Source organism: Pelmatolapia mariae, linkage group LG6 (assembly GCF_036321145.2).
Source record: "Pelmatolapia mariae isolate MD_Pm_ZW linkage group LG6, Pm_UMD_F_2, whole genome shotgun sequence".
NCBI classification, from domain to species: Eukaryota; Metazoa; Chordata; class Actinopteri; order Cichliformes; family Cichlidae; genus Pelmatolapia; species Pelmatolapia mariae.
Genome location: NC_086232.1, coordinates 18,439,793 through 18,728,150, shown reverse-complemented (window position 1 = coordinate 18,728,150; position 288,358 = coordinate 18,439,793). Strand labels below are relative to the sequence as shown.

General features: G+C 39.8%; 6 protein-coding genes across 7 annotated transcripts; 4 read left to right on the top strand and 2 right to left on the bottom strand.

Moving 5' to 3' along the window:
• The first annotated feature begins 4,543 nt into the window (after positions 1–4,543).
• Positions 4,544–7,684, top strand: pou4f2 (POU class 4 homeobox 2). Its single transcript, XM_063475212.1, has 2 exons — positions 4,544–5,374; positions 5,702–7,684. The coding sequence occupies exons 1-2, from the start codon at positions 5,156–5,158 to the stop codon at positions 6,629–6,631; spliced, it is 1,149 nt and encodes a 382-aa protein (XP_063331282.1). The 5' UTR covers positions 4,544–5,155; the 3' UTR covers positions 6,632–7,684.
• A 90,169-nt stretch (positions 7,685–97,853) lies between these two features.
• ednraa (endothelin receptor type Aa) lies at positions 97,854–109,202 on the top strand. The gene is made up of 8 exons (XM_063476091.1): positions 97,854–98,049; positions 98,957–99,469; positions 100,972–101,099; positions 102,841–103,039; positions 105,904–106,056; positions 106,192–106,325; positions 106,505–106,613; positions 106,982–109,202. The coding sequence occupies exons 2-8, from the start codon at positions 99,002–99,004 to the stop codon at positions 107,117–107,119; spliced, it is 1,329 nt and encodes a 442-aa protein (XP_063332161.1). The 5' UTR covers positions 97,854–98,049; positions 98,957–99,001; the 3' UTR covers positions 107,120–109,202.
• Positions 109,203–115,006: 5,804 nt separating this feature from the next.
• tmem184c (transmembrane protein 184C) lies at positions 115,007–121,726 on the top strand. Its single transcript, XM_063476090.1, has 10 exons — positions 115,007–115,582; positions 117,171–117,301; positions 117,382–117,418; positions 117,529–117,734; positions 118,468–118,542; positions 118,642–118,735; positions 118,836–118,948; positions 119,084–119,183; positions 119,290–119,461; positions 120,151–121,726. The coding sequence occupies exons 1-10, from the start codon at positions 115,466–115,468 to the stop codon at positions 120,459–120,461; spliced, it is 1,356 nt and encodes a 451-aa protein (XP_063332160.1). The 5' UTR covers positions 115,007–115,465; the 3' UTR covers positions 120,462–121,726.
• A 64-nt stretch (positions 121,727–121,790) lies between these two features.
• On the bottom strand, positions 121,791–137,811 carry prmt9 (protein arginine methyltransferase 9). Its single transcript, XM_063476088.1, has 13 exons — positions 137,501–137,811; positions 135,794–135,993; positions 134,269–134,417; positions 133,218–133,454; positions 132,873–133,040; positions 132,620–132,722; positions 131,029–131,138; positions 130,703–130,895; positions 129,294–129,477; positions 126,916–127,606; positions 126,657–126,810; positions 122,826–122,948; positions 121,791–122,553 (listed from the first exon to the last, which is right to left on the bottom strand). The coding sequence occupies exons 2-13, from the start codon at positions 135,989–135,991 to the stop codon at positions 122,314–122,316; spliced, it is 2,550 nt and encodes an 849-aa protein (XP_063332158.1). The 5' UTR covers positions 135,992–135,993; positions 137,501–137,811; the 3' UTR covers positions 121,791–122,313.
• A 2,119-nt stretch (positions 137,812–139,930) lies between these two features.
• Positions 139,931–192,928, top strand: arhgap10 (Rho GTPase activating protein 10). Of its 2 annotated transcripts, none has more exons than XM_063476086.1 (23): positions 139,931–140,530; positions 155,794–155,889; positions 156,027–156,088; positions 159,060–159,131; positions 159,347–159,448; positions 160,927–161,037; positions 161,656–161,760; positions 162,328–162,457; positions 162,953–163,059; positions 163,196–163,290; positions 163,931–164,012; positions 164,201–164,243; positions 164,349–164,417; positions 164,859–164,933; positions 168,076–168,160; positions 169,606–169,664; positions 171,035–171,140; positions 174,431–174,590; positions 176,931–177,072; positions 180,885–181,050; positions 186,142–186,243; positions 187,667–187,758; positions 191,110–192,928. In XM_063476086.1, exons 1-23 carry the CDS (start codon positions 140,377–140,379, stop codon positions 191,196–191,198), a joined length of 2,304 nt encoding a protein of 767 aa, XP_063332156.1. In that variant the 5' UTR covers positions 139,931–140,376; the 3' UTR covers positions 191,199–192,928. The 2 variants fall into 2 exon arrangements, with proteins under 2 accessions (XP_063332156.1, XP_063332157.1); XM_063476087.1 differs by lacking the exon at positions 191,110–192,928 and adding an exon at positions 189,995–190,042.
• Positions 192,929–197,116: 4,188 nt separating this feature from the next.
• nr3c2 (nuclear receptor subfamily 3, group C, member 2) lies at positions 197,117–285,065 on the bottom strand. Its single transcript, XM_063476085.1, has 9 exons — positions 284,588–285,065; positions 281,247–283,073; positions 236,718–236,845; positions 226,070–226,186; positions 218,150–218,488; positions 216,454–216,598; positions 212,207–212,337; positions 202,531–202,688; positions 197,117–201,300 (listed from the first exon to the last, which is right to left on the bottom strand). The coding sequence occupies exons 2-9, from the start codon at positions 283,052–283,054 to the stop codon at positions 201,145–201,147; spliced, it is 2,982 nt and encodes a 993-aa protein (XP_063332155.1). The 5' UTR covers positions 283,055–283,073; positions 284,588–285,065; the 3' UTR covers positions 197,117–201,144.
• Positions 285,066–288,358: the final 3,293 nt, after the last annotated feature.

Below are 288,358 nucleotides of genomic sequence, written 5' to 3'. Positions count from 1 at the left end.
CTGGGCCAGAATCTAATGCCTCTCCCCTAAAGGTTGGCATCTGGTGCGTAATAGGGAAATTGGTGCTGGTGTTATTTGTTTTCCTGACCTCTTAGCCTGAGGTTGACTTCACTACTACACCAGGTTAGCTGGTTTTGCTGTTGGCTGCAGTAAAGGAATCAACAGAAAGTGATGAAATTAGCAACACCAGTGTAAAAAAGTACAAATAAATAAATAAACAATGGAAATAATTGTGGAGTCTATAAAGCAGCATTTTACCATGTTTCTACATTTGAAATGACTGTGTGCAATGTGAAGGGTGACACTTTCAATGGTGTAACCCTCATATAATTATCAGCTGACTCTGCAGTTTGTTGTTTTTGTTTTTCAACCTTTGTGAATCATTAATAATTTGGTTCATTCTCACAACCTTCATCAGTTTCAGTCGTTTTTATCTAAACAGCTCAGATAAATCAAGTGTAAGACAGGATGCATCTAGCAACTGAATCAGCTGCACATTCATACACTAAGAAGACCCAAAATATCTCCAAGAGAAGTCGGAGACCAAAACAGAGCTAAAAGAGAGAATGTAGAGTTAAACATAACACATCCTACAACTGCTCGTGTGTAAATAACCGTTTGCCTGCACATTTGCCCGCTTTTTAAAGTTAATATGTCAGATCTTGTTCCACCGCCCCCAAGTGGCTAAAGAAAAAATAGTTTCCTGCAGATTTGTAAGTAAAGTTCAGAGAAAGCCCCCTTCCCTCCAGCTTTTTGGACTGCAAAGTCATAAAAATGTCCAAATGTTTTTCTTTCTCAAACTACCCATAAAATCATTAGTTGTCATTAATCTCTGGCTCTCTTCCACAGCATGTCTTTTGTCCTGTCATTCTCCCCTCATTCCAACTAGGTCGCGGCAGATGGCCGCCCCTCCCTGAGCCTGGTTCTGCTGGAGGTTTCTTCCTGTTAAAAGGGAGTTTTTCTTTCCCACTGTTGCCAAAGTGCTTGCTCATAGGGAGTCATATGATTGTTGGGGGTTCCTCTGTTGTATTATTGTAGGGTCTACTTTACAATATAAAGCGCCTTGAGGTGACTGTTGTTGTGATTTGGCGCTGTATACATAAAATTGAACTGAACTGAATTAAAACATAATTTGACTGTCTCGCAAACTGTTGATGCTCATACTTTGCCCCGTGGAGAGATCAAATGCGCGTACAGTCGAGCTGCGATTGTGGAGCAGTTTTTGAACCTGCTTTCATTATCTCAAGTGGTGAGCCACTTGTTCCGCCTGAGAGCTACAGTACAGTGTGTGACATTTAGTAAATCCTGAAGGCTTCTACCTTTTGTTGTATGCATTTAAACAACACATTAAAGCCTGAATGTTCCTCGTGGAACCTGTCACATTTCCCAGGTAAAGCAGATGAATAAATAAAACGCTGCTTTTGGTGACTGAAACACATCCTCCCCCCACCCTCGTTTTTGTGTGTGTGATTTGCTGTTGCCTTGAGTTAGATCCTGATCTCTTTGTAGACCCTCTCCCAACAAGCATTGACCTTCTGCTCCAGCATGTAAAGAGCTCCACGAGATCAGAAAAGGTAGGGGGAAGCTGTGAATAAAGGCATCACCACTGCGAGCAGTCGAGAGACTTTATCCACTTCACTCCACACTTCTCTCCCTCTCCTCTCTGCCTCTGCCTCACAGTCGAGCTTTATCTCTGTGTTCAGTCTAGGAGCGGAGATACCTTGTTGGCGGCACAAAGGAGCGGTTCTGTAATAAAAACAGCTGTCTCTGGTGGTCTTGGTGTAATTGGGATTGTTAACGTGGAGAGCTCCTGAGGGAGGCTGAGAAGAGTATGTCTTTGTGTAAAAGCACACAGACACCTCTGCAGCACTCCTTGATTCGAATGTAAGTAAGAGAGTGAGGAGGAGGAGGAGGAGGAGAAGGAGGGGAGAAAAAAAAGCAAACAAGTCACCTGAGTTATATCAAGCCTTGCTGCATGTGCTCCCTGTTTTACTTTTTGGCTTTACTTTTATTTTTAGATGGAGCAGATTTATTTATATATGTATGTAGCAAAGATCCTTGAAGTGCTAGAAATCTTTTTTTCCTTTTTTCTTTTTTTGCACAATTACACTGAGGCTGTGTGTTTTTAAAGGCAAGGTATGTGCAACTTGTTTTTTTTTTCTAATAGCAACATTGCCTCAAATTACTGTATCAGTGTGATGATATAAATGAAGGGAAAACGTATTTAAAACTGGAGAAGCATTTGGCTGACTGTATGAAAATGTTGAAAAAACTCATATTTGCACATCAAAATATTTTCACAGTGTAAAAAATAAAATTGAAAAAATCAGAAATGGTTCTGATTAATGCATTTTATTTTCTTTAATAAAATATTGTCGTGAGTTAGATGTAATAATTTATTTATTGCTGATGAATGATTAAAGATAAAAATTGAAATGCTGCACATAACGTGTTGTTTATAATTAAAAATTCTATAAATAAAAAAAGCAAAACAGTAATACGTTAAACCAATACAGTAAAACAAGTATAACAGCTTTAAAAAGAAAAGGGGGGAAATATGTGGAATTGCGGCTTAATTGTGTTTCTGTTTGCCATGACAGACCCTTCAAAGGTAATTCTGTTAAACATTCTGACACTGTGTCCTCCCTCAAACGTGAGAAAGCTGTTGGCAAAGGAAGTAAAAGCCTTAGGTATGTGAACACACTCGCGAAAGTGTTGAAAGTGCACTTCAAAGTCAATTGCTTGGGAGAAGCTGGGGCTGATTTATTTGACTTAAGATATACTTTTTTGTGTGTTTCATTGTGGATGAAAATTTCATACACCGATTTAGAGGTGGTGAAATATAAATGATTTCTTTAAAGTTTCATCATAAATCAGTCTGTCGGTATATGTGAGCAGACACTGATTGCTCCTTGATGTCTCCCGAGCCTGATCTCTGTCTCCCGATGTCTGGAGGTGGCTCCAGCAGCGCCTGTTGTCCCGCTGGGGAACAACATATTTCTGCAGCTGGATGGCTCTCTTGCAGTGTGCAGCAACACCAACAGGCTTGTTGTGGCAGCCATGGGGACATATTAAACGTATGTGCGCATTAGAAGAAAAAAAAAACAGCGAACATGGCATCGAGTCGCTTGCAAAGACACACGCTGTATTCAGGAAAGCGCGTTTTTAATCGCGGCTGTAATATCTGTATTTTTAAAAAATGAAGCTGCAGACACAAAGCAGAGCGGCGAGATGTAGACTTTAATTATAAGAATGAGAACAGACTTAATGTTCTTTGAAAAAGGAAGTGATTAAATGTGGAATCCCGAACATTTGATATTAGTAACACATTTAAGGAGATTAGTGATCTTTTCAAACACATTCATCATCGCCTTACACCTGTCACAAGAAGTGTGACAGGTGTAAGGCCGAGTGTCTCTGTCTGTCTCTGTCTAAACACTTATTTTATATATATATATATATATATATATATATATATATATATATATATATATATGTATATATATATATACCCACTCTCCTTTAGCTTAGGCTCTTTGAAAACAATTAGCTGTTTCTATAGACGCAGCCATATTAAATAAATTAGGCACATCTTGTTAATTACAACGTGATTAAATGTTTTAATTACGTTACCGATAATGTGGCGTAATTAGCGAAGAGATAAGATAATAGGCTGCTATGACAAGTGTGTGGATTTACAATTTAACAGTGTTCATTACTTTAAAAGGAAAAATCCACTTTTATTGTCATTCAATAACGTGTAGCCTTTACGCATAGATTTCAACGTAGAGGAATAACAACAAAAAATTTAATTAGGTACAATTCGTGATTCTTTAGGTATTTTCTTTCTTTTTTTCAAGATTACAAAATATAGTTATATATTTAGTATAATTTCATATGATTTTTACTTTGGATGTTAAGATAGTAATCGAGTCACTTGCCATTTCTATTTCAAAACTCTGTGAAACCTTTAGTTATCGTAGTAATCAGTTTTTTCCCCCTTTACTATAGCGGAAAAACTTGTGTAAAGGGGAGCTGTCCCTGTCCGTTGTGATAATTTACTTCTATTGCTCCCTCCGCGTTCAATATTTCCATGTGATTTTTTTATTCAAGATTTTAAATCCAAGATTTTAAAAATATATAAATATTTTCTGTTACAACAAACCGGGATTCCGACTTTTATTGGACACGGTGTTGGTAACGAGGTGTTGGTGGTGTTGGTGATGAAGTAGATTCATTTGAAATAAATGCCTTGTTGCAGACTGCCCATGCGCAGAGTCCCCAGCGGCGGCGGCTGTGGTGGTGGTGGTGGTGGTGTGGCTAATGAAGAATAATAAATCATGAAAGGGGTTTTTTTCAGGTGCGCTCAAAAGGGTGTGTGTGTGTGTGTGTGTGTGTGTGTGTGGGTGAGACACTGAGAGCGCTGTAGAGAGAGAAGGGAGAGGGTGTGTGTGTGCGTGTGTGTGTAAGAGAGAGAGAGAGAGAGAGAGAGAGGCGGAGAGAGACTCAGTCTGCCCTTCGCCTCAGAGCAGAGGCAGTTCGGGTCCCCGCAGCATTCAACGTAGTCGAAGAGGTACAATACAGAGACTGTCATCGCCATTACTTCTCACTTACGGTCATATCAAGACGGAAACTTTTGAGGGGAAAAAATAAACAGGTCAACGAGAACGGCAACAGTTTTCAAACTTGAAGTATTTTTGGAAATCCTAAGAGACGGAGAGAAACTTTTTTTTCTTGCTGGCGTCGTTGATGAGGAGCTCTGCCAAAAAAAAAAATAATCCAAGGCACACAACAACAACAACAACAAAGAAAACATACTTGTGTAGTACAAGGTGGGGGGCAAGCTGAAGGAGAAAAGGCACAAAGTGTTTTTGAACCATTGCGCCACAAGTCCACAAGAGGTATCATCGGCGCTGCATGGTTTGTTGGCGTCTGTGATATCTCATTTGCCACAAAAAGACGAGACGCCTCTCCGTTACCTCCGCGCGCAATAATAAATAGATGTGATTCAGTGTTGGACGACCGTCTTCAGCCGACACTTTATTCGACAGTGACTTGAGATTCCTGCGAAGCAATTGGGCTTCAACTCCCGACCAGAGGAGGCGGAGTCTTAACTTATTAAAAGGAACTTGCCGAGGCTTGGACGCCCGCAAATATGATGATGATGTCTCTGAACAGCAAGCAGCCTTTTGCCATGGCCCACACCAGCTTGCCAGAACCGAAGTACTCGTTGCATTCCTCCTCGTCCTCCACTCTGACTTCCAATGCACCTTCGTCCTCCTGCTCATCCTCCCGACACAGCAGCACCATCATCAGCAGCAGCGGCAGCAGCAGCTCGGAGGCGATGCGCAGAGCCTGTCTCCCAACCCCACCGGTATGTATTCTGCATAATCACTGCTTAAAGGCACATTTTGACAGCCCACTTTTTTTTTCGTTGCTTGATGTTTTTTTCATGTCTGCACAGCAAATCACCCAACACCTCCATATTTTTTTTCCTCCTCTCTGCTCAACTTATGTATTCAGTCGGCTTTGCCTTTCGTATTAATTTTTATGACCTGGGATGTTGCATGTGTCTTGTTTTGTGTGCTCCCTCCTTTTTTTTAGGATTTCTTTTTTTCACATTCTGGAAATGTTTTAAACCGAGGAGTGGAGGGAGAATTCCCTGCTGACAGTTATGTGTGCATTCTATTTGCAATTGCAGAGCAATATATTCGGAGGCTTGGATGAGAGTTTATTGGCCCGGGCTGAAGCTCTAGCGGCGGTGGATATAGTCTCGCAGACCAAGAGCCACCACCACCCACCACATCACAGTCCCTTCAAGCCGGACGCAACCTACCACACCATGAACACTCTCCCCTGCACGTCGTCTTCCTCCTCTTCCTCCTCGGTGCCTATCTCTCATCCATCCGCCCTGGCTGGCCACCACCACCACCACCACCACCATCACCACCAGCCTCACCAGGCACTGGAGGGGGACCTGCTGGATCACATCACCCCTGGACTGGCACTAGGAGCCATGGCAGGACCGGATGGCTCGGTGGTTTCCACGCCTGCGCACCCTGCCCACATGGCGGGTATGAACCACATGCACCAGGCAGCTATCAACATGGCTCATGCCCACGGGCTACCGCCGCACATGGGCATGAACGACGTGGACGCCGATCCAAGGGACTTGGAAGCCTTCGCGGAGAGGTTTAAGCAGAGACGGATCAAACTCGGGGTTACCCAGGCGGATGTAGGGGCAGCTTTAGCCAGTCTGAAGATTCCTGGGGTGGGCTCCCTCAGCCAAAGCACCATCTGCCGATTCGAGTCCCTCACGCTCTCACACAACAACATGATCGCTTTGAAGCCCATCCTGCAAGCGTGGCTAGAAGAAGCCGAGAAATCACACAGGGAGAAACTTAATAAACCCGAGTTGTTCAACGGCGCGGAGAAAAAGAGGAAGCGCACGTCGATAGCCGCACCGGAGAAGAGATCGCTGGAGGCCTATTTTGCCATTCAGCCGCGTCCCTCCTCGGAGAAAATCGCAGCAATCGCAGAAAAGCTGGACCTGAAAAAGAACGTGGTGCGGGTCTGGTTTTGCAACCAGCGACAGAAACAGAAACGAATGAAGTACTCTGCATGCGTCTGAAAAAAACCCCCCCCACCCTCAAAAAGACTTGGAACTGTTTAGAGATGATTTGTATCATATTTCCTATCTCACACCTTTTTTTCAATCATCGATGACTTTGTGCTTTGAACTTCGAAAAAAAAATCCTGAAATCGAACAATGACTGACAAAAAAGAAAAAGAGAGAGAAAAAACTCGAAAGAGAGAGAGAGAAAGAAAAAACAGATCCAGTCACGTCTTTTACTCGCTGAGAGGAAGATGTGGAGTCAAGTAAAGCGTCGTTTGAAAGAGCAAGTAAGACCACTGTTTCCACACTTACTATGCTTCACCTTTTTAATGGCAACGCAGTATGACTTACAGGACTCTACGCTTTAATTTGTATTTATAATTCATTTCAAATGGTGACTATAGTTTGGCTTAGAACTCCCACCTTCCCCACCCTCAAAGTGAAAATAGCGGGGCCATTTAACTCAAAGCACTTGGTTGGTGAATATTGGTGTTTATATTTTTGGCTTATAGGATAAGCTATATCCCCCCACCCCCCCTCCAAGTTCATGACAGTGCAGTCTGACATTTATTCAGGGTCCACGAGGGGGATTAAGAGGACCACACACCACTTGTTATTTTAAGCTAATATTAGATTACTGCCAAATATCCTTGTGTAAATGAATAACTTCCTTGTCTCACACACACACATACACACACACACACACACTTCATTTTGTGTCTAAATGTGTAATTAATTCTACTTATTTTTGTTACCACATGTGCTCAAAGTCGGGGATCTATTTTTCAAGATACCCTGGGTTTGGATTAAGTTAAGGTTAATATTATTCTAATTATTATTATTATTATTATTATTATTAGGTCTCAGTATGTGGGATTATCAAAACAGGGAGTGACTGGGATGGCTTCTACAGATTTTTTTCGCTATTTAAAAGAAAATTTGTTTTGTCGCCGGCTACAATAAGTTTACAATCCAGCGTGGGCCGGTGTCTTATGAAGTATTTATTGAGTGAGGTCATGTTTACTTCATTATATATTTATTGGGATTCCCCCCCCCCCCCCCCCCCCCAAACACTACCACCCCACCCCCTTCTCCTCCTCCTCCTCGTTTTGCTTGAGAAAATCAAATTCTGACAGCAAGTTAAGCGTGTTGTTCTGGTTTAAAGGGAAACGACTGTAAAACGTACAGTCACAATTTTTTTTACGACTTTTAATGTCTGAGATGGTACAATCGAGATATATATGAGATAGTATTCTGTTTTTATATTATTTTATGTATGTTTCCCCCCCCTCTCCTGCTATTTATTTGTATAAATATACGCGCATCGTTATGGAGTCGTTGCTTGTTAAATCACCTTGTTTAAGTAATGTTTTGTTTTTGTTTTTGTTTTTTTGTTTTTCTTGAAGAGAAAAAGAAACAGCTTCATGGAAGTATACGTGTACAATGTAAATATTTCATTGGAACCAGTCGATGCACATAAATATATCCGTACAGGTTTTTGCTGTATTGCTGTTTAGCTGAGGTAACTTATTTCTGTAATGTATGTTGCTTTTGGTTCCCTGGTTAAATAATTCTATTAATTTATTACATCCATGTAATTTTAATTAATTTATTTATTGAACTGCAATATGTGTTTCATTAAAGAACAAACTTTAACATTTAATCGGACGTTTTTCCATGACTACACTGTGCAAAGTGGCTCTCCCAGACATATTAATATTCTTTTATTTATTCATCTATTTATTTATTGATGAGGAGGAGGGAAACGGTTTAGCTGTGGGCTACGCAGCTCTTTTTTTTTTTTTTTTTTTTTTTTTTTAGAGATGGCTGGTGGATAGAGCAGACGTTATTGGAGTATTTTTACTTCAAATACCTCTCTCTTAAAAAAAATGACATGACTTGTTGGTACCAAAATGTGTCCAGGTTGTTTTATTTATAACACAACATGTGGACTGTCACAGTCCTTATGAGCAAGGCATAACCACCAACCCCACTCCCTATACCCAATCTGTTCGCTGGCTTATCCGGGCAATATAAGAGCATGAGATGAATACCAAAAATTAAAATGTGAAATTGCTTTTCTTCTTCTTCTGCTTCTTCTTCGTCTTGCCTTTCTGGTTTCGCCACCCTCCTCCTGGCCTAGACATAAAGCAGGCCCTACAGGAACCACTTCCCCTCTATTCCATCAACGTTAAAGACACACGTGGCGTCTCCACTGACGTGCTGCCAGCTTATGTAGCTCACTGTTGCCTTACCTGAGAGCAAATGCTAATATTCTATTAGAGCCTAATCAGGGGGTCTGTGGAGAGCTAGATGGGTCCCTGGAGCGCAGACTTGCCAGATGTCAGCCCGCCAGAAAAACAGCTCGCCTGCCAACGTGCCCGACTCTATTTAAATACACACTCCAACATGCTTCGCTCGTGCATGCGGGCACACAGGCTTTGAAGCACAACCTTTGGTTCGTAGTTATCGTTAGATATGAGGAAGAAGAGGAGGAGGGTGATGTGATGTCCACATATTTTGTTGTTGTTGTTTTGTGGGGGGTCTTCAGGGCTTACTGGTCTGCTGGTTTGCTGAGCGCTGAGCAAGCGTTTCAGCACCATGGACAGATCCCTGACAGGCCGGAGGAGCCAAATATTAGCATTTCTGAGACCTGTCATCCACCTTTACACCAATTATTTACATCACGTGGAATGCATTTTCATGGGATTGTTTTTGGATCACTCCAAACTGATTATAACAGTAAAACAAAACAAAACAAAAAACCCAGAATGAAACGAGATGACTTTTTAAATACTTTAAATCTGCTTTAGAAAAATCACATCAGGTGATTCTCAACATATTTTTATAGATTTAAAAAATATTATTTCACACATGCAGTATTTCCAAAGAGTGTCAAACAATATTTCGTGTAAATAAAATAAAAGATCAACTAATATCTTAATTAATTTAAATGTGAGGAGTGTACCGTTCCTCGGTATTTGCACACCTCATTAAAATCAGTCCTATCTGTAAAGCAGCGCCTTCATAAAAAAAAAAAACCTCATCTATAAACCAAATATGCTGAAGCGCCACCCTCGTGACATATTAAGGGTATCAAAACGACCCTTATTAATGAGACAGCGGTGATGGTTCATCAATTAAAAGATGCTCCTGGTGAGTGCTTCTAATTTCCCCTAAACGAGCCATTCACTTAATACGTTAATAAGAGCGAATTATTAAATTACACATCGAATTATGAAAACCAGATAATTATGAAGAGCGAGTTAAGCAGTCATTAGCCATCCCTGTTAATTACCGCTGGTCAGGGAGGGCTGCCGAGTGAGTGTCTCATTGGGAATTGAAATTAACTTTATGCAGTGAGCCTCGCTGCTGCTTGACAAGCCGCAGCTCTGCACAGACAGACAGACAGACAGACAGACGGGCAGGCAGCGGGCAGCTTCTTAACCAGACGGCTATTGCCTGTTTGGTTTAAACATATTGGGCGAAAATCGATCTGGATTCTTTGATAGCGAATCAATGTGACCCCAGCGCCGAAAAAATACGCACACACACATAAAGAAAAGGCCCAAGCACAAAGAAGAAAATCGAAGGTCTGTTTTTTTCTTTTCTTCTTAGACATAAAGGCGATATATATATATATAATAAACATTTGAGCCAAAACAATTTACCTTAAAGTCACAGACACGTCTGCTCAGACCACGCTGCACGGGCTCCATACATTGAAGCACACGCGTAAGAAAGACACTGTGGGAGCCTTCTACAAAACGAAAAGGGCAGCGCTGTTTCCTTTTGTTATAATTACGCCCTCTGTTTTATTTTTCTCTTTCCCCAGAACAGTTCCCCCCTCTTTCACAGGGATACTGATGAAATTTTAATGAAGCCAGGGACTGTCGGAGCTCCGCCCGGGGACCTGAGAGTAGAATATTTTAACTGTACATTTACGCCAAGTGTCTGCCTTCAAAGACGCGACTGCTCTCGAATTAGACGAACTGTGAGCCATAAAGTGAACGCGCCGCGCACCACGCAATCCCGTATTTATCATCTGTTGGCTGCTCCACGCCTCCAAAATACTGTACAAAAGCCCCGTCAGATGGCCGCTTGAATGCGAAGCGGCACACGCCATTTGATAGTGTCGCCAATCAGTTGTTGTTGATGCAATATTAATCAGCCATCAATAGTCATTAGTTTGTTAAGTGTTCCCCAGAATCTAATCGATGGAGTAGCACTGGATGGCTGGAGGAGGTTGGTGGGATACTTTCTGATCTGGGATGGCATGCAAAGGAGGGAAATCCACACTCTGTGTGCCAGTGAAACATAGCCCTTCTCTCTCTCTCTCTCTCTCTCTCGCTGTCTCTCTTGCTCTCTAATACACTAGCTAACGCACGTGCACGTACAACCCAAATCCACGTGCACGCTCCGAAATCATCACGTCTTTAAACGCTGTGTTGTTCGTCAGATGGGTAAGGCCAAATTGTTAGGCAAGCATCCACTTTACTGAAATTGGAAACTTGAAGCTGATAAAATGTTTATTTCTTAGTAAATAATCATGAAATAAGATTTTTATTTTCCAGTGAGGTGGTAAAAAGTGAAGCCAAAACGTTTGCCTTTTAAACCCGAACACTTTCAGAAAAGGCCCGCGCTGCATAGCCTTTATTTTGAAATCTAACCAGAAACGAAGACGCGCTATCCGCACATGCGTAGACAAGAATACGCTCTTCATTAAAAATGTATGACGCTTCTGCGTTTAAACTCGTACCTTTATTTGAAGTCATTCATATTTTTTGATGAACGAAATAAAAGGAAAGGTGATGATTTCTAAACCGGAGCAATAACAAGAGTGGCAAATTAAAACCGTAGCATAGCAAGAAATTATAAATTACAATTTCTGTGAGGGGAAAAATAGTTTAAAAAAAAAAAAAAAAAATAGAAAGAAAATCCCCGTTAATTTAATAGCATAGGAAACATTCATAGCCTTCAACTAAAATAGCTCAGGGGCATGATTAGAGGGTGGGTGCTGAAAAGCCACAGTCACCCCTGACATTTGGCTAACACCAAAACAATGATTTGGGATGCTAAACCAAGTTCCTACCTTCCCACCCCCCAGAGCGTTTTCACATCTCCCCTACATTTGTAAATGAAAACAATAAACTTTCTTTAATTCTTTTAAGGAAAAAAAAAGTAAAAGAATTCTTTCTTTGCCTTCATTGTTCGTCAGGCTGGTGCAGTTTTGTGAATTTTATTTTTTCCTCATGAAACTAAATGAATATTTGAATGCTTTCGCTTGAGGGGGAATAATGTCTACCCCCCACTTAGACTCTTTCAATACAGTTATCTCCAACATGGTGAGCATGTTTTAGACTTTATGAAGGACAGATTATATGTGTTAAATAAATTTAGCATTTGGATGTGAGCAGGGTTTGTCAATATAGATAACAATAAATAATTAATTATATCCTCAATAGAAAAGTCTTCCTATTAGGATCCAGAGCCTGCTGTGGTACAAATTAATCTCTTGTTGTAATAAAGTTCACCATTACGTCAAAAAAAAATATCCACATGCATTTTACAATACAGCTTCGTACCGCTAGGGGCGTGCAGGTGCAAAATCTGGAATAGTAATTAACTGTAACGTCAGTGGAGGCTATAAAAAGCTATTTGGTGGGAAAATATATTTGAACATTTTAAACACATCATTTTAGTGAAATCGACTTGACTATGTGTAAAAATATATACCAAAGAATTATATTTTTGGTATATATTAAACATTAAACAATATTAAAAAATTCCTCATTAGTTATTTTTGAAGCAATATTCAATTAAGGCTTTGTAATCCCGATATTATCTTCACTGATCCTTGAACATATTGATTTTCAGATTTTTGTAAAGTGTAGTTCACGTACTGCTCCATGAATTTATATCACAAAGTTACACAATGCTGTGGAAATGTGGTAAAACCTGAACTCTCTGTGTTATGTGTCACAGAAAAATCCAGTTCATAAGGGTGTGTGACAGGAGTGTGGAGTCATGTGATGATATGAAGTATATTTTAGAAATGATACAACAGTTCTTCTCTGAAGGGCTAAACTGAAAAATTAAAAATAACAAAAATCAAGCTCTCATCATGGAATATAAAAATTACTCATCCATATTTTTATATTAATGTCAGCATTAAAATCATTGTGTCAACATTGTTCTTATTACATTTGCAATGCAAATAGAAAAGATAGTAAAATAATTCAATTAATTGTACCAGGTCCAGTTTACATAAATTGTGTACAACCCCTGCTCATGCAGTAACCATACAAAACCATATACTAAGACCCTTGACCTCAGACTGCTAGATTTCAATCTGCGGATTCGCCATATTGTGCATGAATATAAAGGCTATTAACCAAATGGGTTCATCATTTAATTTCAGGCACATCAAGTCATCATACTGTTATGTATTATGACCTAACATATAAATTGATGCCATAAAGTGCCTTCAGCTATCAAATATTTAACAACACTGGATGTGTATACATGTTTATGGACCGGCAGGCCTCTTCCTAGCGTTCCCTTTCGCTTGGTCTTCCTTCCTTGCGACCACTGAGTTTTACACTTCCTTGTTCTCAGAGGCTGTTTTGGTGTTCTGAATGAGTAAGTTGTAGACCGCTTAGAGACTGGACCTTAATGAGAAGGTGGTAGAGCTGTCTAGTGGATGTGTGTTCATTGGGCTTTGACAGCCGTGCTCTGTTGCAGATCTATTAATCATACCCACAAGGAGTGTTAGTCTCTCTCTCCCTTTCTCCCTCTCTCTCTCTCTCCCTCACTCATTCACTCACTCACTCTCAGTTTTCAGTTTATACAGAACAGAATCATTTACATAAAGTCCTTAAGGCAAATAACTGTTGGGGGCTCTAATTTATATCTGATCGAAAATTAGCCGTCATTATGCGCACCATTAGCTGCGTCTTTAATGTGCTTCTAAGCACCATTTGTCAAGCAGCTTGTTAATATCCTTCAAGTCTTTAAAGTTGAGAGCTCATTAAAGACTGCTGTGCCTGCACTCGATGCTATTTCATAAAATTTGGTGGGAAGGGACGGAACATTTAAAAGTTTTTGTTTTTTAAATTCCTATTGTCCAAAAATAAAGATTAGACAGTGTGCCGTGTGTGTATTCTGCGTTCTGGGTGGAAGCAAAAATACAAACCGCGCCATGTTCTACAGCATGATATGTTTCAAATGATCATCCCTTCATTTAAATTTTGGCAAATCTATAAATGCACAAGTCAAACGAATGATCTTTTTTCAGTCTGATGGCATCACCATAAAAAAAATCTATAAACCTTTTTATTTTCAGGAAAAAACGTTTCCTTTTCACCATGCATGATTTCGAAATTAAAATTGCTTTGATATTCACAAATCAGAAAAGCAAATAGATCCTTCCAATATACATCCCGGAATGAGAGTACTGTCTGTGGGTATCTTGCCCAAAGCCCATAAAATAAGAGCCTCACAGGCCCAATCTTTGCCTATGGGTAATGGGAGTTATGCTGCTTTATTATTGGTTAAAACTCCAGTGTCCTTAGTCCTTTTTTTCTCCAGTATAACAGATTCCTCCAGGCTAAAGCAATAAAGAGAGTAATTAGAATGCTAAAGACAGATGTAAATAAAAGGAATGAGACAGTGGTGAGGGATGAGGCGTCTAGGTCACACACTCTCATCAAAAACCCAGTTGGTAGCAAATGACACAACGTTCAGTGCCAGAGGCCTCAGGCTACGACTGCAAACCAGAGGACATAATGGACTAAATTATGGCCTCAATGGCTATGCATCTCAAAGCACCAATAAGAATACACACACACACACACACACATGCACACAAACCTCAAACCCCAAACATGGAAATACTGTATGTTTGGACTGAATCTGTAGGCATTACATAACACACCCACATTGGCCAGCGTACCATAATCAAAGCAATATGCCATTATTAAGCCGTATGATTATTACACCCCCATGGAAACAGTGCTGACTGCCTTTCTCCACTGACAATCCCAGAGGTTATGGACCTCAGTGGTTTCAAAGCTTATGTCCAACAATACAAAAACACTGTTTCCTTTTTTTTGTTTGATTAAAAACACATATATTAAGAAAAAGTTATTTTAAAAAAATGGAGGCAGAACCAAGACTAAACAAGAGACAGTTGAGATTAGATGCAGAGGGAGGGGTTGGGAATAATAAAAATGTTTGCATTTTTAAAAATACATTAACTACTGGAATGCATTTATAGCCCAGTCTACCAGCAAAATGTTAAACTGGGCTCATTTCTGTAGAACAGCACCAACTATGTTGGTCCACACAGTGTAACACTCTCAAGGCAGTAAAACTTTTTGATGTTTACATTTTAGGCAACACAATGGGGAAGAGATCACTCTAGCAACCTAGCAAAATGAAAAATGGAAGCCTGAATAATTTTTTTCTTAATTCCAAACTGCAGTATTTTCCTTTGTCTAGGCCCTTAGTATTGCCCTTAGATCAAAGAGCCAGGAAAAACAAAAGTTAAAAGCAACTGAAAACAAAAGTATATTAAAAAAAAATGAAAATAAATGTAAAAGTAATGTAACAAAAGTGATGATACCACACAGAACTGAAAATAAAGAAAATACAGGGGACATTAACCCATAATTTCCTAGGTGAAAGTCTCTCATGCTGTTCCTGTCATTCCATTTTGGGGCTACAACTGCAGTTGTTGCCCCAAAAAGATAATTTTACACCAAAAACAAGCGCTTCATGTCTCACAGCCATCACAATCATTGTGGTTGGCGTGAACTCTATTGAAAGATTTCCAATGAAGAAACAAAGGGTGTAGTGGACAAAAATCGCACACACTCTTTCCCTCAGTTAATGAAACCTTTTAAGTTTTCTATTCTTCTCACACATAGTGCTTTATGTCTGTTCCCCGCTTTTATGTTCTTTAGTTTGTGGGAGCCACAAATCACTACACTACAGTCTGCACACTGTGCAAAGATGAGTACTGCTCATACGTGCGGTTCAGCATGGGGATATATATTATTTGTGCTGTGTTGTTAATCATTTTTAAATTGTTTTTAAATCAGTCTTATTTCACGATTTACAGGAAAAAATATTTACAATTACAAAAATTTGTGAAAAAGATTTGTGACAGGCTTTCGATCATGCCGCACATACATTTTAGCCATGCGTTATTAGAAATAGACGGCACAGCCTCCCCTCAGAGAATTACATATTTCTTTAACATTACTGAAATTAACACAAAGTACATAATGCCAAAAATGACAACATAAATCAGAAAAGCTTCTTTTTGACCATGAAGCTCACATTTTTCCAACAGTATGTCGATTAGGGTAATGGAAATGAGAGGTATATAGCATTTTTATTGCTTAAAACTTACATCATCTTGCCATGCAAATACTCCATTCTCTATGAAACTAATGTCTGTGCAAAGAAAGTTGATGCCACCCAATATATTAGATTACACTGTGCTGTTGAAATGTGTGCTTCTGAGGTGCCTTTGCAAAAGGTTGATTACTTTGGATATATTTCACATGCCGCTCTGGGCTATTATGGCTTGAGATACAGACTATAGTCAGAACCCTGATGGAGCGTTTCTGAATAGACAACGTCCCTGGTAAAACCATATAAAGTGATTCAATGCGAACATAAAGAAATGTTAACGATCGTCAAAGACCTTTGTGTTGGATGGCTTTCCTTCCAGTTGCTCTCACTTTCTTGCTCTCTGTTGTCGTTTTTATTTCTTTCACACTTTCTGAGTGCATCAAAAGTGTAAGCAGGTGCAGACTCCATGTTTTTCAGAGGAGCACTTTGAAAAAATAATAAATCTTGTACTGTCTGACCAAAACAGCCGCCCAAAACAAGCACATTTCTGGGGGAAAAAATATACAAGTTACCATGCTAGTCTTCCTTATAAGTGTGTTTTACTGACAGGGATATTTGCTTTGGAGATGCCTGCACACATCTGTGGCATTGCTGTATCATGTGGTAGACAGACATAGTTTCTGACCTCTATATAGCAATGTGCAAGGACCTCAACAGCTGTAAACAACACTGCAATCAGTGTCCCATCTGCTCCCATGTCCCACTTGTGTTGATGCCTTTTTGCCATTTCTTTCACCCTCTGCCAAGTGGCTGCCTCAGGACATCTAACCCAGAGAAAAGAGCTCATTTACCCAAGGAGGAACGAAGCAAACTAGATTTCTGAGTGTGTTTACTGACAGGGAAACTTGGTTGCGACGGCATTCAAAATAGTGAAGATGGGTTATAATGTGCAAAAATGAATGAAAACAACACTTCATCGACATGAAATTAATCACAACATCTGTGGTAATCTATACAATTAACATAAAACACAGAAGTGATTAGCTAAGTTCCTGCAGCTAAACAGATATCAGGCTATTTCATGTTGATTTAGCCTCCATTAACGCCTATTCACACTAACGATACATCACAGGCATTATGTGAAGTGGATGCTTGTGCTACGTATGCTCCAAAGGTAAGTGGTGTGACTCATTTTGTTTTAAAAGTCCACAATAATATTGTACAAATGTATCATTTTCTTATTTAATTTAAGGATATTTACATACACATTCATATATTTTGTTCAGAACAAATGGCTGATTTCAAACTTGCCATGGAGCCCCGTGGAGTTTTGAATCATTATTACCCCTATTGAAAAGTGTTTACACAAGCTTTGCCTTCATCACACACAGGTGTGAATATCTCGACAATGTGATACACATGTTATGGTTGGTGATGCCGTTGCTATAAACAAAGAGGAAGAAAAGGATACATGGGAAGATTTAAATAAATTTTAAAAAAAGCCCAAATATTTCAATATTTATTTTATATTATTAGTCTTTAAAGAGTCTAACGACTGATGAAAAGTAAATTTTTTTGCAAACCTCCATTGGTTTACCTTCTCACCTTACTGCAGTAATGTACAGCGTACTCCAGGATCCAGTGACATCACTACTGACTGCAGTCACCGGCGCAACAGAAGACAAATTTTAGCCCAGGAATGACAATAAGATGTTGCTTCTTATAATGTTGTTTGGATAAACTTTAAGAAAATACACCTTTGGCAAGAAACACGGGATGTAAACTTTACAGTATTTTAATATTTTGTTACACGGTTGTTGGCAATGTTAAATAAATTACAATACCTGCTACATTATTGACTGTTAGTTTATTTTTGTACTTGTAATTTTAGGATAACTTGCTTTAAAAACACCTTTATTTTGGACCTTAAGTGGTTGTTTTTTTATGTATAATGATGCTGATCATCAAAAATTCACTCTGCCCTTACCAGCTCAATGCAGAGAGGTCATCATGCCTTAATCAATGCACGTTTCTCCTTTCTCCTAATAATTGCCTTATGTTTCTGTAATGACAGTATAACATCTTTACAAGCTCTTCATTCAGGGTGGGCAAATCAAACTTTGTATTCTGCCTACATAATCCATGTACAAATACGCCTCACACAAGAGCCCTGTGTGTTATGCGATTTGAGTGGGGGTCAGAGCCACTTGTATTCCTTTGGGTGGGATTGCAGGAGATTTGAGTGGAGCATTATCCCTACATGAGGGCCCTCCAGAACGCCTATCTGTTGTTCCCACTACTCATTTACTTTATCAGTGCACTGCTGTAATATACATAATTCAGACAACTGGGGAATGTCTTTGGGCTCCGAACCACCTGCTGGCTTTTATTAGCTAATTAATGGTGATTTATCAGAGCTGCTAATTTGAGTGGGGCGGCTTGCCTTCAGGAGTCTCAGAACACTGTATGAATTCTGATGGTAATTATGCTTATTTGATGGGCAGTTTGCTAAAACAAAAAGTTCTGTCTTTTCTGCCCCAAAGGGATGAAATTTCTGTTCATACCAACGATGACCTTGTATAATTTTTTTTCTGTCTCATTAAGGTCTCACACACAGTTCATTTTAATACTTAAATTCAAAACAGCCTTTTTTTTTATACCTTTATACCTGTAGATGTCTGTCCTTGGGAAGGTCTTTTTTTGATGTCCTTATGTTTCAAGTATATTTAGTCTTCAAGGACCACAAATTCAAGGGAGTTTACACTGGACATTTGGGCATCCTGAAGGGAGAATATCAATATGCCCAATTTATTGTCTGTGTTTAAAAAATACTAGCTGCTTTGTAAGCATTTACAATGCTCCTCATAGTTCTTCTTTTTGTATTTACTTTTGTTTGTACTTAATACAAACATTTATTTAAATAAAGTTAAATTAAAACGATAAAAGTTGCTTCATGAACAAGTATATCAAATTTAGAGTACATAGAGATGACCGAGAGAATTTAGTTTTTCAGGGATTTCTAAGGGAAGACGGTTTCTCCTATGGCTGACAGGCAGTGCCATTAAACAAAGAATGGACAATGATTTCTCAGCAAGAGTTCTAAAGGATGTTTCAATGAACTATGGAGCAAGAATATTTCAAAGGTTTTTTTATGTTCAACAGCAAAAAAAGAGTTTTCTTGCATTTACTCACAATAAAATATCAATAAAATGCTTTTTTTCAGTGTCAGCATATTCTAGTCACGTGGTGTTTTCTAATCTGTGATCATTTGTAATGAACTTTGTCATTTTCTTGTAAGTAACCTTTTGAAGATTTATTTATTTATTGAAAAGCTTGTCACATTCTTCCATGAAGACCTCTCCAATGGTTCCAGAGTGAAAAACTTCAGTGCAACAAATCAAAGAGTCATCTTCTCAATTTCTTTAATCCTTCATGCTAATAAATCAGAACTGACATCTACTGACATTTTTGGTGGTTCGCTGTCCTGCTTTGTGGTATGTTTAAACACAAAAAAATCTATTTTTACTGTCAAAGTACTGGGCAAGTGCTGAAACATTTCAGTGGGTAAGTTAGACCTTTGACCTTCTAGTAGTGGAAGATAAAGAGCTGAAAGAAAGCAAGCGTCATACATACAGTTACTATGACCTCCAAAGTATTTGATCGCTATCCATTAAATAGTTTTGAGTTATTTCACTTAGGAATAAAGTGATAGATTGAAGATTACTGATGTGAAACTGCTGTAAATGCAAAAGCAATGACAGATGCTACACAGTAAATATGAAGTCATTTATTATCTGTCATGAACTTAAATAACTGATACAAGGGTTAATTTGCTTTTTCTTCATAACTGCTTCTTTAAACACTTACAAAGTCATAAGATTTGACCTAAATGAGCTACTGGTTTCTACCAAATGCATAATTTCATGTCAGATGAAAAACATTTGACAATACCTCATCGTATCAACACAGATCCAGTGTGTAAGGCATCAGATGGCCGATTGATGTTTTCTGCCCTCTGCATGGATGTCTTCTGGGAAATATTCTAGACAGGTTGAATCCCAAAAGGCGCACGCAAATACAGAAGTATAAAACGCAATGTCAAGTGATCGGCATGAATGCGGCAGCAGGGAACAAAAAAAAAACAAAAAAAACTGGAGGTAAAATGCGTCTGCCTTTTACATATCTTCTCCTAATCTTTTCATCCCAATTCAAATAAAATTCGAAACAGCAGGTAAATGGTAATATCACACAAGCAAGCAATGGTGCCTCCAGCAACATGCTCCATTAAAAGAATTTGCCTGGCAAGTTGGTGCAGCTCTGTCTGCACAAACTGTTTGCTCAGAGGGAATTGAGCAGGAATTCTAAATACACACTTTAATGTACAACCCTGTTTCCAAAGGAAATGTCAATAAAAACAGAATGCAAAGATTTGAAAATCATCAAGAAAAACTAGTCAAAACAATATATTTATTGCAGACGCTAATAAATTGTATGCATTTTTTTATTCTAATTTTATAAATTGATGTTAAGAACAGGTTTCCTAAAATTCAATTGTTATATTTTTCACGTCACAGATATTTTCAGTGGGTGGCAGGTCTGGAATATTGCAGATTTTTGGACTTTTACTTTGGAGTCATGCTGTTGTAATGTACGCTTAATGTGGTTAGGCATTGTAGAAATAACGAAGGCCCTCCATCTCAAATACCATAGGACGGGAGGTATGGTACACCCTGGACAGAGAGACAGACAACCACTCACGTTCACACCTGTGAGCAACCTAAAATCACCAATTAACCTAACCCCACTGACTGCATGTCTTTAGACTGTGGGAGGAAGTCGGCGTACCTGGAATTAACCTACACAGGCACAACGAGAACATACAAACTCTACACCAAACGGCCCTAGACGACCACTGGACTTGAATCTTGGACCATCCTAACCTTTCTGGGGCAACACATGTGCACTAATGAGTGTTATGTTTAGACCCATACAGGTATATCTTCTTTCTTTTGAACTGTGCTATCAACAAGCCAGATAGTTCTGCTTTTAAACCCATTTCCTTAATCCATCTAAAAGGTAAGTTTTTCTTTCAACAGCGTTGTTTTGAATTTTTTTAAACACTCTTATGAATGTGGTGATAAACTGTGTTTTCTGAGAGCAGTGGTTTTCTTTGCAGAATTGTGTCTATTTTTAATGCAGCTTTAGTGTCCAAAGATTACAAAAAATCAGTGATGGCTTTTTATATAATGTAGATATCCACATCAAAGGTGTGATTTCTCCATGTATTTCCAGCGATGACCCAGAGAGGTCACAGCATGTGTCCAGGTTTCTGTTTATGTAAACACTTCTTGTAAAAATGGGCCCCTTCAACCCCCCTGGAGGAGGGAAACTTCAGTATAAAAGCATGCTATTCATAGGGACTTTAGCAATAGCGCCATAATAATAAAGGGATCAGTCTTTCTCTTCTGCCACAACACACACTCTCAAAACTCGGACTAGGTTTGATGGGGGAAATGGAAATAGGTGCCACTGTGCCCATGAATGCTATCATTTCACTCCTCTACTCTGAATGCTCCAGGGATCTCGGAGAGGGAGTAGGAGCAATAAGTTCACTTTGCTGAATTAATGCTGTAATTCTTTATCAGGAAAGCCTTGGCATTACCTTGAACTGGGCTGGTTTTATGCAAAATGGTTTTAAGCCCAGTTTTTTAATGATGGTCCTAATTTGTTGGCTCATTTTAAATTATTAATCTCTTTTATATTCAAGTAGTTATTACATGTCATAACTGTGTATCTATGGGGTGAGATTTAATAGCATCTGCTGGACCTTAGGAAAGAAGCCAGTGCAGAAATGCTATTAAATATTGATAATTAGCTAAATATTTGCCTTGGCACCTGCTTTGAGCCACTGTGCTAATTGGCATGGGAACTGCTGCAGCGGCCACTCAAGGCACACAATGAGATGTTCAAACAGAAACTCAGTGGCACAGGCGAACAAATCAATTAGGAAAGAAGAAACTATGACATCCAGGAAATTGAGGTTGAGGCTGTAAGCTTTGGTTGAGTTATATCTAATCCTCATTATGAAACTTCAATATATGTTGCCAAATATTGCAAAGATAAATATTACACAGCCCAAATTGATACGTTTCTTCAAATGGATTTAATTATTTTGTCAGATATGAGCTTTTTGTTGTTTGTTTGTTTTTATTTTCCTGCACTTCACATAAAATTTTATGTCTGTTTTTTTTGTTAGAAAAGAATCTGTAATGCATCATGTCTCTGACATTGGCTTCAAACAGCATCTACATTTTGTAATGACTGGATCACCAAAATCTCAACAGAAGACCAGCCGTAGTGGTTGTATTGTAATATTGTAATTGTTTTTATTTTTGTTTTTTACAAAAAATACATTTTAGAAAGTCAACAAACTACCAATAAATTGACACAATAACTACGGACACAGAATTCAACCACGACTTGAACATCAGAACATCACAATTGAAAAGCTGGTAAGTGGTCCTATGGAATTATACTTTTTTTCATACATGCCGCCAATTTTGACTTTAAACATGGAAATCCAAATCTAATGTTGGGTTGTTTTCATATGGAGCCTTTAATATAAAGGCCAACGTAAAGCTATGGATTGTACGCTTTAAAATTTTGCATTCATGTTTGAACCAAGGATAAAAGGTAGCACTTTCTGTTAGAGTTTTATAATTATATGGTAATATGGAGGAAACAAGTAAGATAATAATATTGAAATATTAAGTTATTACTGCAGTTATTACATCAGCCAAGTAATCTCTTTTATCAACAACAATTATAGCTGAGTAATGTTACACTAAAATTTATGTAACTGGGTAATAACTGGCCAGGAACTGAGGTTATTAATGTGGAAACATTATGACAACATTACAAGGAGATAAATGTATCAATTATTATAACCTGTAAAAAAATTGTAAAAAAAAAAAAAAGAAAAGAAGAAAAGAATAGGTACAGCTGTGTGTTGAAGTTATTTATATACAGACTTTCAAGTGTTAGTATTTTCACCCCCCACCACACTGTTACTGAACTGGATTAGAATAGAGATGGCAGTCCATATAAATGTCACATGTGTAGAAACAGAGACAATACACACAACAGAAGAGTCAGGGCCATCCATCCATCTATCCATCCATCGGTCAGTCCATCCATCAGACATACCACTGAACCATCTGCCAGCCTCCCCCCATCCCTGACTGAACCCCCCACAGCCACCAGCCAGGAGGAGACTCTCTCCCGGGGCCTGATGTGCTAATGTGAACCTTTGTGGTGCTGACCTCAGTGGATAGCTAGTTTTTTTTTTGTTTTTTTTAGCTTTGTCTCTCAGTGGTATACAGAACCAAATAATACTATCCAAGACGTTATAGCTAATCGTGTATTAAGATACATGTAAGTAATGATTTTAGAGCCTAACAACATATCAACAACAATTTTTGTGTGCTTTTATGATCATATTTTTTTTTCAGTCTTGTCACGAAGAAAGCATATTTTTGAAATGTAAAATAAAAGAAATCTTTTTTTTTTTTTTAACTTTAAAGAAATATGCAATATTGCAACAGCGCTCTGCATGGCGTTCTCTGCAAAATTCAATTAGACATAATGTTGCGCTCCATTCTATTCATTTGAGGCACCCAGTGAGGCAGCCAGTGGGAGTGTATTGATTGGAGTGTGTCATGTGTGGAAGCGAGAGAGGGGTGGCCACAGTTTTTTGCTTAATGGACTGAAATCAAATGGCGGGAATGGGCTTTAATTAGGGAACAGTGGCAGGGGCATCTAGTTTCCCCTCCCAGTAGTTACCCTGGACTCCCCCCCCTAACAACACACTCATCCGCCCTTGCATTTTCTCATTCTGATGCCCACATGTGCACTCACACAATACCACAGCCAGTGCATTTAAATATACCGCAACAAATGTACACACTTGCCCTCTGCCATGCCTGCACACACAGCCAAACACAGACACACACACACACACTGAGACACACAGGAGAAGGGCAGAGGAGAATGGAGGGGATGATGAAGGAAAGGATGAAATAAAGAGAGAGAGAGTGCTGGGCTCCCAGGGTCTCAGCTGCTGCTCGGTTGCTGCCTGCACCTCGCAATGAGTTGCAACTGTCAGTTTATTTTATCTCAGGCTTTTCATCATCGCACAGAGCTTGGTTGGAGGAAGCCACCTGAGAGTCTTAGGAATTTGTTGGCTACAAGTCATTAGCAAAGACTGCTGAGATGCGCTCGGGCCAGAGATGTGAGCAGAGTACTGCTGTAGACAAGCGTGTCCCCTTAACCCTTGATAAGCTGACTGGCACAGCAGCTTGGCTTTGATGGCTTGATAATTACATGCAGTCTAGATGTTACAGAGCAGGCCACAGAAGCTTACGCTGCTCGTAAGGAAACAACGAAGGGGAGGATGATGTCACAACATCCACTTCTGCTTAGGTTTTTGTCTCCTTCATCTGCTTCCCTCTATGTTCCTGTCACGAAACTCTGCTCTCGGGTCTTTTTAGGTCCACCCACTCCCACCTACACCACAGTTAATGTAGCACTCTGTTTCTGTCACCCGAATACTGAACTAAGCAAAACGACTTGTGACCTTTTCAACCTGCCTGTCTTGCTCTCCAACATGACTGATCTCAGAGTTGTTTCAGTTTGTAGAAAAAAAACATGTAGTGTATTAAAAAGTAAAAGCACATGAATAGATTAAAGAATTGCTATTCACACACTCTCACATTTTGAGATGGACAAGGTTACAACCAGCAGATAAACAGTTAGCTATGCCTTTAAAGCTCTATCTTTGACTCTTCTGTCCAGCGTACCTTATTTCAGTGTGTACTGGCAATCTTTGGCTTAGCTCTAATGATTGTTTTGATACCTTTGAGGTATTTTTGCTTGTAAGCCTCCCATGCAGGTCAAATCTTTAGCAATTACAGTTTATTGAATAGTAATTTACTGCGGATAACAATTTTTACTTGTAGTAATTACAACAATATTAAACTACTTCGGACTATGTTTAGGAAGTTACAGCACTAGTTTGGGAAAGAAAAAATCCAAAGCAGCATTAAACACAGCATGTTCGTTTACCTTTAATCAAAGCAATTTTTTCCTATTCTTAAAAAAGTGCAGTTGAGATTCTTCACTGAAATTCCAGTGTACACTTTGTGCAACCATCTTCTGCCCCACCTACCTCAGATGGAGTTTATTAACAAAAAAAGTAGTCCCTAAATGTAAGGTGGCTAGCACCTGAACTAGTCGTAGAGTCCACATAGCTTAATTTCAGCTTACACAATGTTGTTTCGAGAGATCTGATCAGATTTGCGCATTTTGCAAAATAGATGGTGTCGCTGGAAATATTTCCGCATCAAAATTTGTGGAAGCAAAAACAGACGAAAGTACACACTTATAATTACTTTAAGTATATAAAAAATCATGGTTACTTTCTTACCTCAGCAAATTTGGTTAATTATTGCATGGAGTGGGTGGGAGTTTTGCATTATCAGCTTCTAAAAGTTGTCATATGCAGGCCTTCTAACACTGAGAAATGCTGAAAGAGAGGGTTTGTGACTCTTTAATCCAGATTTTATTTTTAAAAAGTCAACAGTTTAATCTAAATACAAAATGTTCCTGTAGTGCACTGGAAAATAACAATTTCACATACAGTGCTGTAGGAGGGACTTCTCAGTTAGACACCCTTGCTATGGTCCAAGATCCCCAAAACTAACTTGGTAAGTATTATGTTATTATTAGAAATAAGACTGGTGATCAAATAAATTCCAAAGAGACAGTTTGTAATGAGACAATAATGATTAGCAAAGAATGCTACACTGCAGTTAGCCTTTAGAGCCTTGCCACCTATTCTTCATGGATTTTGCGAAGGCGAACTTCCTGTCTGAGTTTGGGTAACTAAACGCATTAGTTCAACTTTTCTTAAATGCTGGCCGACAATAAGTATGCTGAAAGGTTTGTACATGCCTGTTTGACCACTCCGTGCCACGCTATCGGTAGCTTGATGCTACAATTGTGTGTGTGTGTGTGTGTAAAGTGTGAGGGTTTCCACTACAGATTTTCTTATAAAGGGTACCGGCTCATCTGTGATGCCACAATGCTTTGGTCAAAGATAACACAGTCTCAGTATCTTCTTTTATGCTGACTTGAAAGAGTACATGTCCAAGTGGGAACACAGTATTAAATATGGATTCTGTTTGGGTCCCACTTCAGTTGCCTCCGCGCTCCCACCAAACTCCCAACCAGTGTCAGTGTCTCTGTATGAATCCATGTAAGTGAATGTTTTTGTAATGTGAAGGCTCTAGAGTGGAGGGAGGCTTACCTTGGAAATGCTGTATGATTACCCAACAAACACAAACAGTGGTGGTAACCTTGGCCACACAGAATTATTCTTTGGTATGGATGAAGGGTGAAGAGGAGTAAAATGTGAAATTCCAGTGGGTGTCTCTGTGTGTATCTAACCTTGTGAAAACACAGAGACGTGAGTTTGATAGAGTTATTACACATCTGTGCTTCTACCATTTGTGGAGCTGAATCTATTATCGGAGAGAAACAGGGCTAAGCTGAGATTCTGTTGGGACATTTCATCACCTGTGTGTCAGGGGTCAGCCAATTGCAGCAGACACTGTTTGCGTTTCATTACTAAAATACAAACTTTAAGCATGGCTTTTTGTTGTTCTTAACAGAACAGTGTTTGCTCTAGCGCTGATTACACTGTTAATATTTCTGCTATGCCTCTGAAAATGTAATTTTAGAAGCTGAGAGGGAGCACTTTGGCTCAGAAAGATGCCTTTTGTTCCAGCAATGTGCAGCCAGTTTACTGTGGTTATAAGCATTCAGGAAAATAATTAGCCGAGCACATGTTGTGTATATTAAGTACATGCCGCTCCTGTCTACTCTCTGGAGTATTTATTTTTTCTGCAAAGAAACGGGGCTTCTCTGTAATCTATACGGTGCTAATTGTCTCATCACTCTAACGTCAGTCAATGGTTGAGTATTTCATCGCTGGATCGGGAGAGACATGTATCTGGCAATCAGGATGTTGCTATTATTTTTATCTCAGTGAGTGTTATGCTTCGAACATTTATCTTCCTTTATATAAAGTCGTCACATGGAAGGTGTCTTTTATATCCATCAAGTCAGGGATATAAGACGCTGGTTATCACTGCTCGACCTCCCATGACAACTGTCCAATTATGTATATCACACCGCGGCTACTGTTTGCACGAGAAGTAATCAATAAAAGATGTGGCTGAGTGCACATACATTTTGGTGGAACCAAATGCATGAAAACGTAATCATTTGCTTAGATGGTGGGGAATCAAATATCGGTACAGAACAAGTAGGCAGCGGTTCTTCACGAGGGAGGGACTGATTAGTGGTTGTAGCTCCAAGTTTGACGGGTGGCGGAGGGTCAGGAGGGTTTTCTCTCCTGACGAGGCAAATGGAATGGGTGACAGGTGGAAATGTGGATGAGAAGGCGGTCCTCCGTTTCATGAATAAATGTAAACACAACACCATGCAATTACTGCGGCTGGTCATCTCTTTCAGGTTTGGGTGGGGGTAAACCTGCGGCTACATCCCTGCAGGTCCAATCTAATGAAAACGCCCAGGTTACTGGGGCGTTTAATTGTATATACGGTAAATCTAAGAGTGAAGAGTGTAGCGGCTTGTTGCGGATGAAAGCCTAACCCTACAACTGGAAAATTTGATTCAGTTTAAACATAGCGTTTCGTTTATTGATCCGCCGGGCTAGGTGAGATCATCACAGGAACACAACCTGAGCAGATGGATTCATTTGAACATGTCATGAGAACACATGGGTCTTGTTACTCTGGAGAATAACTTGTTACACAGGGATGGAAGACAAAATGACATTTTTAAAGCAGCTGTGATAAGATAAACAATTTTTCCAAGTTGAACTGATAAGTTCAATAGTTGATGACTGATTCATAAAAAAAACTTCAATCTATATTGAGGCCAGTTTGGAAAGTGTGTTAAACATACATTTCATTAACAATTACAAGAATAAAGTTTGTGTTTTTTTATTTTAAAGTAATGTCATTCATACAGTAATCGCACAGACAAGGTATAATCTTTACCCTATTTTAAATAAGTCTTTTGTAATCATTGGTATGCATATGCATATCTGTTTGGTATTAACACTTATCCACCACAGTAGAGGCAGGTCCAAGCACGCCCCAGTTATATCTTTTCTATTACCAAGGTTAATCAATAATTCATGGGTCACAATAGCAGGCGGTGGGAGTCAGGGGGAGACGGGGGACATCCCAAGATCATCTCCCTACGCAGGATCCCCTCAAAAAACAGGAAGAGGAAATCAGAGCCTAACATTACTCTGAGCAGGAAGATAAAAACAAACCTCGCAATGCTCCTCTGAACCCACCCACCCACTCACCGCCTCAGCAAAGCAGACCATATTCACCATCATCATCGCTGACACTACGGCGCCTGTTCAGGCATTTCTTACTGAGGCGATAACCTTTTCTTTTCCCCTTTCCCCCCGCGCTAGTCTCTGAGTAGTGCTCACACCATCACTTAGAGCATTAATCAAAAAGCATGTGCCTAATGGCTCCTGACAGGCAGCACCCATAATGGGCTGCAGTCCAAGTCTGCATCTTCCTCACGCATCTGGTAACACTAACAGCAGCAGCCTGAGCACAGCTGCCTGCCTGGCCATGGCTAGATCGTTAATGGCAGTGGATGATATGGTCTCACTCACCATAAAACACTTAAGGTCCTAAGATGTTACCGCATCATGCATGAAGAAAGCTTTTTGATAGTATGCTAATCTCGCCCATTACTGTGGGATGATTTACAATCACTTAAACAGCGCGTGAGCCTGCTGTAGAGACACAGGCTGGCTGGCTGGGATTATAAAGACACTGGCGCGTGTTGATCATTAGAGAGCTCACTCTTCCTCTCTCTTTGTGTCTCTGTGTGTGTGTAAGCATGCACTCTGCATGCACTGGCATTTGGCTTAATTAGTAAGCGATTTTAACATGAAAGAGACAAAAGACAAAAGGGAGAAAGCGTTTTGGGTTTCAGCAGAGATGCAGTCCACCACTAGCACCTGTGCGTGTGCTATTAGGGCTCTGTGCTAATACACAGCTGTATCCAACTGTTTATGCATGCTTATTTTAACTGTTGCCCCTATAGGTCAAACAAAGGTTTGAGTTGCAATTTCTGCATTTCAAGGAAATGTTGAAAAAGAAAGTTAGCTCCTATTTTTTTCTCTCGGCTAATTCCAAATTTTTTGTAAGTGACATGCTAATAATGATTTTTGTAGATTCTGATTTTCTTTCACAGAACAATTACTGACAGCATTCCCAAGCAAAACTCAGCAATTGTTCATTGAAAACTTTTATTTTCATAATAAAAGACATTATTAAACTTGTAAACAATGTCCCCCAAACTGCACTCAGTTATAGGCTCTTCTCTCACTTAAACACCTGAAAGTAAAGTCCTCTGTTGTTGGAAAGAGTTTTGAATGACGAACTGAAAACAAACTGCTGTATAACTACCTTTATGTGACATATTTTACCTTAATAAACAAAAGCAGATTTCATGCAACAAAACAAATGCCAGCTCATTACATCATTTCCAGTATGTTTATAAAGAAATAAGATAAAAAGAAATTCAGCTTTTCCTCTCTTTTTTCATCTCCATAACTACTTTAATCCTTTGCTCATACCGAGGCTGCTAGCTTGTGACTGGCTCTGAGCTCTGGATAGCTTTAGCTTTAGTGTTTCCTTTGTTAGCTTCATAAAATCTTCCTGCCCAGCTGGATGATTTAAGTGTCTGATAAGGTTGTTTAATGATGGTCCCCCCATTGTTTACTATGACAAACTTTGTGTCCTCACTCACAGTGAGAAGCTTCCATGCTAACATATTGCAAATGCTGTGCATGTATATGCCCTCAAGCTTATAATGGTACACACTTGAGAAACAATCATTGAAAACTTCTATTCAGATGCACCCAGCAAATATATGCAGATCATTTTGTAGCCAGTCCCAAAAAGGATGTAATGTTTGCCTGGTTATCTGGCTGGTGTGTAATAAACGTGATTACAACACTTTTTTTTCCCCTGTATTATCAGAAGCAAGATTATTTTACCCTTCAAAATAAATTATAATTTACTGATTTAAAGAGTGGTATGTGTTTGTATAATAAAATAGGCTTTACCAAGCTGAAGCCTATTTCAAAGTGGATCAGGCTTTGTCTGATCCACTTACAGTGTGATGTCTTGTCTCACCGGTGTTCCACCAGTGTTTTGCTGTGTTTGACAATTTAGAGGGCGACATGCCATTCAGCAACCCGCTGCCAGTGTGTAACACCTAGTTTTTGATTACTTTTTCTACATGTAAAGCTAGGAAATTGTATCAATATTTCATAGGAGGCAGCATTTTCTTCGGCACAGATTCAATGGGCAAGGAGATAAACAGTGAGGTATTAATAATGCAGTGCGGTGACACTGACCTTATTTTGTGCCTTTCAACCTGCGCTGATATTTTGATGCACAGTGCCCCGCTACTCTCTAGCACACAGGAGGTTTTTTTACGCTCTTTGTTCAAAGCCTCGGAAAAAAAGACACTTCCTGTTTGACAGAGGTTACATCACTGCCTAAACCACCTAAAGACATTAATGAAAATGCTGGGGCTGGGTTTGTTTTTTGTTTTTTTTTTTGGATACACAGTGGAAATACATATCTTCATTTTACAGAAACAATGTGAATGCTAAGTGTCGGTTTGACAACTGGTGCTGACAGCTGAGCAGTTGCCTTGAAGGTGAACTGTGAGAGGCTTTGACAGGGGACTGAAAAGGCAGCAAAGCAACCTGTTCTTCACTTCAAGAAAAAAAAAACATTATTCGAAGTTCAGGTCACCAGTGCAAATAAAAGTGTATAAGTATACCGAATGCTAGCCTTTAAACAATCAGTTTATTTATTTATTTCAGGGACAATGCACATTAATCAGCATTACTATAAAGTGCTAGTGTTACCAAACTGATATCCCCTGGCCAGATGTTCAATTAGTCATTAAAACGATAAAACAGAAAAGAATATTTAAAACTACTGCATAACAAAGCAAGCAAAAACAGGGTAAAAGGGTTCATATTAAAGATCACTGAACAAACAGTTAGCACAGGCAATAAAATGTAGCCACAAAACCATTTTATAGACAAAGAAAAACCTAGAAGGGACACAATCAGACAAACCTTACAAAAAGCAAATAAGGTCAGGCAAGGTGAGTATACATGAGGTAAGTATGACTGGAGGACTTGCTGCTCTTTAAAATTACATTACAAAGGTAACAGACACTTTGATGTATTTAACCCAAGTATGTTTCAGCAATGAGAAGCTCTTATTTTGAAGGCTGACTGGCCAAAGTGTTTTTTCTGCCTTTGGACACAAGTGTGCTCGAATATGAATCCATCATGAAGATGATCAATAAGGAAAATAATATCAAGGCAATCATTTATCAACTATCACTATGGTCTCATTGACAAAACTGGGCAAAAACATCTTTTTTTTATATAATTTTAAGGAAACTTCAATCAAAGCTGCAAAATTATGCATTGTAAGAACAGTAACTCACTACACTTCTTCTATTTATAGTCTGTATCAGTCAAGATGCACTTTTTTAATGCATCAAGCTTTTGGCAATTAATTTGGCATTTACTTGAATTTGATATTCTCCATCAATTTCTGGGATACAACAACACTTATAACAACATTTAACAATGCCCTCAATTCATTTACATGAACCAGTGCTCCTAGAGTTTAAGAGGAACTATTGCCATCCATATACACAGTATATACAAAACAATGCTTTTTTTTTGTAGTACCAATGCTTTTAATTAGTCTGAAACCTTCAGCTATATTTAAACTGCTCCTTCAGTATTTTACTATAAGCAAACAGCAAGATCGATGCTTCATTGCCAAAACTGTCATTCTAAATATTTTGTAAAATAACTGATGACTCTCTCAGAAGACAATATGTTAAAGAGTGAGAATTAAAGAGTGAGAGACAGGAATGGGAAAAAGAAGTGCCAAATCGTTATATGAAATTAGGAAAGGCACGATGAAGCTAAATTTATATCAGTCAATTTGTAAAAATTTATGCCTGCCATTCTTTTTTAGCTCGTTCCTATCAAATTACCTCTAAATGTCAGCATTATAAATAAAGCACTGGTTTGTCTTCTAAGTCATGTGTGGTTTACAGCAGTCACTCTATGCAAAATAAAAAGACTTGTCCCATAGCTGCCTTAGAGACAAACATATGTGTCTCTAACTGTTCTCGGCCTCTGCTTCACACATTCACAGAGGTGACAAACAATGACTAAGCCCCATCTGCCAGGAGCTTTTACCATGAGTGTTATAACAACCAATAATAAGTGTAAATAATAAATGGCCCATACCTTACAATCATGGGGGCTTCAGCAGCTCTGCTAAACTATTTAAGGTGCCTTGTTGATGGGAGTTATTTTTTGCTGTGGGGTTGTAGAAATTCTCTGGCTTCCCAGTAGAGTTTTGGCCTGACAATAAACAACAGTTTAATACTTTATCTAATCCCTGCCAGGAGGTGAGTCCAACAGCAAGCTCTTGCAGATGTTCACATCCAATAATCTATCCATAATTGATGAAACAGGGAGGTCAGATGTAATGGCTGCTGCCATTGCAGCAACAAATAAATGGTTATTGACAAAACAAGTCAGTGTGGCACTGAGTGGGCTGTGAGATGACAGGCACGGAGCGGGGCAGAGAGAAGAGGCGTGCAGACGAGACGGGAGGCAGGAGAGAGGGGCTAAACTCTGGACCACTGCTCCTCAGATGGGCCGGCCAAGCCAGCGGGCACGGAGAGAGCATCCCGGGTGGAAAAGTGGAGGACACACCCATGAGGAGCCCTCAGGAGAGCGTAAACAGGGGGAGAACGAGAGCGAAAATGGGGAGGGACGTGGAAGGCGTTTGAGGAGGAGGGCAGGGAGGGGGGGTGGCAAGCAGCATGGTGAGGTGAGTGCAACTGCATGGAGTGTGCTGAGTGCAGTGGGCCAGCTGTCCGCTCTTCTTTCATCTCTGGGCTTTATGTCAGATACAATCTACCTGGCTGTCAAGCCTCTCCAACCGTCTCACAGCCCTCTCTCCATCTCTCCCTCTTCCTCCCTCTCACCTTCTATAACTAACCCCCCCCCCCCCCCCCCCCCCCCCCCCCTCCCACATCCCTCTCCCCCCCTTCTCTCTCTCTCGCTCCATGTCTCTGGTGGCATCCCACCTCTGTGTCCTCTGATTCTTCTGGCCAAATCTCTGAATGGTCTGCAACATGTTTTATTCTCTGACATCAAAGTCTGTCTTTTCAAAACATAAAATAAGTACATTACCCACACAGAAATAATAATTAAAAAAAAGGATGACAGTGACTCAATGCAAATCACAAAGTTGTTTATTTCAGGCGCACTGATATAACTTATTCGACTTATAAGATGTAAAGAAGAAAAACAGTCCTCGTGTCTGTGGTACTAACTAACTGGAGTTAGCTCGCTAAACAAAACTGCACTTCTTTTAAGCCTCATTAACTCTTCTGTGGTAAATGGCTCCGCGCTGCACGACGGCACACACGACAAGGAAAATGCTTCGAAGAATTACAGAGAAAGCAGAGGACAACATGCTTTTTAGTGCTGAAGAAAAAAAGGGGGCCATTTTTAACTCCAGCAGAGGGTGAGCGACTCTCCCTTGTAGAGTTCCCTTCTCCACCGCTTAATTACTGCGTGCGATCATGAATATTTCAGGCATATGCTTTCCCACTTTGTCATTGGAGTTCAGAACTAAGAGAAACAAGTTCATATGCATATTAATACGCGGGGGCTGCGGGTGGATGGGGGACAGGAGGACTAAGGGTTGCCAGTGTGCTGGTGACAGCAGGAGGAAATGGCACTCATTCCCCAGCAGCTGCTCTTTTTAGATCCCCCTCAGAGGAGACTGCCCGAGGAGGGCCTGCACCACAAAGGGGATAAAGGAGATGAGGGCTCTTGATGGAAAACAGGCAAACAACCACTGGGACCCCTTCCTACCCCCGCCTTCAAACGCTAATGTGTGTGCACACTCGCGCGCGCACACACACAGAAACCTTTGGCCCACACTTTGCCAACCCTCAGGAGTTGTCAGGACCTCTTTAGCATTTTCCACGGTGGCTGCTAAACTGTGCATTAGCACCAGGCTAACGGGACTGCTCTAATGACAGACAGACAGAGATTTTTTTTTTTCTCACAAGCTCCATATAATGACAAATACGATGCAGTCCTGCGGGAGGGGGGGGAGGGGGGCTGATATGGATAGACTGTGGTCACAGAAGCATCTGAGGCCCCATCGGTTGAAGAGGGGCGTACTATTAAAATGACAATATAAATGTAAATCCTAAGTAATAATTCTTAAAAATGGCTGACACGACCCTTCGTTGGATCACGTGCATCAGTGCACTAACATGGTCTAGGGGCAGCATTAAACACTGTCTAATTGAATTTATGGACCTTTAAAATACCACTTAGCACCTAGTAGAGCATAATGACAGGCTTTATTTAACATATCTAAACAAAGACGATTAGAGCATTGTGCAGGTTTAATGGTGCACAAAATGTTCTCTTCCCACTTGATTGAGAGGGCTGTTTGCACACGCAAAGAGCCCCCTGTTTAGATATGTTTGCCTAAAAGAGCATCTACAAAACACCACTGACAGTAAGACTGAAAAACAGAGAAGCTATTCAGCATACTTACAATGCAACTTTTTAAATGAGCTTTTTCTCCAAAAAAAAAAAAAAAAAGTTGGCATTTTGCTGCATGTGGGACAACCCTTGATTAATTTGAACCCTGTCAAGTCTGCATGGAGATATCAGGATCTCTCAATGACAAGTTCAAAGGGAGCGCTAATTAGTTTGACCTTTCCTGTCATAATTAGCATGCCCACTCAACCTCCTACAATTTACCAGCAAAGAACAAAAGAGGCAATGCTCAAGCTGTGCTCCTGGATAGAAAACATTCTCCTAATTGACGTTTTCAAACAATACATGACACCGTGTTTTGTTCCGCGTGCCCCTTATTTGCACAATTCGTAACACGGATGCAGATCTGAAATACACATGCAGAGGTGCTCAGTTTAAAGCGTCTTAAAATGTAAGACGGGAGCCCAAAGACGAAGCTTGCAGGGTGAGGCAATTAGAGCACTGGCAGTTATATCACTTCTTCCAGCGTGTCAGAGGTACTAAATGTGATTTATAGTGGGAGTTCCTGCTGGGCAGTCTTATAGGGGGAAAGGATTGAGAGACATTCATGAAGAGTGTAATAGCCAGGGCTTAATATAACTATCCAAACAAACACCTTTTTTTTCTTTTTTGTTCCTTTTTATAGAGGCAGAAAATAACTTCAATATATTTCCAGATAGAGGAAAGAAAGCCTATAAAAGTACACATAACACAATCCAATCGTCACTAATACATTCTGCATAGATCCAAGTGTGAGTTAGGTAATCTTACAACTGCAAAGCCTATTGTTTAGGTTACTCAAAATATTATTAACCATTTATCTTCCACTGAGGTATGCCAATGACAGCCTTTGGACAGGATTAGAGTACACGACTAATGCTTATATCTGCAAACACATCAGAATGACTGCCACAGCTACAATAAACCCTTGTGATCTGTTTCAGATCTTGTTCCACTTTCCCATCAGTCATCATCACAGACACTATAATTCCCTTTCTTTGCGCCAAGATTCTTCTACCCCCCCAGATTGAAGGCACAAAGAGAACAGGACGGAGAGGGGTGGCTTTTGTTTTGGTACCTCTGTGTCTTCCCCCCACTCGTTCTCTTCCCTTCCCTCTGTGAGGCTCTGGTGTGATTATTACACTTTCAGTGGAGGATTTAACCATGGGCCAGTTGGGCCATCGCCTCGGGGAGGCCCCCATTTCAATGCGTGTGTGCTACTTTTTCCCCCAGTTTATTGCCTTGCCTTTTATTCTGCCAGGCAGTCCCACTGACATCAGGGGCCTCTTAGAATAACTTGCCTGAGGCAATCAGATCCCTGAACCTTAAATCAGCCACTGTATACTGGTATAGATTCCAGATCTGAAATTGAGCTTGCGCTAACAGATGAAGATACGTCGGATGATGTTGAAAATGATAGGACTATTTTTCTTGTTTTAATATTTTGGTGGTTTGTTGACCACATGTGCCTACCTTTAACGGGCTTTAGTTAGAGATAAAACTAATTGGGACTGAAGAACTTGGCAGGGTGACTTCCTGTTTAATTGAGCGATGCAAATCGTTGTTTTCTGCTTTTTCCACATGCAATTTTCAGCATGTGCGGACGCCATGTCAACATATTTACAGGCAGTACACATAATTTAAAGCACTATTATCAGTTAGTTTCGTGTCTTTCCAGAGTTCCTCTCGAAGGGCTTCCTTTTTGTGAGCATAAGAATGCAAATGTGGAGCATTTTTTCTTTTAAAAATTCACATTAACCAAACTAAATCTAAGTTTATATCATCTTAATACCTTTTATATAGAAATGCATCAGTTTAGATTTTAAGATGTGCTAAAAACAGCTTATTAGATATTATGAAAGATATTCACTTCTCATATATTGACACAAATTTTGTATTTTCTTTTAACTTTCCCCAAAATGTACTTCTAACATCTTTCTGAAGGTGCAGTTCACTGTGGACAAACCCTACGGTTCAAATCTTAAGGGTAGCTGGCAGGCAAAAATTGACTGGTGACAGATTTGAAGTCTAAATGAGAGTTCGGAATAATTAGTTGGTAAAGTCAACAGGGATTTGCTTTTGTATTGATGATCTTGGCAATGTGTGTGTGTGTGTGTGTGGATTAGTGTGAAAAGTCAAGCGCAGGTCAAGCTTATACAAACCAATTATGACAAACAAAAAGGAAAAAAAGTGTAAATAACCTGCTTTTTCTGAAGTGCTGCCATGTCAGTGAGGAAAGATAATACAGCACTGCTGTCTTTCAGTGCTGAATAATGCAGACCCTTACTGTATTGAAAAGCTTAAAGAAATAAAAGGATCTTTAAAATGAAAGTCTTTATCTCTCCTGTACATTATTTTATGGACCGAAAATTTTATGGAAGTGAGTAGGAAAAAGTGGAGGAGAGCTTTTTTTTTATTACAGCAGCGTTCCCAAACTTTATGGATTATGACAGTGAGATAAAGCAAAGGCGAGACACCCACTTGCAACTAATCACGTGTTGAACATGTTTATGTGCTGTGAGACGTTAAACTCAAACTGACTTCATTTTTTTAATGGCAGAAAAAAATTAAACCAAAGTAAAAAAAACTGAAATATTCAGTTTTGTCCCTTCAAATCTTGATTGCAATGTGACAACTACCTGTGCAGAGTAACGTAGCAGCCTTTCATGTGATTGACATCAGGTTTACACAAAGGAAAAGTCACTACAGTTTCATCTTTCCTCGTTTAAAATTACTTGAACGCAAACCACATGTGTGCACAGGCTCGGCGGCATCTTATCACTGAGTGCACCTTTAATTAACACATTTTTCATGATTTCAAGAAACACATTTTTTTACACAAACATTAAAAAAAAAACTGCTAATCAATCAAGTAAAACAAAAACACCAGAGCCTGATTAATTCACACCGCTGTAAACATAATTAATGTGTTAACCGGGCCTGTTGAAAGGCCTGATTTGTTGCAGGCTGATATATATTTACATAAAAGCGTACTGTAATGTATGCGCATCCATGTGTATGCTCTCGGTGTATGAATGACAGCTCAAAGATCCCATGTAGGAGGTAAATACTGCAGAAGGCCAGAGTCTCAGGAGCGAGCACAGTTGATCTGTGATCTCTGATCTGTGGAGGAACTCAGCAGGACACTACCACCGACTCCACTATCCCATCAGCTGTAGACATAAACTCACATTTGCTGGGCTCCCCTGTCTCCTGCTACAAGAGTTTTAGCATGTCTAAAATTGATGGTTTGCTCCCTCCTAGGAGAGAGGTGTATCAGGAGTCAGAGCTCTAATGAGAAATAATTGTGCCCTTGCTTTACGCTGGCACCCCACAAGACATACGGGTCAGCTGAACAGCTGGAACTTAGAGATTGTTAAAAACAACCATGGCTGCTCGAGATGTATTTGTAAATCAGCTTAAACATAAAATAAAAAAAATCATAGCTACTATCAAAGCTGTAACAGGTCTTTATTGGGAAAGTCACGGCTTTAAGCCTCCCCTTCAGTTGGAAGCAGCTGAAGCTACGCGTGAAAAGGCCTGCGTAGTTAGAATTTCATAACAAAAAAAGTCCTTTAAACAGAAAAGAGCAAACATTGAATCATTGTTAAGATGATGTTAAGTTAAAATCATTAATATTGAAGGCCCAGCTTTGTTGAGACGGTTTTAAGTCACATCGTATCAGCCTTTAAGATCTGAGTTAAGATTTTATATGCAGTTTATGCAAGCAAAATGGGCCACCGCCACATTGAGCTCTTGCCTCAGTCTTTATTGAAAGCTTTCTTAAAAACGACTGATAAAAGCCAAGGGTGTCTTTAAGAATTGACACACTCTTTAAAACATACATCTCATGAAAAAGACTTAAAGAGGGCCAGTTGCAAATTTAATATAACTTGGGGGATGCAGCACTGAAATACCATCAGTGTGCAGGCAGAGGCTGGCTCACAAAGTAACTGCCTTGGTCTGAGAGAATAGCACGCTCACATAACATCTAAAAAGCCAAACACACTGGCAGGCAGAGGCGAGGCAGGCAGGGCTGATGAAGAGTGAGGAGTAAAGGCAGGCTCAATTGAGATGGAGAGATATACCCCTATTTCACCTTTTTGCATCACTTGCTTTTGTTCTATATGTCCATTCAGACAAGAGCCTTTTATGGCATGAAAGTAAGGGTTTGAGGAGTTCATCTAAGTAAATAAGCAAAAAAAAAAAAATACAAAAAAAGGAGAATAAAAAAAAACTTTCATGACATGTCTGATTCCTCAGACACCCTGTACAAAAATATGGACCAAAGGATTATCAGCATTCAGAACAATACATGTCAAGCACTCCCAAAACATGAGAAACTTAAGTGTAATTCTGTTCACTTCAATTTTGATGCACTTTTTTTTTAATCGCATAAATAATTCATGAAAAGGGTCTAAAGCAAAGCCATATAACACTCCTGCATAACTGATGCTCACACCCGTGAGCCATCAACATAAGAGCCGTGATTGAATGCATTCAAATGAATTCAAACTGCACATTGATTACTTGATGGAACAAATGGGCCCTTCCCGCCGCATTCCCTCATCATTCTTCAGCTCTGCTTACATGCAGTGGATTCCAGAGAGAAAGACGCTTTTGCAAGACGACAAGAGAGGGAAGAAAGAAAAGGGACAAACATTGGCAAATGCTCCTTTTTATTTTATTAATTTCCCACATATTTGAAAATGATGAGTAGACTTGACCTCTGTGGAAAGTCAATTAGGTTTATATATTGCTCCAGGTATTCTTCAGGTAATTCACAGTGTCTTGATCCCAATAAAAAAAAAGAAAAAAAATCCTGAGAGCTCTCTGCTCCAAAATCACAGCTGCATTATTGGGAGTAGCTAATTATCTTTACTGTGTCAGGGGTGTGCATTTTTTCGCCCGGTAGTAACCCAGCGAAAAAGAATAATAATTGGAAAATCTAATGAGATGAGGCTAGCAGACACAAAGAACCTAGCCTACATAGTAAAAAGTTAATGCAGTTTACAGAAGTTGCTCTGATCCTCTGAGGCGGCCTTTAAAACCTCAACCTCACAAGAACCTTTTCTCTTTCCCCCCCTTCCTCATCATTATTAGCTGCCAGTAGCCAGCGAGGAATATCAAATTTTTAAGTAGTGCCCTCTCCATTTTAACATTCGTGCCGTCAGTCAGGACTATAAAGGTGTCTAGTATAGGGAAAAACAATGTCATTGGCAAAGCATTGCAATTAATGTACAACTGCAAAAACCCAAAGAGCAACTCGGCTGCTATCAAAAGTGGAGGCTGTAGCTTCGGGATGAGCCTTAGGCGTCTCCCAGCTGTCAAAGTTGGGAGGATATGCAGTGAGGCCACTCATTTTCCGCTGAACAAGTTGTTCAGCTCAGAGCAGGTACTGGACCTGCAGGGTGCTTTGCATATTGGCAAAGCGAAGGTTGAGAGAATTGGAACCTCTCATTAAAACCTTCAGCTTATCTTCAGTTCCTCCATCAGCACTTTGCACCATTTCCTTTGCATTCCTTCTGCAGCTTCCCTTCAGTGGAGCACCTTTGTAAAGAACAGCAAAACTAACATAAAGTAAAAATAAATACATTTCCCATCTAATCACTCATTTCAGTACACTGAAACTGAAAGGATTCATTCATGTGCCCCCCCCCCCCCCCCCCCCCCTCAGCCAGATTGTATTTAAACAAAGGACATTGTAAATGAATCATAAATAAAGGGGCTGAACCATGCCAGTTGTTTTAAAATGTTAAGCTATAACTAAAACCTCATAATGAAGCTGATCCTCAGAGACCAAGGTCAAAAGTAAAAATCATTTTGGTAATCCGATGTACAACAGTTCCCTCGCACGGTGGCATAATTAACTTGAATATATTAATTCTTTAGTACACTGCTTATTGAATTATACATTCTCAATTTGCCTTCGACAATCCAGCATATTGAGCAATGATGTTAAAAAAGGAGTTGTAGATAAGACCTGCTGGTATAACTGGAGCCCCTGAGCATGAATCGTCTCCCACAGGCTGAAGGACACTCTGCTGGGTTCAGGGAAATCTTGAACCCTTCCTGAATAGGCCTATTTGTCTGAGTAAGCTGTAATTGCTTTCCAGGGACATGTGAAGAACTTTGAATATTGTCAAACCCAAGTACGCCAAGGCTGCAGGAATTGGCCTCACTGATGAAGGGAGAGTTGTGAAACTTGCCCTGCATTTGCTGATAAAACACAGTTTTATGAATTTATAGTCAAAATGTGTTAGTGGTCATTTTTTTTCAAAGTCAGTTCTAAAACTTCACATGAAGCTTTAGCCTTTAGTGTTGATTACCAGCTTGTTAAGTTTCAACAACTTCTTAATGCCCAGTATATCATATTTGATATATGAGTTTGGGGGAGTTTTTTAAAATGCTACATCATCAGTATGATTTTTCCCCCTGGGATTTTCCAACGAAAACATCCAGTGAAGTCTTCTGGGCAAAAATGCCTTGTTGATGCCAGAGGTCAGAGCAGAATGGCCAGACTGCTTTGAGTTGGCAGAAAGGCAAAAATTACTCATATAACCACTGGTTACAACCAAGGTATGCAGAAGTCCTTAAGTCCCATTTTAGACTCAAGATCTGCGTCTGACTGTTAAACCGCTTGCTCATTAGGTAACGCAGTATTTTTTTAAAAAGCATGACCAATATTTACAAACCAGACTTAGTGTGCGACTGAATTCATAAACCCATCAGGAAAGTGTTTACAGAGGTCAGAAAAAGAAAAGTTTTTCCATGGACTTCTATAAGACTGGAAATCTTGTGCAACCCCAGGTTTCACCATCTGTTGACCTTCAGAGGGTTTAGACCCACCATAGGCAGGTTTAAGGCACACTGGCTTCATTTTTCCGACCCTGAAGCTAAGTCCATGTTTTATGCAATTAATGATAGGCACCAGAAGCACAGCACTACGGCAAAAAACCTAAGATATTGTTCTTTTTGTTGCACTACAAAGAGTAACTAAAAATATTTCTCATATATATCTTACAATTATCTTACTAGGTTTTTTTTGTCGTTTTTTTGTGCACTGTCTTAAAAATAGTGTTATTAGTGTTCGTTCTCATCTTCATTAATAAATTATTGATCTCCTATTTGACATTTTTTCATGTGTTATTGAAAACAGTATCGAACACCAAGTATTTTCCTGGGTATTGGTATCAAGTTTGAAAATCTACTGCCATGCCAGTTAAACATTTCATTTACTTTTTGCCTTATAGTACATTTACATTTCCTAGCATATTTAAGCTCAGGTGTCTACATGCTTTGTTCTTTATGTGCCATCACTTTATTTAACTTCTTCTTTCATAGCAAAAACAAGACCGAAATATTTTTCATTCTCCATTAAGTGCCCCACATTTAACCCATAACCCCCACTGTTTGAGTACTAACTGAATACCAGATCAACAAAGGCGGCGGCAGTGTAAAACTTTCCCATTGTCTTGTCAGTCAAGCCCAAAGAACTCACATTCACATCTCTTATTCTCATTTTTTTGATCCGCAAAAAATGGCAAAGATTCTTTTATATTCAAATGAGAACATTAACATTAGACATCCAGCATCACAAAGTCCCTCTATGTTAGCATCTCATTTGAATATCTCATATCTTCAAGACAAGGCTCCGTTAGAGTCATCTGGGCTTTTGTCCCCTGCACAGGACACCACAGGCAAGTCAGAGAGGTGTCACACATCCAGCCTAGTAATTTGTCATGAAAGAAGCCTTTCCTGGGATGAAAGTAATGAGCTGTCAAGGTTATGATGACTAGCATAAACATACTTAATTAATTAGAAAGTAGATAATGCCACACTGTTGAGAGAATCAATGATAAGTTAATATGTTAAATATATACTCCTCTGTTAAGGAGGCAAAACAATTATGCCAGTGTGAATATCAACAAGGAGGGACTCATAAGGAGTCTCACAGTGGCACCTGTAACAAGCTCAAAGAGAACATGCATTATAAATACAAAAAGACAAGCCATTCTCTATTAGAGATGAAGACTGAGAGGCACTCAGACAATAACATGTCAACATCTCTTAAAGTGCACACCAGCTCCCTCAGACGCCTCAAAACTGCCAAACAAAATGAAAATGACATGTTGCAGCTCAGAAACTTGGCACTGACTGAAAACTTTCAAAAATCCTTTTCTCCAAGGACTCAGTTGAGTTTTTAGACTCTGATAGTAAATTGCAGCTAATCTGTTCTGTTGAGTGGGAAGGCGTTTGGCTCTTATTGTGTCAGGCTCATTATATAATTCTGATCAAGCTCAAGCATTAATGTAGAAGCGAATTTGCCCCACCCTAGAGAACGCTGCATGGGGGTTACTCAGGTTGGATGAAAAATTACTTAAATTAAGGGAGAGAGGCAGAACCCAAGTGATCATACCTACAAAAATGTCTAGAAGTAGCTTCAAACTGTGGCATTTAGAGTTTATAAAATTAAATGACTCAGTATGAATGAGTCTAATTACCACTAATTCGCATTAATATTAGGGAAGCTGAAGACACACAGCATACCAATTCCTCCGCCCCAGGCTATGTTCTTAAAATTTGCTCTATTTGATTTATGATGAGAAAAAAAAGTTGGAAATCCCTCCATATGGGAGTGAGTACAGACCATAGATCCTGGTACAAGAGAATTAGGAATAGATTGATTTGACAACAGTTGATAGATTTCTAGAAGTAACAAGTCTTTAAACTAACAATGCCACAATCATTGCATATCCAATATGAATTCATAATACACTTCTATATCCAGTAAAAACACAGGGATTATAGTCCTTTTAGACAAATCTGTAATATGATGTCATAGATAAATACAGATATACAATATATAGATCTACAATCGACAACAAAGCCTATACAGCTCTGTGCGTCTCACTTAAATGTTAATTCATTTACAATAGTTTCAACTTCAAGTAAATGTGTGGAGTATTTAAGATAAGATGAGATAAGATAAGATAACCTTTATTAGTCCCACACGTGGGAAGTTTAATCACATACATTTAGGACAACACAAACTCATTGAAATAATGAAAGTGTGTAGCTATATCTCTGACCACTAGCAAAATACATTACATTACAATTTTTTTCAGTTATGCTTAAACAAAGTTCTGAAAGATCAAGGACACATTAAACTCTAGATGTCGCATTTGTGGACTGGATAATGTCTGATGCACTGGACCCACATGGTAAAGAAGCTCCCGAACACGTTAGAAAGAGAACAAGAGAAGCAGTGGAATACTAAATATGAGAGGCAGCACTGCTTAGAAGGCATGAAAAAAACCACTAATACTGCTAATAGCTGAAGGGGCAGGAGCTGTCCAAGTTAAAAAGACAGTGCAAAACTGCAGGATAATCATTTGTCAAAGAATGGGACAATAAGCAGCACATTAATTGGTCAAATGAAACAAAATGTGTTCATTAAAATTCGGATTGCTATCAGTAATATTTGTGGAAAGTTGTTCACATTATTCATAAGACCGACTCAAATGTGTGCCTTTCTAAGAAAAGTGGACAAGGAACCTAGTATATCTTTTTGTGTGCACAAACTTACTGGTTAAATCTGTCACTGACACACACTGTATATCTCTGAGTCTTGTCTTTTCCTGTAATTCAAGTGTTTTCCATTTGGTTTCGAGGATTGGCCAGTTACTGATCAAGCAAGCCAGTTTCCAGAGGAACAAAAACTATCTTTATGTGTTCCTCATTAGTTGAATGGAAAGCATTCAGATCCTAAATTGTGTACTCACTTCTGCCTGGTCAAGTATCTGCTATATAAAACATGGCTGTTTAAGGTGTTTTGCACATAACTCATACAAAATCAGAATCAGAACCAGAATCAGAAAACTTTATTAATCCCTAAGGAAACGATGTGGGTTACAGTTGTTCCAAGACAGTAACAGCAGCAGCAGCAGCAGCCATTTAAACAATACAATGTGTTACAGATTTTACAAATGCAGTTGCAAGTGAACAGTAAATTCTTTGTTTCAGGAATTTTGAAACCCAAGCACACTTGGACAAAAATGTGTTTCATCAACATATTTTGAGTCAATGAAAAATATGTTGAAGTCAATTGAAAAATGTCAAGGCCTAAAAATAAAGTGCAAAGTTGAAGCATTAAGAAACCACAGCAACTCACCCATGAAGAGGCAGACCATGAAAAGTTACAGCAAAGCGCATAGTGTCTAAAAGTCACCAATACTCTGTTGAATCAATAGCTGTAGAGCTCTTCCTCTCCTCTGGCTGTAACATCAGCACATAAACTGTGTGCTGGGAGCTTCATGACATGGCTTTCTATGTCCAAACAGCTCCTGTGGGTATAGGTGACCTTGTGCTTTTTTCCATATAGTGTCTGACACATTATCAGAGTTAACATAGGAAAAAGTAGAGCCAAACATTCTTAGTGAACTCTTTGGGGTCCTTCCTTCAATTCTTTCCCTGTCTGCATCTAAAAAGAATGCCCTAGCTGTTGCCACTCTACTTCCTAGAAGATTAATATTGACTAAGTGGAAATTAGCAGCATCTCCCACTCGTGCCCAGTAGATAAGGGGCACTCTGATTTATCAGACTGGAAATGATCAGACTTTCACTAAGGGCCTTCCCCTAGTACATCTAAGAAAATATGGATCTGTTTCTTCCATTTTAGTTAAGAGCATAAGTTTCCCTCACATGTCTAACTGAAGTAACTCGTTGGGCTGGGCTCTGTTGCTTAGGTCTGTATCTGCCTCACACATAAATAAATATTTTATTTTTTATTTTATTAGTACTGTTTGTTTGTTTTACTTCCTTTTATAGTTTTCTTACTATTAATGCTGATATATGCTAAGGCTCTGTGAGTTCATTTTATAAATTCTCTACTCAATTACTAAACAAAGTAATCGATAAAGTTCAAGAAATAAAAGAGAAAATATGCCTTTATTAGAATATATGTGTCCATTCTAAACACTGCTGCCCTAGTTTTAAGTTTCTTAATTATCTTTTTCAAAAGTACACTCATAAAGTAATATAGTATTAGTACTTTAAAGTACTGGTATGCATCAGAAAATGTGTCTGACATCCAAATAAAAAAAAACATCTCTGCATTCAACAAGTTATGATTTGCAGTATTTTATCAGAGAGGCTCAGCAGATTTAGGTTAACTTTAAGCAGCCCTGACTTTAATTTCCCTTAGCATTGCAGATGCCATGGATGAAACCATTTCCATTTCTCTGCCCTCAGGCTTCTAATGGTGCTGCTGTGGTTCCTGCTGTAAAGGGGTGGCTGCCACCATCCCCCTCGGTTACCTGCTCGGTGGTGCGGCCCACGCCTCGGTCAGGAAGTGTTGAAGCTGATCCAGCTTATCGGGCTGGCTCCTCCGGGGGCTTCTGCCACCATATGGCTGACCCAGGCCCTGCAGCCTCCCCAGGGGTAACTTGCACATGGACCAGAGTAACAATTCAGAGTATACAGCTCTCACTGTTACCCCTTTACCCCCAGCAGGACTGCACAGATGTTGTTTCAGCAAATTCCTGAAAAATGTGAACTACAGTAAGAGGATGAAAAAGGACTGGGGGCACATCCAAACAAGTTAATTTGGGATTCGCCAGCTCTTCATCGAGCTATGTTTCTTTGCTGATATTTGATATGATTTATGAAATGTCAGCTGGTGGGATTTTCTTTTCCAGTACTTGAATAAAAATAAATTAATAAATAAATGGTAAAAAAAAAAAAAGGCACAGTCTGGCAAATGGACAGAGGTCTTTACCACAATACTAGGTAGCAGATGCACTTTCCAACCGCTTCACTTTCCAGGCGGTGCCCTGACATTTTAAATATCCTTTCAATGGTAGTTTCAATGGTCCTGAGCCAATATTTGCATGCCTTTTGTCCCCAAAGGCAACAAAAGAGGAAAGAAAGGGAATAGAATGGAAAAAAGTCAACAGTTTTTACACTAGCCAAAGCTGTATCTCAATGTGTCTTACATCTCTGCACCCTGCTAAGCCCCCCCATCCCTCTCATCCCTCGTTCCTCTCGCCTCCTGGAGGGCGGAATGATTGAGGGGTGCTACCCTTGCCTTTCATCCTGCAAGCGAAGGTCTGCCTCTCTCCAAAGTAAAAAACATCAACTACAGAGGTGTAGTAAAGACTAGGAAAGAAAAAGGGAGGGATGTAAAGTGTCACATATTCCCCTGAAGCACAATAAGCCATGCACAAGTTAGATGCAAGGATATGGAAAGTCATTATTTGCAGGCCTAAAGGGATGTAGCTGTTACATGGGCCAGATGGTATATCAACAAGAGGCAAAAAAGGCCAACCTACCAGAATCCTCTATAGTACTTGTTGTGGCTACCTTGTTATCCAATTTGTATATGTTTATTTATTTGCCGTGTGCACTGGTTTTCACTTAGGAATTAGGAGGATGTCATCAACAGTTTTGCGTACCCTCTACTTCTGCCTATAAAACCGATCCATGTTTTAAACACACTAATAAGCAGTATTAAAAAATATATAGTATATATACATAGTATATGTTAAAACGTTACCTTTTAAAGTTGATGTTATTTTAAAGCAGACAAAGAAATTGCCAGTATAGTGATCTAGGTGACTCTGGCCAAATTGTAACAGTTATACAGCAAAAAGCTGCTCTAAAGGAACAGATCTGTGTGTGTGTGTGTGTGTGTGTGTGTGTGTGTGTGTGTGTGTGTGTGTGTGTGTGTGTGTGTGTGTGTGTGTGTGACGGAGGTGAGGGGTATTCTGCTACCAAAAGTTGTCCGGGGAGGGGAGTCAATCAACTGGTCACAGAGTCATGGGCGTCCAAGACTCACTGATACATGTGGGGAGCAAACACTGGACCATTCTCAGCCTGCAGGATACTGTGAATCGCTTTCCTGGTGAAGAACTGGCAGTAGTATGCACTGTGGACTGTGCACCAGACTAATGTTCTTCTGAGACACCTTGGGTACCGGTACCATTTACAGTATGTAAAGATCACTTTGACTTTTAACATTTACTCAGGATAGTTCCAACTGTTGCAGATGTACATCCCTTGATGGTAGTGGCCTCTCGCACCAGGATGATGTTCTCTCCCAATGCATAAGAAAACGGAACAAGGTGTTGACTTGCCGTAGAAATGTCCCCGATCTCAATCTAATATTGTATCTATAGGATACACCATGTAAACAGTCAGATCCATGGAGACCCTGCATTACCAGTACTGAAGGAAGGATGATGATGATGTAAGCTTTGCACAAGCCCTTACCTCTCTATTAAATTCTATTCTCTCTTTCTTTCACCTGGACCCAAAAGCTTCTTCCAGACATGCACCGACTTTTTCAGATGTTTTCTAGTGAAGGTTCTTTGTTTTCTGTGTGTTCTTCAGTCATATCATTGGCTTGCATGTCGAGGAAAACCCTAAATTAGCACTAACAAATGTAGCTCCTATAGACTTTGATAATGATCTCAAAGCATGTTTCTTCAAAAGTGTTCTTAATTTGGCAGCATGTTTCTTCTTCTTCAGAGTCTGCTTTATTCACTAAAAAAGTTTCTGTTCCTCTGATAGGTGTGTATCAGTTTCTTTTGCTTGCACTAACACCTTTTTGAACTGTAAATTCCAAATGCAAATTCAGTTAGGTGTCCAGTTACTCGTCTTAGTCATCATCGTAATAATAAAGGTCATGCTACACAGAAGAGTTAAAAACAGTAAGAATAAACAAAACAATGGCTGTCAAGTCAATAAAACAAGTTTACAGTATGCAGAATCACTGAGAACAGAGGATTCATTTGATAGGTGGAAGACAAAGTGAATATGCCAGTTTAAGGTGGTGTTACAGATGTCAGATGGGAGGGAAATCCAGAGGTGAGGAGCAAAGCAGCTGAAGGTTCTGGACCCCATAGTAGTGAAATAGGGGCCAGGAACAGTCGGATGGAGGAAAGAAGAAGAAGACTCCTGAGGTTCGTAAACTGGAGAATCTATGTAAATTTGGTACTCTGTAAATACTTAATACAATATTTTTGTAATTCCTCTTGAATTAAAGGTGCAAATCTGCACACTATTCACTGCCTAATATTAAATTCATTTGGTGGTGTAGACAGACAAAATAACAAAACAACTGAGTTAAGCGCCACTTACAGACCTGACTCAATATATACTGCAAATTTTGCTCCACAAGCAAGAGTATATACAGCCAGCACTAGCACAATTTGATCTTTATATAAGATAATTTCTGAATATTTGTTTTTAGTTTACTTTGCGGTTTTTGACTTAATAAACTGATCAATATGAAAAATGGCAACAGTACCACCGGATCACAAAGGGACAGAAAACACTTACAGTTTAAATAGGAGCAACTCGTTGGCAAACTGTTAACTGTAACTGTAAGCCAACTAACATTTTAACAAGACAAAGTTCCTCCACAGTCAGTGCATCAGACAATAAGACATCATTAATACCAAAACAGCCCAAATGTAGCAGTGCAAAGGCAGAAGTGCACTCAAGACAGTTAAAAGCTATCACAGAACAAAGGAGGCAGAACATAGAGGAACATCAGGTTTTGGTTATTGCTCGGTTATTGCTGGCTTTGGAAGCAAAAGCAATTATCAGCGAGGGCATCAGTAAAAGCGTGAAGCTGTTGACATAAAAATGTCCATTTCACTATTGCTTTGCAGCTCATTGCAGTTGCTGGGAACAGTAAATTGTAATGAGGAGAGGCTGATGGAGGCGTTAGCTCCAGGGACTGTTAACTGACAGGCAAATCGGGTATTATAACTGACAGATGAGATTTGCAGCATGCTTAGGTTTGTAATCTAATCTGTGCTGTCATCAAATGATACGATCAGGAGGGGGGTTTTTTATGATCAATGTATTGGAAAGTCCCTTTGTGTATTATTACTGGAATATCCTTTTTTTGAGTGTTTGAACTGGGCCAGTGTCTGTTAGTAGTTAGCCAGTGTAATCACAAAAAAGCATAGGGTGCAAACCGAGACACCACTACCACCTCTCGCCTAATGTTTTTGTTGTGTTGTGGTCTTACATCACTTTCAAAGCTGAATAACATCAATTTTTGAGTGCATCTAGATTTCAGCAGTGTTCAGATGTCTTGGGAATCTATTCAAACATTCAACGTTTTCAATTTCAATCTTATCAAGTATGGGATAAATTTAGAGTTGGGTGATGTATTTGCATACATCATAATTTCCTATAATCCTATTTATATATCTCATTAAGCCTTAAAAAGGTCTTAGATTGTATTTTAGGCTTAACTACTCCAACAAAAAGTAAAGAAAAATATATGAAAACTTAAATCGCGTTTAAACTCCCTGCATTTTTGTCACTGTATAGCCTCTAGTTCTGTTATAGTAAAAGATGGTGACGATTGTTATGTCTCCAGTTAAGTCAGTGTGAGGTTGCAGGCAGGGCAGCACAGTGCAGTGTTTGTGTGGCTTGCAGGGACACCTATTGGCTACATGTGAAAACTACACTTTAGGTTGCAGACAAGATAAAAATGTACCACAAATCAAGAGTGCACTACTTTTAATTGGTGTAGTTCATTAGCGTTAAATAACAAACACAATTTGTCATACATAATGAATAACAATTAAAGCGCAAGGCGCTCTCTACCTCTTCAGCTCAAAAACAGAAAAACAGGGATAGAGTTTTTCGATTTTTATTACTCAATGCAGTCACATACTGAGCAGTCAAGTCAGCCTGTTAGGAATTTTAAAAAAGCAGTGTTTCCTTAGGACATACTAATGAATCATGTATAAAAGATAATCATTATTGGTTTATAAACGCAAGCGTCTCACAAGCCACAAGCACACAGCTCAGTCCCAGGATATGCAACAACTAGTAATATTGTAATTAAAACAAGAAACATGTCTGAAATTTTCAGACTTCAGACAACAGATTATCACAAAACGTCTCAGCCTCAGTGAAAAGCACAGCGCCTCAGAAGCCCCCCTGCAGAACATCTGATTAAAACGTCCAAGAACACATGAATACATTTTGGAAATGGAAAAAAATGTGGATTATTTTAAATTCATTTCCTTCACCACATGCTACTTTCCATTTTTAACAATGTTATTATAACAAATATATTTTAAAAATCCTTGTAAAAACTTTTATTTTAAACACATCACCTTGTTCTGAGCTCTCTGGATTCATAAAAACAAGACTGAAGGGAAATTACCAGCAAAACAAAAGAAGAACACACAAAAAGACACGGTAATGCTAAAGTGTAGCCCTTTAATGTTTTTCTCATTTAGCTTCTACTCGTCTCCTCGGCACTCAACAGGTGTCGTTTGTGACCGTAAGTCCTAGTTAGAAGCAAAAAGACTTTCCTCCTGATTCAGTTTCACCTTTCATGGACCAGATACCTTTGAACGAGTGAGTGTATACAATAAATGGAATAATTCATGATTTTGTCATTAAAAATGAAAAGTTTCTTTTCCTCATACTTGGGATGTGTTTTGAAATTATACATAATGGACCATAGATGTTCAGAAGTTTTCCAAACCTCCTCTAGCTACGTTGGGAGACGTACGTAAGTCCCCCCTTGCGTTTCACAGGAGAGGGGTACCAGGGCTTTAATTATGTGCAGAGCCTGGATCATTAGCATGGATGGGGGAGCCGTACGGAGCGTCCTCGTCTCCAGTCAAGGCACTGCGCTCAGAGTCGACCACCCCCTCCTTTCTCCTCCCTCTCATGTAACAAACGAGCCCGGCCTTGTTACCCAGGCACAGGTTAACAAGCACCGGCACGAGTTCATGCTGATGAATACATGGAGAACATCAGCTAATGCATCTTGCAAGCAATTAATTCAAATAATAGTTGTAAGTAAATTAATTTGAAATAGGGTTTGGTGGAATTTATTCTGATTCAAATTAACCCAAAAGTTTACGATTTATGTGAAGTCACTAAATTTACCATCGAAACATATTTCATAATGTGCATTTCTGAGCAACATGTTAAAAAAAACTTCCCAAAACATGTCTTATTGTGACCCCAGATGATCAATCTGCCTAATCCCACAAAATACGTCTGCACAGCTGGAAACAATCTGAGTATTGTCATGACACAGATACATCTAACGCCCGCGCACATTTATCCCAACCCAGTTCTAAACTTTCTCAATTATTCATTAATATGAAATTGTGTTTGTCTCAAGTGGAACAGTGCGATTTCCTCCTGTGACATACAGGCATTGTTTGGCCCCTCTCCAGAGCCACTGTCGCTCCTTTGCCAATTTCTCAGTTGACACAAATTGTTCAGGAATCCATTTCCCTCCTGATAGTTTGGAGAGCCCTGATTTGTCCTAATCCTGAGACCATTTGTAATACAGAAGACTGGGATAAATAATAAATTGTGTGTGACAGAGTCAAAGGAACAAAAAAAATGGAGCTGGCGAACAAATGGTTTGCTTTATCGCTGGGAAAGAAAAGATTTCTTTATGGTTGCATTATCAAATCATGATATGTATATTCACTGTTGAAATGAATAGTAATGAGTGGAATGTGGAAGAAATATGTAGAACAAAACTAACTAGTGTGAGGCTTCTCTCTGCTGTGATGGCTTCATAATTGTTGTGCTCCGAGAGAAAATGTATTATTTTGTTATTGTTGTTACTAATGCATGTGAGTCTTATTCTGGACCCTGTGTGAAATTTCAGTGTTTGAGCTATTAAGGAATAAAAATAGCTAAAATATTCATCAGAATACTCACAATATTTATTCGCACAATATTCAAATTTTAATTATGTCTAATTTTAGTGTTTACTGTAACTACCAAAGTTTGACATATTAGACAAATGGCAATGGATACGTAGGAAAATCATGTTTTTAGTGCTAATATACTGCATAAAATTATATATAAATCTTTAGTAGGTTCATCATGAGTATCATACATTCATATTTTCAAAGTGGACTGTCCTAACCTGTAAAACGTGCTTTGACTTTAACAGAATACTGCAAATCTAGACAAAAGTTCCTTTATTTTGACCAGAAATTAGATATTTAATTTTCACAATAATGTTTAAAAAGAATTGCCAAAAATTACCAGCTGTGTTACTGATCAGGCCTTCTTAGAACCTTTATTTGTCAAACAAATGTATAAATCGCAGCCAGGTAGTTATTTTACTGTGACGCTGTGCTTGCACACGGCCAGATTGACAAGGAAATAAAAAGTGACCGCTTACAAAATTTCCCAGTGGCATTTCTTCCCCATGAATGCTGCATGCTGAGAATGAATTCATGCATAATTTGGAAACACTCTGTCATGTGATCTTCTGTAAGCACTGCTCGTTCAAATCCTGCAAAAGGCTACTGAATAACTTTAATAAAAGATCAGTGATGCTAAAGACTCTCTCATAAAACAACACTCATCCATTTTAATGCTAAGAAATTTCCATTCCAGTTTCCTTTGTAATTGAGATTCATTTTGCAGAAACTAAATTAGTTTGAATAGTATAATTTGTAAATATATGTTAATTAACCCCTTTTTCTTCATCTCATTTGTTAAGAGAGAGCAGAGCCAAATGAAATTCAAACTTACCTGCAAGGCAGACTCAGGACCTGTCTATGAATTAAGGCAAATAAAAACACTCCAGCACAGTTTACTTTTTTGCACACTCAGTTGTTTTTAGTTAGGCGAAGGTCTTAATTGCATTGTCGTTAGTGTGTCTAATAATTGCCACAGGACATTTGGGTTTATGAACCTATGCAGGCTTCTACTGTGTGTAAAACCTGAAAAGGAAAACCACAGGAAAAGGATGCCCACCACTGCTCCTTAATTTAAGGAGAGATTAATAAAGTAGTTGCTAGACTTGCAGTTTGTTCTCCCTAAGGGTTGTATTAATAATCTTAGAGATACAAGGTTCAACTGTGGAGATCTGCCCTTGTGAAAGACCGGCAAAACTTAAAAGGCTTGTCTTAAAAGATCACTGATGTGCTGCTGTTACTTGTCGTCCATAATTTACTGTTAGCTTCATGCAGATTAAATGTTAAAAGAGAGTCTTTCCGTACAGTATAAAATATCTCACTGTCTGGGCGACTAAACCGCTATGAAATGTCCTGCAGATGTGACACCAGGAAAGAACAGATGTTGAGGCGACCAAGTTCCATATTAACTTGGTCGTACAGCTGTGGTTGGAGAATGAGGAAGGGGAAGATAGATAAGATATACTGAGACGACGCAGACCTTGACAATCCTACTTCTGATAGGAAGTGTTTGCTGATTTTAACTTGCTCTTACTAAAAATTATAAACAGAGTAGTGCCAGACAGGAAAGATTTAAGATAAATTAAATGTAGTATTTCTAAAGCAAAGTATGTGATTTTAGATCAGGCTGGAAACACTCATTATTGCCCTCTTTCTAGTGCATTTCCTTCCAATTGACATGTGATAGGACTCATAACTGAATGATGATTGGTTTTTAAACTGAATTTGGATCCGTGATAAAAAGTTATAGTTGATGTTTATGTAGGCTTGCTAGCTAAGACTGTGGTTTGCCTCCTGTTTCAGTTTAGTTCTATTTTCACTTTCAACCTTTACTTTCACTGGATGTTTGACTGGATTTATGATCCAAAACTACATAGATGGCTTTAGGAAAAAGTGCATGTTAAAATATGACTAGTTGGGAGTGAGACTTGTTACAGTACTACCGTAACACATGCCTCACATAATCAAGGCTAAAGATACGCCTTGTGAATATCTCTCAGATACCAGAGGCTTTGGGAAGGAGGACAGACTCACTTACCAGCAGTGTTGGGGAGTAACGGAATACATGTACCGCCGTTACGTATTTAAAATACAAAATATGAGTAACTGTATTCTGTTACAGTTACCGTTTAAAAAGGTGGTATTTAGAATACAGTTACTTTGTTGAAATAAATGGATTACACGGCAGTACTTTCCTGTTTCATATTGTCGCGGGTCAGGACTGTTTGGGTTTGTTTGACAGCTACGCTCTGTTGTTCCAGGCGGCAGCGTTACGGTTGCCATGGTTACAGGGTGACGCTCTCTCTCTGCGTGTTTCCTGGGTGAGAGAGCGCATTTTTGTTGTTGTTGTTGTTGTGCTAAGCTAATAGGCAGAATGCTACAGGTATAGCTCTAAAGAATGTAGCATCATGGGCAGTGTAGTCCGTGCTGCAGCGAGAATGGACTGCCATACTCGTTATGTGTCTGTGAGCGCGAGGAGGGAGAAAAAGGCCAGTGGAAAGTACGAGTTGTCATCGAGCAAAAACGGGAGCTGGAAGCATGTAAATATAATAATAACCACTGCAGCCAAGAAGAGTGCCTGACCAGCCCAGTTGTAAGCACGCTATTAAGACTCTACTGTACGCTGTGTTCGTGTTTTCCTCCGAAACAATAAGTTCCGTTGGAGCAGCCTTTCAACGCCTCTCTTTGTTTCTCGCAAGCAAAGTTGACCCACACAAGAAAGTAAAGCTATTTTTCGGCTACGAGCCCCACACGAACCGACGTATTAGCCAGAGGGCCCTTTACTACGGTTCGGAGCCGCGGACCTTCAGTAACAGTAATAAATCACAGCAATAGTACATTCACGTAGTTGTAAAAAGCATGATAATATATTAAGTAATCCAAAGTATTCAGAATACGTTACCCTCATTGAGTAACGTAACGGAATACGTTACAGAATACATTTTGGGGCATGTATTCAGTATTCTGTAATGGAATACATTTTAAAAGTAACCTTCCCAACACTGCTTACCAGTAAGAAAAAACCTTCATAAAAAAAACAACCATTGGTTATTATCGCTAGTTATTTATTTTATTACAGAAATGAATGTCAATTTACTGTTAATAAAATGAATATGTACTATAGATCATTAAAAAGCAATCACAGTGTATAGAAACGGTTAATATAAAACACCTGTCAAGATGTAACAATAACTTTAAGGTGGCTCTTTGAAAGATTTATTTCAGAAACTTCAATGTATCATTCAGAATACTTAATTTCCGATTAATACAATGTATTAAAATTTTAATAAAAGCTATATTATTACTTCTATAATGTGGTGCCAGTAAAGAGTAGTGGTACTTTCATACTGTGTAAACTCGCTCTTCTCATCATTTACTTTGTTCAAAGGTACTGCAGTCACACCAACGTGCTGGTCAGTTTATTTATCGTAAAATGACATAATGATAATAATAATAATAATAATGATAATGTTGTTTGACTTTTGAGAGGTTTTCATACCTAACTGCTGCACGTGTTTGTGTAAAAGGTAGATTAATCACATTCCAGTTTATTTCCCATTTTTTGCAGCATTTGTAGTGAGTCCCATTGTGGTTAACAATTTCTGTGACAAATCAGTTTAGAATTTGTCAACTTTATTCCCCAAATACAATAACAGCAAATACTGCATTCAAAAGGACAGCGTGTAATCAAATGCCAAAGTCTGAATGGTTTCTCTTAGAGAAGTGAATGAACAGTCAAAGGGTCAATTTAGTGTTTTTAAATGATCTGTTCTGTATTTTTCAAGCAGTTTTTCACATCTTAAAGAAATGCAGTTTGAAGCCTTGATGGGAAATTACTTCAGAATTTCAGTGTGCAGACTTTAGCTTCTATTTACTTTTCTGGTATTTTCCAGTATAATCATTTTATAACAACATAATGGTTTTTTTTTTACTTCTAACTACATTTAACAATACTCTAACTTTATGCTTCATTTTTTTCGTACATGAATCATCTTTCTTTTTAATTGGAAGCTGAACATTTTCATACTTAAATTTTGTTCAAGGATCATATTCATGGTGATGTAAAATCCTGCACTGCACTCTTGACCACCTGTTGGGACCTGCTGCTAAATATTTCACAACTTTTCTCCATTTTTACCCCTTTTTCTATGACCCTTTGATGTTTTTGTTCCAATTCTTTCCTCCTTTTTCATCCTCTCTGGAATAGCTGTGGAATAATCCTACAGTTTTCGCCTTTCATGCCTGAAACTTTGCATTGCATTTTAACATTTGTCGAGAGAACATCCTTGTGTCTGAAAGATCATTTTTAATAAAAGTGGAGGGCTAAGAAGAGCTGTAAACCTGTACTAAACACACAGCGCTGAGGTCTCTGGGAGACTGATTAGCATCTGGGAGTCAGTGCATCACTTCTTCATAATAATAAGAAGAACTGGTTGGCTGCCATGTGACTCCTGCCCTTGATGACATTTCCCTTGTCATTCAAGCATCATTACAGCCTTCAATTATTCCTCTGTCCACCCTGGCAGGCAGTCATCACATAACATCTTCACTTGAAAGGCCTTTTCTGATAATCTCACCACCAGAATGGAGATGTGACTGTGGCCAGGGTTGCTCCTGGTATCATATTTTCTACACATATCACACAGCATAGAGAATGGGAGGGGCTTTGTGCTTACTGTTTTACAATAACAAAAAATGTAAAAAGTCCGGTCATATTTGGCAGGTTTTCAATATTATAACTGTCCAAGTGTAGTTTTAGCTAACTCTTACATTAAACCATCTTTGACCATTTTCTAGGGGTATATATATTACATATCATTGTAACCAAAAAGCAAGTTAAATGTAAATTTTTTTAGCCTTATGCGTTAGCCCTTATAGGGCTATCAGTTAGTCTTCATTCACACAAATATCTACAAAGATAAACTACATACATACAGTATATCTATCTATCTATCTATCTATCTATATATATATATATACATATATATGTATATATATGTATATATATATATATATATACATATATATATATATATATAAATTCTCAGTTAAGCTTTTATTTATTTAGTGAATTCACATCATTATTATTATTATCATTATTATTATTATTGTGCAGTCAAAAGCCTTAATACCTATGTGCACTTAGAGAAAATGCACATGTTATTCAGTACAGAGCTGTCATACACTTTATCCTATTTGGAATATCTGGAAACGGGAATTTAACTTTGATAGGTAAACAATAATTTGCAATCCATTCCCTGTTCTGACATCATCAAACTAAAACATTAAACATCACTTTAGACATGGACAATATTTGTAGTTGTACCTAAACAGCCACATGTACAATTTTGTTCTAAGGAAAAGCACACAGTTTTGTTTACCACATAACAGCTTACATTTTAATATGTTTACTTTTATTTCAGTAGAATTAACAGGAAGAGATATATACACTAAAATTGTTGTGTGAAGCATCCAAGGAAACTATAGCAGGAAACTAATAGAAAGAAACCTGAAATAATAACAAGATTATTTGTCAAAAGCCTCTTTTCTAAATCTCTAAAACTTACAGACAAACTCACACAGTGGCACAATAAATAGAAGTTATATCAGATGCACTTTACACAGAGAAAGCTAGTTAAAGGAAAGAATTAGTGGTCATTAACTAGAACTAAAAGAACTGATGTCACGGAAAGTTATTAATACACCTGACACTTCAAACATAGGTCTTTCAGTTAGAGAACAGGTTCTCGTTCATCAATATTTCCTCTTAAACAGGTTTAATAATGAACCAATGCTACTTATATTTCAATTTTCATTTATTTTTACCTATATATATCCTTCTAATCTGCAATTTGCATGGCCGTTGAACCAGAATTAAATTGTCAATATTATGAATTATAATGAAAATTTTAAAAGTTGTATTTTTGACATTTGTCCGGTAATCATTATAGACACCAGCTACATGAGATGAGCCAGAAACATTTAGTTTGGGACATGTTTTCTGAACAAATCAATATTCTGCAACACAAAAACACACAATACACACAAATGCAAAATTATGCAGATGTTTAGATTTTTTAGTATGAAAGAATAAAAAAGAAAAATATATTATTCCTCCTCTGAATGTTACGTAAGAAGCCTCCTATGTAATTATTGTTTTGTGTTGGCTTTGATGTCTTTAATTTGTAACCGCTACTTATTGTTCCATTGTTTCAGAGTTGCACTAAAAACAAGAACTACAGTACTGATGCAGTATAATATCTGTCATGATGATGACAGAGATTCTGATGCACTGTAACATATTCCTAATGAAATTCTTGAGTCTTCTGCCCTCATGTCAGTCGATCATGCGGTATATCCATGATTTTTCTTTTCTTTTTTTTTAAATTCCCTGGACAAAAAAGGGAAAGATCTAAACCTTTCTCTTTTCTACTGAATTTACATCTTCGGCTCATTTCTCCTGCTTTCTTACCAAGAGAATTCTAATGAAGGGCAGAGTCAGATATCTACAGGGATACAAGAGGACCTGGAGACAGGAGAGAATGCAGACACTGATGGCAAGAAATTTCCATAAAAGTACAATCAGGTTGGAATTTTAAAAGTGAATGTTTAAGTAGTCTAAGAGATGGGCTTTGATTCGCAGCCTGATCAAACCCAAGACATCTCATTCAGAGAATAATGATTTTTCCCCCGTAATTTTCTCTGTCTCTGTCTCATCTGTGAGCTTACAGGTAGAGCAAAGCCCAATGGTATTGTTTTCCCTCCAGTACTTGAGCACAGGAGCCTTTCTTCTGCCAGATTAGACATGGCCAAAAAGAATGGCAAATGTAGATATGCCACATTATTAGTAGTTGGCTATGCAGTGAAAATTCAGGCCTAATCCGCCGAATACATTGATATCCCATCCAACATTGGACTGGAAGTAGGTAAATATGTATCTTTTATTTTAGATAGATAGATAGATAGATAGATAGATAGATAGATAGATAGATAGATAGATAGATTTATATATATAAAATATACAGTGTAAACAGTATTCCTTTTGTGCATATATTCCCACGAATATAAGGATGCGACTGAATATGAAATATCTATTGTTGTTCACAGGAACGATGGTCAAAAACAGCGCTGGAGAAAAATATTGCTATGTGAGACAAGCAGTTATCTGGGCCAGAGTTTTAACCAAACAACCTCAACAACCCTCTAACACAGAGAAATAAAAAGCAACAAAGTTCATCAACCAAAGTATTTGTTTAGCTTTTACATTATTCGCTAAGTATTTTCATTGAGTTAGCTTTTTGCAACTTAACTTCCTTTGCTTTTTGGATCCAGAGTTACATTACTTTGTTTTTGATTTAAAAAAAATCTGAGATAAGGATAAAATATCACAAAAGGGAAGAAATTGTGTTACATCAGACTCAACTAAGAGCTACTTAATTAACAGTTAATTTAGCAAAACCACCAACAACTGCAAGATTTTCCTTTTTTTTTTAACGTCACTTAAAAAAACATCCATATCCCACTAATAAAACAATGAAAATTGGTGTAATGTTGATTATTTTCATCCTTTAGGGTGTGTTTTTTAAATTATGTAACATAAATTTACTTATTTAAAGTAAACACACACACAAACACCAAGAAAAACTCTTGGAGATGTCTGCTCGTTTTAAACCTCGGGGTGTTAAATTACATTTTCCACCTGCGTGATGTTGCTAAAGTCCAGGAAACTTTTTAAACTGGGCACAGGGTTTGAACCGTGCATAGTGTAGGTCTATATTTTTTTTTGTTTCAAATTTGATCTGTCAGACATGTGTGTTTTGGCTACAAGATATTACTCTTTCATGGACTCTTTTTGGAGAGAAGGTTCCTGACCAATTATTTTCAGACAGATGCAGGGATGCAGAATGACTAGAAGCATCAGGTTTTTTTTCCAGATGATGCCTAAGGTAAGGGGAGAATGGCCAGAGGCTACGGCAGCCCTCTGGGGACAGAGAGGGCTTATAAACAGTGAAACTGACATATCTCATCTATTACTCTTCCTAAGTAAACCTTTAAAAAACCTTGACAGTCCTCTGCATGCGTTTACCAGCCTGTATATATTTAGCATTTTATGAATTTGAAGTCATTTTTGAAGTATCGACTGTGTATAATTTTGCGAATAATCACTGATCCAAGGATGAATGAAAAGGCTCAAACTTAATGCACCTCCTCATCTGCAAGCTTTCATATTTCTTTTAAGGCACCTTATGTTACTTTTATGTCATACAGCTTTCCAAAATCAATATACTGTACACTTTCAGGATGAAATATGTTTTATCTTATCAATCTACACTTCCTTTACAAACCGCATTTCCATCAAAGCCTAGCCAGTCACAGCGAGTTCTGGTGGTGCAGTTGAAGTGAGTTTGTTGATGTGAAAAATTTTTAAAAAAGCCACTCTTGCCGCTGCCATGCAGGTTCCCTTGTTGACAGGCCCTCGTAAACCAAAAAGCCTTGCAGGGTGCCTCCAGATATGTTCCTTCAGTCACAAGGAAGCAAGTCACTAGTTCCCCCCACAAGGTCACCACATCTAATGCTGTCACCTCCACTTAAAGGCCGCGAAAGCGATGGCCATCTCCCTGTAACTTCCTCCTAACCTCGCACAGACGTCATGTGTGTGTTATATAGCCGCAGCAGCCAAAGTATAATAAACAACAAAGACTGTCTTATTAGAAAATCAGGTAAGTAAGCAAGAGAAGTTGGCTTTACATACCTGTACATATGCAAGGATATAAACTGTATTTAAAAGATGGACATAGCCTTAAGCAATTTGCTTGTGGACATTCATAGTCTCTGGTTGCCTTGGTCACCCTCTAATGTATTCATTACCAAGTCATATGTCAATCACAGGTATTCTTCACTCTCATTAGCAGTCTAATCTCTCACGTGGAAGTTGACAAAACGTTTATCTCGGGCTCTGCCCAAGTCTCATAGTCACTTGAATTTGGGGAACATCACTTTCTCTTGTCTGCGGTTGGCACATCTCCATGTTGTTTCCACTGCATGCACAACTTTGGGGTCAGAAAAGTGACTTCTTGCTTGCAAGTTAAACCTTACAGCAGGTTTCCCTTAACTTCAAAGATATTCAAGTTTTATTTCAAAAGAGCTAAGGAGGTAGAAGTGTTTTATGAGCAAGAGCTAGCATACCTGCCCCTGTAGTAAGAAAGAACATGTAGTATTTGGGATGAGATTGGGACAAACTTTTTGATCACCTGGAGCCTTTCTGTGGAGTTTGTGTTTTCTCTTAAAGATTCAGATGATCTGCTTGTTAACTGGTGATTCTAAACTAGCCATTAGTGTGAACATGACAGCAAAATATTCACTCTCAGCTGGAACCTAGAAAGACGCATGTAAAAACTGATTTATAGTGGTAACATTTTGATAGATAGCTATTAAGGGCTGATCTCATATATCTATTGTGTTATTCATATCTTTAGTTAGTGGCTCCATAGTGTACTGGCCTATATATTTACCTAACAAACAAAAGATCCCCTGGTTTGATCCCAGGGAAACTCAGGGAGACTCTTTGTGAATTATGATATGCAGAAGATTTTAAACATACCTTTTAATGCCGGAACCCTGGATATTTTTAATACGGGAGTGTGTGGGTATTGGCTAGTGGACACTAAAGGAACTACAATATTTGACAATTCCCCACTGATTTTTACAGCGCTGGAGGGTTCTGCTTGATTGAGATTTTTATACATGATTAAATGATGAAGAAATGCACCCTGGGATTTGTAGTTCATGTGTAGCGAGTTTGTATTAAATTCCTTCCATTGCTTTATTTTTTAGGTATTATGCATAGTAGTTACTGTAAATGTTTCAGCATTAGCAAGAGTTCAACTTTTCAGACTGATTTTGTAACAGGTGTCACGTCACATTTTCAATGGGGATTATAGTTTAGGAAATAGCTTTTCCTACTTTACAATACCTTTTCATTCACTATTATTTCTGTACTTGTTTTTTGTTTTTGTTTTTGTTTTTTTTTACAATAAAAGACCAATTACGTTGGTAATAAATTACAGCTACTCAATATTGGATCTGACTCTTTAGTTGCTAAACGTTATCTTGTAATACCACTCAAAAGTACACTTTGTCTCTAGATCAGTCTGAGAGTCAAATGTAAATAGATTTATAGTTCAAAGTGCTTTGCAACATAAAAAAGAAAATCAATGTTCTTGAGGTCATTCTTATATCTGGGAATACAGTTGTCATTAGGGCAGTATTAATAATTCAGCACACCCCAAGGTATACACTGAATGTCTTGAGCAAAAGATAGGCACAAAACAGGACAATACAATTCCCTAGTAGGCACAGTAAAAGACTGAATTTCACTTGGTAGTAATCAATTACTGTTTGGAGGTTCCCCAGATCACCCTCTTGCATCTGCTGTCCTTTTTCATTTTGGTCATTTAGTTACAAGAAGTAATAATCCAAACAGAGGTAAACAGACTTCACCAATTCAACCTGACCTCTGGTACACAGGAGGCACTAATCAATATTGCTGCTCTGGGTGCCTTGAGAAATACCTTCAGGGCTGGACAACCATTATGATAAGCATCCAAGAGAATACTGCAGGACAATGAGAAAGGAGTCGGTGGTGGTGGGCGCTTTTAATGCTGCAGTGCCAACATGTTTCAGGTACACTGAATACAACATTTACCAGCTCCCTCCCACTTCTAATCTTACACTAACAGTCCAGTATGAAAATGCATCATGTACACATAGAAACAAACAGAGGTCACAGACATTTTACCAATAAAACTTACATTAAATACATAAAAATACATTTAACCACATAAAACCAAGTGTATCATATTTGATACTCATGTATCAAATATGATATCAAATATGATATCATATCAGTATCAAATATGATATCAAATATGAAAAACCTAAATAAAGTTCCACAATAAATTTTTAAGCAATAAGTGCTGAATGCTGAATATAGCAAAAATGATACAAATGAGAGTCCATATAGACGAACAGATATATATATATTTTTTTTTAATTTGCCAAAAGCTTCACTAAACAATTTTTTTTTTAATTGCAGCTGTCAGAATTTACTATAGGGCTCAACAGTGCGAGTGTTACATTCAGTAAAAGTAAAAATTATAAGCAAATGCAGAAATAAATGGTACAAAATTCATTAAAAGCAGCATTTTCTGTTTAATGAGTCATTCATTAGAGGTATAATTTATGGTCTGCAGCCTCTCCTCTCAATCTGACACATACAGCCAGCAGCAAAAAAGAGGCCCCACAGCAAGGAACTTGTGAACCCAGGTTAGATATTAAAACCTTTACGTAAGCAGAAGATACTGACATTTCATCCGTGTTACAAAACCCATACATTGCACTGTGACATCTTCTAATGTAATACCATCGATATTAAAGCACAGAGCGCCGCACAAGAGCCTGAAAGCTCCTAGTGTTTCCCAACTCTGTATTTATTCCTGACAGACTTTTAAAACTTCCTTCTATCCCACTACATTTTTTAAGAAATCCTAGACCCCTGCCTGATCCCTTTTATTTCATTAATTTTCATTGACACCTTAAGTACTTACTTACTTAGACTTAGATCCTCCCATGCTTTATGTGGCATATCGGGCGGCAAACGAACGCCACCAGGCTCGATCTTGTGCCCGGGTTTCAGCTTCTTCCAACGATATATTCGATGTCTTTAGGTCTTGATGGAATGACCTTCGCCAGGTGTTGCGGGGACGTCCTCGTGGTCTTTTAACGCCCAGGGGTTGCCAGCGCATCGCTGTTTTTGGAATCTGTGTATCATCCATGCGGAGGATATGGCCGGCCAGTCGGAGCCTTTTGCGTGCAACGATGTTGTGAAGGTTGACTGTGCCACTCCTTTGCAGGATCTCCTCGTTGGTGATGTGGTCGGTGTAGCGGATCCTCAGAATCCGGCGAAGACATCGCTGCTGAAAGACGTCGAGCTTGGTGTTGATGCAGGCCGACACCTTCCAAGTCTCGCTGGCATAAATGGCGGTTGGGATCACGATTGAATTAAACAAGCGGAGTGTGATCTTGAGGGAGATGGTCGGGGAGGACCAGATCTTGTTCATCCTACGAAATACTGCAGCTGCCTTTCCAATGCGGCATTTAACATCCACCTCCGCATCGCCGTCGTGGGAAATCACGCTACCGAGGTAGGTGAATTTCTCCACTTCTTCTAGCTGCTGTGTCCCGATGTAGATCCCTCGTCGTGGGTCCTTTGAGCTGACATGCATGATCTTTGACCCTTAAGTACTTATTAACTTCTAAACCTTTTGTGTGGTTTAATACAAAATAATAATTTAGGTAATGCTGGCACAAACAGACTACCATGAATAACTGTAAGAATGCAGTGTTTGGGAGAACATGTAACACTGCCATCAGCCTGAGAAAGAAATAGCCTTGGAGAGAAATGGAGCCAACCTGTAATGATCCGAGTGAGTATCTGGTGTTTTTCCCTGTGTTTTCCTGTGTCTGCCTACAAGGGCAGAGTCCTGGTTCCTTACCTTCTCCTGCCACCTGCGATTAATCTGTAGCAATCAGCAGAGCAGCATTTAAGACCAGCTCTGCCTCGACATTCAAAATGCTTACCATCTTTTTCGCATCAGATAGGGGGATAAATGGAAAACTGCATTCAAAACAGCCCTGGGACATTTCAAATTTTTAGTAATGCCCTTTGGCCCCTGCAGTTTTCCAGGCCCTAGAGAACAATGTGTTGAGGGACTATGTGAACATTTTCTTTTCATATATTTAGATGACATTCTGATTTTCTAGTTTCTAGAAGAACACAGAGTCCATGTCTGCAGCATGCTGCAACCCCTCCTGGAAAACCATTTGGAAGTCAAGGCAGAGAAATGTGAATTTTACTCCCCATCGGTCACCTTCCTGGGCTGCATCTTGGCAGGAGGGCAGGTGAAGACTGAGCCGGTGAAGATTTGGGCTGTGAGTGAATGGCCCACTCCCACGTCATTGAAGCATCCCCAACAGTTTCTTGTTCTCAGCATTTAAGACCAACTCTGCCTTCTACTCTTCACATCTTGGTTTTTCCTCACCAACGCACAGAATCTACTCATCTGCCATGTAATTACCTGGATTCTGGTCACTCTTGTGACGACTCACCAAGTCATCTTGCAAACTCTTTTCAAAACTCAATTACACACCTCTTGGCACCTGCCTGGCCTCCTGCTCGCCGGGTCACTGGAAATATAAGGTTGGAACCTCATTTTCCCACGCTTTGCATCTCAGCTACACACTCGGAACCTCACATCATCCATCTGCAAGTTGCTGTATTATAACACTAATGCATCTAATTTCCCTCCTCTAATTCTAGCTGTCCATGACTATAGCTATAAAAATTAGGTAAAGTGCAGTCTCCACTAATTTCAATTAAAGCGTTCACTTGCAAAAAGAGAAAAAGGTTTTTTAAAAAGTCAGTGAAATTATGTTTGTCATTCTTAGCGTATGTGAGGAGATAGTTCAGCATTGAAATACAACCCTTAAAGCTAGACAGTGTGTGTGAGCTTCACTGACTATGGGCAGCTCCATTAATATTTAGTCCTTCACCACCTCACTTCTTCTACAGATAAAAGCAAGCAGAGGCCAGAGTACAAGGAGACGCCACCTCTCCCAGTGATGCTAATTATCCCTGTTTGCTATCTGGGTAGCTTCCAGGCATTCTGATTGGATTTACTTCACAAAATAAATAAATGATCATCATAAAAGCGTAATGCCAACTCTCTGACCTTACTGAGGCCGTGTTAGCAAAGGTATAGTGAAGCAAACATTGTTAGAATCTTTTGTTCCTGTGTTAGATACTTTCTCCCTCTTAAACCATTCTTGATACCTGCCAGGGAAAAATCCTTGTGTGTGTTCCTCACTCATATTCTGCCTGCTGATTCTTGTCATTGCTTCTGTCTTTGAAGACACTGACATGATAAAGTTACGATGAATACAGTATATATGATGCACTTTTTATACAAGAGCAGAAATTGTTGGCTTGTGTAGATACACATCATGGTGTGATGAATGAGGTTTTATCTGGTTTTATAACTTCCGATAAACTTGATTTTCTTAGTTGAGGTCAGCAGACAAAAGATATGAACGGTGAAACGTGCAAGAAACGCTGCTGATTTAAACACTTTTCTTCTTCTTCTGCTTTATGCCTCACATAAATCTTACAGGTGGTTTTATACATGTAAAAATTATTTACCAAACCAGCAGGCTAATATAAAATATATATTTGTGATGTGATGGTCATCTGGCAAGCAGAGTGTGGACCCACACTCCCTGCCTGACCTTCTGCAGATGGAATTAAGTTCAAACCCAGAGCTTTATTAATAATAAAATTATTATAAAATCACAAAACAGGGCAGGAACAAACTAACTGGAGGTAAAACAGACTAACACAACACAAGGGAAGACACAACAAAGAACAGAGGGAGACCCACACAATATATACAAGGGGGATTAGGGCAAAGTGAGTGCTCCTGGGAGCAAATCTGAAGAGACTCTAACTAAAAAAACAGGGAAAGCAAAACTTAACATACCACACATAACACATGGGACTATCAAAGTAAAATAGGAAATGGGAAAACTGAGACCAGGACTGTGACAAGCCAACTTGACAGACAGGACATGGAGAGACCAGACAGACGTGGGGACATGGCTGGGGAGACAAACACGGAGATGAAACTAAGATACACGAAAGGAACAAGGAACTAGAAACAAAACTCACTAGCAAAAACTACGCTCAAGACGAAATAAGACAGAACTAGAACATAATTTGCATTCATCTCTTAAATGCAAAAACTCAAAACACTGGGTCGAAGATCCAGCGCCATGGCAATGTTAGTCTACTAACTTAACAGTTTCATTATAATCTTAATGTTTGTAGTATACTGGTGGAAAAAAACAACTTAATTAAACACTGGAAGTCTCTGTAACTCCAGTCTTGCTGCCTTTAAAGTGGTTGCCTCAAACATGTCCGTGACTACTCACGGTTAGTTGCTGTTTTCAAAACAGCAATTAGACAGAGTCAGTATACACTCAGTCTGCTGCTAGTTTGCATTTGAAGGGCGCAACCAGAGTGTTAGTGAGAAGAGGTTTGATTGCAATGTGTCTGCATTTATACATTAAACAGCTGTTATTTGCAAACCTTCATCAATCTGCCTGATGGCAGTCAATCCACATCAGGCCACGATTGTTTGGAGACAAGTTGGTCACAGCTACTAGTTGCAATCATTGTCTGACAGCAAAAAAAAGAAAAAGAAAAAAAAAGTCAATGCATGACTGGGCATCCACCTGTTTTTTAGAGTCCCCAACCATGTGGGTGCACATAACTACATCATAATATGAAATACAGCTTTATTATGTGGATTTAATGTCTGCTGATGCTCTCACTCCACTGAAGCAAGAAAAGTAGTGGAAAAATATCAATTATGTTTGGAGCAATAAGAATAGAAACTGAAGTCACTGCTTGGAAGCACTGATTGGTGGAGTGTGAAACAGCTGACTTTCCAAAGTCACAAGTAAAATTTTACTACTCCAACATTTTAGTAAGGTCACGCTGGTGAAGTGTAGGTAGTAAGTAAAGATGGCAGGAGTAATCTATTTCTCTCTGGATACGAGTGCAGGTTCCTGATCCTCAATCTGATTAAACTAATGCCTCATTAGATAGAAACTAATGTCCCCTTAGTAAGCCGAATTGGCTGTGCAGCACATCTATGAAATCCTGCACTGATATCACTATTGAGTGCATTGATATCACCTGTCATATACAAATGCAGAAATTATGCTCTCTGTGGGTAAAGAACAATGGCTCATTACTGTTTTTGGTAAATGAATCACTTATGTGTTAAATTAGGTGAGTTCACACAAAAAGCTAATCAAAATATCTACATACATGGAATAATAACATGAGTGGAAGACTAACAGACAATACAACAACATTAGGGATTTCCTGGCAACTATTATACAGTAGTCTCATTTCATGGCAGTTTTAAACCTTTTGGCATACTCTGGGATGAAGTACATGAAGTTTTGTTGTGATTTATATTACAGTGCTGCTGTATAACCTACAGTATATACTATGTTGCAAGAAAATTATGAAATAACTGATGACTTAAATGCAGAAAATGCACAGAATTGTCCCAAATTTCCTTCTAAAGGGCTTGTAATAGGAGCTGAGTGGTTACTATACAACCATATTATATCCACTCGTGCCTCCTTTCTTGTCTCTTCTCTATTCTATTTTTCCACATGGCGTTGAATGGTGCCTTTCCAAAAGCCAGTGCTGTGTCATTTATGTACCTGTGGCTTTAGAAACTGTTTTTATTTGCTAATCAAAACCTTTTGTTGCTTAGCATGAAAGGTTTTGATGATCAGGTTTTGACTGGAAGAATTTTAGTGGTCTGAAATGAATGATGGACAGAAGTTACAGCTCGCATCTGAAAAGTCATCTATTCATTTCTTCTACTCGCCACTGATGTCGGTAATTGGCCCCTCCAATTTTATGGTGCCGTGCCTGCGTCAGTATGGTGGAAATAGATTCAATACCAGCACCTTTTTCACTGGTAAAGGTGGATCACAGAAGTGGAGACAGGAGGCCAGAAGCAGAACATCACCAGCTTAAACAATGTGGCACAATACTTCTTTTATTCTTAAAAGCAGTGAACTGGTTATCACAAAATATTAGTAAAGCCAAACCTCTTAAGAAAGAGGGTTTGTTCAATATAAACAATTCAATCTTATTCGGGATGCTGGTGCCACTCTATATCCCTCTCTGAACAAGCACCTCCTTGGGGTTTTGAAGAACCTAATAGTGTGACTGCCCAGCTGATATTGAGCAATGTACAGAGGACATGCCTTTGTTTTCCTGTGTAGTTTTTCTTATGAACAATCCCTGTAACCAGACCTCCCGCCTCGTCTAATCCCCTCATTGGCTCAGCTCGGCTCCAGCTCCCTGAATCCCTTCCGCCTGACTCCTCTCAGCATTTTCCTCTGCCCTGCTCAGCTCAGCTTCCAGCCCAGCCACAGCCCCAGGCTCCGAGCCATCAGTCCAAGCCATAGCTCTAATGTTCCTACTACCAGCTTAGCTCTTTTGCAGCCTCTTTTCCCAGTTCATTCCCTTGCTTTCTGTGTCAGCTTTTGAATAAAACTGCCTTTTAACCAGTTCCGCTGCCTCCAGCCTTGGTGCCTACACTTGGCTTCACTTGCCAAGCGATACAGCTACAGCATTTGACATTTCAATTTAAAATCAGATTTGACAGGAGCTTATCATGGCATGCATGCACACAACCTTGGTGTGAATAAATAATGTCGGTACAGGTATACACTGCACATTTTGTATTATGTATCAATATTAAAGCTCTTTCTTTTTGAGAACTTTTTACAGAATAAGAGTAATTTAGAAACAGTGACATCACAAAGTTTGTCAAGCACAACTTCCTAACACCATAGTTTTAATTAGTAACAGCCATATGCTGAGCAGAAGGCAGTGCAGAGTCAAGCGTTATCACCACAGAAAGCTGCAAAGTCTTCCCTTTTTATAACTAATATAGGCCAAAAAAGGATATGTAAATAATATTGTACAACATGCCCAATATGGTTATTTTTAAGAGCATTATTAACCTTGCATGCAATAGCTAAGAGCCATCAGGGCCCTTTTCTGCAATATTTCCTGCTACATTGTGTTCTTACATAAAATGGCTGTTTGAACAGTGGTTTCTCAAATGCTTAAACTTAACTTGAAGGTTCTGCTTGTCACTTCTGTCTTCTAGCAAATAAATTCATGATGCCTAAAATCTTTGCGCTGGGATGAACTTCCAACAGGAAGGAACCCAGAATTATGTTCGTGTTTTTTGCAAATTTAAAAAAAGTGAGCATTTAATGAGAAAATGGCAGAATTTGGCCAAAGGATGTGAAGTGCTAAAAGCAAGAAGATGGAGAAAATGTAGGATTGTAACATTTTGTGTGCCTGTGATGCTGCAAAAAAATGTGTTACCTACTACTATTTGTTACACTACACTTCTCTTTTACTCCATAACGTGGCCTGGGATCCATTATCATATAACTTCCAGTTAACAATAGGAGCCTTTGGCTACAGACCCGCGCAAAAAACTAGTTTGCTCATCCTAAGTGCAAACACAAAGCTGAGACCACACTTTAAAAAAAATAAGAGAGAGAGAAAGAAGAAAGAAACAAAAAGACAGCCCAAAGAGCACTTCACATTGATTGCCATTCACTCCAGTGAAGAAACAAAGATGAGCAAAAACTGAGGCTACAAAGCCACAAGTGTAGCTCCTCATCTCTGGTTCTGTTACCTGTTGAAGATCAGGCTCTGGCTGCTGGGCTCGGGCTGATATACTCGGCTTTAGCATCACTCCCTCATACGTTTATGTTAGCTTGTTGGCTTTGCATTGTATTTGTTATCAGCAGTCATTTCTGGCATTTGTGCTTTACCATCACATTGTTGTCTTTCTTGCGCCATGAAAATAAAAGCCATGTCCATATTTCCACTCCACAAAAGCTGTAGATCACTCAACAATTTTTAACCCCCCTTTCCACACAAACCAAAATTGCCTGACTGAAATGCAAGTGCACAGAAAAAAGACACATTTGATCAGAAAAAATTCTTTCTGTCTGCCCATCACACAGATAAATGTCGACCCTTTGCAATGCAAGTAAAGGCATAAATGCAACTGTAATATGATTATTGAATTATTACATTGCAGTAATGCATTACTGTAATACTGTAAGATAATTACTCCATTACAGAACACTGTAATGTGAACCCAGTGCTGGTTATTAAAATCTATATTTCTGTTAGATAAGCTAAAAGATGTTGACAGTGGGATGTGGTCCATTAGAAACCTGTGAGTAATGTTATATTTTCAAGGGCCTTAGCTGACTAAGTTTGTTAGCGCAAAGCTAACATTAGTATATATAGTTTTATAAAGGCCTTCAACACACAAGTCTACATTGATGAGGGCTTGATAACCACTCTGGGCAAGTGCAGCACCAGTTTTATGGCCAGAATAGAGGTCCTTGATATAAATGGTAATAGTAAATGATTAAAAAAAAAGAGAAAATTGATGAAGACAGTGGGATCATTTTAGGGGGTAAAAAGGGTTTTTGTCTGTGCCATGAAAACAGGTGAGGGATGTGATCTTAATATAGCTTAATATATAATAATTTCTCCATTAACTCTTAATTAGGATACCCACCACAGTCGTGACTTAACGCAGATTCATACTCATCAAGGAGCGGGGGGGTGGGGTGGAAGAACCAGATGGGATTTTGGCCCAGCTTAACACTTCAATTGACTTGACTGATTATTAACCGTGAGACCAATAGTGTTTCATTACTTTTTTACAACCATTTTTTAATTTGATACAAAGTTTTTAAAACTGACTTTTTTTCCCCTTTATTTTTAAATGTTCTCTCAAAATGTATTAAAATCATAAATTTAACATTCGGTCCTTGAGAAACTAATGTAGGCTACTCAAGTAACCTGACCCCTACAACATGTGGACAAAAAATACCTACTAGCCACTGATGTAAATTCTAGGTAAGTTCAGTTAACACAATTATTTTTTCTCAGTACCCAGTTATCTTCAGCTCGCAGCCAAGAGCATATTTACTGGCACAGGTAAAAGCAGTTTTCAAAAGGTTTTCCAAATTTTCAAAAGTCAAAAGAAGCTCCTGGAGCCTTACAGCTTTCCACAAGTTGTGGCATTATTAAATCATCAGGACCAGCATTAACTTCTTCAAGGCAGTGATCTAAAGTAAGGCATTGATTTCATATCGGCAGTAGTTCTGTTTGTTTTTTCTGTAAGAATGAACCCCCTTATTTTACCATCCATCCATTTCGCACAAGACCTGTTGCTAGGGCTCTAACAGCTGTGCTATTAGTAGCATTTTTTCTAATTTTATCTCTAATGCATTTACATACAGTTATGATAACAAATACACACATAAATAATGAAGAGTATATCTACAATAATAATTTCTTCAATATTTAAAATACCCAGTGTACTCTGATATATTAAACCCAAGCTAATTCAGTTAAAAATACACAGTTTAAAAAAAAAATACCTTAAATAAGAATTTACAGAACAGCTTTTAGTTGTTCACATGACCAGACCACAATTTGTTTTTATATTTAAATAATGTTTTTATTCTGAGCACTAATACTTTCTGGTTATTGTTGCCATGAGCTGATTTAAGTGGTTTAAGTGTGAAACTAATGCATGTTTAAAAAAAAGAAAAAAAAGGGGGATATGTTTTTACTAATGTTTTGTATAAAATTTTCATCCTCATCCACCGGATACATTAATGGGATCGGATATAAAGGGTTTTAAATACGTGAAGTGTAGTTTAAAGAACACATGTATTAATGTTTATGTAGCACTAATGGTGGCATATTATTATTTGAGATCAAGCACATGCTTTGAAATTGTAATGGGTCCAAGATATCACAACTTTCTATCCCGTCTCTCTATCAACATGAGACGGGATGGTGGCTGTGGCTGTGCAGCTTGCATAGGTCACAGGAAAAGCCCCTAGAAGAAGCAAGCATTCACATCACCTGCCTATCTGTCACTCTCTTTGCCTCTGTCTCAGAGGCTCACTTTATTGTCTCTGTCAGTCGTGAGCTGGTGGTTTGCCTCCACTCACTGTCACCCCTCTGTCAGGCCCTGACCGATAAAACTACCACGAGCGCCAATCTCCGTTCTTCAGCTCTGTTGGCTGTTCCTGGACTCCATTCCACCACTAATTAGCTCTTCAGAGATTTCTCTTCATGGAAGTAGGGGGTTGGCGGTGGGGTGTTGGGGGCTTGACGGGCGGAGTGGGGTGGGTTAAGGAAAGAAGCAGCAGAATGATGCGCAGAGGAATGATGAGTCCTTTTGGATAGGATGGCTCAGATGACGGTGCACTAGTTGTTGTACTGACAGGTGTACGAAGTGAAGAATAGACAGATAGATGGATAATCTTAAGGATTTGGTCAAATACAAAGCAATGTGAGAGGTGTCTCGCTAATGTCCGTCCTGCCTCTGCCGGGCCAACATGACCACTTCAGGTCTTTGGGTGATTAACATGTTGGCAGGGGTTCCTACATGAAAAGACCCCTGTTTCTTTGTCCTCTAGTGTGTAAATATTGTGCTAGCAGAATATGAAAGTAGTGCAACTATAAGGTACAAAAACATAGGGAAAAAAGATCAAGAGTGGGTCTCACATCAAGGAGGACCCCGAGGATGTCTTTGTTGTCAACTTCAGAAGGGGGGAGAGAGGAGCAGAGGAGGAAACTGGCAGAAAGGGGAAAGATGCCAGAGAGAGCTCAAAGGATTCGGTCTGGGCAAGGTGATCGGTATTCCTCGGCAGTCTGCCTTCTGGCTCAGATCAGTGGGAGTAAGCTGGCAGCCAAGCCAGAGGGCATAACAGCACAAACACACCTTCAGCACTACACTGCTAGAGGCTTGGCTTCACAATCTGGAGGGGCGGGAGTCGAAGGGAGAGAAAGAGGGAAGAGCAGGAGAAAATAAATACACTGTAATTATCTTCAAATCATCACCTACTGACATCCATTGTAAATATGTGCATGTGTGTATGTGTTCATATGGCAGCAAAAGCCATCACCTTCCATTGTGTCAAAACAATAGTTCATTAGATGAGACTCAGACGGGTTATGCATGGAGATACCGAGGTCACCAGTCAGGCAGGCTGATCCTCAGGCCAGTGATGTCGTATCTACTTAGATAATCACCTCACTCTTGGCCAAAATCCAAAAACCCTCAATGTGTGATGATTGAAGAGACTCCTCTTCAAGGACTTCCTAGCATCATGCTGGGACACAAGCCTAACACACTCCTTGCATTACACACCTACATGGCCCTAGCTGATGTTCTGTACAGCTCTGACTAAAGGTCTAAACAGGTACCTGATGGGTGGGCACAACTGGGCAGGTCACGCCAATGAAGAGCTCATGCACCCGCAAAGTGTGTGACGGGTACCAGATGTCTTGGCAAGGGCCAACTGTCTCCATGGATGACAACTCCCCCCACCCCCACGTACACACTACTGCACATACACAAAGCCGCTCACCCACATGTGCGCACACATTGCGTTTGGCAATGATGCGGGTCCTATGCAGCCCAAATCACCTGTGGTCTGACACACAGTAAGTGGATTGCCAACATTAGTGTGTGCTATCTCTCTAACTCCCTGCTGCAAACACCTACCTTCATGTAACAGCGCAAATATATTTTGGAGAGTTATGACAAAGTCACGGGATACAGCCATGATGCAGACAGTTCATTCATCCCTGCATGCAAAGACAGTCCTGCTGGAAGTCAGTTGTTTGATTTCAGGGGTTTGGTCTTTATTACATGCCACAGCTTGTGATATAAATGCAGACCAATTTAATGACTTCCATCCTCAATATACTGTTACAGATACATAAAGAAAAAATAAAAGGTAAGAAAAATGTAACAATACAAAAAGAGTTTTGCATATTTTGTGTAAATGTTAATTTCTCATATTTATCACGTTTTTGTTTTTTGTTGTTTTTTTTTTGTGGTTTTTCCTTACAGTGGACTTGACCTATTGTGTTGCAGTTGTGTAGTATTTTATAGTGTTATAGTAAAATCACCATAACTTTTTTTTATGCAATCAAATGTTAAAAGTAAATTTAATCTTATAGGCTACTTCTACACTCTGGTCAACTACCATGACACAGTCCACAAAAAGTTTTCTCATAGTGTCTGTCAAATATCCCTGCAAGCATGTAAAACATTGATAACTAATCGAGTCTCATTACATGGTCGGCATTTTTCAGTGAAAATAATCGATAGAAAATAAGTTTTTTATGTAAATGTGTAGACTAAATGTGTTTATATAGTCTTTAAACTTACGTGATGGATTTTGGCCACAAAAACAAAGATTAAATTCTAAAACTATTCACCTGTTTTATTATTTATCCCAGCTATAATTACATACACATGAAGCCAGACCTTGAGTTTCTGTTACAGCCAACGTGTAGAGAAACTAATTTAGGAGCTATGAATACATTTTTGATGCGTTAAATCCAATACTGCCTTAATGATGAATAATCTTCATCATTATTCTATATCTCTGATAATGCGGTGTTGTAGTTGATCAATATGATGCCATCTTGAACCTTCGGTAATGTCCATGGAGGCTTTCTGGAAGATCATCAAGGCTGCGCTGGAGTGAAACTAACATATCCTCTGATGCTCAACTCAAATTGCCATTCAGCTTGTGCTCGTCAGCCTCGTGAGATCCAACTTCTCTCCTTAGGATGGGGGAAAAAAGAGAAAAGTCCTTGCTCTTTTAATGTTTTAAGTCGAATCTTAATGTGTGGGGTTTTTTTCTCTACTCAACATCCCTTATATTTCCTGCTGCACAAGGTCAACACATTCACGTGGCAAGAGATGGAATTAAATAAATAAACTGCAAGAAACAATTAGCAATGCATCAATAGTCAGATCAATAGTGATGTTGGTAATTATCACTTTTGGGATAGGGGAGATGGTCTTTCCTTATTGATGTGCTCTAATTCACGGGTATAACCTGAGGGCCTGCAGAATAAATCAAAACACATCAAGGTAAACCACATCCCCAATTCCTTTATGACAGATGAAAATAAATATTGCCCTGTAACTTAAAATATTAAAATCTAAACTTGGCTTGCATAAACACGGCGTTACGGTCATCACGAGCTGTTTTATATTTTGACACCAGCTTTGATTAGGTCTTTATGTTCCAGATAGATTTGTGATTTATATTCATTAGAAGTGTGGAAAACATATTCAGCTGAGCCCACAGATGTAATAGATTCATTCGAGAATCTTGTTAAAGATAATTAGATGTTCAGGGAAAATGTTGTCATTTGTGAAGGTTTTTTCTTACAACAACAGTGAATATTACTGTTAAAATAATGCATTCATTCTTGAATTAATCCTTTTATGTGTTGCCAAATCAGTATTAGTCATATCAAATTACTATAAGTCAATAACAGAAAAAAAAAACAAATTGTTTTTTTTTTTTTTAAAAAACTGAATTCATATTTATTTAATAGCCCCTCATTTAAAAACTTCCTGCCCATGCATGCTATCAAATTAAATGTGAAATTCTATTTAAATTTTAGTTTAAATTTATCCTTTCACTCTAAAAGAAGATTCCAAATTAACCCTCATCTAGCCAATCACAGTCACAGGAAATCACGTTAGCCCAGTAAGTAAGAAGTGTGCCCTGCTCTGCTGCAGAAGCATTTAACCAATCACTTGTGCTACAGCTAATTGTTACAGGGTTTCACTAAACTACGCTTCAATTAAAAATGTAGCCTTGTGAGGCTGGAATGCTGTGAAAAGAAGTTTTTAAAAATTTGTTTTCATCAGTTGACTTTCTAATGTTAAATGTTTGCTGAATAAAATTAGTACAGTTGCTGCGGGAGTCCAATAACGAAAGGAAAAAAATTAAGTCATGAACTTTTTGTCGGTCATTATATCAATCATTCGTGTCACTTCTGTACATGATATTGTAAAATTAATTATTGATGGTGTAACTAATTGTTATTATGAATGATTCATAATTTCTCAGTTTTTTTTAATTTATGAAATGTGTTTAAAAACCTAAAATTGGATCATTTTAGGCTTAAAAATGTAATTTGTCTTTTAACTGCTCATTAAAGATGTCTCACGTAATCCACGACGATGTTTCTAATAATTAAGAGTAATTATTTCCTTCAGTATGCGATTAGGGGATAATACTAGTGCTAAAACTGTTCTATATGACAGCATTGATGGGTCCTATGTATTATTAAGTGATTATCAGGGAGGATTGAAAGAAAGACTTTGAATCAAAATATTGATTTCTCTTCATCTTGTAACCTATATTCATTTTCTGCATGATCCCTCTCACCCTCTTCCTGTACAGGTAGCTGACGTGATCCCCGACTAATACTTCTTCCTAAAGAGGCCTTAATATCATGTTCAGTTAACCCGTAATTTTAGTTTTGTCCAAACCTACTTCTAAACTCTCAAAAGAGTCAAACCCTTTGCAGACACACAGGAGAACAAATGTGAGCCTGTGTACCATCTCAGCCTGGGCCCTTCAGGCCCCGTACTGTATCAATAATGCAAACACGACCACACTGATTGGAAGAGACATCGTGTTTAAACGGAGTAAATCCCAAAAAAAAGGGCGGCAGCTCTACACAAGTTAAATCCACTCTCTGCCAGTGATTTAGATGTACAACCGGTGGAACGGTTGCTCCGCTTTGTGCAGCTTTGCCGACATTGACATACTACTGCAGTTATGGGTATAAGCATGTGAGTACACACACCCGCCTGCCCGCGCGCACGCACACACACCTAAGTTCATGCACACACTCAGTCACCCAGGTGAAGGAAGGCACACACAACACCAGGGCTTGTTGATGGGTCCATTGATTTTTGAAGGCCTCGCTCCTTCTTCCCTTTTTCTTTGATTATTAATTCACAGAAGCAAAAGAGAACTTGCACAGCGCTTTTAAATCTTAACTGCTCACTGAAGTACCATCTATGGGTTAGATGGACCCTACAGTGGGTAAATACATGACTTTGATATGGGCAGGCAGGCCTTGTTTCACATCAGATGTTTTTTGACATGCACAATAGGGAAAGGCGCAAGTGTAAAATGTGAGCACGTGCAGATATAACAGAGACGCTGTTAATGTTACAGCGATTGTGTCAAAAAAAACCCACTAAAAATATTCCTTCTGTTACATTATTGTAAAATACTGGTGTAAAAAGGAAACTATACAGAGGCTGGATTTATTATACTTTCATATATGACATACACCTAACCATAATGTTTAAAAAAATGGAGATAAATTATTTAACAAAGAAAGATTAAATTGTGCACACTTTATGAATTTCTCTATCTATATATATGTATCGGAAATTTTTTTAAAAAGTGCTTGTTTAACAGTTTGACATTCCCCAATTACCTAAGTCCAGGATGATGATGAAATCAAAGTGAAAGTGCTGGGGTGCTGGGTTGTGGCCAAAGGGTAAGAAGTGCTGGGCGTTGGGAAATAGCTGAGCTGACCCGCTGAGCTCTCAGGATTTAAGATGTTCTCTGACTGAAGGGGTTTTTGGAAGGAGTTGCCAGAAAATACAGGATAATATTTTATTTTAGCTTAATGAAGAAAACAGCACGTAAAATACAAACACGCAGAGATCCAAGACACTGTCTCGTCTTTTTTTTTCCTTCTCATTCACAAACAATTCATGATATTTCATGATCAGCTGTCCAGTCTGTCATTGCCAAAATGATTCACTAGAGGGAGCAAAAACAAAGCTCCTGAGTCTTTCTCCACTCAGAAGATAAGAATGGACTGTTTGTATCCTTTTGGTTTTTTTAGGTTTGTTTTTTATTAAAATTAAATACTCAGTAGGAAATAATTAAATATCTTTCTAATCCTATTTTTTTATAGAAGGCCTGATGCTCCTCACATATTCCTATGCTCAGCTTTTCTGTGCAGTACTTTTTTATTCATATAGCTCGCACTGACAGTTTGAAAACTTTTCATTTTGGATGAAGAATAGTCACCACTAGCAAAGGGTTAATGAGGGATTTTTTTCCTCCAAAGCACAGCTGAAGGATGTTTGTGCCTTGTGCGCTTCAGGACTTCACACTGGGCTGTTTTTGATCCGTTGACTTAGCGGTGTTTGTTTGTCCGATGTTGGGATGCTGCTGATTAGTGAAGGTGGATTAATGAATCATAAAAAGACTTGTCAGAAGCGTCTTCTCCGAGGGACGCGTCCATTCATCTGAGGAGAAATTCGCAATGCATTTTTCAACTTTCCGCTGCATAATTAGACATATTGATGAATATTAACAATTAAGTCTTTCAAATGTCTCATTTTATCTGATGCCAGATAAAGACTGACGCTCTTAGTGAATTAATGCCTGAGATGCTCCTTGCCGAAACATCTAAGATTCACCCAGAAGGCTGTGCTCTGCTTGCTCCATGCTAGTTGCTCTGGGCTCCCTCATCCACCCCCCCATGCCTGCATCCCCTCAACTAGCACCCACTCTTCTACGCTTCCTTCCCCCCCCCATCTATTTTTTTTTCTTTTTGCTTGTTTGATATATTTCTTTCCACCCCACCACCACCACAATATTCAAAGACTTATACAATATACATGTTCCATCTGGTCAAACTTGGTGAACTTAAATATACCTGTCAAGTGCAACTTTAAAGTTTCCCTCGCAACCTCTACTGGGTCTCGCCCAATCCACCAAGGCTTTAATTAAAAAGCAGCCCCAGTTCCAGGATGTGCTTCTAAATGAGGGAGTTTGCGCTGGCAGACGAGGAGCTGGGGTCTTGCAGTGGGACCCGGCTTGTGGCTTTCATCACTTCCACTCCACAGCTCTGAAGTTCCGGAGAGGCATCTGTCTGACTTGAATTGGAAAGATGGAGAGATGCACAGTGAGAGAAATTTATAGAGGGAAGAAATTGAAGAAGCAAGAAAGCATAGGGAGGGGTGGGAGGTGGGGGGTTTGTGGCCCATGTGGGGGCAGATACCCTGCTTTTGTTCTAACTGTGAAGAAGGAAAGTGAAAAGTTAAAGGTAGAGCGATTTTTTTTCTGCATTAATGCTGGAGCTTTGCAAATGAGTTTAAGTGAGCACCCTGCTGTATTACCTTTTATTTGGAGATTGTATTTATGATTGATTTTAATGTTTTTTACTGACTACTGTTCAGGTGTGGACGCTGTTCAAATTTTTAAAAGGACTGTAGAGTACCTTCATAAACCTTATATACTTTTCGTGTTAAAAACACATAAGCAACACTCACATTTACAGATGTGTAAATTTACATTAGTGTTCAAATGACATTTGTGCCCTACTTATGTAAACCAGCAAAAACACTAACTGAAAAACTGTAACTCTTGGCAACACATGATGTAAAATGCAATATTAGTAATGTTTATATTTTTGCAAGCCTGCTAACAAAAGAACAAACCAGCTGATCAGATTTCTCAGGGTATAGAGGAAACTCTGGAAAGATTTGCAATCACGCTGCTTGACATCCCTGAAAACCAAGCAACTATGACATCTAGTGGTCATTTCCTTAAAACACAGTTCTACAAACTATCTTCATACCCACAAATAAGCAAAACTTGATCAACAATCTCACATTCCCAGCTTTTTCTTAAAAAAAACCCAAAAAACAAAAACAGGTTAAATTACATTTAATCTTTCCCAGGCATTATAAATTTTAAAAATCTTCCTAGAAGTAATCTGACTACCTAAACATTAGACCACCATTTCTAACAAGGTCCTCAAGCGGTTGTAGAATATGTAAAATGTTCAACTTTTATAAAAATCTCATGTTCACATAATTTATAACAAGATTTTTAAATGTTGTTTTTCCTTCATACATATATATATATATATATATATATATATATATATATATATATATATATATATATATATGTATGAAAACAAATCAAAATCCAAAAAGGTTGTTTCAACTCGATCATTTATTTGATATACTTTTTATAGAAACTATCCTCTTATATGTTTTTTAATATTCAGGAGGCCCAAAACATCAGCCGCAGCTTGATGACTCCAGGCAGCGAGCCAAAGCACACTGAACCCTGAGAGAGGTTAGAAATTTCTCACGCATGTTTGTAGCTGGTCTGCAAACATGCCTTTCGCTCAAAGTCTGCGCTTCAGTAATTTATTGCCAATAAGAGTAAGCAGCACGAGATCATTTCCAAAAGATTATACACGCAGCCTTGCTGTTCCCAGTTTGGAGCGGTACGAGTTGGTCTGAAGGGATTACCCAAAGTGTGGTCGGCTGCCACAGCTGACTTTAACAAACCTGATGATGATAACCATGTTTCTAAATATACCTTTTTCTTTTAGCATGGAGACGGCTGGTGGATCTGCCATATGTCTTTCTCCCGTGTAGAGTCATTACGCATCAGCTGCTCATGAAGTGCACAAAGAAAGGGTTCAAATATCTATCTATCTTAGGCAGTTACATCTATTTGTGGATATTTACATATGCTCAGAGTTGTTTATAATCCGTCTCGGCACCTTTGTTAATTTAGTGCCATTTTAGGAGAAGCACAAAAGCAGGCTCTGCTCAGTGATATGTGCTAGAATTTGACCGCGTCTATTCCCTATCTTCAAAAGAGGTTAGAAGAAAATCTGTTTCGCATGGCAGTGGATAGTTTACCCTGCTGTGGATTTTCTGTTTTCCTTTAAAGTCTTTTGATGTAACATTATCTTATAGACAATGAGGTAACCAGCTTCATTATAGCAAATTATGGTGTTAAACTGCTTTTTTTCATAGTGAGGAAATCAGTAACAGTAAGCTAAATAAAAGAAAAGGTGCAAACATCTATCACAAGTACTTAACAAAGTTTATCAGCAGATAGGCTAAATAGCCAAATAAATATTTCCAACATCAGAGGAAGGTCTCCCCATATCCACTGAGGTCACCGTTTTACAGCAGCCTTTTTCACATAGTCTTTACGTGATATCTGAAACATCTTTGAAACAAATGCAGCTCAGTCTAGCAAGGAAAACGCTGTGTAGTCGTATTTCTTATTTGTTTGCATTAGTATTTTTTTTCCTTTTTCTCCAAACTTGTATGTTCTTTCATCTTTAATCCTTCGACCAAGATCAAGTCTCTCCCAATTAAGTGCTGCCACATGTAAAGTCAGGCAGTATTTAAAGCCGTATTAAAGCCTGTTTGTTAAAAGCCATCGAGGCATTTAGGCTTTAGTTTAATCAGCACTTTGTTGACAGGGGATACGAAATGCAAACCTATGGGAAAGTTGTGTGGAAATTCCCAATCTGGAAGATTTATTAGCAATGAATCTTCTCTCCAGAGATGCAAAAAAAAAAATACTAAGGCTGCTTGCTGACAGATCTGTTGACTGGCATCTCTCAGATAAAATGATAGTTTGTCAGAACCTGCACTCTTCAACCCACGTCAGTCACACTATAGTATTTTTGTTTTCATTTTTATGAACTCCAGGGCTCACCATATATATAATAAATCATAACAGTCACTGGAATCACTCTGTTTTTTGGGGGGTTTTTTGGTCTGACTGGTCAGACCAAAAAACTGACTGGTATACACAGCCCTGTCTATGTTTCTACCCTCGTTTTTTGCACTGAGTATTTTTGTTATGTTCCTGTTTTACAGTATCTTTTCTCATTCGTTGTTTTAATGTGTATTGTTTTGCACTGAGAGGTTTTGTTTATAAAAAGGATCATTTGAACTAAAGTGTACTTTGGGGACTGCTTACAAGGCGATGGTGTTACTCACTCTGCGGACTGCTGATTGCTCCACCGCAAGTGTGGGTGATACTACAAAATATAACTTTTTAATATGTTGCTTGTGCCTGAGAAATAAATATGCTGGTTCTCATTTGCAGCGAGGGAAAGGGAGCGAACCTAAATGTGTATACGTTATGGTCCTGGTTTGTAATTACTGTCATTTAAAGGATTTTGTTTGTTTTGGCAGGGTTTAAAATGGTATCTGTTGTAAATATTAGTGTGATGCATGGGCATGTCTATAACTGAATGATATGATTCCAACAAAAAATGTATTTTTACTTTATCTCAGTGATAAACAGGAACTGTTTCTTAGATGATACACCCATACCGAGAAACCTTCAGAAATTCTTTACAGTAAGAAAGTGATAATGAGTAGAAACAGGCCGTATTTTGACCAATTTAACCTTTTCTGATCTCATTTGGGTTCTCTATCCTTAATACAGTGTTGTTCTGCCTTATGCACAAAACCCCAGGACAATTTTTCACACACACACATACCAAAACCCACTCACACGTATCCTTTGTTTCCTTCTACAGCCCCTCCAAACATTTTACTGCTGCCATCATTCATGTAGTCCGGTGGACTATTTGGAAATTGCAAGACATTCGAAAGAACATTTGGTTCAAACAGTCTTTCAAAATTGCTATACATATATATACACACACACACACACGCATATACACTGTTTTCCTAGTGTAATTAAAGCGCCCCATACTCAGCCCATGGGAGCTCCCTGGAGGATTTGGAGGCCCACACTGACAGTCCCTGCAGGTCGCAGGGGTGGCTGTTTTTCTTGGACAAGTTTCATGAGAGTGCTTGTGTTCTCTCTGGGAACCGGGTCCTTTGGGGAGGAACAAAAGCACAACGGTGGAGATCTGGAGCATACACATCAGAAAAAAATGTTGAGAACAGACTCATCCCGGTCTTGCACCCTAACACCAAGAGCAACTCGGATCTTTGATTGGAGAGCCTCCCAGTGGGTGGCCTTGCATTCACAATATGCTAGAGGGCATGTCAGGTCTGCTCAGGTTCTGTTTATAATTTATTAAGGAACTAACGATTGCAGTCTTTACAGGACACAATCGGTGAGGAGTTCTTGAATTTGTCAGTACTTGGATCGAAGTTGGAAAGCCAGTCAGTGTACAGCAAGTGTACTATGTTACAAAGTTACAAGTAATCCATTTTCACTGGGTTTTTTTCTGTCAATGAAAACAAGCATTGGTAGGCGTTCTTTCATAACAAGGTCACTGTTAGGTTGAGAAAAGTTCATTCTCCCGCCATTAAAAGTATAGTTTAGCATTATTTACTGAAATTTAATGAGCAGCAAATGCATGATTTACTAAATAATGCATTTAGTTCAATCAAACCTAAAACTTTCAGACTGGTTTTTATGGATTTCTCAGTATTAATCATGGGGTATTAAGAGTTATTATAGTTTTGCATTTTTCTTAGTTTGTCTTTCGATTTATTTCTTAACTAGTGATTTTTCACAGTTCATATCAAGCGGGTTTGCTTGTTTCTGTTCTGAGAGTATTTCTCAGGAGAGCAATTGAAGACATTAAGAATATCTTTACCATTTTTTATTTTTCCTTTTACTTAACTATAAGGCTCTAGATTGGCCTTTTAATCAAATGATCATTACAGTGAAAGCCAGCATGTTTGAGATTAAGTGAAAGGGCGCCATTATTCATTAAGCCTCAGGAAGTAATATTTAAAGTTTCACAATTCATACCCAGCGTGAGAACCACTTCACCTCGTTATTGACATTGTGAGGTGCTGGTGGTTGCGTTTTAGAGAAAATAGATGCTAGGTTAGTAAAAATAATGTGACAAAACAATATAAAGAAAGTTTACATTGACCCCTAACTAAAGTCACCTGACAGGGTGAATTAGCCACTTTCTGTTACTGAAGAAATGCTACTTGCAGTCAATCAGAAGCATAGTGTGAAGAAATTCATATAACTACCTTCCACCCTAATAGTTAAGTCAGGTACAGCTTTAAACAAATACCTAAGGAAGTCTTTATTAGAGGATGAAATAAAGCACTTATATAACTTTAGATGCTAATTTTACATTTTAAAATGCTAATTCTTCATTGCTTTTAGGTGTTGTTGCTGTTCAATGTTTGAGAAGTAAATTCCTGTAAAAACTGCGCTTCCATGGTCTCTAACACCACATTTTATTCTCTCTGTTGTAAGAAACGATCTAAAAATAGACATCAGGAACAGTGGACCTCCTGCTGAGAAGCAGTGTCAGGTCCATCCTCAGGTTAGACATATTGATGACTGAAGCCCATCTGAGCCGAGATCATGACTTGGGTCATTATCTTGACTGCTGTGGCCGGGACTCCAGATGGAGATGGAGGTATGGCTGTAGGCTGCACTGTGATCCAAGACTTCTAAACATGTAATCTATTCTCCTCTGAGGGTCCCTAACCACAAGAAGCCTCTCATGCAGCTCTACTGATCTCTGCCTCATGGCCTCAGCGCACCTTCCAACATGTTCCACCCAGTTTCACCAATAAAGCTATACATCCATGAGATCTATCTTATACTTTTTATGGCACTGAAAAAGTGATAAAAATATTTCTAAGTCATTGATCCAGCTTGCCTTCCTGTTGTTTATGATGTCTGTGTTGTGTCTGTAACTTGAGTTGGTCTATTGATTCTTTTTTATTTATTTTCATAGTTCAAGAAAAATAGATATAATCAAATTAACTCAAATTGGAGGTAAAGAATAGTTTTGAGAAGTACAATCTCAGTTGTAAACAACAGTTACAGCAGATGCTGCCGACAGCTCAGGAGGGCCCACTACTGTGGCTGGCTTAATGACTAATTGTTGTCAATGCTATTTTATTATTGTTATTTTAATTTGATTCTAATTGTATTTTCTGTGTTTTTCATTAATTCATTATTTTTTTAATGTATTACTATTAATATTATTATTAGCAGCTGTAATATAAAAATAATAATTATATATTATTTATTATTTTTATTATTATTTATTATTTTTATTGTGTTCTTAATGTTGTTGCTTTAGCTTGGCTGACGCCAATAGAGGAGTATAGCAAGAGCATTTTGCTAATGATCACATTCTCATCCCAGTATTTCCTTCTGTAGCAAAGCTGACAGGTGGAAATTAATTTATACATACAGTATGTACATGCAGTCAGGGCAAAAAGAAAGCACACCCTCTTCAAATCCTATGGTTTTATGTATCACCACCCCTACTAATCAGAAGGTTGGTGGTTCAGTTCCTGCCTGCTCCAGTCTGCATGCCAAACATCCTTGAGCAAAACTTCCTAAACCCAGGTTGCTCTGTGATGCATCAGTTAGAGTGTGAATGTTAGATAGAAAGCACTTAAGCATAGTAAAAAGTGTTTATATAAATATGCATAAAGCACTTTGACTGTTCAGGTAGTGTCGAATCGAAAGTACAACAGCTGATTTACAACAGCTATTAAAAAAGGGTGCAGTTGTCCAGGTAGAAGTACAGACCTCTACCTGAATGAAATGCTGTGTTGGGAGCTTAAGAGAGCTGTGCGTAAACAAATGACCACAAATAGACCGATGCGCATTGATCATGAGGAATACTACTAAGCACTGAAAAAATAAATGTGGAGTTTACATCAAAGATTAAGAAATTTTTCTTTCACTGGAATTTTAGCACTTTTCTTTGTCTTTTCCCCTCCTTTCATTCTGTGCTCAGTTCCAGTGCCTAAATTTTACAAACGTATATAACCCTTTAAAGCCAAGCATATCGCATTTGATACATGTTTTTCTGAGTTTTGAGACATCTACATCATCTTTTTTTAACCTCAAAAAATGATATAAATGGCATGACAAATTTTTTATGAATAAATTACATAAATATGGGTTATGTAGAAAAATGTGATACAAATTAAAACTCATATATGCAGATTAAAAGTTGATATCTTTTTATATAGTTTGTCTAAAGGTTCAACAAACACTCCATTATCAAAAAATTAAAGGTTTCTGGCAGTTATTTCATGGTTCGGGTTTTAAAGGGATAATAATTACATGCAAAATGTAGGTAGGTAAGTACCTATGGTGGTAATTTTAAAAAAATGAAAACAAAAAAGTAAAAAATAAAGCTAAGACTGTGGGTGCTAGTTTAGCTCAGTAGGTGAGTAGCCAACCGTATGCAACACAGCCAGAGTTCAGTGGTCCAGGTTTGAGTCTGACCTGCGGCTCTTTCTGTGTATCTGCACTGATCCACTATCAAATAATGGCAAAAAAATGTCCAAAATAAATAAACAATATGTACATTGTAAGTCTAAGAAACAGCAAGATGAAGGTTTAATACTGTGTCTGTGAAATCTGTCCTGACAGATGTGTTCAGCTGTCACAACAAGGAGAGCTGTTGCACAGTTTTACAGAGAAAGGGAGGAATGAGTTGGATAAGCCTTACACAACAAAGTTCTTAACAATTTTTGTTCCAGAATTACCGCGCATGCTTTGTTGATACTACCGGATGAAGTTTTTGGCTATGGTGCCCACATGACTCTATGTGTACACTAACTGAACTTTTGCTGGGCAACCAAGGAAACGGTCTGCTTCACTCCAGGCTTGTCTTGGCACAGTCACGTATTAAATCTGAGCTGTTATCTGGCATTTTTTTGATAGTCTTTAACATTTACCGATAGTCACAGCAGCTCTGTCTTCTGCAAGAACGTTCTGCGTAAACAAGTACAGGAAATGGTGATGACGATGATGATCGCTCATAGTTTTTCAGGATTTCATTTTTGGCACTCGGCTAGTTTGACAGAGTTTATGCCCTTTGCGAATCATGAGGGTGTTGACACGCTGGCCCCCTGATAATACTTGTTCTTGTGTGAATATTCATAGTTGGAATTGAAAGTTTCTTGTTTCTCGGGCCTTAAATAGTCAGTATTTATACTACATTCAGTCTGCCTTTATCATGAAAATAATTCAGTTTCACCATGTCAACAAATCTCTCAGTAAGGAAAAAAAAGTTACGCTCTCATCACCGGTTTCCATGAATGTTATTAAATAATACCTTTAAATAGTCTGGTCATATATCTCTCAATTCATTACTTTTTTAAAAATTTTATTAAATTTTCTCTTAAAATAAGTGTTTTTTTATGTTGTCCATAAACAATCTTTATCAACCACAACCACTAAAAGACTCTCAGGGAAATCCTGCAAACTAAATGAACACACAGTAGCGTTATAAAGGCATGGTGCCTGTGCTTAATAACCCAAATCTCCAAAACATACAGCAAGGTACTTGGTAGCCCTGCCCAGGCAGTGCCCATTTCCCCTCATTTGATCATGGCACACAGGAAACATAAGTCAGTGTGAAAGACTGGGTGAGTAAAACTCTTTCTACGCTGAAACTAATTGCATGAGTGATAAGGAAAGAAGGCGGAAAGCAGCTATTAAGAGACTCTGGTACAACTGCAAGGCAAAAAAACACATAGAAAAATGTGTCCAAAAGTACACAATTTTTAAGCTAGACATATTGAAATATGTTAATGGTTTTCTGCTTTATTTTTTTATGAATGACACACAGATTAATCATAAGTTGTGACATTTGGGTTCTTAACGCTTACTGTAGGGTGCATCAGTTTATCTTAAGGATGGACTCGTAACTATGCAGGAGTTTTTCTACATTATTTGAGTTCACTCTAAGTACTTTCTTATTTTTTAAAAAGTAATCGTCTGCCATAAAGTGATTTCCGATGTTTCGGTGTGTTTTTTATGTCTAATATCTTCGTTTACGTTGGTAAATAGCCTGTAATGACAGGGAGTTACAAAGGGGTTTTATGTAAAATAAAGAACATACATGTTTTGCAAGCATCTTTATGACCCTGCTCTATTGTACCTGCTCTGTGTCCTACACTCTAATCAATCCAGGCATTTTTGGCCACAATATCTTTATGATATATGTTATATGTTATTTATGTTCCAATTTCTATTCACCTCTACACCAGATCTTGGCATGTTTAACATTAATGACAGTTTTATTTGGATAAATGGATAAACATATGAAAGTCACTTTGCTAAAAACTAATTGCAGCTTCTGCATCAGGACAGAAATTTCCTTTCTGCTTAAAATCACTTGATATCATTCATGACAGACATGTTTGACAGCTTAAATACCAGAACTCATTTTTTCCTGGCAGAAAAAATGAGATCTTTTTGGCATGACACCGGAGATCAAACCACTAACCTTCCATCTAGTAGACAACCCCGGTCTTCCTCTTACAGACTTCTTGTATTGCACTGTGCCTAGCGCCATCGTATTAGCTTCTTGCCATTTTTGCGCTCCACTGTTGTGAGTTTGCTGTTTTGATTTACCATCATCACATGTCACTTTCAGCCACCGCAGTGTTTTGTAAAGCAAGTAAAGCTAAAGCGTGAGTATTGAAGCCAAGTCCAAACTGAAGCTAATGTTGCTGCTAGATGGGAAATTGCTAACATGTTTGCCATGACAGCTTTATAGGCCTACGCTGAGTGTTATGGTTATTACTACTGAAACAATCTAATTTTGTTTTGATTGTAAATCACACATATTAAAGCAATTATAAATATTAATACAATTTAATATGTGCTTTGCAGACAATGAGGCATTCATTCACATTTATTGTCTGTATTTGTGCGTTGAGCCCCTCATGGAGAATCTGTGAAGTATTCCAAGTTATTTATTAATAACTAATCAACTCACCAGAGAAGCAATTAAACCCTTTACAATATGCCATATTGTAAACTAATTCCACTGAAATGTGTAAGTAAATATTGAAGTGCTGCACATGAGCCACATGTTAAAATTACCTTCTCAGTGCTGGGTGTCAGTTTAAAAAGCAGCTTCCTGGTTTTAATTGTCTACACAGGTGGGCCTCTAAGTATCCTTTGACCCTCAGGGCTGAATAGGGGCCCCATTATGGAAGTCAAAGGTCAGTTTAATGCTTGAGGCTAATTGATTTGGCTAGTGCTTAGATATGCATATTCAATGAATCACAGCAATTATCGTGATTATCCTTGTATTTTAAAGCGAGAGGCCAACAAAGGTTTTATAATTTCTTTATAGATTTTACCGCAACAGTTTTTCACTTCCTGCTTGATAGAGTGCTAAAACAGTAATTTGCTCCAAACAGTAAATAAAGCAAAAATAAATAAATAAATAAAAAATCAGACTATCTTAGCTCAGGCTTTTATTTGTTATCAGAATACAGGACGAACATGCTTTTCATGTTCAGTACAAACACCACAAATAGACATTCACAGCACATCGGGAGTGATATCTCGGCTTCTCTTCAGAGACGTAATCACTGCCAGATGGTGTTGGTCTTGTCTCCCCCCACTAACCTTTGACTCCCCCTCGCTCTGTGCCTTACACATGCACCCGAGGGAGAATGACAAGATTCGGGGAGTTGCCAGAGGAGTAAAACTCAGAAGGAGGTCATAAGGTATGACGTGCCAGATGAGGCCAGGAAATCCCTGTGGTCTCTTAATCAACAGAAAGGAAAAACAAAATATAACCACAAATGGTAATGAATTAATGTGAGAGGGTCTTATGAGATAACTGCAGTCTGCAACACTGCAGCTGTTTGGGAGCATGATGACATGAGACGTCAAAAAACATTTAGAAACACTGTGAAACACAGTACAGACAGGCAGACTCCAAGCAGACTTCTGCTTGGAGGTTGAAGCTGGTCATTTTTATATTGTTCTTTCAGATAAAAGAAAAAATCAACGCTAACAATATTCGAGCGTGTTCTTAATTTTTTTTTCTATCCTGTCTTTGGCACTCAGGCCCATTAGCTCCAGCTGAAGAAATCTTTAAAACAGACACTGCGTGGAACAAAATCATTTCCTGTAGTAGATAATGCATTTGTTTCGGACTGTTTTCACTTGTGAATGTGGTGCAGTATTGGATGCTTCCTGCAGCAGGACACCAAATGTATAATCATCATCCATATGTTTTTATTTTCTTTTGTTTTTGTAATGAAAGGAAATAACCCAAAACACTGGGGTTATTGTGTTTGATGTAGAGACTATGAAGATCTTTGGCACGCAGAAACGAGGTACATCAGACATTGGCTGCTTGTTAACAGTGAAAAAACACATACACACAAACGCAAAATCTCATCAGCTTTTCCCTTTAAATGTATTCATCTGTGAGGTATCATTTCACTGGGTTTCACTGCCACACAAAAGGTTTGAAAAACATAAAGCATATTTACATTGTATTGCCAAATGTATTCACCCACCCATCCAAATCATGGAATTCAGGCGCTCCAATCATTTCCATGGCCACAGGTGTGTAAAATCAAGCACCTGATGGATGCTGAGTTGCATAGTGTGCAGGTGTCGCCAACTTTCTGTAGAGTCAGTTACTTCCAAACTTCATATGGCCTTCAGATTAGCCCAAGAACAGTGTAGAGAGTTTCATGGATGGGTTTCCAAGCCTCAACACCAAGCATAATGCAAAACATCAGATGCAGTGGTGTAAAGCACGCCACCACTTTACTCTAGAGCAGTGGAGGCGTGTTCTCTAATTAATCTCCTCCATCTGGAAATCCGATGGACAAGTCTGGGTTTGGCCGTTGCCATGAGAACGGTACTTGTCTGACTGCACTGTCTGACAAGTATAAAGTTTGGTGTAGAGGGGATTATGGTGTGCGGGTTGTTTTTTGGAAGTTGAGCTAAGCCCCTTAGTTCAGCGGTCCGCAACCCCTCAAGCCCTCAAGTCAGATTTCAAATTTAGAAAATTGGAGATGGTCCACCAACCTCAAGTTCAAAATCAAAGGAGGTAGCAGTGCCATTAGTGAAACTGTAAAACTTGGGATGTTTACTGCCGCTGTATTTGTGACTTGCTAAGTAAACCATGCACAGACCACTGACCAGGCACTCCCTTGTGAACATGCTGTGGTGTTTTTGCACAAAAAATGGAAACGGTATCTCAACTCTGAAGTGATGTACCTCCCAACACCCAACTTCTGAAAATAAATTAAATATTCATTTGTATATATATGTTTTAATTTACATCATATTTGGTACATTTCAGCATTTTTGTAATTTATTGCTTAAAAATCCAATGTGCAGTTTTATTTTGTTTTATTTTTTTGCTTTTTGTTTTGCTGTTGTGTGTGTGTGTGTGTGTGTGTGTGTGTGTGTGTGTGTGTGTGTGTGTGTGTGTGTGTGTGTGTGTGTGTGTGAGAGAGATGGTGTGATCCACAATGACGATGAAGAGAAGAAGATATAGTGGTTCTAACTTTAAATCAATAAAATCAAAAAACATGGTGTACTGTTTATCTTGCATTCAGTGCCACTTTTAACCAATAATAAACAGAAAACTCATATTGTTTCTAATAAAGGAGAAAAAAAAAGCTGAAATCATTTTTGGGATTGAGTCGCCATTATTGACTTATTTTTATGTTAAACTGGTGTTTATAGTAGTTTGCACCACAACGACCTTTAACTCACAAATCCATCTAAAAACCATCTATAAATGTTAAGCATTCACACACAAAAAATCCCCTTCAGTAGTTTCATAAGGCAGTATAACAGAGGAATACAAATGGGCCCACTGCCCTACATCAAAGCAGAAAGCAACACTGCTAGCAATCAAGGGAAATGAGTGGAGGGATTAAGTGTTCTGGAGAGAGACGGAGGGCAAGGCAGGAGGTTTGTCTGATTGAAATAGCAACTGTATATATAATGGGCAGTTGGGAACTGATTGGAAGAAACACATGCACAGGTTTGGCAGACAGGAGGGCAGCTCTTGACAGACTGCCGTCACTTACATATGTAAACTTACTAGTCGGTGTTTCAGATAGAAGTAAACCATTTTAGGCTCAACCACCTGTAGCTAAACGCACAGCCATTTCATTTTTCTGAGGGCCAGAATAGTTTCCTAAAAAGAAGCTGAAATTGTCGTCTAATATTAGATCATTATCAGGTAACTGACCGGAGCAACATCTGGAAATTCAACAAGTAAATCCCATCAGTCTTTCTTAACGGAGGTTTGTTATCTTCTGTTTGGCCACTTAATCTTTACAGCTGTGTTTACCAGTAGCGTGCCATGTTCAAATTGTCCGCAGATGTTTTTCAAATGTAACCTAACTGAAGTATAGGCAGCGAACTGTTGATCGCGGCTTCAGTGGCTGTTTATACTGCATTTTGGTGAGACTTGCAGCGCAGTAGCACCACAGCTCTAGGCAAATGTGAAGATTTACAGAGAACATACACAAGAAATCAATAATTTAAAAGAATACCAAAAAGAAAATATCTAATAGTCAATTTTTATTCTCTGAAGTGTTTACTGGTCAGAGTGTAATGGAATTATAATTATTCCTAGAAATTTTGAGCATGCACTCATGGGTTTTCTGATAGGGAAAGGCAAAGTGAGATGGGCAGAGACTGAGTTTATCAGTGCTTTGAGCCTCTGTCCAACAAGAGTCAGATTATAAACAGGAATGTGTCTAGGCTGCCCTGTGAGAGACTCCGCTATCAGTTACCATGTTGTCTGAGAGCTCTATGTTTAGACATCAGCACTGGGTTTGCATGGCATGATGACAGTTTTGAAAATTCATAGCAAATGAAAAGTCTTGTTCAAAATACCAGCCTAAATCCATTCTTGACATATCCAACTTGTTTCCAGATTGATTTTTAGAAAGTTTGGAAAGCAAACACCTTTCTGAAAAGAAGCGCTTGCAGAGTAGATCCGAGGTACATTTATAAGAGGTCGTGATTTAGTCTGGATGCTCTCGCCAAACAAGTTCGTTTGCTAAGGGGATTTTGTGTCACTTGTAAAGGAACAATTGTCAAATACATAAAAATGCAACTTAATCAACCCACTTAACCGCATGTTTAACTTAGAGTCACAGATTTGCTGGAGTTTGTCTCTGCTAACGTAGAGTAAAAAGTGGGTTACACCCTGAACAGAGCTAACGCCAGTTAGCTGCTAATAACAGCGCACTATGTAAATACTGAGGACTCCACCATTACTACAGCCGCAAATGCAGATAAGCTGCTGATGTCTAGACACACACACCCATACACACGTACACAATCACACTGTCCTAAAGATGTCCTGAACAAGAACTAATACATAAGAAAAAAAGTGAAATCTCTGTATGCAAAAACACAAGGCCAAAAAACAACACCGCATGGCTGTGAACTTGGTGTTCTGCATTACATAAAATATAAGGATAAAAAAGACAGATTTGATAAATTGTAAAAAAAAAAAAAAAAAAAGAGAACAGTTTTTTGCCGCATCCGCAAATGTAACTTATAACTCTACCATATAAAAAGTAAAACGTATCAAATCAAGCTCGAAGCAGAAAAATGTGCTGTAATGCCCTGACCAATATCTTCAGGTTTCTAAGCAACCTGTGCTGCCAAATGACATCGTTTTCAGAGACAGACTTGCTTGTTTCAGCAAGACAATGACAAACCACATTCTGCATGAATCACAGCAGTATCAGGCCAGAGTGGGAGAGCATTTGGCTTTCCAAGCCAATGTCTAGTAATGTATTTCTGAGACATGAATCAGCAAAGCTTCAATATTCTTAAGAGCAAAACAAGCTGCCACCTCACATTTCACAGCAAGCTGTCTGAGCTAATCTGAAGTATTCCTTTTATTTTCCTTTCTGCCATCTCTGGGTAAAGATGTACTGTAAGCCAAGTACGGAAATAATATACATATTTCTAGAAACTGGCTTTTAGTTTTATTAACCTTATTTCTCTAATGAGACACAAAATCTAGATTACTGTCATATTTTAGATTACTGTTTTGAGGAAAATGTGCAGTTCCAAAAGATAAAGTTGTCCCAGACCCCAACAATTTGTTTTTCCTGCAGATTTAGCATAGCCAAAGTTGCACAAAAACAACATACTGCCACTGCCTCAAGGCCACAGTGTAAAAAGTTTCATGAACTTTAAAACAGACGAGTTCTCACGAACAGATTTTTTCTACAGGCTCTTTTCATCAGCCGTCATCATCATCGCCGCTTTGACAAAGCTTCCCTCCTTCTAATTAAAATAGTCTGTTAATATTATATTGATAAATTTCAGATGAAGTCAAGTGCTGGCACTAATCAGACTACAATGAAAATTTCTTCCATCCAGAGTCAAAATTTCTTTTGCACTTGTGCTGTAACTTTTTGTTTGCGTGAGCCATATGGCCCAAATTAATAAAGCCAGGCAGTATACTGAGCCCTCTTCACTCTGTCACTGCTTGTCACTGTAGGATTGGCCTCAAACCTATTCTCTCCCTCCCTCTCTGCTTCGGTCCCTCTCTCCCAGTATCTCTCTCGCTCCCTCTCTCTCTCTCTGTTCTTTCTGTTTTCACGCAAGTGTCCCAGTTAAGAAATTGCTTACATCCCACTCAGTCTGGGGCTGGATTGAAATTTCCCATAGGGTATGTACCAATATGCAGAGAGCACACTTCGACAGATGCCATCAGAGAACAAGCATATGAATTACCAGGCAGCCTGCCATCTTTGAGTTCAGACAGAATGGCATTAATACCTGATTACGATCCAAACAACAACACAACAACAACATGAAAGCCAAAGCAACTGGGAGCAGGTAAAGGTTTCATCATTTATATATTAATGGATTTACTAACAAAGACTCTACCCCCCCCCCCCCCCCCCTCCAAAAAAAAAAAAGTTAAAATGTCATAGAAGCTGCCAACAATCAGGGGACTTTGGAGGGGAAAAAAATAGGGGTACGAAATCAGATGCCGTCAGCAAATCACGTTCCAATAAATTAAATATTCGCCACTGCTGACCATAACTAATTCAGAAGCCATGATATATTCATGACTACAATTAAAGAAAACACGATCCCTTTAATTTCAGATGGCTGTAAATATTGGCATTACCCAATTAAGTCACATTTGACTGTAGGAAAAGTACCTGAAAATCAACCATATGTGCTGAAATTATACTTTATCTAAGGAAGCATAAAAGTTTTATTCACAAAAAATATATATATATTATTGTTAAACTATATATGAATTTAACACATAGTATTAATTTGTATTTGGTAGCAATAATATAAAATTTTGACCTCATCTTGAAAATAGAATATTTTTTTATTAGTTAAGGTTATCAGGACAAATATTTTATAGTGACATGATGCAAACAAGAAAATATTTTGTGACATGCTTTCTCATAATAATAAAAAACCTTTACTGAACCCATAACTATAACACATTAGTGATTAATCACTTTTGCAAAGAGGTCATTCACCATTCATCAATTAGTTTGGATGACCGGAGGTAGAAGGAAGCCTTTGTACAAACCTACGGCACGGAGCCTCACACGAGAAATTAAAATTCTCAGGAGAAAACATATTTAAACAATAGAGACTGAGTGGATATTCACTCAGCGCCCTTTGACACCAAAGGTCTCGGGGCCACAGCCAATCAGTGAGTGCTTGCATATACCATGTGTGCATGTATGTGTACGTTTCACCCGGATTTCTCTTTCTTTCGTCATATAGTGTGTGCATGATCAATAATAAATATATGATTTCTACAGCATGTTGCACACAAAACTATTCTCTACTGCTTCTTAACAATTGCGTGTATATGTATCGCTGTAACGTAGATACAGCTTAAATTTTTCAAAAATGCCCAATAAATGAAATACCTTTGACATAAAGTGCAGTTTTAGGCTTATTTCTATGCAAAAGAAAACTTTGGAAAGTCCACAAATGCTCAGAATCAACATAAAACACAACTTTTTGTTGCCTTTTTTGCCATTTAATCTATTGAGAAGACAGTTTTTCATTTTTAGCTTATATGCAGCCGGTTCTGTATCAGGAATGGCATACAACTGAGTGGTGTTTTCCTCTTTGTGCGGTTGCTGCGTCAGCTTTTTTGGTATTGCAAAACAGAGATTGCGGTGACTTCAATAGCCTTCTTCCTGCTCTCAGCTCACATCATAAACTATTTTGAAATCCATAATGGACACTGATGCACAAGCACTCTTCTCGCTTGACATCGAAATGGCTTCTTCTCCCATCTCAGGCGTCTAGTTATCTCAGACAGCACTCAGTTTGGGAATTTTGTTTATTTTTCCTCTGTTTGGGGGTTTTTTCCCCTTAAAAAGGGTGAAAGAAATTTCCAGTTGATTTAATATTTGTTCATTTAGAAGTCTGGTAATGGAGCAGAACGCTTGTTTAATGCTTTTCCCCTAACTTATCACTTATTCAACAGATATTATATATCTTTCACACCTTAAATAAATCAAAAGTTAAGAAAGTGTGATGTGGCTCGGCCACCCACACAGCTCGTAGTATGTTGATGTAAAGGCTGGCTGATGGTTAGCTCCCACTTCCCGTCTCCGTTTCCCACTCTTAGATGAAACAAACACAACATCACAACATGGACACTGACTTCCTCTTGTCTTCCTCCTTCCAGTCTAATCTCTGCTGCCTTTTGTGTGAGGAAACAGTTGTATGTAATGTATACAAGACATATTGCGAGTCAGAGGGGATTGAAAGTGGAGGTGGGAGGGATTTAAGGAAAGGGGCAGATTGGAGGGGCGTTGGGCTCCCAGATGCCCCTGCCCTTGTGTGTGTGTGTGTGTGTGTGTGTGTGTGTGTGTGTGTGTGTGTGTGTGTGTGTGTGTGTGTGTGTGGGTGGGTGGGTGGGTGCTGCTGCGCCATGGAGATGACTGTCAGCAGGCGGTGCCTCTGAGAGAGAGGAGAGAGAAGAGAGGAGGGTGATGTTTCCAAAGGGGGCCCAGTCTGTTACCAAAGGGAGGTGGAGATTTACTATCCCACCCAGTCAAAGTGTCTCAGCGGTGCTCTGACACGCACACACACACACACCCACACACATACACATGTAGAGGTACACAAAACCTCAGACTCACACAACTGAGCACACACACACTCAGACGTACTGCAAACTCTCCACAGGAAACTCTGAGCCATAATGCGAAGGCACCTCAGAGCAGACGGGTGCATTGCTCAAACCAAGTGGGATACGCTGCGGCTTTGATAGTGCGTTAATTACTCATGTGATGTGATACAGATGTCTGGGGGCTTCAGCTGAAAGTTTGCCTGACGCTTTCCAAGGGGGCCAGGCAGACATTTTAGAAGCGGTAGGTGAAAACCAAATGTATTTATTATTTATGGATAGATCAGTTTGCGTGCTGTCACAGATCCCAGCAGTGTCATGCTGATGCTAAACTGTGATGCTACTTGAAGGGCTGGCTGCTAAATAGTTCTTTGTGTACTTGGTGACAGCTGGGACTTTGAACAGGAAGAACTCTGGGCTATAAGAGTTGCCGGTACTGTGACATGATGAAAAGGGCTTCACTGTGGATGTGATAGTTTAAAACTTTCTCTCTTACTCTGATTTTGTCCAGAAAGTTTGTTGTTGTTGTTGTTGTTGTAGGGTTGGGGTTTTTTTTCTTTTAATAAGAAGAGGGATTCAAGTTATAAACTACTACTACTACCTCTTAGTTCTGTGGGTTTGGGTCTTCATCTGGTTTTTATTTTAACCTGGACTCTTGCATTACTCAGCTAACTAGAAGTCAATCCAGCGTGTCTATAAAAAGCTCAGTACCACAAGTCTAAACTTTTTGAAATTAGAAACAGATGGAGAATAAAGAACATAGGAAATCAAACTCACATGAAGGGCTTGTTGTCAAAACAGCACAAGCTGACATAAAACCCCAACGTCCAGCCGCAACATTATCGATACAACCAAGTGCTGCTTCTTGCAGGACCGACTGAGAGCAAAACAGATCCCCGACGTGTTCTGTTGATGCCTCATCCTCACTGTAACTACTCCTGGCATCATCCATCTGTGCCCCCTTGGCAAAACCTTTTTGAAGTCATAAAGATGTTGCTGAACTTCCTCATAGCTTTTGAAAGTGACATTAAGGCCATCAAACTGTCTCGTCATCTCTGACTTCTATCATTACCGTCTTTTCAGATTTACTGTGAGCTTTCCGAAAAATAACCACGTCTTTCTTCCTTTTGTTTGTTTTCTCTTCTTACCAGTGATACATTGGGACCATCTTTCTGTCAGTGATATCAAAGCGCTCAATGCGTCCCATAATGGGCTCTCTAGCTGGACATATGTTTTTGCTAATGGCCTGTATGGCAGCCAGAGGAATCTGCCAGATAAACAGAGCTGAAGCGGAGCAGGACCCTCTCTCCAGCTTTCTCGTCCACTCCACCCTCCAATCCGGTCTCTACAGCACTGTCAGTCCAAGCACGGGGCCCGGCATCCACCAGTGGACACAAGCGGTGGTATCTGGCTCTGGCAACGTTACTACAGTAAAGAAACCACCTAATTGCACTGTAAATACCTCAATCAACGCACATTTTAAATACATCAACACAATCATTTCCATTATAGTCTTTGTAGTCGGGATAGTGGGCAACGCCACCCTGCTGAGGATAATATACCAGCACAAATGCATGAGGAATGGACCCAATGCCCTCATTGCCAGCCTGGCCCTGGGCGACCTTATCTACATTGTCATTGATATACCCATCAATGTGTACAAGGTACAGTTTTTTTTGCTTACTCTAAACTCTTATTTTCACGTCAAGGCTGCTGAGTGACACGTCTCACTGTGAATATGATGAAATGCAGGGACAGCGAAGGCGATATGCACAGATAAAGTGGAATATTACAGGCAGGCTGGAGAAGAGGAGAGAGGGGGGTGAGGGGAAAGGGCCTGAGTGAGTGTACAAATAGATGGGAAAGCCTAATCAGTCAGGTTGTTATCGTCTTCGTGTGGCGATGAGACAAGCAGCGGTATGGCTGACATAACTAAACATAAGAATCAGGCTGTAGTCACACACATCACTGGCCTTGCGCTGACCTGAGACATTAGTCATGAACCCTTATCTGGAATTTGGTTTTTTTTGTTTTGTTTTCAAATCTCACTGCTCCACAAGTGATAAATAACTTTTGTACTTATTGTACTTTATAATCCAAATAAAAGTGAGGTTAAATAGGAACATGAGAGCTTAACGGTTGGTCATGTTTGAAATCGACTGGTTTTATTCTTGTCCTTATGAGCATTATAATTATTATTATTAGTTTTACCCAAATAAGCAACTGTTAAACATGTTAAACAGTCTTTTAATGATTATCAGCATCTTTAAAAGACACTGTCACGAGAGCACAACTGCAGCTCGTTTCAGTTTGGTTTGACTCGACGCTTTTGTTTACGCTGGGACCTCTTCAGGATGTGAATGACTATGTTAAATCATTACAGGGCCCCCTGCTTTAGTTTGATTTCTTTCAGTAAACACTGTCATGGTTTTTTGCAATAATAAAGAATGATGGCAAAATGAAGCGATCAGTCAACCTGATCCTTTGAGCTCATTATAGGATGTGGTTTAACCAAGAAAAAAAAAGCACCTGGTTAAAATTATCTTGGGACTTTGAGGGCAGAGTGACTTTGTAGTCTGAGCAACACATGTGCAAAGAGGAAACAACAATCCTTCTGCATGGGGGAGCAGTTTATGCATAAACAAAGAAAGAGCCACATCTACAATGTTGAAACCTCCTGTTGTCTTCCTTGGGGCAAAGACATTGTTTCCAGAAACACTGTCTTTTGTTTTGCTTTGTAAAACTTTTGTGCTGCTGAAAAAACACTTCAGTGTCAAAGTGCTTACGTGACCCTGACTAATTTTATCAAAGGAAGGAGTAGTAGAAAACAACTGTTAGACACTAGTGATAAAAGTAGAAAGCCAATATTGAGATTTCTCCAATATTGGAAGTGGTCCCTGACAGACTGACAGTGATGTTAAGATGACACTGTCGGATCTTTGACGGGCTTCAAAGTAAAATCCACTAGGAAGGTCTTAATTATGCAAAAGGATCCATTTTAGTCGGGAAAACTACAGTAACAGCAGGCTTGTAAAATGCATGTGAAGACAAAGAAAATTATTTACTTTTTAATGATACATCAGGGAAGTGTGAGTTTTGCTGGTGTGCGTAAAGAATACGTATTAAATGGGATTTAAATCCTTTCCTTTTTTTCTATATTTTCCAGCTCCTGGCATCACGCTTCCCATTCGATGACAGTATTGTGGGCCTGTGCCTTTGTAAGTTTGTTCCCTTCCTGCAGAAAGCATCTGTGGGCATCACAGTGCTCAACCTGTGCGCCCTCAGCGTTGACAGGTCAGTGTTGCCACACTGCCACACTGCTCAGTCACATAGTAGAGAGCTCTTATATGAGGATCTGGCATTTAAAAAGCTCACACTGTACATCTGACATCTGTGCGTGTATTTGCTTAAGTGTGAACTTCAGTTTTATTAACTAGTGAACCAGTTTTTGCTTTTTCCCCATTATTAAAAGCAGCAGCTTCCCACAGAGCTTACATTCTTTCACCCAGCCAGAGCTCTGCGCAGAAACATGCACGATCATCGGCGTACGCTTTTCTTAGATGGAAAAAGTAGAAGCTGAAAACAGCAGCCAAACAACTGGAAAGAAAATTAAACAAATTCGATTTGGCCGACCAGCCGTGCCAATTAATCCATATTGTGCTCGGCACAAGAGAACATTGCTTTAGATTAGTTGCTCGCAAATATTTTTTTCTAACATAAACAGGAGATGCTGGAATTAATTTCAACAAAATGTATGAGCATTTCGATTGGATTTCAGGGTAATGGCAGGAATGCTAAGATCATCTGTTCCAGGAAACTTGCTACACTACGTCAGTACTGATTGTGCATAATCACTCAAGAGTCATCCCTTTACTTTCTTTTCTATTGCTTCACTGCAACCCCCTCAAAAAAGAGACTCTTTACTTCTTTTATGGAGTTGTATATTATATAAAAGCTGCACACATTACTTCTGATGTTAACATTAGTCTACAGTATGTTGATTGCAAGCATATTGACAAGTTCTTTTTTTAATAGCACCTTAATAGAATTTCCTTAATGAATAATTGATGATCATGAAGTGCTGAAGCTCACGGTCATCTCATATTATCTACTACGCTCAACTTTATAGATAAGAGGCTCACCTAGAGCACCGGGGCTCAGCTATAAGAAGACAATATTAATGACCTCTGTTATGAGAAAAGCCAGGCTGCAGCGCTGTACGGTTGTAGTTCAAGTGCAGATGCTCTCCATTTGTTTCCAGGAAATGTGTAGCATATCTTCATCTGTGCATGTGTGTGTGTGTGTGTATTATGAAAGTGCTCGAGTCCCTTTTGTATCCTTTCAATGTTGGAGGAAGAGGAAAAGGTGGATACATTACCACTTAGTAAAATATAAATGCCACCATGTTGTTCAACAGAGAAATTCAAATGTGTCATGAAAAATATATTGTTTTTGCTATAAAATCTTGATGCCCGATTTTACTAAAACATTTCGACAAGTGGTTTCCATTAATGAAACAAACAAGCAAACAAGTATTCAGTGCACGGGAAACACAAGCCAACACACAGACCCCTCTGCCAACATGGGCCAGTCTGTTTGGAGGCTTCACAAAAATATAAATATTAGATATTTAAAATAAACAATTGATCATCTCTGCTCATGAATTCTTAACATTTTGATAGTGTTTGCTGACTGAGCAGTTTGTTGTGCTTGGTGTGCTGCCATGCATAAGGAAGCTCTTGTTAGCTTTGTCAATCAGGAGAGATGAAGAAAGTGATGACTTTACTTTAATATTACATTTCTATCACACAGCTGAACTCTTGCTGACCTGTTTTAAACATTAAACTGACATTTTACATTCGTCTTATATTATTTGTGTCCTAGGGTGCTGCAAGGATAACTGCAGTAATTACAGTCATTACTGCAGTAACTTAAAATCAGCCGGTGCTTTAATCTAAGCAGCTCATTGTGTGTAACAGTTATGGCATAAAAAGCCATATGCCAGGTGATAACTTTGTGTCCTGCTGTGTCACAGATACCGGGCTGTGGCATCGTGGAGCAGAGTGCAGGGCGTGGGCATCCCTCTGATCACCGTCATTGAGATCGTGTCCATCTGGGTGCTTTCACTCATCCTGGCAGTGCCGGAGGCCATCGGTTTCGACATAATCACCTTCGACTATGGCAACAAAACCATGCGCACTTGCATGCTTAACCCCGGGAGTGCCTTCATGAAGGTACGCTGTTACCACTTTGCCATCCCTTTAAAGAAATTAAATAAATCGCGGGGCGATCGTGGCTCAAGAGTTGGGAGGTCGCCTTGTAATCGGAAGGTTGCCAGTTCGAGCTCCGGCTTGGACAGTCTCGGTCGTTGTGTCCTTAGGCAAGACACCCGTTGCCTACTGGTGGTGGTCAGGGGACCAGTGGCGCCAGTGTCCGGCAGCCTCGCCTCTGTCAGTGCGCCCCAGGGTGGCTGTGGCTACAATGTAGCTTGCCATCACCAGTGTGTGGATGACTGGATGTGTAAAGCGCTTTGGGGTCCTTAGGGACTAGTAAAGCGCTATACAAATACAGACCATTTACCAAATTGCATTTTGTGCCCAACTTTTTAGACTGCGCTAAAGCCAGGATGTGAAAAAGAATTGTTGAATTCTGTAATGTAGAGACAAAATGATCATCCTGGACTGTTGACTTGGGATACACATACGTGGGAGAACTACTCAGAGTGTAAGATCAGCATAATAGTTCCATCATGCTCATTGCCATCATCTTAAAAGCATTGTATTGTTCGTTTGGAGTCGGTAAGTGTTTCTAATGGACAGCTGGTGCACTGGTGTGCTATTTTTATTATATATGGGCGCATGTTTTTAAAGCATTGGTGCCCCAGTAAAGCATGTTTAGACCTTGAGAAAATTTGAATACAGCCATGAATCCGTTCCAGTGAATATTAAAGGAATAGACCTGGCCGTCTTAGTCTTTCTTAGTGATTATGCCCTGTTTCACAATTTTGGACCACGTAATTGATTGCAGGCCAAGTGCAATTACACAGACCTGTGGCCTCAGGCTGAGGCCACATGTGCATACCCTTGAGGTAATCTCTCCCAGATATCAATACAGTGCTAAAGTCTGTGCCATTGTTTAATAGCAATGAAATAGGATATTTTTTGAAAGAAACCAAATTCTGTTTTGTCCAGAAAGCACAAGATACCGAAACCTGAAGTGGTTCTACGAAGTGAAAGAGTCCAGGAAAACTTGGTGTAATAAGGTTTGGTCTGATTTGTAGGGTTTTGAAACAGTGCATATTTAGCATATTTTTTTTAGAACCACAGAAAACCAGAGGCTCTTATTATACACAGTGTAATTAGAACGGCTTGATTTCAGACTTGCTACACAGTCTGTGTACAGAGCAGCATTCACATGGACTTCATTAACACTGGAGTACAGGGGGAGGCTGGTAGTGGTGTGAGGAGAACTGTTTCGGTTACAAAAGCATAGATTCTACTATAGCATGAAGTCCAGTTTAATGATTTTCAGTTTACTTCCATAGCCCAACACCACATATGACATCTTATTTAGGCTTTTTTTAAATGTTAGGGCCATGTGAATAGCTGATGAAATGGAACTATAGATTAAAGTGCAGAAACTGCATAAAGTCTTTAACCCTTTAAAACCTGAACCATGAAATAACCACCAGAAATCTTTCATTTTTTGATAACGGAGTGTTTGTCGAACCTTTAGACAAAATGTATAAAAATAGATAAAAGAGGTTTAATTTGTATCACATTTGCTACATAAGCCATATTTTTGCAGTCATTAAAAATTTGTCATGCAATTTATATGATTTTTTGAGGGTAAAAAAAAGTCACGCTGATGATGTAGAAGTCTCAATAACTCACAAAAACACATGTATCAAATCCGATACGCTTGGTTTTAACGGGTTTAAAAAAAGTCTTCCATAGGAATTAAGAGGACACTTGATTAACTGATCCTCAGCAAATGTGAGCACCTCTATAAAAGCAGAAAATTCAGCAGTTTGCTGGTCTAGAGCATTCAGGTGTGTTTTAACGCCATGCCAAGGAGTACACACAGTGTCAGAGAGGCAAATTGTTGCTGCTCATTACTCTGGGAAGGCTATTTCTCAAAGAATCTCAAGTCCTTCATTCGCCAGAGAGAAAGATTATTTAGAAGTGGAAAACATTTAAGACAGTTTCCAGTGTTCCCAGGAGTGAACATGCCAGCAAATTCACCCAAAGGTGCAATGCTCAGAGAGGCTGCCAAAACCCCAGGAGCTACAGGCCTCAGTTAGCATGTTAAATGTTAAAGTTCACGACAGTACGATTAGGAAAAGACTGAACAAGGACAGCTTGTTTGGAAAGAGAAAGGAAGTGGAGTAAGGAGAAAGTCTCTTCTCTCTAAAAAGAACACTGCAGCACAATTTAGGTTTGCAAAGTTGCATCTGAACAAACCACAGGACATCTGGAACAATGTCCTTTGAACAAACAAGACCAAAGTGGAAAGTTTGACCATGTTTGACAATGCCATGTTTGGCAAAAACCAAACACGCGATATCAGCACAAACACCTCATACCAATTGTCAGCACAATGGTGGAGTGGTGAGGACTTGGGCTTTTTTTGAAGCCACAGGATCTGGGCACCTGGCAGTCATTGAGGTCAGCACTGAACTCCTCTGTATGCCAAAGTATTCTAGAGTCAAATGTCAAGCCATCTGTCTGAAAATTCAGTCATACAACAGGACAATGATCCCAAACATACCAGAAAAAGCAATAAAAAATAAATGCTGCGGTGGGATTTTAAGAGAACTGTGCATCAACAAATTCGCACAGACCTCAATGAACTGAAGCAACATTGTAAAGAAGAGTGAGCCAAAAAGTACTTTTTCACATTATTGTATGTGCAAGGATAAGCTTAAGGGGCATTAATAAATATGTATGTATGGGAAATGTGTGGAGCTCGGCGGTCTGGAGTCCCAGTAGGTCATAAACCTTCAACTCCCTAGTCTCAAACTCCCAGGTCACAGTAAAACATGAATTTATTGCAGTTTTTCATAACTAACTGCGTCACTGTGCTTGTTGCTCTCTAGTTCTACAGAGATGCAAAGGACTGGTGGCTGTTTGGCTTCTACTTTTGTGTACCACTGATTTGTACAGCTATCTTCTACACTCTCATGACCTGCGAGATGCTCAACCGCAGGAATGGCAGCCTCCGGATCGCTCTCAGTGAGCACCTCAAACAGGTTCAACAACATTTCTAAATAGCCTTTTCTCTCTAAATATAATCCCAGTGTTTATTCCATTGCTTTAACATTTGACATTTCATTACCTAAACATCATCTTCAGACTACACAGTAATCTGTTGTTTCCCTCTGCAGAGGAGAGAGGTGGCCAAAGCTGTCTTTTCCCTCGTCCTCATCTTTGCCCTCTGCTGGTTCCCACTGCACCTCAGCAGGATTCTTAAGAAGATGATTTACAACCAGGAAGAGAAAGTGCGATGTGAGCTGCTCAAGTGAGTTTCTAGAAGAATAGACTTCTGACAAACAAGGTCCTCAAAAATCTACTGGGAAGAAGAGTATGGGAGCGCACGGGCCAATTTAACTCAGGGTGTCACTAGCTTCTTTGGAAGCTAGGCTTCCAAAAATGTTTGAAAATTATTTCTTCAATATTTCTCCTGTTCTCTGTTTTCAGTTTCCTGTTGATCCTGGACTACTTTGGCATCAACCTTGCAACAATCAACTCCTGCATAAATCCCATTATCCTCTACTTTGTCAGCAAGAAGTTCAAAAATTGCTTCAAGGTATAGTAGGCATGGATATATACACATGTGGCATGCACGCAAAATCACTCTTTTTTTTATTCCACACACCCACACTTCTTCTAATGTTTTTAGTCAGGCTGGGAAAGCAAACAACTCTTAGCTTGTGATGACTTTTGGTAACCAAAATGTAAAAGCAGCCTGATGATTTATGTACTAATTTTACTGGCCGAGGTCACGAGTTAGTTTATGTCAAAGAGACAGAGACTGAGATCAACCATGTTTCAAGCTTGCATGTGAAAGGAGTTGCAGGAGCAAACGAGAAATGTGATCTACACGAGTGAAAAATCCTGTCTGCAAACGCTGCCATGTTTAAATGTTCCCTTTCCTCTCTTCACATGTTCTCCAAGTCGTGTTTGTGCTGCTGGTGTTACTCCGACAATCAGCTGAACAGCACCGGACCCATGAATGGCACCAGTATTCAGTGTAAAAGTCCAGAGCCCAACAACTTCCACACTGACCGCGGCATCAGAAAGTACAGCAACTGAGTTCCCGGCTGAGGAGTGTCTTTGAAGCTTTTCTGTATCCCCATCAAGCACTTAAAATGTGACCAATACTCATATTATAATACATAAATCAAAAAAATGTACACATTCAGATAATAATCTACCTGAGGACTGCAGAAGCAAAACATGAATATGGCGGGCATGTATTAGGAACTGGAATAAAAGGGATGAAAATGGATTGGGGAACTTCAATACGCTGGTGTTTCCTGAGTCTCTCAGCAGACTAAACTTCCTCCAACAAACTCCTTCTGTTCCCACACCCACGGACAGTGACTCTGTAGCTTGTAAGAAGAAGGAGGAGGAAAGCAGGAGGAGGAGAACTTTTAAAGGGAAGCAGCTGAGCCTCACTATAAATTGCTCTCTATCAGGAGCCAAGTGTGCTATTCCTGTAAAGGGCAGCACCACTGGGAAGGATGCTGCAGGAAGGAAAAAGCTGACTGTTCTCCGTCAGAGGGGATGACGAGTGATGAGTCCCCTGGAGTTTGCTACTTACTGATAATGAAAAACAGGAAAGCATGCTAGTGACAGTTGTTGTACAGTGTATTTGGCTCATACTTATTATTCCCTGAGCTACTATGTGGTATAAACTAGAGGATGACTTTAAAGTTTATTCGCCTGATGTTTAAGTTCCACTGCTTTTTTTTTTTGAGTTATCAAGAAAGGGGTGCACTCTGGATGTATCTGAACAAAATCACTGACAAAAACACAATTTTTTTCTAGTTTCTAGTGAGCATACTGCACAGTAGACTTCACAAAAAGTCAGATCCTCTGTTAAAGCAGCTGACACATCAGGAAACATTGGGTTGCAGGTTTTAGAGCAAACAGTTAATGTGCAACAATGTATTTTAACACACGTCATACAAATGACTAACATGAGGTAGATTAAAGAGTAACCACAAGTCTGACCATTGAACAAAACAGATTCCTATAACACTGTGAATTTCAACATACAAATACAACAGTTTTCTTGACATCTCTGCTTTATAACCCAATGCAAATATATACTCATGTAATGACCAATTTTATAAAGTGTTAGACTGCAGTAACAATATTTTTACTCAGCCTATCTTACCTTTATAATGACATAGGTAAAGAATGTTTTGTGAGATGATAGACACTCCACATTTAGAGGTGGGTTTGCATTTTGGGAAATGTGTATACAGTGGTCCCTCACTATAACGCGGTTCACCTTTTGCGACCTCGCTGTTCCACGGATTTTTGTGTGGGCAATTTTGCGTGCTTTTTGTTTGTTTGGTTGGTTTTTTTTACAGCACATTGTGTTCTGCGTCCTGATTGGCGGTAGACTATTGTCAATCGCTCTCGTGCTGTGTCTCCTGCACAGTACAAAATGCGTTCAGCTTGTCAAATTTACATAAATCTTCTATCGCTAGCAGTGTGCTGCGGATGCCTTTGGTTTCATTCTATAATACTGCACTTATTTTTCTACAAGGTTTGAAATTTCAGAGTGTTTAAACAACAGAAAAAAGTGTAAAAATGTTCATGCCTGTCTGAGAAAAGTGTATAAGTGAGGGGTTTTACAGCCTTAAAACATCTATAATAATTGTAAAAAATAAAGTTATCTACTTCGCGGTTTTCACTTAAACCGCGATAAACGAGGGACCACTGTACTTGTTTTTGGCCGTCACTGTGAAGCTACGACAGGAAACAAGGGAAAACAGGGGGCCTGACTTGGTCCAAAACCAAAGGTCCACCTCCATTTTAACACATTTTGCCATTTATATAACACATCCATGTATACTTACATGCTTCACTGGTAGAACAAGACTAACTCAAAGGGGTCACAGAAAAGAACATTAAGCTAGCTAATAATACCTCTATATCTCCAAAACATATTTTGACTTCATGTTAAATCATAGTATCTGTTTTACTTTTATAAGTGGTATCGAAAGAAAATAAGAGGTGTGGCTACACTGGCTTCAGATGTTTTCAAAGCATTTTCACTGAAGCTAATGACTGAAAAATAAACTGAATCATGTATCAAGTTTAGCCATGTTAGCCTGTATGTAATAGCTAATTATGTAAAGAACATTCTTGTTCAAATCTGGACTGTTTCTCAACTGTGTGCAGTTATTTCCTAGATGAACTAACCTAACCTAGAGCTTAGAGGCTACGAGCCCATTGCTTTATGGGCTTACTCACAATGGGCCTCTAGTGGACAACCAAAGCTCTTGTTGCATGTGTAAGCCTTTTTGTATATTTTCCAATCATGTGTCAAGAAACAGCAATCCTAGCCCCCACTGCTGATCACCTCACTGATCCCACTGCCGATCACTGGTGCCAAAGCTGAGATTAGTTTGCAAAATTCCATTCATATTCCCAGAAATCCGAATCGCTGCTAGTTTCTTCCTGTGTTTACATCCGTTACATTTACAAACTGATGGCTTAAGCTTTGTACTGTATCTCTTTTCAACTCAACCATGCCAGAAGAGTGAAGACGAGCATTTCCCAAAATGATGATCAAGTATTTTTATGTGGAACCCGTGTCCCACCACAAAACAACTATAATGCCTTATTCTATTTGATGTGTGAACACCATTGATCTAGAAGGACCCAAAGACTGAGCAATAAGCTGTAAACTCTCTGCCATCTTACTCACGGGTTAGTATGCAATGCAACAGAAGTCACAAACAAGTGTTGCAGCTGGTAGGCTCTCCATTATGTGAATATCAACATAATATTTTTTTTCTGTCATGGAGCCACCAGTAAGATGGCAGCGATATGCTAAGGACCCAATTTCCTTCGGGGTCAACCTCCAGGATCAATAAAGTTTTATTAAATTGCATTTGAATTGAAGGAAACAGGACAGAATAGCCCCTTTCTGGTGTTCTACATCTATGAGAGATACCCGTAAACCTGTGTGACTTTGAATGTGCACTATCATGTGTGTGAGTGTGTGCTGTGTCTGCAAATACTAGCACTTCTTTAGTTGGAGTGTTTTGCACACTTATGTATAGATCAGTTTATATCTGTACGGTGTTATTTTACCACTACTCAAAAGCTATTCATAATAATCTGTAGAAAAATGGATTTCATATATGTTTGTTGTCACTGATTTAACGTGTTAACCTCATGTTAATGCTGCTGCTTATACCAATAAATCAATTTCCATCGTAGGAAACAAGGACGTTTACTCAGCCATTGTGTTGGGTTGCTCTAAGAAGTCAAGGTCCCCCCTCCCCTCCTGTTTCTCATCTGCAACTGTGAGAAAGAGGCGTCTGGGAGTGATTTGAAACACACTGACCTGCTTGGCACTCAAGCCCTAAGGGTTGCGAATGTCAGGAGAGAGGATGTGGAACGGCTTGGATGGTGGGAATGTGATACTTATAATTCACTCTCTCAGAGGGTAGGGCAGAGGACTGAAAAGTTTGACCATTAGCGGCATAGTTTGCATAGTTGTGCAGTCCTCGTTTTAGTCTGTCTTTAGCATGGCTTTAATTGTCTAAATGCATCTAAGCACTGCTTCCCTAAATCTGTATTTTTTTGACAATTTGGCTGTGAGCAAATGTGTCAATAACCCAAGATTACACTCCATCACACTCAACAGCAGACAGTTACCAGAACTGTGTAACCCTATATACAAAGTCAAAATCATCCAAGACCAACAGGCCATTGTAGCAGTCACGGTTTATCAGACATTGGCCTGGTTTATGTTTCAGCTATTGGCGATAAATCTCAGCCTGGTCATGAACTTTATGACACAGTTTCATATTCCTTGCATTATATCACAACTGGTTTCCCGTAACTCGGAAGAAATTCCTCAAAACTGCAGTCACTAAAATGTCATATGTTACAGTTCAATGAAGTGGAGACAAAAAAATAAATAAATAAAAAATAAGCCAGGAGAGAATTTGGTGGGAATCTTGTCTTCTGCCAGCAGCGAATTAAATAAAGCCTCAAAACAAATAGAGGATCTGAAAGATCCAGAGTGTTTGTCCAAGCAGAGCTTAACTCTGATTTGGTGGATACAGTAAAAATATGTTAAAAACTAGTCAATGTTCAAGGCAAATATATGTGATGGCTACGTGTTATCAAGACCCTTTCATATAATCTAAAGAAATTCCTATTTTTGAAAGATTTTTTTCTTAGACAGGATGACACAAACAATATCATTTTCTTTTAATTTGGAAAGACCCAAGAGTTTTAGTGTCAAGTCTGTGAAGCAGTCATATCCTATATAGTCATGGTAAAAAGAAATGCACATGCTCTTTCAGTCCTAAGGTTTTACAGATCACAAAAGAACTTTTTAAAATCTGGTCATTGGCAGGTGTTAAACTTAAGTAAATAATACCTCAGATGAACTGCAAAACACAGCTTTACACCCTGTCATTGTGTCATTAACAAAAAATAAACCGAAATGCAATCAATGTGTGAAAACGAAAATCCAGGAACATCTTTTGTATCAAGAACTTGGCATTATTGTCTTCATCAGTCTCTCACATTCTTGTGGTCTTCTTTACAACATCAGTTCATTAAATTTTGCAGGCTTTCATTTATGCACAGCTCTCTAAAGGTCCCACCACAGCATTAGAATACGGCTTTGGTTTTGACTCAGCCATTGCAACTTGATTCTTTTTCTTTTTCATGTAGATTTTCTGCTGTGCTTGGGATCATTGTCTTGTTGCAAGACCAAATTTGGCCCAAGCTTAAGCTGTCAAACAGACTTTACATTTGACTTTAGACTACTCTGATGACTGAACACAGAGGTGTTCAGTCATCAGTGACTGCACAGTATTCAGGTCCCATGGATGCAAACCAAGTCCAAATAATCACCACTCCCCCACCATGCTTGACAGTTGGTATGAGGTGTTTGTGCTGATATGTTATGTTTGATTTTTGCCAAACACAGTGTTGTCAAACATTTCCAAACAGCTCCACTCTGGTCTTGTTTGTCCAAAGGACATTATTCATTTGAGTGGTTTGTTCATTTGCAATTTTGAAAACCTAAGCTGTGCTGCCATGTTCTTTTTAGAGAGCAGACTTTCTCCTGGCAACCCTTCTAAACTTGCTCAGTCTTTTTTTTAATTGTACTGTTATGAACTCTAACATTCAACATGCTAACTGAGGCCTATAGAGTCTGAGATTTAGCTCTTGGTTTTTTTTCTTTTGCAGTTTATCTTTGCTTTGACCTTGAGTTGAATTTCCTGGGACATTCACTCCTGGGAAGAACTGCATTGAATATTTTCCATTTGTGAATAATATTTCTCTCTGTAGAGTGATGGACTTCAAATCATTTGGAAATGGCCTTTTAACCCTTCCCAGATTCATGGGCAGCAACAATTGGTTCTTTGAGATCATTGCTGATATTTTTCATCCTTGGCCTTGTGTTAACACACACACACACACACACACACACACACACACACACACACACACACACACACACACACACACACACACACACACACACACACACACACCTAAAAGACTTCAGGCTACAAAACTGGCAAAACATCTGCTGATCATATGTACTCACACATATTTGATTATCAATCATTATGATTATCAGCACCTGCCTGCTACTTAGCCTCTTAATTCCTATGGAAGCAGTAAGGTTGTATTTAGTTTTTCATACACAATTCACATTTTGGCTCAGTTTTTTTTTTTTTTAATAAATCATAAAATGGTGTCATATCATCTTTTGCTGTTCATCTCAGGTTTTCCTAATTTAAAGATCTGCTAAGAATCAGATTATTGTTATTATATCCTGACATTACAACTTTAGAATTGGAACAAGATGTACTTCCTTTTTACCATTACTGTGTCCTAATCTGTTTCTTATTTTAACATATAGATATTTTTAAAATATGGTTTACAATACGTGTGATTAATACATTTTTTTTAAATTATATATATAGTTGCTTTTATTGGTTCTATTAATAATATTTTCTTAATAAAAAAATAAGAAGAGGAATTAGTTACTTTCACAGATATTTATTTTATTATTTTATTTATTTATTGGCTTATGGGATCTATTTACGGTAAGTGAAGTCTGTTTTAAAATAACTTTAACTACAAGATCCAACAATAACTACATCCAGTGTAAGACTCCAAACATAAGCTGACTGGTTATATTAGAACAGAGTTTCTTAAAGCTTGAGACCAAGGTTGGATTACTAAACAAGCAAACAACTCCAGAAGAGCAATGTTGAATTATAAGTTGAATTTATTTTCATAAAAATCAATCAAAAATGCAAACAAATAAAAATACAGAGAACTCACAGCAATGTAGTACATGGAAATGAATAAAAATAAAAATTAACTTGTTTTTGGTCATGTAGGAACACACACACAGACACACGCACACACAGATAGATAGAAAGATAGATAGATAGATAGATAGATAGAAAGATAGATAGATAGATAGATAGATAGATAGATAGATAGATAGATAGATAGATAGATAGATAGATAGATAGATAGATAGATAGATAGATAGATAGATGTTGTGTGACTTGGAAGAACGTGTTTGATTCCCTCCTCTCCGTGTTTCTGTTCCTGAACAATAATATAAGTGGTGAGAGTGAGTCTAAACATTTCCTGACACAAAGGCCTTTGGCAGACATATTAAGATAAATAAGTAATTGTTGAACTACTGCAGTCTTACGTATTTCTTTGACAAAGGAGGTGCACTTTGTCTGATGCATCAGCAACCAGACAGTATGTCTCCTTTTTTCTGTATTGATTATTATTATTATCATTCCGCAGACCCATCCATTCTGTTCATCTCATTTGCCATTTATACCGTACGAGATACTGCACTTATGGCTGCAATTCACTTTGACTCGATGGACGCCACATCCTTTATGCTAAAGTATGATTTTGGGTTTGATCGAACACGGCATATGTTTATCTACCCTGCCCTTACATGGCTCTACCCTGTATGCCACTTTGCATGGCAATCCCTCCAAGCTACCCACCATGGCACTCGCATGCGCTACTTGTGGTAAAGACTATTTCTAATTCATAAAAGCCAAAAGGATCGATACAAAATTCATGAACAATCTGTCCTCCAACAGCCAGTGATTTCTGTGACTGTGGGGCAGTGTAGACATGGTGCGACAGAAAGGAAAGTTCTGCCTCCCCTCATTTTTACAGAGAACCACACTCATACGTCTGCACATACAAATACAATCAAAGAAGAAAGGATAAAAAGAAAAGGGCTCCTTTTAAACTTTTATTATTTAAAGAAAATAATACCCATAAAGCAACTTCTACCCACAAATGTTCATCTTTGGCTTGGTTTTGAAAGTAAATGGAATAAACAAGAGACAATAAATAATCCCAATTTAAAGCTTTGTTTAGTCCTCTGATATGTTGTAGTCCTGCCCAAATATAGACAGTGCATTTCTATGAATTTATATAGAAATTGTTTAAAATAGGAACAGAAATAAACCCATAGTTTTGTTCTTAGTGTTGTTCTGGATCCTTTCTGCACAGCCTCATTTGGGAGTCAAACAAAATAAACTCTTTACTGTTCTACATACAGGCCTCTGTATCCAGTGGAAATGGGAATAAATCCCATTTACCATTTCACTGAAAGCAATAACCCAAACGTTTCTTAAATAGGCCAGACAAAATTTATGTAAAACAAATGTCACATATACTCAAGCTCTGTATGTCCTAAAAGTGACATATTTACTATCTCAGCATCAATGTTTTGAATCTGTTTCACGTCTGATACCCTACATATAGCAAATGAGCCGGGATCCTGATAATTGTTAATTCACATTGCCATCTGCTGGCGAAACCACACATCATACGGTCATGAAGCTATAGCTCAACCAAACTATCCACGATTCCACCAATCAGGTTGAAGAGTTTAGGTGGAACTCTTAGTTGAAGCAAAAAACAGGAAGTTCACACAACAATAACAGCAGTTTGGAAACTTTTTTAATCTCTAAACCTCTCCCGGCTGTAACTTTTTATATTTATATTTTTTTAACAACTCTCTTGATTTAGTGTGAATTATAATTTAATGATTTGTGGAGCCTGGTGTCCAGGCAGTATGGAACTATTCCAGCACCGTTTGTTTACATGGTGAATCAGCTGACAAGCTAATGTTAGCAGCCTAGCTTTTAAAATTGGAGTCATATGAGCTGGTTGTTATCAAGTAGCTTTGTCCTCATGCATGAATCGCTACGTTAGAGAAGGAGTCGACATACGTTTACACATTAGTAAAGGATTGTTTTAGAGTCGCGGTAGGAGGGTAACAGTATGCTAAGCTAACGTAAAGTGCGTAAAGTGTTGAAGACGTTGATTCAGGTCTTTAGTAAAAGAAAGGGGTGCCCCGCAGTGTCTCTGTGAAAGATGCCGTGTTCCTGTGGGAACTGGAGAAGATGGATCCGGCCATTGGTCGTTGTGTTGTACATCTTGTTGCTCTTAGTGGTCCTGCCGTTGTGCATCTGGGAACTGCAGAAGTCAAAGGTCAGTGCAGTTGTTGCTCATGCTTCTTTCTGGGGAGATCTGTTGGTTTAACACAGAGATAACACTGGTTCTCAAATACTGCATTTGAGTACAGTTGTGAGTTGTTACAGTACTTATGTGGCGTTGTGTTATTTTGAGTACAACTGTGTATAAAGACAAACATGTTCACCATCAACTGGCTACTTGTTATCATGTACATTAGCAGCCGGTTAGCTCTTCATTATTAAGCACTTATTAATGCATTTGCAAACCTACCAGTTTGTGCAGTAATAGCAAAGTACAGTGCTGTGAAAAAGTATGTCCCACCTTCCTGTTTACATCCCCACGTACGTGTTTCAGGTCGTCAAACAAATTTTAATATTAGACAAAGTTAAACCAAGTAAATACCAAATGCAGTTTTTCAGTGATAATTTAATTTATTAAGGGCAAAACTATCCAGATCGATCTGGCACACTGTGAAACAGTAACTTTCTCCCCTTTGTTAAATCTTGAATTAACTGTGATTAACCCCATTTTTTTTTGGAACGCTGAGTTCAATTTAACCGACCTGTTAAATCAAGAAATCACATAAATTACACCTGTCTGACAAAGCGTAGCAGGCTAAAAATCTCACCTTTTAGCCTGCTTCATAGCATCATAGCTCGATCTAAAGAAACTCAAAACAGCTGAGGATAATTATCCAAAAATAGAGAATCCTTGGAGCCGTAGTGAACATTCCCAAGAGTTTTCAGCCCACTAAAATAAGAGTGCATTGACATTAAAACAATTCAGTGAAGAAAAGGTTCGCCCAAAATTCCTGCACAGCGATGTGAAAGATTTATTGCCAGTTATCACAAATGCTTCACTGCAGTTCTTACTGCCAAGGGTGTCACAACCAGTTATTTGCTTTGGGGAGCAATTCCATTTTCACGTAGAGCCAGGTAGGTTTGGATAACTTTTTTCCCCCTGAATTAAAGAGCTTGTCGTTTAAAAACTGCTTTTTTTATTTACTCAGAATATCTTTATCCAGTATGGAAATTTGCTTGATGATCTGAATCATGTAAGTGTGACAAAAATGCAAAAAAAAAACAAAAAAAAAAAAAACAGGAAGGGGGCAAATACTTTTTAATAGGAATCTATATTAATGATGTTGAGGGAGTAATGCTAAATAAGTTATTAAAATATGTTTTATAACTGTTAAGATTGCTGATGTTTTACATATTAACAAGAAACTAGTCAATGACAGACAGAAAGTGATAAAATCTTCTAGAGTAATATAGAGTAATATAGATTACCTTTTTTTTTTTTTTTTTAATAACTACCATCTTCATTGCTCTTTTGGTGTGTTCTACTAAAACAGTCTTTCCTTAATTGTACTTTCTTTAAAAACTATCTTTATCCAAGTCATCACACTGCACTGCAATTTAGTTAAACACGTCCCCTTTATACGGGACTTGAAATTAAGTATTTTTACATGGTTGTAATGTTTCTGTACTTCAGAATCTGAGTACTGCTTTCACCATTGACTTTATATTAAATGATACCCTCCAAGACTCCAATGGCTAAATGACTTAAATGTTGTTGACTGTTCCTTTCCATGTCCCGGCAGGTTGGCACTCATAACAAAGCATGGTTCATCGCTGGGATTTTTGTCTTCATGACCATACCCATATCATTATGGGGCATCCTCCAGCATCTAGTGCATTATACTCAGCCAGAGCTTCAAAAACCTATCATCAGGTAAAGATCTTAACAGTCATTTTAGCCACAAATAGGAGCCCAGAGCAGATGTTTAACGCTTTTGTGTTTTCTATTTAAAGGATATTGTGGATGGTTCCAATCTACAGCTTGGACAGTGTGAGTTATGTGTTTTTTTTAATGAAAGCCATCGCACACCGGTTTATGAGTTTATATATCCTCATAGCTTTTCCTGTTATTGTTCCCTTTTCATCTTTTTTTGTTTCCAGTGGATTGCACTGAAATACCCCAGTATAGCAATATATTTTGACACATGCAGGGAGTGCTACGAGGCGTATGTCATTTACAACTTCATGACGTTCTTGCTTAACTACCTGGAAAACCAGTACCCCAACCTGGTGTTGATGCTGGAGGTTCAGGAGCAGCAGAAACACCTGCCTCCTCTCTGCTGCTGCCCACCGTGGCCAATGGGAGAGTGAGTTCTCTTTAAACCTTTTCCTCTTATGTCAAACTGTAGCTGTCAGCAGGTTAAATTCACTGACCCAGAGTTTAGCTGCGCTCAAGTGTTGGTCATACCTTTGCTGTAAAAGCGATATTAGTTAAACATTACCATCTGTTTATACTTTGACCCAAAAATGTTAGTTTTATGGACAATCTATTGACGTTTTACTGGAATTATTGGCCATAGTCATGTTTCCTTACTGTCTCAATGAAGTGGCCACAATTTAGAGATTTAATCTGCATCGGTCTTCTTGCACAATGTTTTCTCTTTCGATGTATTTTCATTTCAGAGAGGTTTTGTAAATTTAAACAAATGAAACGGGTTCATCTTAATGTACTAAACTCTTGGAGTTCAAATCTTTTTTTTTTCCTCAAAGCAAACAAGCCAGTGAAAGTCACAAGCTTCAAATTAGCCTCAGTCACACAACATCTGTAATTGGTAATTGGTCAAGTGTGCTGTTAATTTAGCCCAGATTTATCCGGGTGACCTTTGTATATAAGAAACTGGTGTAAATGTATAAAAAGAAGTCCTAATGGCCAGCATCAGCAACCTCATTGTTTAAATAGGAATACAAATACAATGTGGCTAATAATACTTGGGCTTCTGCCCAAGTGATCCTGAGATACTTCTGCTCACTGGTCTTGGGCTTTTGCTTGGAATTTCAGACCAATTCACTTCTAATTCAGATGGTCAAATTCCTCTGCAGGGTTCTGCTGCTGAGATGTAAGCTGGGAGTGTTGCAGTACACAGTAGTAAGACCTGTCACCACAATCATTGCTTTGTGAGTAACCTCTGGTTGTTACATGCTTTATTCTTTAACTGTAGTCACATTTTGTTTGGTGTCTGTTGATGTCAGCTGTGTGTTTCTCTTCCTTCCTAGAATCTGTCAGCTGTGTCGAGTGTACGATGAAGGCAACTTCAGTTTCAAAAACGCATGGACATACCTGGTGATCTTCAACAATATGTCACAGCTGGTAATGGCGGCTCTAAATCCTGTTAAAAGATGGACTAAAAATTGTTACAAGCATTCCCTTCCTTGATTCCCATTCCTTTCTATGTCTTCTTTTGATCTAGTTTGCAATGTACTGCCTGGTGCTCTTCTACAAGGCTTTGAGAGAGGAGCTGAATCCAATCAAACCAGTCGGCAAATTCCTGTGTGTGAAAATGGTGGTGTTCGTCTCTTTCTGGTAAATCTCAGTGTGTTAAAACTTCATGACATGACCCAGATATTTCTGAAAAAGTCATTTAAAACAAGCTCTTTTTTAATGTCCTGGATAAACTGTATAGGCTAATGAAACAGTGATTGCTGTAAATCTTTTTAGGCAAGCTGTGGTCATTGCTTTGCTGGTTAAAGTGGGCATTATCTCAGAGAAGCGCACATGGGACTGGCAAAGTGTGGAAGCTGTAGCTACTGGCTTACAGGTACGTGAGTATAGTTTAAACATTCTGACCAAGGTCAACAGAACTAATATATCCTATGGGACCTAATAGTGCAACACAATGAAGCTGTCCACTTTTTTTTCTTTAGGATTTCATCATATGTGTGGAGATGTTTCTCGCAGCCATTGCCCATCACTTTAGCTTCACCTACAAACCTTACGTGCAGGAGGCCGAAGAGGTTTCTTGTTTTGACTCTTTCATGGCAATGTGGGACATCTCCGATGTCAGAGCAGATATTTCTGAACAAGTCCGCAATGTTGGTACGTGTTCCTGCTGTACTATAAGTGCTATAGTATCATAAGCTAGTTGGTATCGTTGATTATTTAAGCTATTTTTCCGACTGTTTGTATGGTTTTGTGACTGCAATGCTAGAGTTGAGATCAAAATGAGGAGCCAGTTCAACAATAAATATTGTCTGCAAGATGAGTGCTCATTACTTATGTATAACTACTTGTTACTTATGTATAACAGGCTATACTGAGAAGGGAGTGCACCAGCAGTGATTTTTAAACACAATTTAAAATGTGTAGTTAGAACAAGATTCAGAATTTAAAAGATTGTGGAAAAGGTGCATGTTGGAGCCGGTACTTGCTTGGCTTCTTTATTTCAGGTTCCCTTTACACAGTAGTCATCGATTGTCCTGTGCAGTTTTCTGACTGTACAAAATGGTAATGGCAATGACAACATGATGGTTGTGATCCCATTCAAGCAAAACAGAAAAAACTCTGTCAGACCAAAAACACCTACCAAAACCATCTGTACTGTAGTTCCTGCTGCAGATGTACCTGTGATAATCTAGAGCTGACTACTACGCACAATGCTACATGAATAGCATTGCTACTGGTGTGAGCCATCATAACATGATCTTTACTGCTGTGATTAAATGGTGCATCCGGCATTCTCTCTAAAAAAAAAAAAATTAAAAGTTTCTCTTTGTCCACATTTGCAGGAAGAACAGTTATGGGTCGTCCAAGAAAGTCCTACTTCAATGAGGCGCAAAGTGATGGTGAGCGATCAGGCCTGCTCTCTTCTGCATCTCAAGATGCCATCACCGAAGCAGCTTGTAATCCAGTTTCTCCTAAGGGTCACTATCAGGGCCTGGGCAGAACCCCCGCACCGCACTCTTTGTCAGCACCCGCTGGGCTCGGCTCAGCCCTGTGGGAGGAAGGGTGTGAGGCTCGACCTGAAGAAACCCAGGATGAAGAAACTACCAACCAAACCAAAGACCCGACAGAGGCAGATCTCATTGTGATCACCTAGCTTAGGTGTCGCAAACAAACTCTGCCAGACTTGGTTGGGCAGGGCCCAATTATAGCCTTGCCACATTTTTTCAAACGTCACTGATGCAAACAAGACAAACTAATTTAAAAGGGCACAATGACCATGTAGTAGTCAAAGTCTGACAAAAACATGCAAGACATAATGGACCGCTTCCAGTGACAGCTTCAAGAATGTTTGGTGATTTAATGGCACTAAAAGACTAGTAAGCAACGTCATTTTGCTGTTTTATGTTTTATTAGAGAGTAGGCTAAGCTAGAATTGGTTTTACCCAGGAAAGACACAAGATCAGACAAAACATGGCTCTCACCGAAGAATAAGTGAAATATGGAGAAATGTTTTCCAAAAATGAAACTATACAATTTTACGTGTCATTCATGCCGTAATCTCAGATGTGACAGAAGAGGGAAATATGCAACCTTTTAAATTGAATATCATGCTTTTACTGGTTTTTGAAAAACTGAAAACCTGCACTACTATAACTACAGATATCTGCAGTCGTTTCGTTCTAACTAGTCGATTCAGAGGGGAGAAAAGAGCAGAGGCAACACGATCTTGTACCACAGTTAATTTTATTAACTGTGGTATAATGACGTGTACATCACTAGAGGGGTCATAACTGACAATATCACACAGTATCAGTATAAATGTAGTATACTCCATTTCAGAAGAGTACGAATATATACAATTAAACAATCCTAGTATTATTAAAATCACAATTCAGTTTTAAAAAGTACAATCAGCACCTTCTGGTTGGCTCTTATCTATGCTTTAATGCGTACAGCTTACTCGACAGTTAATAAAATCCGCTAGTCTTCGCAGATGCCTTGTTCTGTGTGCTGTGTAACTAGTCTGTTTACACATCCATGTAGAATGTGTTTTGTTTTATTTTTCAATCTGGGATCATTTTTATTTGGTGAGATGTTTTCTGTCTCGTATAAACTGAAATAATTTTGCACCTGTTGCACTAAAGCCATTTGTTTTTCCATAGGTTTTTAAAGGATCCTTCTTTGTGAATTCACAGATTTGTTCAGGGATATTGCCATCGTTAATGTACAGTTTTGGGATATCAGTGTGTGGCACAGCGGGGGGTAATTGGCATCATGCCTGACTCTGGTATGCCGCACTGCCTTATGGGATTTTCTTTTTCTTTTAAAATATGACTGACACAATTGCATCAGATCCGTCGTTCTACATTTTGATTTAATTCCATCTCAGATATCCTCAATAAATCAAATGAAATATGACTTCGTTTTTCTTGCCTTTATTATAAAAATGCAACATTTATGGGTCAAGTGAATGATGTTTACAAAAACAACTGAGTCAGTAATTAAGGGCTAATGTGTTTATTATCTACTTACAAATGTAAGTACAAGTCCTTGTGGACCTATTTTCCTTATACAGCAGGCTTTGTACTTAAACTTCTAACAAGGGTTTTTTCATGCAGGGAGTTACTAAACTGTGATCCCAATGTTTTGAGACTGGTACTACATGAAAAATGTCAATAGAGAAAGGGCATTAAAAATACTAGGAATGTAATATTAGCAGCAGTGTTCTTTGAATTATACTCTCATATGTATTTTGCAGACAGTGCTGAGAGTATTGTAAACAGCAGGCTGTGAACTGCTGGGCAAACATGATGACACAATTTCTACATGCAATTTACCGCAAGCATCTTTTTCTGCAGTATGATCTGTAACAAAAAAAATGGCCATCAGACAACAAGTAGACCGACTCCGATACATCTGACAGACCAATACTGTCTTTGTTATCAGTCAGCCGACACAACGGTCGGCTGAAATGTATTACAAATAAGCTAAAATGTGAGTGATTATCACTCCATCTGCTGAGGTGTGCTTTCTATATGGGCCAAAATGGAGATGGTGCTTTTGTGAAGCTTCACAGCGAGGCGGACCCACTCTCCTGCTCGTACCTCCAGGGGCTGCTGCAGAACAACGGCGGCCTGCTTCCAGTGAGCAGCCTGGCCGAGGGTGCTCACACTGATCTCTTCGTCCAGGTAGATGTGATACCAGAAGGGAATTGCAGTTATCCTGCCTGTAGATGTAGCCTGGACCTGTTCATTCAGAACCAAAGAAGCAAAGTCAGAAAGTAAAGTGAGGTTAAAAGTTTGTGGGGGGAGTCAAATACAGGTCCGACTCATTTCTACTTCTTTTTTCATGCTTGTGAATTTTAATCAGCAGATTTAATGTGTAAATTAATTTTCAGCACTTCAGCCCTGTTCTATCACAGGATACATTTCTTTTTAAATTTATTTACTTTAAAAAAATGTTTTAATACATATTCCAGTCATGATATTATCACTGAAAGTGCTGATGCACAACTAACCTTGACTTCTCTGTTAATGTAGTTTGCGTTGGCATCCATGAGGTTGAGAACAAAGAGCTCTACAGATTCACTGAGGTGTCTGCACTCCAGTGTGGAAAAGTCCAGAAACACATGGACCGGTACCTAAAAAATATAATAAAGGAAAGGGAACAATTATGTTGCATTTCATTCACCCACAATTCAATCATAGCACTTCTGTTCTATCCTGAAAAAAAGCCTTCCTAACACTCACAAATACTGATCGTGTCAACAAATGCCATAATTACTATAAATACTTATAAGTACTCTATATACTTACCCATAAATACTATTACCCAGTATGGCCCAGATCAGGCATTTATGCTTTGAAAATGTTACATAAACGCCACTTTACCAGGTACATCCGCCAAGTACCAGGTTGGACCCATTTTCCTTTACTGGCATGCATTGTGGTCTTCTGCTGCTGTAGCCCATTAACATGTTATGTATTCAGAACAAGTAATTTTTGAAGTACAGTCACCTTCCCATCAGCTGACCTCGGGCATCAATGAGGCATTTTCACTCAGAGAACTGCTGCTCACTGGATATTTTCTCTTATTAGGACCATTCTCTAGAATGGCTAGTGATGGTTATGTGGGAAAATCCCACCAGATCAGCAGTTTCTGTCTGACACCAACAACCATGCCACATTCATTTAAATCACCTGTCTTCCCCATTCTGATGCTCAGTCTGAACTTCAGTAGGTCATCTCCACCGTGTCTACATGCCTAAATACAACAAGGTGCTGCCATGTGATTCGCTGATTAAATATTTGCCTTCATAAGCACTTAAAACTAAAAATAAAGTGGATGGTAAGTATATAAGCTCTAATCTTGTGTGGATCTCACTCATGTACTGGCTCTGAAATTGGCACTCAGTCACCAAAATTTTAAGAAGAAATGTGAGAACCTTTGACATAAACACGTGTAAGTAAGCTTCAGGCAGAAGATTAAAAAAGGAGCTTTTGTTGAATCTTTCTTATTATTTCTTAAAAGAAGAAAAAAACTGTTTACTTCTGCTAAAGGTACAGATTTATTTTAAAATTTAATAGCAGGCTAAGATTAAAAAGAATAAAGGAACAGCTAAATTGACTCACTGTTGTTGGTCTCAAAAATGAGTTTTTAACCACACAATGTTATTTTCAGCAGGGACCTCACTCCCTCACGGGTTAGCTCAAAAACACATCTTCCACCTCATCCAGACGGGCCGCAGCAGACCTAAAAACCTGCCAGAAAGTGGCAGCACAGAAACTGCCATAGTTTCCTTGACTACAGAACAAAAGAAGCTTTTCTCCTCCCTGTCGCAGTTGTGTAGACCTCAGAGCCCACTGTTTGATGTGTCTGATGTAATGTGCACTGATGTATTCAGGTAGGAATGTTTTAGGGCCAAGCTATGTGTTGTGTCTTGTGTGACAGTTGTGTTAGGAAGTGCCCTCCGCCGAGGGCTTCAAAGACAACATCTGTTAAAACAAACGACCGTCCCGAGAGAGGCCTGCAAAATTAGAGCACAAACATCATGCTAGGGAAAGAAAAAATATTTCCAGACCAAATAAAGAAGAAGAAATTCAAAGGAAATTCACAGCTTGTTTCACACAGAGGCACACTTCAAAAGAGGAGCACAGAAAACAAAGTCCTGGACCTTGGTATTCCAAATGAAGTACTTGTGTGTTTTCTACCAATCCGCCTGATTATCTCTGGCACGTCACATTCGATCGGAGATATTTTTTTTTATACTTTAATAACACCGCACCACGTGTCAGTCCTATTTAAAATAACCCTTTTGTACGATCTTTGTAAATGATGCAGGCTTACAAACATGGCATACTGTATGCGAAAACTGTCAATATTGACTGTTATTGCATCATGAACATGAGACAGAATATCAGATACAAGCAGCCAGAGAAGTACAAAAGCAAAGTAAAAACTGTTTTATGAAAACTGAAAAAGTCTTGGCTTTACAATCTGGTTTGATTGTGATTCCCTGTAATTTAGCCCAGATTTGACCTAATTTAAAACCACTATAGATCGTAAGAAGACGCTTTGTAACGGAAATGATTAAGCTGTTATAAGTAAAACAACTATTTCATGTCATCCTCCTGTTTAGAAATTAAGTCTTGAAAAATGTTTGTGCCATCCACACTGAGAAGAATATAAGTCGCTTAATTTAAAATGCTAATATAGACAAGAAAGCTGGTCTGCTTAAGCATGAATGAAGAAATAATACAAAAACTAAAGTTTTGGAGCATGTTTGAGTACTGATAAAAATTGTTGGGTTTTTTTCAAGAAGGAACAAATATGGTTATGGAATAACGGACCAATTCTTCATGGCATAAATACTGGCTTGAGATATAGTGACTGTGGAAGTCATCGGAGTACAGTGAACTCATTGTGATATTCAAGAAACCAGTTTGGGATGATTTGATCTTTGTGACATGGAGTGAAGAGGGTGGACATGGTCAGCAACAATACTCCTGTGCAAACTGTAGCTTCAGTGTCCTGTTATTAGCTGACATGTCTCCTCACTGACACTCTTCTGCATACCTTGGAAGGTATAAAAGTTTTAAATAATTATATACAAGTAATCTCTGTAAGCCAAAAGCTCAAGCTTCAGACTGTCCTAAATTTTTTCTTCTATTACTGGGTCTGGCTGGTGTCAGCAAGAGGGGATTTCCTTATATGGTCATTCTCAGGCAAAACCAGAGGTATCAGTCTAAGCGTAGCATGCACACCTGCTCCATCTGACTCAGAAAGTTTAGCCATACGTTGCAGGTTGCAAATGTTTTGGAGGCTAATTAAACAAAAAACAAAAAAAGCAAGTCAAATCTACTTTTCAAACAACATTCGATACTGATTGCCAGTGGGTTTGTCCTTTCACAGGTAATCATAATTTTTATCACACTGTGTTTTTTTTTTCCTGTGGATGTTCACAATGTCCATATTCCAGATTGGATTCAATGTACAGATGGATCTGAGATGCAGCCATTTTTTTTTTTTTTAAACAACCTCCACACCAGCAAGTGGAAAAGATGGTGCACACAAGCACAAGCCAGCTGGAGGCAAATCAAAGAAAGTGGTTTTAGGGAAGGTGGTTTTAAAAAGACAAAAGCTGAAACTGAGTCTGTGCAAAGGTGAATGAACTGAAGGCTGGCATCAACACCCAGTGTAAGATAAATAAGGATTTTATTTATTTATTTTTTTACCTAAAAAACACTCTAAACTACATGGAAATAAGTATAATTTTCACCCACAGTACATGGAAATTATGGTAAATTGTCAGGTATACACAATCACTTTTATGTCCCCCAAGCCCTTTTTCTAACATTCACACAAAACTCCAGGTTCAGAAGCTTGCCCAAGGATACTTCAGCACATAGACTACAGGAGCCAGGGATTGATCCACTGACCTTCTGACTCTGACCTGAGCCACAGCTGTCCCGAACGATGGAGCTACAAACTTTAACCGGGGCACTTTTGTTTGATTCTGATCAAACAGTTGTTTGAACTTTGCACTACTACATGGTGCTCTGTACACAGCTTAGAAATCCACGTTAAAGGTGACAAATTTATAGAAACTAACATTAGGAGGGATCATAATCAAAGGCATATTTTTAGAACCTAACGATATTTATGCAAAAATAAAAAATAAAATACGTATTTACCAATTTAAGACACACACACACACACACACACACACACACACACACACACACACACACACACACACACACACACACACACACACACACAGAGTCCTTTACATGCAAAATAAAATACCATAATAAAGTGTTCTGGTAGATTTTGCAGTCATACTTACAGTGAACTGGTTGATGAAAGGAGCAATATTGAATCCAAGTGTGGGCTCCTGACCCTGGACAGCGCTTTCCAGTAGCAAAGTCTCAGACTCCACCAGCATACCATACACCACAATCTTTCCCGGGAAAATACGTCCTCCTTCCTCCAGCAGACATCTGGGATAATTGATAGAAATGAAGCTAACACGTCTAAAAGCAAAGCTCTAAAAACTGAATCAAAACATGCAAAAGCAAAATACTTTATCAGTTGCACACTCCTACCTGGCCAGTGACGCTTTCTCCATCAGCTTCTGCCGGATGAGGCCACAGGTTTCTACACAGTCCAGGATGATGGCACTCCACAGCTTCTCCCTGGAAGGCCTTTGCAGCATCCCCTGCTCATCCTCCGTGTTGTTTAGCCAGAACTCCAAATGCTGTTCCGAGACATTATTGGAGCGAGCCAGTCTCTTAAGCACTTCCTGTTGCTTCTTCTTTTCCACCGAGCTGAAGGCTTTCACGTGACCCTGGCTGGCAGCGATTAGGGAGAGCAGAGAGAAGCCTTCCGACACGTCAAGCACATAAAACGGGCTCGCGCAGCGTGTGGCCACAGCTGGGCCGGGCTGAAAAGCGGACCCTCGCTCTTGGTTTTGGCACTTAACCTTCAGCTGGGAGATGAGTTTGGCTAACGCAGTGCAAAAACTCTGATGGTAATCCCGATTGTTCAGGAGAGCCATTTCCGAACATTCCAGCATGCAGAAGTCTCTCGCTTGACTCTGATCAGTCTGAAGACATGCTAATGCACTGCACAGTTCTGCCTCTGGGTTTGGGTTTGAAACAGGATACTGAGAATCCATTTGTTTGTCTAAACTGATTTTATGCCCGTCTCTCAGCACAGCAACACTGCAGAGCCTCAGGTAGGCATCTCGGCAGGAGACTTCAACAATCAGCTCATCTCGTGGCTTCAGGACAAAACCTGAGAAAAAAAAAGCTCAGTGAAGGAAAATGATCAACTTGATGAAACAATTAGCTTCTGATTGATGCGATACTCAAGAGATAAAATCATACTGAAAATTCAGTGTAACCATTAGGCCTTACTGAAGATGCATTACTCTTAAATAACACGTAATTATAATTTTTTTTGGCTGTTTTTGATCATTTTTATTGGTCCTTGTTTGTGTATGGCTTCTCAAATGACCATGAACAACCCTGTGTACCAAAGTATTCTAAAGTAAATATAAGGTCATCTCTCTGTCATTCATTTACAATAATAAGAGACACTGATAAAGTCATACAGAAAATGATCACTCCAAGTTCATGCTGTTAAAGCTGCTTCTACAAGCTACTGAATCATTTTTATTTATTTAAATTTTATTAAATAACTAGCACCACGTTTTGTTTTTGTAACACTCTGATTCGAACTAAAAAAGGATCTATTTTCTGACTGCATACTATTCAGTACTTGCATCCTTCCAGATAAGGAAACGTCTGCTTTTACATGCTTTGTCTATTCCTTCTCAATCTTTTTGTGTTAGCAACAAATGTCACTTGTGTCAAAACCATTATTTTAAAATAAGTACACATAAACATCATTTATAGACACAGTAAAAAATATAGTTAAAAACATCTTAAATATATACTGAAAACTATTTAGATGGCTGCTGAAATGTGAGAAATGGGCACGAAGGATGGAAAACAAAAAGAGCACAGAGGAGACGAAAGGAATCCAGCAGAGAAATTATGATTCAGGGGACCAGGCAGCGAGAGGATTCCTACAGGAATAACATCTGCTCGTGTCTTCGCGTCAACACGCGACTCGTCACAGGCGTTTGAGGAAAATGCATATTTATTGCCTATAAGAATTTCATGAACACTAAAGAGTGTCACAGGCGATCAGGGCGCACACGTCACGGCAGCGGGGAAACGGATGTTGGTGATCACCGGGAAAGGTGGCAGCACCCTTGAGGCTGCCTTCGCCAATTAGCGCTGCAGTGAAATGCTGTAGAGGCCTGTCTCAAAGATGATGTACTGCGATGCCAACCGGAACATGTCACCTAATGTCGGTGGCTATTAAGTTCACGCTGGCCTGGGATGGTAGCAAAGTAAAGAGTATGCAGTGCCCTTAGGTACATTTGCCAAAGTTAATTTAAAGCTCAGAAAGCAATTAAAACTTTTTAAAAGTCTTGACAGTTTTAATGTTTCATAGTATCCATTTTATGCTACTTTAATAGCCTTACTGTGAGTCTTAAAAATACAGAGACGTGTGCTATTTTTATTTGAGCAGATACCATATTTCTTAAATGGGTCTTACATTTTCACTAAATGTGATTTTTACAGTGTCACTAAATTACATGTTGTAGTAGAAAATTCCCAGAAAATAACAACACAGAAGTGATTATTAGCAGCTAAAATGCTTCTTAAAATTATCCACACATTATTAAACAGAGAAGACTTTAACACACACTGCCCTCATCTGACATAACACAGAAATGCAAGATAAACGAGAAGCAAACACAAGCAGAACAGATGTTTAATTTAAACATGCTCAATTCATGAGAATGAAGAAGTGGACTGGTTATGTGCTTAAAATTTACCTTAAGACAAGGCTAACAAAAGTAATGTATGTAAACTACAATAAGTGACGAAGTGTCCACCTATCTTACCCTTGGCACTGTGGAAGGGGTAGATGGCTTGTTCCCAGCAAGTGTCCTCCTGGGGCCCAGTAGACAAACTATTCTCCTCATCCAGGTGGAGCTGGAACCACACTGCCAAAGCATCCAGCTCTCCCTGCTGAATGACGGGCAGCCGGATCTCTTGAACCTCCCTGGAGCTCAGACCTTCCAGCTCCTACAGGTTACAAAACATGTCACACTTAAAGCGGAAGCAACACATCTGTGAAGGAGCTAAAATCAAAACTCAATTCAATCTTATACTCGGAAGGGCTGATGTTGCTGCTTTTAAAGTAATTCAAAGACAATCTGCTTGTTAGACTGAACAATAAGCAGATGTTGTTTGGCACTTTCAGAAATTTCAAGTCTCCAAGACCATTACCACTATTTTGCTATTAAATCTCTCCTCTCATGCTGCTGGCAGGCACTGAGAGTTACAGATTAGGACGTAAAGCGGGTTGTCTGCTAATCGGATGGTCAGTGGTTCAATACCTGGTTCCTCTAATCTCTAATCATGTGTGTATGTGTATGTTAGTCAAAGGCATTTAAGAATTATAAAAAGCACTGATATGAATGGATGAATGAAGCTTGTAGTAATGAGCACTTTCTCCGCAAATTGAGTAGAAAAGCACTACACAAGTACCAGTCCATTTTCATCTATCGCAAAGAGCAGTTTAACATGCAACACAGCAAACATCATCTGAGATGTTTCAATTCCACCTTAAAATAACACTATTTACTTTAGTGCAAGCATGCCAGTGGATATGTTAAAATAGCTCAAAATTTGAACGCTAATACTAGAAAAATAAATTTCCAAGTTGCACTCATATCTATGAAAAGGTTGATTTGAAAGGGAATTAGCAGAGTTCCCTCTAGTGGATAAACTCTGCAACATCAACACTCAAACACAGCTGAAGGGTGTTTCTCCCATCGCTTCTTAATTTTTTTAATGTAATTTATCAGCCAATATAAATGCCAATAACAATCTATCAGCCAATAGCCAATATCGGCCAATCTATCACCCTATTGCTATATCGGTCCGGTTCTACACATAATAATCTCATACGCAAGAGGTTCTTAAAGGAACACCTTCCAAATGTTAAAGAACAAAGCGCAGCTGGAAAAGTTTCGCTTTCTATAGTTTTCAAGACACCAGCAGCACCTTTCAGCATAAATCTAAGTATCACTTATCTGCTAAAGTGGCAGTGTTGCATCGAGGCGACAGCCCACTTACTGCACGTGTATGAATAAATATTCTTTGCCTGTAACGTGGTCAGATAATTTTTTTCTCATTATTAAATTATTCTGGTCATTCCTATGGCAGACAAAGAACACGCAAAAGTAAAGTCAAAACAAACTAATATCATACTGGCTATTTCTGAATATGCGTCAGCCCTCATCACCTGCACATTGTTGAAATCTATGTTGAGGGCTGTGAATGGTTCTGTGAGAGGTTTATATCCTCCTGGCAGTCTGCTGAGTCTTTCTGTAGTGTACGGCTCCATGGAGTCGTCTGGTTCGGAGCTGCAGCTCACTGGGCTGTGGAGCTCTCCAGCTGCAGCCATGGAGAGACCGCCCACCTTTGTCACACACAGCCTGCATAAAAAGAAAAAAAAGACATGCAGTCAGCTGATTGATGCAGACAGCTAGTGAACACAAGTGTTCTTTTTAAGGTCGCTCGAGGAAAAGTAGCCTATACGCTGGAACACAAATGGACTCCCGGGTCTACCTGTGATGCCGGCGGATCTCGCTGCACTCGACAGCCATACCAAAGACAGTGGCTCCTGCGGGGATGACCCGTCCTGTGGCAGACTGCTCCCCAAATTCATTCTCACCCCTCTGTGGGGAAAAGGCATATTTGTGGCTAATGCTACTAAGCATTTAATCCTATTAATATTGTTAACACTTCACATGAAAGTCGACTGGATACATTTGGCTTTAACAGCAGGGTAAAACTACTTGTAAGTTACTGGATGTGCTGAACTGTCACATCTCACACTATAAACTCTGATTTTGCATGTGTTATTCTGACACTTAACAGGCTGCTCCTTGGCTATACATTAACAGATGCTTGTGCTGACACTGTGTTACCACCCAGGCCAGTGTCGCCCGCATGTAGCTTTTTCTGTGCTTTTGTCATAGGCGGATCCTGCTCTGTAGTTCCTCCTACTCTGCCAACCAATCGGCAAGCTCGACCTGCTTTTGTTGCCTTATTTAAGCACTTCAGGTCAATACCAGGTGACTAGAATTGCATTTTTTGCAGCCCACCATTGCACCTTTTGGTCTACACCACTGACAAACTTCTTATAAGCTAAACTGATTCAGGCTGAGCATGCCATAAGCATGCAATAAGTGGAGTTTATCTGCATTTCTGAGGTATTTCTTTTACTGGCTGCGGGCTGGGTCAGGCTCAGCTCTCTCATTCACACAGATACACACATAAACACATAAACACCACAGCGAGACGTTTCAAATGGTCACTTCTTAGACATAATTATATCCTGAGTGTTGCTTTCATTTTCCTTTTATTACTGAATAAGTCACTGTTACTTTGTTAGCCCGCTTCTGTCTTTTTATTCCTTTCGCTGATTTGACCGGTCCTCTCCTACCTGCAGTTTTATTGCACCTTTTGTTTTTTGCAAAGCAATAAATAACTTTGCTAAACCAACAACAACTGGTTTTATGCTTGTACCCTACAAACTGGTAACGCTGAGTTGTGACACAGAGATTACGTCAGAACTTCTTTTTTTGGGCTAAAACACGTTATCGCTTTCTTGATGCTTGTCCCATCAGTTCAATAGGAAGTCAACTAGAAGACTTTTGAAACCTAGAAATCAGAAGCACAACTTTTCTATCTCTGCTTTCACCTACCTACATATGTCTTCTGAATTTATGTGATTTTTTCAAATTAATTACATCTGTTTTATCCACATGGCTCATGTGCAAAACTGTCTAAACGTTTTATTCATTTATGTGGGATTTTTGAGCTACAAACATTGCTTCTTTCGTACACTCAATCGTTATTTTTTAAATCTGATCTCAGACCAAAGGCCCAACCATGGTTCAGTTTGTTTTGTTGTGTAAGATATGTGTTAACTTTAAGTACTGAGCGCTCAATTGTGTGTGTTTTTTCAAATAATCTATTAAAGTACTTCACTTGAACATTGGAGAAACTGAACTTCACCCAAACCCAGTGTCATCCCTCTGTGAGTGTATGAATGCATTAATGACTGCAGCTAGACAGCTACAGTTTATTTACTAGTTTATGAAGGACTGCCGTGTTTATAGACTCATCTTTGTGTTTAATGATTAGGAGTTACCTTGGGCGGCAGCAGGAGGTGGTGCCAAGCATGAATCAGACTCTCTATGATGCCCTCTCCAAACAATCCTGCATCTACTGTCTCTGTCACCACCAGTGATACCCTTTGCAGGAAGCATAAAAGCATTTATGGAAAAACCTTTTTTTTTAAAAAGACTTCATAAAACAAGGATCATTACACCACTACACACTGAGACTGGCTAAACTACAACACCTGGAGGGTGATTAAAAAGTATTTTAAGTACAAAGTGCACCTGTGCGGTATGTCCTTTGGCACTTCCATCTCCAGGGACTTCATATGGAGGATCTTGATGCTGCCGTCCATTCCATTAGCACTCACCACCTCACAGGCCAGCTCATACATGGTCTTTGACAGCTCACAGGCGTACACCTCAGCAGCCCCTGCCTTCTTAGCACACATACTTCACAGAGAGACGCAGGAAATAAGGACAAGAATTCACCTTTGAAGCCACAATAAGAAGCATAAATCCGCCACTAACTCTGGAGTTTGTATCAAAGAGTCAAAATTTAACTTTCAAATCACACTGGATAACTTAAGCAAATGAACAGGTTTCAAATTCTAATGGAAAATGTCTCACCCAAGGATTCCAGTGCCAGTACCTATGTCAAGTACAGTGTTGCAGCCCTTCTGAACAGCCTTCTGAATGGCTTGCTGGTACTTCTGGTTTCTCCCGTGGTCATTGAGCATGAAGAAATGCCAGCGCTCCACCAGCCAGTTGGCCACACGGTAGAAGTTCTCTCTGGCTTCTGGGTAGTCTGGTCTCATCTTTAGAGCTTTGTGAAAATAACCTGCGGCTTCATCTCTAAATCCCATTCTGGATGGTAAAAGGGGGGGGGGGGGGGGGGGGGGGGAGCATAAAAATATAATTTATTGAGAGAATGTAAAATGCTACAGAACTAAGAAACACAAGTGCTTAAAACACAAATCCTATAATATATTGTGATACTACAAGCAAAGTAATATAATAGGATTTTTTTTAATCCATCCATTTTCTTCCACTTATTCGGGTCCAGGCTGTGAGGTCAGCAGCCTAAGCACAGATATCCAGACCTAACTCTCCTCCACTACCTTCTCCAGCTTTTCAGGGTGGGACGCCAAGGCATTCCCAAGCCAGCCCAGAGATGTAATCTCTCCCACGTGTCCCGGGTCTGCCCTGAGGCCACTTCCTGGTAGGGCACACCCAACACACCTCACCTAGGAGGCACCCAGGAGGCATCCTGAATGACTGAGCTGGTTAATTTAGATGTTTAGTAGCAGCAGCTCTACTCTAGCCTGCTCCCAAATGACAGAGCTCATCACCTTAGCTCTAAGAGAGACCTCCGCTACCCTGAGGAATGACTAAACTCATTTCTGCCGTCAGTATCTGCGATCTTGTTCTTTTGGTAACTATCCACAGCTCATGGCCAAAAGTGGAAGCAACTTTTTTACAGTTCTCTTTTCATTAGAACAGACCGTCACAGAGTCCGCCTCACAGCGCACGCTGCACCAATCCATCTTGCGAAAAAACTGAGAAACTAATAATAAAATTGAATATATATATATATATATATATATATATATATATATATACACATACATATATATTTACACTCACTGTATCTGTGGTAACAGTTTGCAGAGAATAGTACCTGAACAGGTGTTCGCCCATGCTGTTTAGGATCACCTCGTCATCAGGGAAAAGTTCCAGAGCTTGTTCATAGCAATCAAAAAGGTACTGAATGCGGCCCAGAGAGTCCAGTTCTTCTACCCATTTGAAGAGAGTGAACCTGAAGGACTCCTAAAGAGAGAGAGAGATTTCAATGAATGTCTTTGGATTTATTTTTTTTATTGATAACATCATTGCTGTTAGGCCCAGTAATCATCTCTTCCTCTTTTTTATAGCCTTTAAAGGGAAAAGTTAAACCATTCTCTAGCTCTTCGGTTGTAATATGATCCTCTTCACTGATAAAGGCAGCTGAGCGTTTCCCCTTCTGTAGTAGCTATGGTTTCTTACTTGCCCACAGGCTGTATCCCTTTGTATTTTAAGCATGCTCCCTTCCAGCTCACTTTTCAGAGAAACCTAACTTAGAACCTCCTGTGTTCAGGAACTATGCATCTATATCCAAACTCATTTTTTGGTCAAACATTTTGTACGCATTAAAGAAGCACAGCATAAAAACAAGCTCCAGTTTGGGTTTCACCAAAGGACCTCAACTCAGACTGCAATTCTAAAGCTTCAAATCGTCTTCGAATGACATCAGTTCTGTGACACTGTAGATCATTATATCCATAGAGGTCATGTGACTAGGTCAGTACTTCAGGCACACCATTAGATTAGATCTTATCCCTTAAAAGTTTCACCATCTCTGTAAGAGTCCTCGAGTCCTAATTTCCAGTGCAGTCTTCTGGGACTTGTGTAGGGTTTGGTTCTAGCACCCCTATTACTCTCTAAGTGCTCGCTGCTATAGGCATAAATACAATTTATCCACAGATCATATTCAGATTTTTTTTCTCTGAAATACATCTGCCTTTTGTTATCTGAAACCAGATTTTGTTAAATTTCAGTGCCCAGTGCTCCTCAAGGATCAGTCATAGCCTTTATCTATTGTCTGGGATAATTCTGATTAATCTTTGTCACTGACACCCATATTTTGTTTTGTTTGACTTAAAAAAAAAAACAATACAAAACACAGATCAACATTTTCTAAAGTAGATGACCTGTGATGTGCTTTAACATTACATGAAACTGATGACTTACTAGACCACACAGATGGTTTCACATCACACTTCTATTTATGTCTCTTCGCCGGCTCTCTGCTCAGCATCAAATTTCTCATTCTTACGTGCAGCGTGTGCACCTAATTTCCTTCATCTTCACTTCACTCACTCACTGTCTCAGTGACACCATACTTTCCAAGTCTGGTTGTATGCACTGATTAGGGTATTTTAATTCAAGTTTTTTACACTTTTTTCTTTTGTTTTTCTTTCATATTGCTTTTAATAACTGTGAGTTTTGGGTGATCCTCATTTCAGAGAAGCAGTGTATCAGGAAATCCTGCTCGCTTGCTGTAAAATCTGACCTCTGCGTGTATAATTGTGACTGTTTATCTGTGGACAGCGTTTGGCACCGAGTGCTGACGGACTGGTTTTCAGCATAGTGTAAACAGTAATTACCCTTGCAAAGTCCTTAAACACAGGTGCGAGGTTGAGCACCAGGAGGTAGTGCGCAAACGCAGTTCCATAATCTTGGTTGAACAAGCACTGCTGGGCACTTTCCAGAGAACTGGAGACCAGCTCGTTCCTGGCAGGATCGGCTCGGCGGCGCCTTCGAGTCCTCCTTCCATGCTTCTGCCGTGTGCTGGTGTTAGGCATCCCTCAAATTAAGAGCAATAAATGGAAATTCTTTAAGAAAGATAATCATGATGCCATATGTACAATCTGAAGCCACTTTCAAGCCACCCCGCCCAAAGCACTACACCCAGAAAAGAAAAAAAAACAAAGGAGCTTTTCTATGTCGTGAAATAGAAGATAAATGCAGAAGAAAAATACTGCATAAAAAAACACAAATTAAAATGCTACATATTTAATCAGCCATATGAAAAAGAAAGCTTTAACAGAACTCTATGCAATCCTGTAAAAAAATTTGTGCATCTTTACAATTTTCGCAGGAATTAAGAGCATAAGTAGCAGCCAGGTACAGCTAACTAAATACATTTGATTAACTGATCATCAGCAAGTGTGAGCGCCTGTATGAAAGCAGAGGTGCTGGCAGTGTGCTGGTCTGGAGCATTCAGGTGTGTGTTAATACAGTGCCAGGGAAGAAAAGCGTCAACAATGAGCTCAGAGAAGCAACTGTTGGTGCCTATCAGTCTGGGAAGGATTACAAAGCCATTTCCAAACAATTTGAAGTCAATCCTTCTACAGTGAGAGAGATTATTCGCAAGTGGAAAACATTAAAGACAGATGCCAATCTTCCCAGGAAAATTTCATTCAAAGGTCATAGAAGGGGGGGGGGGGGAGCACTCAGACTCTACAGGCCTCAGTTAGCATGTTAAAGTTCATAAAAGTGCAAGTGCAATTTGGAAAAAGCTTTAACAAGTGTGGCTTGTTTAGAAATGTTGTCAGGAGAAAGCCTCTTCTCTCTAAAACAGAACAATGCTTAGCTTTGCAAAGATGCTTGTGAACAAACCGCAAGACTGATGGAGCAATGTCCTCTGGAAAGACAAGATTAAAGTGCAGCTGTTTGGTGGAAGCCAAACACAGCATATCAATACAAACACCTCAAACCAACTGTCAAGCATGGTGGTGGAAGGGTGAAAATTTGGGTTTGATTTGCAGCCACAGGCCCCAGTACAGTCACTGAGTCAACCATGAACTCCATATACGACAGCATTCTACACTCAAATTAAGGACATTAATCCAGCTGCTAAGGCTTGCTGCAATGTGGGTCATGGAACAGGACAATGATGCCAAGCACAGCAGCAAGTCTACAACAGAAAAAGAATCAAGTCGTTGCTATTTCAATCAAAGCCCAGATTTCAAAATTCTGTGGCTGGATCTTTAGAGAGGTGTGCATAAACGAAAGCCTTCCAACCTCAATGAACTAAGGCAACTTTATAAAGTTCCTCGACAATGCGAGTCTGAATGATACAGAAACCATTACTCCAGGTTATTGCTCCTGAATCCGGGGGTGCAGACCTGTGAAAACTTTCTTTTATGATTGTATATCGTACCTTCCATTTAGTCATACTTTTTAGATCTTCTTTTTTTTTTTTCTCGAAATAGGCATGCCAAGTTATCATTATTATTGCCAACATAATATCGGCTTTATAACAGCTATTTAAAAATACTCTTTAACTTGCATCACTAACGTTCACTTACTGTATGCTGGTTTTGTCCACAGGCTGATGTTTAGAAATAAGCTACGGGGATGTTTAAGTGGTGCTGTTAATTTGGCAAACACACAAACGTTAACATTGAATTCACATCCAACACAGTCGTTAGCATGTTTGTTTGACAGTCCGTCTCCCAGCAGCACCCTGAAGATATTCTAAAAGTTGCTAACAAAAATTATCCGCACAAAATGGACATAATCTCATATTCAGGCTCTGTGTTTGCTGATTCAAACGCCAAATTACATTTCTGCTATAAATCGTGCATCTACCGTTCAACAAGACAAGTGTCCGCGCGCTGAATAGCTCCGAAGGAAACATGTGGCCAACTAGACCAAGGTTCCGAAAGTGCAGCCTTTACACTCGTTTAATTTGATTTGAAATTGTGAAGAGGACAAAAACACTGCAAAAAACGTAGCGAATTTTTTAATCTGTTTATTTGCAGACCGACGTACAAAGAGCGCGATTGCCTCGGACTTTACTCCCGCGGAACTCGTCACGGGCAGATTTTAAGGCAAAATCAAAGACCGCGACAAATCAAGATAATTCCCAGCCAGGAAAATCCCTATGGAAGTTCCCTCTTTGGGACTTTCTGTAATTTGGCGATTTCGGTGAATTAACCCAACTGAAACGTTTTCTTTTACAATACGGGGAAAAAATATAGTTATTGTTTTAAACAAGAATCGGGTAGTACAGACTTTAGTCAAGGCTGCTATCCAATTATCTATGTGGTTTGGGGTTAGACCACACTATCTTTTGTGTTTTTTTCAAATGTTGTATTAAACTTACACATTTCCGACCGAAATACAAAGCCTATACAGTACTGTGTAAAAACCACCCTTCATTTCTTCATATTTTGCTGGGTGCAGGAATTTATTGAAACATGTGCAGACATACACAAAAACACAGTATATGAGGCAAAAACAGAGTTTGTAAAATTCCAACTAGCTTGAAAGTCAGTGTTTGATATGACCACATTTATTCTTCAACACAGCTTAAGCTCTCTTAGGCAAGTATTCTTGTAGTTAGTCTTGTCAGTAATAGTTCTCCAGGCTTCTTAAAGGACATTCAAAACTCTTCTTTGGATGTTGGCTACCCTTTGTTCTGTTCTCTGTCAGGATGATCCCAAACCTATTCAATAATATCGAGGTACGGCTCTGGGGAGGCCAGACCATGACTGATAGTGTTCCTGTGTGTTTTTCTATCTAGATGTCTCACAGCATTAGTATGAGAAATGAAGCTGTTGCCAATTAGATGTTTTCCACATGGTATTACATAGTAAATCAAAATCTGACTGTACTTTTCTGTGTTCATAATTCCATCAGTTTTTACAGGATCCCCAAAACCACTGGCTGAAATGCAGCCCCAAACCATGACCATGAGTCCCCACCGTATTTTAGCCTAAAGATGCCTCTAGACCTCTCCTGACCTTTCTACACATACTGACGACCTGTTCAAATTTAGATTCATGACTCCATCAGACCTGTTGATCTTCAGTCTAGTTTTTGTGTAATTTAGCATACCTTGGTTCTTCCTTAAGAAAATATTCTTCCACTGATACCATTTTAGTAAGATGGATCAACTAAATGGCCAGATGTCAAGTCTCTGATGGATTCCCCCCCCTCTTATTCATTAAGGGCATGACTTTCATATATTGATCATTTACAATAGCTCTTTTTTAAAAGCCTTCCATGTCTCCTTCTGTTGTCCACTTGCACATTTTCTTTTAAATTTTGTATTTTAAGGACGTTGGTGCAAAAACCCTTTTCTCCCAGTCAAGCTTTTTTTTATGGCTGTCCCGAGAACATTTTATTTTTGTTTGTAACAGATTGCTAGTAACAAAGATCCTATAGATACAAACTGAAAGTGGTCATTTGTTCTATTTGTGCAGACACAACACCTTTTGATCCCTTGTGTTAGATGTCTTTTACAGGCTGGAATGACTCAGGTCAGTCTTGAATGGCTTAAAAAATATTTTCTGAAAATGGTCAGGTACAAGGACTGCAGTGATAAAACTTGAAAAAGCCTGGAGACCTATGGCATAAAACCTGCTAAAAAAAAAAAAATCAATAAATAAGAGAAAATGTGTCCCCTTAGAAGCAAACTATAAAGAAATTACAGTAAGGATGGCCAAGACTACAAGTCAATCCTCAGCCCACACAGGACCAGAGGGGAGCTTTGATTTTCCAAAGAAAAACCTGTAAAGTTAGCACCGCCTGATTCTCCAGCGCAAAACAACCTTTCATCCACGTTATAGTATACTACTATTACTTTTAGTTAAATAAAACCTGCCATTACCCCATTGTTCCAACCACAAAACGAAAACAACGGTCATTAGGCACGCGAAGAAACGAAGGCGGAAGTATCCTGACTAAGCTATCAGGCGCAAACCTCTGCTGGCAGAAGTTTGCAACACGCACGCAGATGTCAGTAGCAGACTTTTTCAATCTGTCACTTTAGCTAGGTGGAGTACGTTTGATGGAGGAAGGAAAAAATTGGACACAGCACACTCTGACTTTTTGACCACTGGTGTCAACCGACTTCCGATGAATACTTCAGGCGATATCACTTCTTAACCGTTATACTTGCTAGCCATTCTGGTTTTATTTGACAGCCGTGGAACAACACCCATGAGCCCGTGTCAGAAGTTACCATGCTAAACACCGTTAGCTGCTGCTGCTACTTCTTCACGTAGCTATGCTTTCTCAGCCCGACTCGGAGACTCCTAAAAGACGACCCGTCATTTAACAGCAGCGACTATTTATTTGCTCGAATTGCAAACTGAACCGGGATTTGTTGTGCTTCTTTTTTTTCGTGTGTGAGTTTTCCGTTGTTTGAAAACGAAGCTATCAATCTGTCACAGCAATGGGACTACACCCGCTGGAATTTAGTGAGTGCTATCTGGACAGCCCGAGCTTCAGGGACAAAATAAAGTCACACGAAGCAGAGCTGGACAAAACTAACAGGTTTATCAAAGAGCTGTACAAAGATGGGAAGAACCTCATCAATGCAACCAAGCGTAAGTTTGACGTTTTTAATATTCAAATGGTGCAAGAAAATTCAGAAAAAAGTCACAGAAAAATCGAGCACTCAGCATTGATTATATTATGAGCGAGGCTGTTGAGGTTAATTAAAGCTAGGTGTGAGGAATATAATGGACATGTAGAGGAAAAACGTTTTTAGATCTAGTCTGTCAGTTTGGCTCAATTTGTCAACACTTTGCAGTGCCAGGCTTTAGTGCAAATATTTACTTAGACTTGGGGATGTGTACATGACTGAGAGTCCACTCCCTTCGCAGAGTATAACGTTTGTGTTTTAATTCATCAAAGTTTGCTCCAGACATATCGCCCGTGTTTTAAAAATAATGCTAATTAAACAAACAGAAAAAAAAGATAAAAATTAGCAGTCAGACGAATAAAGCTGAGAAATGAGCAAAGACACTCGGGGAAAGCACCTGAAATACAAGAGAAGTGAAAAACGAAATCCTAATAAGAAACTGCAGAGCTTGTAGCATCTCTGTTTATGAGGCACTCGTTAGTAGCTGAAGGGTTATTGTAAGACGAGATAATGTGGGGGAAGCCAAATGTAAGTTTTTATTTTATTTTATGGGGAAAGTTTTGAGTCGGTGTGAACCAGTGCTCTGGATTTTTTTTAATAACACCTTACGCTATTTGTTCAGTCACACACCTCAGCTGGGTTAAAATGATTACATTATCTCCTTGAACTCTAATCTCATGGGCTGGGCTTGTCTGTAGGTTGCCCTGTGCTTAACGCCGGGACTTAAACACTTATAAAACAGACTGCTTTGCCTTGCTGGAAATGCTATGAATCATTTCTAGTTTCTGAAACACTGTATCTGAAAGGTTTAAAATAATACCAATCCTATTTTAGTGAACTTTTTTTAAGCTGATGGGGGCTAAAATTTACCCTCAGGCTTGCTTTATTGTCTGTTTGTGTCTGTGCTGCTGGTTAGTGTCAGGTATGACTTTCATACTTGCTTCAAGGAAAGCCTAAAGTCTCCCAAAGCTCACATTTACTAGTGTGTTTTTTTTATGCTGACTACACAGCGCACAAGCACTGCATGAGCAGACTTTGAGGCAAAGTTAGGGTTAATATTGTAAAGTATTAGCGTGTCACAAACATAAGATTCTATGTATATGAGTTTGGTTTAATGTTTCCTACAGCAACAAAATATTTTGACTGATTTTCAAAACTGGCTCTCTGATTTTGATCTTAATGTTTCTATTTATATCCTAAGCTTTTTTTATTGGAAGGTCAAGGTGTGTGGTATGTGAGATATTTAAATTTTCTTGCATGTACATGAAAACTGTACTCTTGATGCAAACAGTTTGTGGCGTTAAAGGAGATTTACCTTTGCATCTCGTCTTGAGATTCAGTCTTAGCCACACTCTAGCTTACAAAAAAGCCTTTGGTGCTTACAAAATATTTTAACCTTTTATGTATTTTTAAATGCGTATGGATTGTCTTTTTATTTTAATTACGTTGTTTTAACATAAAGTTGAGGTGGTGCATTTTTTTTTTTAAATCTTTTCTTTTGGTTACAAAGGTGCATATTAACTGGTTGTTATGTGGTGTGTGCTTGTTTGTTCATTAGGTCACTTAAATGTGCTTTAATTAGACAAAATTATGTGTGACTCAAAAATATGTATCACATCAAGTTGTTCATGTTATAAATGTGTATTCTACATGGACTTAAAATCTGCAGTTCAAAATTTCCATTTCTTTTCCCCCAGAAATGTAAAAAGCTTGTAGATTTACATGCAACAAAAAATTTTCATTTATCTTTTTACTTTCCTCAAAATTTTATCTTGAATATATTAAACCATCTCTGTTCTCTGAATTTTTGTGGTTTAGTAATGATCCAAATACGTAAATAGGAACTTGTAGCAAGCTATTAAATGCATACGTTAAAGGCACAAAAGTCATCAGATTTTGCTTTCTGACTGGGCGGGTCGCGCCCTAAGCCATGTGTGGCTGCACTGAGCGTGTTTTTCCCATCACAACTGAGAGGTTTGCTGGACAAGGACTCAGCGCACAATAGTCCATTATTTGCACTTTATGTATCAGAAACTGTTCAGTAAATTACATTTTTGGACACAGTTTTGAGAGATATTTGCAGATACTAAAGTTTCATGTTGGAAAGTCCATTTTTAAAAATGTTTTTTCTTGATTGTGTCATTACTTGGCTGCTTTTTTGTGCACAGCCGGGATTGTCGGCCTGTGTCTTTGCCTTTTTGAGTATTTCCATGGTCTCATTGGAGCTCTTTGCTACTCTGACCCCTCTCATCATAGTGACTCCCTTGACACTTAAACTTTAAAACTTAACAGATAAACTTAAATTCTTTCAATCTGAGTAAAGATCTTAGGAGGATAGTTGTGTACCCTCTAAAAGGACATTTTGGTTAAAGTTGTCTTAACACGTTTCATCTATACAACTGTCACAATGATTGAACGTGAGGAAACTGTCCTTATGTTATGTACGTTTAATAATGCCTGCTGTAATTTTCGTGACTTTCTCATGCCTTAGGCCAGAGTTAGAGTAAACTCTGGACATGTACAGAGACCCCTCAGCTAGGATTTTTACAATGCTACTTTTCAATCCTCTTGGAAAGTGGGTCCATAGCTGGTGCCATTACAGTTGAGGGTGTGCAGATGTCAGTACAGTCACATATGCCTCAGACCTTTGCAGAGGCTCAAAGTGAAATGTTGGTAGTATTATTATTTTACTTGCACCAACAAAAAATTTGAATAACCTCCGCAGTGTTGTGGTGACTCACTGGCAGTTGATGTGATGTTGGTGCACTGCCGTTGGTATAAACTGGCACAGTGACATAGTGTCTAGTTTCAGTATGGCATGTGGTATCTTGTATTTAGCATCGTATGTGACTGTAGTTTTTTTGCTTTGATTTAAAGTACAGTCAGCATGCTAGCGTATCACTGCTTTCACTAAGTCTGTGTTGGTGTTTTCAGAAAATGACAAGAAATAGGAAACCCTGGTCATGCTCTCCCAATGGGACTATTGCAAAATCTGTTTCAGGAAGGAAGTGATGGTCATGTTATGTTCTGACATTAATGAAGTTTGCTCAGCCTAATTCACTTGGCCTGTGCTGAAGCCTTTAATGGAAACTATTTTGTCAACAAAACTGTTTTTGGTGTATTTTTATCATTCTAATCAGGAGCCATTTACACTATTTGGTAGTGGCAGCAATAGAGCAATTTAAACATTATAGAGCTACTGCAGCAGATTGTTAGACATGGCTTGATTGCTTTAGATGTTATCTAGACTTAAAGCAGCACTTTTTGGTTTCTATTTCTATTTCAGGCTGTTCTTTGTGCTGTGCTGAAGGTTAAGTTAAAACAAAGCTAGTCTGTCCGGGGTGGAGTAGGCTTTCTTCTATTGGTGAACAACAGATGATCAAGAAAAAATTAAGCATCATCAATTTCAATAATTTATCAGTGCCTCAAGTTTGATGATTGTAGTTTTTTTTTCTTTTTTGTCTTAACAACAAAAATATTCTTTTGCTTAGGATAAAAAAAAAAAAATTGTAAAGTAATTTTTGGCACTTAGTAGTAGTATTTTAAAAAGGACTCTTACAACTTCCTCAGTCTGTAGAAGTTAACAGTGAGTACCAAAAAAATGAAGTTGATTAATTAATCATTAGCAAGTGTGAGCGCTATATAAAAGCACAAGTTTTAGAAGCTTGCTTGTGTGGGTATTCAGGCGCGTTAAGACAATATCACAATATTCCCAGGAGTGGACATATCAGCAAATTCACCCCCAAGGTCAAATAGTGCAATGCTCAGAGAACCTGGGGGGAAAAACAAAAACAAACAAAAAAAAAGCCATACATCTCATACTCTGCAGTAGGGCTGTTCGATATAACGATATATATCGGATGACGATATAAAAACGTCTATCCTTTCATTTTATGCTATTGTTTGTTTCATGGTGTTGCAAAATAAACTGTTTACGGCAATATTTTTTTCATCGTTTATGGTCACTGTAGTGGCTATATTAATTCCTTAAAGTTCTCTCTTTCTCTTATATTTAATAAAACCACATTACGGACGGACAAGCGCCTGTTTTTATGCGTTGTCTTTGGCAACAACGACGGTAAAACCATTGCGTGTTCGCTTGTTTATTTTCCACATAAACCTTTCACAATAAAGCTCAAGATCCTGTTGAGACTTTTCAAAATAAACTGAATCACGTGAAAGAGTATGCAGAGAGAAGCAATTCTCTGAGTTGAGTTCTCTGAGAAGCAAAAAAGAGCCGTCAGGTGCTAAAAAATAAACCTTAGACTCAAACGTTAGAACAGGCTTTTCCCCGCAGCACGCCGTGTAATAAATACTCACAAAGAAAACAGCGGCCGTTACAACTTATGTCTAAAAATGTATCGTTTCAGGCATCGGTTAAAACACTCGACTCCACGTACACGATGCCCAGCTGGAAACACTTCACGCAAGTCGAGCTGCCCGAGATTCACAGAATTTACAGAAAATGTTAAATTTTTGTGATTTATATCGTTATTGGGACGATAGATGTCTTATATCGGGATATGAGATTTTGGTCATATCGCACAGCCCTACTCTGCAGCATGTTAAATGTTAAAGTTCATGGCAATACAATTAGAAAAAAATGAACATATTTGGCTTGTTTGGGAGAGTTGGCTGGAGAAAGTGTTTTCTTAGATTTGCAAAGAGGCATCTGAACAAACCCTAAGACTTCTGGAACAATGTCCTTTAGACAGATGAGACCTAAGTAGAAATGTTTGGCCGTAAGACACAACACAATGTTTGATGGAAACCAAGCACACCATATCAGTACAAACACCTCATACCAACTGTCAAGCATGGTGGTGGAGGGGTATTGATTTGGGCCTGGGCACCTTGCAGTCATTGAGTTGACTACAAACTCCTCTGTATACCAAAGTATTGCAGAATGAAATGAGGCCATCTGTACGACAGCTAAAGGTTGGTCCAAATTTAGCTGTCAAACAGATGGCCTCATTTCATTTCAAGGTTGATCCAAAATTGGGTTATGCCAAGCATAACGGTTAATCTGCAACAGAATGGCTGAAAAAGAAGAAAATCAGATTGTTGCAATGGCCAAGTCCTACACCTCAACTTGAATGAAATGGTGTGGTGGGACATTAAGAGAGATGTGCATTTACAAATGTCCACAAACCTTAATGTGCACAGTCTTAAAAGTCTATCTTACAATGATGTAAGAGACTGATAGCCATACAGAAAATGGTTACTTCAAGATATTGTTGCCAAGGATGGTTGTACAAGCTAAACTCATAACATGTACTTAGTTTTAAGTAAATCTCATAATTCATATAGTCCTTTCAGGTTTCTGTCAAACTGTAAGTGTGTGTCTGCTTAGTATAACTGAAAAAAGAAAATAAATTATTGCAATTAATTGTAATTTAATGGGTTGTCATTGTAATGTCAGAACTGTCAGCTCAATAACTGAAGGTAGTAGAGTTTGGTGGCCTAAAATGGATTGGAAGCTATATAGATAATTTTCTACAAATATTCTGATTCTTAAAATAGAATAATAGATTTGAAGTCTGTCACCCTGCTCTAAACTTTTGATCCTGTTCATAGCTGGCATAGCTATTTCTTGGGTGATTTGATCAAAGTACATCGGTTTTCAGTGGGCAGTAGAAAAGTCTTTAGATGCTTTCGAAGTGACAAAGGCTACGTCCACACGTACACGGGTATTTTTGAAAACGCAGATTTTTCTATGCGTTTGCACCTTTCGTCCACACGTAAACGGCGTTTTCGGTCACTGAAAACGGAGATTTCTAAAAACGTCTGCCAGGGTGGATATTTTCGAAAACTCCGTTTTTGCATTTACGTGTGGACGAGAAAAACGGAGAAAACGCAGCGTCAAAGGTGTGCGCCTTTTTTGACGTCACACTGTGCGCCACGTTATTGTTTCAGCGAAATGAATTTCTACAATGGGGGACTTAGACAAAATACTGTTAATTGTACTCTCTGCAGTGTTTAAATGCTTACACATACACACACACAGTTACTGTCCCTCCACACATAGGACTCGGTTCTGCTTCTATGTGCCATCTTCTAGACTTCTGATTGGCCAACATTTCTACACGGTTAGGAATATATCGCCACCTGTTGCTTTGGCATGTTCATAGCAGCGTTTTCCTTCATTTTTGCGTTTACGTGTGGACGGGATTATTTTTTAAAACGAAAACGGAAAATCTCCGTTTTCAAAAATATCCGTGTACGTGTGGACGTAGCCAAAATCTGCCTTTCCCGCTCCTGATTTGTTTGCAGAGGTCCTTCATAGATCTACATGCCAGTTGATTAGGCGGTCCTTCAGTGTAGTCCAGTACACAGGAAACAAAACGGCTATGGCTGAATGCATCCTAAGTGTCTTTACATCTGTACTGTGAAGCTGTCCACTTATTGCAAGACCACCCAAGTTAATGCTGGGTGTGAACAGGGCCTTTCTCTAAGCACAGGGGTATTACAGAGTTTACAGTATTTTGGGCTATACCTAAAGTATAAGTAAAGTACAGCGTTGTTAATGTACATTCGTAGGGTGGAGCTCAATCACCATCTAGCTCTGTTTAGGTGGATACACTCTGATAATAGGGTTACGGTCTCATGAGACACTGTGTTTGGTTAGTCTTTTTAGAGAGAATCCTACAAACGATTAGAAGTTTTCTTCTGAGTATGCTTTTTGTAGTTTGCAACTTTGAAGTTAAAAGGGTCACATATCTAGATGCAAGATTGTGTGCTCTTTCTTGATGCGTAGACATGATTTGAGGCTGCTAAGCTGTTTAATCTGCAGGATAAGATGGCCACTGTCAGCTTCACAATAAGCTGCAACACTCGATAGTATTGTACAGATGTGTTATTTAGAGGTCTGCAGTGAACACTAACAGATTTAATCTTGAATGCAATTTAGGTATGGATTTTTGAGTTTCATGATAATTCTTTTTTCCTGTAGTGTTGCCCTCGGAAGGCTCAGTTGTTTGGGCAGTTCAAAGCACAGTTGTTGTTCTAGAAATCCATTCAGTTCTCAGCCTTTCAGTAACTCCCTTGGCTGCTACAGCTGGGAGGATGTGCCAGTATGGAAAGACCTTGGTTCTGGGAGGAAACTTTGAAGCGGGGCCTTGGGCCAGAGAGCCATGACATGGAAGTGCCCATTAGAGGAGCAGCATGCAGATGTGCTTCTGTTTCAGAGGGTTTCCTCCACAGGAACTGTGTCCTGTCTATACCCTCTCAGCTACACGTCACTGTTGTCTTTAGTAAACAGAGATATCTCCTTTGCTCCCCCAGGAGGTTTTGAGTTCTCAGTTTCTGAAATCTTGTTATTTGGGCAGTCTTGTCACTGCTCACTTCTCCACTGCCCCTTGCAAATTGTGTTTTTGTGTTGTAATAATCTGGAAAACTGAAGTTAGACAAAGTTGCAGCAAGATCAGGCCTGTCTCTTCCACAGCTGGACTCGCTCTGGTAAATTGACCAAACAGTTCAGAAAAACAATTCCATAAGTGTAATTTTTTTGTAGTGTCACTTTTGGTTCCACATTGAAAGCCCAGCGATGTGAAGGTCTCTTTCTGTCTGGCAGACAGGTTTAAGAGTAGCCTGCCATAGTGTGCTTTGGCTCACTGCTCGTCTCTGTAATCACATTACCGATTCTGCCAAAGAGCCACATCACAATCTTTCATTAAAATCGCATTAGCACAAGACGTGAAGTCATGTGGGAGGAACGCTCCTTATCTCTCTCTCCAAGGAAGAGGTCTACTATAAAAGTATATTACATTGCAGTGTTTCAAGGGCTCCTTTTTTGGTGAGGACACCTTTCACTGCATAATGAAAGAAAAGTATTTTTGGTATCTGAGGGGGGAAGAATACCTCAGACACTGAAATACTGTGATCAGCCTCTTGGCTGTTACTGACAGCGTAGCCTCACCCAGCATACTTGTTTTGAGGTTCAGGGATACATAAATGAAGTAATGCATGCTTTCTGGTTAGGGAGCTGTGGGAGGGGTCGGGCGAGCTGGCTCTGGGGAGGGCAAAGGTGGAAGGCAAGTGGAGCTGGGATACAGCCTGGAAAAGATGGGAGAGTGGAACAGGAAAGACTGTGGAAAGGCGCGGCACGTAAACGCTGTGGGCCTGCATTAGGCAACTCCTGACCTAAGTGGCACATCTGGTGAGACTATAGAAATCATAACAAACAACTTTCCAACAGATGCCAATAAATACACTGTGGACTTCTTCTGCAACTGACCTTTGACATGGACTTACATTTTATAGTCTGTTATGGAGAAAACCTTAGCTACTGCAGTCCCAACATGCATGTTAAACTTTCTGCTTTAAAACACTCAGCAAGTTAAAAAGGATTTGGGGTAACTGATGTTGATTATCAGTGATGTTAATCTGTAAAGCCCAGTGTAACAGAAAACATGAGGCCATTTATTATAAAGAGCACTGGTGAGCGTGCAACCAGTAACTCTACAATCAGTTTCCTGACATTAATATTCAGCTTGTAAGTGCCAGTATTTTCCAATGGGTAGGTTGCTCTGAACAGTTTAATAATATATGTTACAACACAGTGCTTTAAGCAATCAGGCTCCATTAACAAAGCTGTTTGCACTGTAACAACAGACCATTTTGTAGATTAATCAAATATCTTAACAGTACAGTGACTCAAAGTTGTTGTTTTTTTTCCTGGTGTTAGATTCATTATTGTCATTGACTTTATTTCTTTGCTTTTCTTCTTGTGAATGCCAGTTCTTAAAGCACCTGATATTAACACAGTGTTTGAGAAATTAAATGGATTAATCAGTGATTTTTGGTGAAGGACCAGGCAGTTAGGGAACTTAATATCACTATTGCCCACCAGACCTTAGTCTGAAGTGAGTTTTATAGCACAGTACAACATCGAAGTTATAAAATCTATTTAAAAATTTTTTTTTTTTTAAAGCTCCCTTTATTGCTGAACTAACAGGAGATCAGCAATGTGTGATTTTGGTGACACTTCACTTTGTAAATTGTATATATTTTTGTAGTATTGGACTTTTTCTGGCGTTTTCCAGTGTTTCACTTTTTACTTGGTCCCAACAAAGTTGATGCACAGCTGGCTCTATAGAGATGAGTGCTTTGTGGCCCAGCTTCCAACTTGTTCACAATTGGAAGGAGGTTTTTTTTTTTTTTTTTTTTTTTTTTTTTTTACAACAGTTTAGTCTTGCTCAAATCAATGGTCCTTATATTTTTCCTCAGGCCTTCCTCAGAGGCAAGACTAAACATTATTTATTGTCTTGTGTCTTTAAAGTCTTGCTGTTTACTATATCTTTTGGAATGGCAAGCCTAAAGTTAAAATGATGAGCTAATGCATACAGCATCTAAATGTTCTGCTTGCACAGTGAGCACACACCCTTGAATAAGGTTGTGGGTTGCCAGGTTGCGCTGACAGATGTGTTGAAATTTTATTTAGTATGTGGGTTGTGTAGATACACTGTGTTTCATAGACTGTCTGGTAAGTTGGGTAACATGTATTTCAATTATTAATTATACAGCTTTAGGGACATGCAGATTACAGAAGTTTCCTGGGAGAAGTGGCAATAGGGATGATTGGCAGTTATGCATAGTACTTATCACAAGTCTAGCCACACAGCAGCCATCTAGGTAATGCTTAAGCATTATTTTGGGCTGACACTAGAAACATGAATAGAGAGAAAGTCAAAACTCTGATTCAGTGAGACTGAGGCATAAAAAAACTGTATGTATAGACTCAACAGTCAAATCTGATTAAATATTTTTTTTAAGTACGAAAAGATACTTAAAAAAAGATATATATTTTTTTAAGTATGCAAGAGCAGTGTTTCACAGCATTACTCCATCATTTATGGTTATACCAGAGCACCAAGTCAAGCAAGGTCTCTGGTTTATCCCATCAGAGCACTAAACAAATGCCATGCAGTACAACAACATTCTACGCTATGTGCAACAGCACAATGGGCTTATGTTTTTTTAGTTCAGCTGATATAAAGCAGATGATTGGCTTTTTAGGGGGCGTTACAGCACAACCACAATCTCTGGCTTTAAAATATTTTTTCCAGAGGTTTCTATTAAAGATTCTTCTCTCGTTTTGCTCTTTCTTTCTTTTTCTGTTCTTTTCTTTTTTTTTAAGTAGTCTTGCCCTTTGATCGGTGACACTCTACAATAACCAGAGTCCTTTAATTCACTACCCTTCACATTTTGTTTGTCTTTTCTTCCTGAATGGGCATGCCAGTGCTAATGTCACATAGCTGGCCACTTATTTTCCTTTGCTTTCCGGTTATAGAACAGCATAGCCTGTGATATCAGATACAAGTAAGGTGGGGTCTGTATGACTCACACTGTAAATCCAGAAGAGTAGGGTCTCTGGTGTTCTGCGGAGAAACTAGCCAAGTTTGACAGTTCCCAGGTTTGCTCTGAAATGCCTTGCTTTAAAAGGCAAAAAGCAGACGAAGCCTTTGCCTTGGACTCTTGCGTGCCCTAGTGTGTGTGTGGTATGTGATAGTTGCTGTCCTGAAGGAAAGAAATATCGTTTCAATCTCTTCTGCAGACCTCTCATCTGACACATTGCTTATCACTGGACTGATTGTATCCAATTAATCTATGCTGTTGAAACTGTACAGGAAAACAATGCCGGGGGGGGGTTTTTGTGGGGGGGCTTTTTCCCCTTCTTTGAGTGTTGCCTGGTGTTGATTATTGCTGGAGCTTCATGTAACTGGATAACATTCATTCTTTGTGTTTTATGTAATGATGTCCACAGTTTGGCCTGAACTGTCCACCCTGAAGTGTGTTAAGCATGCTTGCAGCCTATGTAATCAGATTGCAGATGAGTGTGATCTGCACTGCACATGTGGCTCTAATAAAAAACCATGCAAATCTGTCCGTTGACATCAGTGTTCTGGAGTGCATATTAATTATCCACAGTGTTGTTAGCCTCGTATTACCTTTTTTTTTAATACAAAAAAGATGTTTCATATCCTAATAAAGTAAAATACAAAAGACCTGTATCTTTTTTCCCCCCATGATCTTTCTCTAACAGTACATGTCAACAAAAACAGGCTACAACCCAAAACATCTGGAACTCTGTAATTTCACCTTTTATTGTAAATAGTACAACAAGAAGATATTGAATTTCTAAAAAAGTTGTCGGCATAAAAAGTTGCAAACAGCTTTTTGTCTGTTTTTTAGGCTAAATGTAACTTTCATGAACAGAAAGTCTTTGTAATTTTTTTTAAAATTACTGCAAATTACTGCACCCTGTTTTTGTTTGTATTTTATACATCATTAGTTTTATAATTATAAATCATCCCAACTCTGTTGGAAACTTATTGTGTAAGTTGTTTAAATCTGGAAAAGCAGAGAAGCGAGTGCCTCACTGAGAACTGAATTCCTGAGGCAACTTAAAGACTGTACAAAAAAAACTCTGTTCAAAACTTGTGTATTACAGCATGCACATTGCATTCTGCAGTATAACAGTAATTGCTTGAATTTTAGTGACATGTGATTCTGACCTTACGTCAGGTACAATGTAGTGTGTTGAGGCTTTAAGGTGTGGCAGTGTTCAGTGCAATGTTGTCACAACATCTTTTTACTGTGTCATTCAGCAGTTGAACTTTCCACTCTACATTTATATGTTTCTGCATAAGTCGAGACCTGCAGGTGACCAAGGACTCCATAAAGGTCACTCATTACCTATCAAGTAAATACCTTAATGAAAGGTTGGTAATGAGCAATGCTTTTAAAACCTTACATTCTAATACTACTACTAAAGATGACAGCATATAACACTGACCAACACAAAGTTTGTAAGTTTAAAATATGGGGGGAAAAGTTATATCTAACATTGACAACAAACAAGCAAAGCCATAAGCAACAGAGGGGAGTGAGCAATAAAAAGCACAATTTTGAGAATGAAAAGAAGCAATGCACTCCAATAAAACTGCTTTTCTATAAAAGGTTTTGATCAAGGATTTAATTGACAATACTTGTTTTCCTTGTGTTCCTTCAGCAGGCTGCTTCAAAGCACACAGACTCATATTGCAAACACTTTGTTGTTGAAGTCATCAAATGGGGATAAATGCATTGGGACGGGGGCTATCTTTTAAAGAGTTTCCATGCTGATAAAACTTTTTTCTGGTAACGGCTCCATTCAAAAAAGGTAACTTAAAGACATTAGAAAATGGAAGGAAACACCCATCCACTTAGGTGTGATTTAGATGCCTTGTAACCCTACGATGCAGCCTTCGACCAAGTTGCATCAACTTGATGTTGCAGAAGTAAAACAGTGTGTGGTCTCTGTGGTGAGGGACTGCTTCATTCTGGGTAAACAGTTTAGGAATTACACTTACTATTACTTAATTATTGTATCTCATTATTAAGAAGTTCAATAAATCTGGGAAATCTCACAGCTATATCAGCATTTAGATTTACTGTTACACATTAATATGAGAACCTTTTCACAAAAAAAATGAGGCAGAAAAGATGCTTGGTAATTAAGAATCTGTGAACACTTTCTGCCTCCTTTGCTTACAGTGCTTTCAGGACTGTCTGCAGAGTACGTGACCATGGTGCAGTATCAAATGGTATCCTCACTCCAAGTTGCTCACCGGTTAGCTAAACTTTCCAGAAATGTATTTCATGTTGAGCCCATCTTCCAACCATCTGCAAAATGTTCTTGATACTATGGGGATGCAGCTGGAATGGGTAACTCACACATTTGTTCACAGCACATTAATGCTGAATCATATGTTACTTCAAAGCATCTATATACGCTGCAGTTCAGAAGATGGCGTTTTCACCAAAGGCCTTGCTGATTTCAGCACGCCGGCGACAAACCACATTTAGCATTTACAGCATTACGGTGAAGGACTCCTTAATAGCATTTGGGGGAAATTTCTGAGTGCTTTTGACTAATTGATTACGCAGCTGAATCTCACTGTCCCTCTCTTGGACTGCCTAAACAGCACTGCCAGGTCTTCACATCAGAAGACATTGCGTAAGGTTTGCAGGAGGCCAGATCCAAAGAGAAGCATTGGATGTTATGCAGTACTGTGTATTACTCAATAAATTATCTATTATCAAAGTGGGTAGCAAATATGTCCTGCCTCTGTTGTTTGTAGTCATTCCATGTTCTGCCAATTAAGGATGAGAGCAGGCTGACCAGAGTCACCTTTTATGGACTTGCACACCCTGAGCTGAATTTTTGCTGTCGGTGTGGTTTAGATTGCTGCTAGATTTACGGTCCCTTCAAAAAAATAATAATTCCAACCTATAGCTTAGATGTGTTTGCTTCCAAAATAATGACCTGGCAGGCTTATATTTGCTATACCTTTATTTTGAAAATAATACCTTTTTAACCCATATTTAGAGCACTCACACACATCATTCACCAGGTTGTGTTTACTTCAGGTAGAAGTCACCTCTGAGACAGAATGAAGTTTTCATTATAGTACAAGCACATTAGGAATATGAGCTGCACGTGTATTTGGTGTGATTCAAGCAAGTTTACGACATCATTTGTCTTCTATAAATATTTGTCTAATAAAGTCTTACAGAAACTGGTGTGATTCTTTCCTGACAATAATAAGGCATCCCGAGCACACCTCCCTCTCGTTTCTTCTGGCTTTATAAAATAAAAGACTACAACCTTTAAAGAGGAGTCAGTCTTTGATACTCTACTGCTGTTCTTTGTTTGCATCTCTTAATGAAACTTGTGCAGTGTCCTATTTATATATACAGAAAAGGATGACTATAGCTCACTTCAATCTTCACGGTGTGACGTTATTCTGTCCTGTGTCTTGCAGTTGTTCAGGGGTCAGGCAGTGATCTGTCATTAGCCACAAACAAGTCATGAGTCCTTGTGTTTTAGTTATTATTGTTATAGTATATTTGCTAAAGAGGAATAAAGTGATTGTGCAAGTTCTGCTTGTATGCATTTCAGATGCTTCATTTTCTGTTTATACTTTTCTCTTACATCAACAATGATCTCACTCACAAGAAAATAAAGCATTTCCTCCAAATGCTATATGAAAAACTACTTAGAGCAAAAACAATACTATAATAAGAAGCTGTCCCATTGTCTGGAAGATCCTCTAAACTTCCTGTAGTTCCACGTCAACTGGCTAGAGGACCCAAATCACAGGTGTTTTGGTTTTAATGTGCCTCATGTGCTTCGGAACGGTACAGATTTAACACCTTTAGAGTGTAGAGTGACCAGCAGTGGGTTTCAGATAAACAAAACGAATAAAGTCTAGGTTGAAAGTGTTAACCTTTTAATAGCTGAGCCACAAGCAAACCAGGAATCCAAATAACAGTGTGAAAGACTTTTTCTTTTTTTTTTAGTTATCTGCATTGCTTAAGTTTGGTGTTGATTGAGGAATGCTTCATGCTGTTTTTAGGGTATGTTGGGGCAGATTACTATCCATCCGTCCTTCCATCCATATTGGAACCTATCCCAGCTGTCTTAGGGTGAGAAGCAAGTTACACCCTGGAACAGTTGCCAGTACATTGCAGGGCTAACACAGGAAGAAAGACAGCCATTCATGCTGACATTCACACCTCTGGCCAATTTTGCTTCCTTTGCACTCACTGTGATGCAGTAGCGTTAACTGCTGTGCTGTCATGTTGTATGTGTGATGATTTTAAGTTTCCAGTAATCTAGTCACCTGTCTTTAGTCAGGCAGTAAAAAGCTTTGCCAAAGAATGTGCTGTAGAAACCAAACATTTTATTTAATTTTATTTTCCAAGTTTTGGGGTTCATGTAATTCTTCATTTATTTAGGAAAAGAAAATATAATACTGCATTGTATTTGCATTTGAGAAATCGATATTGTAATTTGTGTATATTAACTTAGATGTATTGGCTTTACAGCTGTCTAGCTTTTAAGCATCACATTGTTAGCATCACAGCATTTGCTCGTGTATTGTGTGACTTGCTAAATATAGTTTGCCCTGTTTTGTGGCAAATGTGAAGCAGTGGTACCTGCACTGCTGGTGCACGAGGGTTTGATGTGCAACAGGATGTAGACAGACAGGATGTTTGCACTGTGGTTAACAGCTAAGTGCAGCAGACCTACTTTTCAAGACTATCTTTATTATGTCACTTTTCCACAGGTGGTGCCCAGGATGACACACAGTTGTAGTGTGTCATGATTTATATTGTAAAACCCTTTTTTAATACAATGAGTCTGATGTTTACTATGTTTTTGACATTTCCTTGTAGAGCTTGGGATGGCACAGCGCAAGTTCGCCCAGTGCCTGGGAGAGTTTCAGTTTGAGTACATTGGCGATGCAAAGACCGATGATGAGAAATGTATCGGTAAGTGTGGGCTGACCACCTCATATTGAAGGCGCTAACCATATGTTTGTTGCCAACACGTGCTGTAGTCGAGTGCAACTGATAATTATAATATCTTTAACCCTGTATGTGTTATTCTTTTTTTGTTTTTTCTTCAGATGATTCTTTGCAAGAGTTCTCAGCATTCCTCAAAAACCTTGAAGAACAAAGAGAGCTGATGGTGAGGGTGACCAGTTAGAACCTACTTGAAAGCCAGCTGTACCTTTTGTGTGTGTGTGCGTGCGTGTGTGTCTAGTAGAGATGGACCGATCCGATATTAGGTATCGGTATCGGTCCGATACTGACGTAAATTGCTGGATCGGATATCGGTGAGAAATAAAAAATGTAATCCGATCCATTAAATATCAAAAAAGCACGTCACAAAACTTGCGACACGGCGTAACTCGGCTCATAACCGTAGCACGTCGGAGCAGTGTGCTCACCTGATAGAGCGGCTGTGTGTATTTGTAGCCTTGCTAGCAATCCAGCATTTCATCTCCGAGGAAGTGATCCCAGAGAGAAGTAAAGCAAGTGTGTAAGTTCATCTCTGAATGTTTGTAAAGCGTACCTACGTTAAGCTTAACGACCGATATATGGAGCGACTGCCTCTTCTCTCTCTCTCTCCCTCTCCTGCCGCTACTTCATGAAACTGCTTAATGATCAGCTGATCGGCTTTTCTGTCGCGAGTCCGTCTCTCTTCTTTGTTTTTGGCCCACTTTGCACCACAAGGAGGAAAACAGCAGCTGAACAACAGCAGCACGTTTAACCTTGATAAGCTGTCATTAGAATTTATTTAATATTACTTTCTAGACCAGGATCCTTTTCTACGTCGCTGACGGCTGGTAACTGTGCAGGGGCGGATCTAGCAAAGTGTACCAGGGGGGCCGATAGGGCATTAACAGGGAAAAGGGGGGGCACAAAGACATACTTTTCTTTCTTATTCGCATTTAAAATGTCTAGCTTTTAATAAATAATTATCTGAATCTTACACCCAAAGTTTTAATCTGATGTAAAATGTATAGAAGTCCATTACTGTATATAGTAACTGTTAAGTCTAATATACCCTAGTAAGCTATAGTACTTTCTCCTTTGGGAAGATACCATCTGTGCAGTCTGCGATTCTGTAGAAGAAAGATGTTGAATCTGTTTAATTATTCTTGAAAAATAATTTATTTCTGTGCATTTTTTTTTACACTGCATCAAATTAAAGTTGATTACGTCGATTAAGCATCATGAGGTGTAGGGTGGGTGGTTCCCTATTTTTTTTTTTGCTGGGAGTTTGCAACCCTATTAGTTAGGTTGCTTAATATTTCTGCTAAGTACTCTTTAAAATACCAGAATAGGGAGGATGGAGTAGGTTTAAGTTTATTAGATTGATCAGTATTGCTGAAATATGAAATATTTTGGGTGCAGTGTATTTTTTACATACAGGTATAACAGAATAGCTTTAGTGTTTTTGTTTATTTAAACTTGAGTATGAACTTATACAAAATGCAGCAAGATATTAAAAAAACAGTTTTATTGATTAAAAAACACACTATATCGGATTAATATCGGTATCGGCAGATATCCAAATTTATGATATCGGTATCGGTATCGGACATAAAAAAGTGGTATCGTGCCATCTCTAGTGTCTAGTGCTGTAACTCATAATGTAGGATACTTGCATCTATTTATATGTAACAGGCACTTGTAGCATGTTCTCCAGCTGTTGTTGCAATATTGTTAGCGTTTGCACATATCCTCCCCTTCTGGCTGTCTAAGGGTCACTGTCACATGCCCTGCCTGGGCGTGGCTACAGAGAGAGCAAGAGTCCATAACTACATTACGCACAGCACTCATCACACACCCAACTTTAAGTACCAAGCCAGATCAAATAAAGTGCTACCGCCAACAAGATCCAAAACAATGCAAGTGTTTATGACCGTATATTGCCATAAAGCTATTCTGCCACAGGTAGCAATATTATAGCTGCCAGTATAACCACAAAAATCACATCTAATAGTGAATTGATACACTTGTCAGTGCTACTAGTTTGAAGCATTCTTACAGTTCAGATGCAGACTTTCCAGGGATTGCGACTTTGTATAAACAGCCATCCTCTTGTAATGCCTGTGTGTGTAGTGTCTGGGGTTGGGGAGTGAACCCATCATCAGTAGCTTGCGGAGATGCCTGTTACAGCATCAGGCTCAGACCGTAAGCACAGACTTAGCGCAGGATTCCTCAGGGTAAAGTGCGATGACATCACCATGCAGCGTAAGGAAAAGTACTATGGCCAAACAAGTACAGACATGCTTTGTTCTCAGCACAGGAGAAACTCTGGAGGAATGAAATAACGTACAGTAACTTTAATAATGCACTACTGGAAGATAAAAAAAAGATTTTTTTTAGTATTTAGTAGTGTTTAGAGGTAAAACACGAAACACTGAGCCGCTCAAATGTTGGCATATTATCAACTGTTAAGAAGCCACAATGGAGCTTCAGCTTTAAATCTCCACAAAGATTCTATTAATACTGTTTATATAAAGTTGCAGCCATCTTGGCTGAGAATGATTGCAGTACAGTTTTTTAAAAATACTTATTTATGTTTTGGGTAGGGTTTTTTTTTTTTTTTTTTGTAGGAATTGGCAGAGGATGAGCTGGGAATGAAGTCTCAATGTTTACACGTACAGTTCAATGTGATCTTGACTCACTTTGAGCAGAGAAGCTGCAGTGTGGCCTTATACTTTGTCTGTTTACCTTGCTAGCATGCTAATAGACAACAACTGGTGCAAAGCCAAATATGCTCCAGGTGGTAGTCCACAGTTTTTTTCATGTGGCAGTTCAAGTATGTAAATATGGGCCAGTGTAGCATTATTTAAGTGACCTAGGAAGGAAGGACAGTAACGGATAAAAATTCCAAATGTTCTTGTCATTGTTTTGCAATGTGCAAATGTCTGAAAAGCATGCCAGCATTATTAAAATGAAAGGATGGATTATGCAACATGGTACAAGTGGCAAGAGTAGTGGCAAGTAACTACAGAGAGCCGCTCATTCGTTAAGACTGGAAAGTTTTGAATCTCGTGAGTGAGTAAATAAGTAAGTAAGTAAAAGTTTTATTAATGAAGCATGTCACTGAGATGAGCACTAATGAAGGCATTTATTCTCCGTAGATGAGGAACATCACAGAAACCTTAATGAAACCTCTGGAGAAGTTCAGGAAAGAGCAGCTTGGTGCATTAAGGGTAAGGGCCTCTCATTCCAAAATATTTTTCCCTTAAACAGTCTGGTTTTTGTAGGCTTGATGCCCTTAATAACTATAAAAAAATGCTTTTTGTAGTTTCATGTTAATGTTTAATGGATTTTACTACACATACAGCTTCTTACTTTAGTTCCCAAAAATAAGGAAGTATTTCTTTGCCTTTAATTTTACTGCTGTTTTTCCCTGTATTTTGTTAAGGCGGAAAGAAAGAGATATGAAAAGGAAACAGAGAAGTACTACAGTTCTTTGGAAAAGCTTCTAAATATGTCATCAAAGAAGAAAGAGCCGCAACTGCAAGAGGTATCTTCATCATTGCCTGACCTCTCTATGTGACGTACATGATATAAATTTATTATGACAGTAAGATTATTCAAGCAGATGTTTTGTTTAGTGTCTGAATTCCGGTTCTGGCTTTATCTTTCGGTGGCATGAGGCTGCAAAACCTGGTCGACTGTTTTGGGTTTCCACTGGCATGCCTTGCAGCAATAGTTTTCCTGGCTTGTGTGAAAAGGAAATGTGTGCTCTTTTGTACCGCACCTCCGAGGTCGACCGTGGCTGCTGCAGTTTGTGGATCAATCCCTGCTGCACTACCACGAGCTGACATTTTTTGAGTTATGGCGAACTGAGCCACCTTTTACAAAACAGTGTTTTTGTCTGTGTTTTGTGATGAAACCCTGTAAGGCTTGCCCATACGTTAGATCCACCAACCAGGGGGTGGTTAGAACTGTTAACATCATGACTGCAGGGTTTTGTATTCTTTGGGACTCTTATAAGACAAGAGTCTGATTTTTAGCAGACTTGTATAAATAGACCCCGTATTTCATTCCTCGCCACAAGGGTCATGAACTCCATCAGCTGTTAGGACAACTCAGTGAACAGTTTATACTAAATATAAACCTGGTGTGTGAACTACAAGTGAGAATTTTGGTATCTGTAGTAATCAGAGCTGGATGTTTACTTGACAATATTGAAACAAACTTGCCGTAGAGTGAAAGTATATATACTCTATGGCACTTAAAATGTATTTCTAGTATTATAAGCCTTGCTGTTTTGTAGTTCCTGGATGGTTATGATACTTCTGGGCATTTTTCAAATACTAACAATCAAAGAAATGAGATAAGTAGATCTTTTCTGTGTTGAAATTCCTTACTGTTAGGACAAATATATACAAGGTTAGAGTTCAGTGTCCCCCCTTGTTCCGTAGATGTGAATACTGGTGTGTCTTTTCTCACCCTCAGTCAGTGGGGTTAGCTCTAGCTTGCAAAGCACAAGAAGCAGTGATAATGGCCAGATAGATAGATATCAGATAGATTGTGTTTCTCACTTTATCAACAGTTTGCACATTAAGCTACAAGGAAGGAAGCCGTGGTGTCCTGTGCAGTCTTTGTACGGTCTGAATGACATTTAAGTTCGCTTTGACTTGTACTGCTTTTGCCGTCCTTGAAGACGGATCCCTGCACTTCCTTCAGTTTCCGTCTCTTTCCTGTCAAAGGTTTAGCGTGTGTGGCTTTTCTTTGTCCGAAGAGACAAAAAATGGAGGTTGATCACACAGCAAACCTGTTTTTTTGGTGGGGGTGGTAGAAATTAGCTAAACATTGATGTCAGATTTTGATTTACTAACTTCAGTATGTCTTCTATACCAATTTAAGGCCATACCAAGGTAGACCTCAAGCGTCCCAAATTGCACCAAAAAAACTAAAATTGTGATGTTTCTTCTTTGCTTCCGCGCTTCTGCCTGTAACTATAATTATGATGGGGTGTGTTCTCCACCTCTCCAGGCAGACACGCAGGTGGAAATCATGAGGAAGCACTTTCAGGAGGAGTCGCTGGACTATGTGTGCAAACTGCAGGAGATCCAAGAGAGAAAGAAGTTTGAGTGCGTGGAACCGGTGAGTAACTGACCTAAAATGGCATGAAAGCACTGGCGCGGTGTTTCATTCATACCACAATGAATGTCTTAAAACAAAACCGATGTGCTAGTGTATACAGTACATGGGATTAGCCTGATTTACAATAAGAAATGATGGATTAAAAGGTAGAGCTCTGTTTCTAGGGGTGCATTTTCAACAACCCCACACTAAATCGAGTTGGTGTCTTTGAAAGTTCCCCTTGTACAAAGTGTGCCTACCTTCTAATAGATATGAAAATATTTGTTGGTAAGGATCTACTTTCCGGGGAAACGAAATCTGTAATTTTAGTAATGACTCAGATTAGTAGATTTGTTACAGCTAAAACCACTATGGAAAATTACAGACCCCGACACTTAATGTCAGATACAGATGGTCATAACAGTATTGCTTTATGACAGAAATCTCAAACCCCTTCCGTATTAAAACCAAAAGGCAATATGTGAAGTCCTACACAGTCACAAGTTTTTGCCTGACTGAAAGTTACTAAACAATTCCATCATATCCTGTCATTATGTGGATATAGTTTGCAAGTTTCTCTTTTACTTTCTGACCTTTTATCTCTGATCTTTTTCTTCGTCTCATGTGTTTTCCTTGTAGATGCTGGCCTTCTTTCAGACAGTCTTCACCTTTTATCACCAGGGCTTTGAGCTCGCCAAGGACTTTGACCATTATAAACGAGCGCTGCAGATTAATATTCAAAATGTAAATAATACTTTTTTTTGCCTAATTGTTATCATGATAGCAAATGTTTATATATGTCATTTCCCTTGCCCTGTGAGAGGAACAGAAGAAAGGTCTTAAGTGTAGTAAACAGAAGATTAAATTAGAACATTTTGATCACTAATTAGGGAAATAGGCCTCTAACTAAACTGGAACACAACTCGATTTCATATCACTCCCTTTATAAAAACATCAACTCACGATAAATCTGCCTTCTTTCTACCTTTCATGTTCAGATCTAGTATTTACTTGTCTGTTTATCTTCATTTGGCCATCAACTCCTGAGAAAAATATGTTTTGTTTTCTTTACCGCTTCAGGTCACACCTCTGTTGTTTCGATTTCTCCTATCCTGCAGGACACCGTTTCATTATTACCTTTACATTTATATACTGTAAATTAGCAGCTAATTTCAAAAAGTTGATGTGTTTTTATGGAAGCCATAAAAATACAAGATGTGACTTAATGAGGCCTCTGGATAGGAAGGTCATCCCTACCAAGCGGCCGAAAGTGACTTCCTGGAGTGTGCGCTTGCTTCCTCTCCCTCTTAGACAAGGAATCGATTTGAGGGCACTCGGTCGGAAGTAAACGAGCTGATGAAGAGGATCAGAGAGGCACCGCAAGAGTACAGACAGACGAGTCCCATCAGTTTTGAAGGCTACCTCTATGTACAGGAAAAACGTAAGACTTGTATTGTTTTCAATCGTGTAATAATATGTGTATAACATTTTAGTTTATAAAGCGCAGCAGGCAGCCAAACTCTAGGCGACAAAAAAAGCCACAAATATAACTCTTCCTAATTAGAAGAGGGGATTTTTTGTTGTTGCTGCTATACAAATGTGTAAATGGAGCTGATATATCAGATATTTTTATGTAAATCAGCAGCAACATTGATGTAGCGTGACTCAGAAAGTTGAAACACAGGCTAAGTTCCTGCAGTTGCACTAGTTGCTGACATTGTAGATGTTTTAACTGAATTTGCTTACTGCTGCTTATTTTTTTGTCACACGCTCGCTAAAAAGGACATTGCGAAAACTGCGAGCGTTATCCGGGGAGAACCACACTGGAACTGTCAATTGTGTGTTAGCGTGTTGCAGCAGAGCCCAAAAGGGCTTGTTATGACTTAAACCACGTGAAATGTTTACAGTATGTCGTTAATATTTTTGCTTCATCTAGGGCCACCTCCTTTTGGTTCAAGTTGGGTCAAGCGTTACTGCACATTTGTTAAAGAGCAAAAGATCCTGCACATGGTGACTTTTGACCACCGATCAGGAGGAAAGATTGTGAGTGGCAGTGCCGCACACTTAAAAAAAAAAAAATCAGACTCTATTCAGTCTTTTATTTCCATTACAACGTTCATTTTGTCATGTATTTTCTTTTTTAAATAACCAACCATATTTTGATGTTTTTTTGTTCCAGGGGGAAACGGAGTCCATCACACTCAAATCCTGTGTCCGGAAAACGACAGATGTGTTGGACCGGAGGTTCTGTTTAGACCTCGATATAACAGATCGGTATATTGTCACTTACTATGTTCTCAAACACACTGTGATAAAATCTTGCTTGTACTAAACTTGTCATTTAATTTGGATTACTGGTGACACATTATTTGTTATTGCCTGCTGGATGACTTTTGCTTGAACACAATGTAAATGTTGTCCACAGACTGTCCACAGAGCACATAGATCTGTTTTGCTAAAGGGCCTAGCTCCACACACACACTTGGTGTTTGTTGCTATGTGTTTTGGATAGCCGAGGGCAGCACTGCAGGGGTTGTTTTGGAGGACTGCCCTCACGCATCATGCTGTAATATATATATCCCATTTTGTCACAGAACTTAACCCTGTGCCGCCCCTTTTCTGTAGTATTAATAGAAGAGCAATACCTTAAATTTAGAATGGAAATGTCAGTGCACACATCTGTTTGCCCTGTAATGAGTAACTTGATACCCATCTGTTCCTACATGATTGGAAGTGTCATAAAACCAGCTGGCCTCTTCTTTGTAGTACAACCAATCTAAGATGTATGTGGCAGAGGGTGTTTTTTTTTTTGTTGTTGCTTTTTTGCAAGTACATTTCATGCACTCCTTAATATTTTACAAAACTGTACCTCTGATGCTTTTCCTAATACAAGTGTGGTATGGCTCTTTCCCAGGCCAGGAACGGTGCTTACAGTGCAGGCTCTGTCTGAGGATGACCACAAGTTTTGGATGCAAGCCATGGGTGGGAAGGAGCCTGTGAGTCAGCTTCCACAATGTCATCATCTACCACTCACTCATCGAGTTTTAATACATTCTCTTTAACTGCCATCTTGTAGAGAGCAAATACATGTAGCTTTACACCAACATATACTTAGAACTCCCCCAAAATATACTGTGTAAACTTTAAAACTCTATGTCTGTTTTTGTTGTTGTTACTTTAACAGATCGGGCATTATCTTACGAGGACTTATTCTAAAGAACGAGGAAGTAAGGATCCAGCTGTGCCAGACACTGAATCTGCAAAATTATATGATATCACAATTTTATAAGCATTGGTGTTTTTTTTCGTCTTCATTTTTTCCCTACCTGTAGTCGACGCTCAGTTGGATGATGTTGGTTTCAGTTTTGTGAAGAATTCCATCAGTGCAATAGAAAAAAGAGGTGAGCTATAAATATATTTAATAATGTAAATATCTGATGCTAGCATATGGAAAATTGCAGGATAAATTTCAGTGTTGGTGGATAGTAATAATAATAGGTAACATGCATGCAAGCCTTTATCTGTACACAAGGGGGCAGACTTTCTCCAGTATTGAATAGGCAAACGACTTCCCAGCATCACCTGCAGGCACCTTGTACTGAAGACATGCAACTGCCTTTTCACGGCATTATTCTTACTTATTTGCTCTTATCTGGCCACCTCTTCATAATAAGTTCCTCTGAAAAACTGATATTTTTATGCATGCTGTTACCTCATAATGAACTTGGTTAAAATTGAAATCATGCAGCAAATATATTATTTCTACATACAGTATTGTCATTATTGTATTGTAAGTAATATGCAAGTAGAGGTGTATTATTTTTATTATTGTTACATTCTAGGCATTAACGACCAAGGCCTGTATAGGGTTGTGGGGGTAAGCTCCAAGGTCCAGAAGCTCCTCTCATTGATGATTGGTAAGTTCTTCATTCTCCTCTTTTTCTCACATAGATTTTTTGTTTTTTAAGTAAGGACTGAATAAAGTTACAAATTTTAATTTAATGCCACTGCACTATCTCTGTGAAATTAGGTCGCCCCTAGTTAGTTGAATATGCTGATGTAATGGATGTGTCTGGATGTGTCTGTTAGGGGTGATATTAAAAAGATAGCGATTGGAAATCATCCCGTGACTCAGCCCACTGGTACCCGTGGCTCTCTGAAGTGCAACAAGTGCCAGTGTGTAGCTTGGCTTCGCTTTCATTCAGTTTTAAGTCCCCCGAGACAACCCGACGAGGTCCATCCTATTCACATTCTTCTGCTTTTTGGCTTTTCCTTCATTAACACGCCAGTAAGATGGCCTCTTGTGTGCTCGCAGATGGCTTAGTCTGTCAGTTGCCTTTCTCAATTACCTTTATGCCTCTTACTCGTCTCGAATCCCTTTCACTCAACTCCCTTTCTATAGAACTTGTCCTCTGTCCTTTCCATTGCTCCCTGTCTGCTCTCTGGTTTCCTGCTGTCTCCAGCAGACACCAGCTCACTTTCAGCTCTGTGTTCAGAATGACAACAAACTCAGGCAGCCGCCAGCCTGTCTCAGCTTCCTCTCCAAAACCTTGCAGCCTTCCAGCCTGCCGACTCATGCGGTAGACTCCATTAATGCTCCGCTGCGGAAGTTTCTTTAAAGCCTTAAAGTATAGAAAACTTCCATCTCTAGTCTTGAGAATTTGCATGTTGCTCATTTCAAGAAAAATAACGATTTCATCTGTGCCTAAATATTTCTATGTAAATGCAACTCGTATTTTATCCCTGAAATGACTAATATGTACGACAGCAGTTGTGTGTTATTTCTCCACAGACACATTCACAAACATTTCTTGCATACAACAGTTCACAGTGAGTGGGTGAAACAAGCTTTAAACCCTGAAGAAAGACTTTGGATCCTCCCACACCTCCTCCTTTTCATCTCTCACCCACCAACATGGCCATGGTCCAATCTGAGAGGACAAAGTGATACAAAATTCTCCCATCATATTACAGTACAAACAAAGAGAGCAGCACCTATTGAATGACAGACAACAATATAACAGGAAGAAGTCTGTAAAAGTGAGCTCCGTTCCCTCTCTGACCTGTCTGTGGTTCAGACAGAACGGGCAGGGCAGCGTGTGGTGTCGGTCGCAATATGGTCATAATAGCTGCTGAATTGGAGGTTTTGGTCCTCCAGATGTAATTGCATAGGTAAATTTAATGAATGCACATTTCCAAGGAGCAATGTCAGACATTTAATATTTTATAGTTCAAAGCAAAAGTTGTTAAACACTGAATTAGACCTGAACAGATGCCTTCATTGGTTAAATGGTATTGCTTGAATATTGACCCGCCAGGCACACTGTGGCCTCTTTGTGCCCAAAAAACCCAGATGATAAAGGAGAGTCATCTGTCACTAGATGAACCAAGCAGGCGGTTAGGACATTTTGCAGTGTGAGTGTGCACAACGCAAAAATAAACTCATGCAATAGCTGCTCTGAATAGCCACACCTGAAGTAAGAAGGAACTGTGCTGTTATTAAAATGTGAGGCTAATGAGGTGCTTTTTTGACTATATAATTTACAGAAAATTAATAAATGAAAAATCTTGAGAGAAAAATTATAACCTCCGACTCCTTTCTAGTTTGAATGTCAGCTATTTTTGGTTTGAGACCTTTCAGGAAAGGTGGGGATATAGGCGTTTCCTAAATCCACCGTGATAGAGTTATGGGGAAGTGTTTAACCGTGGGTCAGGCACTTTGGAAGAATTACCTGTGAGCTGGTTGTTTGAGAATAAAAGAACAAATCAGTCACGCAGGAAGCAAACACTGACAGGTGCTGCATGTGGTTGTTGCTTCATCTTAATCCTGAACAGCATTTGCTTCCTCCCTTCTTCTTTTTCCAGTTGGCATCAGTTGCACATCTTAGTCTTTACATTTTAGTGCCACTGAACATCCTTACAGCACATACGTCACACAACCATCGCTTCATTTCCAATTTCTGCACATCACTTGTTTGTTTGGGTTTGGGTCAGGATGTGGTATTTACTTATCTCATGAATAGGCTTACTTTCATACTGGACCAGGCTTTCAATCAGCTTATCCTCAAATTTGAAAGTCTGTGAAGGAGAGTAAATTCCCTATTTTTATTTAACAAACTTTTCCCTTCTTAATATTTTCTGTATGATGAAAAGTTTTTCTGCTGGTGTTATGTCACTCTGCCGCTGTGCTTATTTAAGTCCCCACACAGCACAGTGTTGGTTGCCTAGTCTTTATTGTTGCTAACACAAAAGAAAATAATATAGAACTGCACCTCGGTGGATGCTGTGTCGTTAACAGTTTTGCAATCAGTGCTGCTCCAACTGCTCCAGCTGTGTTTGTGCATACACCGACCTGGCCAAATCAGGCCTATTTGTGCAAGACTACAGCGCCTCTGCAAACTCCATCAGTCTCACATATGGAGACACACCTGGCTACACATGCTTCCTAAAAACGTTTGCTTTCAGAAGTTGACACTGGACAGGCAATTTTGTGGATTACGCAGACGGAGAGACACACGGTCTTCTTGCCTGCAGTGGATAGATCAAATAAAAAAAAATAAAAATAAATACATTTCCTATTAACAGACCACCTAACACCCGTGAAGCTAAAGTCTGTGTGGTGGCTAAGACCCTAAGCTGTACATGTGTCAGACTCCAAACACTTCACTGACACATTGCACTTCCTCTGTAGTTCATCAGAGGCTACTTACGGTGTGACTAAAGCCCCCCCTACCCCACCCCCGCGAATTTTCAGCACAACACACCCTTGGAGTCCCTGTGGAGTCAGTGAAGTAGTAAGGGATTAATTAAACTTGTAATGAGTATAAAGCCAGCAGCCCTCTACAGATGCTGCAACTTCCTTCCATATCCTCTGGGGCGAGACTCGACCCCTGAAGGCTAGCAGGAATGCTTTTTATCCTCATATGGCTAATTACAAGTTACATATTTAAATCACATATTTGTTGTGCATAATATGAACAGGGTAGTTAATTGGCGCCTCGGTGCGAATACCTCAGTCAGTGAGTAATTGCAGTGATGCTAAGTTTGTGATTCTTATAGATGAGAAGAGCGACGAAGTGGATTTGTCAGCCAGCGAAGACTGGGATGTTAAGACAATAACAAGTGCACTGAAGCTTTATCTGAGGTAAGGATTAGTGTGATGTTTTAATGTGAAAGACACGCACACACCTGTGAGTTATTTGTTTCACCAAGCAGTGGCAAGCACTGATACTAAAACACTGCAGCACAGCAAGTGTTTAAATAAGGTAATTGATTCTTCTGATCGCTTTTGCAGTCACTTCAGCTCTCGACGTTACACCTGAACCCTCTGGTTGAACTGCTGTATTTTGTACCTATTAACAAACTTTTAATTAATTCGTCTAATTAATTTGAAATATGACAAATAGAGCTTACCGCCATCCCTTCTCAGCAGCTCAAGAGTACAGTAGCTTTTTGCCTTCATTAGATGTTAATAGCTGCACTGTTAAGAATGCAGGAACTCTTATTTGGGGGGAAAGACGCTTAGTAGGTAATTATTTTTTTTCATCTTATAAACCGTCAAACTGTGCTGTTGTGTATCCAAGCAAGTCTATTTCTGACCCCACGACAACTCCTTTGATGAATGCGGTCCTTTCCGCTTGCTTGAATGCGAAACACTGCATCCAGCGTCGATGCTTTATTTTATAAAATGGCTACAGATTTAATTATGCAGAGTGCCTTTGTATAATTAACTCCTTGCGAGCTCATAATGCTCATGATATGCATGTTCCACAGTCAATAACTCCTTCCAGGTTGGCAGCGAGTGTGGGTGAAGTTCAGAGATTAAAAATGTAGTTTGGCTGCAAGAAGATGAAGCGGTATAATTTTAAATGCCAATCTGATTTTGTCGACATGCTGTTGCAACAAATTGAGTTGGCTTTGCTTGTTGCTTGATTGGAGGAAAATTTGCATTTAAAGTTGGGAATTTGCCTGCTTTCTTTTATGCATATTAAAAATACTAAAAAGAAACTAATACAGTTTTTGGGGGTGGGGGGGTTTTGATTACTTGTTTTATTTTGTCACTGTGGAGGTCTTCAAACAGTCACTGCTATGTAATTAGAATGTAAATGATGAAACTAGTCAGGGGGGTTAAACTTGTGTGCACTGACCACTTCCAAAAAGCAGACTGATGGAGAGGACTGTGGACTCTGGGACATTACTTAGTTGGGAAGTTTTACCTCAGCATTTTAGTTACCATACCCTTATCATTATTGACGTGCTATATTAAATCAACACAGTGTTTTTCTAATTTGTCTTTTACTTCCATGACCTGCTGAAGTAAAACAGCCTCAGTCTCCTCAGTTTCCTCTGAGGCTAAGTAGCTTTGGCCACTATCCAGCTGCAGTGTGAAAGTACCTTCAGATGAACTTGGTTATCTCAACGCGTGCACCGTCTAATTCCATCTCCTGGCCTGGCCACATTAATCATTGCTGTGTGCAGACCCTATAAAACAGTGTGCCAGCTATTTCTGTCCCTCTTGCTCACTTTACTCTCCTTCTCCCTCCCACCGCCCCCCAACCCGTCTCTCTTTCTCTCACTATCTCTGCGAAGGAGCCTTCCTGAGCCGCTGATGACCTATGAACTTTACAAAGAGTTCATTAGCCCCGCAAGTAAGTTCTACCGCCTCATGTACCAGCTCTTCATCTGAGCGCAGACCATACGCAAACAGAAGTGTATGTATGTACCGTATCAGTGCGAAATGGGCATTTTATCAATTGAAGCAGCTGAGTTCATTACTTAGTTCTTCTTCAGGGGGTTATTGAAAAGGAGCAGTGAAGTGAGACACAGTAAAAACACTTTTAAATTAAATTTTACTAACTTTGTTTAAACTTTGTGCTTTTAAGGGAAGTTGGGCAACAGTGGTCACCTTTTTTATGTCTGAAAGCTATTGTGTGGTGTGTGCGTGTCTTGATTGCTAATTATCACCTTTTTATGTCTTCCTGCGTGGTATCAGTGTGTTACTCGCAGCACTCAGTGCATTTGTTCTTGATTCTAACCTTACCAAAGAGGCTTTCAGCTCCCTTTGGCTTAGTTGCATTTGTCTTTTCATTGTAGACGAGCTTATTCCAATCTCCATATAATCTCTACCTGTTTAACATGGGACTAAATTTGTGGCCAAAAAAGCCATTAAAGATCCTGGATCAAAATCATCCAGTGACCTTGAAGAGGAAAAAAAAGAAGAGAAAAAATAGGGGTTTTTTTTCTGCCCACATAACATAATTTCTGTATGAAATGTTTTAAATCAAGCCAAACTTGAATCTTATTACAACAAGTGCTATAATTGGATCAGGTTGACATTTTTATCAGGCTCTCGCAATGCCCTCATAACGAGGGGGGAAAAATGGATTAGCAATGAATATTTTTTTTGATGGATGACAGCATCCATAAGAAGCTTTTGCCATGTTTAAATCCTTGTCGTTCCCATAGTAATGATATTTTGTGTGCCTGTGTGTGTTAGCGTGTGGGCGGTCAGATGCCCATGTGTGAGGAAGTGTTTAAGAGATGATCTTGGGGGTTTTAACACAACCCTTTATACGGTAGCGACAGTAACGTAAAGCTATCTTCTCCGCCAGCATAGTGGTCCCTGCTGCCAAATTCTGGGAGGCTTCAGACCATATATCACCATCACACCTCTTCTTCATTTATTTGAACTGGGATGTATTTTCCTCTAATGCTTAATCCCATACACTTGAGAGGGATAGCCTCTGATTGTTGCACGCTTAAAGGTCCACCAACTTTTGCTCATTTTAAAACATTCCCAGACTTCCGATAAATACTTTTAGGCCTTTTTGAAGTAACATAGGGCTCTTTACCTCGAAACCTCACTCAAATCAGCAGCGACTAGAATTTTTCATCATCTATTTAAATTTCCTACTGTACAGTGTACCATCTGAGCTGTGCTGGCTCCTTGCCACGCAAGGAGCACAGAGAATTCCTTGTAGTTTAATATGAGTACACGGCTGTTTCTGCATTTGAACAGAGGGCGGTAGTCCCGAGTCTCGCATCCAAGCCGTCCACTGCCTGGTCCACAAACTACCGGAGAGGAATCGACAAGTCCTCGGGCTGCTTATGAAGCATCTGGCCAAGTGAGTGTTCATAGTTCCTTGGTCATAGTTCAGCCAATCTCCACCCCCTCTCTCTCTCTCTCAGTTCTCTCTTTCTGCTCTTCCTGTCTGTCTCCTTATTCTCACTCCACATGCTTTTTCTCTCTCTCTCTCCCTCACTCCCACTCTCTTCACTCCCCCTTCCCTGCTGTCACTCCATCTCTTCTCTGTCTACTCAGTGACTGCTGGGTAAGAAAATTGATGCCACAAGCGTCTCGATTCTTTTTTCTTTTCTTTTTTTTGCTTTCTCTAAGGTCATTTTGTTGTATATTTAAAGTTGTTGAGGGAGGATTGAGTAGCCTGCCGTACCTGTTCATCATGCTGTTTTGCAGCCCACGGGTGAAACGAAATGAAATAGACCACTCAAATTAAGCCCTCTCTTGAGATTACTGTATACACCCCTGGACGGACCACTATTGTGCATCATTCCATTTGCGAGATTAGATAGGAAGAAAGATTTTAAGAAATAATGTTAGCTAACATTACAAGGTTTTACCTCAGCAAGCTTTTTATAAACTAAATATGAGCAAATTGAAGATAAGTAAATAATCCCTCTTCCCTGAGGCAGTGAAAGTCTGGTGGATCTTATTTCATAGAAACCCGCTGCAGAATCAGGCTGTGGTAAAAAGGCAGCGCTATTGAAATTGAATTTGGATTATCCAGCGTGAAATTCTCCAGACTGGAGAGACTCGAATATTTTTCTGAAGTTGGCGTGTGTGCATGTCCTGCAGGGGAAGGAAGCAAAGCCAGAATTTCACACTCCTATCTGAAATGGTTTCAGAGATGTTATAAATGTGAGTTGTCACCAATGTTTTTGTCTTCAAAGGCATCCTTTGAAGCTATTTAAACTGTCTCTCTGCAGCTGCACTGCATATCATCATATTTGGAGTATGAAATCTCTTCACCTGTCCGTATAACTTTTTCTTCAAATAAAGGTTTTCCCAACTTTTTTTTTTTCTTGACCACTTAATATAGTTGTACCTACTGAACTCCCAGTTTTGGAATGGATGTAGGTGACATTAAATAAAACTCCAGTCTTTCCTCAATGTAAATATCATTCGGTAAGGTGGATCACATGTCAGTGTTGGCAGTATGATGAAGAGCACTTTTGAGATTAATACATACTCGCATTCAGAACACAAAGAGAAAGCTTAATCAATGGCCATGTTGTGTGCTTTTGAAAAGAAAATCTGAAAAAAAATCCCCCAAATTATTATACGTGAACAAAAATATTAATAGAAAGTTCATAGTAATTAAACTTAATTGTAGTGTCTTTTTGTAGTGTGGAGATTTACATTTTAAGCGTTTTATATACATTTCATATGACACAAAGCACCATACAGTGCTGCAAGGTGTCAGTTTGGCTAATGTCTTTCACATGTACATTAATGGGATGTGAACCAACACTGTAATTACAATTACTAAAGTAAAATGAAAGTGTGATTTTCCAAAAATATATGCTTGACTCTGATGCCATCAACAAGTGACAAAACAATAAAAGGGAGGTTGTTTAAAGTTAAAAAAACAAACAAACAGAACTGATCAGTAATGTGATTGTGAATGCCACTGAGTCAGAGGAAAAGACTCCGTGGTACTTTCAGCTGCTCCCTTATTTCTGCTCCCAAAGGATCAGCACAGCAAATGGATCTGCATATTTGATTTGGCACACATTTTACATGAAATACCCTTAACCTCACAGGCTTGGGACCAGCACTAGGAGTTCACGAACAAGCCACCCTTCTTTGAGGCTAGGTTCGTGTCTCTTCCCCGTCTCAAACCAGGGGTCTTTTGGATGTAAGGTGAATGTGTTAACCGCTGCTAATGCTCTGAAAGACTACAGGAGCAAATACTTCGGCAACAGTTTTAAGCACTCTCAAACTAAAATTGCAGAGAATTTGGGCATTTGAAATTAGTAATTACTTTTGAGAATCACAACCAGAATCTGTAATAGCATGGGGTTACATTAATGCATATAGCAAGGATGATTTTCATCTGTGAAGGCACCATAGTTATTAAAAAGATGTGCACAGATTTTGCTAAACCACAGTCCGTGGCACAGTTCAAAATAAAAGATTCAGGATACTAAACTGGTTCTACCTACAATCCTACATTGACGAGTCATCCATGAGTCCTTTCCTGACATGGAAAACATTGTACAGTACATGGATGCTGGGTCAGGTTTGCATTAGTATTCCCCCTGGGTTAATTGAGAAATGTAACAATGACAAAAAGAGACACCAAACATGTGCATACTGTGCATAATGTGCTTCAAGACTTGTTGCCCTTGTGCCCACAAGCATTGTCAACAGTGACGCTAGAGTAGTGTAACTTCACTCTTTAGTTCCATCTGTCACTGTCACTAGAAGCAGTGTCCCTGTGTTTTCGGGCTTGTGCGTGCTTCAGCTGCCCCTTTACTGAATAAGGAATAGCGATTCTAGATGACAAAAGCAAACATTCAAACCTTTCAGTGAGCTGAACAAGATTTGCAGTCTTAATCGTGTGTTTCTATCTGCTAATGTGACTGCATGCAGTTTAGACTTGTGTTGTAGAGAAAATAAGTAAAAGTCACACACACCAAGTTGGTAAGATTGCAATCGCAACTGTGGCCAGGGCGCTCATACAAACACGAAGCCGACAAGTTCAAACACCATCAGATTAATGGGAAGGAGTGCATGTCTGAAAGGGCCTATTGGCGTCATAATGAAATTACAAATACAAATACAAATAACAAAGGAGGCCCCGACAGCTGAAACCCTATCTCAAGCGAGAAACGTTTTGCTTTTAAAACTACAGCAGTTGGTCTCCTCAGTTCCCAGTCACAGGAGAGCTGCTGGAGTGCAGCAATAAGCATGGCCCTGTCCTAACTTTTTGGAATTTGTTGCTGGCATCAAATTCATTATTTTACATTGGGTTTAAAAATGCCTTTGAACTAGCTGTTGCATAGGCCACCATCTACTAACTTAATGAGCTGGAAGATGAGTGCATCCAGATCTGGGTGGTTTACCACCTCCAGTTTTGAAGGGTAGAAAAAACTTGTCTTGTGTTTAAGGGCTGTTTTTCAGCCAGTGACTAAGCCTTTATTTAACATTATTTTTGGATTCCCTTTCTCATCTGCTTATGTAACTTTTTTGGGGGGAGGGGGAAATAATGACCCATTACAGTTATGCTACTGGAGCTCTGCCCTTTTTTATTCTTGGACTACCCTGTCTTTGTGAAGTTAAGTTATTTAGTTGAAATTAAGTGGCTATAATGTGAGTGGTTATTTTCCCCAGCGTGGCGGCACACAGCAAGCAGAATCTGATGACCGTGGCCAACCTGGGCGTGGTGTTCGGACCCACATTAATGAGGCCACAGGAGGAGACTGTCGCCGCCATCATGGACCTTAAGTTCCAAAACATTGTGGTGGAAATCCTCATTGAACACCATGAAAAGGTAACACACAGACTTTATGATCTATCATATGCCTAGTGGAGTGCACTCTATAGACTGTATAACTGTCTACTTATAACACTATCTTCTATATATACTGTGTCTATAGGAATATCCTTCTATTGTATTCTATTGTCTTTTTTTGATTGTACACACGTTAACTGCGTTGACTCTTCACATTGAATTCATCCTGCGAGTGCAACATTTTCTATACAACTGTTTTGCAATTCGCAGTCCGCAACTATATTCACTAAAACCTAAGCACTGTAGGCAGCGCCAGGTAACAAGTGACAGCACGAAATGAAATCTGAGGTGACATGACATCAGTAAGCTGCTCACAGCACCTTGTTGTTTACCTACCTGTGTGGCGCATAATTACTCGAAACTGACAGATTATAAATGTGCTAGTGCAGCAAAAAATGTGTTTGCGAGTCTTTTTTGGAATGGGGCGCTTTATTACTGTTAGAAGTTTTGTGTTTCGCTTCCTAAATTATTATTTGGTACTTCTCTGCTGGAACAGAAGTGCACGTACTGTACTATGTCTGACAGAAGAGTTTCATCTGGATCGAATAAGAGTCTCAATTAGGGGAGATGTGATGCTCTTTTCTTCTGCAGGCATTCTTGTTTTTGGTGAGGGTGGTTTATACGTGTACATTGAAAATCTTTTTTTGCTTTCTTGAGTAAGTGTTCTGGCAAAAACATGCATCATACTAGATAATGGGGTAATTTGTGGCTATTGGAAGCTTTTCTGAGTTGACATAGAGCTCAGATAATGAAACATGCTTGGACAGAATACCCTTCACCCAGTTATTGAGGTGCAGAGAAGCTCGATGTTAGTTTAATTTACATATTTTTGTGTGGCTCTCCAATAGGGGGAGCCCTAAGTGCTTCTACCAGAATCAAACACATGGTTTTCTCTTCAATTTCAGCCTTTTGATTACTCCGTAGATTGTTGCATACATTTTATTACATTCAGAAAGGCCTGTCTGAATGCATTTATTTTGGTTGTGAGTTGTTTCATAACCTGTAGTTCACAGGATCATGTAATCTCCCCCAGAATGTCATTAATCGGTGTCAATCCTCAAACGGGGATAATTCTCCGTGTCAGAAGAGAAAAAGGTTTGAGATTAGTTTTCTAATCTGTTTGGAGCAGCGCTGCACTCGCTGCATAGAATCAGATGAAACCGGGAGCTCGTCGTGTTTATTTTCCTTCCAAGCTTCATTAAAATGAAGACGAGGCGTGTTACGAATAATGTCTCCACCCAAACTCACAAATCTAAAATGGGGTGTGAGAAAATACAGAGGCAGAGTGCGCAAATGTGCAAAAACAACACCAGCCAGCCCCGCGCGCACCGCTAGTGTCCTTAGACTACCTAGAGGTATCCAGCACTGGCCGGCTGATAAAGGATGTAGTGTTAGAATGCAGCAAGAGCATTTTAGAAAGTACAGCATGTTTGAGCAGGGGAAAAGTTGAGCAGACAGACAGACGGGCATTAACTTCCCTCACAGCTGAGTCCCACTCCAGACTGTTGATACCCCCAGATACCAACAGTAGACTCTGCTTTACATTCACCTCCATCTGCAGAGAGAGGCGAGAGGGGAAGAGAGAGGCAGCACAAACTCTCAGCCATATCAGATTTCTCACTTTTTCTATCTGCCTCTCTCCTACAAACTTTCTCTCTCATGCCCCCACCCCCCCTCCCCCTCCTCTATCTGCCTCTCCGTTCACACTCTCGCTCACTTTCTCTGCCACTTTCTCTCTCTCTCCTCTCCCTTCCCTACCTCCCTCCTCTCCTCATCTGTGATCCTTTCTGAGGCTCTGCTGAGACTTCCTCTTCTCTGCAGCCCTATTCTCTTTTAACTCCACATCTGAAGTTTATATGTAAACACGGGCCCGGTGTAAACAGGCTTTGCCAGTTGGCCAGTCCTCCTCAAGTCCAAACCTTGTTTATTTGACTTTGGGTCAATTTTTTTCAGAGGAGAAACGTCACCTTAACTTAGCCCTGGATTTCTGGATGGGGGAAGTGATTATTTATTTATTTAGTTATTTTTTAATTTTTTTGGCACACACACATACACACATGCGCACACACACACACACACACACACACACACGAATCTGTTCACATGCAGTTTTTAGGGTCCAATCAATGAGCAGCTCAACTTTTCCTAGGAGAACTTGCTGCTGCTGCAAATATCTTTTTCCATCCACAACTACATAAAGAGTGTGAGTTTTTCAAAACACATTGGTTCAGTTGAGGACATGCTGCAGCTCAACAGTCTAGGAGTATCTGCACTGTGTATGCTGTGTTTTGCTACAGACTTATTCACATGTGTATTCAGATCTTTACAGATGCTCCCGAGTCATGCCCTCTCTCACCTGCTGCCCCAGTGCTCTCTGCTCCCACGAGGCAGTCCAAGAAAATGAGTCGACAGAATCGGCCTTTGGCTGTCTACAATCCGCAAGCCCTTGACATTCAGAATGGTAAGAGATGTACAAGTTTGTACCTGTATATTTTTCACATTTCTTGGTGTGTTAAATGAAAGGTGTTGTGAATGTGTTTAGGAATTTATTTATTTTTTTGCTCTAGAAGTTCAAATGCTCCTCACTTTAGCTGTAAAGCACTATAGTGATTCAGCAAGCATCTCACTTAGCATTTATTCATTTGTAGCGCCCAAGAGGTCTTAAGTGGCAACAAATGAGTAATACCTGCCCTGAGACTTTTAGTAAGTGCAAATGAACTGAACATAAATCTGTTATGCTGGAAAATATTACTTTACTTCCATTTCCATGTGTGGATATGTGGATACACCACACAGCAGCAACTCAATACATTTAGGCATGTAGATATGGTGAAGATGACCTGCTGAAGCTCAAACCGATAACTTTGATCGTCGCACGGTTGTCGGTGCCAGACAGGCTGGTCTATAGAATATAGCAAAGTATTTCAGAAACTGCTGATCTACTGGGATTTTCCCCACACAGTCATCTCTAGAGATTACAGAGATGAAACAAAAAAGAAACTATACAGTGAGGGTAAAAATGTATTGTTGATGTCAATGGAGAATGGCCATACTGTTTCAAGCTGAGAGGAAGGCAACAGTAACTACTGGTTACAACCAAGGTATGCAGAAGAGCATCTCGGAATGCACAACTCATTAAGTCATGAAGCAGATGGCCTGCAGCAGCAAAAGACCACGCTGGATGCCGGTCCTAAGCTACGAACAGGAAACCAAGGCTACTGCTGGACCAAAATGGAAAACTATATAGACTTTGCCTGGTCTGATGAGTCTCGATTTCTGTTGCAGTATTCAGATGATAGGGCCAGAATTTAGTGCAAACAACATGAAAGCATAGAGCCGGTCTGGCTTGTATCAGTGGTTCGAACTGGTAGTGGTGCAGTGGTGCAGAGAATATTTTCTTGACACATTTTGGGCCAACTAGTACCAACTGACCATCATTCAGAAAGCCACTGTTTAGCTTAGTATGGCTGCTGACTGTGTCTATGCCTTTATGACCACAGTGTGCCCATCTTCGGATGGCTGCTTCCAGGAGGATAACGCACCACACTACAAAGCTCAAATCGTCTCAAACTGATTTCTTTTACATGACGATGAGTTCACTGTACCCAAATGGCCTCTACAGTCACCAGATCTCAGTTCAATAGAGCATCTTGAGGATGTGCAGCCAAAAGAATTTTCTGCAAATTTGTGACGCTATCATGTCAATATGGACCAAAACCTCTGAGGAATGTTTTCAGCACTTTGTTGAATCTATGCAGCAAAAAAAAAAAGAAACAGTTCTGAAGGAAAAAGGGGGTCCACCTTGGTTCTAGGTCTACACAAGGAAGCTGCCAGTTGAGATTCTGTTGGGGGACAATTTAAAATCCAACATGTATTGTCTTAAAGAACCTGAAAAGGGAAAACTTTAGTGCTAATTTATTTTAGTGCTAATTTGTACACTCACTCTCTAACATATTTTGTGCATTAATTATCATAATAGAGTGTTGCCAGGTTGTGAGGTACACCAAGGAGGTTAGGCTTTATGTAATACAGTGTTGTTGAACAGAAACACAAAGTCAATATCCAGAATTATCAGGAAGTTGAATCAGCATCTTTCTAATGGGGGGTTTAAACAAAAACTAAACATTATCACTGTCGGATGCACAATATTAGTATCCATTAGTTTGAGGTAGGTGTAACAAATAAACTGGCAACTAAGTGTAGTTACCGCTGATCCCTGCTGAGCTCTAAATCACTCACTCTGTCTGTTCCCTTATGAGTGCTATGCAGAATAACAGTGTCTACAGATGACACACTGAACTTAATCACCTTCTTTCTCTAATACTGTTTGAAGGGATTTGCATCTGGGTCTTTTCTGTGTTTTTGTTTACTGAAAAATTTACTTTCTCTAAAGATTGACTGGGAGACTGCAACATAAGAGAGTCCCACCCTGGTACATCAGGAGAGCTGGTCACCTGACCCACTGACCCAAACACTCTAACTCTAGCAGTTTCTGATCCACAGCCAGTTAAATCCCCCCCCCTCTACAATACCAAAGGAGTCTAAATCTGCTTACCAGATTGCCTCTCTTTGTCTCCCTTGTGCTAGCTTTTACTGTGGGGTATTTTAATATCAGGGATGAAAGGCATAATCCTTTTTTAACCTTTGTGTCTTTTATATGGGTCCCACATAATAAGAGTAAAAGCAATTTAAGAATGCTGAAGTGGGTAAGAGAGAGCAGTGTTTATGTATGCGTGTGACTCTTCTTATGAGTCTACGTGCCGTGCTGGGTGTCTGATATCCTCGCAGATGTGACGGCACACCATGCGTAGAGAGGTGCATTAATCAGAGTATTTGTGTCAGGAAGCTTTCCAACATCTACAGTTTACAAGGCTCTTATTCTCAAGATGATTACAGATCACTTGCATGTTTGTTACTGATTTAATTAAAATGTAAAAGGTGCTAAAGATTTAGCTGCCAGTTTATTACTGTTGGGTGTGTTTTGCTTTTTTAATATTTATTTCATCAGATGTGATTTTTTTCTTAGAGCACTTCACAAAAAAATGTACTGTCAAAATCTGTAGATAAAATTATATAATAATGCATAAAATAAATTGAACTCATTATAAAGTGGTCTAAAGTTTAATCAATAGATTTTTTTTAAATTCTTGGACTCCACTAGAGAATCTTTGCATGATTTACAGTTCAAATTAATCTTTGGTGCAGACCCTCAGGCCATCTTCTGTCTCTTACAACCAGATTTATATCCTGACATCACCACCTTCTAAGCAAACTTTCTTTTGATGGGTTTCCACCTCTAAACAAAAGACTTGAACAGTAGGTTAGCAGAAATATTCTGCTCACATCTAGTGCTGCGTATAGGAAACAAGTTGTAACAATAACAGCTTCATTTTTCAGCATGACAATGATCCCAAACAGACTGCCGGCACAGTAAAAGCATACTTGGATAGAAAGACTCACAGTGTAACACTGTTGGTCATCGATTGGCCTCCCCAGAGCTCGGGCCTCAATATTATTGAAGCAGTGTGGGATCATCTTGAGAGAACAGTGCCAGCAGCCAACATCCAAAGAAGAGCTTTGAATGTCCTTCAAGAAGCCTGGAGAACTATTCCTGAAGCAGCTGCCTAAGAAAGATCAGGCTGTGTTCATACCAAATATTGACTTTCAAGTTCATTAGAAATGTACAAACTCTGTTTTTGGCCTATATATTGTACTTCCATGTATGTTTGCACGTTTCAATAAATCACTGCACACATTTCCTATTTTATTAGCAAAATATAAAGAAATGAGGGTGGCTCAAGAGTTTATCACTGTACTGTACATAAAGCCAGTTCTTAGACATTTTCATAATTGATGTATTTATTGGGGGAAAGATAAATGTTGTATTTATTGGTTTTGTTTTGTGGTTGTTTTTTTTTTTTTTTACATTTATCCTTTTGTGCCTCCCTCATCTCCTAAAAGCACAATCTTTACTTCACAGTAAAAGTGAAAAACAAGAGCTCGGCTCTCCCAGCTGTCTCTTAGGTTCCTGTCTATGACTTCACAAGTGTAACACTACGAACAACACAAACTTGGTTGTAAGTCTCGCATGCTTTGACAGCAGTTTGATTTACAAAGTCCCTTGTTGATGCAGCATTGTTTTCATGTGTTGATAAATTATTCATCTGTTTTATCGTCGGCGAGCTTGAGCAGACTGAACCTTTTACCGTTGACTAAAATTATTTAAAAAGATGTAATTAACTCAAACAAACACATGTTAATTGTTTATTCCAGTGTCAACAGTGGGAGACGGTTCCAGCCCAGCTCCAGATGAGACATCAATGGGCAGCAATGAATCTGTATCATCGCAGTCATCATCAGCCTCGGCCTCAGAGGTGAATATGGAGAAGAGTGACCACGCCCCTCTTAATGCCAGCCTCTCCTCAGGCAGCAACTCCGGGTGAGTTCTTCACTAAGTCTCAAATCGATATGTCGCGTGCGGGCGCTCAGAATTCATGTTTGTGAGGTGAGATCTTCAGCTAACAGGCCACAAATGAAAATGATTTCAAATTAGTAGTGCTTCACGTCAAGTTATCCCATTCTCAAAGGTAAACTCTGTTTTTAATAACTAATGTTTGATTAGAGTGTTTTCTAATTAACTGGTCTTTGCTTCCAAAGCACAGCTGTTAGTCTGGTAATCAGTCTTTGGGCCAATTTCCTCTCACTTAATGTATTGATTCATTTAACATATGAATCGCTGAACTTCTTAGAAGTGTAGGGGATGATTCAGAGGAAAAGGCAAACTCCAAATAAGAGAGAAGGACATTATTTTAATTGTAGGCTTTTTATTCACTTACATTTTGTATTGATGTGGTTACTGTGATTCTGTGAGAACCTGTTCTTATGTATATTCATATTCTTTTTAGTCTCTTGTTAGTGTTTCTGGAGCAGAAATCTTCCATTAAATCAATTGGATTTTAGGTTTTTTGTCTTCCAGTTCAAACCGGTGTAGTTTAATCAGACCATCGGGGATTCGATGCTCCCCTCGTCCAGTTTGAAAATGTCCTTAGAAAAGCACATCTTTTAGCAACATGTTAGCGTTTGTCTCAGGGCACCGTTGGGCATCCTCAGCTGACAGAAAATTGAAATTCCCTTTCACGCCCTTTCAGTTTTGCATCATCTGGCTCGACAGTAACTTTGATGCACACTTGCGGAGTAAAATGAAGAATGAAATCCTTTGAATATTAGCGCACATATTTCAGCAAGAACCTGAAAATGGCGTCTCTAAGCCAAAAGTCCAGCGACTTCTTCCTGTGGACATTATTAAAAAGGAAATTCATGTAAACACTTTGGGTTTCATTCATCATGGGAAGCAGTTGCACTTTTCTGCACTTAGCAGCTGCATCTCAGCTCCCTCTTTACCACTCTGGGCAAAAAGCATACTTGGCAAGATAAAACAATCATTATTAATAATGCACACTTACCTATTTCTGAACATTGTGAGTCGTGGAAAACGAGCATCTCAGTTCTCGTGTGAATCACGCGTTTGCTAACCTGTAATGCACATTACGCAGTTGCCATTTTTGAGTTTAATTAAATAACAGATTATTCAAGGTAAAGTGGAATTAATTATTGGAGTGTCAGCCCCATTGTTCTTGCTATTAGTCTTTTGTACTAGATGGGAAATGCATTAATAGCTGGAATGCATTGCCATGCCTTTCTCACTCTCTCTCTCTCTCCCTCGCTGGCTTCTCCTTTCTGTCCTCACTGCTAAGTCCTTGGTCCTTTTTGTTGTTTTCAGCCTATGACTTGTCTTGAATGCTGATGTGAGAGATGAATTATTGGGTTATGCTGCAGATGTTAGACTCTCTGCTGTGTCATGTCTACAGATTCACCTTGGAATAGACTTGTCTTTTTTTTCCTCATTCACTGTCCCTCTCTCCTTTTCCATCAGCTGAAAAGAGTTGTAAAATAAAAACAAATCCTCCTCACAACTTGACAGAGGACAATGTGATTCTTCTCTCTGTGACCTCTGTGGGTGCCTGCCTGCCTGTGAGTGTAGGCATGTTTTGTTTTTTTTCTAAGTTGCAGGATTAGACAGACAAGGCTCTATAGCCCTTATGTAACCAACTCTATTTTTTTCCCCTGTGGGTATTTTATTTATTTATTTTTTTGTGCTTTCCCACATATGTGGCATCATGTTGGAGGACGGAAGGAGCAACCAGGAGGAGGTCGTAAATCTCGGCTCTTATTTGTTTGGGAGACAGGTGGCCGTGCGTTGGCCGTGTAAATCGTATTGACATTGGGGAGATATTCATCTTGTTTACCCTTATAGCCGCAGCCCCTGTCCCTTTATGAAGACTTGCGCCATATGTCACAGGGTGTCGCCCTGGCTTTGTTCGCTCATAAATCTTAGCATGTGAGATGGTAGAGACCTGTTAGCACAGCAGCTCTCTGGCGTGGAACCCAGGGATTCGGTGTGAGTCGTAGCCAAAAAGAGCAGTAGGGATGGCAATTGCTACATTACTTCCAGCCACTCTCAGAAATGTGTTATCTGCTCTCTGGCGTGCTCAAAGGCGCACCTGGAAAGCAACATATTTTAGTCTCTGTCCTGCAGCATGGCAAAAATCTGCATGGTCATACAAAAAAAATGCATCCTGACTCACTGTATATTACAGTAACTCTTTGTGGGCAGTTGCACGATTTATCTTCTCTGTCTACTTCCATGTCTTGCCTCATTTCTCCTCTTCTTCCTGAATTCACTCACAGCTTCTCCCAGCGGCTCGGTTGCCCGAAGTGCTGCCCAATGAGGTTACATTTTCTGGCCTTTTTTGTTTTTTTGGCCTCCTTCTATCTCTGTGCTGCTGCCCCACCTCCAGCCCTCCAAGCCTCCCACTGGCAGACAGCTGTGGATCATAAAATGGTGGATCAGAGCTTATTTCCTGCCCACCCAAACTGGAGATTGCTGGGCGAGCAGCTCGGCTATAGGTCTGATCCCACTTTCTACTAGAAACAGTACTAAATCCCACCGCTGCCTTTCGTCCTTTGGTAGAAAGACGGTCGATAGCTCCACTCATCCCCATGTTAGCTCCACGCCAGGATCAACAAGGCTTGGATCCTCCAGGCTGAAATTCCTGCAGTAATGAGAAGCAGCAGCCCTCTGCTGTGCAGTGCGTGATAACGTGTGATAACCCCGATGTTTATAACGATAAACCAGAAGACCTCCAGGTGCAGTTCACTTTGAAATTCTGTGTTTGCAATATTGTTTGAGTTTGATATAATGATGCCCTTTAGTTTTTACAATATGCCCTCTGCTCAATATAATATACATACACATCCTCACAACTTGAAATTTAATACTCTTAAAGAAAACTCTTGTGATAAATATTACCGGCATCTGAAAGGGGATTTTCATCCAGGCCTTTCATGCACTGCATTTTCAAGTCCCTATTTACTGTATTTAATCATCTTTACAGAAAAAGCTTAGCTAGGCCTGTGACGGGTAAAAAACAACGAAGAGCAATTCATGCTCGATGCTATTTTTGCTGAAGAGAAACGGCAAACGATTTCCCTCGCTTTGGCTTAGCTGTAATTGTGAAAGCAATTTTTGGATAAATCCATTTACCTCTGGTGCATTTAACAAGTTTCTAGGGCAGCCATGTGGCGTTCCCTGATTTCCCTAACTGTTTATTCTGTTATTATTATTTAGATATCTGTTTATTTTAAAGATCTTCACAGAGCTGCATAATCCTCTTCCCAGCTGTGAGAAACAGTCAGACAGATCATTTAACTTTTCTGAAATATGTGGATGTTCATATTTTCTCCTTTCAATATCATCTAATTTTGGATATGGCGTGTATGTGAGTGAGTTCACCTGCTGGTGGGTCAAGTGTTGACGCTCCTCGGCTCTCCTCTCTTTTGGCTTCGACCCAGGCGGACAGTGGTTGTGCCTGGGACCAGGTTAATGAGTGGATTTGCTGCACTGCAGCGCACTGTCCCCCATGCTGATGTGGAGCAGCTGAGCACCACAGTGGCCCCACACTGCTGCAGAGCTATAAATCACCCACAGTCAGGCCAGGCCCAAACAGAACAGCCACCGCTGGGGATGGACAAGAGCACTGAGAGAAGCAGGGGAAGAAATGAGGGAAGAAAGCAACTACGGGAGGCGAGGGGGTGGTGTGGGACGAAAACGTGAGCACAGCGCTGGGTTCACCTCCACCTATGTCCACATAACATCCCCAGCCATGTTCTCCCTTAAGGCTATCTCTCCCCCCACCCCTGCTAGTGCCAACGTAACCACTATTCACAACATCCTCTCAACCTCCAGCCCCTCCCCAGCTGCTCCCTCTAATTGCCTTTATTAACGTCTCTATGGGAGCGGCAGCTAGGAGCAATTTGCTCATTATGTGCTGTATTAGCACTGGCCCTGGGGCAGGCATGGAGCACAGAGGGATGCCTGGCTGAGACTCCTGCTCTCCTCTGCTGCACTCTCCCTTTATCAGGACCCCTACCTCAGTCCTTCAGGTCGGTCATAGACTTGTTGGCCCTGACAACGAGTGTAAAGCACAGGTACTACTGCAACAGATAAAACTATAGTCAACGTGTGACTGCGCTCACTACTGTAGGTACAGGTTTTACCAAGAAAAGAAACGCATAATGGCTTGAGAACATCTTCACGGGGTACACACACAAAACTCAGCTCAAAATGGTGACGTTAACTAATTAAAATTTTCCTTGTGATTTTGCTATATTGTATATATACATGTTATATTTAATGGAATCTGGTGAAATAAAATTTAATTGATCGGTATATGTTTAGTTTACACCAAGCACGTTTTCCTTACAAAAAAATTCACATTTGAATAAATAAACCTTTGAGTTCATATATTTCAATTGCATTTATATTAAAATCTTTCCTTCATGTTTATTGAGGGTGGAAAAAATATTATTTTTTTTTAACTTTAGGTTTTCAGTTCAGTTCAGTTCAGTTCAATTCTGCAAGTCGAGACCAGAGTGTTCAATTTTGTTTTTATGTAGAAAGCAGGGGGAGTAGTTAAATGACAAATGCTGCGTGAACAAGAACATTAATGCTGGTATCGTGTTGTTTTCATGGAAATATGACCACATGCTATAGTGTAGTATGCCAACATTACTGTATGTATAAGATGTCCTTAGCCTTAATCTGCATTCTTTTTGATGGCCAGCAGGGGGTGACTCTTCTAGTTGCGAAACCAAGTGATTGTACAGAAGCCTGTGGTTACATGAGCCTACTTCTCTTTTGATTTATGACCTCACTAAACACTAATTCTAAGTCTAAATTTTTCATTTTGTTCTTTATGTTTAAATTAAGAATTAAATAAACTATAAATTGTGCAATATTCCAGTCAGAGACGCCCCTTTCTCATAGTGTTCAAAAAACAAGTCGTCAGCGGCTAAAAATCCAAAGATCCAAAGAGGGAAACCGATGGGTGACATAATGCTGACCATAATTTCAGTCAGTAGACGACACCATGGAATCTGTGGTGACTAAGCTGCTCTGTTTTATTTGCAGATCTGCCACAGCAGCAGCCTCCTGCTCTGCTCCTGGATCGTCAGGAGAGCGTCAAACTGCTGCTACCAAGGCTACTTCTGACAAAGAAAGGCAAGAGGAAAGGTAAGACAGGGCTCTTTGCTAGTTTCTTCTCTAATTTCGTAATTGCAGTTGGCCTCTCTTCCGTGCTGTTTTGTCTGAATTGTTCACTGTCATGCTCGCATCATGTTTGAATGTCATGCGGAAAAATTCTTTCACTCTCTTTTCCTGTTTTAAATCACTTCCTCCGTTACTAACTCGCTGGTCTTATCTTGCGTGTCTCAATCGTCTAGCATCAGCGCAGCTTTTCACATCAATATTTTCCTTCGTTTTCTTTTTAATGTTGTTCACTCTTTCTGTGATTTGGTTACCTTTGAGGAATTGAATGCCACACAAGCATTGGCCATAGCAGCAACCTTCTCCTTTGTCAAGCCTCAAATGGTACCTTGAGAGAAGTGGATGGGACTGTGCACGCAGTCAGCCCATTGCACTGATCAATTGCCCTGCCTGCCTCCAAATAAATGCTCAGTTCATTCTCAGTGCCTTCAGATGTTGCTGAGGAGTATGCAAACAGCGTGGTAATTCTATGGGCAATCCATCAATGTTGTTTTCATCGAAATAAAAGTCTTCGTTTTTCCAAATGCGGTTCCACATGAGTGCATTCTTCCAAAATTCTTCTGAATTCAGGAACTTGGCTGAGCATTGTTGTATTGACAACTCTGTGACCACAAACTTTTTTCAGTTTGTATATCTTCTTTCTCCTTTCTCATCCTACATTGTTGCCTCTCTGCAGAAAGAATATGAAATATTTATCAGGGCATCGTGCGTTGAAGGCACAATTTCTACATGGTAATGTTGCTGGTGTTCGAGATAACACTTTGCAATGGTGGGCAAAACAAGCTTTCTGTGGAGACGGTTTTTATGTTTTTGCCAACCGAATGGCATAAATACGTCTTTTTACTAACCTTTGCGGTGCGATGAATATGGTTTCTTTGACGGCGCTCTTTTACATCGGGCTGATTTAAAATGCAGCTTCTGAGCTCACAAATGGGAATTTAAAAGCCGAAGCGCTGCGGAGGGAGATTTCTTTTCTACCTGTGTTTGTGTGCAAACCTACTTTAGAATCCCCCTGCTACTTTTTAATTATCTCACCATAGATGGTTGTCTGCTGCGCAGACCTGATGTGTGCTTTCCTTTTTGGCTGTACAAAATCTGCTGCAAACAGTGCTGCATCCCATTGTGTCTGAGCACACACACACACGCACACGTGCTTGTAGCTGTGTTTTGACTCGCTCCTTGGACTGTCTAGACTAGAGATAGGGCAAGACAAGGCTGTGTAGTGGCCCAGCTCCTCTCTCAGTACTTTTTTTTCTTATTTTCCAACCTGGCCCATTTCTGCTGTTTCAGGCTAGTGAGTGAATGAACAAGCAGGCCCCGGGCCCAGATTGAACTGTGCGGTAATCCTTCCCAAAGCTCCGCCAGCTCACTGATTGCCTTCATTTTTCAGTGTCACCAGCAGGAAAGCCAGGGCAGTGTACCCATGTGAGGCTGAGCACGACTCTGAGCTCTCCTTCCACGTCGGCGACATATTCAACGGTGGTAAGTGTTATCGCCTACACCAGTCGCTCACTCAGAACCAGCCCTGGCATATTGGATTTGGAGGAAAACCGAACAGCCAATCTGATCTTCAATTGAACAGAGAGATGAGACAAGGAGGGGGAGAACAGGGAGGGCTGCGCAGGAGACACAGATTTGGTCTGTGGTGTCTCTGAGACGAAGCTCAACTGAGCTTTAATCACTCATAGAGGAAATGAGGATTTTTCAAGTCCCTATTTTTTATATTTTTGTCAGAACCCTCCTTTATGAGACACAGATAGTATAAAGTGTATATACTGAATTATGTACAAGCAAACCTGCTTGTGGAGATGCTTTTGATATGACCTAAGAATTTATTGGTTGTTGTGATCACGTAGCATTACATTTTTGCACTGTTTGAAATGGGTGCATCTGTATTTTAGTATTGGTGTGAGGAGTACATGCCATTCAAAACATGATTACAGTAACAACACTTAATTTATTAGAAAGTGGATTTATAAGTATTAAGAAAATAATAATATTTTAAAAGTCAGATTAAACCATTATCTGGAGCCTGTTTTATTTTTCTCACGTTTTAAATAACTATTTTGTTGAAGTTGTTTCTTTTGGATTTTAACATAAATCTCCAGTTATCCTGTTAAGAAAGTTTGGGCACATTCTGTACAGCTTTGTTTACTATCTGTGTGTCCTTCAGCACTTAATCTGGCTTCAAAGGAAGCGACTGACATTGTTACATAAATGTTACGTGCCGAGGTTTTAATCAACTAAACATCTACTTGCTGTGTCTTCAAAACCCTTGACATTTTGCTGCACTTCTATTTCTAAATGTATTTGTGGTCTTAAGTCAAAGCTGGAGCATAGCAGATGTGCAGAAGGTCAAGAGGTCTGACTCTTTACCAAGTCTGTGCATATGTGTGAAGACAAAGTTGACATATATTGATGTTTCCTAACCCTTAAAATTAGCAGAACATATCTGCATTTCTTATTTGCTTATAATTTATTCTCTTCGATTCTTAGCCACCTTAGAGACCTAAAGTTTTTTTTTGTTGTTCCATGATACTATACAATATATAACAGTTCAAAACATAGTGGATGCAAACAGCCCTTTAACAACCGTCCTTGCATTGGAAGACGGGTCCCAGGGGCGGAGACATGGGGTGGCTATGGCCATGAAAGCCTGAAGTCTTGACCCCCTCTAGCCAACCCACACAGTCAGTGGTGGTGAAGGGGGGCTACATTCACACTAAAAAGAACTGGAGTTATGTCCAGTTTGTTTTATCTTTCCAGCAGAAAGTTTTTGCAGAACTTTTCTCTGTCTTCCATGTTTCCATATTTTGAACACATTTTAGCATTATTTTAAAAGCATGAGTACGATTGAAATTGTTCTCGTCCTATGAGTTTTATTGTAGTTTTTCAGTCACGCGACTGCTAAACACGTGACATTAACTTATCTGCCATTTTGGACGTGTCACAGTGTACTGTCAAGTAAATAAGGCCCCAGTCACACAGATCTAGAGATCAGTCCATGACCATCTGGCAACCGACGATTGTGAGTGGAAAATGTGTGTTCCCTCCACTTCCTTGCGATTGTGTTAGTTGCTAACAGATTGCTGTGGTGGCTGGTGGCTTGCATGGAACATGCCCAGCTTATCTGCAACTACTCTCTGCTTTTATTTTGAAGGTAACATTTTCTGTTTCCAGTTTGTATTGCACTTTTTCCAAGTTTTACTGCGGCTTTGCTAGTAGTTAGTGCACACTAAGGGCAACAACCTGCTAGAGACTAACACGATCACAAGCAGGTTTTTGGTGCAACACCTTCCTTGCAACTGATTTTATCAAGTGAACCACTTGTGAACTGGTTGGAGGTTCAGTGTGTCTTTTATATATATAATACACCTTCAAGCTTCATCTTCCGTGATACTGCTTCAACTCTGGATCAAACCAAATTCTCCCTGGTGGTGTCTCCTGAAAAATGAATAAACCCAGAATCTTAGTTTCTTCCTCTTCTTGTGCAGAAACATCAGGACCAGCTCATCATCACTTAATGTCAGCTTAATTTTTTTCACGGTGCATATTTGAAAAACTAATTGTCTGCAAAAATGCAACGGGTTTAAAGTGTATATGTTACACAGCAAGTCTGCATCTGGAAAATTTTGAATTTCTTGTCGCTTTTTTCCAATGTCCTCAGTTTGAAATGGTGCAATGATTTACAAATGAATGTCATGTTGTTTTTTACAAGAGCTGACATGAGGGATTGGGTCCATAACCTCATCAGGAAAATGCTCACTCAAGTCACAGAGTAAGAGACCTGAGAGCCATGTTTTCATGGACTTTTATTTAGCTGGGCTTTTTTTTTTCTAGCCACAGGAGTCGCCCCTTGCTGGTCGTTCAGCTCATCGGTCCCCAACCTTTTTTGCGCCACGGACCGGTTCATGTCTGACAATATTTTCACGGCCTGGCCTTTAAGGTGTTACGGATAAATACACCAAAATAAAACCAGTACTGTTACCAAAAAAAAGAAGATTTATTCATAACACACGGGAAAAGACGCAGGGAAACCGAGTTAATGATAAAAATGATTAAAAAAATAACGCTAAAAACCCTGAAAACCATGAATTTCATACCTGAGCCTCAACTCTCGCGGCCCAGTACCAAACGACTCATGGTCCGTGGCCCGGGGATTGGGGACCGTTGGTTTAACAAACATAGGTTTAAAGCTCGTCTGCATTTGCTTCCCTTTTCACAACTAACTGTTACACCACTCATTATCCACTTCATTTAATGCCACCACAACTCAACAGATAAAACGTGTATGGTGAGGTGACGTCAGATACTAGATGTCGAAAAGGTCGCAGAGATCGCAACAATTTTCTTTGAAATTTCCATTCTGTTCCAGGAAAAAGTGAGATATTAGTTTCTATTTCAATTTAGCAAGCCTTCTAAAAGCGGGCTGTTTTGCTTTGAGGTTTGGCAATGATTTAACTTGTCTATACCCATATGAAAGGCTTTTTTGTTTTTTAAGTTCTTATTTCTTTCAGTTTTGAGTAAAATGACTAAACTGAAAGGGCCAAAAGAAAATAAAATGACCACTGGATTTAAAGTAAATTTTATGGTCTTTTTTTTATGTTCCGAGGCAGCCTGGGATTTGCTTTCTGACATATCTGTCCTGCTAACAGGGTCACAGTGTAGTTTATTGTAACTGAATAATCGCTGTATCCTCCTTTAAACCTCTGCCCTCCTCACTCTCTAACAGTGTACTCACTGGAGGCCCAGTGTCCTCTGTCTCTCTCCCACCCTCATCCCCTCTCATGCTGTTGTTCCCCCCCATCAGTGACACTGTGTCCTCTCTTGCAGTGACCCAGTCGAGGGAGCCGGGCTGGCTGGAGGGGGAGCTGGAGGGGAAGAGGGGCCTCATCCCTGAAAACTATGTGGAGATGCTGTAGAACCAAAAGGAAATATTTATGGACATTTCATCACGTTCACCGAGGGAAGTATGGGAAGATGCACGTGCCTCGATAGCCTCGTTCAATCGAAGCCCTGAATTTTCTCAATCAGTAATGACAACACCATATGATGTTATTGGTGCATTTTTGTTTGTTTGTTTGTTTGTTGCTGGCAAGTAGACTTTACAATGCATTTGCAAGCATGTTTATGTGTTTGTTCATTTTAGCCAAGTGTTCACCTGATTTTTGACCATTGTAAGTGCAAAATGGGATTGCACTTCCAGTGCTCTGCTGTATATGAAGATGCTGTAGCCTCTATCCAAGGAACTTAGCAGAACCAGAGGAGAAGCGTCTCTCTAAGCGCCCTCTGCCCTGTTATACATGGTATCCATGAGCTCAAAGTCAAAGGGTGATCTTCAGAAACCACAAAGTAGAATGTCAGCACTCAAAGCCACTGTAACATTTGACCCCCTCACAACCCCCCACAGCCCTTGACATTGATCCACGCAAATTTGTTTGAGATACCCTTTGTGCCTTCACAGTCAAAGCACCCGGTGTAAACATGCGTACGGGTATGTATGAAAACGATTAGGCGAACTTTTCATTTATACGATTTTGCGATGTTCTGTTCTTTTGAGAATAGCTAGACATGCAAAAGGAGGCACACTGCTGATGTAATTGTATTTTGTGTAATTGGCACATTGATTGCACGTTTTGTTTTGTTCTTCTTTTTTTTTCTCATTTTAATTTACAGTGTCGTATCGTTGCTGCCGCGCTCCTTTTTCAGAAACGCCTCTTAGCCACCCGATGGAACCTGTTGGGTTAAACACTAACACCTGACAATCAGCCACAGTCGATTTCGGCAGGTGATCGAAACCAAGTGTTTTTCTTCTCAAATCCTCCGTTTGGTTTGTTGTTTTTAGAGTTCAACGTTACTCAGGTTCTTCAGAGCAAAGGAATGAGACACTCCCAGAAAGTCTGAATTTGGACTTTTATTAGTTCTTTATTAACTTATCGGAAATGTGTGTTTTATTGTGAGCGAGACCACGAAATGCAGTACTTTAAAATATTTTTACCGTTTCGCATCCATCGAGTGTTCAAAGCCCTACAGAGTTACAACCAAGTATATTTACTGCGCTAAGTAATGGATGGGTTTTTTTAGGTTGTCATTTAGATTTGGTTTTAGCATGTGCGCACACCATAATACATTTTATCCCTCAGCTGTTCAGCGAAACACTTTAATTTGTCTGAGAGCTTTGGTTCAGCTGATTGTTTGTGTTTGCAGCTGAGGTTACAATAATTTAAGACAATGATTTATGACGTTTGTAAAGGTTCTTGGCTTTTCTCTCTCTCTTTCTTTTTTTAAAAAATTACCTTTGGGTAACTTCTTGATCAATGTTAAACAAATAAAGATATCTATTTTTGTTCTTTCACTGCATTGCATATTCTTGTCATGAAAAAAATACGATAAATGATTTATTTTATTTTTTTACAGATTGAGGTCTTTAACAGTTTCTTTAATTATTGGACTAATCTCACAACAGCCTATTAAACGACACACATTTCATGGCCGTATTGTGCCGACTGAGAGTTATAATGAATGTTTGCTGTTTAGATCTTTGTCTGGGAAATGTGCAGCTTTATTAATGTGAAACGTGTGTGTTTTTTGCTGATTCATCCATTGTGTCACTGAAAAGGCTCCCAGTTTCCCACAGAGTCTAAGAATAAAATGATGAAATGCGGATTCATCCTGCAGCCACTTCACATACACTGAACCCTGTAGTGTAATGTAAGCCTTCCTCTTTATATTGACCTGCGCTGGGCCCCTCCGACTAAAAGCTACTTCCAAAATAACTTTCCATAAAGGGATTAAAAATAGATGTTAATCTTTTATGGAGGAAAAACACACTAATCCACCCTCCTCACCCCCACCCCAACACTCCCTGATCCATTAACATCTCAGCCTCACGCATGTTAATTCTTAGACTACATCTGTGTAATTAACACACCAAATGGCCTCCAGACCCAGAGCTTCGGCCTCTGTTACATAATTACCATCAGTGCACCCCCTGCTACACTCAGGCCTCCAGTGAGCGGGCTGATGCACTGTTTAGCAGCGTAAACACATGCAGGCTTTGTCCGTTTAAAGAAAGGTTTTTAGCTGTGGTTTTAGTGGGTGACACATGTCCACCAGCCCCCCTGAAGCAACTGTAACATTAACATTATGAAATGAGGCAGAGCTAATGAGATGGGCACAATAGTCCCTCAACTACCACAACCGCCACCACCACTGCCACCCACTCCTATGGCTCTTCATCATCTTCCCTCCACCAGAATACTGCTGAATCATAGACGTGCGCCCTGCCTGCCTCTCACACTCTGCTTTGGACTGTCAGTCAGAAAGCATGCCATGCTGCAACGATCTGCCTACCTATCTCTCTCTCAGTAGTATTTAGGCTCATCTCTGCTCCCTGCTGCCTCAGCCAGTGATTCACTGAGGCTCTAGTAGTTTCAAAATCAATTAAGCTCCATTCATTCATTCATTCATTCATTCATTTATTTGTTCATTTCAGGCACAACAAAATACATATGTTGAACATAAAGTGCACAAAACAAAACAAAAAAACCAAACAAAAATTACCTGAAAAGGAGTGGGACGAAGAAAACTTATTAAATCCCACCCCTATACTCACTCATCAACAAAAACAATAAGCTTCCCACAGCTACGCCCATCGTTGCAAAGCATCATACATATACATATATATCTACACACACATGGACATATATGTACATACATACACGCACACTTTTTTTTTTTTTGAATATATACCAGCAATGGTAAGAGAAAAGACATTACAGAGCACACTAACACCATTTATTGAGTATACTGTGACCAGACCAACTGCTTGTAGAGGAATTTAAATCTATGAATATTTTTGCATTGTTTCAGTTGTAAACTCAGACTGTTCCAGATTTTCACACCACATACAGACACACAAAAACCTTTACGGGTTGTTCGAATTCTGGGTAATTTGAATTACCATTCATTTATTAGTTCTCATCATCGTGTGAAATTGTTGAATAGGAACAGCGATGGGCTTTTCATATTTGAGGCTTGTTGAGCTGCCCTCCACTGCCACTTAAGATTGAGGTCAGCCTACCTGTGCATGTTTTATTCATTAGTGTGCATCAGACTGGGGTGATGTATACATCAGTGTCACCATGTCGACTTACTTGATGCGTGTGAGTAAAAAAATCCAGATAGATGTGTTCATTTCTCACATCCCAGCCCCCCACCGGCTGTGTGCCAGCTGTCCTCTACCTCCCATGACGCAGTGTCCTTCAGCCCCCAAAACACACACACACACACCATGCCGTGACTCAGCCCAGATCAAAGCAGCGCAGCAGTTTACCTACAACCGTGAGAAAATGACACAACTGCCTTAATACTTTCCTGTGTCTCCATCACGCTTCACACTCGTAGACTCGGTGTATTACCGGGGTTGAAAACTGAGTGGGAATTTGGAGGAAAGTGAATTTCAAACATAAAGGAAAGAGTGTGTTTTCGTGTGTGTGCGGAAAGGGGGTGGGGGGGACTCCTCAGCTGAGAAAGTGGGCCACAGAAGCCGCCATGTGTGCGGGTGCAGCCGTGAAATCAGCCTGATCCAATAGATTCTGTTTATCTGGCACGACTACAAGTGAAAGCAATTGGAAATCTGGGGGAGATTTGGAGAGGGCTGTGGATTCGCAGAGAGAGAGAGGGAGATGGAGGAAAATGAGCAAAAAAAAAAAAAGTAATACTGTCTGCTCTACAGTCTGGCAAAGCAGGCGTGTTTTCAGATCAGCCTTTAACAAGGTTAATGGTGATTTTTCTCCACAGGCGCCGTTTTACTGTAAAAGTCTCACGCTTGCCCGCTGCCTTTTTGTCATTATTCACTCTTCCCTCTTTCTGTTTCACTTCATCTCCTCTCCTAGTGAATGGCGTACCTGCTGATGCCTCTAACTCTCTGTTTTGTTTTGTTTATCTTATTAATATCACCGCCCACCAAATGCAGCTGTTTCAAATACATCCATCAACTCTTATAGTTTGGGGCAGGGGTATCAAATACAAGACACGGGGGGGGGGGGGGGGGGGGGGGGGGGGGGGGGGCGCGGCAGAATCGGTCCGGCACAGACCTTTTCCTCCTAATAAAGATCTTCCCCATGGTCATTTTTCATTTTTTCTTCTTGTTGGTCCAGAGTAAAAATGTAGTTTAATCACAGGACAGTCTTGGCAACTACAAGCCAGAGCTTTTTATGTTATGTTGCACATTTATTTACTTACAATTTCAGTTCAACTATATATTAACAGAAAGAGTGAATTTCAATGGTCCGGCCCACTTAAGATCAAAGTGGGCTATATGCGTCCCATGATGTAAACGAGTTTCCTAGCTTCTTCTCATTGGTACAGATTTCATCGCACACACCTTTAAAACACACACACGCACACAGTTACACACAACCCATAAATTACAACAAATGCTTCAATTTAATGGTTTTTTTATTAGAATCTTGCAATAGTTTGCAAACACAAGTATGGCAATATCTGCATCAAGATATACAGTAGTAACTGCTTTCGAAGATGTTTTATTGGTTTATAGTGAGGGTTGTCTACTGTATGTTTGCTGAGAATTATTATACAAAGCATCTGAGTAAAAAAGTCAATTTTCAAATTGGAAAAAGAAAGAAACTAAAAAAACAGAAAAAAAGGTTGTATATATTTATAAGAAAATGCACTGCCATGGCTGTGGAGATATGGCTTAGTCTCTCTACACCCGAATCATTATTGTGAACAGAGAATGGTGATGATGGGACTCCACGTACAGTGACTCCACCAAAGTGTACTGTGACACAGCAGTTAGAAAAAAAAAGACAAAGATCCCGAGTTATCCCGAGCCGACAGGGAGGGAGTTCATTTAGGAGCCGACAGCTTTGAAGATAGAGCCGCTCCCCAAGTACGGGGGTAAGGGTTGATTTTATTGTTTGCAGTGGGCGGTGATTGATGACCATTAAGTAAACAATACATTAATCTTGCTCCTCCGAAGCATTGCCTCGACACTTGGGGGAAACACACTTACAGTCCCGTTTAGCGGAGAGTTAGGAGATGAGATGTTTTGATACCGCTCTCAGTCGGCTGATTTAGAATTCAATTTCCCCAAAATTTACCAGACTGACCGTAGACACTCTCACATCAGCCACAATGCAACTCCACCACTGATGGTGCCAAAGCCCTTCAACAAATGCCTCCACACGTTGATCCGGGCAGTTATTTGGAATTTGAATGCTCACTGGGACATTAAACCTCCATAAGTGTTTAAAACGAATTGCAGAATCTGCCCCTAAATAACATTTTAAAAAGGTTTTACCTCTAAAAATGATACTTCTACAGTGACCTTTGCCGTTGTGCGAGTGCCAGGTCTGTCTCCTCTCCTATTATGCCAGCAGTGGCTCATTTTCAAACACTGTGGTCTTGAGCCCCACATGATGGCGCCTCAAACGACACCATTCCCTGCTGTTTCCCCTTGTTTCCAGTCTTTATGTTCAGCCTAAGCAGATTTCTGATTTCAACACTGGAGTGACACTCATCTTCTTATCTAGCTCTCTGCAAGCAAGCGAACAAGTGCGTGTCCCACTAAACTATATCCAAAAGTATTTATCAAAAAAATAGCCAGTTTATATATCTGGAGGACGATAAAGGAGATGGGGCTTGATAACATCATCATCTTTGCATTTTTTGATACTTTTAATTTGAAGGTCCAGAAAAAAAAAAGGGGGGGGGGGGGGTGTCATAATTGAAATTGGCTGGATGGTCGGGTATACCGCAGCTTCTCTCAGTGTGTGCACAAAGCTAAAAATAATGTTCTGTCACATAGCCGCAGTTTCAATAGTTTGTGACTTCTTGATTTTTATTGTGGTGCTCATCAACAATTACCGCCACGGATTAGGAAATCATTTCAACAGCAACAAGGATCCATCACTTCATACATCTCGTTACAAAATAAATCCTTTTTTAAATCTTTTTTTTTTTTTCTATGAGTCGGGGAACAACAATGCAAAAAGTAAAAAAAAGAAAAGAAAAAAGATGCAGAATCAAATAATTTTGCTTAATAAGAAGATAATAAATGTTCTCTCTCTAACATTCAGGTAGTAAGTTCCATAAGTCTCTCACGATGTATGATACATTCATTTCTCTGTTTGGACCTTTTGGTGCCAACCCCTTTCTTGAAATTCTCCTCTGTGATCCGACACACAGGACATGGCGAGTGGGAAACACACATTAATTTTTTTTGTTTGTTTGTTTTTGTCATTTTTTTTCTCCAATATTCCAACAAGATGGTTAAAGTAGAAATGTTTTATACTACACTCAACATAAGGACTTGCTGTATTATTTACAATATATACTGTAAAACTGTAAATCAGGTGAGATAAAAAGGCACAAGTTTCCCTTTTTTTCTTTTTAAATACAATGTAAACATCTCATCAAAAAGCATGCAATAACATTTCATTTTACAAAAAGGATATCGTTTTTAGACAAAGTACTTAAATATTGTTTTCCAGCAAAATATAATTCTCTCAAAAATACTTTCCCATTCATCCTATGAACCTTTAGACAGTTTTTTTTTAAATTTGAATTCTTGAAAAGAAAAAAGAAAAAAAAAGACAAGAAGCAAAATAAAGAAACAGTGACAGATCAGCATAAGGGCACGGCAAAGATGAATTGGGTACTGCATGATAATGACTGCGCAGGAGAAATTATTATAAAGTTTATGGCAAAACACAAGAATCCTAGCCTTCATGAGTGAACCGGGCCCACACACACACACACACCAACCTCTTTGTGAATTACTGAAAAAGGATTCGGATTTGGGAATGACAAAAAGTTAAAACACCCTGCTTTGCTTTCCTCTCCCCCAAAAATACAGTATCGAATGACAGTCGTGATCCCAACAATGCCAACCTCCAAGCAGTTATGTAAATAAGTAAGTAAGTAAAATCACTTTGACTGATTTTACTTACTATCTTTTTACACCAACGTCCAAGCAATTAATGAAGTAAGTAAGTAACAGCCCTTTTCCACTGGTACCTACTCAACTCGACTGACTCAATTTCGGTTGTTTTCCATTACAATCGAGTACCAAATACAGTACAGTAAGTCCCGTGACACAAACACAACACAACAATGGAGGATGAGCTACCTGCTGCTTGGTCTAGTTCTTTTTGTCAAACTCGAGGACCACAGTGTTGTTTGTTTGTGTAGCCATTTTTCTCGTTGCTGGGTTTCAAAAATTTTGGTGAAGGAGTCGCTGTCATGACTTGTGGAATGACGCCACTGGCTAGGCAATCAGTGCCATGTGGCCTGTTGATGTAACATTTTCGGTTCGCCTCAGATCGCTTGGAACAACCGCCGAGCAGGTACTAAAAAAAGAACCTGGTAGCAGGTACTGCCACCTACTCGAAAACCCTTAAAAACCGGGTCAAGTCAAGCTGAGTAGGTAGGTACAAGTGCAAAAGGGCTATAAGTAAGTAAAGTTACTTTACTTACCTACTTACTCTGTTATGCCAACTTCAAAGCAAATAACAACACAGACGAGACCTCAGATGAGCACGAGGCCACAAATACAGCACGCGGCCACCCTGATGTGGTAATGATGTCGTGTCTAACTTTAGGCCGGGGTGACCATGCAGAACGTTTTGCCCCCCTCCCCCACCCCGCATTATCACAGTTGCTTATCGAAACAGAGAATTCCTACGAGCTGCACCGACGCCTCATTTCACATTGTATCTTCTCTGTGCAAAAATCTAAATGTGGAAATAGGATAATCCTATAACATTAATGCATAATACCCACGCCGAAAGAGCAGATCATCTATGCACATGCTTGCCAGGAGGAAAAAACAAAACAAAAAAACGCACACGCACTCCATACACACATGTAAATACACACTTACAGGGCACGAAAAAAAGAATAGTAATATTCACACACCAACCCCCCCCTCACCCTCCCCTTGCACACACGCGCGCTCTTTTTCTTCCCCAGCGACTCTGTCGTTTTTCAGTAGCATCATAGTAGTGTTCCACAACCACCCGGAAACCAGTGGGGTGTGAGACGAGCTAATGGTCCAGATGACTGGGCCTCGCCATGCTTTTGAAATAGTAGCACTTGGCCCGAAGATAGGAAAAAAAAAAAAGGAAATAAGCAAAGTGAGGGAAAAGTGATCATACCAACACGAAAAGTCTGTTCTTCATCAAGCTCTCGTCCTCGTGTACCTCAAAAACGTCTTCTGTACAACAGCTGAATAGAGTGTGTTTTTAAGAAGTTAATACCTGTACACATCTGCCTGGGGTTTGATACGTTAGCTGTTTTTACTGTAAGCACTGCAAAGAGTTAACGCTCCGTCTTGGATTATATCGACTTTACAGAGTATGCGTGTTTGAACTGCGAGCCCACGTGGCGTACTGCATGGACTGTTCTACCAAGTTACTGTACATGTTATGTTTTGCCTGGCTTTTGTAGAAACGAAGCACCTTAAATGTAAAACGACTGGCTTGTCAAAAACTTAAAACCTTTGCAACACACGTTTATTTAAAAAAAAATGCTTTTTATTCTTTCTGGGAAGAGTAGATAAGTGTCGGTTCACAAAGGGCTGGTTTCGCTTCATTGTGAGTAAAAACAGACATTTGGACAGCTGCTCTGGAGATAACACAAATAACAGCAATTACTATGGATGCACCTCAGTCAAATCCATTACCAGCGGACTGTACTGAAATTGTTTCCGTAAATGCATTACGTTTTCCCATCCTGCCGCGCTCCTGACCATTTCTGCACAAAGGTAAAAAGTCTCTCGTCAATATTGTCTTTAATTCTACACCACCATGCCTCTAAAACAGTGACTTTATGACATGGGAGCATCACGTGCAAAGCTTTCTTTTACGCGAGAGAGAGACGCTTGTGTTTCAAAACAGCTTTAGCTTTGGACTTTTGCATATTAGTTTTGATTGTTTGACTACACATTTTAACTTTGAAAAAGAAAAATCAGCATGTAAATGTCAGTGATGGCTTATATGATACCGATTTTAAAATTGAACCTTGTTAAATTTGATGCGACTATTCAGCTTATGATGATCCTTGTATAGCCCTTGGAATATATTCAAATAGACCTTTGTCTATGAAGTCTAGATTTTCTGTGCCTCCTCATTAATGTCCTTTATTTTATTTTTTGCCCTGCAGTCTCGTCACTACACTGCAAAGCAAATGTAAATATTGGCATAATTTTTTTTTCATAGTGCTATTATCTGTGAAAGACTGCATAAGCCAGAGTTAATATTTGCAACAAAACCTTTTCTCTAGATTTGTAAGTAAGGGAGTCCCATTTCTAGTGCATGTGGAGTGCACCTGTGCATTTTGTGTGAAGGCATGTGGACAGTTAAGTGTGTCGATTTCCCTCTACGTGTGTGTGTGTGTGTGTGTGTGTGTTTGTGTGTGTGTGTAGTGAATGTATCTAGCGCGTCCTAAGAAATGTATGGCTTTATCTCCATAGAAAATACTGTTATCGTCTTTGGGGCAGGGGGACATTGGTGTACTTCGGGATGCTTTGTCACATTTGTCACAAGTCCTTCTCGGTGTGTCACGCTCGGCTTCTCAAACTATCCGCAGCTCTAAACCGCTCGTGGTGACTGCAGGGTCAAAACCTTCTCCCCCAAACTTTCTCTTTTTTTCTTTTTTTCTTTGCTTCTGTCACCATCATCAATAAATCTTTCCATCCAGTACGAGGACGCTGGCATACTGAGCGACACGGTGCGGGCCAGCAGGACGGGCCTTCCCAGCACATTTCTTCTCTTCCCTGAACTTTTCTCGCTCCTCTTTTTCGAGTTCTTAATGCCGCTTCTGTCCCATCTGTGTAAAGAGTCACTTCTTGTGGAAGTAGATCGTGTGAGTGAGGCCTGACTCCACCTTTGGTATCTGGTCACTGATGATCTCCACCAACATTTCGGGGAATTCCACCTTCAGGGCCTGGGACTCACGAAAGGTGTAGAAACAGAAGTCCAACAAGTTCCCCACCAACTGGACACCACAGAGAGAAAAATATGATTATTAGAAACATAACTGGGTTTTTTTCACTTTATTTTCTAAATTCTAAATTATTTCCTACTTACCAGCATTGTGCAAAAGTCTTAAGCCACCCCTAATTTCTTTATATTTCGCTAGAAAAACGATGGTGCTTTTCTGAGTTCAGAATTCCATACATTTTGACAAGATTCCCAACACCACTGGCTCTAATGCAGTCCAAAACCATGGCAGGGCCCATTCTCTTAACCTTCTCTGTACATACTGATGACTTCAACTATAAATGTCATATTTGGATTCATCTCTTCATCAGACGTGCTGAAAGTGTAATCTGTTTCCTTTCATTAAGAATGGCTTCATGACAGTGCCTAAGGATACACCTCAAACTGGTTCATCTCTTGTGTTTTATGCTTGAATTATTCACAGGTACACTCATTTTCAGTCCAGTTCTTGTACCAACTGAAAATGAGTGAAAAAGCAGCCAATAAAGGAAGTTCAGAAAGCCTGGAGAACAATTGCTCAAGACCACTTTAAAAAATTGCAAGAAAGTCTGACTCCTTGGCAGCAAAATATAAAGACGCAATACTTTCACACAGTACTGTACTGTACATGTATATTTTTTAAATGTGTGTAAACTGCAATTGAATTTCACTGATTGTCTTTACCACTTGGGGGCACCACTGATTTTTGTCTGGGCAGCCCTTCTTTAAAAGAAAGGTCATCTGCCCAGCACTAACCCCATTCACTCAGTCATTAGGGTCGTTGAATCTCTATGAATGCTCTCTCTTGCTAACGCTCACCTCCAGAGGCTGTGCCTACACTGTCATTCTCCCACGCACTTGTTGACCCATGCATTTAAAAAAACAAAAAAACAAAAAAAACCCTCATTTTGCACATTTGCTACGGTGACCAGTGTGAACTCCAATAAACTGCAAGCTGATATCGATCCCCTTTTGTTCCATTCACCAATACAAGCCTCATCACTGCCTTTTCCAAAATAACCTTCCCTCAGGGAGAAAATGGGATGTAATAATCCTTATTCCAAGCCACAGCACCATTGAACTGCTAAGTAAACACATTATCCAAATCCACTATTTTGCCATTTCACTGAGAACATTTCCAGTCGTATCAGAGCCCTAAAGTGCATAACTAGAAAGACTGCCAAGTGAAGGCTGTACTGTATGCAACTGGCAAAGTGGGGGGGAGGGGGGGGTCAAGGGTACTTACATCATGCATGGCGTCCAGCAGCTTGGTGAGCTGGAAGAAGCGCTGCCAGGTTTGGCCGGAGTTGTTGGTTGCTTTTCCCACCGAACGCCGGAGCTCTTTAATGTAATTAACCCTCATCTCCTCGAACGCCGCCTGGTTCTTCAGACCCTCTTTGGGAACTGGGAATCAGACAAATCATTACGTCATTGATATGGATGCAATGAGTGTACAACAATCCCGATTTAAATTTTAATGACCCAATACTAGCAATCAGGACTAAACAGTGCAGACTTCTCTTCTTAAACCTGTTAGCCGTTTTGACATGACTGCAGGGGACTTTGTACTGAACAGCCAAGCCTGCGATTCCATTAGACATATACAGGAAGAAATATTTGCCTAATGTGTCTCTATTGTGCTCTATCTGGGCTACGCTGAGAGCTGCTGAATGCTTTTCAGATAATTAATGGTGTTATCACAATAAATATTCAGTGGGCTGTAGGGTTGGTTTTAAAAATAAGCAATCTGAAGAGCAAGTTAATGTTCAATTTGTCATCTGTGGTTGTATTTTAAAACAGTGAGGGCAATGTGTTAAAGTAATGATCAGGACTGTTGGGTGACAGTGTTGATTTTCTTTATATTACTTCTGTATTTGTTATAAAAGTAGTCAAAATCAGGTGTCTTTTAATTTTTTTTTAAAAAGTACACCACCGTAGTAAAAATCAAGTTATCCACATTTTCCCATCAAGTTGGTTGTATTTGGGATGTTATGATGTGATGAAATTAAAAGTAAGAACTACTGTACTGTGACATCCAAAAAGCTTTTGATTTGAAAGCCTGAAGAACAAACGTTAAAAAAAGCAAAATGTATATTTCATACAGTTTTAGTCTGGCAGTTTGTTCCTGATGTAGCTCAATATACTCATGGATATTAACACCTGATCTTGGTCTATCCCATCTATATTAGTACTGGCACATTTAAACTTACATATACACATAAACATAAGAGTTTCTTTTTTTTTTTAGAAAACACAAATATTACAAATAGATGCCTGAAATAATTTAAAATGGGTTCATCTTGTAGTTTGTGTCGCCAACTCCACTGTTTACAAACTGTATATAAAAGATGGAAACGGGTTGTGGGCATAAAGATGGACATAGCTACCGTGAACCATCCGGTGGTTTGTGAAGACTCAATTTGAAACCTTGAGGTTAGCGTTTTCACTATCGCCATTTTAGCTTCAAAAAACGTATGTGATGAGGAGGGGCGGGTGTGACTGTGAAACCTCCAGCTCATTGGCTGCTGACTTGTCAATCACAGCCAACGTGAAAGTTTCTAAACCTGCATTCTTCTTAATGACCAGCAGGGGGCAACTCTACTAGCTGCAAAGAGATGTTTTTCAAAAGCTACGATGGTGATAGAAGAAATGCTCATCTTGAGGGTGTAAAAAACAGCTTTAGTAATCAGCGGTTGACAAAACAATAGCTGCATCTGTCTTGCACATGCAACCCCCCCAAAAAAACAATCCAATGTTGGTCGGGTTGTGGTTTTTACAGCATTCATTCTTAGTTGTTTGAGAATTCTTGAAAACAACAAAAGGGAAGTTGTTTTTTGTTTTTAACCATTCACAGTAACTCTGCTCAAAACAAAGCACAATACTAATTAACTGTGACCGTTTTCCTGTCTCGCATGTTTCTGAATTTATTTTCCTGTCGTGCTGAAACATTTGACGCATTTTAAAAATGTCTGGAACATGCGTGTTAAATATGATTTGCAGGTAATGGGCTAAGCCATGCACATCCCGCGGTATGTTCCTTTAATGTGTAACTGTGTTAAGGGTAATTAGAGGTGCTTAGTGAATTATGCTCCGACACCCACACAGTAGCCTGTTTTTGCACATTTTTCCTGTGCTGTTGACCTGAGCCTATTTAGCAACTCATTACAACCACTTTCACCATTTCAAGTAGTAATTAGTTTCCATGTGTAGCAGCTGGTTCATGAAGGATGACAGATATAGTGAAAGGCATTGATTCAAAGTTATCTCAGAAACAGTGAGAGCAGAAAAGGAAACAATGGTGCTTATGTAATTTAAAGGGCCTAATAATTTTGTTAGCCAAACCTAATTTATTAAGCGCAACGTTTGGCGCCCGGAGCTATTAAATAACGTCAACCTTTCATTCTCATAACAATGACTTGGATTGTGGCACTTAGAGTTAAAAACTGGTCTATTAGAAATCTAGATAATAATGAATAAAACACAGTAATTACACCATGAAGATCCATTTAAACATCTACAGTATCATTTTGTCTCACTCTGTCTTCCCACCTGTGCAAAGGATCATGTCATGGATACATAAAAAAAGCAGTACATCCTGGGGTTTTAGAAAACGAGCTATTCAGTTCAATTCAATTTGATTTATATAGCACCAAATCACAACAGCAGTTGCCTCAAGGCCTTACCAGCTAAAATGATTTAAATACAATCTGAGATGAACAAAAACAACACAACATATTACACTGTGTCATTACTTATTTAACACAAGTAAGCAAAAACTGCAAAAGCGGTGTGCGCAATACTGAGTACAACCCATGACTCAACAATTTGTAGAAGCATCTTAAGCAGCAATAACTTGAAGTCCCACCACAGGACTGTTATCAGGGTTGAGGTCCGGACTTGGACACCTTGATTCTTTTCTTGTTCAGGCCAGTCTGCTGCATGACCCAGTCTAGGCCAACCTATAGCTGTTGGACAGATGGCCTCATATTTGATTCTAGAATACTTATACTATAGCAGAACAACTATAAGGTGCTCGGGACCTATGGCTCCAAAACAAGCCCAAATCATCACTCCTCCACTACTGTGCTTGACAGTTGGCATGAGGTGTTTGTGCTGATGGTTTTCACCAAATGTGGCACTGTGGACGTTGGCCAAACATCTCTACTTTAGTCTTGTCTGTCCAAATGACACCGTTTGAGAAACCTTGTGGTTTGTTCGGATGCAACCTTGGAAACCTAAGCTGTTCTGCTGTTCTTTTTAGAGAGAAAATCCTTTCTCGTGACATCCCTTCCAAATGTTCATCAGCTGAAACCTGAGTCTGATTTGTTGTTGTTCCGAAAGAAGCTGTAAGAGTGTATTTAATTTTCAATTTTGTATTCTTCACTTGAGTTTACCAAAACAGTTTCTTTTCATATATTTATTTGTATCATGTCCTGATATGTAAAACCTCAGAGGCTGTCTTTTCTTATTCACATGACTGTATGCATGCCTGCTAAACCTCTTAAATAACATTCTGCTGCTGCCATACAAAGACACATCTCACCTCTCAAAGCTTAAAAATCAGGTGTGCTCTTTGAGGCAACATATTTAGTTTTCCTAAAGCCAAAATTAAAAAATGATGCTTTACAACACAGTAAGGCCTCAAATTAATACAACATAAAGGCTGCTGGAAGATCGAGTGTGTTTTGAAAATGACACGTTGAGTTTGATATTTCTAAAATATGTCAGTATTAATGGTGCCTTCACAGATGTGCAAGTTACACATGGTAAGTGCAATAATTAACTCTGTTCCACCATCACTGGCTTTTGAACTGCACAGTCATTCACAAGCCAGATGGTTCATCTCCTGTTTAGCCTGGAGGATGCAGCATCTGTTATTTTCATAAAGAATTAAACAATTTTTTACATCAAACCAAATGACAGTTTTCTGTTTCACTTCAGTCCCTCTTAATTTAGCTCAGGATCAGAAATTAAGTGTTTCTGGATCTTTATATAAATATACGTGTGTGTGTGTGTGGTGTGTGTGTGTGTGTATGTTTTCTTTTACATGATAGAGCTTTGTGAATGCACAGACAAAAATATGTTGCTCAGGTCATGCAGTGATTTCTGCTACAGAATTATGTGTTTCAAATACACTGGTGACTAAGGGCTCAGAGATCACGGCCATTTAATACCGGTTGTCATCTTTGTCACTTGCATATAAAGATTTATTCAGTTTCTTTTAATCGTTTTACAATATTATGCACTGTAAATGATGACATCCCCCCAAACTCTTTACAATTTTTATTTTGAAAAAATGGTATTTTTTAACTACATGACCACACAGTCTATACACACTGGTGAACCCCTCATTATCTGAAACACTGTCAGCCTCTCAGAACGGCTCTTTTTTTTTCTACCAAATCTTGTTAATGACCTGTTGCTAGTTAACCTAATTACCTACTGAAACATGTTCAATAGGAACACGTTGCTGGCCTCAAACTCCAAACATCTTATATGAACTTTAGCAACAACAATCAGCTGATAGGGCTCGTTTGAATTCTGCAGAGTGAACAGCCACAGGCAAAGCCGGCATCTTGTCAGTCAAAATTGCAGGTTTTTTAAAACAGATCTTTGTAGGTCAATAACTTTGAGAACGTGTATTTTGGTGTGTGTGTGCTCCTTCTTGTCTCTTTCTATGTAATTCTTTTCATCATACTTTTAGGCACAATCACCTCCAGAAAACAGATTGTACCCTGGTGCTGTGATTTCTGTGCTGATTTCATGGCTGACATGATGAGAATGTGCTAAAACCCTTGGTCGCATTTGGACCTTTTGTTTTTCTCCCACTGACCCACATACACCCTGATTAGAAACTGACCTGGCATTCAGGGGCGGTACCATGACCGGCCCTGAAATAGGGCATTTATACCACTATAAATGATGTCAAATTGATTTTTGCTGCAGGTCGAGAGCACCTTCAGCTGGGCTGCATTTCTTTTCTGGGAGTTAAGACGCTGCACCGTGTGCACCGCAACCACCGAACAGCTCTTTTTCTTAATGTGTTTCAAAGGAAGCAGCACATATCTAATGCCGAGAGAAGATGCTCTTAGCATGCGTTTTGCCAAACTACGTGCAGCTTCCTGCTCTCGGTTGCTACATGCCTAACTGACAGGGTGGCTCTTGGTTTTGATTTACTTCCTGATAGTAACCAAGTTTGCAGCTAGTCCTGATTATGACTGCAATATAAAGCAGGTGAAAGTGCTGAATGACAATAAATATTTATTAAAAGATTATGCAACAGGAAAATAACCAGCTGCAATAAAAGGAACACATTATTTGAGATTGTAACTACTTTAGTCAAAAATGTGTCACACAAAATGCCCCAGTCAGCTCCGCACACACACACAGACACACACACACTTGTCCCATCTGGAATGAGGCTCCGGAGCCATTTTGGAGAGAAGCAAGACGACGGTTTGGAAAGAAAACAAATGACTGAGATCATCAACTTTATCTACATCTTTGTAGAGGTGAGGAGCATAACCGGTTCAAGCAGGCCGCTGCTACTGTACCGAATCCAAACAGGGTCATGAGACACCGCGGGCTGACTGAAACCTTAGCCAAGGTCATAGAGGAATAACAGCCCTTGTCTCTTTTCCCTTTATCCCTTTTCGCATGTCTGTTTCACTCGTTTATTCTCTCTCCATGCAGCGCACACATTCCCTTTTGCAAAGCAGCCTAAAGGCACTCGCAAACTCGGTGACTGTGTAGTACTTGCTCAGCTGACAAGTTCTGACACCTCCTCTGTAAACATTTCTCCTGCTACTCCTTCCACAAGGCCCGAGTATTATATCTGAATGATGGTAACTAAGTGAGCCTCCTACAGCGCCTCAGAAAATCCTGCAATAGACTGCTCCTTTTTTTGAAATTACCCACAAGTGCTTTGCCAAACCTCCGTACAGTACAGTCACTCCATCATTTTGGAATAGACATGAAAGATGAAGCATTGAATGATTATTTTCTTCCCTCCCCTTCCCTCATTTTTGAATGTTATATTTTGACTAAATCCAATAACTTCAGCAGACTGAGCTAACTGTGAAGCATCTTAAATTCCCTGTTTTGATTCTGCATCCCACTTTCTTTTATCCACACTCTCGCTTTCAAAATTCTAGCCCGGGTTTCAAGGAAGTGGAGAAAAATAGCAGGTCTTGGAGCAATGCCTGGTGCTTGACTGGCCTTTATTAAGTACAGCAGGGCTCTCTGGAAAACCTCCAGAGGACCAGTGAGGAGAGGGAGAGGGAGGCCGCGGCAACAGAAGGACTAGCTCCGCCATCCCACCACTCCCTTTGTCTTCGCTTTCTTTCTCCCCATAGCTGTGCACCTGTCTCTTTCTCACCAACCCTTGCTCCGTCAACTCCAAAGAGTGTTTTCACTCTTTAAATCGAACTTTCCCGTCTTTGGTTTCTCATTCTCTCCGCATCGCCTCGCTTCTTCTTCTCTTCTGACATCCACATTGTTAAAGTCCAGTTAGAGCTCTTCTTCTTTCAGAGTTTATATTCAGGGAAACGCTTTCACATTTGTTATTCCATATGTCGCTGAGCTATAGAGCCAAAATCGGCCTTCCTCTGCTACATCGCAGTACAGTGCATGTTTAAAATATTTGTAGACTTCACTTCCGTTCCATTCACTACTTTAAAAAAACACTTTCAAAGTATTCAAAGTATTCACTACTCGCTTAACTAAGCATATAAGTATATAAGTATATTAAATGATAATAATAGACAAAGTCAAAAGTATAGTCCTGTTCAACTATTAGAAGCAAAACCCACTTGAAGTATAAAGTATAAATTTGCCTTTGTGACTAATATAATATGTTACTGCAGTACATTATTAGACTGGTTCAGCAGTGGCTGGTTCATAAGTAGCAGACATTTTACTTTAGAGCTGGTTTTACTTCTTTTTTATACAGCACTGCATCTCAGTGTATAGATGCCTAAAATGATGCTGCAGCTGCCAGTTTACAGTTGGTGCAAAGCACGGCAGCAAGGCCACTCATAAACACTCATAAACAGAGTACTCCAGAACTAAACCAGCTACCCAATTGTGACAGAATCTAATTTAAGGACATATTGATTTCTTTGAAATCACTGCATAATATCTTTCTGCTTTATATTTCAGAACTCTTAACCTCTTATTCTGCACCCAGGCTCTCAGATCAGAGAATCAGGAGCTGTCACAGTTTCCACACTCAGGGCTTAAAGCTAGAGCTCAACTGATATTAGCTATGTGCATATCTAAAAAATTAAATAAGTTAAAGAAAAAAGAGTCAAGTCAAGGCAACGGAAAGACACCTTTTAAAACATGTTAAACATATCTTCATATATATCATGCTATAAAGTATGTGTACACAATCGTGACACAAATATAGCAACAGCAATTAGAAGTGAAACACAAACAAAACTAGAGTTGTTGCTCATGCTCACAGATGTCTGGTTATATATATATATCTGTTGTGTTGTGCTAGATAAAGAGATGGGAGAAACAAAGTTGAACCATGTTATGAGGGTTGATGTTGCATAATTTGCACCCTGCAACTTCCCTGTTGGCAACAAATGTTTTCAACAAACCCAACAATCAGCTGATCTGGGCAGAGTCGGGACGGGCATAAAAGGGTCATCCACGTCTTGTTGTGGCAATAAAACAAGATTATTTTTAAACTGAACTCTCACATTATCTTAGCAAGGACTCATAAATAACTGGGAAATCTGTTTATGTTTAGTGTGCGCCGGAAAGCAAAAAGTGATTTAAAAACACCACATATCTGTATCGATATAACTTAAAAATGGTAAGACGATAAGTCGATAAGACTTAAAGGCTCTACTTAAAGCATTCAAAGTGCTCAATCAGCCCTTCAGTTTCAAAAATCAAACTTTCTCTCGCTTCAACACATTATGGTCTATCTAGTATAAATGTTCTCATTTTGTAGTTTCTATTTTTTGTAACTTCTGCCAGCCACCTAACCCCAGTTTTGAAAGGTGCTATAGAAATACAGTTTAGTAATATTAGCATTCCCGCAGGATCAAAATTATTTGGTACAACCTGAAGAAATGTGGGCTACATTTTCTTTGTGCTATTGACATTTGCTTTGTCCCTGCTGTGTAAAGAGAGAAGTCATTACAGGCACCAAAGCTTCCTTGTATTTCAGAAAAAACCCAAGCACTGAAAATATGCTGAAACTGTCCACTGTAGTTGTTCTTCATGCCTTGCATCCATGATACATGAACCAGTGTGTTTGGACTATTGCGCTGCTAGAGCCCCTCTGGCCTCTGTGCTGGTTACATTTTGATAATCCTTCTCTTTGTAACTGGAGACAGACAAATGTATATATATATATAAATATTTATGCTTGCAAGTCAGAAATCTGTATTGCATGTATTATATTCTGTCTGTGTATTTTACTAGTAATAAGTAATTACAGCTGTCAAGTACAAATACAGACTGTGGAGCATAATGTACAATGTTTGTAAGGAAAACTGCAATACTGACACAAGCACAACTTTATCAAGATTTCTAAGTATTTTAGTAGATGTACTTAATTGAAAGTTTTTGAAAAAGTTTTCATTTAAACAAATAAATTTGTCCAGTAAAAATATCAAAAACAAAAAACAAAAACAAACTGCCAAGTTTTTTATATGGAAACATGAGATTGCTCACTACAGCCTTTCTGTGCTCTTCTGAATGTGGCACATCTATCGACACCCTACACAGACAAATGCAAGACTGCATCAGGTCTCTGGTGTGATTTAAAGCTTTGTGTTTACCTTTTCATTAATTCAAGTGTGTGTGTGTGTGTGTGTGTGTGTGTGTGTGTGTGTGTGTGTGTGTGTGTGTGTGTGGACAGTAAAGATTTGATAGACTGCTACTATTGACTTGACCACAGCCACTCACTCTGTTGTCATAGTGAAAAGAAAAAACAGAGGCTACTTTTGGTTTCCAGTTGAGCAACTTGGTCCAACGTATCTTCTCTCTGAGGCTGTAGTGGTGGTGTGTGTGAGGTGGTATCACAGTGAGACCCTCAGTACTGAGCGACACAAGTGTTAATCCTTGGCAATAAAACAACAACAAAAAAAGCAGCAACGGAAAATAAACCAGAGCACAACCGAGAAATGACACCATCTCTCTTTCATTTTGCATACACTGCATTTTGCCACAGGTGCCTGCAACACCAAGTCTATTTTTCACACTCTTTGTCTCTGTTGAAGAATTACTAAGAATTGAACCGTGGGCGCCAGGAAGGCAGATACTGCCAACGGTGTCTCGAAGGTGTGTGGTGAAACTGAACAGAAAACACCTCATCGCCACGTTTCCTTTGTGAGATGGCAACCTTTTTGGTTAAGAAGAAGCAGTTTGTCTCAGGCTGTAGCAATCCACATCATGACGCCTTTAATTGTGATCCTAAAGTTAGCGAGGGGGGATTTATATCACAACAATGACATACGGTGACTGTTCTTAGTCTGATTCTGCTAAAGCTACACTCGCTATCCTTAAATATGAGGGAGTTTTTTTAGGTCACAACATGAAATGAAAACAAAGAGATTTGGGATTTGTCCATCTGTATTATATAACGCTGTTGAAAACACCAACTAAACAGTGCAGTACAAAGAAAGCGTTAGATGCCCGTCAGCATTCCCGGGTTCACAAAACATCGGATTCATCTCATCTGGGCACTTATGGCATCAGCGGAAATGTTGGGAGCCTGGACCCTACGGTTTGAATGCTGAGTCACGCACATGAAATGTGGCAGGTGTTGCGAGGTACTAGGAAGGTCCAAAGTGGTTCTGAACAGATGCCTCGATTATTAGTGTGGAGTCTATGATAGCCAGATGTGTAAGTGGAGAATAAATGAGAGCCTGCGTGCAGGTTTCCAGTCCACTGCTTACCTGTGCTGAGAAGCAGGAGGACCTTCATGGAGAGGAACTCGTCATAGGTTAGCTGCAATCGCACAAACTCCTGGCTCACCTGCCTCATGCCCAGACACAGGTCGTACATGGCCGACTGCTGCATGCGCTCCCTGAAGAGAGACAGGCAGAAAAAAAAAAGAAATTAATAACTAGCAACTGTGTCAGTGTTCTGTTACACTCCTTTCCCCAGTACAGGCTCACATTTATTCTCAGTTCATTCACTGGTTATTTCTATTTATTTATTTATTTTCTTTGTCGATACTAACTCACTAACAGGCTTCCTCGCTCTGTTCCTACCAAAACTAGTTCAGTCCAGTGAAACAGTGTTTCCACACAGTGCAGAGGAGGATCCTTCCAGTCTGGGCTAAGACCAGAATACCAAATCCCCCCAGATTGCAGATTGCAGAGCGCTGCGTACGGTCTCACAGCACAGATGCACCAGTTTTCCAAAGCTGTGGCAGACTACAGCAGACCCCATATCTAACCCCAATCCCCATAAAAAAAAACAAGAAAAACACATTTGAAAAATTGTGTGTAATTCCAAACACATCCATGTTGGCAGAAATGGCACACATAAACATATGTTAAGTACGCATGTGCATGCTTACCAATCAGCATCAGTGCCTGTGCACCGGAGTGTCAAAAATACACCAGTTGCGTTGATTTGTCTCACTCCCCTTCTGTTTCACACACATTTTATCGCTAAAATCATCTTGGGTACGTTACACAACTCACACGCACACACAAACGCACACACACACACACACACACACACACACACACACACACACACACACACACACACACACACACACACACACACACACACACACACACACACACACACACAAAGAAACGGGACAAAAAACAGGAAAGCAAGAAACACTAGAAGAGATAAAGCACAAGCCAATCAGAAACACTCTCTGCAGATGCCACAGATTCTCTGGCTTTGGATGCCACTTCACTCTGCTATAAATCACCACCGCATCAGGACTACAGTAATTAAATGCAAGTGGTGCGCCTTGACTTGAAAGAGGTTGGACTTTTAACCACAATGCAGTGACACCACATCATTACACAGGCAGCGCAGGCGGAGACTTATTCTGATAACAACTACATGTAATATTTTGTAGAGGGGACCGAGAGCAGCCGATTGGAAACGAGTGCATAATATTCCCATTAAAGCACAAAAAAAAAGACACGCAACGCCTTTACAGTATTTACTGTGCAGCTGTCAGCTTCGCTAAGTAACTGATAAACTGTGACGTCTGAGCACGCCCGCTTCCCTGCCGTGCAGCGCCGTGTATGTGAGCAGTTTCGCAAAGTGCGGTGTAATATCATTTGATACAACTTTGGGCTGGAGTTTCTAAAGTCTCCACACGTTTTCTCTATCGCTACCTCTCTCTCTCTCGCGCTCACTCACTCCCTTCCTGAAATCAATTTTGCTGAATCACTGCCCAAAATGAGCGCCTGGTTTTGGGGAGGGAAGAAGCAGAAGAAGAAGAAGAAGAAGTAGGAGAAGAAAAAAGAAGACAGCAGCACTCTCTCCTTCCCTCTTGCTTTCCAATTTCTCTGTATCTCTGTGTGTCTGTCTTCTTCTCACTCGGTTTCCTTTGCTTTCTCTGTTTCTAAGGCAAAAAAGGAAGAAGCACAAGACTGAGGAGAAAGGAGAGTTCAGAGTCTCCTTCAGCTGCGAGAAGCTCCCAAAAATATATTTGCTCGCAAGAGAAGGACAAAGGAAATCATTTAGAATTGAAATGAAATCACAATTAGTGTTCTCTTTTTTCAAACTGTCAAATATCAATGTCAACATAATTCCTCAAAAACTTTGTTAATATAATTTAAAAGTTCACAAAATGGTCTTTGCAGATGCATCACAAGGGCTCATTGGGAGGACTCTTATATGTGTTTGATTGACAGCTGAGCAGCCACGGGATCAGTGGCACAGTTTAAATAACGCTGTACCACTGGCTACAGTTTTACACACTAAGGACGGACAATGAGTCGTTAACACTTGATAACAAAGAATAAAGAGAAGTTTAGATCAGCTGTTTGACTTTAGGTATGTTTTTGAGCAGTTAAACTGTTCGCTTGTGTTCAAAATTTAAATTCAAATGAAAGTAACAAGTTAGATAAATAGAAAGGAAACAAAAAATATAATATGGTAGTGGATTGATTATATAGCACTGTTTTACTCTATTTGAGATGTGCTTTATGCGACATGTCACAGTTATCCATTCACACGAGCACTTTTTTAATTTTATCTAAGTGCTTTATATCTAACATTCACACTCTGAAGAACAGATCAGGAGCAACATGGGTAACTCAGTATTTTGCCCAAAGACACTTTATCATGCAGACTGGAGCAACCAGGTATTGAACCACCAACCTTCTATGCTCTACCTCCCGAGCCACAGCCACCTCATATATTAACAGCTATAAGCAGAATAATTTTTATACATCTATGATGCATGCAGTTTCCACATTTTTACAAAGTAAAAGCAACTGTTTGCACTCTATAATTATAATGTTTGAATCTAGGGCAATTGATTTGATCTGACTCGGGAATTTACTGATAATAATGGACAAAATTTGACAGATGTACATAGCTTTTAATGTAAAATGAACATCCATGCTTGCTGTATTTAGACTCAATTGCAGACAGCTAAGTGAGGGGACAGGGTGCTCAATAAATGCTTTAATGCCCTAGGCCAATAAGCACTTTGTTGCTATAGAAACAAGTGGACACCGTCCTCTGCCCTGAAGACTGACCGGACCTCGAAAAGTTATGGACAAACTGTGTACCCATATTTGACCTCAAAACAACAACAACAACAAACACGCACACACACCTTCGCTCAGAAAGACTCAACGGGGATGGCAGTGACATCCAGGCTGCCCTGATAGAGCAGCAAGCATGTGACCAACATCCAGGCCACCACCAACAGCCAGTCTACATCTCCTCTGCTCTGTCAAGCTTAATACCAGGCCCATCTGTCAAAGGGAAGGGCTGCTGTATAGAAACCAACACAGCAACTGCAAAGTATATATATATATATATATATATACATTTATATATAAATGATTAATAATCATTCATTATACTCATGCTATTACTTTTTTTTAAACATCTTTTCTCTGTGTTAGGACTTATTCAGAGCTGAATGTGTCACATAAACCATTCGGTTTCTAGCACAGCGTAAGATTTTCCCCCTAAAACTGATTTCAAAGTAGGAAACACAATTCTTAACCTACTGTGTCTCATTTGGCGCTAAATGAAACTCAGGATGTGAGCTAAGCACACAGTGATACAACACGTAGGTCCCAAAAAAAAAGGGCTTTTACTGTAGCTGTGTTGCACAAAAGAGTTTGTGCTCCTATTTGGTTGTTTGTGTCTCTGTATTTATTTATTTGGGACAAACTGACCCAGTGACATTGACTTATACAAGCTATTAGTTGGGAGCTTTTAAAGCAGCCTCTGACTGAACATGCTCCTCTACAGCAGGCTGCCTAGAGAGGTTACCGTTCTCCTCTTTGATTAATTCTACAACATTCAATTCATCAATGGCCACGCACTGCAGCTCCAATCAGAAAATATATATATATAGCATATATATAGCATACCTTTCCTTTCTGCCTGCTCCCCTGTTCAAACATATTAACACAGATCAACTGGGCTATTGACTGCTCTTGCCAGGCTTTGATGGTCTGTGCCTGATGCAATTAAAGGACCATCAGAAAGTACAAACGTGTTTTCTTGTAAAGTGCCAGAAATCTGGCGCGAGATTATGACCTCGTTTAAAGTACATCCTGACTTCCTGAGAGGAAAGTCATTACCACAAAACCTCATTGTGGCCTTTTAGTAGCTTTTGGGTGGCTTAATAAAACGCTTAAAATAGCACAGACCCAAAATGCACTGCTTACTTCCTTATGTTTATGCATAAATTAGCATTTCATGAGTGGCTAAAAATAGAACCAGCCACTAACAGTGTAAGCCTGGCTGTTCACTCAATTACTATATCGACTAATTAACTACTCTAAAAAGCAAATTGTGCTTTTTCATGTCTTTAATAGATGACTGAAATGGTTGATAAAAGGCATATCTCCTCACTGCCTTAACACATTTAGTGTCAGTACTGCTACCTGCTAACTGTTACGACCAATACAATCTAATAACATGAGAGCCATGTGTGCGTTACATTGCAGATGTGGAAGTGTGGACCTACTCGTTAAAGATGAGGTCAGGGGCAAAGTAGAGCATCTGTCCATTGGTGTGTTTGTAGGAGCGCCAGCTGAGGCAAAAGGAGGACAGACACATCCATGAGTACTGGATCAGGGTGATTTGGTCCTCAATGGGCAGGCTCCGGAAACCTAGCGCACATGAACACATGCACAGCAGACAGAGATAACGTCACGTTTTAAATGCAGCAAGGAACACTGAGTTAACGCATTTGGACTTAAGCAGCAACTTAAAGAGGCCTTTATCTAGCCTGGCACGTGTGTGTGTGCGTGTGTGTGTGTTTACTCATGTCTATGCATTAAGCGGCGTGTATCTGTGCTACAGCGAGCAGTTTTGTGCCAGTTTTTTATTTAGACATGATAACCACTGGGAAGTATTCACCCATTCTTGTTTCATGCAAATCCCACAAGGCCTCCAGATATTGGCATGCCATCTACGGAGCTCCAAAAATAGACTCAAATAGGAAACTTGCCAAACTCTCAATCAAACTCAGGCAAGGAACCCCTCCTTATCCGAAACACACAGGCCAACTAAGGACACCCAATTGACTTATCAGGGCTTAGGGACTATTTCAGTCTATATGCATGTCAATCTGCCAAAAACAATGATTTGTATGAAAACATTTGTGGGAAAGGTATGTCAAATGCCTGGCTGTCAACACTGTTTAGTCAGTTTATATCACGTTATGAGAGTCTTCTCTAAACTGTTACATCTGATCTGTGTGTGTGTGTGTGTGAGTGTGTGTGTGTTTACAGGCTGCTTTAAAGTTAACATCAGAAAAGTATGTGTGCTTAATGACTAACATAACAAGAGACTGGGCACATTGCTGTTGCTGACATTGCTGGCCCGTGTTGCCTTGCGTGTCACTCTGCCACATCCAAATGTAAACTGAATGCAGGCAGGGGGCATATCTGAAAGTCGAAGGTGCTCATTTTGACCCTTCTGTCTGGCTTCTATTTATATGTCCGGATATGGCAAGCAGACACCGTGGAGGTATCAAATATTTGCAATACAGCAAATTAAACAGGCTCAAAGAGCTACCTGTGAGGCATCTTTCATTATGTCTGCCACTGACTGGAATTTTAGGGGAACGTGTTTATTCCTTCTCAAACATTATTTTCTCTCAGCTTCCCGTACTCTGGTGTATATGAAAAAATTAATGAGAAAACTGTTCACATAACAACTGGCAACACTGATGTAAATTAGTTTGTTTTTTTTTCTTCTATAAGAAATCCTAATCTTGATTTTATTAAATGGTAAAATAGGATTCATCTCTAATCTTGTTGAAGCACCGCAGAATTATTTCCTGACCTAATATTTAAAATCAAAATTGGGTGCTCTGACAAAACTGGCAGTGTTTTATCTGAAAAAGATCAAAAGTGAAGATGTTGGCATGTTATCTTCATTAAAACCCCTCTTCATAATTACAATATAGAGTCCCCATGGATTTATTAGGCTGGTATTTTTACCAGCTTACCACTTTTTTTGATTCAGCCATAAATAAAACTGAATATCAATTCTTTTGTTAGCAGTAAACTATAAGGCCGTGCACATATAACCTACTTCTCTTACACATGTCTTTAGGGACTGCTTCCACTCTTTTCCAACATTCCTAAACATTCCTAGCAAACATTCCTAAACAGCACTTAGGCTTCAGCCCTCTTGCACTAATGGTCACTAACCTGGAAGTACTTTGGCCCATTTCACCATGCGTACCATCTGCTTTCCAGCCAGGCGGTTGAGACTGGATAGCAGGTGGTCAGTGGTGTCAGGCTGTGTGTTGTCATAGCCAGAGTACACTTCTTCGGGCTCAATCAGCTCCAACACGCTGCAGATGGAGGGCGGCAGAAAAGGTGTGACCACCCCAGGCCTGTGGGGCACCAGGGCATTGGCAGCACTGGCATTCAGCTCCTTCTCTGAGGACAGGTAGCCTCCAGCGCCACCTGTGGCAGTTTGGCCATCCTTAGAGCCCTGCAGGTCCTCGCTGGCTCCCTTCAGCTTCAACTTCTTGGATTTCCGTGCTGCGGGGTACAAAAGAGCCTTTATTAACAGTGTTAATGGTGGTATTTTTTCTATTTATGTGGCAGGCACTCTATGGGTATAAATAAAATGCAAATACAACAAGACATACTACTTAAGTCAAACACTTATGTCTGCTGTGCTGCTATCACATAAAAAGTGTTTCCTGTAGTTTTATGGCAGGTGGTAAACATTAAGATGCAATACAGTCACCTACACTGCACTGTAAACCAGCTAATTACTAGTTATAACATTATAAGTTATCAATACTATCATATAAGTGTTATTCTAATTTCCTTTTAAAATCAAGGTTAGTCAGTAATTTAACAGAGCCTGCTTCTGCCGGAGGTTTCTTCTGGCTTAAACTGAGTTTTTCATTTCCACTGTCGCCAAGTTCTTGCTCATATGGGGTCATCTGATTCTTGGCATTTTCTCTTTGTTCTCTTAAAACTCTAACATATTTTGGCACATAAGCCTTCATAACTTCTCTCCTCATGGAGCTTATTAAACAACAGATATAAGCATGTTTAATTTTAACTGTTTCTGCCATGTCTAGGGTGTAAAGTCTCATAATATATCAAAAATCAACCATTTGTGGGAGCACAGCTGGTAAATACTTAAACTGAAACTTAACTAAAGCCAATCAAAATGTGGGACGTTGTCTGACGAAGGACAGGGTATGAAAATTCTGTGCGGTCCCACATAAGGTGGGACATCTGGCCATCCTACTGCTGGTATAAAAAGTTCCTGACAGGCACTCTTGCTATGCCAGTGTGACTTCTCTTCAGATACTCCAAATTCCTCCCAACTTCCTCCCAAAGCCAGGTTTGTTTGGTTAACTGGTAACTCTAAATTAACTGTAGGTGTGAATTTGAGCATGAAGGCAATCTATCACAAGGCTGACATAAAGAGACAGCCTTTCACCCTGTGACAGGTGGCATAGGCTCCAGCCCAGCCCTCATGCTTTTGTCGCTATAACCACCTTATCTCCAGGTATTGCGGTTTCATTGTGTATTATACATCACAGTTCTGATGACGAGCCTAATTACATTGCCATTAGCCAGACAGACAGCAATGATGGCTAGGATTAGCTTTCTGCGAACGCAGTTGTAATACCTAGAAATGTAACACTTTCCTTCTGGGGAAGTAATTCCCCCAGACCCTCGTACTATAGGCAGGTTTTTACCTTCCTTATTCCTTCTCCATTTTCATCCCTTAAGGTTTAAAGTATAACGTGTTTATAGAGATCAGTTGAGTCTGAATTTTGCTTTCTAATACTGCCTCATTGTCAGGATTTTAATTTTTAAAACAGAGCTTCTAACCAATAAAGGACATCTGACCAGTAACCATGTGACGTTAACTCCTTGGGCCATTTCGGATGTGTAACAATCATGGTGACGATGTAGGATCAAGTGAACAAGACCCCAGTCACACAGGACTAGAGACCAGTCTGCAACCATCTGGCAACCACCATTTGTGAGTGAAAAATGAGTATTTCCCAACAGGTTGTGAGGGGTTGCTGGAAGTTGTTGGCAAAAAAGTATAAAGTCCCAATCACACAGGCCTACAGAGTGGTCAATGACCCCCTGGCAACCACCTGTTGTAGGAAAAAAGGTATTCCCCAAGCTGTTGGCAAGGACTTGGCAAGGACTGCTGTGGTTGCTAGTACATTGCTGCGGTTGCCCAGCGTTTTTCCTAATATTAAAGGCAACCGTGCCAAAGTGCTAGCAACCAAAGCAATCAAGAAATTTTTAATTGTAGGGCAAGGGTGGGGTGTCCTGCAGGTTTTAGATATGACCCTGGGTCAACACGCCTGAATCAAATGATAAGTTCATTACCAGGCCTCTAGAGAACTTGGAGACATGCTGAGAAGGTAATTTAGCCATTTAAATCAGCAGTGCTGCATCAAGGACGTATCTAAAACCTGCAGAACACCGGCCATTGAGGCCTGGAGTTTCCCAACCCCTGGTAGGACCTTCTTTGCAATCAATTTCACTTAGCCAGAGCCACAATTTTTTTTCTGGCACAACTTCACCTACTTCCAAGGCGCATGGAGAAGATGACGTGAAGACTCCAGCGACACTTAATGTATTTGGGTGTTTGGGTGACCAATGTGTTTCGGCTTGTGGCCTTCATCAGGGTCTGGACTTAGCCAAGCCACCAACTTCCAGGAACCTATACTTGTCAGTCTGGGGAGTACATGTTTCCTTAGCAACCAATGATTGTATCACGTCCAATATGGCAGACAACTCTTGAGGAATGTGTGCATGATCTCGTGTGGGAAACCTAAATAGCAGCCTTTTTAATTGCTCCAAAATGTCAGTGTCTTTACACCCTTTCTTCATCGCTCCAGCTTAAACTAACACGCGAGTCTTTGTGATGATAATTGGAAATGGAAAGTACAGTAAAAGCCTTCTGTTTTCTTTTACTAGAACAAAACCCCTCACGCTGTTAAATTATTCCCTCAAATATAAATGAAGCATTTCAGTTCCACTGATCTCATCGTGCATTAGACAGCAATGCTTCATCACATATTTACAACAGCTTCCTCATCATTAGGGAACCAGACAAAAAAGTCTATTTTTTAATTTCAACTTGCAAAATGCACCTTTTTTTCCCCTGCAGGTATTACTCTTTCATTATGTATCATACTTCTCTAATCGCTCTGTCATAGATGTTAATCAACAGCTCCAAACATGCTCATAGATAACCCCACGAGCAATACCCAACAATGTGTCGCGTGTAAATGTGCAGACACGCCGGTTTAACAGCAAACAGGTTTTAATGTAAGCATACATGGCTTGAAGGAAGCAGCATCTTTTTGAGAGAATCGAGAGAGAGCTTCAAGGGTTGTGTGAAAAACAGGTCGCCCCTAATCAGCTCCCACATCTGTTCTTTTTATATGTTTTAGCCAGAGTTGTTTTAACCCATAATAACTGACAGAACTGGTTTATTAGCATGTAAAGTGACTACATTTTAAAATCAACACCCCAGCAGGTTTTCTCTGACCAGGCAATGTCCTCACCTTTTGTATGGAGTCCATGTTTGCATCCCTGATAATAAGCATATTTGTGCAGCTTACGTGGTTTTTATTTTGCTTTTCGATATCTTACTTTATTCCGTCCTCACGATCAAATTTATCAGTGCATCACTGGACGCTGCACTACATTTACGACTCCGATGCTGATTCAAATCGGCAGCTCCGAGTGTGCTCACAGCTGGAGTTAAAATGCGCCTTTAAGACTTTAAACCAGCTTCATAATAGCCTTAATAACAGTAAAATGTTGGTTTCAGTGAAGCCGGCTAACCCAGAGTTCAATTTGCATCATGATGCCAGCCCCAGGTCTCTTGTAGCTGATGCTCTGCCAGCACCAGAAAAATGAAAAAGACTGCTGTCCTTTACGAAACATGAAATTGTTTTTCCTTAATGTTAGCTTTCAGGCAAACCTCACTAAAATGGTTTTAAATGCAGCAGCTTTCTTTACTGGTCATCACAACAGAATTGGGGACAAACAGCTGAGGCCTCACTGGCAACCTTAAGTTCATTTTTGAGTCACGGTTATGTGATGCCTTTCAACACCTCAGCACTACAGAAAGAGGATACGTATATTCCAAACTATGTATGCTTAAGGTGACAATTGTTTGCTTTTAAACTGGTGTCTTGCTATACTTGCATGCGATAACATTGCTGGTTTTACAACTGTTGCCTGTGGTGAGGCCTGAGGTGCATTATCAGAGGGTAACCATAACTATAACATCTGACTGGAGTCAAACACTGTATCCGTTTTGTTTCTTGTAGTTTTATGTGCTCCTGTCTGGTCTCATCTGTGCCTAAATTTGAGGCTAGAATCATTTTTTTACATGACAGATTCAATGAAATCAAGTAATGTACTTAAACCTAGAAATTTGTGTCTATTGTCTTGTTGTGCTACATTGCATCAGACACCAACACTGCTGCTTCTGACATATTAGAACACACCTTCATCCTTGCACCCACCTATCTACTCCTATTAGCCGGTGAGGTTGCTTATTACTGACACGTTCGCCTCTTCTCAGTGCATAAAAAATGTGTTTGCTTTCAGATAATATGTAAACATAAAACAGTCAGCTTTTGCATTTCTTATCACAATTATAACTGTTTTTTGTTACAGCACACAGATTCTTCTTATCAGTGCATGCAGTGTAATATTTACAGACACCATTGTAAATTATTGAGTGTTTACAATATTCCAATTCATATCAAGCCTCTTTCTTTTACTCAGACTATTAATTACATGGAGAAAAGGATATTGTTTGCTAACGTTAGCAGCTAACGCTCCACCTTTTCTTGATTCCTGAGTTCACTTGCTAGATGTCTCTCTGACGTAACTGCACGCTGTTACTTCAAGCTAGTTTTCCTGGCTGCCTATTGTTCTTAGCAATAATGAGTTCTCTTCCAAAGCTGTTTTTACCAGTAACATATATGGCACTCGCAGACATACCCAAAGACAGTATAAAACACGGTTCTAGCTTCCGGTTGGAAAAATGAGCACCTTCAACCTGCACTTTACCCGAAGCCCACCAGATGGCGATAGTTGTGATTACAAAGAGCCTTCCTGTACTATAGTTCACTGTGGGAAAACAGCTTTCTGACTTGACCTCTGTAAACATTTTTCTGCTCATTCTGGGTTCATGCTGAATGAAATATATTACATCTATTTTGTAAATCCAGGTCATACTATGTTTCAAAAAGAGGATTTGCCACAATAAGCTCATTTGCTTGTGATTAACAAGCCATTAGCCAATTAACAACTGGTTTTACAGACAGACCCGCCTCTCCTCACCACTGTCTGTTTTTTTCTTCTTTTTATTCCAAACCAAGACGAGGACGGTGAAATTGCTAATCTCGGGGCATCAATCGAGACTATAAAAATCAATGCCGTCTATGACGAAACCTCACAAAACTGTTGGGGTTACCACAGCAGGTAGTTCCCCCATGTTTCATTTGACAGATTTTTTTCCCTCTTCCTGACTCCTTCCTGGTTTATGTCTCATCCTGGGATCAAACCAGAGCTTCACTTGTTGCCACATGTATAAACCACTGTTGAGCTACATAAAGCTGTTGCTACTCTTTAGCTAATAAACAAATGTCTATAAGCTAAATTTTCAGTGGTATTTCAGGTTTGTTTTAATGATAATAAATATCACATATTTGATACAGTTATCAAATTTGCTACTTCTTTGTGCTCTCCGCTCTCACTAGGTTGGTGTAATTTGCATGAGCTGCTTTAAATTCATGTAGCTAGTCCATTACTTTTTTCTTAAAGTTCTTTAAAATGATGCTAATTTGTTGTTTTTTATAGTTGCTTTCTACATATTTGCACTTACTGTAGCTGTGGGCTGAACTGACTAACTCGGTGGTGCCTGTACGATAGAGCATGATTAAGGGGTTATCCATCTGGGGTTTGATTTATCTGCTCGAATCACTGCATCTCATCCTTCACTCATGATTCTGATAATGTTGCTTCTGGTCAACTCTGCCTCTTTCACACGGATATGCTCCAAGTTAAAAGAATCAACTAGAATAACTAGCTTAATGTTGCCAGGACAACCACTGGTAGCCAAAGTGAAGGCAGATGACTTCCAGATTGAACATGCGTCATGGTACAGATCCCATGTCTCTTGTAAATGATGCTATAGCGGCAGTAGGAATAAATATGTATTAAAGGGACTACTTACACTTTACACAGCATGAAATAATATTATTATATTTGTTGGCTGGAAGGCAAACTTCATAAAACAAATAAACAAAAAAAATTCTGATATTAAAAGAGCATTACAAAAATATGTCTATTATTAAGTTTTGGGAACATGTCAGCTTTCTTTACTGGTCTTCTCAGCATACAGTAATTAGGTATAAGCAGCTGAAGTCTCTTTCAATGGATTACGGTGCTGCTACTCAGAAATACACTTGCTGGCAACCTTAAGTTTTATTTATTTGTGACTCATGGTCATACGATGCTTTTCAACACCTCGTAGAAATACTGAAAGAAGAGAGAGAAGAGACAGTGTTCAAGCTGTTCAAACTACTCCAAGCTATGAGTGCTGATACATTGCTGGGTGTGAAAGTATTGTATGTGGCTAGTTACTGGAGGGTATCTGTAATCAGACTACTTTTTTGGTGCCATTTTCCAGTCCCATGTGTGCTGAACTTGCTGTGCTGAAGGGCAGTGTTTAATGTGACTGAATGACTAACACTTTATAATACTGTGGCTTCTATCTCGCTCTGGTATTCTGCTTTAAAATCCAGCTTCACCCCTGCATCCACCTATAGACTTATTATCCTCGTATACCCGGTTCTTCACGGACAGTGAACATTGTGTCTGCTCTCAGACCGTTATAATACCCACCAAAACAAAGTGGGCTCTGTTCCTTTAATACACTAGCAACTCACTATTACATCCATTTCATATTGTTTTGTTGTCTGAAATATATAGAGGCAAATTAAATTGTCTGTGGAAAAGTAAGCTTCCAGAAGTTTATAGGACAGAAAATGGATCTTAAAATCCTTTTCCGAAATTGATTTTCCTAATCAGCGTCTGTTTATGTGAGTTTTGTTATACTGTGAGTTGGTTGGCCGGCTTCCTGGATAAACTTTGCCCCAAATATTGGATGTACCACTTCAAATCATAGGCCTTATAACAAAATAGGTCGTACTCTCATTTAAAACGTTTGGCATTTCACTCTTATTCTGAGGAGTTCAATTCAAGTGGCCATTCTTATGGTGTAATTCTGAAGGTTAACATTTTTATAACATCAAAAGTTATCGTATTATAAAAATCCCTTAAAAAAAAAAGAGTATAATAATTCATTCAGAGCTAGAATTTCTTTTACATGGCTTCAGTAGTAGTTGGTGAATATTCAGTTGTTTAGTAAACCTAAAACTATTTATCCTATTTTTAAGGTGCTGAAACTTCCCTGAGTTTTTACAATATCCAATATGCCTTTATGCATATATTTCATTGTTTATCTAGTAAATTGCTAAAATCCTAAAATGTGTCTGTACAATTTTAAGCAGAGTCTTTTTTTATGTGTTTACATTTGTGGTGAAATTCACTTCCCTTTGGGAGCGTAGAATTGGAAACCATTTGTAATTTCAATCTCTCTAATGGAGTGAAAATCTATCAAGTGTGCTTTTAGCTTTGCCCGTTCCACTGTGACCCTGAATTGGAATATGCCTGTGGCAAAAAAAATGAATACATTTCACTTAAAAGAATAAATAAATAAATAAAACACAAATTTTCCCCGCTAAAATACAGTGTCATACTTCCTTATAACACAATGCTGCATCTTGTCTGCAGGCTTTTTTTTAGCTTGTACTGTATATAGTATTGTTGAGCTACACCTGCTGTAGATGCATTATGCATATTATATTCAGACACATAATATAAACACAAACATCCTCTGACTCAGCATCCCAGGGCCTCTTGTGACTATATACGGACCTATATTTATAATTTCTATGAAGCAAACAGAGGCTGACTTAAATGCCACATCTGAGACAAGTGACCGGGCAAATGTGTAATGAGGATGTGACTCCTTACCTCCTAGGTTCATCCCAGCCTGGAGACACTTCCGTACACGACACGCTGGACAGTTTTTCCTTCGGATCTTGTCAATGATGCAGTCGTTTCTCCCAGCGCACAGGTAGTTATGCTGACCTACAGGGAGACAAGACCCTGTCAGTTTGATGATGACAATCCTGCAGCTTGACACAGAATAATAGTGATATTTTCAAAGTTGTGGAGAACACAGGGTTTTTTGTTTGTTTTTGGTTTTTTTAGAAGAAAAAAAAAGCGAAGCAGGAGATAGAAGCCGCTTACTTATAGAGGAAGATTAATAGTTCTGAACATTTTCCAGGAAATATACAACCAATTACATGAATGGCAGGAAATGTTTCATTCTAATGTCAGATCTCTGTGAGCCACTGTAATGTAGGTCATCAAGGTAAGCTGTAAAAAAAAATGTGTGGCAATATCGGTTTTCACGATTCTGACTGTGAAAATGATTAAAATAGTGATTATTCCGCTCTCACCTTCCGCAGCGTATGACTAATAGTGCATTAGACAGTAAATAGCATGAGAGTTTTTAGAATTCGCCAGAGCCAGGACTCTGACTGCAGCTAGACTATTCCTGACAGTGATGCTAACATGGCGAGAATCCCTCCTGCCTCCTGCCTAGCCCTGAGCTAAACCCAATGATCTCCCATTTCAGAGAGCTTCCTTCCGCTCCACTAGCTCTTCACTGTACAGCTCCGCTCTCCTCCTCCACTCTTCTCCTTCGCTACGCCTGCGTCTCCATCCCTCCTTTTCCACACGTCCGCCAGCCTCAGAGCGCCATACGCCCACACACAGACAGGCTCATGCACATGCACACATACAGTCATTCACTCTCACTATCTCACATGCGCACACATGCACATACAGCCAAAGCTGCTCCACTTGGCAATTTCAAAAACTAAAATAAATAAATAATGCAAATCTTGTATCTGATTCCACAAAGACATAAAAACACGCACACACACACACACACACACACACACACACACACACACACACACACACACACACACACAGGGACTGAAATCACAACCCAACCCGGATGGAGTGGTACAGTGTGCCATTGTGACCCTAGTGACCTAAGTATAAGGCTTAGCTCCCTCAGGGCTTATGTTAAAACTGTGTGTCCCTCCCACAAACACATACATGGTTGCGCGCATGCAAATGCTTGCATGTCTGTGCATATTGCTCTGTATTTTCCCTTGCACGTTTGTTGTCAGTTGTTTGTTTCTCTCAAAGTACGCGCAATTTCTGTCGTGGATTGCAATGCTTTTAGTACGGGAGCTCGCCGTGTGGCGTTCACATGCAGTTTATCTCCAGCGACAACGCTGCTGTGCATTGCATTTTGTTGCACCTACAGTACAGTATCTGTATTTGTGTGTAGGACTGAGTAGAAGTTGTTTTCTGAGCTAGCGGGAGTAGTGCGCAGTGTGTCTGTCTGGCTGCTGCCAAAAGCCAAGGAACCGAGCTGCAGGAGGAGAGGCAGCAGCTGTAGCCCCACCACTATTTCTGGCTAAATCACATGACCGTTACATAAGCCCATTTTTCTTGCTCTAAAAAACAGTAAACTGCGACACAGGAAACACAACGCAGCCATCCCATTCCCTGCACCCCCCCCCATCCACACACACACACACATGCTTACAGTATACACAATAACACATTTGCGCCTCTTTAGGCCAGACCGAAAGGCAGTTCGAAAAACTCTGGAGTTCTTGTGTCAACTGTTTGGCTCATTCCTGTGAATCTTGTTAATAATTGTTAGAGTGAAACACACTTTAAGAGCCAGCCAAAGTCGCAGTCCGATGGTGGATACGTGTGCAACTTTGTGTGTGAGTATGTGTGTAGGTGTGTGTGTGTCAAGCATGAGAATTTATTTATGCACACTGTGCATGCGCTCACATATACTCGCGCAACATGTTTATCTTTTAAATTACCTCTTGATTCGTGCAGAATGAAGAGGAAACTCCCTTAATAAAATCTGAGAAATTTTAAATATTTAGAAAATACGAATGTATGGAGCAATGCATTATTAGGAAATTCTTCTAAGAAGGAAATTTTCTTTCCAATTGACCTACAGCACTCTGGCCACTCAGGAAGCTACAATTCATCTCTTCTCGAAAGCGAAAATCAGCTTCAGGCCTTTGCTAAAATACAGCCTTTAACGTGACATATTTAAATAGCCAATAAACACAAGTGGTCAGACCCCTGTTTGTGACAATAACCTCACAAATACAGATGCAGACGCACATCGATAACAGCGCCGTGCCTCTCTGAAGGACACTTGCCAGTGGACGCACGCTTCTCCGCTGGGTACTGTTGCTGTGGACCTAACTAAAGAACGCAATCGTGGACGACAGTAATTTAATTATTGACGAGCAAAGCATTTGGCCAATTCTCTGATCACGGTTCATTGGTGTTTATGCAACCTATCATTACACAGATACAAAAATAGCAAACACAAAAAAAAACCAAACAAAAAAAACAGAGATGTAATTGTTGTCATGAGTGAGCCAGCAGTATGCAAATCACTGCCTTGCAATGGCATCGCTACTCCGCTTCTTTGGACAGCACACAAACAGCTGTGTTGGATGAGGCTTTACACAATTACGTTTTCCGGTCTGGATCGTCATAAAAAGAGGCTGGAGAAGTTATATTATGATGTAAATCAAAGCTGTTATTTTGTTTACTAATCTGTCTTCTTTTATAATGACGGACTCCAAGGGCCAAGATTTGCCCCCGATCTCATTCCTTTGTGTTGTATGTCATGCTTTAAGTTATGATTTAGCCCATAATGTAGCATCTAGAGTTGTATAATGTACAACAGCAGCCACTTGTGGCTTTATTGCTGTCTGCTCTTATTTAAAACTACTAAATCTAAATCTCAGATGCCAAGTGGTCCCAGCTTTTAGACATTTTCTTTCTTGCAATATAACTATGCGAAAACTTTCTGTCGTCTAAGGCATGTTTTGAAAATAATTCTCTGCAAATTGATAAGTATCCTGAACGCCTCTGCAAAGGATGAAGACATTTTTGCATAATTGTGGTGGTATACCTATTTTTAATGAACAGAGCAGGAGCTGGTACGGCAAGCATATTTGCAGCAGCACTTTATAACGTAACGCCACTCCCTTAGTGCTGTATCTTTAAAAAGAAAAAAAGAAAGAAAAAACAATTACCAGTGAAGACAGTGATAAAGCCCATCAGATTGGCGGCCCTTATTTGGTTGAACACAAAAGGTGTAACCCACATTGAAGTCACAGAACAAAGGTATCACCAGGGAGCAGGAAGAGATGGAGGTCAGATTATATCCGCTGGGGAGACATGCAGGTCAGCCTAGGCCAGAGGAACTGAAGGCATGGAGGAAGTAGTGCGAGTTATATCATCACACAAGCACCAAAACATATGGTGTACTTGTTAGTGCCACAACAGGCTTTATAGGACAGTAGACAGTGTTATGTATGTTGTTTTTATTGCTAAAACGAGGCATTAAATAGAACATAATGAACAGCCACTTAAACAAGAATATAATATGTCTGTAGTGCAAGACATTGTTCAAGTGCACAATTTTAATATAAAAAATAATTTGTAGCCCTCATGTATTGTTTATGTATATGAATATTCCTAAAAGAATGCATAATTTAACAGTATTTAATAGTGTAATAAGATATCCCTTCTAATATCATTACAGGCCTATTTGCAATCGGGGCGACACACATGCTTAGAGTAAGTCATTTTTACCCTGAGCCGTACACCTGAATTTCTTTCCTCTTGTGCCTCCGGTTGTGTCTTTGTTATGCAGTTTCTGATTAAAGGATGTGTGATGTGGGGAACGTGTTGGCAAGCTGAGATCGGGACAACACTGACTCCAGCCGTCGTTACATGAGCTCCTTCACACACAACCTGAAGCATTCACCGAGGAGGCACTGCAGGGAGGCCTTTCTCCCTCCCCCCCGAGCCTGAGCTGAGCAACGGGATTGGACAGCAGAGCTGCCAATCCAAACAGAAACCGGGCAAGACGTGTCCTCAGAAGACCTCTTCCTCTGAGGAGGCAAGGAAGAATGAGTTTTTTGGATTGACACGAGCGCCACGGAAACCACGGCCCAGTCAGATTTTTAGAGCTGAATGAGGGCGTAGCAAGGTTGACTAATTTCTCGTGTATCACGTAAACCCAAAGTTCAAAAAAAAAGAAAAAAGAGGAACAGTAAGAGCAGCTAGTGAGCTCCAAGCATGGCCTGGTATTATTACGAGGAGCAGACATGCCAAGCCACTGATGACATGTGAATAATAAGTTGGCGCTGAACGCTTCAAATGTGCGCCACATGGAGCCGTTTATTGAGTGCAGCTGTCTTGTATCAACAAACTTGTCTTTAGAGGAGTGAAAGCAGGAAAGAAGCACATATGAATGCATTCAGCTATTTCCACATTTCATTAGCAGCGATGGCACATATTTACAAAGCGCTGTTTTATGTCAGAGGGTTGTTTTCTGCAGCGCAGGACTAATCCATAACCTGAAGAGTTAACTGCAAGACATTTACTGCAGGTTTGCATGACAGTTTAGTCAATAACATAAGTACAGCTGCAAAACCTTGTGAGCTTCATAAGTCATTCTATATTTATTTGTCGGATAATTAACATGCCAGATGTAACGGTAAATACAGTAAATGTCTAACAATAGCTGCCATTCTCTAAAAGATAAACTGGATTATTTGTAGTAACTGCTTATCTATGTACTGATATTTTGATGTCACAGCACTGTGTGAGAACGTAGTTACTAAATACTACTGAGATGGGTTTTTTGTTGTTGTTTTTTTAAGGTGTTGCACTTTGTAGACAGTTTCTACAGGCTAAATGCCAACATTATTTCGGCCTTTTAGCCAGAATAATCCAGAGTACAGTAGTTTTAATAATGCAGTTTTCCCACAGACTGAGATACTTTTTGTGTATTATTAAAAAATAAGATCCCGTGGACAGACTCCAACCTTATTGGCTTTGACTGCAGCAACCAACCATATAGTCTCTGTTCTGCTCTGCAGTGCTGGCACATGAACTATCTCTCCACCTTTGTCAGGTTCAAGTGGCCCGAGGCTCACAATGAATCTCTGCAGCACATCTTATTTGTAGAAGAAGGGCTGTCATTGCCAACTGCAGTCCAAGACAGCGGGACAAGAAACAGCCAAATGATAGAAACAGCTAAATGAAATCGAGATTTCTCACAAGATGTCATACGCACATTGCTCTAGAGTTGTCTGCCATATTGGATGTGATACAACCACTGGTTGCTAGGGAAAAATGTGTTTTCCCTGACTGGTTAGCGGCAGAAATTGCTGTTTCTCGCTTCGTGAAATCGGATGCAAAGAAGTTGCTGCACCAAAAAAAAAAAACTAACTAAAACAAACTTTTAGCAGTTGATTTGGTTGCTAGCAGGTTGCCACGGTTGCTTGTAGTTCTTCACATTGGTCTGCAAATAGTGCATTTTGGGAAAGTGCGATGCGAACATTCCAGAAGTGGAGAAAGTTCACCTTCAAAGTAAAAGTTGTGCCTTGTGAAATATGTTAATTGAAAGGGAACCTTCTACTTTTCTGGTTTGTGTCACACTTTTCTGTTTCATTAAAACTACAGCTGGAGTAATATACCAGTGACTGAAACAACCACAAGTAGGCTTCATGTGTTTGTCATATGGTTGCAGACCAGTCTCTAGGCCTGTGTGACTAACCTTTTCCCTTGGTTTTACATTGTCACCATGATTTATGTCACCGGTGGTATCACGTTCTTAAATGGACAAAAATGATGCTTAGTGAATGGTGCTAATGCAGCTGGGTGGCTAATCCAAAGTGAACACAAAATGTGTAGTTTGAGCTTAATTCGCAGATATTTAAACACCACAGTGTTTAAATATCATTTTGCTTATCAGTCATTGTGTTGGGTAGTTCTAATCTATGAATGGCAGCAGCAGCAGGTACTTTAATAAGTTGTTGTTGCTGCCCTCTGTATTCTAAAAGGAAGTTTTGCCACCAGCAGCCAGCAGGGAGTTATTTTGGACTATCTAAATGAATAGTGATATAGCTGTAATGTCAACAGCCATTTTAACAAGTTTAAAAAATGATTATTTTTTCCTCCCGCAGGTTATAATTGCTCTACATAAGCACAAATACACGGCATTGTGATTTAATTAACGGCTCAACCCCGACTGCCGACACAGCATCTCGTGGCGCTTTGATGCCTCATCCCACCAAAGAGCTTGAACAAATGTCCTGCTAATTCACACTACTAACACAGTAAGTCAAGACAAATGATAAGAGCACTTATCTACATCTGCACTACGAATAGAAACGTTTGCCCTCACACGGTACAAAGTGTCGTAAACTTCAACTTTTAATGTAGCAACTTGATTGGCTTATATGTTTCCCAGTAATCAGCAAAATGCCCGCTTTGGCGTGATGGACTTCTCCCATTGATTGCTATTGGGGATTATGTAAGTGCCATGTGTTTCTCATGCAGTGCCTCTGATATACATTTATCCCGTGAGCGTTAGCAATTAGAGGGCATGTAATGTTAATATATAATAATAAATACATTTTAATAAATCATTTTTAATGCATACTGTATGTTGTGAGGTAAGAATGAACCGAGGGCTGTTTTTTTTTTTCTTTGGCAAACTCGGAGCCAGAGAGTTCTCAACACCTAATTTAATATTAATATATATTTCACAGGCTCATGGTTATAAACTTTATAGTGTACAGTTGGCAGCACCTTCTGGTAGATATGACAACATTAAGTGGAATGAATATTAGTCCTCTTGAGGAGAACTGTAAGTGAACAGATTTGGACAGTGAAGGGCCCATGTGGCCAATAGATATTCCAAACAGATGGTCTAAATGTAAATCTAAAACGTAGACTTCAAAAGGATAATCGTGCTGAGGCCCAGGGATGTTAAAAAAGAAAAGAAAAGCTACCTAGCAATGACCTATATGACTCGAGTAAAGAGAAAACCAGACTCTTCACAATCACAGAATATCATCTGATTTGTTGATGACTTCAGAATGCTAGCTCTGTAGTAAGGGCTGTGAGCCAGTTAGTCGTCTAATGAGCTACAGCCGACCGAAAACTTGTGTCCCCCGAGGCAGGCCGTGCCAAAAGAAATTAAGCATGGGCTGGATTATTCCCCTTGTACAGATGCCCACTCTCCTTTTATATCTCCCATGCCAAGTCTAAGTTTTTAACTTTGAGAGAAAAGAGGAGGAGAAGGAGGAGGAAATACTGGGAGAGGGGCGGAGTGAAACGTCTCCTCACGTCCTGACTTACACCTCTCCGGCACTCGCTGCTGACACATCATTTTCCATCCCTCTCCATGTTACTTTCTCCCAGCTCCTCCTCTCTTTATCTCGGTCTGCGTCTGACTTTTTCTTTGTCCTTCCTCCCCCTCCTCCCTCGCTGTATCCGTTTCACCGTCCTCTATCTCTCTTCCCTTTGCAAAATCCTTCTCTCACTATTTTCATCCTTTGCTTCGCTCTCCATCCACCTCAGCAGCGGCAGCAGTAGCTATTGAGGGGGGTCAAGTAAGGTAAAAGCTCACATGTCTCATGCAAACTTGATGACATAACACCACTCTAGGGGTTGCTTTCATAGTTTGCACAGTTGCCTTTTTTCTTTTTTTGGTTGTGCAGAATCAAGAGGAAATTCCCATAAAAAAAACCCTGAGAAATACTGAATATTGAGAAAATATGAATGTAAGGATCACCGTGTTAAATTTGAAAGGCATTATGCAATCACTGAAGCCTTTTCGGTATTTTTATAAGAGCAACAAATATGGTTTTAGTACCGTAATTACAAAGAGATGTGAGCACTGTCCGGTGCCTCACCTGACTAGCGCTCCCGCACAAAATCCGATCTTGAGTGTCTGCCGCCGGCGTTGTGCCAGACAGGCTTGAAGCAAGAACAACGGCATGTCTGATTCGATAACCCCAGACACATAATCTGGTTTTAGGTCTCTACGTAATGACGGTGTGTAAATATCATCAAATTAAGGCATGATTTGATTGGGAATGAATGCAATTCCTTCAATGGTCAGGAAAACACCTAGAGGGCCTGACGGCTGGCTGGCTAGCAGCCTTGTTTGCTCCTGTTTTTTTTTCCCCCCGCCTTCACTGGGTCTGTAAAAGTGTGTTTTGCATTCAAACACTCATCTAAATGAGTTAGGCCAAAGCCTCAGGCAACAGGCACAACATGAAAAGCACATTATGACTGGTGCTGATTTTCCCCAAGCTAAATATAACATAAAGGGCTGCTGCTGGAGACTTACCTACTGAATTGCTTTTTTCTTCCCCGATGACTCACTCTATAAATGTAATGCCTAATTTTGGTCATTTTAATGATATTTTAGGAATAAATAAACAGATGGTCTAGTGAGATTAAACAGTAGTTTGTTGCATACATGCAACAGTGTAGTGGAAATTTTAAAAAGCAACTATTGGTTAATAATTCTTGTAAAAAAGTACAGTGTGCTGAATGTGTGGAAAGAGCAACTTGCCACCATGTCCTTGTTTAAGTGAGTCATTTAAAATGTTGTTGTCACATCTGAAAATGACTTATTCCATTTTTCTCATTAACATTTTCCCCTGCTCGTACCTAACATAAGAGGCACATTACAAAGTGAGATTAAAGTCATCAGTCTTTTTACTTGGATAAATCACCGTGGTAACTTGCGCTGAACACATAACCTTGTAGGGAGAAATTGTCATGTTTCACTGATTCTTTTATTTAGAGCATGTTTTAAGTATGATAGAGTTGTAGGAATATGTTTTATATGTGCAAATTGTTAACCGTACTAAAACCACAGAGGGAAGTCCAGCTGTTACAACTTACAGCTGTGCAAACTTCATATTCTCACTGGAATTTAAATGTATTCAGTTGGTGACTGTGTATGATTTTTCTTTTAATACTTGGTTCTAGTCTGTTTTACACTGCTGGATGTATAGCTCGTGGGGTAGAGATTAGACAACTGAAACTGAAAACTAATTATGACTCAATCAATAAATTTATTTCACTTTCATATGTCACAAAGTAAAGCAAAGTTAGGCACCACAGTGGCGTGGTGGTTAGCACTGTAGCCTCACAGCAAGAAGGGTCCATATCCACCATCTGGCCGAGGCCTTTCTGTGTGGAGTTTGGATCTTGTCCCCGTGACTGTGTCGGTTCCCTCCGGGTACTTAAGCTTCCTCCCACAGTCCAAAGACATGCAGTTAGTGGGGTTAGGTTAATTGTTGACTCTAAATTGCTTATAGGTGTGAATGTGAGTGCAAATGGTCGTCTGTCTCTCTCTGTTAGCCCTGCGACTGTCCAGGGTGTACCCCGCCTCTCGTACTGTGAAAGCTGGGATAGGCTTCAGCTCGCCCCACGAAACCCTGAATTGGATAAGCGGAGGAGAATGAATGGATGGGGTGGCTGTCGCTCAGGAGGTATAGGAGGTCATCTACTAATCGGAACGTTGGCGGTTCAATCCATGACTGCTCCAGTCTACATGTCAAAGTACCCAAGTTGCTCTGAATGTGAGTCAATGTTAGATAAAAGCACTTCAGCATAGAAAACAAGCTTGAGTGAATGGGTGTGAATGGCTGAATGCACTTTTCTGGTCTAATTTCCATCTTATTTTTTGTGTGTTGCATTTTACTGTTATATTTTGTGTACTTTACAGAATTTGTTGAATTTTAATTTCACCTCTTTGTCATCACCATTTAACAGTATCTCTGATTGGAGTAGGTGACACTCATAAGGATAGTCTTGTGTAGAAGAAGAGTCACATGATGCGTGAAACAGAAAGCACGGCTTAACAAAGAAAGATGGTTACCATCGATGTCATACCTACTATTTCAGACTGGGTTTTAAGGTTTTTCAAGCCAGCTAACACAAAGAAAGCCTGGCTGTTAGTGTCCTTCATAGCATATCACTCTGGTATAAGAGCCTCCAAATAAGCAGAATATTGATCAATAAGTCTGAGAGCTGTAATTGTCAGTTAAAGCGATTCTCTTCATTCATATGATATTGAGTGAAATAATTAATTAGAAATTCCTGCAACGTAACTGAACAGTATTAATGTGTCTTTTCTTTTTTTTTCCTGTATAAAAAATATGAGAGTCCAAAGCACAGCAACGAAAAGAGGCAAACGGAACTAGCATCTTAGTCACAAAAGTAGAATTTCTAGAACATCAATTAAGAAACACATTCGCCAATTTGAAAACACGTAAGGCTGCGTATGCTGCAGATACAAAAACACTGACGTCAACTAATCATCAGTGTTGTTCCAAAAGAGCAATCAAAAGATAATGGCTCCATACCTAGGTTCAGCCAATTACTTGTTCATTATTTTTTGTGTTGCCACAAATGCAGTTATTGTGTACTTGGCTTGGACCAATCTCTCTGTTTGCCTGTTTCCTGTACTCGCTGTGTGTTTCTTATGCTGCATACTGTGTGTGCTATCAACTGGTCGATATGTTTCTTGATTTGCTTGCTGTTTTACTTATTATCTTGTCAGAGAGGTGGTAATGTTTTCTTGCACTCCCTTGTGTTTGCTTAATCTGCAGGGTTTTAAGCTCAAGCCAGTGACATCTCATCTAAACGTGGGATGATGCCATACCTTCCACAGCTCTTTTGAAGAAGACCTTGCAGCTTCCGCATGTTACGACGCCGTAGTGACAACCCGATGCCTCATCTCCACAAACCAGGCACACTTTGGCCGTCGAGGACGGTTGTCTCAGTGGCGAGCTGAAAGGACACACATAAGAGTTCTTCAGACGAGGCATAAATTAACAAGGAATACTCAAAAGTCAACAATAAAACCAGGGCTGACTGTCCCCTTCCCATCTGCATTACGGCATGATGCGCACTGTGAAACATTCTTGGGTTTTTACAACCCACTGACGGTAGCAGCACAATGTGGCTAGCCATAAAAATGTCTGCCAACTGGGAGAGGAGGGCTTTACGCTCCTCGGATTTATGGTTTCTCCAAGCTTACCAGGATGACACTGAAAGAATTATAGAGGAGATTATTTAAATTCAATAAGCAGAGAGACACAGAGCAGGGTGTCAAATTTAAGTAGGATCCAAAACACCTCTTCTCTGGCATGAAACCGGACTGGAAAAAGAGTTCAGAGGTGGACTAAAATGTCAAAAACCACAGTGGAACAAAAGCCCTACTGTGTTATAGGTAAAACTATATATCGAGTTTAAGGCTAAAGTTCACAGGTGTGAATCAGCACTGACGTGTGCTGTACTGTAAATAGCATGACGTGTTGAATTTACTCGCAACAAACAGGCAAGACAACACGAGTGATGAGTCTGCTGATCTAAGGCGTTGTTTACTCTGGCATCATTTACTTCTTTTACCACTGACTGATTCCTGCCATTACAGGCTCATTAAATCCCAGGATAAACAGTATGTTCTTACTAATGCGCTGTTAAATGGGAGAATTAGTTAAGACTTGCAGTTTACCCACTCCTGAAAATGAGACCATGGGGGTCATGGCGAGGAGTGTCACTGGTAAAACCTGATGCGTGCTGTCAGTTTCCACCCGAAGAAAGATCATTATTTTTATGTAATGTTTCACTTTGCCAAGCCTAAATGTGGACCATTCCAGGAAGATGTTGGATAAAAGATCGAGAATCGAGTTGGTAGAAGCTAATTAGTGATTCTAAATTGGATGTAACTTTTTTTAAAAATTAGTTTACATCTGTAAATACGGGCTGATGGACTGATTCACGAGGTGGAGTTCTAGACCCAAATCTCTTCTGGTAGAAAACAGAAACATTTCCATAAATCTGATATATCGTCACCACAAGCAACTGTGGATTATCAATGCAAGAGCTCCAATGAAGTAACACTGACATCTTTTCCCATCATTTAGTCTCATTGAAAAATCCTATCCAGTTCGCAAAACTATATTTTCAAACTAAAAAACAGGTCCTGTCTTATATATGTATTGAATCCACAGTATTTTGATATAAAATTTCAATCTAATGAGTTTTAGGTGTTGCTCTTTGTTCTGCAGATTTGATGGTTTGAGTAAAACTGGAATGGGCCTACATTAATCAGCTGTCTTATAGTAACCACCAGCACAGCTGCACTATAGAGTGAACCGGTTAACATTTACGTTCTAAGTGCACAAAAGTTTTTGTCACGTCTAGACACAGGAGAAAAAAAAATCAGGACATTCACTATAATCTTTAACAAAACGTTTCCCTTCATGCTCAAACACACACAAAGAACACAACATGTAGATTGGTACAAAGAGAGAACACCTTGTATCAAAACATTCAAAGTGGCCTCAGCTTCCCCTTCTTTTCTGTGCTAATTACCTCTCTTCCATCTCAATCAATAAGATGCAAGGTGATTGTCTGGTTAACATTCTCCGTACATCCTTCATCAAACCAGCTGCCAAGCGCTCTCTTTCTCTCTCTCCCCCCCCCCTTCCCTTTTCTCTGTCTCTTTCCCAGTCTCTTTCTCTCATGCACACGCATTTCCTCCAGGGGACGAGCTGGAAAGGGGTACAGCAACAGCACACTCAGATACAATCAGGACCACTGATCTAATTCCCTCTTGTCCATCTACACACACATTCAATTTGTTAGGACGCTTAGAGGAGTCTCTGGTGAGGTGTTTGTCTGACTTGATCTTTCTGGCAGCAGGCCTCACGGTTTCAGCTTAATGTGAGTGCAAGTGTGTGTGCACAAATCGAATACGTATCAAGATGTGTTTCCAGTATGTTTATATGCTGAATATTCCCCCCATACATTGGCCTTTTCACACCATCACCAAACTGCATTAAGGGGAAGAGAATCCAATCCAAGAAAAACAGCCCCGGAAAGTTTCACGGCCAAGAGCAACACGAGGAGCAGATGAGAGGTCCCTCTAAAGTATGCCTCTAATATCGAGTCAGTGGTCAACCTTTTAATAGTGCCGCACATTAAAGCCTTGTCGCTGCGTGCCAGCCTGCCTGCCTGCTGGTCCACCAACAAGGTGACTTCCCCTCCCTCAGAGAAGTATATAGGTCATTTGCTCTCTCTGCTTATGAAACCAGAGCAGACAGGCCAGGCTGCAGTGACTGTGCACCAACGTCTGCCAGTAGCCCAGAACTAAAAACGAGCAGCCAGACATTCCCAAATAAGCCTGTTTTAGCAGTGCTATAAGCCTACAGTTTGCACGTACAGCATATACAAAGAATATTAGCAATTTTGTAACAATTTTTTGTAAGCTTACCGTAAATGCAATTACGGCCCCTAGCTGAAACCAAAATGGGGATATAGTGGTTATATTTTGTGTGTGTGTATCTTTGACTACTGGGCCACAAGAAAACAACAAACGAATGAATTTCCTTTTTTTTTGGCCTGCCAATTTAGTGGCTTGAAATATTAAGTGGTCACAGTTTATGTCTGCTTTGATGAAACTTAAATGATGATGCGCGACTTGGTGAAATGTCTTGTTAAAGCTAGATGTCTAAAATGTTAATTCCCACAGCCTTGTGTCACATTTCATCTTGAATGAAGACAAAAAAACTGAGTCAGAAAGCAGAGTTAATGGTGACTTAGTACAGATGTTCTTTTTTGGGGGGGTGGCCCTAATAATAGTTCTAAAACAATGCACAGGATGATTATTTCTGCAAAAAGTTCTGCAGGCAACTGCTGTGAACCGGGAATGGGACCTTTTTTTTTCTTTTCTTGACCCCTGTCTTCTCTATTTCTGGGTACAGTCTCAGACTAACTCAATGGGACTGACTGCACAGATCAAAGGTCTCATTCTTCGCTCCAGTTGCTTTTTTTCCCTTCTAACTGAAACCCCAGGGCAGCAGTTTCATTGTTTTCAGTGTCCTTTCATCTTAAAAGATAACACACAAAGCTAACAACTGATTTAGTTGCTGTGTATTTCCCATGAGGGCCCAGATGAGTACGAGTACACAATGCCCGATTCTTCCCACCAAAATGTACAAACAGAAATGTGTGTCTTCTACTTGCTCTTGCTCCCTCCTTATCAGACAAACGTGCTGCTTGGGGAAGATATTAATGAAAAAGCCAAAAATGAAAAGAAGCGTCTTATCTTGAAGGCAGAGAAAAGCCCACTGCGCCCACCAAACTGTGTGAAGACCAAACCGCAGGACAGATGTTGCTCAAATTGGCCTCGTGTTTTTTTTGTGGGTTTTTTTTACGAGTAATTCGGATGTCACACTGAGAGCATTCTTCAAATGGTTCAAATATCTCCACCCTCTCTCAGCTGCAGCAGGAATGCTCAGTCATTAAGAGCTACGGCCAGGAAGGATGGTCATTTTAGCCACAGATTTATCAGAATCCGAAAAACTGATAATGACTGCAGTCACTCACAGCTGGTGTCTCTTTTTTTTATCAGGGAGTCTTCTTTGGCCCAAGTGCATATCCTCCGATAGCCATAAAAAAAGGTCAATACAGGTCACAACAAAGGGGCAGCAATCATTTGACTAAGACATAACAAGAACAATTAGTTGCTATAGAAACCACGCCGTTGAAGAAAACTAACGAAGGAGGGAGACATATAGAGGAAGTCCAGGGGGCCGGAGTTATTCTGGGTTTATCAAGATAACGTCATTATGGGTGAATAACTGGGCACGAAACGGCTTTATGATGGACGACAGCGAGCCTTCGTGGTTAGAAATGAACCCTGTGACCCGCATGCTGTAAGTACATTAGCATGACAGCGTCAGTAAACAAGCGAGTGAACCACAGACAGGGCACTGTTATACAGAGAAACAATGTCCTCATCACGCATGTTACACCGCCTGTCGTACACAAACACACGCGTGTGTGCTGAACTTTGTTTACACCGCTGTACAGCCGGCCGCCTACTGTAAAGATAAATGCGCGCGTTTGTGCGTGCGCGCGTGCAGACGCACTGACTCGCTCATTCTAGAGGCTGTTATCACAGGGATAGTTCAGATTAAGTGCCACAGCCTCCCTGAACCTGCCCTTCATGAAAGAGAAGCATCCTTGACTCTGGAAAGAGAAAAAAGGGAAAAGAAAAAACAGCTTCCACGGTACAGTACCTCTCTACAGTCTGGCCTACAATATTTATGTAATACACACCCTGGCATGCTGAAAAACCTTAAGCTAGACCAGTTCAAAGAATATTTATGTAACGCATAACTTGGCATGTTGGGAAAGGTAAAGGTAGATTAGTTAGAAAGAGGACGAAATGGCTTACATAACCATGAGCAGACAGTATAAACATTAGGCTGACACCCACTCGCCGCCTCTCAAAGGGAGAGAGGTCTTATGGGTAGTGTTAATGAGCCACGAGGGATTTATTTTTCCTGGTGAAGGTGACCCTGGCATTGGGCAGAGAGTACCTGAGCATACAGAAATATGAGATTTCCTCTTTGCTAGGCTTGTGTTACACATGTGTTAAGGTTACAGTATAATCTACTCTGACTGCTGCTTTTGGTTAAGAAAGAGGAATCAGCCTTAAGATGTTTAGCACACCTGTGAATGTTTATTGCCTTTACTTTTTTCTTGCTACATTACAATTGATAAAGAGTCAAACTACAGGGCTTATGTGAGTATTGCAGCAGCAAATAATATGTATTATGTCAACCGTGTTTGCATTCCTCATGTTAAACCCAAAGCTGTCATGTTGTCTCACCTCCATGGATTATTCCCGCAAACTTTAGGTGACCTTACCCATAAGAGCGAAATCACATTTATCTTCCTTTTATAAATCCACTGTTTTGACTGTAAACAAAGCCGTAGAAATGCACACACGCACGCAGACACGCCGCCCTCTTAAGGCGTTCATACCGCCTTGGTCGACGGGAGGGTACAGACGATGCTATCGTTCTGATCTACACAGTATCCAGTTTGGACTCAACATGTCTGAAGCTGTACCTGCTTTCAAATTCCATAAACAACTTACAAACATCAACATCACAGACGCTTTTTTTGGCCCAACTTTAACCTTTTCTTCAGCGTGCAGCTGCAGCTGAACGGCCCAGAGGCTTTTTTTTTCTTTTTCTTTTTTACACAAGCAGTGGGTACCTTTAGAGCAGCGGGAGGATAACTCACCGGGTTTAGAGTGGCCGGAGCCGTTGAGCATTTCAACCTCATCTTAATTCCTCACCATCACCCGCATTGAATGAAATTAATCACCTGAGATATTTTGGCTAAGTGGTAAAGCATGCGGGCATGAATCTCAGAAAGATGTGGCAGGCTGTTATTATCTGGTGAGGAGGATTATCATGGCTGGAAACTCCCGTAATTCGTGCCTGCTAAGGACAGAGAGGGACTGATCGCATGCATCCAGTATAAAATTAGACACTGGGAAGCCAGCGGATGCCCAAAACTTCATTCATGCTTTTTATATGTTGCACATATATACCTTTTATTTTAGGTATCCAAATTTCTGAGTACTTCTCCTGAACCAAAAGCTCAGGCTTCAGGCTACTCTGATCTTGCCACACATTTCTTTATATGGTGATCTTCTTGCATTCACAATCTAACTGAGTTGTATTATAAGCAATTAAATTATTCCAGCATGCAAATAACTGTCGGTGTGTGGTGCTACCATACGTTTGTTTGGTGACAACAGGAGAAAAAAAAACAAACAAAAACATTTTCCTAGCTACATTACCTTTCATGTTTTATGATAGGAGATGACATTTAAGCACATTTTCCACACTTACACCTATTTACAGCACAGGGCAAATATGTCGTGCGTCAGGTAGCGAATGTTTTGTTTACCGAGCTGAGATGTGCTGCTGTTGTCTTTGTTACTGTGAATATTTGTGCTGCTCACTCAGATCAGGCTTGAACATTTATGGGTGGGTTTGAGAAGTTGCCAGTTTCCACCCAAGTAAGTGAAAATATATTACTTGGTTGCAGGGCTTAGCGCTGTCGCCTCACAGCAGCGAGGTCCTGGGTTCAAATCCGCCAGCTGGCCGGGGCCTTTCTGCGTGGAGCTTGCAAGTTCTTCCCTATGCTTGCGTGGATTTCCTCCGGGTACTCCGGCTTCCTCCCACAGTCCAAAGGCATGCGTTTTAGGTTAAATGTTCACTCTGAATTGGCCGTGAGCGTTGAATGGTGGTCTTTCTCCGCATGTTAGATAGACAGACTGGCAACTTATCCAGGATGTAATCTGCCTTTTGCACTATGACAGCTGGAATAGGCTGCAGCCCTCCCACGACCCTGAACCGGACAAGCGGTTAAGAAGATGGATGGATAGCTGCATAGTGTTTTTTATTTAGGAACCTTCACACCAACCAAAGGATGAGTTAGCGTTCAAGGGGTTAAGGTGCTGCCCCTTGGCTGGCTTCCTGAAGCTGACCAATCAGAATAAAGCTGACCTTTAGAAACGATGGCCTAAGGAGCCCTGAGCTAATATTGCCTCTTTCCAGGCAGAGGCTCAACTTAGGAGCTGCATAACAGGCAGAATGAGTTAAATAATCTTTTCTCTCTTTTCCACTCTCCTCTCACCCAGACTGGTTGAGGCAGATGGAGAGCCTTCCTGAGCTTGGTTTGCTCTGCGGTTTATTTCTGTTAAGATTTTTGTCGCCAAGCGCTTACTTGAGGGAATTTTTTTCTCTGTATCGCAAGATTACTTTACATTACGTTAAAAAATGTATTTAAATACACTGAATAAGTAAGGATTTTTTTAAGAATAAACTGTAAATCATTTTATAATATGCAAAACAACTCACTTTCTACTGCTCACCTTCACACGATAGCAACCCTCAGGTATATACATCATCCAATATTAAGTCTCGTTGTATTTGTATTCATATTATGTCACTATATTTATGTTATTTAAGTCTTTTTATGTGCCATGTGAGGGAGTATTGCTTAATTTCATAATTTCATTATGCTTGCATAATGAAAATAAAGAGTCTTGAACTGAATCATGCAAAGCCACAATTGTGGAGTCCCAGAATAAAAAAAACGAGTGTTATATGTTACCCTTAAAGTCTTTGTGAGCCTTGGTGAGCTGCTAATGAATATTCGCGTGCATGCTTTCCATACTTTTTAAACTGTACATTAAAAAGTTTAGTGTAGCCATGATAAAATTCATCTTTACATAATGCTACACGAAAAATAGACAGTTCCTATAGAGTTTAAGGGGTCAGCACACCCACTCATTCATTTGGCCACACGCAGTCCACTGAGTTCACAGGGTAACGCGCAAAGCTTGAACCAGGCCAAAGAGGTCCAGGACTGCAAGAAACTTAATTTAGATGCATCTTGCATCCCCTGCCTTAGAAATGATGTATACGGACAACGGATGAGCAGAAGTTTGGGTGCAAGTCCCACATCTTAAAAACTTTCTCCACTTGGAGTGTTCTTTTTCAGACTTGAGTGGACTCGCCTTCAGAAACCTGTAAAATGTATTTTTCAATAACCCCGCAACAGAAAACAAGGCAACAGCTTTTACTATGCTGAATTCATTCAGACAAAACAATCCTACTATTCATTTTCTGAGCTCTGCAGCAGCTTTGGCAAACCACCTCCTCGAGTCCCGCAGCATTGTCTTTAAAGCACTGGAGAACTTAAGTTCCTCACGTGCTCCTCACACCAATCTGTTGCTGCTTCGCTAATTTTCTGTTTTTGAGCTGCCAGTTTTCAAAGCTGCTCTGGACTGGAATCAGAAAACAGCCACGAAACAGCTGGGAACACAATTCGGCTGACATGTTGAGAAACTTCATTGTTGGGCATCAGGTTGACTTCCAGACATGGGAAATTGAGAAACAATGCAAACAAGGGGCCAGCGATAAACACAAAATGTTCAGCACACAAAGGAACATGAAATTCCGCGATTAGAACCCGAACTCGCATTTCCCTCCCCAACCTAAACCTATGTGATAACAGCAAAAATAAGCAGGACAGTGGGCTTAAATCTAACTAAATACACAAAGGGCAAGTTGTTTTCGTCACCTTTGTGAAGCACGGCTCAGGAATGACTTGAATCAAACTCACTGCCACGAAGGAAAACACAAATGGACCACTTCAAAGTCACGCTGATAAATCTGGTTTTGTTACAGGAGCAAATCCTTTGATTTCAGTGGCATGAATAAACTCTAGCCCCGACCTCCCTTGATGTTCATGTTTCAGCTTTATTTCCTGCTTACTGTGCTCTCTCTCACTCTCTCTTCCACCAACTCCGAGCAGTACCTGGCTCCTTATGTACTATTTGTCTATAGCCAGATTTGGGCCCCGTTGCCTCCACAGGAAGTGACCTCCAAACTCAGCTTAGAGGCCCTAGGACAAATGAGAAAAACAAATCCCTAGACAGGGAGATTATCTTTAAGGGATCAGCCCTGACCTGAGCCACCTCCATGCCACAAACTCATTAACCTCTGTTCTCCACTTTCTAGCAACAGTTAGTACGCAGCTGACTCCTGTTTACATTGACCTTCCTGTGAGCAAGAAGGGTCTACTGAATAAAATTAAAGTATATCATAGGCCAAAGGTTGGCATTTCAACTCTAAAGCATGTAAATGTAAAAGAACTGAGCTTGTGAGAGCAGAGAAATGAAATGTGCCAGACAATATTTTATTCAAGAGATGACCTTTTCCTTTCCCTTGTAATTCAAAAAGGCCTCACTCTGAATGTAGGTTAATGTACACTGGCGCTAACACATGTTGCCAGCAACCCTACGCATTGGCTGTCACATGTGATCATCTTTAACACCCACCAGTCATTTACAATTCTGCCAGGACAAACGTGTCAGATGAGCAGACAGGGAGTCCAGTGTATATGTGAGGGGAAATGCTGCACACACAAACCATAGTACATTAAGATATATACTGAGGGATAGAGTTAGCAATGGGGCTGTCAAGTGGATCTATTTAGGGGCTTTATTGTATGTAGAGCTAATAGTCAAGCGGCTCACTAAAGTCACAGGGTATGAAACCTCAACCTCAAGAAGCTGGCTGTGCACAGAAGCCAAAACCAAGTCTGGGGTTGGCCGAGATCCAGGTGGTTAACACCACAGTTTACATTCTGCATGTCGGCTGCTGTGAGCTGCTCTCCAGTCAGTCAGCGTTTCTATAGCATCTGACAGGTTCAACAACAGAAGAGCAGTCTTACGAACTGCTAGGAGTCTCCTTCCTGCCTGCTTTCAGCCACTTAGTCAAACTGCTCCAGACAGCAACAATCAGGATGCAATCAGGTAATGAATGTATATGGATAGAAGAAACAACAACAGCAGAACCTTTTTCTTTAGACTTCTATGCACCTAGGAGCAGTTCAACAAGGTAGTCGGTTAGGACAGTTTCCATATTTCACAGTTTTGTGTTTCTTTTTTCTTCTCCAAGACAATAAGCACATTAACCAAAACTGTAAGCGGATACAATGAATAGTTCAAAGAATCATGTCTACAGTTTGTCCAGGAGCACTGAGCCTGCTCATTATAAATGTTTACTCCCTAAAAGGTCAACTTAACAATTCGGACTTCACAAGTACAAAAGGTCCCATACATTTGGTACACATGAACACACACACACACACACGCACACACACACACACACACACACACACACACACACACACACACACACACACACACAATGTTGGTGTTCATCTCCGAAGGATTACAGGCCCAGATGGTCTCTGGATGAACAATGCAACACCTGCTGACGGACATAGTGCAATTAGGTTCTCGCATTAAAAAAAAAAAAAAAAAACTACTGCAAAAAAGGAGAACCTAAAGTGAATCATCAAAGGTACACATATGCTTGTGCTGACTAATCTCACTCTTGGCTAATCTCTGCATGACTACAACCCTAACCACGGTTTAATCCGACACCCAGTTGATCTTTGATCAAGGTCAGCCCTTAAAACCTAAAACCAATGGACGCCTAAGTCTTCCGACTCTCACTCGGTAACTTTATTCACATTCGGCGAGCATCTGCAGCGAAGATAAAGAAGTATCGCGTGTCATGTTTGTGAAGCTGTCTCACCTTGTTCCTGCTGTTATGCTATGAAATGTTTTAAGCAGCGTGACAAACAGAAAACAAATACTCTCTGATTTCTCATTTCAAACAAACTTGACCAGACAGGCTTTAACGAAGAGGAAACAGAATAGCTGAATGATTTCACTTAATACTGTCTTCATGAAAAAAGAAATACGAGGAGCTCAGCGGTGCAGGTGTAATTACACGATTCAGCAAATCAAGCATATTTACCTCTTGCATCTCTGTCGTGCACCAGATGCACCCGGCCATCACTGCCCAGTGCCCGGACTTGCTCTAACGCCAAAGTCTATTTAACATGTTGCACAAAGAGATGTGTGCTTGCTGTGTGCAGAGACTACGATGAGGAGTGGGAGGGTGTGAGTGGCTGAAAAATCAAGGGACACTGTTTTTACCCACTGTTATCAGCATACATCATCACTGCACTTACACAACTTGTAACACGCATGGGATCCCAATTTCCTGTTCAAAACAAGAGGTTAAAAATAACATCAGTCATTGTAACCTTGGCTCAGGTGAGACTGGCTTCACAGGTGTAGTTGACTATAGATCTATATTTAATAAGGTGAAAGATTTGCAGTGGTGCATGTGGCTGCCCTTTCAGAGCAGGCGCTCATGTCACCTTTTATGGCCAGCCACTTCCGGGGATGATGATGAGTGATGATGAGGCACAGGAAAGGAAAATGAAAGGTAAAAAAAATTCAGTTCAAGCTAAACACAAGATTGAATCCTATTTTAAATCAATCATTTTAAAATTATAAGTTGTTTTGGATATATTTCTTATAATGTTCACCTCATTGCCCTGGATATTGTGTATTTCAGTTTGTCAAATAAAAAAGGCAAACAGTTTAGTGTCAAAAATATAGTGCATGTTTCGCCTTGTTTGTATAAGGCTAGCATTGCCAAAGGGTGGTGGTTATGGACCTGTGGTTATGGACCTATAAGCTGTTTGCCCATTGACATTAAAGAACAAAGACAGAAGCTACTAACGACCAACCTCCAGAGCAGAAAAATGAAGCTAACATTGAGTATTAAATATAGTATACTCATTGGCTAATGACTTGTGATTGACAATTTGTTAGCCAATGAGCAAGTGCTCTTACAGTATCATGCCCCCCCTCCTCGTCACATCTGCTTTTTATTCTTTTTGTAATTTCATAGATGGTGACTGTAATAACGCCTGTCCCGTTTGGTTCTTTTGCCATCAGAATTATTGTCTAAAGGCAAAGAAAGATGCCCAACGGATTTACATTTACATATTTTATACCGTCTATGAATGCAGCATGCTAACCTAGCTACCTAGTGTTAGCTAACTTAGCGCTCCACGCTTTTTCGTTAAACGGTAGCATCTGGCTCCCAGAAGTCATTAGCTTCAAAATGTAGATTGCCAGCCTCGGGACAGGTAAAGTGTGTGTGACACTGAAAGACTGAATGCTACTGTATAGATAAGAGAAACCTGGAAAGGCAAAAACTACTACAGCCATAATAAATGAAAGCGTCTGCACCAAAGATGCAGTCTTTTTTTTTTTTTTTTTCAAATTGAAAAGCCTATCTGTGGTAAACACCGTATCGGGTATTACAGATTGTTCTTTTGGTGTTTAAGTGCAAGAGAATTTTGAAATAAAACATCCTCTACAGTATACAGTGCCCGGATATTTGAAGTCAGAACTTAACCAAATAAAAACAGCAAAAATTCTCACGCGTATTCACACTCATTTCACATCCCATCATTTTAATATCAATCATTTGGATTTCTGACAGTTTTTAGTGAAAACAATAAAATAATTATCAATAATTATTTAATTATTTTGTTACTATATTTCATTATAAATCTCATATATTGCTAAATTATAATTCACTTGAATTATATTGGATGGATGGATGGATGGATAAGTTGTCATATAGTTTATAACAATAACTTCTGGCTTCTCAACTGGTTCTTGTCTTTATCTTCGGGATTATCGTGGAGAAAAACTAATATTTAAAGAAATTATGCCAAAAAACAATCACTAGAAACCAATATATATTTACATTTTCTGACAGTAAGTGGATTAATTAGTAATTATTAATTAAATTCAATTTATCTACTTACAAGAACACCTAGCAATAACATACTACATGATGAATATATCCATATAAACCCTATGCATAAAAGTACAAGACACGTGCACAAGGTAAAAATCTCCTTCCATTTTATAATTTCCCTTCATGTTGCACTTTTAATAAATTGTCAGGTTTTACCACAAAGATGTCCTGTTCCAATAACACATTAGCCCAACCAAATACTCCAGGGGCCCAGAATATCTCCCACATTTTCCATGTGTGGGAAATACTGTTGATTCAGAGGTTCTCTCTTTCCTCTCACTCCCTGCTGCTCTTCCCCTCCCCACATTGTGTATACACTTCATGTCATTGTTTGAGGTGTATGAAACTGAATTTTATGGTAAATACATAACATCTTGGGCTCATTGCATAAATATTTAAGAACAAGAGACAGGCCTCAGGTGGAGAAGACGGTGAAAGTCAGCACAGTAGCATATGGTAAGGGTAACTTATTTGAGAGGTTTTTGTTATTATGAAGATTAAGATAAAAAAAAATATAGAATTAGAGTGTAGCTTTTCTAAAGATAGATCTTTTTCTTAAGGAGACTACTCAGAGTCCAACCTGAGAGGATTTAAAAAAATATTTGAATTACATTTTTTTGTGAGCAGCCGTTTAGTCTCAAGTGACATGCTGAGCTCTTAAACAGGAGGCCATGGGGATTTACACAGTGAACAAAGGATTCCCTATTGAAACACTGCTTTGTGCAGCAGAAAAGCAGCTTGTAGCTCTACATTTTCTATCTATTCACTGTTCTGCTTCATGTTGCGAAGCCCGCCAGCACTAATGAGTACCTTTATAAAAGGAAATAGAGCGTAATTGCTTTTTCTGAGACACGAAGAGACTTGGGTGAAATTGGGAAAGATGTCTGTCAAACCCACATAAAGCACATATATTCACATACATGTATACTGTACCTTAATATACAGTACTATGCAATAGTCTTGAGGCACCCCTCTTTATATTTCTTTATATTTTGATATGCAAGTGATATCCAAGTGCAGTGATCTATTAAAAAAGTGTGCAAATATACATAGAAAAGCAGTATATAAGTCAAAAACAGAGCTTGAGCAATTCTAACGATCTTGAAAGTGAATATTTGGTGTGACCACCTTTATCTTCTATACAGCCTGAAGTTTTCCTCCCGTTGAACTTCTTTAAGCAGTCTTCAGGAATAGGTCTCAGGGTTTCTTGAAGGACATTCAAAGCTCTTCTTTGGATGTTTCTGCCTTTTGTTCTGTTCTCTGTCATGATGACCTCACACTGCTTCAAAAATGTTGAAGTCCGGGCTCTGAAGAGGCCAATCCATGACTGATAGTGTTACACTGTGTTTTTTTCTATCCATGTATGCTTTTACTGCATTGGCAGTGTGTTTGAGATCATTTTCAAGCTGAAAAATGAAGCTGGTGACACTCACATGCTTTTCACATGGTATTGGATGGTGGATTAAAATCTTACGATATTTTTGTGGCTCCAATTTTCCATCAATTTTGCAACACCAACATGACTGACTGAACTGCAGCCCCAAACCATGACAGAGCCTCCATCATGTTTTACAGATGGCTTTAGACACCCCCGTTGGACCTGACTACCTCTGTTCATACTAACAATGATTTAAACCCCAAAGTTTAAAATTGGATTCTTCACTCATAAGACCTATTGCCACTGATTTCCAGTGTAGCTCTTGTGTAATTTGAAATACCTCCAACTTATCTCCCTATTTCCTTTCCTATAGAATGGCTTTTTGACAGCCATCCATCCGCAGAGACCATTTCTGATGAGGTTTCAGTTAACAGTAAATGGATCAACTGAAGGGCAACGTCCATCTCTCAGGTCCTGTTATCTTACCTGGACTTTGTCCTATTGCTTAAGGACTTACAGATACTGTTTATGTGCTTTTTAGGCCTGCCATTTCTTCTTTTATGCGGCACGTGTTGAATTCCCTCAATTTTTTAAGAACACACTGCAGATCATGCCAAGATATACCAGGTTTCCAGCTAGCAGCTCTTTGGGAATCACCTTGGCATTTTTTGAAGATGATTTTGAAGAAGATAGAGATATCATTTCAATGTAATTTTTGCAAAGTTGTGTGTTATGTGTACACTCTTGAGTTAGATGCCTATTTATGCTTAAAACTTTCGAGGTCAGTGTTAAGTGGCTTAACATACAAAAAATCTTCTGAAAATGGTCAAGTGCAAGGATTTAACTAAAAATGAATGAAAAAGCAGCCAATGTCCAAAGAAAAACTTTGAAAGACCTTCAGAAAGCCTGAGAGAACTGCTGCTCAAGACCACTTTGAATTAAATTACAAGTCTGGCTCCTTGGAGGCAAAATATAAAGAAATGAGGGGTGGCTCATGGCTTTTGCACAGTTCAGAACATGACTGGCGTGCCGCATAAAGATTTTTGACACCAAACTAACAGCCAATCAGTGTGCCACTAACTCCCCTTTATGCAGATTTCCCCCCACCCATCCTCTGTCTGTCCACACAGGCTTTATATGAGGAAGCCTGTCATAACAGCCATTTTCAAGGGTGAGGCATGCCCCGTTGCACTGGGATGGCTGGCCAAAGTATACAAACCCTAGTTACTGTAAATTCAGAAGAACTGCTATGCTGCTCTGAACAGATCTGTCACCATCAAACTCCACTGGGAAACAGAGGTCATGATTTCCATTTACACCTACTTCTCCTACACATAGATGTTATTGTTTAAAGCCTTGCTGGTGTAAGCAAGTTAATGTAAAGCAGGCATATGCTTCTGTCTGTGTGGGTTTTTTTTTTTAAATACAGAAGTTATAATTCCCAAAAGGCTGAAACTTGAAGGCCCGCTGCTCCACTGTAGAGGCTGTGCATTTCCTTTGAGGTTCAAGATGAAGGTTTCTCTTCTGTTCTGAATAAATCAGCAACTGGCTTGCCCCGTCATTACAAAGAAACAACGTCTCTCTGTTTCTGTAGCTAACTCGCGATCCTCTTCAGCAAAAGACAAAAGCTTAACTCTTCAGAAAAGAAAAATTCTTGTTTTCTTTTTTCTTCCCAGATGTGAAACAATTGCCATTTCGTTACATCTTTCAAGCTTTTTAAGCTCTCTGGTTCAAAAGAAACTTTTATTACTTCATCATACTGATTTCTCCACTGATGTTCTCCTGCCACCTTTTTTGTGTCGAGGACTGACTTTGGTATGCTGCTGAAAGGTCCTTACCCCAGCTGCTGCTCTTTAACAGTGCCTCTGTAAACAGTCCTGCTTCCTCAGCTGTTCTGTCAGAGGCTCTCTGCTAGATCACGTCTCTCCTCTTGTATGAACAAATCACACTCCGTGCATTATTCCCGTAATCTCTCTCTCCCGCTGAGCAACTTCTTCTAATTTATGTGGATTAAAGCCATTTGTTGAAGATCGCAAAGTGTGCCATCACGAAGCCAAACATCAACATTAGCCTCATGCTGAAGACTTAGATCTTCTATTGTATACCGCAAGCATTTAAAAAAATCCATACATGGTTAGTTGAGCTGTCTCTTTAAACTCATTGCAACCCCGGAGCCCTTTTGTGTCTGGGTTGAACGTAAAAATGACTATTTAAAAACTTTTCGTTTGTTTGTTTCGATAGCTTCGTGTTATTAACGTGGTGCAAGCATCGCGTAAATGAATCTGTTGTAGCTTCGCGCCCTCGGCCATCATTCAGAACTAATACACTCGCCGCCAATTAAACGGGGTTAGAACGGCTGCCACGATGCAGTACAACAATGCTACATGCCATTCACTGAAACTGTTTCAGTGACCCATTCTTCATTCTTTTGTTCTCTTTCCTTACCTGAATTTGAAACCCGACCATCAAGGAGGAAGAGTGAGAAAACTGTGAAAGAGTTTAAGCCATCCCACGGCTTATGAAGTTGTTCCAACAGTCTTGCACCCTAGGGGGCCGTTCTAGTCACACCAAATCTATCCAGAGAGACAACAGTGGACCGAGAGTAAATATGGGCTTTTGCAGGTCTGTGCAGCATTAGCATGTATTTCCACTCTTTAGCCACAATAACAGGACATTCAATTTCCCTGTTTCCAGCCACTGAAATCAATTGGTGGAGTTAGGAACGGCAGAGTGGGGAATGATACACACTAATTCTCTTGGAGAGGGAGGTTAATGTGTAGTGCACAAGGTCAGTACATTTGTAAAGGTAACCTTGGCTTTGCCTGTGACGTTCTCTTCTTTGTTTCTCCCCTCTGTCTTTTTCTTTTTCTCACATGAACACACATAGAGCCACAGAGTCCCTCAGTGGTTGCTTTCTCCTTCACTCGTTCGCTCTCCCCTTCCCCTCCGTCTCTTTCTCCCTCCCACAGCGGTTGTCTCGCACAGCCTCTCCGACTTTCCGAGTTTTCTATCTATTTCCCCCATTTTCCCCGTTCCTTCTTCTCTTCCTCCTCTCGCCTGCATGCTAAGGAGGTGTCTCTAAACACATAAGAGGGGCTCAGAGAAAGCTGTGCTGCAATAATTGGATTATTGAGCAATCTGCAAACAAACGTAAGACACAAGGCAAAGGATCAATGCGGAACGCTTGCATCATTTGTGGTGGTCAAAAGCAATCAGTGTAATAAAGCCATCAAACAAGTTGCTGTTCGGGATTAGTGAGTTTAGGAGGAACTTGTGGTGATATGTCAATAATTGCTTATTAGACATCAAAGGAATCTTTCCTCCATGCAAACACTCCCTGTCCAGCCTGGTCTGGTGGATTTGGATGAATGTATGTTGGAAGGCTTAAAGTGAGCCCTACAGTGAACGTCACAGTCTGTCCGTAGCCGGTGAAATGGCTTTGGGTTCTTATTGTGTATTAATGTCCAGATGGACAGTTGTGTTGTAATCTGCAGCACTTCTGTTTACAGCCAGGTAGTGCTATAAACTGGCTAAATATAGCAGCAGCTTCAGTGAAAGGAAGCATAAACTGAATTATTGGAAATAAGGAAGAAGCCATGGTAAGAGTTTCACTCTGTAACGTAGTCTGTGTAACGTAGACTATTATGTATGACCTATTTAAAAAAAAATAGTAAGATTTTGACTAAGCATATTTGTAAGCATTTATTAATTTGATGAATCTCTAAAAAAATAACCACTAAAGTGTTGATGAGTTTAACGGCAAGACTTAACGGTACAAATAAATAACTCTACACAGTATTTACACAGTATTCTGTCCCCACCTAAGTTAGCTCAGAAAGTTTTCCCATCCTTTTAAGGAATCTTCACAATATTAAAATACTGAAAATGAACAGTGGGAGCCACTAGCCCAAAAGATTTTACAGATATTTTGACTGACTAGTGTTAGCAAAATTCAGCTGGCTAGGATGTCAGCAGTGAGCTAATACAAGATAGCTGCTGTGACAAACCCATAAAAACTGCAGAAGTAATGGCAAATTTAGCTTTCTCACTATCCGGCCTTAACTCCAGCCAATTAAACTTGAGATATGAGAAAGAAAAGCTGCAAGGCCTCGCATCCTATTAGCTATAAGCAGAAAATATTTAGCTCCTTGCTTCAAAAGCAGCTAAAAGGATTACTTATAATCCGTGACAATGATATTAATTTTCTTTTAATTATCGACTTGATTAACTTCTTAATTTAGTTAGTAATATATATGATTATCGGACACCTGTAATTGGGTACACCTGTTCTACCGTTCATTAATGCAAATATTTGATCAGCCAAATCACATTGCAGCAAATCAGTGCATTTAGGTACGCAGAAATGGTCAAGACAAAACTTCAAAAGTTCAAACTGAACAGCAGATTTAAGAGAATTTGAATGTGGCTTGGTTGTTGGGATTCAGAAATGAGCTTTTTCGGTGTCAGAAACCGTGGATCTACTGGGACGTTCTGGCACAATTATCTCTGGTGTTTTCAGAAAATGGTCCAAAAAGTGAAAATATCCAGGAGGCAGCAGTTCTTTGGGCAAAAATGCCTTGTTGATGCTAGAGGTCAGAGGAGAATGACCAGACTGCTTTCAGCTTATTGGAGTAATTCAAATAACCACTTGTTACAGCTAATGTATGCAGAGGAGCATTTCTGAATCCACAATATGTTGAAGCTACATAAGCTACAGCAGCAGAAGACCATACCAGGTGCCACTCCTATCGGCCAAGAACTGGAAACCGAGGCTATAATTCACACAGGTTTACCAAAACTGGACACCAGAAGATTGGAAAAATGTTGCCAGATCAGATGAGTCTCGATTTCTGCTGCAACTTTCCTGTGGTAGGGTCAGAATTTGGCATAAACAATTTGAAATTATGGATCCATCCTGCCTTATATCAATGGTTCAGGCTGCTGATGGTGTTGTAACAGTCTGCGTGATATTTTCTCGACAAACTTTGGGCGCCTAAGCATCAATTAAATGGCACGCCCTACCCGAGTATTGTTGTTGACCATGTCCATCCCTTTTTGACCACAATGTTCCCATCATCTGATGGCTGCAAGATAGTGCAACACAGCATAAAGCTCAAATGATCTCAAAGTGGTTTCTTGAACATCACAATGAGTTCACTGTACTCAAAAGTCACCAGATCTCAGACCAATAGAGCAACTTTGGAATGTGGTCTAACAGGAGATGTGCATCATTTATGTGAAGCTGACAAATCTGTACAACCGTCTGAAGCTAACATATCAGTATGGACCAAAATTTCCAGCACCTTGCTGAATCGATGCCATGAAGAATTAATGCAGTTCCGAAGGCAAAAGGTGATCCAACCCAATACTAATAAGGTGTACCTGATAAAGTGTCTGGCGAGTGTAGTGTAACTCCAGTAACAAGGTGATATTTCGCTTGTTTGTCAATTAAGGGGGGAGCAATAATAGGAGCTTTAACACATGTTTTTTACTGACAGAATAAAGCCATCACCATTCCAGTACACTGCCTGATGTAGAAGCCCCCCAAAAAGAAAAATATATTTCCCCCTGAGATTCTCCAAAACAACAGCAAATCATGCAGTAAATAGCTTACATGGTACATTGTGCACCCACATGCAGTGTATATTTCCACTATAAAATCAAAAATTACTTTTGACTTCTGAATATGTGCGCAGTTATAGCAAGAGCTTTTTCTAGGTCAAGTGAATAAATATTGCCAGTCTCGCATACTTCCTTAAGCAGCAGACAACAGGGGGTAAAAGAAAGACTTCCTCCAAAGTTTGCCAAAGAAACCTGTTTCAGTAACCCTGAACTTCTGGTGTGGAACGTAAAAAGTTGAGCTCCTGCCCGCCTGTCAGGTTGCGGTGAGGAGGGTGTCGATAAAAATGTTATATCGAAATTGACGTGCTGGCAGTCCTTCTAACAAAAGCCATACACTGTCATTCCTACTTTACTGTCTCTCTGAGCACACAGTCACTGAGACCCTCTCGCTGCTTTCTTTCTTCTGCTCCCTCACCCTGTTTTGCGCTCCCTCCCCCCCTCCCTCCCTCCCCCTTACTCTCTCTCTCTCTCTCTAAAACCCTTATAACATCCTTCGGATTTAAGAGCTTAAATGTCAGTCTCATGATATCAGTGCCACTCAGATTAAGCGCCTTAAATACGATGTAAATGTATAAATGTGGGCCAATGAGTGGGCACCATTCAATCCAATTAGTCGTAATGAAGGCAGTCTCAAGCAATCTGAAAAGCAATAATTTCTAATCATTTTTTGTGGCTTTTTGTCTAATATACTCCAGATAGACAGCTGAAAATATTCTAGCTTGGTATAGAATTTTGTTCCAGTTTGTTCTGTGAGGATGTATGTGGGCACCTTCTCACGCACTTTGAGCACCACCAGGACTTCAGTCTGAAAGCAGCACAGCAATAAAACTAAACAAGGGGCTGTGTGGTGGGTGTGTTTTGCTCCAGGTGCTGGCTTATCAGATGCCAAAGACTGGGCAGTAGGTGGTTATATAATGAGGAAAGATTTTTAAAGGTTAACACAGAAACAATCCTTTGTCTTGACAGAAGTGAAGAGTGAAATTACCACATTCGCATCTATCAGGACGGTGTGTGATTGCACACATGATTTGCATACAATGTATAGTTTTGCACTTCCAGTTATTCTCAGGCATCTCTCTGTTGCATCCTCTGCTTACTTCCAGCTCACAGTGGAGCTTGATGTTCTTTCTTTCTTCACTCATTCAGTTTTTTAATTAATTAATTAATGTTTTCGTTTGTTTTTTCCCCCCCAGTTTTATCCGCAGTTTATTTCCAAATTGTTAAACAAGCCTCTGCCAATATCATATGAAAAATGCATACAGGACATAGAGCAGATTGTCCACTAATCAGAAGATCAATGCTTCAGTGCCCTTATCCAGTCTGCATGTCTTGGGCAAGACTTGGAATTCCTCTTTATGCATCTACCTTTGTGTGAGTGTGATAAATAAATCACCTTAAGTGCATTACTTTAAAATGTTCTTTCCCTTATTTTAGCTCATACTTCAAGGGGAAACCCTCCAGCACAAGAGGAACCTTTGAGTGACGTGTACGCTGATTCATCTCAGTGTACGTTGAGAGGTGCAGCACTTTCAAGTCCCATATTAAAGAATATCAGCATAGACATTTTATAAAAGGACATGGCCCAGCAGTACAATCCAGGCTTTATTAAATCTATATGCAACAGAGGAAATACATGGTGATTTTGACTCATCAAAGCAAAATATTTTAAAAACCTTAGCTACAACTTCCTCTTAACTTCCAAAGCCATTGCACCAAGGGGGTAAATGAACCAGAGATTTAAGTAGACCAAACAGATGTGAAATCAACTTTACTAGATGCTATCCTTGGTCAGATTTCACTAGCATGTGCTGGTAACATTAGCCTACCTTTCGGACGCCATCATAAGCGACTTGTGAGCTGCAATTCGATGGAGGGAGCCTCTAAGGTTAGTGGCTTATTCTATAGCTGACAACACACAAGTCTGAATTCACAAGTCTTCTAATTATGTTGGAAACTTTGAAAACACACAGAGGCAAATGCAACATCCACCTGCCTGCTTACTGCTGCTGTAGCCTTACTGCTGCTATCCCAACCAGCAGCATAAACCTTCCTATTGGATGTGCAAGTGCAAACGGAGAAAAAAAAACCCTTGAGGTTATGTATTTCTTGGGGGAACGTCACAGCAGGTAGTTACCCTCAGGAAATCCCCAGTAGCTACCTTCAAGGAGTCAAGGAGGACTCGAGGCATTTCTAAAACCTGTTAGTATACAAAACCTCATATTCTTTATTTTCAGTCAAGACAATGCAAAAGGGCAAATCCCACACTGCACATCACATATACTGTGTGGTCAAACCTTTGCTTTGATTAGGCGTTGTGGTTTTATATCTAAATATGAGTCGTTCCCTATATTATACACCCTCTAAACAGTTGTTACAGTTGATTGGCGGTTTGCACTATTTGTGGTTTGCTTCAGCTGCAACCCACCAAATTCCACATCTTATTATTTCCCCTAAGGTGTACTTGAACAAATTAAGTGTCAGATTACTTTAAATTTTCATCTATCTGATGTAATCTGGAGGGCAGTGCAGGGTTTTGCAGTTGGGGAGAGTGTGTGCTTGCGTGCATCGCGTCTGCCAATGGAAGCCTCGGTTTTTGGAGAATCAAATATTAGTAGGCTGCATTGATTTTGGAACAAACCTCTACGTTCTTGTGAGAGCTCAGTCTTCCTGCCAAGTTTGTCTGGTCTGTCTACTCGCTCTTCCTCTCTAAGCAGTCATTTCTCTGAACTGTGTTCAATATGCAGAACAACAGTCGCTCCATATATCTATTTCTTGTCGCTCTCTTACGGTATTAGTAGACATCAGGCTAGGTAATAAAAGAATCATTAAAATATCTTGTTAACAATAGCGAGCTACCGTCTCTGCTCAGACGTGGATGTTCGTTTCACTTCAAAATGTCAAAGGAAAGCTAAATCTTGGTCTTCGGTGCCTCACCTTGAGCTGCAGCAAGCCGGGCTGTTTAATGTTTAAAATTCAAGTCTTATGCATAAACTTAGTGGCAAGTCTCTGGCTACGAGCCAGAAGGAAAAGATGACAGGAAGGGCAAGAGACTTTGTTTGCCTCACATTCCTTTCTCCCTTCAGGCATCCACTGTAAAGGGTATTTCCTCTTGCTGTTTAAAATAAACAGCATACTGTACATGGCCTTAATGCTTTCTCTAATGGTGCTTCTCATGTAGCACAAGGACAAAGCAACTTATTCATACTATTTTGCTATTTTCAGACCCATGTCTCATTTTAGCAACTATAATCATTACTATTAGGCACATGCATTTCCTGGGTAAATCAATTTTTACATAATTAAAAACATGGGGATACGTTTACTGACATGTGGGTTGATATGTGAGGATTACTTATTGGGATTTTTTCACGCTGAAACCTCAACAATATGGAATAAATTAAAAGGGGACTTACAAATGCCCTTACCCGCTGCTCTTTTGTCTCTCTGATCAGTATCTGTCCATTCCTGTGCAGCACTTCATCAGTTTCTATCCATCTTTCTGCTCCTCTTCATTTTCTTTTCACTTTAAATTAGGCTACATATCCTTCGAAAGGCACTGTCATGAATTAAGTGAGACACGTTTTTAAAGTTATTTCAGTACTTAAGTTTTATGTGGCTCCCATAATAAATGACAAAGGAGGACTTATTTCACGTTTTTGAACGAGCTTTAATTTAGGCTGATTCCCTCCTGCACGCAAACGCTCGCCGTGCAGTCAACTGCATGGCAGAAATCTGCGGTTAAGACAACCTCCTGAAGCTTAACCAGAGTTTTAGAATGTGCGAGGAAGGTGATGGTGACTTTAAATGTGGTTGATGGTGCCAGACGGGCTGGTCTGAGTATTTCAGAAGCTGCTGATCTTCTGGGATTTTTCTGCACATCTATCTCTAGGGTTTACAGAGAAAAGAGAGAATATTCAGTGAGCAGCAGTTCTGTCTTTTTGTAAGGATACAGTAACTCAAATAATCACTTCTTACAACCTGGGTATGCAGAGGTGCATCTCTAGTTGCAAATGTCGAATCTTGAAGCAGATGGACTACAGCAGCAGAAGACCACACCAGGCAGCACTCCTGTCAGTTAGGAACGGGAAGCTAGAAAAATGCCCCCTGGTTCTGCTCTTCTATTCAGATGATAGGGTCCGAATTTGACATAAACAACATGTACGCATGGATCGATTCTGGTGTGGGAGGTATTTTCTTAGCACACTTTGGCTCCTTGAAATCAACTAATGATCGTTCAAGGGTCACAGCCTACCTGAGTATTGTTGCTGACCAAGTCCACCCCTTTATGGCCACAGTGTGCACATTTTCTGATGGCTGCTTCTAGCAAGATCATCTGTCATGTCACAAAGCTCAGATCATCTCAAATTGGATTCTTGAACATGGCAATGAGTTCACTGTACTCCACAGTCACCCAGTAGAGCATCTTTGGGATGTGGTTGAATGAATCATGAATGCGCAGCTGACAAATCTGCTGCAACTGTGTGATGCTATCACTTAAATGTGGACCAAAATCTCTGTTTCCAGCACTTTGTTGAATCTGTGCCACAAAGAATTCATTTACTATCAAGGTGTATGCATGAGTGTGTATAGCCCACACTATGTATACTGAATGGGTAATATCATTAGTAGTATAATTTTATAATGCAATTATATAATTTTTTACCACTACAATTTAATACCACTCTTTAATCTGCATTACTTTTCTTTAACATTACCAAATTTCTGTTGTGAAGCAAATCCATTGTATTCATATTCTACCCACCAATATTGACAGTGTGCAATATTAATAAAGCCCACAAAAAATATAACGTATTTGGATGAAAAAAATTATAGCAGTGATAGAGAAGGTAGTCTTTCCCAGGGCACCATGGGGGTTGGTGGTGATATCTTAGAAAAATGAGGACAAAATACTAACACTGGATGTAAAATAAGACCTTATTTGCTGAAAAAAAATATGATTTTATGTAAATGAGATGTAGTGCATATTAATCATTTGCCCCAGAAATTCCAAAGCACCCTCTTACAGATCCTAGACGTGTGTAGATCCCAGAAAAGAAGTATTAAACTTTTTATTTCTTCCACCTAAAGTTTCGCTCAGCTTCTTCATTTTTGTAGAAGCTTCATTTGAGCATAATTTCCTGCATTTTTTTGCACCTTCTTTGTGTCATATGCCTGCAAAGTGATAGTATGCTATAAGTTAAACCATGTTCGCATAACACCTCCCTTTTCTCAGTAATGCAGAGTGTTATGCCAGTGTTACAGAAGTGCAAAAAACATCACAATAAAACAACATAAGATCAGCATAGAAAAACATAAGTACATTAATTTAGCTACTTAGAAAGTGAGGTAACATGAGAGCTACAAAAAGTACAATTTCATGCTTTTTTTTTCTAGTGTCTTTTCAGCAGGCATTACTGTAACTGCAAATCCTAATTTTGGAAAATGAATGTCATGGAGAAATAACTTGCTGTCCATTAGGTTGTTTGTATTCTTCAGATAATCTGGCTTACTTCTTCCTCATCCTGTGGAGTACAGGTGTGTTAGCGCACGTGAAGGTGCAGCAGCGCTCCCCTTGGCACACTCCTTTATGTGGAAGAGCCTAATCTGACTTTAATACACTGCAGGGTTAACTGATGCTGGAGGCAGAGAGAGCTCAGCTCTGCGAGGACAGATCGGATCAATTACCCGATCCATCAATAGACAGCAAGTAGAAACTACCCCACGCTGTCCGAGCTTTAGCTGAATATATTCCCTTTTAATCAGAGTCACCGCGACCTTTCATCAATGCCATCTTCCCTCTGCCCAATGAGGTGTGAAGAAAGAGGAGTTGACAGGTTTGAATGTCCTTCAGTATCTGTCCTGTATCATTACCCATCTCTCAAAATAGATCGAAGCCATCTAAAAAAAGAAGCCCGTTGTCGTGCATTCACTGTGTTTGATGGAGCTTTGAGACCTTGGTCAGACATTGCTCTCGAGTTATAGGTTCTGCTCTTATGTTTGTGTAGACGTTACTAAATAAAGGTTCAGCATGATTTGAATCCTGTGATCTAACGGTTACACCACAGGATTTGTTGGTATCTCAGGCACAGACGTTTACCTACATTTCTGTGATCACCTCAGCCATATTCCCTTCCTACCAATGCCAAACCCTGCAAACACTAGATAACACTCTGCTTCCAGAAAATTCTCAATTGCATCACTCACCCAAAAAAAAATCCTAGAATCTTTTACAAACTGCATTTATTCTCTCAGGATACAATATAAAAGAGCACAAAACTGAGAAGTCACACTGAAATATTAACATGTCCGCTAAGCAGATGTGGTTGTTTACAAGTGTGCATTTATTTATGTGTGTCTGATGGTGTGTGCACACCCCAAAAGGGAGCCACAAGGGGACCAAAACCAAAGGGAGACCACTGAGGGGAAATAACTAAATCATGCAGCCCACAGATGTTTGTTAAATGCCACAAAGAGACAAAAAAAAATGAGGGGTCCAAAATTGTGAGATTGTTCTGTGATGTGTGTGTGTTTTTTTTAATCAAATCCTGACCACTTGTTAGAATCCATTAGATACATGTGAACTGAAATCCATCTCCAAATCCATTTGATAGTGCCTTTGTGCAGTACTATCAAATGTAAATTAGACCACAGGAGGACAGAGAGGCGCACACAAACGTGACAATGAGATAACTGCCTTACTAGCGCAAATGAAAATTGTGGCAAAAAAAAGAAAAAAACCTTGAGCCAGAATTCAAATAATTTCAACACGTGGAAGATGCTTCATGATGAAATTGTATACACAGCAGGCGGTACAGTGATTGAGCCTTCGGGCCATCTCTGCTGAGGCCACTGCATCTCCGAACGTGGCAACATATGTGACATGCCCTCATTTTCAGCACCATTAATCACAGCGGGTTTGACTCAGCATTTTGCCGTGGAAGTGATCTAAGGACTGTAAATGGGGATGTGTGCTGAGTCGGGGTCTGAAACCGAATAATCGCGCGCACTGATTATATGAATCAGTATTAGGGGACATGATTGAGAGGGGAGGCTTTAAAACAATGAAAAAAAAAAACATTAGTTAATGTGAAGTTGCATTCAGTTAGGTCCATATATGTTTGGACAGAGACAACTTTTTCCTAATTTTGGTTCTTTACATCACCACAATTAATTTTAATTGAAACAACTCAGATGCAGCTCAAGTGCAGGCTATCAGCTTTAATTCAGTGGGTCGAACAAAAAGATTGCAACAAACACAATCCCTTCAATTCAGGGGCTTAAAAGTAATTGGACAAATTAAATAACTGAAAATAAAATGTTCATTTCTAATACTTTCTGTCCGAAGTTTAGTCTTCAAACAGTGAAATGAGCTGTGCCACACCTTCTCCATACTTTTTTCTTGCCATCATTCTGGTAGATGTTGATCTTTGTTTCATCTGTCCAAAGAATGTTTTCCAGAACTGTGCTGGCTTTTGTAGATGTTTTTTAGTAACGTTCAATCCAGCCTTTCTATTCTTCGGGCTTATGAGTGGCTTGCATCTTGCAGTGAACCCTGTGTTTTACTTTCATGCAGTCTTCTCTTTAAGGCAGACTTGGATATCGATACGCCTGCCTCCTGGAGAGTGTTGTTCACTCGGTTGGCTGTTGTGAAGAGGTTTCTCTTCACCATGGAAATGATTCTGCGATCATCCACCACTGTTGTCGTTCACCAGTGTTTTCTTTGTTTTTCAGACAGTATCAAAGTGTAGATTTTGCCACTCCTAATATTGTCGCAATTTTTCAGATGTTTTTTTTTTCTGTTTTCACACCTTAACCTCCTAAGACCCGAACTCTTTCATGGCATGCATTTTTAATTTTTCTTTGGTATTTGGGTTGATTGGGACCTAAAGAATGTAAAAACAAAGAATTACCAGATTATTATTTTTTTTTTACCTAAGTTTTGTTTTTGAGAAAAATTAGATCCACATATGAGGACATCTGTTTCAAATTTTGATAGAACAGTGGCAGTATAATGTCCTCGTAAGTGGATATCAGGCCCTAGTAGAGAAAAATTAAGTATTTTGGTCTAGACGTCCTAAAATGTGATGTCCACATATGTGGACGCCAGGTCCTAGTTTGTTAAGGATGGCTTGTTTCACTTGCATGTTGTCTGTTCACAGCAAAATCTTCCAAATGCAAGCACCACACCTCAAATCAACTCCAGGTCTGTTCTCTGCTTAATTGATATTGATGTAACAAAGGAATTCCCACAGCTGCCCATGAAATACCTTTTGAGTCAACTGTCTAACTACTTTTAGTCCTAAATCCAAATCCTAAACCCTGAAATGAGAGTCTACACATTATGTCCATGTCCATTATGTAACTATAACTGGAATATGTTCCAGTAAACAGGTAAAAAAAAAAAAAACTTGTTTCAGTGTCGAAATATATATATGGACCTAACTGTACCTTTTCCATGCTGTAAAAAATGTCTTTGAAATTTACTTTAAAGTTTCCCTTTAATTCTTTCAGGAAAAAAAAAATTCTTCCATCCTTCCACAACAACTTCCTAACTTTCCTGCTTTCCTAACTACTACTCACAAGTCTTTTTGAAAAACCTGTCACATTTCTTTGCTTAAGAATCAGAAAAACTCCCTTTAAACGATGCAGTACATTAAAATGTGCAACAGTCTTCTCCTTCTTTCCGCCTCATCTCGCTCCTTCTCTCTCTATGGCAAACGCATCAAGTGTCGTACTTTTACAGCAGGTTCTTCCTGTCTTGGTATAGTATGGTAATTTTCCCCTGTTTAGTTCTTTTGGCACCTCTCCAGCGTAATCGCTAAGGGGAAATCGCCCCTTGAACACTTCTGAGTGTTTGTCCCTTAATTCATATTTCATGAAATGAGCATGGAGCTCTGTTCACACAGGGAAAACAATGCCATGCTGTCGGTATAACTTTTCTAATACAACCCACAGATGGGAGCTCTAATAACTCATAGCAGGGCCAGGAGAATAAAACAACAAATAAATGGGACCTGTACCTAATGTGACAGCACCTGCTAGTCTACAGACGTGAAATATTTAATATACGGGGCACACGCTGCTCTACATTGTTAGGAATTTGTATTGGGCTCATGGCACCTACTGATAAAAATCATAAAGTTACTTATTTTAATCTCTGTTCTGTATTTGGCTATAAACGATGACTCATTCAGTGTTTTTTAATTGCGCTGTTCTGTTAATTATTCACCACTACTTTCAGTGATTTGATCAACACTGATTTTGTTCCCAGCAACAGTCTTATTCTTACGTAAATGGAGCTGTGGATAGTTTGTTTCCTCAGTGGGAAAGTGGCTGTTTGATTCGCGCTAATGCTGGATTAAGTGAACAGTAGGTCACGAGGACAAATCAGGACAGCATTAAGGGAAAAAAAAACCTTAAACCCTGAACTGTTCTCACCATTACTCAACATTAAAGAAGAATACAAGAGTACAACTTAGATCAGATGGTCGACTGTCTCCATCCCACCATCACCCCAGTACACTGTTTTCATAATATACGAGACTCAGGCATGTATGTGACTGCACGTTTAACTACTTTGTTAAAATACTTAGCAACGTGCAATGCCAGTGAACTTGTAGCCCTGGCACACATCAGCACACCTCTCTCTCCCGCTGACAGGAAGTTGTAAACAAGCAAGATGTGAAGTGAGACAGATGACAGCCCCGCTAACCAATGTGGTTCTCCAGCACTTTGATGTGGAAAATTGACCGTTGTGTGTAGGCTGTGTCAGAGGGAACTGGCATATAACCAAGGCTGCTGGTGCCTGCAATGCTAACATTAGCCACGCTCAGCAAACTAACTTGACGTTGCGTGTGTGCAATGTTATGCACCCCAAAAAGAAGCCACACACTTAAGCATTCAGTAAACATGTTTAGTTTACTGAATGTGAGCACCGGTTTCAAATGGCTCTTATATACAATATTTCAAATGACTATATTGACTATATTTTTGCTCAATTGGGGCATTTTCACTACGATCAGTCTTATTTTTTTCCCCCCAAATCAAATACTAGCTGGCATGGATCATCCTGAGTGGGAATAAAACCGGTAATCCATAGCCGCTTGTCCTGCCCCCTGCATGCGCTACCAAGGTTAACATCCAGCAATATTTTTAGCAGTGAGAACGCATCTGCCACAGGCTATCTCCTGTTCTGTGCTACATGTGGGGAGGGCAACTCTGTATGATGTCCTGACCTGATTTTCCAAACTGCCTGAAGTTTAAGTATAAAAAATGGTTAATGTTAAGTTTCCTCCTCTAAAACGTGGCGCTGATATTGGCTGGGTGATATAATTGGCTGATTTAAGCTATTTGCCAATATATCAGTACATGTATTTAAAAAAGCTGATAAATAAAAATTTTAAAAAAGAAAGAAGAAGAAACACCCTTCAATCATGTTAAAAGCGTTGATGTTGCATAGTTTGCCCACTAGAGGGCTCTCTGGCAATACATGTTTGGAACGCCAAAAACACAACAATGTGCAATAGTCATACGTCTCGTTTAAGCACAGTTGTTTAGGTACAATTGTTTGCACTCACAATAAAAACAAATTAAAATGCATTGCCATGTTATCTTAGTAAAGTATCATAAGTAATAAAACATACAAAAAAACCATATCGACCAATATATCAGATTTTTAAATCACCAAATATCGGTGATGGTATCATTCTTAAAAATCACACTGGTGCAGAAAATTCACATTTCAGTACTCACCTCAGTTTTGGAATTGAATTTTCGACATGTTATCAAAACAAAAAAACGATAGAGTGCTAAAATTTGGCCACTGCATACTGCTAATGAGAGAGGATTTTCATGTAATAAAATCAAGTTAAAAAAATCCATTAAGATCAGTGAAACACATTCATTCTACATTAAAAGCCAGCCATTCCAGTTTCAGTTTTAAAATATGCACAAAGTAGTGCTTATGCTTTCGCTACATATTGGCAATGAGAACACAGAAGCCTTATTTGAATAAAGTTTAATGGAAGTTTCAGCAGACAAATGTGTCCATGGTTTGTTATTCAACCTAAAGGGAAGAAACATTTCTTAGGCTTTTTTCCAATGGCTCTCCATGGTCAGTAAATTCATGGCAAAAAAATCGGACCTTTTCTGAGAGCAATTTTAATTCTTTGTGCAAAAACTGACACACATGCTTTGAAGTGTAGTCATGTGCCTCGTGCTATTATAAACTCAATGTAATTTCCCGCCTCACTATTGACCAAGGTTAACCTGTATGCAGCAGGTCATATGAAAAAGCAGGTCATCACTTTTCATAACTTCCTCATCTTCCTTTCTCTGCAGTTGTGTTTCTATTTTAGACATGCTCAGGTAGCCAGTCATCTTATCAACCCATCAAACATACCACTGCAAAGGTAGTTAAAACAACACAGCATCGTACCAGCATCGAGGCAGTGAAACAAGTGTGAGTAATAATACTGGAATGAAGAAAGAACTTCAGGCATGTAAGCAACAATCACAGGATAAGATCCTCCTTCGCAGACAACCCAGAAGAAACTAGATGCAATCAATGACAACTGGTCTTTCTTTCCCTCTTCTATATACAAATTGTGCTGAAATGGCAATTCACTGTCACCTTCCAGCATTAGCTTAGTGTTGTGTGAGAGGACAATGCACTGGCACAATGAAAGGAGGTTTAAAATGTAAACTTGCCAACTGAATGCAACAATGATTTCTGACCATCCAACACATAAGGTATTAAATTATACAATAGTGAATGCACACCGAGACACTGTATGCACTCCAAGTGCCATAAGTGTAGCTCAAAAGCTCATTTGCACTGCCATTTATTCTGCAACAGCTTGCAACATTAGGATTACAAATTCATAATGAGAAAAACAATGTTTTATGGTGATGCCCATATTGACAGTGTGATTCATCAAAATTCCCTCTATGCATGCTGGTAGTGAACCATCTTAGATTGTAGATTGGGGTAAAAGAAAAAACAATCCAGTTCAAATTTTAGTAAAAACTAATGTGAGGCTTTACCAGTCTGAGTTAGCAAAGCCTTAATTTAATCAGTCTTCATTTCTAATTATAAAATGTGCCTACTCTCACGGACGATGCTTACTTTCTGCAATCCAGGGATACAGTACATCCTTGTAGCTGAATGTAGGGCTGTTGCTCAGAAAACAACAACACACCTAAAAGGCTGCAATCATTGCCACAAAGGGTTTGACAGTCTCAGGCTGTACAATCAACTTCAATGTACATATTACATGAGAGATCACTGAAGTGTTGGCAACTAGTTGGAATGAATAAACTCGATAACCTGACTCGTGCTTTACATCACATCTTACACTGTGTCTCTTTTATTATCTTAATGCCAATCTCACATTTTAACCACAATAAGGTAGATATCAGTCTTTTGGAAAGTATGCATGTGGTCAGACAAACTAAAAAATGAAGTTATGAATGTCACATTCCACCCTTTTGCGTCTCTTAAAAGTCCGACATTACGGTATGGTGGTGAGTCAGCTTCTTTCATTTTATCCAAGGTCCAGCAGCTGAGCAAGAATGTGAATAAAAAAGAAAGCTACCGCTTAACAGTCGAAACCCAAAACAGCCCCAGACTGACTTTGTTACAGTGAAACAGGCGGTCCTAGCCAAGTCAGAGGGAGGCAAGCAGAACAAAATGCAGACACAGAACAGTGGCACGTTTGTCTATGCCAGGTACAGTGCAGTAAAATCTACCAGGAGAACAGTAAGATCAGAGGATTTTCCAGAGCTGCAGAGTTCATGCAAAATCAACAGTGTCTTAATTGTTTTTCCTAAACACTCAAACACATTCTAGTGACTATAGCATCCACTATTCATTAGAATAAAATAAAAGATAGATAAACAACCAGCTTTATCTAGTAAGAAGACTTCAGTACTGCTGGAGGTAAGTAAATATGTTTTGAGATTCACTAGTACATTCAGACGTATTCATGCTAATATAATGACATTTTTTAATGGCAGAAATAACACCAGAAGTACAAAAATACATATATTTAAATGGATACATTTTATGACTTGAGTCAAGAATTGTTACTAAATTGTGAGTTAGAAGTGATAATAACCATTTTTTCTCCTGCACCCGCCTTCACACCCATACTGCCAGAAAACAAAGGCCTGAAAGTTTGCAGGGCCGCCCTGCTTTTTCTTCTTGTTACACCACAGCGAAATGTATCGTAACAAACACATCAAACGGGCTGGGCTTTTTTAATTTTTCTTCTGTTTTTTAAACAAATATGGGAAAATATGGGAGGATGGTGGAGGAGAAGGTAAAAAAAATACAGGTGACTCATAGGCAAAACAGGAAGGTCGACAGGTATGACAATGAAAACTATTTCAATACCTAGACAAGTGAAACTAATACTTTCTGCATAACTAGACACAACCCAAGGTCATGAAAAAAAAGAGAAAGAAAAGTTTTTGTTTTGTTTTTGTGTGTCTGTAATTTGAACGCTGACCCTTTAATATCCCTTCAATTATGGCTTTTCTTCTCTCCTCTACAGAAAACCAGGCTCATATTACACTTCCTGACAAACATGTTTACCCCTTTGCAGCACCAGACTAGTGAATTCTCTCTTTAGCAACAGGTTCAGTTATAATATAGTATCTTTTCTCTGAGCTGCCACTTGATCCTCGGAAGCTTCCTTTTACTTTCTGGGTCAGTGTATCACAGGAAGCTGCCCCATCCTCAATCACAGGGATTTTGTGGGACAGTCTCATATGGATTCTTCTAAATGCTTGACAAAGGACACGCACAAATCATTTAGTGTTTTTTATCCCACTGCAAAGCAGGAAGCCTGGGGTACCCACTAAACATGTTTTTCTAGGTCATGATGGCAGCCATTTTAAAGCTTCACAAGTGTGAACATGACTAGTTACTAGTAGCTACACTGCTAGATAGGTAGTATATGTAGTTTGTTAAATAGTTCAGTGCTTCACATGATTTAATATTATTTGCTATTAAAGTTACTTTGATAAACTCTTGAGCCAGTTCTCATGTTTTAAATGTTTTTCTAGGAAATGAGAAATAGGTGCAGTGATTTATTAACATGTGTGAAAACATACAAGGAAGTAACAGTATCGAAGGCAAAAACAGAGTTCGTACAATTCTAACAACCTTGTAATGTAATAATTTGTATCACCACCTTTATTCAGTACAGGCTGAACTCTCTCGGGAAAGCTGTCTTCTAACTTCTTTAAGTCTTCAGGACTAGTTTCCAGGCTTCTTGAAGGAGATTCAAAGCTGTTCTTTGGATTTTGGCTGCCTTTTGTTCTGTTCTCTGTCAAGATGATTCCACATTGATTAGATCATGTTATTGTCCAGGTTCTGGGGAGGCCAGTCCATGACTGTGTGTTTTTATATCCAGGTATGTTTTTACTGAACTGGCAGTGTGTTTGGGATCATTGTCATGCTGAATAATGAAGCTGTTGCCAGTTAAAATACTTTACAGTTGGCTTTGCATGGTGGATCAAAATTTGATGGTACTTTTTGGGGATAATCATTCCATAAAATCTGACCCAAATCCCCCAAACCATTACAGAGCCTCTACTGTCATTTACAGATGAATGTAGAGACTCACTGTTGTACCTCTCCTGACCTTCCTCATATATATTGATGAAAATTAATCCAAAAATTTCCAAATTGGAGTCCATAAGATGTGTTGCCACTGATCCATTTCTTGGGTAACGTGGCACACGTCAGTCTTTTATCCCCGTTTCCCTTACTTAAGAATGGCTTCTTTACAGGCGTCCTTCCACTGAGACCATTTCTGATGATGCTTCAGCGAACGATATATGGATTAACTGAAAGGGCATATTCATCTCTTGGGTCATGTATCAGGATTTTGCTGAACTTTTTATTGTTAAGGACAGGAATTACACATGCTGTTTATATGCTGTAGATCGGGGGTGGGCAACTCGAGGGCCAGTGTCCTGCAGGTTTTAGATGTGTCCTTGATCCAACACAGCTGATTTAAATGGCTAAATGACCTCCTAAACATGCCCTGAAGTTCTCCAGAGGCCTGGTAATGAACTAATCATTTAATTCAGGTATGTTTTCCCAGGGTGAGATCTAAAACCTGCAGGACACCAGCCCTCGAGACCTGGAGTTCCTCACCCTTGCTGTAGATTGTTTTCTAGGCCTGCCAACTTCCCTTTTGTCTTCCACTTGTTCAGTTTCCTCAAGATTTTTAAGGACACAAAGCATGCCCAGCCAAGACACATCAAATATTAAGCCAGTGGGTCTTTGGAAATCAACTTGTTTGTGCACAAATACAATTTTATGCCCGTCAAACTGTGTTTTTCATACATTCAACAAAATCTGGAACAAACTTGTGTTTTTGTGGCACGCTGGTGGGAACAAAGCGCCTAAAAATACAATTTAAAAATTGGTTCTTTGCTAAGTTGCTTGTTATGTGTAGACACGAGATCTGTTCATCCCTTGAGGTACAGTAGATGCTTAAATGATTCCTCTGAAAGTGGCCAGGTACAAGAATTGGACTGAAAGTGAATTAGAAAGTGGACAATGATCCACAGAAAACTTTGAAAGGGCTTCAGAAAGCCTGGAGAACTACTGCTCAAGGCCACGTCTAAAACATTACAAGAACATCTCCTTAGCAGTAAAATATAAATAAATAAGGGGTCCCTCAATACTTTTGCACAGAACTTATTTATTAATCTAGAGTGAAAACAAGACTAAATTAATATCTATGAGGTTCAATGAAGAGGCTCAAGTTCAACTTGTTACAATTTTCGATTCAGAAAATCGATCAGTGCTCGCTGCTTACTCAGATTTTTCGCATTTGTATTTGTGAATGGAAAATCGACAAAGTTATGGTTTTAAGTCACAGTCACACTTTTCTGAATCATGGGTTCTGCTGACGTAAAAGCGGATGCACCTCGTATGAGTGTCTATGTTTGTGTGTGTGTGTTTTATTCAGGGAAGAATGAAAGTGTTATGTAAAACGCCCAGAAGCCCCCCCCCCACCACCACCACCAACAACAACAACAACTCCGCAACACACAAACGCAGTTCCTTTGGTTTATTTGAGCCAACTATGCATGACCTACTTTGGGAACCTTTCAAGCTGAACAATTAACATTTTTTGGAAGTGTCTTCCTTCATGGCATCCCTTCCATGGAGAAAGTGACAAGACAAACACCAGGCTTAAACGTAAGCACTCTGGCACGAATACTTGGGCAAGCTCTAATTAAACATGAATGATAAAGGCATGCCTTGTTTGCTTAGTCAAATATATCAGGATACAAGAGGAACACAATTATATGCTGAGAGAGTGAATCGAAATGGATTCTCTCTGCATCCTCTCCACCAAAAATGAAATATAGATCTAATTGGTTTTTATAGCGCTGAATGAATAATATCCAGCCAGTGAAAGAGACATCACCTTGCATTTAGATCAACAAGCGGTACTTTCTTTATTTATGACAATAGCAATAGGCTCTTATGAGCAGTTAATCTCTATAATTTGTGATTTAATATGCGCATATTTTCCTCTAGTTGCGGTGTATGACTAAATCGCCAAACTGACCCACAAGACTCATGACTCAGGAGATGTTCAAGAGCACTTGTGAGAAATCATTGAGACTTCTTGCATGCTAGGTAAACAAAGTACTTGGTGCACAAAAGACGGCCACAGCATCTCACACAGCAGCACGCCACAGAAATCAGGGCAACACACAGAAGCATGCACTATGCTTTGTTGCAGCTCCGGTATTTAGTTTCCACCTCCTTTATGCAGTTTGTTAATAACCTCAACAAAAGAAGGGAATGTCAGCGGTAGGTAATAGAGGGTAGATCTCCAACTACAGGACCGGCCTAGTGGAAATCTGGCCCTCTGTCACCAGACTGTGTTTCAGGAAGAAGTTCAAGTGAGGACAAGACAAGCATTGAAATCCCAGGAGTCTTGGCCAGCAGTAACCACACTTTTATTGGAGTGTCAAGTCCGGCCTAGAATGTGTGCTGTTGTTCTTGCTGTTGGCGACCATGGCGGCAGCGTTGTGTGCTTGTATGTGTGTGTGTGCGCCTTCATGGCTGTGTGTGGGAGAGGCTGAGTGGGAACTTTTAACATGATTTCTTTTCTGTGCAACAAAAGCATCCGACCATTGTGCTACACAGTATCATCTGGGTTCTTTTAAAAAGATTACATCCACTGTAGGCATCTACTCCTACACTCTGGTAGCACAAGGTAAAAAACATATCCATTCATAAAAGCTGGAAAAGAAAACCGGCTTTCACTTTATCCTCATGGCTATGCTTGTTAAAATAAGGGTGGATATTCTGATTAGATCCGTACTCGATTTAGAGCTGTGTTTAAGATTATTTTATAGCCAAGGAAAAATAGCTAAACTCTTAGCTAATGTAATTTTGCTCTTCCGGCAGGAGCTGACAAATGAATTCAACGTTACTGTGTTGGAGCAGTAACAGTAAAGGAAGTAATGGAAACAGAGCGTTGGACAGAGCTGCTTGCAACACCAAATCTGGTAGAAGCGAAAGTAGAGCTGACAGAGGTGAGAATATGCCTCTTTTAGAGCTGGGCGATATAAGATTTTTTCATATCACGATATGTTTTTTTCATTTCAGGCGATAACGATATATATCACGATATAAGCCAAATAACTATATTTGTAAGATTTAAATGTGCCGTCGCTCACAAGTAAAATGTGAAATAATCAGCAGCTTGTCTTGATTTTAATATTTATTTCCCATAATAAGTTCAACAGGGTAGATGTACTTAAGGAACGTGAGACTTTTTCAGATAAATAAAGGCAAATATTGCAAACTACACAAAAGGCAGCCGCTAAAGCGTTTAAGTTTCAAAATAGAACAAACAAAACAGACTACTAAATTGTCAATTCCACTTAGAAACAAAATATTAATTCTAAAAATAAATCTTAGTTTGTTTTACAGAAGAACAGACAAAATTGAGTAACTTTTGTCAATATCAAATAAACTGAGAACTAAAAGGAAATTCTCAATCTCTCCTTGTTGTATAGCTTAGCTTTTCAAACAGTTTTAACAGTGACTTTAGTCTGACAAAAGCTGAATGACGAATTAGCACTTTCATGCACCGGTTTATTGTATTTCCAGACTTGCTTTCGGCACAAATTACAGTGCGCGCTACTCTGTTTTTTGTCAGACTTTAAATACTTTCACACTACGGAACTTCTATGGCCCTTCCGTTCGACAATCTCTCCGGCATTGGAACCATCATTGTTTTTTTTCTTCGGTAACCTTCGCTCACGCTCTCGGTTGATTTTTCTCTAGTCGGCAAACTCATTTCCTTCATTACCTGGGCAGCCCGGCTGCAAAAACAAATACACATGTGCGGCTTGGCACTTGTGCTGTACGTAACAAGTCACGTGACGTGACGCTGCGGCTGCGATTGGTTCGGCTCTGCGCTACTTAATTTGGATTGGCTGTTCTTCTTTTTTTTTTTTAAGAGGACAAGAGAGTTGAGGCCTATCGCAATAGTTTAATTTTTCTATCAAGAAAAAGTTATTTCGCAATACATATCGTTATCATTTTATCGCCCAGCTCTAGCCTTTACATTTTAATGATGACCATTACTTCCCCCTTAAAGCACCATAAATACAGTTTGGGCAGCACGACAAGCCATAAACATAACACCGACATATTATCACCTTATAAAGTTGTTGCGGTGAACCTCTTAGCAAAAACTACCAGATTATCCAGCAAATGCAGACATATCAAACAAATGAGCTTTTGTTTGATATGAGAAATCTCAACATTTACGCCCTTTTACCTCTGTTTGGGTATACAGCCACACCCAATGAGATATGTGACTATTCAGCAGCTATACTTACTAGTGGATTACTTTATATGTCTGCTCACTGCTCCTGAGAAACTGGTTGGTCTATCAGTTTTTTGTGGAAAAGAGTGGCCCGCTGCTGCTGCTGTAAACATGGTTCACACAGCCTGAAAGACCACACCAGGGACAGTTAATAGCTGAGAGCAACTGCAGCACAGCAATAGTTGGCTGTGATGGTACTAAAATTGCAAACACTACTGCCAAGTCAAGTTGGTGATAATTTAATGTCCTCAAAATGCCTAAATAATTGTGATCCAATTACTTGAGTGATACCTAATCAATCAGGAAAAGCTTGGTGATGATTATTCAAAACTTACACTCATTGTCTTATAACCTAAATGAACACACCGGCCAAACAACACCATGAACATCTGACTGAACTGAGGATATCTGCAATACTGAAATTGTGTTTTGAAAAGAACAAAACTGTTTCCAAGCATAAGCCCATAAAACTGTTAACTATTACACAGAGAAAAGGCCAACAACATCACAAACACAGCTTACTATACATAAAATATGTACATTCATAGTCGTACGAACTCCATAAAGTTCCATAAAATACATTTTCACTGCTCTTTACAGGTTTTCCTGAGCCAAAACGCCTCACGGAGGGCTTTTACCGTCACTTTTAAGGATACATTTTTAGACTTTAAGAACTGTAGACAGCTGAATTCACCACTTGGACCAGCTCTTACTATTCATACCTTGAATGCTGCCTCTCGACTCTGCTTTACACAGCCTCCAATCCACCCACACCAACCAGTGCTGGGCTACCCAGAAGACAGAAAAGAACTGAAAGAACTGGATCCTTGTGGTCTCTGTGTGTTCATTAATTTGTGTGTTTCTGCACACGTTTTGTTTTTTTCATTTTTTCTAGACATTAATGCTATTTTTTTATTGCATTTCAATGCATCTGTTTTCACATCAATTCAAAATAAAAGGGGATAAAAATTTAAATGCGTATGATGCGGTCACAAAATGTTTCAGGCAGTAACACTCTGTGGGCTTGACAAACACTGTGTGGATTCGTATTTGTGAGATCTACATTTAAAGTTGATTTGACTTAATAAATCTTATTACACTGAAAATCCATTTTGCATCTACAAGCCGCGGTATCCCACTGCTTTATTTTATTAATATGATTCACGGGCTGAAAATCTAAACCTATTTAGACTACTCTCTGTCCTTACTTTATTCTGTGCTCAGTGTGAGGAGCGCTCGGCAAGACTGGTTTAGTTAAATGCTGCACTGAAGCCAAGAAGACAGAAAGCCCCGTGCACGGATGTGCTGGTGCATTTTAGCATACTGTACTTTGCTTTTTTTACGTGCAGCATATAACTTCATTTAAAACACATGTTAACTCGATTGTAGAAGGATAGGCTGTCTACCTGTCTTTTTATTTAAGGATTATTCTGTATGCCGTGCCAGCGCTGTGGCTAACACATTTTGACTAAATTGGTTTTACGTAATGTAGCTTCATTTTCTTCTAAATAAATAGCGCGTATCCTTTTCCCAGCATCCTTTGAGAGCCCCTTAATAGTGGGCTGTTAACAGCTGGTTACACAGTGTCAGGGAAACATTTCACCAGTCTCTTCCTAAACCACCAGACATATATAGATACATGCTACAAATATACATATCTATTATTTTGACATGGAGTTATAGTTTTAGATCTAGTTTGTTCTTTATTTATTTATTAATAATTTTTGTCTACATGTGACAACTAAAATCTGCATGACAACATGTCTTCAATCCTCATAAAGCTAAAACCAATGTATTAGTTAAAAAGTTCTACTATGCTATTATGTGCTAGTTACACACATATATACATATATAAATATGATAAATCTCATCTTGCTCACGAGCGCATAAAACAGCACTCACGCTCGATGAGTATCAGGGCTGCACTTGAGACATAGTTAACAAGAACTCGTACACACTCAAGATTAAGAGAGTTTTTCTAAAGCAGCCTGACATTCATTACATTTTATTACACAATAGAAGAAGAGCAACACTAATACTCCAGAAATCTGAACTTGCTCCTTGAAGTTTGCCAGAATAAGTGGTTTAAATGATATCCAGCACAATTAAATGATCATAGTCTTCACTTAATTACTACAATATAATTAAATATTCACCGGCACACATGAGAGTGCATATAATTAAAACACTTGCGCGCAACAAAAGACAATATCTCTGCCACACTGTTATGTCTGCTGGGCAGACACGTGAGAGCCGAAGCCATTCCCCAGCACCTTCACCTGTAACGTCCTTTTTCACAACCCAAAGAAACAGCTGTCCGCTTCATAGTCAGGAACCCATAATGCACCGGGAGCCCCTGTGCATGCCTGGTGTTGGGGTTTAATTGGATATTAGTATCCAGCAGTGTCTGAATTAATCAAATCATTTCCATCCATTAATTTAGTGGAGGAACATACAATTAAAGCCTTATTAGCGCGCTCTCAGGAGTATGCCTTTTCATCCCTCTGCAGAACATTGAGAGTTGGCCAGAGTCCAGCGTGAAGCATTCTCCTTGCTCGAATCTGGTGCCTCTTCACGACGTGCTCTAGTTTAATCTATAGAAACCGGCTGCGAGTTTAAAACAAATGAAAGTGTCTGTCAGCGCTGGGCAACTTTTCCTGTTGCTGGGCTGAAAGCTACAAGTTTCAGCCAGGGCTTATTTAAATTGAAAAAAGCATTGTTGGCTTAGAGTTGTCGGATTATGAAATTATAAGGTTAGCACTGACAAGTTTTAGAGAAATTCTATGTGGTGAAAAATTGCTGTGAAAACCAACACAAAAATGCCCTAAATAGGGTGAAAAGAGATTTGGAGATTTAGGCTGTGAGCAAACATAATCCAGAGCCCTAATGTAGGTCATTTTATGATCATTACCATATTTATATATCTTCAAAACTGCAGCGCACTCTTTTTTTCCTCAAAAAAATCTAATAAATACAGAAATGATACATTTATAACACATATAAATAAATGAACATCTCTGCATTCAAACTTCTAATAACATGCAATATTCCATTCTGTCTTTCTACTTTATCCTAGCATTAGGTTTAAATTAAACGTCGCACAAATACAAATATTCCAGGACTCCTTTTTCCCCCCTTCCTCCTCTGTTCTGAATCTAAGTTAAAACATTTTGCACAAAGTAATCCAGACTGCTCAGATGAGCAGCCATTTTTAATTAAAACCATTTACAGAGGAAACCAAAGTGAGAAAAAAAGAGCCAAGGGATTTAACACTCTGTCATCCAAGGCTTCAGCGGATCAAAGAGTTTTAGTTGTGCTTTTTAATGGTTACGTAACATTTTTGCCTATGAAATATTGGGCCCGGGTACCATGCAGTCAGTCCAAAGCTGGACAGTACCACAGATTTTCCTGCAGTGCTTTTTCAAATTTCAGGCAGGATACACTAAGCCTGTGTTTATGCCTAAGTATAGCTGTCAATCAATACAGCACCAGTAGTACAACAGGAAACTGAAAGAAAGCAGTAACCTCTGTAGAAAAAAAGCAGTCTTGCCTTCTGCCTAATGCATATATATATATATGTATACAGTATGCGTGTGTGCGTGCATGTATTGTATGTACACATGTATATTTGCATCTGTCTGCTTCCCTGTCTGCCTGACTGCCTGCCATGTGGCCCACCTCTTACTGTCATCCTGTCTGACATTATGGCTAAGCTGGATCTCATTAGGACCAAGGTGGCAGTGATCCCGTCAACATCGCTTTGGCTCCTGCCATATGGGTCGCCTCCAAGGTAACGGGGCTGTATCAGTCTCCTCAGAGCTGCAAGCCTTGTTATAGCACATGCACAAACAAGCAGACGCAGTATCTACTTTCTAGACAAGTGTGTACGTATGAAGCTGAAAAGCGCGTCAAACGGGAGAAAGCGTGTAATTTTGATATGATAATCAGGTCAAATGTTTTAGATGCAAGAGAAATAAACACTGTCACAGATACACACAGGGGCAGGCACAGAGCACAGAGTGCTTGCTATCTATGTTTAACACATAAAAGAACAAAAATTACACCAAGACAGAAAAAAATTTTGTGAGGTGTGAACAAGGTTAAAAGGAATTCATCTGGTTATCTTGTGTCACTGAATGATGGTTATTATAAGTACATAAACTTTTAATACAGGGGTGTGAAACCCATCGCAGATCACAGACCACATGCAGCCTAATTTGATGTAAGTGTTATATTTCTTTCAGCGTGCATTGACTAACTATTCATGTTTAATGAACCATCCGTTTACACAACAGAAGATGAGCAGAATTTTAAGGAATCTTAAGAAATTTAAGTGCAATTTCAACGTTTTTTTCTGTTTTTCACATCAGTCGGTTTACATTCATTAGAAACAAAACACCAGCGTGGGCACGGCTCTTTGCCTTAACCACCTTCCCCTGAAGACGTATGGCTGGCTAAGGGTAACGTCTTTGTCAGTAAGCAGGCTGTAAAACTGATGATGTTTCAGATCTTTGTCTCAGATGAAATTAACAGTCCAGACAATCACTCCCATAACATGAGCCTATCTTAATGAGCTGCAGACAGAATACTTCCTGGTGCAAAGTGCACTGAAAAGTGCTGCTCTCCCTCTCCACGATTTTCACTTCCGGCGGACCCTTTCACGAGCCTGTTCTGGCCCGCTCACCTTGTGTTTGACACCTCTCTTTTTAAGGTAAATTCTAAACAGAACAATCAACCCCTTAGAAGCAGTAGCAATTTTATAGATTACATTTATATTCTGCAGTAAATCATACTTCTAGTGATGACCTAATTGAATATCCAGTGATCAAGCGCTTTATTATGCCAGCTTTTTCTAAAATAATTTCCCTCCAATCTGAATGATAGTAACTGAGCTGAAGAAAATGATAGAAAACGGCCGAGAAATCAAAAAGATCTGCAGAGTTTTTTTGTTTTTTAAAAAAAAAATTTAATTCAATCAAGAAAACTTTTGATCTAATACATGTCCATTACGGGGTTCTGTGCAACATCTCGGCCCGAGCTCAGCTTGGACTTGGCATGATCAGTCAAACATAGCAAAGCAATGTACATCAAAATCCCAGCGGAGGCTCGGATACAGTGCTGCACTTATCTTACAGCAAGCGTCTGAGTTTTATCAAAAGCGATCCAAGTAAGCAGGAAGTCATTTATGGTTTTGTTTAGTGCGTCTTTGCTCGAGCTCATAAAAACTGTGAATTTATGACATCCCCAAGCATAAATAGATTATAGCAAAGTGTATTTTATAAAGCACTACGAGGCACTCGCTGTTATTTAAAAACATTTATAATACGTGCAAATTCTCCATATACCACAAACCATTCTTTGATTTACTGTAAATAAACAGCAGCATCCGTCACTGTTAGGCGAATATAGCAATGTATTTTCAGCAACACAACCGTGTGTTTTATGGCTTACCGCTGTGGCATTCACTATTATTAGTCGTGCTGATAATTCACCTCCTTCACATGCAGCCGGGACATTAGAATACACTGGAACCACAACAACTGTGTCAAAGTTCCACTATGTCAGATTGGCAGCTGTTATAGATTTTTTTCCCCCTTCGGCCTGTTTGTTTTGTTCCAGACACCCCACCACCACCACCCTCACAAAAATCAACTGTTTATTTCATCAGTTTGGCAACCAAAGCCTGTGATCAATCATTCATAATTTATAATGCTGCCAAAGGCCTAGGGCCCATAAAAGCAGATATTTGCATTACACAAGGTCTCAGCTAGACCTTCTGATAACAGACCAATAAATTTTGTTGTTGTACGTACACACAGGCCCCTGATAAGAAGCAAACTTTGCCTCTGTTTTACAGTAGAACACAGGCCTGTAATAAGAGAGACGATGATGTTGTGGTCACATGCTGCTACAACAATGACCTGGACCCTGTCCTTTAATTCCTGTTCCCCCAGCCAGCATCCCGCTGCCTTTCCCAAGCCCTGTTGTTGTTGTTATTATTTTGCACTTCTCAAAGCAAACGCCCTAAATCCCCTGTGCAACAGGAGTCCCATTACAAAAAAACTAAACAAAAAACTGGCTCTCCATCTATGGGAGACTCTGGAGAGGCATACTATTATACAGGTATACTGAAGAGAAAAAACCCCCAAACATGATTTGATATTTACACTAAACAGGCACACACAGAGACTGCCTAAATACACCTTCTTCTTCCTTACCTCGACATGCCGTCCGAGATGCAGTTCTGACCCGGATATCCTTCACCTCTGGCTGCGAGAGACCCCTGGGACATGCCCGGGTGAGATTTCCACGACTCCATTAACGCCGTTACGGGTGAAATTAGATTCAACAAAGGGTTGGTCTGGTCCCTCACATCGTGCCGCGTGAAAGACATTGTTCCTTGCGCTCCAATCTGGTAATGGAATGAGTGTCCACCGGAATTAACTCCAACAATGGCGGATGTGGACATGCTGTTATTCTCTTGGTAATAGCTGCCATCTGTGGCTTCCTGCTTAACCCCTTTAGACAGGACATTGTTGGAGAACACATCAGACTCATAGTTCCCATTCACAGAGGAGACAGGGGGTCCTAAGATACCAGAAAGACTGTATTCATCAATGTTATTCCTCAGGGACAGATAAGTGGTCTCAGACGCAGAGAAGAGGCCAATCGATGGTGACTGCTCACCGTAGGGCTGTTGATTCATACATCCCTCACTTTTGTTTGGCTCACTCTTAATCTGTGTGATAAAGGGCGTGCTGCTCGCGTTACATTTGGAGCTGCCTAAACACATGCTCCTGAAGTCAGTCCCAGGCTCGTTCTTTATGTACTTAACCATCCCCATCTGATCTAAGCCGACGTTGAACACCTCCCCGTCTACCATCTCTACTTTAGGGAACTCGAAATTCTTGAAGTCCGTTTCTCTGGTCAGCCCTGCTTCCGGGCTGTTGGTGTCATTCTGCACCAGACCCAGTCCGTCAGCAGGACTGGACACAGGAAACCCGCCAGAGGAGGGGTTCTGTGGGCTGCTGACAGTCATGGTGCCTGCTGTGGCCGGACTGGAGATGGAGGGCATTGCTGTGTTGCAGTTGTTGGTGGTGTTGCCAGAGCAGCTGCCAGCTGTTGGGCTTGAGACAGAGGACCTAATGTTACATGTAGTGCTGCAGGATGGAGGGGATCTCACACTACTCATGCTCTGAGGACTGGACATGGGAGACCTCATGACATTGAGCGGGCTGGTGAGCGGCGGTGAGCCCACGGTGCTGGACTCCACAGGGCTACATGTGACTGAATTCCTGCGCTTGATGTTGGCTAGAGTTGCAGCACACGAAGTCTGGCTGACAGGGCTACTGACAGACGAGCACAGAGGCGCAAAGCACGTAGGAGGACTGGTGGTAGACGACACCATATTGTTGCTGCCTCCAGGGCTGGAAATGGCACTGGAGGTTTGGGGACTGCAGGACAGAGAAGAGGCCAGCATAGATGCTGAGCTAACCGGGGTCCCCGTGGTGCATTCTCTGGGAGTCGCGCTAGGCTGCTGGAAACCAAACGGCTTCAATTTGGGGCTCTTTGTGGGACCACATTGGTTCTCCTCTAAAGGCCGTCCACATGCTGGATACAGCTTGCCTGGGCTGGTATTGGCTCCCTGCTGGTTAAAAGCAAAATCTGCCTCCCTGGCAGCATTCATATACAGGCCCATAGACTCAGCCACAGTCTTGGAAAGCTCTTTGGAGTCCATTTCCTGCTTATGACCAAGGAGTGAGTTGTTGAAGTGTGGGAGAACAAATGGCTGGTTCTGGCTGAGCTGCAGCATTGGCTGCTCCTGCTTTTTTGTATTGTTGTCTTTGCAGTCGGTGGCCGGGCTTCCAGCAGGGCAGTTGACATTAACTATGTCCATCAGGATATCACTGCCAGTCAGACTTGAATCCTCTGTACTGCAGCAGTACTCCATAGTGCCAGGGACCTGAGGCCATCTGTTCTCTGTGTCCTTTCCATCAAAGAAACTTTGGTATCTTTTGGTCTCCATTGCTGGCTCATTGAGTTACCTAGTAAACATGGCAAACAGACAAAAAAGAAACAAAAAAAGGGTCAGTCGAGCTGCAATAGTTGGCAAAGGTTTTTAAGAGTATTTACTTTCTGATAAAGAGACTACGTAAGATTACGTTACATATTCAGGATTATGCCATTTTATTTTCCTTTAAATCTAATCAGTCTCCTGTTTATAGCTTATAAAAAGTTGCACTTAAGTGAAACCTAACAAGGCAAAAAAAAAAAAATGTGGAGGAACTGAAAAATTTCTGAGTGTGAAGCCTCTGTTTGATTGTTTTATTTACACGGGCAACATTTTTTAACATTAAAATGTCTCTCTTTTTTTTTTAAACAAGTTAAATCTAATAAAATCCAAAATAAATCTGTACAGTATTTCCCTCTCACACATGATTCAAACCCCTTATCGGCGCACTACAGGGAATGCAGCGATAACTTAAAGAAACCCAGACCACAAGGGTTAATTTATCTGTGCGTGACGTCGCCTGGGCTTTTTTTTTTTTTAATTCCCACCTCTACTGCGTCTCTATTGGCCAGCTCGGCCAGAAATCCAGCAGCTTCATCAGGCCCCATTCATGGATTGGCCCGAAAGCTGTCACTCAATAGTTATCGCTCATGCAGCCACAACATTGCTGCGACACAACTTGAATTGTTGTTTTAGGCGGCCGGAGCGGCTTCCCTGTGTGCTAAAAACGATTCAACATCACTGGCAACAATCGGACGATAAAACACAACAAATTGCATTGATTTCTGGCTGGTTTGGGGTTAATGTTCAAGCTATTTATTTTGCATGCAACGGTGCAAGTCCGCGAAGGGCTCGCAGCGAGCGGCCGAGATATCGGCGTTAAAGTGTTGCTGTCTGCAAAAAAGACAGGCTGTCCTGTGCACATGTGCAGAGAATTTGAAAGTAAAACAAGAAAAAAAAAAACCCGAACAGCTGTCAGACTCATAATTCCCCTCCTTCTTGTCCTGCCTTTGCAGGACATGCACAAGTCTGCATTTTGCGTGTGCGCAGAATACAAAAAGTAGATGAAAAAAGAAGCCAAAAGCCCGTCCGGCTGCTATATTGTTTCCTTTTTTCACTCCTTTTTCTTTCTTTTTGCTTTAAAACTCGCATGTATTGCTTTTGAATGATTACGTGCACTACGATCAAAGTATGAATTATTTAAGCCACTTTTTTTAGACAGAATTTGACAGCCCTATACATATATATATATATCACTCTCCGCAGACAGGTGAGCGCATGCACGTTAAATCCACGAACGCTGCTCTAAATCACGGTGGCGATTTCCTAAAGTGCATAAACTTCTTGGCCACTTTTATTAAGGAGCAGACACGGAGGGGAGAGGCTAACGGTCCCGGTTAAAAGTTATTATATTTCTCCTCCACAGCACCAAGGCCAGTGTCCGTAAGTATCCAGTTCTCCCGACTCCAACTGCGAGGGGGGCTTGCTTTCATTATCACCTCGAATTAAAACTGTACAGTCAAAACACAGGGCTCCGTCCGTCCTTACCTTAATTACGACATTCAGAGTTGTCAGGTGGCTGTGTTGCTGGGCAGCGATAATCCAGAGGACAGAAAAAGAAAAACGCCAAAAAAAAAGAAGCAAAGTCAATAAATATCAACCAACGTGCTCTCCGCCCCCCACCTCCTCACCCCTCTACTCTTTCCAATACATTGTTGCCAGTTTGACAGCTAGACACACCGGAGAAGTCTACTGCGTATTATCACTAGTAATCCTCAACAGCGAGCCGCTGCTCCTGACAGGACGAAACGACAGCGATGGGTCGGACGGCAGCGACGGATAATCACACTCACATTATGGCCGTAAGAAATTTTTTTTTCTCCAAGATTGACGATTCTGGAAAAGAAAAGAAAAAAAAACAGAAGAAGAAGAAGAGTAATAAAAACAAACGAAGGAGTCGAGTCGGACTTGCAGTCAGAGCGACGTCATTCTGTGCACATGGACCCTCCTACTGCAACGAGTGCAACACAAACTCCGAGGAGGGAGGTGGTGGAGGTGGGGGGGGAGAGAGAGAGAGAGAGAGAGAGAGGCAGAGGGGGAGGGAGGGGCTCGGAGCGCAGGTAGACGGAGCCGTCTGGAAATAGGGCACCGAGCTGTTTGAAAGAAACGCTCGTGTGATGGCGACAGTAAGGCTTTCGTGATTTCATTTTTTCTTCTTCTTTTTTTTGTCTGTTGAAGTCCTGCAAGTTTTGTTACGTTATATTTTCTCTCTCTCTCTTTCTCATTTGTGACTTTTCAATATTAGTCATTTCTGCCAACTGACACTTCGGAGATCCCGTCACGGTCACGCACAGCAAGTTTAGACCACAGGAAAGTATTTCAGGTGCTTTCCCCGCACGACCCCCCTCCTCGCACACGGTGAACGTGGAGCTCATGAGACCCTCGCGAGTGCTGAGAGAAGACTGAAATCAAGTCGGTGAGAGCGTGACGGCTGCCCCCCACTAGGTGGAGCTGCTGTTCAGAAACAAATTACAGGGTGGTCAAGCTGTCACTTGATTCCGTCCATGTCAAACTATATTAGTAAAAACAAAAAACCCTTTAATCTCTAATGAATCCAAATGCACACTTTCTGCTTTTGCGTGTTAGACCTGTAGCTTTCCTTCCACATCATCTATCTTCATAAAGAAGAATATAATAATAAAAGCCACAAACAGTGTTTCCTATCTGAGTGTGGACATTCGGACACCTTCTTTCTTTTAAAATGAAGTGCAAGACATCCACTCATCTCTGATGGTGACACATCCGAGTCCATCTGTCTCGCTGGCATGTGGCACCTGACATTCGGTGATGAGATGATTACAGTGCATGGTTAACGTCCATAGGTGCCTTCACTCGAAAGTAAAAACTAAATAAATAAATGTTCTCGGGTTCGTCATTTGTGACTCTGTCATCTGGATTAAGCTGCTGTTTACATTTCACGACCCACGTCTCATGGTGTTGACTTTGGTTTTACTCCAGCAACATCCAATAATCAGTTTAATCTGTGGAGTTGTCAATCACACTTTGTAGGGCTTTTTTTTTTTTTCATATGACTGCATAACAGGCAGTGTGTAGGGGTTTCCACTGTGAGGGTGGCACTTTATACAGTAGTATAAAGTTCCAGCGTTTCTCTTCTTTGCTTTTCTGGATACTCCATACCAGCCTGTAGCCATTTCTCAAGCCAGGCAGCAGCAGTTAGATTAGTCAAAGCCAACCAAGCAACACTGCCCGCCTCCCTGATCTGCCTGTTAATCACCCATGAATGGGGACCTGCTTCACAAAAACAGGGGGAAAAAAGCGCAGCAGAATTGAGATATAAGCAATGTTTCCCACACCCATTCATGCAGCTCCCACTTGTCCATTGCGCATAATGGGTGCCAGTCAAACACATCATGGGCAAATCTAATTTAGCTTTGCACCACAGATTTTCCTTCCACAGTGACAAAGTCCTAAGAATTTGCAGACTGACAGCAGAACACGGCTGATATGAAATCAGTAATAATTGGCTCCCTCATTGGTAGAAATTGAAGGGAGCCCCCTTGAATCTCTCTGAGCTTCCAAGCACTGTCATTTTAGACAAATCAATGATAATCGCAATAGCCTGAAAACACTCTACATATATGGGAGTTTAAAAATAGCTGTGTTTTGAAGTGATTGGGGGGAGGGTGTGTGCGTGTGTCTCTGTGTTTGTGTGTAGGTTTCTCTCAGATGAGTGATTGCCATGATTAGGAGCAGGCTTCCACTCCAGTTTAGACACATAGCAGACAACTCCAGTAGCTGAAAGGCCCGGCTGCAAAACAGAGAAGTGGATGCTGCGCCTCATGGGGACAGGTGAATTGGAGCATGTTAACTCTGAAACAAAACACTCGTCAACTCAGCAGAAGACCCTGTCCCCATCGTGTGGTAATTACAGATGTAGTTTTTAATCAGAGAAGAAGTCTATCACCGACACCCTCCGCCAATCCGCTCATTGTTTCAGTTCAGTTTTTCTTGAGGGTCATCCATTCAAAGATAAAGCGATAATGGAGTCGCACTGCCAGTTACTAAACTATTCCATTACCACCTTTTTTTTTTCACAACTCTGACTTCATGGGTCGAAATGATGATGTGTTGACTTTATGTCCAAGAAGTCCATCAGACAAGTGTTTGGTCAAGCTTGGCATTTTTACAACATATTACACAGAAGTTGTCTTTGAATATCCGATAAATGCAAGCACCGACTCTCCTTTTGGCTCTACTTTAGTCTCCACCAAGCCCTGAGGGAAATACGTGGCTCTTTAGCTGCAGCTCTGCTCACCAGATAGTTGCAAGTTTTCTCCACCTGTTTTCTCGTGCTGTTAATTAGATTTAACAGAGCGTTTCCACTGAAAACAGCTGACTTTTAACTGCTAATAAGATTCCTGAGGGTGAACCAAAGCAATGCAGTTTTTGGCTGCAAGACCACCACCACCACCACCTCAAGTGAGCTTAAAAACAATAAAAAATAAAGCTGAGGTGAGGGGAAATGCAATTTCTTTTCATTGCTATAAACTAAAGGGTGACTATTCACTTAACATTTGACACTTAAGCTACATTTGTTGCCTCTGTGCAGTCATTATCATTGTGTTCACAGCATCCGTCATGTTTCCACGTATTATGTCCGTTTGTTCAATGTCATATGGTAGCAACAGGGCAGAAAGTTGACCACTTCTCATCTGCATAAAGTTGAGGGGTAGGTGACTGTATACAGGAGTGTTTCCCTTAACCTGTACCTCTGATCATCAAAAGATTTTCCAAATAGGAAAAGATATTCAGCAGCTGCATGGCTTTTGTTTTAGATGTTTTTTAAAAAGCACATTTTGCTGGATTACATGAAAAAGTTTGCAAACAGCTCCCCGTGTTAGTTTGGTTTGAAGCAGACAGCCCTTGAGAGGCAATCAACCAGTCAGGTGCAGCTCAGTGTTTGTGTGGTAGCAGACTATAAGGCACGGAGAAACCGGTCAGGCACTGTCTAGTAGCTCACAGTTCATTAGACATGTCTACTTGCCATAGTAAGTTTCTTATAACTAATATGATTGGATGAAAAATCCGTTCTTTACTTTGGCCGATGCAGATTTCAAGATGAGGAGTACATGCTGTCGTATCTGGCTCGCAGACTGAATAACCTCACAGTTGGATGATAAGCCTATGAAGGTCAGACACGGGCATACATACCATTGAATTTTAAATGGGGTTGTTATGGGAACTAGCATGTTTTTGTATCTGAACTCTGCAGCCATGGTCAGTGTAGGCAGGATGTGA

Coding starts and splice junctions, on each gene's coding strand:
- pou4f2 (XM_063475212.1), top strand. CDS start 5,156: ATGATGATGATGTCTCTGAACAGCAAGCAGCCTTTTGCCATGGCCCAC. Junction 5,375..5,701: donor CCTGTCTCCCAACCCCACCG/GTATGTATTCTG, acceptor TTGCAATTGCAG/AGCAATATATTCGGAGGCTT.
- ednraa (XM_063476091.1), top strand. CDS start 99,002: ATGCGTCCCATAATGGGCTCTCTAGCTGGACATATGTTTTTGCTAATG. Junction 106,057..106,191: donor TCAGTGAGCACCTCAAACAG/GTTCAACAACAT, acceptor TTCCCTCTGCAG/AGGAGAGAGGTGGCCAAAGC. Junction 106,614..106,981: donor AGTTCAAAAATTGCTTCAAG/GTATAGTAGGCA, acceptor ATGTTCTCCAAG/TCGTGTTTGTGCTGCTGGTG.
- tmem184c (XM_063476090.1), top strand. CDS start 115,466: ATGCCGTGTTCCTGTGGGAACTGGAGAAGATGGATCCGGCCATTGGTC. Junction 119,184..119,289: donor CTGTAGCTACTGGCTTACAG/GTACGTGAGTAT, acceptor TTTTTTCTTTAG/GATTTCATCATATGTGTGGA. Junction 119,462..120,150: donor TGAACAAGTCCGCAATGTTG/GTACGTGTTCCT, acceptor CCACATTTGCAG/GAAGAACAGTTATGGGTCGT.
- prmt9 (XM_063476088.1), bottom strand. CDS start 135,991: ATGCCTAACACCAGCACACGGCAGAAGCATGGAAGGAGGACTCGAAGG. Junction 133,455..134,268: donor ATGGGCGAACACCTGTTCAG/GTACTATTCTCT, acceptor TTTACCATCCAG/AATGGGATTTAGAGATGAAG. Junction 133,041..133,217: donor ACTGGCACTGGAATCCTTGG/GTGAGACATTTT, acceptor CTCTCTGTGAAG/TATGTGTGCTAAGAAGGCAG.
- arhgap10 (XM_063476086.1), top strand. CDS start 140,377: ATGGGACTACACCCGCTGGAATTTAGTGAGTGCTATCTGGACAGCCCG. Junction 161,038..161,655: donor AGTTTGAGTGCGTGGAACCG/GTGAGTAACTGA, acceptor TTTTCCTTGTAG/ATGCTGGCCTTCTTTCAGAC. Junction 169,665..171,034: donor AGAGTTCATTAGCCCCGCAA/GTAAGTTCTACC, acceptor GCATTTGAACAG/AGGGCGGTAGTCCCGAGTCT.
- nr3c2 (XM_063476085.1), bottom strand. CDS start 283,054: ATGGAGACCAAAAGATACCAAAGTTTCTTTGATGGAAAGGACACAGAG. Junction 216,599..218,149: donor ATGGGCCAAAGTACTTCCAG/GTTAGTGACCAT, acceptor CATGTGCGCTAG/GTTTCCGGAGCCTGCCCATT. Junction 202,689..212,206: donor CCTCCTGCTTCTCAGCACAG/GTAAGCAGTGGA, acceptor TCTGATTCCCAG/TTCCCAAAGAGGGTCTGAAG.